General features: G+C 39.8%; 3 protein-coding genes and 2 long non-coding RNA genes across 33 annotated transcripts; 2 read left to right on the top strand and 3 right to left on the bottom strand.

Moving 5' to 3' along the window:
• Positions 1-863: 863 nt before the first annotated feature.
• On the bottom strand, positions 864-6,752 carry HINT1 (histidine triad nucleotide binding protein 1). Its single transcript, NM_001258104.1, is given in 3 exon segments — positions 864-1,138; positions 4,070-4,174; positions 6,585-6,752. Coding segments are annotated over 3 exon segments (381 nt in total). The 5' UTR covers positions 6,696-6,752; the 3' UTR covers positions 864-973.
• A 6,240-nt stretch (positions 6,753-12,992) lies between these two features.
• Positions 12,993-44,059, top strand: LYRM7 (LYR motif containing 7). 2 transcript variants are annotated; one of them, XM_078005140.1, is made up of 6 exons: positions 12,993-13,082; positions 22,098-22,170; positions 24,102-24,172; positions 27,700-27,781; positions 32,017-32,095; positions 38,213-44,059. In XM_078005140.1, exons 1-6 carry the CDS (start codon positions 13,065-13,067, stop codon positions 38,223-38,225), a joined length of 336 nt encoding a protein of 111 aa, XP_077861266.1. In that variant the 5' UTR covers positions 12,993-13,064; the 3' UTR covers positions 38,226-44,059. The 2 variants fall into 2 exon arrangements, with proteins under 2 accessions (XP_077861266.1, XP_014996178.2); XM_015140692.3 differs by lacking the exon at positions 32,017-32,095.
• On the bottom strand, positions 13,298-63,198 carry LOC114678900 (uncharacterized). Its single transcript, XR_013418507.1, has 4 exons — positions 62,936-63,198; positions 61,174-61,397; positions 13,640-13,767; positions 13,298-13,432 (listed from the first exon to the last, which is right to left on the bottom strand). It is a non-coding gene; the product is annotated as an uncharacterized LOC114678900 (long non-coding RNA).
• A 28,624-nt stretch (positions 63,199-91,822) lies between these two features.
• CDC42SE2 (CDC42 small effector 2) lies at positions 91,823-221,089 on the top strand. Of its 28 annotated transcripts, none has more exons than XM_078004142.1 (7): positions 91,856-91,933; positions 126,149-126,279; positions 150,119-150,289; positions 185,108-185,450; positions 211,789-211,890; positions 217,487-217,602; positions 218,303-221,087. In XM_078004142.1, exons 4-6 carry the CDS (start codon positions 185,397-185,399, stop codon positions 217,583-217,585), a joined length of 255 nt encoding a protein of 84 aa, XP_077860268.1. In that variant the 5' UTR covers positions 91,856-91,933; positions 126,149-126,279; positions 150,119-150,289; positions 185,108-185,396; the 3' UTR covers positions 217,586-217,602; positions 218,303-221,087.
• Positions 216,687-243,190, bottom strand: LOC106998938 (uncharacterized). The gene is made up of 6 exons (XR_003730545.2): positions 242,981-243,190; positions 234,429-234,528; positions 223,741-223,890; positions 222,494-222,742; positions 221,942-222,067; positions 216,687-217,008 (listed from the first exon to the last, which is right to left on the bottom strand). It is a non-coding gene; the product is annotated as an uncharacterized LOC106998938 (long non-coding RNA).
• Between the last annotated feature and the right edge of the window lie 603 nt (positions 243,191-243,793).

The following is a 243,793-nucleotide window of genomic DNA, read 5'->3' on the forward strand; positions in this document are numbered from 1 at the left end:
ACTTAAATATGTTTATTAATGTGTGCATACACATTTAGAACAATGAGGTTTCAATTGGAAAAGTGAATTCTAGGTAAAATATTTTCAAGTCTTTATAATAAATATTGAGATGGAGTTTAAATAGCAAGGAAATACCAATGTATGGCTTCACATGGTCATCAAAGATTGTGTGACAAACCTACTTTCATTCTTTCCAAATTATGCCCAGAGTCCAGGGCAAATGTGTGCTGAACATAAAGCATTGTTTCTTTTTCTCGCTCTGTCGCCCAGGCTGGAGTGCAGTGGCACAATCTCTGCTCACTGCAAGCTCTGCCTCCCAGGTTCACACCATTCTCCTGCCTCAGCCTCCCAAGTAGCTAGGACTACAGGCGCCTGCCACCATACCCGGCTAATTTTTTATATTTTTAGTAGAGATGGGGTTTCACCATGTTAGCCAGGATGGTCTCGATCTCCTGACCTCGTGATCCACCCGCCTCAGCCTCCCAAAGTGCTGGGATTTACAGGTGTGAAAATCATTGTTTCTAAACCCAAAATCATCAATTTGCTATGTTCTTAGAAAACGTGAGAATTAGCTTAAAAATCTAATTTGGACCTATTTTAACCTGGAAAGATATTTCAAAGTTAAAGCTAAATTTATAAACTCTCATTATTTGTCTTCAAAGACTAGTAACACCATTAAAACAATGCAATGTTCATATGTTGAGTCCTCCTTGGGAAGAAAAAGCAAGAAACCTCCAAAATTGTAAACCCACCTTCAAATATTCCAACAAATATATTTTTAAAATAACAAATCAAATGCAACATTCAGAGAGACTATAAGCCATGCAACAATGTCTTTTATTATGTATGTGGTTTTAAAATTATTTCTTGAATCTCTCCATACACAGGCAAAAATAAGTGTGTTACTTAACATACTGGAACTTGCCTAACTTAATCATTGCCTAGAGAAGAGAAAATTATCCCCAAAACGTGCTTAACCAGGAGGCCAATGCATCTGCCGACCTCCAAGAACATGGAGATGAACGTGATAGACAGACTGTCCACCATCTGAACCTTCATTCACCACCATTCGATAACCCTTATTCAGGCCCAGATCAGCAGCACATTTCTTGCCAACAATCATTAAGTGTCCAAGAAGCTGGAAAAGGAAAAAAAAAGTTTCTTAGGCACAGGCAATTTATTACTTCTTGACATTAAATAACAAACTGTCAAGCTGAAATATCAAATCTTAAAACTCTCACTGAAACACACCCCTTTGAGCAAATATTTGGAAACTCTTAATGCCAACAGAGCACAATCTACAACTGGAGACCCATTAAGATTAGGCATTTATCATTACTAATTTCAAGAAACAAATTATAAGTAAAATCTGCTGTTCAATTAAACTCTTTTTTTTAAGAGACGGGGTCTTGTTCTGTCACTCAGGCTGGAGTGCAGTGGCATGATCTCAGCTCACTGCAGCCTCGACCTCCCAGGTTGAAGTGATCCTCCTGCCTCATCCACCCAAGGGGCTGGGACTACAGGCACACGCCACCACACCTGGCTAATTTTTGTATTTTTTTGTTGAGACGGGGCTTCTCCATGTTGCCCAGGCTGGTCTTCAACTCCTGTGCTCGGGCAATCCGCCCACCTTAACCTCTGAAGTACTGGAATTACAGGCACAAGGCACTATGCCAAACCAAAAAAAAATTTTAATTATATTCCAAGTAGTGTTTATGTTTTCTTAATAAAGCAAGACATCTTGCTTTCTTTATGATTTCCTTATGACCATTATGGATTTTCCTGTGAACACTACCAGATCTTTTGCATTGCCTGCGGACTTGTAGGATCCTGTGGCAAATACCTAGTCTCACTGTGTCATCCTGTTTGTTTTTTGGTTCTATCTACAGTCAATTTGTCTCTATTTACACAAGGAGTCCACTTGTGTGTTGCCAGTTTTCTTCCCTATAAAAGTTAAAGGGGAGAAGGTTGGCGAGAGCAAAGAACTTTAACTCCCATTTCACTGCTTATGCTTTCCCATTGTGAGAGAAAAAAGTTGAGAAGGTTAACTTCAACATTCTAAAAAGCTCTCAGGAAAGGGAACTCCTTTAATTCCTATGGCAAGAAAAGAGCGAAGGGAGAGAATCTTACATTTCTAGTCTCATTACCTTAGTAAGCCCCAGGACAGTGGACTCCGCTTACCTTATTTATGCAGTGAGGTCCATTGTACAGGTGGACAATGGACAAAAATTGTAAGTTGGGGAAATTATGATTTTTCAACTTTACAATGGTGTGGAAGCGATATGCATTCAGGAGAACCCATACTTCAAATTTTGATCCTTTTCCAGACTAGTGATATGCAGTAAAATACTCTTACATGAGATATTCAACTTTGTTACAGAATAGGCTCTGTATTAGATGATTTTGCCCAACTGCAGGTTAATGTCAAATGTTCTGAGCAAGCTTAAGTTAGACTAGGCTAGGCTATAATGTTCAGTAAGTTAGGTGTATTACGTGCATTTTCGACAGACATACAGTATTTTTAACTTATGATGGGTTTATCAGCATGTAACCCTATCTTAAGTTGATGAGCATCTATATAAAATTTTGTACAGCAGGTACCTATACTGGTCACAAAATTTAATTATTAATGAGCAGTTTTAAAACTGGTTCGTAAATGTTTCCTGGCAAACAACTGTCTTCTAAGTAAAAGAGCTGACCTTAAAACACCAATTTAGAATGTTAACTGAGTAAAAATTCACATTTTATTATCCTTATAGAAAAGAGCTGCATTGGAGTAAGAAGCTCTGACCTTAAAATGCCATGACTGTCTAATTATACTAAATGGTAAAAATTTGTATTCTGGGGCCAGACGCGGTGGCTCACACCTGTAATCCCAGCACTTTGGGAGGCCGAGGTGGGCAGATCACCTGAGGCTGGGAGTTCGAGACTAGCCTGACCAACATGGAGAAACCTCGTCCCTACTAAAAATACAAAATTAGCCAGGCGTGATGGCACATGCCTGTAATCCCAGCTACTCAGGAGGCAGAGGTTGTGGTGAGCCGAGATTGTGCCATTGTACTCCAACCTGGGCAACAAGAGCAAAATTCCATCTCAAAAAAAAAAAAAAAGTGTATTCTGAGGTTTTAATGCTACTGCATATAAAATGGTATTTTACCATTAAGTACTCGCTCTAATCTTTGAACTCTGTGATTTGTACAAATATATTGAATTAAAAATTAATGTCCTGAAGTTTCTAAGTTTCAGAAATAACGTCTCACTTTAAAAAGTATCCCCAAGTAAATACAACTGACCCTTGCACAACATGGGTTTGACCTGTGCAGATCTACCCATAGGCAAATTTTCTTCTGCCTCTGCCACCCCTGAGACAGCTATAGCTAGACCAACCCCTCCTCTTCCTCAGCCTACTCAACATGAAGATGACAAGGATGAAGACCTTTATGGTTCACTCCACTTAATGAATAGTAAATATATTTTCTCTTCCTTACGATTTTCTTAATAACCTTTTCTCTAGCTTACTTTACGAATACAATAGGCCAGGTGCAGTGGCTCACGCTTGTAATCCCAGCACTTTGGGAGGCAGAGGAGGGCAAATCACAAGGTCAGGAGATCGAGAGCATCCTGACTAACACAGTGAAACTCCATCTCTACTAAAAATACAAAAAATCAGCCAGGTGTGGTGGCGGGCGCCTGTAGTCCCAGCTACTCGGGAGGCTGAGGCAGGAGAATGGTGTGAACCTGGGAGGCGGAGTTTGCAGTGAGCCAAGATCGGGGGCACCACTGCACTCCAGCCTGGGTGACAGAGCAAGACTCCATTTCAAAAAAAAAAAAAGATAATAGCAAGTGTTGATAAGGATATGGAGAAGATGGAATGCTCATTCATTGCTGGTGGGATACAAAATGATGCAGCAACTTTGGAAAACAGCTGGGCAATTGAAATCTTAATGGTTTTTCTAGTTTTTCCTTAATAATGACCTTAGGAAGATGAAAATGTGACAGCACTTTAAGGACAAAATTAATCTCCCAATTTAAAAAGCAAGAAAATAAATCATGTTAGAAATTTACTTACACTTTCATCATCATCTTCTGCTGCAGAAATCTGGGATATATGTTTCTTGGGTATCACCAGAAAATGTGTTGGTGCTTGAGGGGAAATGTCGTGGAAAGCAAGGCACTAGGGAAAAGGGAAAGAAATAAATAAATCAAACTTTTAGTATATTGGTAGGATAAAACTTATTTCAACAAATATTTACTGAACAGTAACTACATGGGGAGCACTAGATGCTAAGAAAACAGAAGTGTACACATTACGAATGGTGCCGTGATCCTTTCCATGGAAGTTTTTTTGTTTTTTTGTTTTTGAGATGTAGTCTCACTGTCACCCAGGCTGGAGTGCAATGGCAAGATCTCAGCTTACTGCAACCTCCGCCTCCTGGGTTCAGGCGATTCTCTTGCCTCAGCCTCCCAAGTAGCTGGGATTACAGGCATGTGCCATCATGCCCAGTTACTTTTTGTGGTTTTGTACAGACAGGGTTTCACCATGTTATCCAGGCTGGTCTCAAACTCCTGACCTCAGGTGATCCATCCGCCTTGGCCTCCCAAACTGCACCCAGACTCCATGGAAGTCTTATGGGAAGACCAACTTTAAATACAGGTATAATCACCAAAGGTCATACATGTTAAAAAGTAAAGGATAATATGAATGATTATTACAGGAAAAGCCTGATTTAGATTGTTTAGGGACAACAACTCTGCAGTGACATTTAAACTGGGAGCCAATGAATGCATAGAAATTGGCCATGCTAATCCTTGTCTGCCTCTCCAGATCTCCTGCAACTCTTCACGTGGAACTGTCCTTCTGAGCTGTCCGCCCTCAAAGCTTTTTCAGTGATCCTCTCCCCCTCCAAACCCCAACTTCTAACTTAAACTGCTAGTCATCCCGCCATTCCATTCCCAGCACATATATGATTTCTGGAAGAAAAAAGAAAAAAAACAGAAAAAAACCTCTGATTCCCCTCCCCGTCCCATTACTCCCAGGTCAGAGTCCTAGTTGTGCAATTTCCTGTGTGTGTGTGTGTGTGTGTTTTTTCTTTATGATAGCAATCAGTTTTTTAACTACGTATTTGTCTGCTATTTGATTAATATCTATTCTCACTCTACTCAACTATTTAAGAAATATACCTATCCTTTTGTGTAAAACTGAAGAGTACATATATGATACATACTCTTCGGCATTTAGACTATTTAACACAGTGTCTGTAAATAGACGCACGACATTAATATCTTTTTTTGTATCTCTTGCTCACTGCTGAAGTGAAAACTGTTTTAATAAAACCCATCCACACTTATTTGTCTCAGGAGTAATTCTACTGGGTACTCCCTACAAAATGCTGATTCATTTAGACTGCTTCCTGCTGTTATACAGTTGGACTTCGGTGGTTCAAATGTAAATTTTTCAACAACCATTTCTCAAAGGCAACTGCAAACTTTAAAAAGAAATATTTTTTCTAAAACCAAAGAATTACCCCTGAGTAGAGACAAAGTTTTTTTTAAAAATTCGCCTGGAAGAACCTAATTAAATCTTTGATAACGTTTTGAATCTAACTAAACGACACTAGTAGAATAAATGTTTTTCTTATATTTCATATTTCCTAAATTTAACAAAACTGTTTACAAAATTGTTCTATCTAAATCATCCAATCTGCCCAGCTTTATCTGAGATCCAATCCCAAAAATACAACTGTCCACTAAATAATTTACACAATATATCTCAAAGTCACATGGGATTTCACCTACAAGAAGTCAACAAAAACTACAGTCTCAGTCTCTTGGCTTAAAATTACTTCCTGTTGAATATAAAAGGAATCATTCAGCTGTTTGTAGGCCCGACACGTTCAGCGGGAGAGGTCAACCGAAAGCAAATCCCAGACGCGGGCCCACTTCTTCTCTCAGGAGATCGCCTCGCCAGCCCAGGGTACGGCTTGGGGTGGAGACAGGGATGGGGTAGCGGTGAGGTGGCAAACCGCACACCGCGGAGGAGGCCGGCAGGCCCAGCCGGTCCGCGCACCTCCCCGCGCCCCGAGGCCCTGGAGCACAATGCCATGCCGAGCAGCGCCCAGGAACGGCCGGCCCTGGCAGGCCGGCTGTGCGCGGGAGATCGCGGAGATTGGGCATGAGTCAGGGCGCGATCGGGTTTCTCTCTGTCAGGCAGAGCGCTGGCGAGATTTCGAGATTCCTGATACAGGCGAGGTCGGAGGCAGCCGGGGAGCCGGCGGGCTTCCACGCGGGGGCCTCAGTGCGCTCCGACACGCGCCCAGGCCCCGCGGTGCCGCACCCAGGACGCCCGGCGGCCTGGCCCGCGCCCGGGGCAGATAACGAGTAACCGGAGCGCCGGCACGCGCCGGCAGGCCGCCTCGGAGTGCCCGGGCCCTGTCCCCTGGCTGGGGGCCCACTGGGCCAGGGCGGCCAGGTCCCCTGCCATCGCCGCTGCACTCGCGACCCCTCCTGTCCCTCCGCGAGAAACCCGAGGATCCGGGGACGATACCCCACCTCAGCAGGCGAGCGAGGTGGTTCACGGTACCTACCTGGTCATCCTCAAAAATGATTTTGGCTGGTATTTCCTTGCGGATGATCTTCCCGAAGATCGTGTCGCCACCAGGCCGAGCGACCTGAGCCTTGGCAATCTCATCTGCCATCTCGGCCTCTCTCCCGCGCGGCGGCCAGGGTAGAGGCTCGAAAGGAGGGAGGAACCCGCGGAGCGTGCGGCGCGAGAGGGCGCAGCCAAGCCTGCGCCGGTGCCTGCGCCCCAGTGAATCCTGCGCGTGCGCACTGGCGACCGGGGCTGCGAGAGCGGCCAGCATGCCGGAGCTCCGCAGGAACTGCGGCAGGGACGGGCAGGGGGAAGTTCCTGGTCTTGAGCTCCAAGGAGATTGCTAAGTCGTTTTTCTAGCCTCCTTTCTTGTCTCCTGGGGAATGGAGTTACTGGTATAAACCCTTCGTCTGCCTATGGACGCTTGTAGGGAAAGTTGGATACTGTAACTGACAAGATTTGACAATTCAAGTGGTGCTGGCTGCAATTTAGCACTTAGATTATTTAAGGTCTTGCTGCTGCAGCAGATTTTAAGTCCTCTCTTCAGATTTTTTTCTCTCTCTACCAGTGGTTCTCAATCTTGACTACACATTAAGATCACTTGGGGAGCTTCTGAAAATCCCCGTGAACCTGGCTGCACCCCAGATCCATTAAATAAGAATCTTTGGAGATGAGCTCCAGGCATCAGTAGTTTGTAAACCTCCCTAGACTGCTCTTCAAGGAATTTTTCCCGGCAGCAATCAACATAATGTATTAATAAAATGACCCACCTTAAAAAAACAAAACCTTCCTTAATTACCACATCCCCCTCATATCTTTGCTCCTTTTAAAAAAGTTTTCTACATACCGTGTCTGCTTTCTTTCATTTTTGTGTCCATTTCCCTCTTGTCAAGGTCACTAAGGACATCCATTTATAAAATACTATAGACAACTCCAGTTATCATACTAGACCTCTAAGTGTACGTATTAAGAAAAAGTATACCTCCTCAGTACCTTTTTTTTTTTTTAAGATAGATTCTTGCTGTGTCGCCCAGGCTCGACTGCAGTGGCACAATCTCGTTTCATTGCAACTGCTGCCTCCCGGGTTCAAGTGATTCTCATGCCTCAGCCTCCCAAAGTCGCTGGGACTACAGGCACGCACCACCACACCCGGCTAATTTTTGTATTTTTAGTAGAGACAGGGTTTCCTCATGCTGGCCAGGCTGTTCTCAAACTTCTGACCTCAGGTGATCCACCCGCCTCAGCCTCCCAAAGTGCTGGGATTACAGGTGTGAGCACAACTGCCTTTTATGATTACACGACTACTCTGTCTTGGCAAAATTATTGAATGTGGTTCCCTTTAATCTCAAATGTGTTCATTTGGTACTTTTGCTATCAAAGACATTACTGGGACAATTGGTAAAATCTAAATAATGCCTATAAGTTAGATAATAGTTTTGAAGTGATGTTAATTTCCTTTCATAACCACAGAAAAATTGTCAAAATCAGTTGGTCTGGGGTGGGGCCCTACGAGTTAGGTTTCTAACTTTCCAGGTGATAACAGTTGCTGCTAGCCTGGGAACCATACTTTAAGAACTACTGATAGAAGGGAATGTCTTTGTAGGAAAACCCCACTGAAGTATGTAAGGCTATGGGTGTCATGTCTGCAACTTACTTTCAAATAGTTCAGAGAAAAAGTGTCTGTCTATAGGTAAGTAGAGAAATAGAAAAGGATAAAGCAGTTACAATAAAATGTTAACATTTGGAGAATCTGATTGAAAGGCATATGCAAATTCTGTGTATTATTCTTGCAACTTTTTTGTGTCTGAAATTGTCAAAATAAAAAGTTAAAATGTGTGCTGGTTTGGATAATAAAAATATGGTCAGCTTTCATTCCATCTGAAGGCCTTACCATCTGTAGAGTACTGACTCTGAAGTATTTGTCTCTTGACCTACCCCTTCCCTTAATTCCAGACTGGTCTGTGACATACATTACAGCTTATTGACCACCTCCACTTAGATGGCTACCAGGCACTGCGATTTTATTTTGACTGCCTCCACAACAAACAAACCAAAACCTCCTTTTGCAGGATTCTATATCTGCAGTTGGGTGAGCAATTCATCCAATTACTCCAGCCAAAAGCGTTGAAATCATCCTTAAATCTTCTCTCTGTACTTTCAACACACATCACTTAGAATCTAATCACTTACCTCCTCTGCTTCCACTACTCTAATCCAAGCTGCTAACATCTCTTTCCTGGAGTACTTTGAAAGGCTCCTGGTTGGATAACCTCTCTGCTTCCATCGTAGTTAATTTGCCACACAGCACCCAAAATGATCTTTATAAAATATAAATCATAGTAGCACTCTCCTGCTGGTAATATGCTAGTGTATACCATCACAGAATAAAATCCAACATCCTTACCTTGGCTTATAGGGTTCTGTGTGATCAGGCCCATTGCTGCTGCTTCTACCTCATTTCTTTCCATTTCAACCTTATTGACTGGCATCACACAAACTCAGTGTGCTAGGCAGAAGATGCCCATGTCCTAATCCCTGGAGCCTGTGAATGTTACTTTACATGGTAAGTGGGATTTTGTAGATGTGATTAAGTTAAGGATCTTGGAATAGGGAGGTTCCTGCATTATCTAGGTGAACCCAAAGTCATCACAACGGCCCTTGTAAGTGAGAGACACAGAAGAGTGAGAGTAAGAGAAGATGTGACCACAGAGGCACAGGTGAGAATCTGAGATTTGAAAATGCTCGGCCGGGTGTGGTGGCTTACGACTGTAATCCCGGCACTTGGGGAGGCTGAGGTGGGCGATCATGAGGTAAGGCGTTTGAGACCAGCCTGGCCAACATGGTGAAACCCTGTCTCTACTAAAAGTACCAAAAATGGCTGGGCGTGGTGGCAGCTGCCTGTAATCCCAGCTACTAGGGAGGCTGAGGCAGGAGAATCGTTTGAACCCGGGAGGCGGAGGTTGCAGTGACCCGAGATAGCGCCATTGCAGCCTGGTCAACAGGGCAAGACTCTGTTTCAAAAAAAAAAAAAAAAAAAAAAAAAAAAAAACAAGCTCCATTATTGGCTTTGAAAATGGAAAGAGTTGGGCCGGGCATGATGGCTCACGCCTGTAATCCCCGCACTTTGGGAGGCCAAGGCGGGCGGATCACGAGGTCAGGAGATTGAGACCATCCTGGCTAACACGGTGAAACCCCACCTTTACTAAAAATACAAAAAATTCGCCGGGCGTGGTGGCGTGCGCCTATGGTCCCAGGTACTCGGGGAAGCTGAGGCAGGAAAATGGCGTGAATCCGGGAGGCGGATCTTGCAGTGAGCCGAGATCGCGCCACTACACTCCAGCCTGGGCAACAGTAGGAGATGCCTTCTCAAAAAGAAAAAAAAAAAAACAAGAAAAAAGGAAAAAGAAAAGAAAAAGAAAATGGAAGGAGCCAAAAAACAGGTAGCATTTTGTAGGTCAGAAGTTCAAACTGAGTTTCACTGAGCTAAAATCAAGTGTTGGCAAGTGTGCATTCCTTCTGGATGCTCTAGGGAAGAAATCATTCCCTCACCTTTTCCAATTTCTAGAGGAGGCTTGCTTGGTTTGCGGCCCCTTCCTCCATCTTCCAAGCCAGCAGCAGAACATCTTCAAACTTCTCCCTAACTCTGCTTCCTTCTTTCACTTATAAGGATCCTTGTGATTACACTGAGTCCACCAGACAATCCAGGATAATCTTCCCATCTCAAAATAATTTAATGACATCTTCAACGCCTCTTGTTGGCCGGGCGCGGTGGCTCAAGCCTGCAATCCCAGCACTTTGGGAGGCGGAGACCATCCTGGTTAACATGGTGAAACCCCGTCTCTACTAAAAAAACACAAAAAACTAGCCAGGCGATGTGGCGGTAGCCTGTAGTCCCAGCTACTCGGGAGGCTGAGGCAGGAGAATGGCATAAACCCGGGAGGTGGAGCTTGCAGTGAGCTGAGTCCAGCCACTGCACTCCAGCCTGGGCGACAGAGCGAGACTCCGTCTCAAAAAAAAAAAAAAAAAAAAAACCAAAGCCTCTTGTCATATATAACATAGTCAGAGATTCCTGAAATCTGAACACAGACATCTTCTGGAGGCCATTATTCTGCCTACTACATAGCTCTGTGAACTTACATGATGAACATGCTGGAATTTCCTGTTCAGTTATGCAACTTATACTTTGAGATACAAACTTTAAAAAGAAAATGAAATTTCAGAACCAAATTTATTAAGCCAAGGGGGCAAAGTTAAGCCCTGAAAACTGAGTCATGTAATACAGCTGTTTTTCTTCTCTGGTGCATGACTATTGTTGCTTCCCGACCTTTGTGTTGAGATGTTATACATTAATCAGACTCCCTATTCTTCATTTCAAACCTAGACTACATAATATTGGAGCTGTAGACCCTTTTGTTACTTTTTTTTTTACCATAGAATATTAAACAACCACCTTAGAGTGTAATCAATAGTAGCCAATCAGATCGTAAATCTAGATGTTATCCATTGTTTGAAATGTTGTAATTCTGTTCGGTATCTCCATTTTGTCTTATATAAACGATCTTCACTTTTCTTTACACTGAAAGCACTCATCACCATTCTTTGGTGTCTACATATTCCCATATGACTGCCCTCAGACTTTACAGTTGAATAAACCCTTTTAACTGGATCCTTGATTATTTTAGGGTGACAAGACAAACCAGGCCAAGTTCCCAGAACAACTAGAATAGTGAAGAGCCCACCTCATATGTGGAACAGTTAAAGGAGTCATGCAGATTGATTTAAGAAAAGAGGAGCCACAGAACTGAACTGATTCTGTCATTATAGAACTGTTTTAAAATATCAGCAGATGAGGGACTTTGGTTAACTGAATGCAGGACACTAGCTAGCAAGAAATCACCACAATAAGTTATGAATTTTCAGGAAGCTGCACTATGAGTCTACACTGAAAATGGGGGAGAGGGGATGGGGCACCTTTTAAATCACTGTCAGCATTCAGAAAGCACAATGCAAGGTACAAGATCATCTAGTTTATTGTTTCCTAGATAAAAGACAATATCCAGTATACTTGGCTTAATCGCTTCATTATGTTAAATGTTCTGCAAATCGAATGCACCTTAATTTAAAAAAATCGATTATCTTGTTTTTCTCAGAATGGCTTGCAATAATTCCTTAAAATAACATAGATCACAGAGAAGGAAAAGGGCTTCGGAAATCCATTGGTCCAGATCTTTCATTTTTAATAAGAAGTCAATTTTACCTAAAAGTTAACCTGAAAGGCTATAGGGGTAGGGAAGAACAATTATGCAAGAGGAACAACAGGAAAAGGTTGTGGTGTGTTAGTAATGTGACTATATATAGAGTTTTTTCCTTATTTTATTTTTATTTTTATTTTTTTGAGACGGAGTCTCCCTCTGTCGCCCAGGCTGAAGTGCAGTGGCCGGATCTCAGCTCACTGCAAGCTCCGCCTCCTGGGTTCACGCCATTCTCCTGCCTCAGCCTCCCGAGTAGCTGCGACTACAGGCGCCTGCCACCTCGCCCGGCTAGTTTTTTGTATTTTTTAGTAGAGACGGGGTTTCACCGTGTTAGCCAAGATGGTCTCGATCTCCTGACCTCGTGATCCACCCGTCTCGGCCTCCCAAAGTGCTGGGATTACAGGCTTAAGCCACCACCCCGGCCGAGTTTTTTTCTTGATGCTTGCGAGGTCATAGGTTAAAACGCACTTAAATAAATACCTTATGATTGTTTCTGATTATGATGCTGCTGATTACCCATTTCTTACCTCTTTATCAGCAAAACCAAGGAATAAAGAGAGTTGAATAGGCAAAATATAAAGGGTAAGATTAGGCTTTACGGTCAGGCATAGCGGATTTGCATCCCAGATCTCCATTTACTAGCTGTGCGAACTTCAGCGAGTACTTTAACCTAAACTTCTGAGGAAATAAATGAGAGAATATACGCATAAAATTTTTAGGAGTCAGTTGTTAGGACTTGGCTTTTATTTCTGCACATTTCCAAAGAGATAGTCGCAACTGGGAAACGTTAAAATAAAGTTATTTTACAGACGATCCTATACCGTAAACAGGAGGTAACAAAACACGGGTGCCGATGCCATCCACTAAATACAAACCCAGTCAGCCTAGCAGAGGATCCCTGCGCCGGAAGTAACTGTGCCCCTAACCAAAATGGCGTCCAGGTGATTTCCGTTCTCTTCTGGCCAGTAATTGGGCTCTGGGACTCCTCGCGATTTTACCAGTGCCCATCCGTTTAGCAAATGGCTTTGGGAAACGCCCGTTTAGCAAACGCCTTCTCCGTCCTTTGTAGGAGGGCGGGGCTAAAAGGGAGATGCTGTCTGGTGATTGGTTGTGGCGCGTTAGTAACGGGGCTACAGGGAGTTGGACAGTTCAGTCTTTGATTGGTTGCTGAGAGGCGGGGCTAGTCTACTGCTCCGGAGGTAGCGGCCGCGGTGAGGAGAGCCATGGCACAGGCAGCCAAGGTGACAGGGCCCGGGAAGGGGTGGGTACGGTGCCGTCGGGGAGGGTGTGTTCGCGGCCTTGAGAAAACTCTCTGGAGTCTCTGGAGGCTGGGGCTCCGGACCCTTTTCGGAGGATGTGGCTGTTACCCCAGAGAAGCCAGATGACCAACTCCGAGGGTTTGTGCAGGTGCGGAGGAGAGCGGGAGGCACCAGTGTGGTTCCTACTTCTTGGTACTAACTTGGTACGCAGTGTTTATCCATGATACAAATCCGCGACTTGAGTTCCGCCCTCTTTTCATCTTCAGACCGAGTGTTTGTCTGAGGGACCCATTTCACATCCCTGGGAAGTATAGGAGACGCCAGAGGCTGACCTGAGCAACAGCAGTTCAATGAGGTGAAAAGTTTATTCGGATAAACAGAAGGTGCACAAAAGTCTAGCAGCCAAGGAAACCGAACCCCAACAAAATTACTTGTCAAAAGTAACATAGCAATACAGAGCAGGGCCTGGTGAGACCTGAGCTCACTGAATGAGCTTGGGATGTGGTGGCTGTGCTCCGATCATCTCTCTGAGTACCTACCTGGTCTCAGATTCATTTCTCACACCCAAGCATGATGCACGTTCCTGCCCAGCGCACAATTCTCATTGGCAGCCATCCTTTAACGTTTAACATCAGCATGGCCAATTGGGATCTATAGTTGTCACTGCCTGAAACATAAACATGGGGAAATGGCCTGTTATAATATGGTGAAGTTAAGCAGTTTAGGGAACCACCAAGCAGCCCTCGTGTACTTTTGTACATAATGTCACAGGACCAATAGAAACAGAATTGCTCAGGGTTATTCATTCAAAAATTTCTTTGAATATCCATAATAGCTATTATTATAGCCAACAACCAGCAGGCTATATTATCTAAGCATAGTGGATGCAGCAATAAGCTGAACATCCTTGCCTTCATAAAGAAATCTAGCAGGTGGGGAGACCTTAAACAGTTATTTAATTACAGTTGTAATATATGCTGTGATTTGAAACTACAGTGTTTTGTGAGCATATAACTAGGATTTCACATAAGATCTCTCAAGGGGCTGGGTGCAGTGGCTCACACCTGTAATCCCAGCACTTTGGAAGGCCGAGGCGGGAGGATTACATGAGGTCAAGAATTTGAGACCAGCCTCGGCAACATGGTGAAACCCCATCTCTACCAAAGATACAAAAATTAGCTGGGCATAGTGGCGGGTGCCTGTAATCCCGCTACTCGGGAGGCTGAGGCACAAGAATTTCTTGAACCTGGGAGGTGGAAGTTGCAGTGAGCCGAGACTGTGCCACTACACTCTAGCCTGGGTGACAGAGCAAGACTTCACCTCAAAAAATAAGTAAATAATCTCTCAAAGAAGTTCAGACCTGACGTTTGATTAGAAATTAGCTACAGTAGAGAAAAAAGCATTCCAGAAAGGGCAACTAGCACATGAAAAATCCTCGAAGTGGGGATTTGGTTGGAAAACTTGGATACAAATGAAATTAAGTAGGATTCATTCCCAAAACACTTTTGGTAGAGCCTACAATGTATAGAAGGCACTTATGCTACATGTGGGAAGATACAAAGGTGACCAATCCAACAAGGGTGACAACAAGACCCTATGTCCAAAAAAAAAAAAAGAGGAAAGTGAAACCTAGCACAGAAATTATAACCCTTAAAATTAATCCATTATTCAAGAAAACTGAGGCGAAAAGGCTGTTACTTGTCCAAGCTTACATTAAGTGACAATCTCAGATTCAAACTGATCTGACTATAAAGAATCCACTTTTCATCTACACTGCCTAAATCTGTCCAATCAGTATAGGTAAATAAGGAAGATAATACAGTCTGTGACCTGGCTTTCTGCATTTTAATAAAAGTTTATCTGCTGCAAGGTAATGTTAACTCCAATAGTGCTATGGCAATAATGATAACATTTTCTTACACTAGTCCTCTTAAATTAGGGATGCTAATTTGTTGTACTAATGGTGTACTTTAAATAGCATATAAAACCATTAGGTTTACTTACTTCTCATTTTTTAAATCCCATGCAACATATCTTCTCTGCTCTTGCAATATTACAGTCCCTGGGATTCTATGATGCTTGCAAAGTCCGTATTTTTACCAACAATCTCTTCAAGGCAATCCAGGCTTTTACTATCAAGCACTCAGAATTATTCCAGCCTCTACACATTACTCAATCCAAAGCCACTTCCATATTTTTAGATACAGGCATACCCAGGTGATGCTGCGGATTTGGTTCAAGGCCACAGCAACAAAGTGTATATTGAAGTAAAGCGAATAACCCATGTTTTTTGGTCCCAGTGCATATAAAAGTTATGTTTATACTATAATGTAGTCTATTAAGTGTGCAGTAGCATGTCTTTAGAAAGTACATACGTTGGCTGGGAAAGGTGGCTCATGCCTGTATCCCAGCCCTTTGGGAGGCCCAGGCGGGTGGATCACTAGGTTAGGTGTTTGAGACTAATCTGGCCAACACAGTGAAACCCTGTCTCTACTAAAAATACAAAAATTAGCTAGGCGAGGTGGCAGGCGCCTGTAGTCCCAGCTGCTCGAGAGACTGAGGCAGGAGAATGGCGTAAACCCAGGAGGCTGAGCTTTCAGTGAGCCAAGATCCGGCCACTGCACTCCAGCCTGGGCGACAGAGCGAGACTCCGTCTCAAAAAATAAAAAAATAAAAAAATAAGGAAGTACATACCTTAAATAAATAATACTTTTTTTGCTACAAAATGCTAACAATTATTTGAGCTTTCAGAAAGTAATCTTTTTGCTGATGAAAGATCTTGTGTCGATGTTGATGACTGCTAATTGATCAGATTGGTGGTTGCTGAAAGTTAAGATGACTGTGACAGTTTCTTAAAATAAGACTACAGTAAAACTGACCACATTGGTTGACTCTCTCACACACAAAAGATTTATCTGTAGCATGCAATGCTGTTTGATAGCATTTTACCCACAGTAGGGCGTCTTCCAAAATTGGATTCAGTCCTCTCAATCCCGGCCACTACTTTATCAACTGAGTTTATATAATATTCTAAATCCTTTGTTGGTATTTCAACAATGTTTACAGCATCTTCACCACGAGTGAAGTGATGTGAGTGATGATCTTCATAAACTCAAGAATCCACTTTCTTTGCTCATCCATAAGAAGCAGCTCCTCATGCATTTAAGTTTTATCGAGATTGCAGCAATTCAGTCACATCTTAAGGCTCCACTCCTTATCCTAGTTTCACTTGCACTTTCCACATATCTGCAGTTAATTCCTCCACTGAAGTCTTGAACCCCTCAAAGTCATCCATGAGTGTTCAGATAAGTTTCTTCCAAATGCCTGTTATTGTTGCTATTTTGACCTCCTCTCTTGAATTCTCTGAATGGCATCTGGAATGGTGAATCCTTCCCAGGAGGTTTTCAATTTACTTTGCCTAAATTCATCAGAGGAGTCACTATCTATGGCAGCTATAGCCTTATGAGTCTTTTAAATAAGACTTAGAAGTCTGGCTCACGCCTCTAATCCCAACACTATCGGAGGCTGAGGTGGGCAGATTGCTTGAGTTCAGGAGTTCAAGACAAGCCTGGGCAACATGGCAAACCCGTCTCTACAAAAAGTAAAAAAAATAGCTCAACATGGTGGCATGCGCCTGTGTGCCCAGCAACTTTGGAGGCTGAGGTGGGAGGATCGCTTGAGCCCAGGAGATAGAGGCTTCAGTAAGCCATGATCGTACCACTGCACTCCAGCCTGGGTGACAGAACAAGGCCCTGTCTCAAAAAAAAAGGACTTGAAAGCCAAAATTACTACTTGACCTTGACCTGTGGGGCTGCAAAATGGATGTTGTATTGGCAGTCATGAAAACAATATTAATTTCCTTTTACATCTCCATCAGAGCTCTTGGGTGATGACGTGTGTTGTCAGTGAGCAGTAATATTTTGAAAGGAATCTTTTTTTTTTTTCTGAGCAGATCTCAACAGTGGGCTTAAAATATCAGTGAACCATGCTTTAAACAGATGTGCTTTGTTGATTTGTAGAGCACAGGTAGAGTAGATTTAACATAATTCTTAAGGGTCCTAGGATTTTTGGAATGACAAATTATCATTGACTTCAACTCAAAGTCACCAGCTGCATTAACTCTTTTTTTTTTTTTTTGTGACGGAGTTTTGCTATTGTTGCCCAGGCTGGAGTGCAATAGCGCAATCTCGGCTCACCGCAACCTCCGCCTACCGGGTTCAAGCGATTCTCCTGCCTCAGCCTCCCGAGTAGCTGGAATTGCAGGCATACGCCACCATGCCCGGCTAATTTTGTATTTTTAGAAGAGATGGGGTTTCTCCATGTTGGTCAGGCTGGTCTCAAACTCCCGACCTCAGGTGATCTGCCTGCCTCGACCTCCCAAAGTGCTGGGATTATAGGCGTGAGCCACTGTGCCCGGCCTTTTTTGGGTGTTTCTTTGTTTGTTTGTTTGTTTTGTTTTGTTTTGTTTCAGACAGGGTCTCACTCTGTCACCCATCCTGGAGTGTAGTGGCGTCATCTTGGCTCGCCACAACCTCTGCCTCCCAAGCTCAAGAGATCCTCCCACCTCAGCCTCCTGAGTAGCTTGGACTACAAGCACCCTCCACAACACCTGGCTAATTTTTTTTATTTTTTGTAGAGACAGGGTTTGGCCATGTTGCCCAGGCTGTTTTTTTTTTTGTTTTTTTGTTTTTGAGACAATCTCGCTCTGTTACCTAGACTGGAGTGCAGTGGCATGATCTCGGCTCACTGCAACCTCCACCTCCCAGGTTCAAGCAAGTCTCCTGCCTCAACCTCCCGAATAACTGGGATTACAGGTACCCACCACCACGCCCAGCTAATTTTTTATAATTTTTAGTAGAGACAGGGTTTCACCATGTTGGCCAGACTGGTCTTGAACTCCTGAGCTCAAGCGATCCACCCCCATCAACTTCCCAAAGGGCTGAGATTACAGGGGTGAGCCACTGTATCCAGCCTGCATTAGCTTATTAAGAGCTAATTAAGCTCTTATTAATAAGGATATTTCACATTTTACTTCCCTGTTCATGAGTTAATAGACATTTAGGTTATTTCTGTTTTTTCACTATTATGAATAATACTACCATGAACATTAGCATACATGTTTTTATGTGAACATATGTTTTCATTTGTCTTGAGTATATACCTAGTAGTAGAATTTCTGAGTCATGACTGTAGGTTTAACTTTTTTTAGCATCTGCCAAGCTGTTTCCCAAAGCAGCTGTACCATTTTAAATGCCAAACAGCAAAGTATAAGAGTTCCTATTTTTCCATGTCCTTGTCAACTCTTTTTATTGACTGTCTTTTTTACGGTAGCCATTCTACTGGGATGAAACGGTATCTCATTAAGGTTTAGATTTTTATTTCCGGATGGCACATGACATTGAACATTTTTCCATGGCTTATTGGCCATTTATGGTTTTTTGGGGGGGGGAGGAAATATCTATTCAAATCCTCTGACTGTTTTTATTTTTCTTAATTTTATTTTAGATTCAGAGAGTACATATGCAGGTTTATTACGTGGGTAAATTACATAATGGTGAGGTTTGGGCTTCTAGTGAACCCATCACCCAAATAATGAGTATTGTACCCAGTAGGTAATTTTTCCACCCTCAACCCCTTCCTATCCTCCTCCCTTTTGGAGTCTCCACTGTCTATTATTTCCATGTTCTATCCATGTGTACCCATTGTTTAGCACCTACTTATAAGTGAGAATATGCAGTATTTGATTTTCTGTTTCTGAGTTATTTCATTTAGGATAATGGTCTCCAGCAGCTGCTGCAAAGAACATGATTTCATTCTTTTTTAGTATTCCATGGTGTATATATACCACATTTTCTCATTTGTGTCCTATAAAGCAAACAGCTGCCCTCAAAGTTCTATTAGCACCTAGTACTTTAACATCTTTGATGTTATTATTACTATAAAAATTACCCACAGCTGAGCCCTTTAAGTACCTTATATGATCACATTTTTTCCCAATTCTTCATCTTTAAATTAATAACTGCCTTTTTCAAATGATTACTTTTAAAAAATCCTTTAATAGATATCCTAGATATCTATTCCCAAATTCTAGGCAAAACCAGTCTACCAGTTTCATTTTTCCTAGCAATACCTTTTCTGGAGCAATTCAGTCTTTTGCTATAGTCCTGCCTAGTTGCTTTCTAGTCTGCCTGCACAAATGTTGACTAGCATTTGTCCTTCCCCATGGTCTTTTATTCTCCCATGTTAGACCACCTGTCTCCTGGGTTCCCATGTCTTTTCCTTTTGTGGTTAATTTCTTTATTTTGGTGGAGCATATTCTTCTGTAGCCTTCCAATAAAGTGTGTATGACAATAAGAGACTTTGCATTTCTGAAAATATGTATTTGCCCTTGTCTTTGAGTGATAGTGTATCTATGGTGTTCTAAAGCAGACATTTTTTCAAAACTTGAATATGTTATTCCATTGTCTTCTTACAGTAGTGCTATTTAGAAATCAGGTACCATTCTGATTTTTTCCATCCTTTACATGTGAACTGTTTTTTCTCTGAGATTTTTCTCATCAGCATCACACTGAACTTACATAATGCTGTGCTGTGTTATGAGTTTTATGTTGAGCATTTGATGGAACTCTTTCTATCTTGTAATTAATGTGCCTTACTTGGTGAAATTTTTTTTCTTCCCTTTTACCCAAATATTAAGTGAAAATTTTAAAATTTCTTCCCTTGCTTTTCTCTCTTCTCTCTTGTTGGCCCTTCTGCCAATCTAGCTGTTGGGCCTTCTCGCTTAATTTTCTTATCTTCCCTCTCCTCAATTTCTGTTTCTGAACTTTTATTCTACATCTGGGCAGTTTTTCACAACTTAACCCTTACTTTCACCTGTTTGATATCCAAGAGTTTTTGGGAGTTTTTGGAATGTTCCTTTTTAAATTTACTGTAGTTTTTCATTGATGTTATTCCATCTCTGCAATAACATGTTTCTGAGGAAGTCTTTTATGACTGCTTCGTTTTTGTTTTATTTTTAAGTTTTTTTGCTCTGTTTCTTATTTCTGTTTTCATGTCTGCCTTTGATGTAATAGGTTTTCTAATATATGTAAAACACTTAAAATAGTGTCTAGCACACAGTATGCTTAGTAAATGTCAGATGTTATTTGTAGAACAGACTGGAGGACAGGAGGGTGTGGTGGCAAAGTGACAAACTTTTATAAGTAGTCTAAGAGATGGGGAGTGCCTGAACGTAAGTGGTTTTGTTGATAGAGGATATAAGAAAGATTACAGAGACATTCCTAAAGTTTCCACAACAAGAGTAAGGTAGAATAAAAGGATGGCCTACAGATTTCTGGCTTCAGAAACTTGGTGGCCTCCAATAAGTAAAATAGAGAAGAGTAGAGGAAGAGAAATACTGAGAGAACAATATTGAGTACCTTTTTGGACTTGAGAGTGTGAAGTGACCTCAGCCTATCACTAAAGCCTCTTCACAATCTGTCTTTTACCAAAATGCCAGACTCTTTTCTTTTCTTTTTTTTTTTTCAATATAGACTCAGAATATTCGTAAGTCTCAACATTTCACTTGTCTTTTATGAAACAGCAATTAGAAGGGCCAGGCACAGTGGCTCACAGCTGTAATCCCAGCACTTTGGGAGGCCGAGGTGGGCAGACCACCAGGTCAGGAGTTCGAAACCAGCCCAGCCAACATGTGAAGCCCCATGTCTAATAAAGATACAAAAAATTAGCTGGGCATGGTGGCACGCGCCTGTAATCTCAGCTACTTGGGAGGCTGAGGCAGGAGAATCACTTGAACCTGGGAGGCGGAGGTTGCAGTGAGCCGAGATCGTGCCATTGCCCTCTAGCCTTGGTGACAAGGTGAGACTCCATCTCAAAAAAAAAAGATAAAGAAAGAATAGCAATTAAATTTGTCTAAATTATCTAAAACATCTTCCTTCTGTAGCCTCTTTTAAGATGCAATAAATTCTTTTGTATATGTGTGTGTATGATATTAAGAGCAGATTAAAACTTCAAGAGGTTAAGAAAAATGAGAACAGATACATACCAGACTGGTAAAGTAGCAGACTGGTTTTTAGCATGAGGATTACTAACTTTTTAACCGTCCTTATATTGTTTTATTTATTTCAAATAACTTTGTATTATTTTTGTAAATAAGGCTAAAAATGTTTTTAATGTAGAGATAAATAATCAAAGGAAAGTTATTTTGGCAAGTCCTGGTTTTCACCAACTATTTTTGAAAATAATCTTTGAAACAAACAGAAAAGGAATACTGTTTAATCCTTGTAATATAATTTGTGTAAAATGTGAAGTGTTTTCCTTTTGAGGTCTGAATTCTGATTTTCTTTTGCTTTTTCTTTTCTTTTTTTTTTTTTTTTTTTTTTGAGACAGGGTCTTGCTCTGTCACCCCGGCTGGAGTGTAGTAGTGCAGTCAGAGCTCATTGTAGCTTCAACTTCCTGCACTCAAGCAATCCTCCCACCTCAGGTGCCCAAGTAACTAGGACCACAGACCACCATGGCCTGATTAATTTTTAAAAAATATTTTGGCCGGATGTGGTGGCTCACGCCTATAATCTTAGCACTTTGGAGGCCGAGGCAGGTGGATCAATTGAGGTCAGGAGTTGGAGACCAGCCTGGACAACATGGTGAAACCTTGTGTCTACTAAAAATACAAAAATTAGCCGGGCTTGGTGGCAGGTGCCTGTAATCCCAGCTACTCAGGAGGCTGAGGCAGGAGAATTGCTTGAAACCAGGAGGCCGTGGTTGCGGTGAACCAAAATCATGCAAGATCATGCCACTGCACTCCAGCCTGGGCGACAGAGTGAGACTCCATGTCAAAAAAAAAATTTTTTTTTTTTTTGTAAGGATGGGGGTCTCACTATATCACCCAGGGTCTCGAACTTCTGGGCTCAAGCAGTCCTGCTACCTCAACTTCCCAAAGTACTGGGATTACAGGCGTGAGCCACTGTGCCAAGCCTTGAATTCTGATTTTCTTAACAGGTTTTACAGCTCTTTAAAACACTGCACAGAACCAGACAACAAGTTTTTAAGAATGATGTCAGAGCATTAGAAGGTAAGTATGTTCTTTACCCTTTTGGAGCCAGTCTACTTTTTAGATGACTACTAATCTACCTCAGAAACCCTGTGTGGTCAAGACCCATCTTAGGGAATGACCTTCACTGCCTCTCCCTAATGTCTTTTTAAAAGATTAGCTTATATTACACTTATTTGAGAAATATCTACTTAAAGAAAAATTTTTAAAGATCAAGTCTTCATAAAGAGTGGGTCAGAAAAAAAGGCGAGGGACCAGAATTTCAGTGTTTATCATTGCTTGCCTTATATTCACGCCATTGAACTTTCTGTTACGTAATCAAATTTTCACACTCTCTAGGGCCAGATATTACCACGTTGTTAATGTCTCATGTCAGTTTAAAAGAGCAGCTGTGAAAGAGAATCCATTCTAAATGATTCCAAATTCAGTATCTCCCTGTTTTAAGTAGTGTCTATCTTATCTGGAAGTCATAGGCTCTGAAATTTAGGTTCTGTGTTATTCATGTTCAGTTCCACTCCTCATATATTTCTAAACCTCCTTAAGAGTGCACCTAGGTAAAGTGTCCCCACTATTTCCAGGGATTTAAGTTTTTGTAACTCATCAAAAATAATTTCTGAATGAATAAGATATATGTATTGTATTATATGTAGTTTACATGAATTCCTGATTTAATTCTTGTAACATCTCTGTGAGATAATTGCTATTATAATTCCTATTTTTACAAATGAGAAAATTGACAAAATGTGAAAATATTTGTCCCACATCATACTTAGTAAGAGGTGACCTGGGATTTAGCCTAAGCAATCTGATTCAAAAGTCCAAACTCTAAACCACATTACGTATTGAAATATATGCAACATAGGCAGGCTCAGTGGCTCACACCTGTAATCCCAGCACTTTGGGAGGCCGAGGCAGGCGGATTACTTGAGGATTAATTGAGGTCAGGGGTTAGAGACCAGCATGGCCAACATGGTGAAACCCTGCCTCTACTAAAAATACAAAAATTAGCCAGGCATGGTGGCACACACTTGTAATCCCTTGAGGCAGGAGAATTGCTTGAACCCAGAGGCAGAGGTTGCAGTGAGCCGAGATCACGCCACTGCACTCCAGCCTGCGCAACAAAGCAAGACTCCATCTGGGAAAAAAAAAAAAAGAAAAAAAAAATATATATATATATATAAATAAAAAACATGTATATGTATATATATGTATGTATATATACACACACACAACATAGAAGGAAGTTTTTATAGTAATTATCAACATGGAATATTTTTGTTGCTTTAAATTTTTTAAGTGGAATAGTTATAAGAACAGCTAACAATTTGTTGCATATTTGCTAAGCACTTTGTATGGATTGTTCCATTAAATGCTCACAGCAGCACAATAAGGCCAGTGAGATTCTATCGAAGTATGCTGCTATAATGATATCAAACTCTCAGTGGTATATGTAAACAAAAGTTTTATTTGTCACTCACTTTATATGTCAGCCAAGACACTTAAAATTTTACATATATGTACACATATATCCTGTTTCCTGCCAATCTTTGTGTACCTGTGTTATGTAGTTTAACATACTTGTATATTGAATTTTACCATCTTAAAAAAGCATTTTAATAGAAATCCTTAGATTTATAAAAATAAAACATTGAAGTAGATTTATTATAATTCAGTAGGTGTAGGTATACAAATGAATTTGAGAGTAAAAATCAGTGAAAGAAAAAATATTAGAGTGCCAAAGGTTTATAGTAGATTTACCTACAAACTTGTCACCCTGTCAAAAGCTCTCCCAGAGACTTCATTAATAATTTCTTGTTCTTATGCTTTGTTGTTTAATGAGGGCAATTTCTATACTAGAGAAGTAGCTATTCATATTAAATAACGTGTAAATTATTGAGATAAGAATTATAGATTACAAAAGCAAGTAACTATATGTATTTTTCTCCTTGTAGCAGCCAGAATAAAGATAAATGAAGAATTCAAAAATAATAAAAGTGAAACTTCTCCTAAGAAAATAGAAGAGGTACAGTAATTTTTTCAATTACAGTAAAACTTATACAATTATCTTGTCAAAGAGGAAATGATGAAGATAGAGGGATTATGTAAAATAAAAACTATTACTTGATAGTTAAGGCCATCACAACTGTAGATAACCTTCACTTACTTGGTATGGCTCACCTCCTCAGGGTTGTCTGCCAACACCAAAATACAGCAAGGTACACCATGAACAGAACATGGAAATAGCCATGGTGAAAGCCAGAGCAGCTGAACAAACCCAGGAACCTACAGAAATTCTATCTTCACTTAAAGCAAGTGACTGAAACTAAAGAGAATCAGTGTTGTAGTAACTCAACTAGAGAAGTAAACTAATTTTTAAATATATATATTGATTAATTCATTTTAAAATAATTTCATTATATGTTAAAAAGTAACATGATATTTATGAAAAATAACTATTTAAAAAAATTTAGTGAGAAGAGTGGTACTGGTTTTTTTGTTTTTGTTTTTGTTTTTGTGTTTTTTTTTTGAGGTAGAGTTTCGCTCTTGTTGCCCAGTTTGGAGTGCAGTGGCATGATCCCAGCTCACTGCAACCTCCACCTCCGGGTTCAAGCAATTCTCCTGCCTCAGCCTCCCAAGTAGCTGGGATTACAGACCCATGCTACCACACCCAGCTAATTTTTGTAGTTTTAGTAGAGATGGGTTTCACCATGCTGGCCAGGCTGGTCTTGAACTCCGGACCACAGGTGATCCACCTGCCTCAGCCTCCCCACGTTCTGAGATTACAGGCATGAGCCACTGTGCCCAGCCCCCTGCAATATGTTTTTTAGGTTGAAGTATATGAAGAAAATTCAGCCTCACACAGATTTATAATTGGAAAAGAGTAGAACAGCCTTTTAGATCATTGTGATTTTTTCTTTTCTTTATTTTTTTTGGGTAGAGATGAGGTCTCGCTTTGTTGCGCAGGCTGGTTTCAAACTCCTGGCTTAAGCGATCCTCCTGTCGTGGCCTCCCAAAGTTCTGGGATTACAGGCATAAGCCACATAATTCTGAATATTTTTTAATACTACACCTTGACATGTGGTAATTTCTTTTTTTTTTTTTTTTTTTTTTTGAGACGGAGTCTCACTCTGTCACCCAGTTAAAGGTTAGTTTCAGTGTGCAACTCTGTTATCTGTCAGACCAATGGAATTTTTTGGAGAGGGGGGTTCCAAGATTCATGCAGACCACCTCCTCCTCATCTCCTCTGGCCCCCCCTAATCCCTTGTTCCTCAACTAGCCTTGTTTCCAGTCTTACATCTAGGACTTGGCTGAGGAGACCCATTATTTTCTCCTTCTCTGCCCTGTTAAGCCCCTTCCCAGGTGTCAGGAGGTGAGGCTTTGCTCTCCCACAGCCCTCTCCATGGCAGTTAATTACAGCTCCCTCCTTTTGATGCTCAGACCAAAAACCTTGGTGCTTTCTTGACTGCTTTTCTTCTCTCACACTTATATCCAATCTGACAGCAAATCCTGTTGGCTTAAATCTCAAAATATTATTATATACAGAACCCAGCTACTTCTCATCCTCCCTGTCATTATCCCTGAGTCCAAGCCACCATCATCTCTCTTGTTACAACAGCCTCCTAATGGGCCTCCTGCTTTCAGCCTCACTCCCTACAGCCTATTCTCAGTACTGTTAAAGACAGAATAAACCTTAAAAAAAGAAAAAAAAGGCATATCTCAGCACTCTGCTACTCACAACCCCATGACTCTTCATCTCATTCAAGAAAAATCTAAAGTGCCTAACATGACCTACAAGACTGTCTGTGATCTGACCTTTGTTACCTTGCCACCTCAGCTTGAATCACATCCCCCTCACTCCCGATCTCAGCCCCTTCTTTGAGGGTCCTTGAATTTACCAAAAAGTTTCCTCACTTAGGGTTTTTATGCTGTTGCCTCTTCTTGGGATTTTCTCTCACATGCCCTCAAAGCTTCATTTCGGTAGAACAATGAACTTTAATTGAATGTCCTGTGAATGGACTTTTTAGCCATGCATGATTTTGTAACATCATGCAGTGATGATTTAGAAAATACAGGTTCATTAAATACTACAGATCTTCCAGATGTTTTCATAGTTCATTATATATTTTTAAGTTACATCTATCAATACTAATATCCATCTCATCAGAAAAATCTTTAAGGCTGGGCACAGTGGCTCACACCTGTAATCCCAACACTTTTAGAGGCTGAAGTGGGAGGGTCCCTTGAGCCCAGGAGTTCAAGGCTGCAGTGAGTTATGATTACACCACTGCGCTCCAGCCTGGGTGACAAAGCAAGACCTTGTCTCAAAAACAAAGCAAGAAAAATATACTGAAGTATTGTGAAGCTGTCAAGCTTACCCTGGCAGATACGAGTTCTCCAGAATTCTGATATTTGCTTGAAAGCGTCAGTTTTGTCATTGTAGCAAATGCTGTCAGTTGTTTTCTTTGAAGTGACACACTCTCACACTCTTCTAAGAAAATGTCTGCCAAATAGCTAAGTCTGAATAATCTTAATTCGTCAGTGGTTCTGTCAAGTAAAAAATGGTATTTTGATGGAGAAAGCTCTACTGCTCACAACTCAAACCATGCAGAAGGCTGTAGTGTTTTGAAAGTAATTTTGACCTCATAGATCCCTGAAAGGGTCTCAGGGTCTCTCAAGTACATTATTATTTGATTAGGTCTGAAACTCAAAGAGGTGATTAACCCAAGGCCATATACTTAATTAATGATACAGCCAAAGTTGGAGTTCAAGTGTTCTGAACATCTAACTCTATAAAAGATTCAACTGCCCTCCCAAAAATGTGCATTTTAAATATACTTAAAAATACACATTGTAACAAAAAATACTCTAAATCTGTTTTGGAAGAAAATATAGAATTGATAGATAAAAGTTAAAAATATATGCATATCTGAGCTTTCTATACTTTACTAGGAAAGGTTATAAAAAGTTAAAAACAGTACAGTAGTCCCCCTTTATCCTTGGGGGATACATTTTAAGATCCTCAGGGGATGCCTCAAATCTCTGATAGTACCAAATCCTATATACTATGTTTTTATTATATATACTTTTCTATGATAAAGTTTAATTTATAAATTAGACACAGTACTCTTGTGCTTTGGAGCCATTATTAAGTAAAATAAGAGTTACTTGAATATAAGCACTGCAGTGTGGCAACAGTCAATCTTGATAACCAAGATGGCTACTAAGTGACCACAGGTGGACAGTGTATACAACATGGATATGCTGGACAAATAAATGATTCACATCCCAGACAGGCTGGAGCAGATGGCATGAGATTTCATCATGCTACTCAGAGTGGCATGTGATTATAAACTTATACATTATTTATTTTGGGAATTTTCTATTTAATATTTTCAGACTGCAGTTGACCATGGGTAACTGAAACTGCAGATAAGAAGAAACTACTGTATTACCTGAAAAGAAATTATAGTAAAACTATCATTTTCGAAAACATTACATTCATATGAAACACCTAAAGGACTTATTCTATTTGTTTGGTTTTCTTAACAGCTAATGAAAATAGGTTCTGATGTTGAATTATTACTCAGAACATCTGTTATACAAGGTATTCACACAGACCACAATACACTGAGTAAGTAGAATTAAAGAAAAATGGTTTAACCGTACTGTGTTTTAAAATATTGAATAATTATAGCACATGTAATGCTGAGTGGTAAAACAGCTTGATTTTGCCAGGCAATGTGGTATATAGCATATATATTTTACAAGGTTATAGTCTATCATATTGAATTATGAAACTTTGTTTTACCACATTTGTTTCCTTTTAATTAATTTTTATTTTTTGTTTTTATCTTGTTATATTTCAAAACTAATTACAAAGACAGTACAACTATATATTTTTATCATATTTATTTACAGTTCTTAATTTTTCTGGCATTTATCACTTACCTAGACTATTTCTTTACCTTTTACTCTATAATGACTTTTGCTTTTCATTTTTTGGTTTTTTTGAGATGGAGTCTCACTCTGTCGCCCAGGCTGGAGTGCAGTGGTGCGATCTTGTGTCACTGCAACCTCCACCTCCTGGATTAAAGCATTTCTCATGCCTCAGCCTCCCAACTAGCTAGCACTACACCACCATGCCCAGCTAATTTTTGTATTTTTAGTAGAAACAGGGTTTTACTATGTTGGCCAGGCTGGTCTCAAACTCCTAACCTTAGGTGATCCACCTGCCTCGGCCTCCCAAAGCACTGGGATTACATGCATGAGCCATCATGCACCTGGCCTATAATTAGTTATTTTAATTCAGAAGATTTAGGATTATAGGAAATGGAAATATAGTTGAGGATCCTCCATTGTACCTCAAGACTCCAGATGGTGCTTCAGCAAAATCTCATTTCACATAACATTTTGTTTTTGTTCTCTAAAGTATCTTTGGGGACAGTAACAACAAAAAGATGACATTCAAAATTGTTGGCCAGGTGCAGTGGCTCATTCCTGTAATCCCAGCACTTTGGGAGGCCAAGGCAGGAGTCTCAGTTGAGCCCAGGAGTTCAAGACCAGCCTGGGCAACATGACAAAACCTCGCCTCTACAAAAAATACAAAAGTTATCAGGATGCGGTGGTGCACACCTGTAGTTCCAGCTAGTAGGGAGGCTGTGGTGGGAGGGTCACTTGAGTCCAGGAGGTTGAGGCTTTAGTGAGCCGTGAGTATGCCACTGCAATCCAGCCTGGGTGACAGAGTAAGACCCTGCCTCAAAAAATATATATATTGAAAGGCTTTGTTTTTTAAGCAGGCTATGGAAGTATAACACACAAACAAAAAAGTACTCAATTTTTAATTGTATAGCTCAGTGAATTTTCATAAAATGAAATACCCGTGTAACTAACATGCACAACAAGCCACGTGTAAAAAAAAATTGGCCTTCCTGATGGATATGTGGTAGTAACACATTGTGATTTTAATTTATATTTCTCTGGTAACTAATGAACTACAAGGACCTCTTCAGTTGTTTAGTGGACATTTGGATATTCCTTTTTATGAAGTGCCTGTTTGAGTCTTTTGTCCATTTTTCTAAGGGGTTATCTGCCTTTTTATTGTTGATTTAAAGGATTTCTTTATATGTTCTGAATATAGAAATTTGGTGGGTATATGTATTACAAGAATCTTTGACTTTGTGGCTTTCCTTTTCACTTTGGTAGTGTTATCTTTCTATGAGAAGTTCTTAATGTAGTCATATTTTGAATTTTTTAATAATTAGTGCTTTTTAATTCTATTAAAGAAACCTTTGCCTAGCTCAAGCAAGATCGTGAGGAGATCCCCCTATGCTTTCTTCCAAAAGCTTTACTGTAGGCTGGGCACAGTGGCTCACACTTGTAATCCCTGCACATTGGGAGGCCGAGGCAGGTAGATCACTTGAGGTCAGAAGTTCAAGACGAGCCTGGGCAACATGGTGAAACCCCGTTTTACTAAAAATACAAAAATTAGCCAGGCATGGTGGCGCATGCCTGTAATTCCAGCTACTCGGGAAGCTGAGGAAGGAGAATCACTTGAATGTGGGAGGCAGAGGCTGCAGTGAGTCAAGATGATACACTGTACAGCCTGGGCAACAGAGTGAGACTCCATCTCAAAAAAAAAAAAGGTTGGGTGTGGTGGCTCACACCTGTAATCCCAGCACTTTGGGAGGCCAAGGCGGGCAGATCGCTAGGTCAGGTGATCGAGACCATCCTTGCTAACACGGTGAAACCCTGTCTCTGTTAAAAATACAAAAAATTAGCCAAGCGTGTTGGCGGGCGCCTGTAGTCCCAACTACTCAGGAGGCTGAGGCAGGAGAATGACATGAACCTGGGAGGCAGAGCTTGCAGTGAGCCAAGATGGCACCACTGCACTCCAGCCTGGGTGCATCTCAAAAAAAAAAAAAAAAAAAACCTGTATTGTTTGATCTTTTCCATTTGGTTGTTTATATCAACTAGAGTTGGTTTGTATATGGTATGAGATGTGGGGCGTCAAGATTTATTTTTTTACATGTGACTATCCAGTTGATCCAGCAACACTTATTGAAAAGACCACTCTTCCCCCTACTACTCTACAGGATCACCTTTGTCATAAAAATCAAAGAACTATATAGGTGTGCATCTGTTTCCGGACTTTATAATCTCTTCAATCTGTTTTTCTGCCCTGCATCATATACTATAATGTCTTGATTATTACAGCCTTATAATAGATGTTCCTACCTGGTAGTATAAGTCCAAAGGGCTTTTAAAGTTACTTTTATTTAATGGGGACTTATCAGAAATTATTAGATCTTGGGCTGAGCACTGTGGTTCACCCCTATAATCACAGCACTTTGGGAGGCTGAGGTGGGCAAATCCCTTGAACTCAGGAGTTTGAGACTAGCCAGGGCAACATAGTGAAACCCTGTCTCTACCAGAAATACAAAAAATTCACCAGGCATGGTGATGTGCGCCCATGGCCCCAGCTACTCAGGAGGCTGAGGGGGGAGGATCACTTGAGCCTGGGAGAGGATGTTGCAATAAGCCGAGATCACACCACTGCACTCCAGCCTGGGTGACAGAGCCAGACCGTCTCTCACAGAAAAAAAAAAAAAGAAAAGAAAAAGAAATTATTAGATCTGAGTTATTGTTTTTGTCTTTTGTCTTGTTTTCTTTAGATGGAGTCTTGCTCTGTCTCTTAGGCTGGAGTGCAGTGGTGTGATCCTGTCTCACTGCAACCTCTGCCTCCCAGGTTCAAGCAATTCTTCTGCCTCAGCCTCCCTAGTAGCTGGATTACAGGCGTGTACCACCACACCTGGCTAAGTTTTGTATTTTTAGTAGAGACGGGGTTTCACCATGTTGGTCAGTCTGTTTTCAAACTCCTGACCTCATGATCCACCTGCCTTGGCCTCCCAAAGAGCTGGGATTACAGGCATGAGCCACTGCACCCGGGCTTTTTTTTTTTTTTTTTGAAACGAAGTTTCGCTCTTATCACCCAGGCTGGAGTGCAGTGGCATGATTTCAGCTCGCTGCAACCTCCACCTCCCAGGTTCAAGTGATTCTCCTGCCTCAGCCCGCCAAGTAGCTGGGATTACAGGAGCTTGCCACCACGCCCAGCTAATTTTTGTATTTTCAGTAGAGACAAGGTTTCACCACGTTAGCCAGACTGGTCTGGAACTCCTGATCTCAAGTGATCCACCTGCCTCGGCCTCCCAAAGTGCTGGGTTTACAGGTGTGAGCCACTGCACCTGGCTGATCTGAGTTATGTTTGTAAGGGCAGAAAACACAGTTAATCCTAAATTTAAGACGTGTAGTCATCAGTTTTTATCTTAATAATGATCTTTAGAGTTTCTGTGTAGTATAGCCAACATTTTATACAGGTAATCACAGATATATATTATTTTTATCACATGAATAAAGTTTTAGGTTATTTTAAATAACTAAATTTAGTATCTATATTTCAAATGCCTTGTTTTAGATATAACAGTATTGAATATTATTTAGATTTCTTTTTATCCTTGGGTTTTTTTGTATATTTTAATTTTCCCACAGAATTAAATATTTTGACTCTTTTATGAGTATTAATACATAGTGCCTTAATAATAGCCTCATTCTTTCTGTGTGTGTTTGTATATTTATACATATATATACACACACACATATACACACATACATATATACACATATATACACACATATATACATATATGTAGACATATATACATATATATGTATAGCTCCAAAATATAAGAAATTTGATTCCTTAATCTCTCTTTCTAAAAGTTACTTTAAGCAAAATTCCTCCAAATATTTTAGCAGTGTCTACACTGTCACATAGAAATGACCAGAATTAAAATTCTGCTTCTTATTTAGAAAATGGAGAGTTGCCGGGCGCAGTGGCTCAAGCCTGTAATCCCAGCACTTTGGGAGGCCGAGACGGGCGGATCACGAGGTCAGGAGATCGAGACCATCCTGGCTAATATGGTGAAACCCCGTCTCTACTAAAAATACAAAAAACTAGCCGGGCGAGGTGGTGGGCGCCTGTAGTCCCAGCTACTCGGGAGGCTGAGGCAGGAGAATGGCGTAAACCCGGGAGGCGGAGCTTGCAGTGAGCTGAGATCCAGCCACTGCACTCCAGCCTGGGCGACAAAGCGAGACTCCGTCTCAAAAAAAAAAAAAAAAAAAAAAAGAAAATGGAGAGTTGTGATTATGTGTTTCTAAAAAATATCATATAATGTCTCAAAATGAAAAATAATAGAAATAAAAAGTAATAAAATGAAACTTCATTTGGAAGATTAATCACCCTGTAGCGTGAATTCTAAATCCATCTCTCTTTTTCTTCCATTCAAATAGTATCTACAGTGAAAGGTAAACATTGAATCCCAGCAGGAACTCCTTATCTTAAATAATTTCTCATTTTTTATTTTTTTAAAAAATCACTTCCAGACATCTCTCAAAAGGAGACATACAAATGACCAACAAGTATATGAAAAAATACTCAACATCAGTAATCACGGAAATGAAAATTAAAACCACAATTAAATATCATCTCACCCCAGATAGAATGACTGTTATCAAAAGGACAAAAAATAACTAATTCTGACAAGGATATGGAGAAAGGAGAACTCTTATACACTATTGGTGGGAATGTAAATTAGGATAGCCATTATAGAAAACAGTATAGAGGGTCCTCAAAAACTAAAAATAGAACTATTGCATGATCTAGTAATTCCTCTACTGGATATGTATCCAAAGGAAAGGAAATCACTGTATGCAGGAAATAGCTGCATTCTCATGTTTATCGTGGGCACTATTCACAATAGCCAAGATATGGAATCAACCTAAGAATCCATCGATAGATGGATAAAGAAAATGTATATATACATATGTATATACATATATACACACACGCACACACACATATACACACACAATGGAATATTATTCAGCCATAAAAAGAAGGAAATCTTGTCATTTGTGACAACAAACATGAACCTGGAAGACATTGTGTTAAGTGAAATAAGCCAGGCACAGAAAAACAAATATTGCATGTTCTCACTCATGTGGAACCTGAAAAAGTTCAACTTACAGCAACAGAGAGCAGATAGTGGTTACTAAAGGCCAGGAAGGGTCAGAGGGGGATAGCTAGAGGTTGGTTAATGGGTCCAAAATTACAATTAGCTAGGAGGAATAAGTTCTAGTGTTCTATAGCACTGTAGGGTAACTATAATTAACAATTTATTGTATATTTTCAAATAGCTAGAAGAGCAAATTTTGAATATTCCTAACAGAAATGATCAATAACATCATAAATATGCTAATTACCTTGATTTGATCATCACACATATACATGCATTGAGCTATCACTGTACCCCTTAAATATGCATATTTAGTATGTATCAATTAAAAATAATAAAAGGAAAACATTTACTTCCTTTATCCTTGCAGGTGAATTCAAGGTTCTTTATTACAAGCATAATTTCATCATTTGAAATAATTCCTTATTTTTAAAATCTTTAAAAAATATTTTGGAAACTGTTTTTCTTTCCAAATATTTTCTGCTCTTTCTTTTTTTTGTATTACCTTACGTGCATGAATTTGTATAAATCATAATATTTCATTCATATCATTCATCATTGGTCTAGCATAGCCTTTAACTATGACTTAGAAAAATACTCAGGTTATTCATTATTCTATACTTGCTTTCTGTTTGATTATTGACATTTGTCAAAACCCTCTTTCTAATGTGGATATTAGTCACCTGGTTACAATGTTGGCCTTTGACAAACGTATATCATTCATACAAATTTTAAAGATGGTCCCAAGGAAACCCAGTACTTCAGGTCATTATTTTTTATGGTACTTAGTTTTTTAATAGGATCCATATTTTTTAACTTCCTCTCTGGCATATGTGTAGAAAAAATAGGGATGTACTTCTAAACGAATGATACAGTTAAAAAAACAAAAAGCTCCAAGAAGCTGTTCTTCAGATGTATTTTAAACTTCTGCCTTTTGGTTTATTTAGATTTGTCATTGTCTAAAACTATCTTATGGTTTGTGTTCTAAGACATGTTAATGTGACTCAACAAACATTGAATCGCTGTTATGCTAGATGTCAGGGATAGAACAGTGGGCAAGACAGATATGGTTCCTATCCAGTGGAACTTAGAGTGCTGTGTAAAAGAGAGACAATTAAATATACAGCTACAGTTCGTGCAATGCCATGATAGGAGGCAGAGATTGTTGAGGCACATAAGCAGAGCTACAGATCCAAACTTGGTGAGCTAGGGACAGGTTCTTGGAAGAAAACGCTTTTGTGTTACAGTTTCCCTAATTTGAAGTTACCATTTATATAATATACATAATGTGCTTGAAATATTTAGAAGTGTTTCTAGAACTTCAGTGTGAAATATTTTAATGTCCTTTAAATTATTTGGATTCAAAATATCTCTATGATTATCACACTATTATAAACTATGCTATCCATAATAATTTCTTTTAAAATTTTTATCTAAATTTGTATTTTGGTCCAAAATTGAGATAAAGACTTTATTTCAAGGAATTGCTTTTTGGCCGGGTGCCAAATTTGAAGCTTATAAAGTTTTTGAGTGAATTTTATTACCAAGAAACCCCAGGCCTGGCTAACTCTTTTCACCTCTTAAGGCCACCCCTGGATCCCTAAACTCCTATTACCAGGAAGTAGACTATGAAAGCTTTTAAAGCCCCAAAGAAGGGCATCTTCCCCAATATCTCCACCTTAGAACAATGAGGCTCAGCAGAACCTAATGGAAAAACTAGCACTGTAACCAAACATCCTTGATTTCAGTCTGGATGAGACTTTAGGGGACAGGTAGTGAGTGGATGTATTCTACAGATGGAAAGAAGGATGTATATGCATTTTGCATAGCCAAAGGCGGGGAGGTGCTTGTTGTCTCTCCAGTATCTATCCTCCTGTTCTCTCTTTTTTTTTTTTTTTTTGAGATAGAGTGTCCTGTTGCTCAGGCTGGAGTGCAGTGGCACGATCTCGGCTCACTGCCACCTCTCCCTCCCGGGTTCATGCGATTCTCATGCTTCACACCTCCTGAATAGCTGGGACTACAGCTTGGGCAATCCAACCGTGTTGGCCTGCTAAAGTACTAGGAGTATAGGTGTGAGCCACCGCACTTGGCTTCTCCTGTTCTTTTCTACTAACTGAAAAATTGTGTTCAGGGTGCAATGTACCAAGCAAAAAAAAAAAAAAGTTATTTTCCAGACCATGTGACACCTGTCTATTGGGTGTTACTTCCAAGAAAGTCATTGTTTTCCTGTTTAAAAGGAATAGGCTGAGCTGGCACTCTCGTTTTGCTCTTTTCTCTTCTCTCTTCTTCACATCTGGAGTGTAGATGTGATATGACAGCACCAGTGAAGACAAAACCACTCATGGAAGGTAGCAGAACAGAAAGAGAGAAAGAGCCTGGGTCCTTAGTATCACTAAGGACAAGCACTAGCCCAGAACTGCCTTAATCTGTATTTCTTTTTTTTTTTTTTTCTGAGACGGAGTCTAGCTTTGTCACCCAGGCTGAAGTACAGTGGCGCGATCTCGGCTTACTGCAACCTCTGCCTTCCGGGTTCAAGCAGTTCTCCTGCCTCAACCTCCCTAGTAGCTGGTGCCCGCAACCATGCCCAGCTAATTTTTGTATTTTTAGTAGAGATGGGGTTTCACTGTGTTGGCCAGGCTGGTCTTGAACCTGTGACCTCGTGATCCACCCACCTCGGCCTCCCGAAGTGCTGGGATTACAAGCATGAGCCACCATGCCTGGCCTTTAATCTGTATTTCTTGATAATATGAGAAAAATTAAATCTCTTACTTATTTAAACCAGCTTGTTGGACTTTGGTTATTCAGAGCTGAACATACTCTAAAATGATATGGGTGTATTTAACCATTTATTTTTCCATTCTCCCATAAAAGTCTTGTTTCACTTTTGTAACACATGACGTTATACTATAATTTGTTGTTTTTCTAGCTGTCTTTTCCATTAGATTGTGAGCTCCTTGAATCTGAAGAGACTATTATATATTCACCTTCATATCTTAATTTCTTGATGTAATGTCTAGCATGAAATAGCCACATATAGGTTTGATAAGTGAAACAAATTATTGCCATTTTTAACAAGTTAAAACGTACACTACAATTTATTCTCTGATGAAATCTCCATGGGTTTGGTAAAAGCAAGCAAGATATAAACAATTATTAAATAATAATTATTTAACTGCTTTTCATTTTAGTAAGCCAAATTTATCATCTGGCTAATAAGTCGGCTATTTTTAGTCAGACCAGTTGTTTAATTAAGTGAAATATTCAGTTTGCCTTTTGGGTTGAATTTGTTTTAGTGTTGTCTTCTTTTTTTTTTTTAGAGAGAGTCTCTGTCTCCTAGGCTGGAGTGCAGTAGCATAATTATTGCTCACTGTAACCTCAAACTCCTGGGCTCAAGCAATCCTCCTGCTTCAGCCTCTTGAGCAGCTGGGAATACAGGTGTATACCACCATGCCCAATCTTCCCACCTCAGCTTCCCTCTTTTTTTTTTCCTGAACTTTCTGAGAGTAAGTTGCAGACATAATGCCTATTTACCCCAAAATGAACATTTTAAAAATTATGACAGCCCATTTGGGTCTAGATCTTCTGGAGAAATACTTTAGAGTATATTTCTTCAAGATCCTTCAATGTGTATTTCCTAAATATACAAGGACATTCTCTAACGTAACTGCAGTATAATGAGCAAAACCAGGGTATTAACATTGATGCAATGCTATCATTTAAATCTTTCCATTTGTCCTAATAATGTCTTTTATGGCAAAAGGAAAAAAAATTCCCTGTGGACCAGTATCCTATTGGGGATCACACATTGCATCTAGTCATCATGTCTCTTTAGTATCCTTATTCTAGAGCAGTCCTTCAGTCTTTCTTCGTCTTTCATGTCCATGATGTTTTGAAAAGTATAGGCAGGTTATTTTATAGAAGGTCGTGTGAGCATTTTTTGATTGATAGCTCATCTAGATTCAACTCTTCTAGAGAAAAGAAGAAGAAATCATGTATCTCCTCAAAAATTTGGAACTTTTTGTTTTTTTTTGGGGGGGGGGGGATGGACTCTCACTGTATCGCCCAGGCTGGAATGCAGTGGCACCATCTCAGCTCACTGCAACCTCTGCCTCCCATGTTCGAGCGATTCTTGTGCCTCAGCCTCCCAAGTAGCTGGAATACAGGCATGCACCACCACACCCAGCTGATTTTTTTTTTTTTTTGTATTTTTAGTAGAGATGAGGTTTCACCATGTTAGTCAGGCTAGTCTCCAACTCCAGACCTCAAATGATCATAGCGCCTTAGCCTCCCAAAGTTCTGGGATTACAGCCATGAGTCACCATGCCCAGCCAAAAATTTGTGTCTTAAGAGCTTTATCTTGACTCCAGCAAGATGTTTTACCTAGGACTCAACAGGTTTTTGTTGTTGTTTTAGGGTATTTGTCAATGTGGGCACTATTGGCATTTTTGACAGGACAGTTCTTCACTATGCCAGACTGTCCTACACATTACAGAAGGTTTAGCATCTCTGGCTCCTGCCCACTAACTTCCAGTAGCATTCTCCAGTTGATGTGAACACGCAAAACACCCTCTTTTAAGAACCATTGTTATATAAAATTTAGAATCTTTAAATTAGGAGACCAGTCTTGCTTTTCATATAGTAGATAGTATAAGCAAAATTTCCAATTGTTTTCATTATCAGTAATTGGTAATTAAATGGCAAATAATAGAAGTTTTAGGTGAATTCTCTTCAGTTATTTAATTTGCTATATTTAATAATAAAGGGTTAAGTGGATCATATATGTTTTTATATAATCTGAAATGAGAATGCTATTAATTCTAATTAGAGTCAAGGATGCCACCTTAGATATCAGCTGAAATAAAATATCCCTGTAAGATTTATCTTAAAATTAGATATTTTACTAGTACAAATTTTAGGGGGAAATGAGTGTCCTTGCATTTAATTCTAATTTTAGTGATGTTAATTATTCTCTTTTTTTTGTTTTCTTTCAGAACTGGTCCCTAGGAAAGACCTTCTTGTAGAAAATGTGCCATATTGTGATGCACCAACTCAGAAGCAATGAGTTTTCTAGAATACAACAAGTCTTTGCACTTTTTAACTTTAAAATCTACAACTCTGGCAAAAGTCCTGGAAATACAGACATTTTTCTCTGAACTGACATATTGAAAATGAATGAATTACGGAATAGCTTCATATTTAAATTTCATGTTAAAAGGTCATTACTGAGAACTAAAGAACATAATTAAGTATTTCTAAAGGAAATTAGATAAGAAAACATTTCATTTTCATTGAAAATCAAATTTCATAAAGCAAAATAAACGCTTAGGGAGATATATTCACTCTTTGACCTTGATGAGTATTTGGTCTTACCGTAGCTATTTGAGAATGTGGTGCTTTTACAAATTGGTGAGTTTTCCTGCCATGTGAAATGCAATTATTACATTTAAATTATTAGATTAAAATGATATTTAGTCCTAAAAAATTAGTCAAAAAAATCACAGTGTGTGGCAGCTCTCTACAGAAAGTGGCCTTTGTTTTCTAAAGCACTGGGATTATTTCTGTAGCTAATATATAATTGTACAGTTTCTTTTTAGAGATAGAGAGTATCTCTGTGTTCTTATAAAGACTTTTTTTTATCAGTCTTCTGAAAATAGATGAATTCACCTAGGGTCACTATGGAATAAAGAAATCCTAATTTAAAGAGGAAATAGTGGCCTTTGATCAAACTAAGTAATATGGCCTTAGTAAAATTAGCTGTATTTAGACCAAGTTAGACTTTACTGTGAAATGTAGTAGGTGTCTACATTCTCTTCGTTTTCATTAATGAAACTTAAATGGCTTCTCTTCTTCCACATGTCCTGTCCTTGAGAAGATGGGCAGTATCACAAAAGGGCCTGGCAGTCTACCATCTAACACTAGGAACTGTAAAATCCTGTTTAATATTCTTGTTGTTTCTCTTTTATCTGTGTATCTTTGCCATTCTATTTTCTCAGTGAATAGCATGTTTTCTCCTATTCACTGATAAATTCTCTCATTTGATGATGATACAGGGTTTTTAATTTTTGCAAGATTCTCAATGCAAGCATTGTTATGTATCTAGAAGTTATACCTAGAGAAAAATGAAAGTTGTTTCAAATTTGAAATTTGCCCTTGTAAGAGAATGTTGAATGTCATCACACTATATAATCACTATATAAATGTGCTGACTTACAGTTATTTTAGTGTCTATATGACATATTTTGAGGAAAGTTGGCTGATGTTATTTAAATTTAATATATATTCTATATTTTAGTGTTATTGAATATTTTATCTATGAGCTTTTTTTCTTTAACCTGACTTCCGTGGTTCCATTTTTCATTCACATTAATTTAAATAACTCCAGATTGCTTTCTTATAGTCATTATTAGTAGCAAATGAGATTAATAATTCACATGGTTATTAAAGATAGTGGCTTAGAGATTTTAAGACTTATTGATATAGGGCTGGGCACGGTGGCTCACACCTGTAATCCCAGCACTTTGGGAGGCCGAGGCAGGCGGATCACAAGGTCAGGAGTTTGAGACCAGCCTGGCCAATATGGTGAAACCTCGTCTCTAATAAAAATACAAAAATTAGCCAGGTGTGGTGGCAGGTGCCTGTAGTTCCAGGTACTCAGGAGGCTGAGGCAGAAAAATCACTTGAACCCGGGAGGCAGAGGTTGCAGTGAACCGAGATTGTGCCACTGCACTCCAGCCTGGGGGACAGAGTGAGACTCTGTCTCAAAAAAAAAAAAGGTATATTGATATAGGTAGGTAGATATGATATTGTACTTTCATGCCATAAGACTACACAATAAAGTTCCTGGCCGGGCACAGTGGCTCACGCCTGTAAATCCCAGCACTTTGGGAGGCTGAGGCAGGCGGATCACCTGAGGTCAGGAGTTCTAGACCAGCCTTACCAACATGGAGAAACCTGTCTCTACTAAAAAAAATACAAAATTAGCCAGGCGTGGTGGCACGTGCCTGTAATCCTAGCTACTTGGAAGACTGAGGCAAGAGAATCGCTTGACCCAGGAGACGGAGGTTGCGGTGAGCCGAGATCACGCCATTGCACTCCAGCCTGGGCAACAAGAGTGAAACTCCATCTCAAAAACAAATAAATAAAGTTCCTGTGAAGTATATAAACATGTCAACAACAGGCTTGACTGTCACAAAATTGTGAAAGATGTGGCACTCTATTCTTTATATAGCATATGCTAATTTATTTATTTTTTGAGATTGAGTTTTGCTGTGTCACCCAGGTTGGAGTTCAGTGGCGCGATCATGGCCCACTAAAGCCTTGACCCCCAGGGCTCAGCAGTTCTCCCTAAGCCTCCCAAATAGCTGAGGCTAGAGGTATGCACCACCATACCTATTTTTTTTTTTTATTTTTAGTAAGGACAAGGTCTCACTATGTTGGCCAGGCTGGTGTCAGATTCCTGAGCTCAGGTGATCCTCCCACCTTGGCCTCCCAAAGTGCTGGGATTACAGGTATAAGCCACCACACCTTGCCTATTCTTACATATTTATATTTCAAATGGATTTTAACTGGTTATTTAATAGTTTAATTAGATAAAGTAATTCATGGCAGGGTATGGTGGCTTATGCCTGTAAATCCCAGCACTTTGGCAGGCTGAGGCGGGTGGATCACCTAAAGTTGAGAGTTCGAGACCAGCTCGACCAACGTGGAGAAACCCCATCTCTACTAAAAATGCAAAATTAGCAGGATGTGGTGGTGCACACCTGTAATCCCAGCTAGTCAGGAGGCTGAGGCAGGAGAATTGCTTGAGCCAGGGAAGCGGAGGTTTCAGTGAGCCAAGATCGTGCCACTGCACTCCAGCCTGAGAGAACAAGACTCCGTTTCAAAAAAAGAAAAAAATAAAACTTTTTTACACATGGGTATCTCACCATGTTGCCCAGGCTGGAGTGCAGTATCTATTCATAGGCACAATCATAGCACACTGCAGCCTAGAATTTCTGACCTCAAGCGATCTGCCTCAGGCTCCCAAGTAGCTAGGACTACAGGTGCATGCCACCATAACCAGCATTAATTAAATGTTTTTTATTTGTTTTTTTTTTTTTTTTAAGTTTTCTGTATTCACACAAGGGGTTGCCCAAATATAATTTTGCTTTGACTGTTGAGATCTAGTGAAAGTGGGGTATATGAATTCTAATTGCAAATATCCAGGCTCAGAGGCCCAGCAGGACTTTCTAAAACAATCTTTTAGCGGAAGTTAGAAATGGTATATAGCAGGAGAGTCGGATTTGAGAAGCATATGTAGATTCAAAGCTGAGGGAATATGGCAGGTAGTTTGTACAACATCTAATTCAGAACATTAAAATTAAGATTTTAGTCAAACTGTGTTTAAGTTGGTTCTTATTTTCCTGTAGATGCATCTCATAGCATCAGTACAATACCAAAAAAGCACACGAGAATAAGAATATGTGGAATTTCCATACCTATTGACAAAGCACATAATTTAACTCTAAATACAAAGCCATAGGTCAATAAAGAAATGAAGATTCCAGTTCTGAAGGCGAGTTTTCTGAATCCAAAGTGGATACATGCAAAATTAATATAGTTTTACTGTATATCAGTTGTTACCAATCAGAAATGGAAACATCCTATTTATAATAGCAAACAAAACTGTAAAATAGACTTTTTAAAGTCTGGGAATAGACTTTTAAAATAAGCTGTAACACTTAAAAAGGAGAGATATACTATGTTCCCAGATAGGACAATTGAAAATTCTGGAGATGACAGTTTTTCAAAAATATATTGAGGCCAGCTGCGGTGGCTTACACCTGTAATCCTGGCACTTTGTGAGGCCAAAGCGGGCAGATCAGCTGAGGTTGGGAGTTCAAGACCAGACTGACCAACATGGAGAAACCCCGTCTCTACTAAAAATACAAAATTAGCCAGGTGTGGTGGTGCATGCCTGTAATCCCAGCTACTTGGGAGGCTGAGGCACGAGAATCGCTTGAACCTGGGAGGTGGAGGTTGCAGTGAGCTGAGATCGCACCATTGCACTCCAGCCTGGGCAACAAGAGCGAAACTCCGTCTCAAAAAAAGAAAAAAAAATTCTCAAAATCCCAACATATTGACAAACACATCCACATAAAAATATAAAACTTCTGTGTTCTGTGAAAGCTACTATAAATGAAGTTTAGAGAAAGTTATTTGCCACCTATGTCAGGATTAAAATAGTTAATTGATCCTATGAATCAATTAGCAAAACAACTCGATGGAAAGATGGGCAAATGATACAAATAAGAAATTCACAAAAGAAGAAATACTAAGTCTTTAGTGATGAGGGAAATGTAAATTAAAATAAAACATGTTTGTTCATCAAGTTGTCACAAGTTAAAGAAACATATCCAATATTTGTAAAGGTTGTAAGACTGTAAGAAAATAGGCACTGCCATATCATTTTTAAAGGAATATAAATTATATGGCCTTTTCTTTCTTTGGGTTTTTTTTTTGTTTTTTTGTTTTTTTGTTTTTTTTTTTAAGAGACAAGGTCTCTCCATGTTGTCTAGGCTGGACTCGAACTTCTGGACTCAAGCAATCTTCCCAACATCATTAATAGCTGAGAGTAGAGACTCGAGCCACCACACCTGACTATGGGGCCTTTTTGAAAGGAAAATTGACATCATCAAAATTTTAAATATATTCAGTCTATTTCTCAAAAACTCACAAGAATACTAATAAATGTGTATTCAGATATATGTACAGAAATTGCTGTAGCATTGTAATTTTAAACACTTTAAAACAGATAAGTTTCCAAAGTTAGGGTATGATGAAAGAAAAGATGGCTTATTTATACTCTGGAATATTTTCCAAGAGTTGAAAAGGATGAGGATACACACACACACACACACACACACACACACACTCACACACACACAGATTGGGTATCCCTAATCCAGAAATTCAAATGCTCCAAAGTCCAAAACTTTCTGACCTACCAACATGACTGATGCTCAAAGGAAATGGCCACTAGAAGATTTCAGATTTTTAGATTTGGAATGCTCAACCTGTAAATATATAATGCAAGTAAGCCAAAATACAAAAAAAAAAAAAAATGAAATCCGAAACACTTCTGATCCCAAGTATTTCAGAAAAGGGATATTCATCGTGTGTGTGTGTGTGTGTAAGCAGGTGTTGCTAGGAATTCACTTATATACAAGAAAACTATTTTTGTATACATACTTGCATATGTATGTACGTATGGGTAGAAATGATACATGATAAATGTTAGTAGTTAATCGAGGAGGAAAAGAGATTTAGGGAAGGAAGCAGTAAATGAGAACTTTTATTCTATTTACTCCTGCACGTTTAAATATTGTTTACAGTGAGTATATCAACATGTAAGTGTTAAAAGACAATAAGCTACTAGTGATTTTTAGTATAAAATTATTATAAAATATTTTAAATGTTAGCAAATAATATAGCACACTCATGAACCTAATTCCCACGTTTGACAGTTGTTACATTTTGCCATATTTGTTTAAAGGTCCAAGTCATAAAATCTTGTAAAGCTAAACCCCACCCTTCTTTTTCTCCTCTCTCTCCAGGGATAATTACTGTTTTATAGTTTGTGGATATCATTCCCATACTTGTGTTTATACTTTTACCAAGTGTGTATATATTCAAAAAACTGTTTTGTGATTTTAAAATGTAAATGAATGGTGTTATGCTCCATGTATTCTGCAGCTTTTCATCATACATTAGGTTTTGGCGATTTCGCCATAATTTGGCTTGAATTTAGGTATTTTATGTTTTATTCCATTGTAAGAGTAAACAAGTTTGTTTATTCATGTCTCTGTTGATGAGTGATAGTATTGTCTCCAGTTTTTTTATGTTGCAAACCAATTTTCAAGAAACTCCAGCACATAGATTTTTATGCCCATGAAAAAGTTTACCTGGTTACACACCAAGAAGCAGAACTGTTGAGTCCTAGGGTACGTGCATATTCAGCTTTTCCGGAAGTTTTTAAATTGCTCTTTAAAATAGTTGTACCAGTTTACATTCCAATGGACAGTGTGTGAAAGTTCCCATTTCCCCACATCCTCACTGTTACGTATGATTTTTCTCATTGTCAAACTAATGGATATAAAATGGTATATTGTTTTAATTTGCATTTCTTTATTGCTGGGGAGGCAGATCGTCTTGTCATATGTTTATTGGCCATTATGGTTTTCCATTATGAATGTAAGTCTATATCTTTTGTCCTCTTTTCTCTATTGGGTTGTCTGGCTTTTTCTGACCAATCCTTTATATATTCTGGATACTAATCCTTTGTTAATTCTCTTTTTCCAATATGTGGCTTGTCTTTTAGTTTATGATAAACTTGACTGGGCTAAGGGATGCCCATATAGGTGGTAAATATTAGTTCCGGGGTGTCTGTGAGGGTGTTTCTAGAAGAGGTTAGCATTTCACTTGGTAGTCTCAGTAAAGAATGTCACTCTCACCAATGTGGGTGGGCATCATCCAATTTTTTGAAGTCCAGACTACAATCAAACAGATGAGGAAGGGCAAATTTGCTCTCTCTGCTTGAACTAAGACATCTATCTAGTGATATCACTGCTCCTGGTTCTCAGGCTTTCAGGCTAAGACCAGGACTTCTACTGTCAGTTCCCAATTCTCAGGCCTTTGGACTCAAGCTAAATTACACCACCAGTTTTCCTGGTTCTTCAACTTGCACATGGAAGATTGTTAAACTTCTTAGCTTCTGTAACTGTGTGAGCCGGTAGCTGTAATGGATTTCCTCTATCAGTCAATACATAGGTATAAATACACATATATCCTATTGATTCTCTTTGTCTGGAGACATTGACTAATACTATGTTGAAAACAGAGTAGGTTTGTGAAGACAGAGGAGTTCTGGACATGTCTTGATTGAGATGCTTATTAGATATCGAAGTGGAGATGTTAAAAGGACATTGGATATAACATCTGGAGTTTAGTACGTGATCTGAGCTGGAGATATAAATTTGGGATTTATTAGTGTAGATAAAATACTTAAAATCATGACATTGGGTGATATCATCAACAAATCTATTATAGATAAGAAGAAAGGTCAAAAATTAGGTCCTGGTTGCTCTGATGTTGACAGGTTAAGGGAACAGGGAGCAACAAACACAAGAGACAGAAAAGGTAAGGTAAGGATGAATGAAAGATAGGATTAAAATGAGGAGAATGTTGAGCAAAAGTTGGCAAACTATAGCTCACAGAGGCCAAATCTGACTTGCTGCCCTTTATTTGTTTACGTATTGTCTATGGCTGTTTTCACACTGGAGTCAGTACAGGCAGAGTTGAGTAATTGCAAAAGAGATTATAAGGGCCTCAAAGTTTAGAGTTGCTGTCTGGTACTTTACAGAAAAAGTTTGCTAATCTCTGGTATAGAGTCCTGGAAACCAAGTTTCATTGAAGAGGAAATGGTACCCTTTGCCAAATGCTACTGAGAGGCCAAGTAAGATTTAGATTAAAACTTGCCTGTTGGATTTAGCAACATGGAGGTAACTGATGAATTTGGCAAGACAGTTTCAGTGAAACTGTCTGGGAGAAACACCGTAGGCTCATGTTGATTCTCCCCCAAATTGATCTCTACATTGACTGTAATTGCAATTAAAATTCCAGTAAGATTTAAGGAACTAGTAAAACTGAAAAATGTATGAGGACTAATAAAGGTCCATAAATAGCTAAATCAGTCATAACAAAGATTAAAATTAGGTCTCCATATCCAAAAAAACTTTGATCCATGCCTCATACCATATACAAAAATTAAAAATCAATATTTAGAACTAAATGTAGAACCTATGTGAACCGCCAAAATTTGAGACAGGTCTCAGTTAATTTGAAAAGTTTATTTTGCCAAGGTTGAGGATGCGTGCTCATGACAGCCTCAGGAAGTCCTGATGCTATGTGCCCAAGGTAGTCAGGACAAAACTTGGTTTTATACATTTTAGGGAGACATGAGATATCAATCCATGAGAGACAAAGGCAGCATTCTTTTGAGTTTCTGATTAGCCTTTCCAAAAGAGGCCATCAGATATGCATTTATCTCAGTGAGCAGAGGGATGGCTTTGAATAGGATGGGAGGCAGGTTTGCCCTAAGCAGTTCCCAGCTTGAATTTTCTTTCCGTTTAGCTTAGTGATTTTGGGGGCCCAAGATATTTTTCTTTCACACCTAAAACTACAAAACTACATGAAGCAAACAAGAGAAAAATCTTTGTGACCTTTTTTAGGAAAAGATTTTTTAGATACAACACTAAAAGCATAATATATTTTTAAGAAACGAACTGAACTTCATAAAAATGTTTTGCTCTGTAAAAGTAACTATTAAGAGAATGAAAACACAAGCCACAGACTTGGAGAAAATATTTATAAATTGTATATCTGATAACTTTTACCCACAATATATAAAGAACTTTCAATAATGAGAAAACAACCCAATTTTAAAAATAGATAAATATTTGAACAGACACTTCCTCCGAAAAGATACTCAAGTGGAAAATAAGCATATGAAAAGTTGTTCAACATCATTAGTCACTGGACATTAAAAATTACAATGAAATACTACTACATACCTATTAGAATGGCCAATATTAGAATGGTTGACCATACCAAATATTGGCAAGTCTTATGCCTCAGCCTCTTTAGTAGCTGGGATTACAGGCATGTGTCACCACACTTGGCTAATTTTTGTATTTTTGGTAGAGATGGGTTTCACCATATTGTCCAGACTCATCTTAAACTCCTGCCCTCAAGTGATCCGTCTGCCTCGGCCTCCCAGAGTGCTCAGATTATAGACATGAGCCACCACACCCGGCCTGGGATTTTCATAAGTTGATTATGGGAATGTAAAAGAGCAGAACAACTTTGGAAAACTGTTCACCTTCTTTCCTTTTTTTTTTTTTTTTCCTGAGACAGAGTCTTGCTTTGTCACCCAGGCTGGAGTGCAGTGGTACAATCTCAGCTCACTGCAAACTCCACTTCCCAGGTTTAAGCAATTCTCCTGTCTCAGCCTCCTGAGTAGCTGGGATTACAGGCGCGTGCCACCACGCCTGGCTAATTTTTATTTTTATTTTTTGTTTTTTTAGTAGAGACAGAGTTTCACTATGTTGGCCAGGCTGGTCTCGAACTCCTGACCTCGTGAACTGCCCACCTTGCCTCCTAAAGTGCTAGGATTACAGGCGTAAGTCACCGTGCCCGTCTGCTCAGTTTCTTAAAAAGTTAAACACATACCTCACATATAATCCAAATTTTCTACTGCTAGTATTTACCTAAGAAAAATGAAAGAATTTTCTATACAAAGATTTATTTATATTAGCTTTATTTGAAATGGCCAGAAACTGGAAATAACCCAAATATCATCAACAGATGAAGGGCTGAATTGCAGTATATCCATACAAATGCAAACAATGGAATACTTCTGAGGAATAAAAAGAAACAGCAATAGCTATATGTCACCTCATGGATGAATCTCAAGATATTTATCCTGAGTGAAAGAAACCAGACCAAAAAAAAAAAAAAAGGTGTATATTATATGACTCCCATGTATATGAAATTTTAGAAACTACAAACTAATTCATAGTGTTACTGGCAGGTGCCCCAGATTCTTGCAATCCCCCAGTATAGAAATCAAGAGAGATCACCAAACATAGCAGCAAAGGAAACTTTATTCAACTTGTGCACAAGGAGCCAGCACCATGAAAGCAAAAGGAATGGGCCGCTCCTTGAGGGTAGTGTGTGGATTAGTTTTAATGAGTCTCTCTATAGGGAAGGGTTGGGTCAGCGCATGTATGGGAGGGTTTTTTCTAGCACTTGCACAGTGGCTCCACATGCTTCTTCATACATCCGATGTAGCATTAGTATTTTAAATCTTCATGGTCTGGGTGTGATTGTTAGCATTAAAATGAGGAAGGGGTAACTGTAAGTTGGAGATGAAGTCTAGCTGCACATGCAGAGCCCTGGGGAGGTCCCTAGCTCCCTGAAGGACGAAGTTGTTTTTAATAGTTTCTTAGGCATTTTGTTACTAATTGGCTGAGAGGTAAGCTAGCACTTAAGCAAGGGGCTTTTGTTCTTTTCCTCCAGACCACATTAAAACGGAACCAACCAGTCTGCATGTCTCAATAGTGACAGAAAGCAGATCAGTGGTTTCCAAGAGATGAGGGCAGAGGGACAGGTGGGCGAGAGGGATTAAGAATGGGCATGAGGTAATTTGGGGAGGATGATATAGTTTGGATATTTGCTACCCTCAAATCTCATGTTGAAATGTAATCCCATTGTTGGAGGTGGGGACTGGTAGGAGGTATTTGGATCATAGGCATGGATCCCTCATGCATGGCTTAGCACCATCACCTTGGTGATGAGTGTGTTCTCTCTCGGGCAGCTCATGAGAGACCTGGTTGTTTAAAACAGCTTGGCACGTCTCCCTATCTCTGTTGCTCCTACTCTTGCCCTGTGATAAGCCGGCTCCCTCTTCATCTTCTTTCATGACGCCTCATCAGAAGTGGAGCAGATGCTGGTGTCATGCTTGTACAGCCTGCAGAATGGTGAGCCAATTAAACCTCTTGTCTTTAGGAATTGCCCAGCCCCTGGTATTCCTTTATAGCAACGCAAACAGACTGATACAGAGGTAATGGATGCAATTTATTTTAACATATTTGTGAATCTCCTTATATGTAGTTCCACCTTGCTTTTAACCACTTCCTTCATTAGTCATTAACTTTTCACTTTACACTAAATGCTTACTAAAATATAATTACATATTCAACATTTTCTTTGTTCACCACTGCTTCTTGAATCCTTCTTCCTTTTTGAATTCAATTTCCTCCTTCTTGAAGTACGTTCTTAATAGTTTTTTCAGTGAAACTGTCCCTAAAAATATTTATCTTCACCCTTAATCCTGAATAATAGTTTGGTATAGAATTCTAAATAGGCTTTATTTTCCTTTAACACTTCACAGATAATATTGCATTATCTTTTACCCTCTCATTTTACTGCTGAAAAGTCTATTATCTCTTTGCAAATCCTTTTGGCTAATCCACCCTTTCTTTATGATTGCTTGTAAGATTTTTGTCTTTTCTTTGGTATTCTAGGTAGAGGTTTTATTTTTATTTATCCCACTCAACACTTGGTCTATTTCCTCTTACTGAGGATTTATGTTGTGCATCAATTCTAGAAAATTTTCATCCATTTTCAAATACTACCTCACAAAAACTCTCTATTCTTTCTTTCTTTCTTTTTTCTTTTTTTTTTTTTTTTTTTTGAGATGGATTCTCACTCTGTTGCCCAGGCTGGAGTGCAGTGGCAGGATCTCAGCTCACTGCAACCTCTGCCTCCCAGTTCAAGTGGTTCTCCTGCCTCAGCCTCCCGAGTAGCTGGGACTACAGGTGTGCACCATCATGCCCAGCTAATTTGTGTATTTTTAGTAGAGATGAGGTTTTGCCATGTTGACCAGGCTGGTCTTGAATTCCTGATCTCAAGTGATCCGTCCTCCTCGGCCTCCCAAAGTGCTGGGATTACAGGTGTGAGCCACCACACCCCGCCATCTCTATTCTTTCCTACAAGAATTCTTGTCAGACATCTCTCATTGTGCTTCATTCTGGTTAATTTGCTTAATTTCACAAATTTGGTACCTGCTGTAATTCACTACTCTCCTTAGTTGTGTCTAATCAGCTGTTTATCCACACCATGTATTTCTTATTTAATTTTATTGAGTTTATTTTTTAATTGCTACATTATTAGAAATAAGTTGTTAGGAAAATTCATTGTTCCTTTTTCACAGTGATTTGTTTAATTTTGGTTCCTCATTTATTTCACCATTTAAATATTCTAATTTATACTTTCTTTCAGAATGTCCTAACCTATCGAGTACTGCATGGTCAATACTCCTCTTTGCTCACCACACATTCTTTCCTCATGTGTCTTGTCATTTTTTATTGTGGGTACATCTTGAATGGCAATTGTTAATTCTATGAAGATATGTTGAGTTGTGGATTGTGGAAACGTCCCTCCAAATAGATTTTGTGCATGCCTTTGCTAGGCACCCTGAGGGTATTTTGGAGACTTCCATACCATACAAATCATTTAAAATTAAATTGCCTGGTGCAGTGGTTCATGCCTGTAATCCCAGAAGGGGATTTTGGAGGGCGAGGCAGGAGGACTGCTTGAGCCCAGGATTTCAAGATCAGCCTGGGCAACATTGCAAAACCCCATATCTACAAAAAATTTTAAAAATGAGCCGGGCTCGGTGGCACATGCCTGTAATCTCAGCTACTGGGGGGCTGAGGTGGGAGGATCACTTGAGCCCAGGGAGGTAGAGGCTGCAGTGAGCCATGATGGCACCACTGGACTTCATCCTAGGTGACAGAGTGAGACCCTATCTCAAAAAAATAAAATAAAGTAAAATAAGTTTATTTAAATGCAATTAAATGTAATCTAAATCACCACATGTGTGGCAGTTTTTTTGTTTTGTTGTTTTGTTTTGTTTTTTGAGATGGAGTCTCACTCTGTCACCCAGGCTGGAGTGCAGTGGCGTGATCTTGGCTCACTACAACCTCTGCCTCCTGGGTTCAAGCGATTCTCCTGTCTCAGCCTCCCAAGTAGCTGGGACTACAGAAGCCTGCCACCACGCCCAGCTAATCTTTGCATTTTTAGCAGAGATGGGTTTTTACCATATTGGTCAGGCTGGTCTTGAACTCCCGACCTCAGGTGATCCACCCGCCTCGGCCTCCCAAAGTGCTGGGATTACAGGCGTGAGCCACTGTACCCGCCATGGTGTGGCAATTTTTCTCTCTCACCAGTGATTTTTTCCCCCTACCCAGAGTCCCTGGAACCTTGCTGTCCTTAGGCTTATGGGGAGAGTTTCTCATCCACCTTTCATGGCACTTACAATCTTTTGAAGGGTCCTAGCTTTATGCCAAGCCAAAAACGTAGTTCTGCTCTCTGCTGCACTCACCACTTATGGATATGTGTAGCTGTTAGGGTTTATTTCTAAGTTCCCTAATTACCTCCAGGACTACATCAGTGTCAGTGTACAGTTATGCACTACTTTGCTTTTAGATCTCTTTTCTTTCTGGCATATGGGAGTTCACAAGAACTCCCTTCTTGTGAGTTCAGCCATGTAGTACGTGCCAGAATGCAAAGAAATAACAAACAATTAGTGGGGTCATGTTAAAAGGACACAGAGGTCAGATTGAAGGAAGACTTGCTGATCAAACATGGGACAATTTATCATCAAAAATAATAATGACCATGATAGACTAGCACACTGTATAAATAATAATAATAATCCGACTGGGTGCGGTGGCTCACGCCTGTAATCCCAGCACTTTGGGAGGCCGAGGCGGGCGGATCTCCTGAGGTAGGGGGTTCGAGACCAGCCTGACCAACATGTAGAAACCCCGTCTCTACTAAAAATACAAAATTAGCCGGGCGTGGTGGTACATGCCTGTAATCCCAGCTACTACTCGGGAGACTGAGGCAGGAGAATCGCTTGAACCCAGGAGGCAGAGGTTGCGGTGAGCCAAGATCACGTCACTACACTCCAGCCTGGGCAACAGGAGCAAAACTCCATCTCAAATAATAATAATAATAATAATAATCTATTAGTTCATAAAGATACTCAAAGAAAGAGAGAAGGTAAAAGGGGGGGAAGCTCATTTTTGTTCTCCAACTTTTAACTTTACTCTAGCTTTGAAGTTTTTCAAAATAAAATGTTGGAGGAAATTAAAATTGAATCTCATACATAATTTTGTTGTGGGTAGGGTTCTATTAACTTAGTCTACATGTTGCCAAACTCAGAATTCAGATACCAATTCTTTTTTTCTTTTTCTTTTCTTTATTATTCTCATTATTATTATTATTATTATTTTGAGACAGGGCATTACCCTGTCACTCAGGGTGGAGTGCAGTGGCACAGTCATGGCTCACTGCAGCCTCAACCTCCTGAGCTCAAGTGATCCTCCTGCCTCAGCCTCCCAAGTAGCTGGGACTACAGGTACACACCACCACACCTGGCTAATTTTTTTTGTTTTAGTTTTATAGAGACAGGGTCTCACTATGTTGCCCAGTCTGGTCTTGAACTCCTGGCCTCAAGTGATTCTCCCACTTCAGCCTCCTAAAGTTCTGGGATTACAGGCGTGAACCACTGCACCCAGCCTGGATACTGATTCTTTTTGAAAAAAACAAGTTTCTAAAATGTCTTTCTGGCAATTCATTGTTAATAGCTCTGGTCTCCTGAGGATAAGAAATCTTATTCAATGAAACGTGATTCGGGCCTTTAGGATTTTTTTCTTCTGCTATAATCTTTTCCCCAATTTCAACTGAATGCAATCTCTTCATTTATTCAACCAAGATTAACTGAATACTTGCCCAGGGTCAGTCTCAAAGACAGGTGCTAGTGATTCAAAGACAAGACAGTCTAGTGTGGAAGACCAGCAAGGAAGTAGGCAATTCCCATGAAACTAGCGCTAATTAGCAATTAAATACAGTATTTTAAAAATATAAAAATAATGTATTAGAACGAGCTTTGTAAAATATAATAAAAACACAATGTGATGTATTTAAGAAATAACCTGGTATGAAATAATTCACACCTAACACCATTTTTAAAATGCAAATTGGAGGTGAGTGCGGTGACATGTGCCTGTAGTCCTAGCTACTCAGGAGGCCGATTACTTGAGCCCAGGGAGTTCAAGTCCACAGTGAGCTGTGATCACATCTGAGAATAGTCACTGCACTCCAGCCTGGGCAACACAGTGAGACCATGTCTCCAGAAGAAAAAAAAATTAAAAATATATAAATTCGAAAGAGAAACACAGGATTTTGTTTGTGAGGGAGGAGTACTTTGAGGGATCTTAAGCTTCCTGCCACAAACTGCTCTATGTAGCTTTTTTCCTCTTATCTTTTACTGTGGCAATGGAACAGTAAAAAGTCTACTGTGTTTTAGACAGGATTCCCAGAGAAACAGACTGATGTAGAGATTTATACACAGGAGCTTTAAATTAGGGAGTGCTCTCAGGAAGTGAGGGAAGCAAGATTGGAGGGAGTGGTTGAATTTCAATGCAGCTGCAGAGGGGGCCTGGAGCTGAAATAGCCTTCAGAATTGTTCTGAATTGAAGCAAAGGGACCAGGCTTTTGTTCCCTGGCATTGAGGACAGGCCTGCCCCAGGGAAGAGACATAACCTTGGTGAGACAATTCCCATCAGTGGGGCAACTCTTAGAAAGAGCCATAGCTGTCAGCTTCTGCAGCCAACACTCTCAGGAGCTAGGGAAATAAATGCCTGGTTCTGAAGGGGACATCTGGATGATGCACAGAATTCACTACACCAAATAAGGCTTTTCCATAATTAGCTCAAATTGCTGAAGCAAGAGAAGCAAAACTGTAAAGCTGAGTGTTTCTCTTCTGGTCAGTAAGGACCTCAGAGACAGTCTGTTGCCTACTCAAACCAAAAGAAAAATGACAAATCCATTCAAAAAGAACTAATTCCAAACTGAGATTCAAGGTGAGTTCATTAAATAAATATCAGTCTAGCACCACCCAGAGAAAAGCCCACCAAAGAGGAAGAAGGAGAGACTGAGTTCTAGTCACAGCTGTGTCGCTGAAAATAGGGTGTCTGAGCAAAGCACTGATCATTCCTGGGCTTCTGTTTCTTTTCCTGTACAATGAGAAGTCTGGACTAGATGATGCATTAGTTAGAATTATTTTAGTTGAAAGTAACAGATACTCATTTTAGCTAGCCTTAAAAAGAAAGGAGAGAGAGAAAAGAATGGAGGAATTGGTTTAAAGAATAAATTTGTGTCTTGTAGACCTATGTGTTGGAGCTGGGCTTACAGAACCATCTGGAATGCTATGGGCAGCCTAGGGATGCCCTGCACCCCCTAACTCTGCTCTTTTGTCATTCTTCACTATTGCTGCAGTCCACCTTACTCTGTTTTTTAGTTTACATGATGAAAACAGCTACTGACAGTCGGTCCTGAGTTTTCAACTCCTCTACTCAGTAGAGCACCCACACTCAAGCTAAAATCTCTTTATCTGAATTCTATGTTGTCTGAGAACAGAGTTCATTGGCCTTGAAAGAGAACAACCTCTCATTCAAAAACCTGTGTCTAGAAAAGGAACTCAGTGGAGAAGTTTCCAGAAAAGATTTAGAGGAATGTTTGGCAACGAAGATGTTCACTGTGTTATCTGTACAATCCTTTATTTTATGAAAGAATTAACTATTTAAGTAATAAGATTTAATTACTTTCTCACTGCTCCTAAAGTGATGCTTTAAACTGTCTTTTAAAAATTATGATGGTTATTTAAAATATATAAATTGCTATTGGAAATGTGGCAATAAATGAGGGAAGCTGAAGCAGAAAACTCTCAGCAAAATTCATTTATAAATTCACTTTTCTGTTCAGACCCGTAACAAAACCGATAGTGTTCAACTGGTAATAACACATCAAGCAGTACACAAAGAACATTTTCAGAGGAGGAAAATGCTCAGTGTTTACACAACTTTGTAGTTTTTCCTGACTCCTGATTGGTTTATGGCTTAGGCCAATTTCTGACATTCCCTTTAAATAAAAGTCATAGTCTAGGCCAAGCACAGTAGCTCACGCCTGTAATCCCAGCACTTTGGGAGGCCAAGGTGAGTGGATCACTTGAGCTCAGGAGTTTGAGACCAACCTGGGCAATATAGAGAGACCCCGTCTGTACAAAACAAAATACAAAATATATTAGCCAGGCATGGTGGTGTGTGCCTGTAGTACCAGCTACTTGGGAGGCTGAGATGGAAGGATTGTCTAAACCCAGGAGGTCAAGGCTGCCATGAGCTGTGGTCACACCACTGAACTCTAGCCTGGACAACAGAATGAGAACCTGTCTCAAAAAAACAAAAACAAAACAAAAAACATTATAGTCTATAACCAAAAGTGTAGCTGTCAAAAGGGTTTGTGAAAAAATTGACAGAAGCCATTGACACAGGGTGAGATTACAGGGACACAGTCTGCTTTAATTTAGCTAGAGGACACAGCTCATCTACACACAGAGCAATGGACTTTGCAGTGTTTCCAATCCTGGGTGCAAACATCCCTAACCTTTAGGTCCCCACAAAGATGTCAAGCTGCCAATAAAATGACCTGGGTGTGGGGGATTGTCCAGTCAACTCCTTGAAGAAGTCTATTCCCTTCCATCCATAAAGAGAAGTTTATACCACATTAATCCTTCCAGACCATCCTGAAGACTCTCACCACATGACTACCTGAGGAAGGGTTCACTGGAGAAGATGATACTGATTCACTCAGTCTTACCATAGATACTTAAAAAAGAGCTAAGGTAGTTTAGACTGGATGAATTAATATCAACTCTACTGAATAATCATCAGGCAGGATCAGGCCAGGGAGCTGCCTGAGATCTATTCTTGTACCAGATTTTCGCTGATGCAAGGAAATAGACAAATGCATAATTATTTGATAATTTTGGTGGCAGACTACAGCAGTCCTTTGACCAAATCTAGTCTTCCACGTGTTTTTGTAAATAAAGTTTGATTTGAATATAAGTATGCCCATTATTTTCATATTGTCTATGGCTACTTTCTTGCTACAGCAACACAGTTGAGTAGTTGTGACAGAGACTATATGGCCCACAAAGCCTAAATTATTTACTATCTAATTCTTTACATAAAAAGTCTGATGATTCCTGGTCTAGAAACAAAGAAATTAATTTTCCTATGCTATCTGTATTGGCAATTTAGAGCATTCCAAATTTGGCACATAATTATACATAATTCTGCTTTCAAAGGCTTATGTTTTCTGAAAGTGCCTCTCATATAGGCTTGTCTCAAAAGCATGATTTAGAAAAGATTTCTTTTCAACAAACAGTACTGAGTGAATAGGACATCAACATGGGAAAAAACTACTGGACAGTGTCTCACAAAAATCCATTTTGAATGGTATGTAGATCTAAACATGAAGGAGAAAACAATACAACTTTTAAAGGAAAATGTAGGAAAATATCTTCAGGACTTTGGGGTAGGCAAAGAGTTCCCATCTATGACTCAAAAAAGCATTAACTGTAAGGGAAAAAATTGATCAGTTGAGCTACATTAAACTTAATAACCTCTGTTTGCCAAAGACACCAATAAGAAAATGAATAGGCAAGCTCTAGAATGGAAAAAGATATTTGTGATACATATATCTGATTCATATCCAGAATATATAAATACTTACAAAAACATACACTAGAAAACGAGGCTGGGCACAGTGGCTCACGCCTGTAATCCCAGCACTTTGAGAGGCTGAGGTGGGTGGATTGCTTAAGCTAAGGAGTTGGAGACCAGCCTGGGCAACATGACGAAACCCTGTCCCTACAAAAATTTCAAAAATTAGCCAAGGCAGGGTGGTGCATGCCTGTAGTCCCAGCTACTTGGGAGGCTGAGGCAGGAGGATCACTTGAGTCTGGGAGGCTGCAATGAGACATGAATCACGCCACTGCACTCCAGGCTGGGCGAGAGAAAGACCCTGTCTCAAAAAAAAAAAAAAAGAAGAAGAAGAAAAGAAAAAGAAAAATGAGCATAAGACTTGAATAGACACCTCACAGAAGCAGATCTCTAATTGGCCAATAAACCCATGAGAAGGTGTTCAATGATATTAATCATCATGAGAATGGAAAATAAAACTACAGTGCAGTATCACTACATGCCCCCCAAAATGACTAAAATAACAAATAATACCAAGGGTTAGCAAGAATATGGAGCACTTGGAATTTTCACATGCTGCTGATAGGAATGCAAATTGGTACAACTTTGGAACTATGCTTGGTAGTATATACTATAGCTGGACATATACATATCCCATGACTCAGCACTTGCACTCTGAGGTATGGAACGATGTCCACTGAAAGATATGCACAAAAATGTTCACGACATTACTATTTGTATTAGCCCAAATGAAACAACTCACATGACTAATACAGTAGAAAGAGTAAATGGTATATTCATACCATGAGATACTATACAGCAATGAGAATGAAAGTTTGAAAACAGGTAAAATTGAATATAATGTCAAATCAAGATAATGGTTATCCTTGTTGTGGGGGAGGAAATCACCTGATGGGGACAGGAGGGGGATCCCCTTCTGGGATGCTGACAATGTTCTGGTTTTTCATCTGGGTGCTGGTTAGATATAGATGTTCAGTTATGAAAATTTGTTGGTTGTGTGCTTATGATTTGCGTGATTTTGTATATTTGTTATACTTTAATTAAAATGTTTATATTTGTAAAAGGCTAAAGCCAATCTATGTCTTAGAAGTCAAGATAGTGGATAACTTTTGAAAAAAGACAGATAATGATTAAGAAAAAGAACAAGGAACTACTAGGATGCTAGCAATATTCTATATTTTGATCTAAGTGGAGGTTATGCAATTGTGAGAATTCATTGAGCTCATACACTTGTGATTTGTCTGCTTTTAATTGTTATAAGAAAATGTTGTACTAAAAATGTTATGCTATGAGAAAAATTTTTATTTTAAAATAAAATGTAATTTATGTTAGGTTGTTATAGCTTGTGATCTTGACATAGTGACTTCAACATATTACATAGTTGGGGAAAAAGCATTTTTGTTATTGATAATGGTGTAGACTACACAAGTAAGTGATAAGCCTACAATCCTGTAATATTTCAAGATTTAAAAATCATCAGTAACCATTTAAGTCTGGCACTGGGAAGTCACCTCATGGCAGCTCATATATAAGCCCACATTTGTTGCTTATTCTCAATGTATCTCAATATCCTTTCAGAAGAATAAAATTCTGACCCTTTAAACTCAAAATAAAGTCTGGCCATTTTTTCTAGGTACTGTAAGGCTTTAATACTTCCCTCCATGACAGTGAACAAGTAAGATTAACACAATTCAATGAGATGAGTCATTAACTCTTGTACTCAGAACTTGGGCTGCTATAACATCACTTTAAAAACATCATGTTGTGGCTTTGATACACAATGCACAAAGAGGCAAGGCATGGTGGCTGACTCCTATAATCCTAACACTTTGGGAGGAAGAGGCAGCCAAATCGCTTGAGCTCAGGAGTTCAAGACCAGCCTGGGAAACATGACAAAACCCCATCTTTACTACAAATTTAACAATTAGCTGGGTGTGGTGGAACGTGCCTGTAGTCCTGGCTACTTAGGAGACTGAGGTGGGAGAATCACTTGAGCCTGGGGGGCAGAGGTTGCAGTGAGCCGTGATTGCACCACTGCACTCCAGCCTGGGCAACAGAGCAAGAAACTGTCTCAAACAAACAAAAAAAGTTGTGGGTTGCCACAGCAACTGTAATATGGAATAACATTTTGATTACTTCTGCTTGTAATCACTCTAATTCCTCTATATTTCATGCCAGTATGTTTGATCAGGGATTACTGAGAAATATTGAATTTTTATACATGTAAGTTGTCAGCGCATAATGTTGTGGTCATATGCTTACATTTAAGTATGCCATTGTTTTAAGAATAACCCTGTTTTAAAAATACTTTTGACCTTTATCTCAGAAATTTTTTTTTTTTTTTTGAGACAGAGGCTCTGTCACGCAGGCTAGAGTGCAGTGGTGCAATCTCCACTCACTGCAACCTCCTCCTCACGGTTCAAGCAATTCTCCTGCCTCAGCCTCCTGAGTAACTGGGACTACAGGCATCCACCACCATGCCTGGCTAATTTTTTGTATTTTTAGTAGAGACAGTGTTTCACCGTATTAGCCAGGATGGTCTGGATCTCCTGACCTCGTGATCCACCCACCTCAGCTTCCCAAAGTGCTAGGATTACAGGCGTGAGCCACTGGACCCGGCCAGAAAATATTTCTAAGCAAGCAGCAAATAACACTTATTTTCATCTGCAGCATCATAGTTAGCTAAGTGACTTTAGGGTACCTTGATACAATATTCCATTATAGATGTAGAAAACAAGCTAGAATGACAGAAGATAATACATTATTTGCGATCACAAAATAAATCAAGGCAGAACTGTTACTGGAATTGTACTCAGGATGAGCCATTCACCAGTTATTATTTTCCTGACACGTATGCAATGATGCTATGGCCTGATTACTAGAGCACAGTTCAGTAGAACGTGCATGTCTCTATGCACATTTGACCACATTTCCAAGTCCTACATACTCATCTGTGTGTCTGCCAAACCGAAATGTCTATAGGAGTACCTCCCAGAAACTTTTTTTTTTTTTGAGACGGAGTTTCACTCTGCCGCCTAGGCTGAAGTGTGGTGGCGCAATCTCGGCTTACTGCAGCCTCCACCTCCTGGGTTCAAGCGATTCTCCTGCCTCAGCATCTCGAGTAGCTGGGACTACAGGCGCCCGCCACCACACCCGGCTAATATTTTGTATTATTAATAGAGATGGGGTTTCACCATGTTGACCAGGCTGGTCTCAAACTCCTGACCTCAGGTGACCCACCTGTCTTGGCCTCCCAGAGTGCTGAGATTACAGACGCCTAGCCTCACCAGAGACTTTAAATCAAGCTTGAGCAACCCACAGCCCACAGCCACATGGAGCACAGGATGACTTTGAATACCACCCAACACAAATTCGTAAACTTTCATAAAACATTATGAGTTTTTTTATTTTTTTATTTTTATTTTATTTTATTTTTAGCTCATCATCTTTCATTAGTGTTAGTGTATTTTACATGTGGCCCAAGACAATTCTTATTCTTCCAATGTGGCCCAGGGAAGCCAAACGGTTGGACACCCCTGCTTTAAATGTTCTGCTCATCTATTCTGTCTTCCAGTCAAATCAATATTCATCAACACCTTCCTGTATGCAAAGCACAGCATTAGCTACTATACAAAATACCAAAAAAAGTGAGAAATGTGACCGCACTCTCAGAATTCACAATGTAATATTCTCTTGTGTGAGCACATTATTAGTGAAAAAAAACAAAAAACAAAATAAGTGGCTCTAGAATACCCATTTTTTTTTCCAAAAAGTTAAGCTTCTCACACTACTTCTATTTCAGGATGGAGAAACTTAATGCCTAACGGAGCATCTGACTTATTTGTTTCATTTTTTTCTCCTCAACAAACAGTTTCTAACGCTTACTTACAAAATTGAATTCTTCTTTCTCATTTTTTCACCTTCATTTACAGCAGTTTTTCCTCTCCCTTTTCCCACTTCCCATTAGCTCTTTTCCATAGGTGAATTCCATAAATTTAATATTTTATTAATTGTTAATTGTTGATAATGAGAAGAATATAGCAAGTTACCATTGATTCATATGTATACCTGAAGTCAGAAATCATTTCGATAATATATGAAGAATATTTAGTCAATATAATTTTAGCATGATTAAACAATTAGCAGTGTGAATAAGAAATCACTCCCAAACCTTTCAGACAGCTCTGACTCATCATTACATAATGCTCACATGGATGAGTGTTTGAGAAATTGTTTGAATTTATAAGAAAGAGTAGCTGAGTGTTTCTACTTTAATATGTCTGTGATGACAAGAAATTTTCACTCAATCAAATTTTACTAATTTGGGATGGAATCTCATAATACAAAGATGAAATGGATTTTTCGCAAGCACACAGGAAGTCAGTAAGGAGTTCTTGGCCATCCAAAAGTCTCTAAGTCCTGAGACAGATTTTTATATACTGGTTAAAAGCATAGGCTTTTGCTACAAGATGGCCTGGGCTGGTCCCCAGCTTCCTCTGTCCCTCAGTTTCCACATCTGTAAAGGCAGAATGAATAATAGTCCTACCTGAAATTAATTAATATATTTGAACTAGTTAGAACAGTACCTGGCACATTATAAGCACTGAACATGTTAGTTATTCTTTGCATTATTTGAGAATGACATTGAACCAAAGAAACTAAGACTTTGGTAAATGAAATTTTAAACAAACATAAAATGAATGGAGGTGGAGACTCACCCATGTTGCTGCACTTGCTTTTGTATTTCTACTGCATGTATGTTGTCAGCTGAGTACCCTGCAATCTTGTTTTGGCCTCATATGGCACACTAGCTGCTCCTTGTCCAGTTGTTTTATCTTGGCGTCTTCTTTAACAGTGAGATATGCATTGGTGTGGACACAGAAGAGGATGCGAGTGGGAGGCATGGCACCCTTCACTTCTCAATACCATTCCCAGTGATTCCCTCAGAAAGACAGAGACAATGACAATATCATTTTCTACCTTCATCCTGCCACTTACTCCAGCCTTTGCTTCTGACTCTGTCCCTGCTGCCAAGCTTTCAGCTTTGTCCTAGATTCAGGACTCCAGCCCTCTAACCCTGAAAAGTGTAATAAATGCTAACTGGCTTCTTAGCTAATGTAATTAAATCATTGGCACCCCATCCATTTTCTTAAAATAGTAGATTACTTTCTCTCCTACTTCCAAGCACTGTTTCTTAGCTAATTTGACTTGTCATCATCCTATCCATTTACTTAAAAATAGAAAATTGTTTTCTACCCTTTTTCACTTCCTTTCCAATCCTATATGAACTCAAGTGATTATAAAACATAATTGTTTCTTTCTTTCCTCTAGTCCCACCAGAGATTTTAATCTAATATGGAGCATCTTCAGACCATCAGGAATGCCCCTTCTCTGGCTTTCCCCTAAAAATACCTGAAGCATGTTTTCGGTCATCTGGTCCTTGACCTTTGCTTTTGGGATAAGGCATGTTTCTGCAGGATGAGTACTGGGAGGATGTCTTAGGTGGGGACAACTGCCAACTTTGAAGCTGTCTTTTCACTGATTCAACAAACACTGTTGCATTCTTGTGATCAATATCACAACTCAGATCAAAAAATACAATTTTCTCCATAAATAAAAACTCTCCCCAAATTGCTTGTTACCATATATGAACTATTTCTGTTCTGTTTTAAAGCCCATTTATGTTTTGTTTATGTACTAGATCCTAATTCCTCTCACCCAGTAAAGGACATTGCTCCAATAGTTCCTGCTTCCTAGCCCAATTTTTCACCCTTCACTAAATCATTTCCATCAGCCTACTACAATGCCATTATTTGTAGCATCTGTAATAAAATGAACAAAAAACTCTTTTTTTTACTACTTCCCCCTCTATCTACTGCCCAATTTTTGATAGCTGAACTTCTTAATAGCCATCTGTAAATTCTGTCCTCAACTTTTCCCTTACACTGTCTTGAACTGACACCAATAAGGCTTTTGCCCAGATGACTCCACCAAAACTATTATCAACGCCACACCAAGTGTCCTCCATGTTGATCATTCCAATGGTCAATCCTTAGTCCTCATCTTATCTGACCAGCAGCATTTTATGACACTGATCATTCCCTCCTCCTTGTTGCACCCTCTACACTTGGCTGCCAGGATAGCACACCCTCTTGGTTTTCTTCTGTTTCTTCTCAGTATCTGGCTGATTTGGCCTTTACTGTCTAACCTCTCAGTGTTGGAATGCCCAGGCTCTGTCTTGAGCCTTTTTTTCTTCTCTCTCCACACTCACTTTCTTAAAAATCTCATCTGTTTCCTGGGCTGTAAATGCCACCTCTAATCTGACAACTCATAAATGTGTTTCTCCAACTCAAGCCTCTCTCTTGAACTCCTGACTCACATATCTAACTATCTAGTCAACATCTCCACTTGAATATCTACTGGATATCTCAAACTGAATAGATCTCATACAGAATTCCAGATCTTACTTTTCTAACCTACCTCATCTGCAGCTTTCATGGCAACTGCATCCTTTCATCTGCTCAGGTCGAAAGTCTTAGAGTTAGCTATGAATCCTCTCTCTCTCACACACACACACACACACACATCTCACATCCAGTCTGCCAGGAGTTCCTATTGGGTTCTCCCTTCAAATATATGCAGTATCTGACCACCCACCACTTCCATGGTTACTGCTCTGTTTTGAACCACCATTCTCTCTCACCTGGCCTAACCCAATAACTTCCTCCCTATCTCTCTTCCTCTAACTTAAACTCCATAGTGCATTCTCAAAACAGCAGCCAGCAAGCTTTATAAATGTAAGACAGCTGCTATCATTCGTCTGTTCAAAGTCCTGCAATAACTTCCCATTTTACTCAGAACGAAAGCCAAAATTCTTACAAGAGGCTCAACATTGCCTCTTTTAAGACTGAAGTGTGCTGAATGACCCCAGAGAAAAGGGTGACCACAGCAGATGCAGGAGCCAAAGCGGAAGGTCAGGCAAGGGAGTAGGACATGGGAGCAGGACAAGCAGAACCAGATCTGGGTAGAGTGAAGGCATCGGGCCAGCAGCAGCCCATGTGGGGGTGCCTAGCAGGGGACCTAGAGGCAGAAGCAGCAGACTGGAGGACAGGGAATGGGGGACCACATGAAGCAGCTATGGCAGGCAGAGAGGGTAAGCAGTGGCCGCTGTGTGAACACTGGCTTAGGTGGAGCCCTGAGCCAAGCTCAGAGGAGAGCAGCAGCCTGGTTGAAATTGAAGTGGTGGCACAGAGCCAGGGGAAGCCCAGAGCAAAGCAAAGGAATATCACACACTGTGGCTTCTCTTGATTGATGACACTATGTAACAACCTCTAAAAACCCTGAAGAGGTGTGCATAGGAGAGAACCTTGAAAGAGGTCTAGAGTTTTACAGTTATTTGTGTGAGAGCTTTCAAACTAATAGAATTTCTGGCCTAAATATTAAGGTGACTTTATGTGTACCCACAAGCCAGCAAGTTATAGGGACATTCAGAACTACATATTTGTTTATGACTGTCCTAAAAGAAACTGTCTCATGCAGTAGCAAGGTCAAGGTTTCTGCAAAACAAACACAGAGGCTAATCTTGTGGGTGATTGAATTACAAGGCAATTTGAATTTACAACCCCACAGGATCACTTTTGTTCAAGTACAACATTGATTGGGAAGAAGTGGGACTTTGGAAAGTGGTATGAGGAGTCTATAGAAAGATTTGAATGAAGCTTGGTCATTGACCTCTATGTTCTGCCAAGGCTCCTTTGCTTGCCCTTCTTCCCTGCCTGAGAAAGTCAGTCTCCCCTTGGATGAAGAACCTGAGAGAGTGACTTTGTAAGAGACAAATCCTCCTCAGGACCTATCCCTGCCATCTCTCATTGTTTCTAGACCTACAACCAGATTTAAATCCCAGAGGGCCTCAGGAGGTCAGTTACCAAGTGTCACCTATGAGAAGGAGCTAAATACACCAAAAAAAAAAAAAAAAAAAGTAAGATCTTACCAACTGTGATAGATAAAAATGTGTGGAGCATGTTTGGTCTCCCAAGAGTGTTGGATCAGGGTGGAAGGAATTTAAAATAGGATCAGGTCAAATTTATTGATATGGGTACATGAAGCAGAGATTCTTGATTTGATGTGTTAGCTCAAGAAACTGAAAGTGGCTTTAACCATTTCCTTGACTGTTCACTGAAACCTGGAACCAAAGGATAATAGGTCCTGGGGTAGCAAGGATCAACTGGCCCTGTTTAATTGCCAAAGATAAGATGGGTATGGTTGACACAACTGGTGGCGAAGCGAAGTAGTAGCCAGAAAGGATTGACTTGCAGAAATTTTTGTTGTTAGCTAATTGCTCATGGTTGTCTCAAGTCTGAATTAGGTGGACAGTCTACTGAAATCTCACTTTAGTATAGCAATTTAGTATCATTTATATGTAGTATGATTTGAATAAGCAGGAAAGCTCTAGGTTTGATAAGCAGAAGTCTGACTTTAATTACACAACAGTCTTGGCCCTTTAACCAATTTCTACACTTGAACCAATTCACAAATTTGGAGACCCTTGAATAAAGAGGAGGCCAAGTTCCTGAAGGAACAATCCTGATACACAGCCAAAAGTTTATGTCATAAATCTCCCTCCTCACCTTCCCTAAAGGGGCCTGCAGTCATTCATTTACCAGGGTGATATGCACTGGGGAAGGTGGAATAGCCAAACTTTGTAGAGATTACAGAACACTGGCTTTAAACTGGCACTAATTCCTAGAGGGCCAAATCACTGCTATGGTCCACCAGCCAGAATAGGGGCATATGAATGAAGGTCAGGTGATTATTGAAGTTTTGGCTATGATCGGCTTCAAAGCAAGTAGAGTAGGTTGTTGAACTCACCCTGTGGTGATTTTTCCAATTCTGGCATGTGTAGTTGGAATATACTTACTCAGAAGCTAGCAGTACCCCTGCATTGGTTTCCTTACTCTTGGAGTGAAGGTTATTATAGTAGAAAGGCCAAATGAAAGCTACCACAACTGCCTCTACTTACCAAATAAATGCTCTTACTGGTTTGCTTCCCTGATCAAACCCTAACTCATGCAATTACTAAGTAAGACTATTTTAGAGCTTATCTGAGTTACTAACATGATTCTAGCTATATATAGTTAGGCATAAATATAAAATAAAGAAGACTGACGACTTGCTCAGTTTAGCAGCTGGCCAGTCCAGAGGGAACACCATCGCATTGTTAATATTCATGACATTTTAAAAGAAATTACAAGGCTGGGTGATGACTCACGCCTGTAATCTTAGCACTTTGGGAGGCCAAATTGGGAGGATCACTTGAACCCAGGAGTTCAAGTTTACAGTAAGCCATGATCATGCCCATGCACGCCAGCAGCCTAGGAGACAGAGTATAAAGCCCTGTCTCTAAAATAATAATAATAATTATTACAAGATGCAGTCTTATAAAGAAGAAAGACTTTACATCTCTTAAATCTCAATTATGTATATTGTTGGCCGTGTGCAGTGGCTCACGCCTGTAATCTCAGCACTTTGGGAGGCTGAGGCGGGTGGATCACTTGAGGTCAGGAGTTCTAGACCGCCCTGGCCAACATGGTGAAACCCCATCTCTACTAAAATACAAACTAATAAATAAATAAATTCTGTATTTGGTAGATCATGATTCAATGTCAGATTGAGTGGATTTGTTTTATAAAACTAAAATTGAACATTAATTTATAGAATTTTATTTTATTTTTGACTTATATTTAAGTATCCTTTGGCAACATTTCTTACCAAGTATAAAAGTGAAAAGTTCTGTTTATTTGCGTTACTGAAATCCAGTGGCTTTCAAATATGGGATAGTTAAATAATTTCCAGAATTCTAGAATTGGAGGTGATACAAAGAAGTTTGAAAAAGGAAATGTGGCTGGCTGCAGTGGCTCACGCCTGTAATCCGAGCACTGTGGGAGGCCAACGTGGGCAGAACACTTGAGTTCAGGAGTTTGAGACTTGCCTGGGCAACATGGCAAAATCCTATATCTACAAAAAAATACAAAAATCATCTGGGGACTGGGCGTAGTGGCTCATGCCTGTAATTCCAGCACTTTGGGAGGCCAAGGCAGGTGGATCACTTGAGGTCAGGAGTTAGAGACCAGTGTCCATGGTTAGTAGTGACCATGGTGAAACTCTGTCTCTACTAAAAATACAAAAAATTGCCAGGCGTGGTGGTGCGCACCTGTAATCCCAGCTACTTGGGAGGCTGAGACATGAGAATTGCTTGAACCTGGGAGGTGCAGGTTGCAGTAAGCTGAGATTGCACCATTGCACTCCAGCCTGAACAACAGAGCGAGACCTTGTCTCAAGAAAGAAAGAGAGACAGAGTGAGAGAGAGAATGAAGATTAAACACAGAGGAACTCTGGTCCTGATAGTTTTCCATTTCCTGTGAAGTCCATTGGAATACTGGCTTCAGTCTTTGACTTCTGTGAGATTTATATCCTTTATGTGAGTTACTCAAGGCTCTGTTCCCTGCAATATAAGACACATGACTCTAAAAGTAGTTAAGAATACATCAATTTTTCCTATAATGCAAATACCAGCAGCCTTAGCTCCTTACCCTCTTTTAGGGTGTATATCCTCATCATGGACAGAATGTTTGTGTCCCCCTCAAATTCACACATTGAGGCTCTAATTCCCAGTGTGGCTGTATTTGGTAAGGGGCTGCTGAGGAAGTGATTGAGGTTATGTGACCATAAGGATGACTTTATAAGAAGAGACAACAGAGAGTTTGCTAACTTGCTCGCTTGAGCACATGCACCAAGCAAGGCCATGTGAGGACACAGCAGGAAGGCAGCAGTCTGCAAGCCAGGAAGACAGCTCTCACCAGAAACTATATTGGCTAGAACCTTAATCTTGGACTTCTAGCTTCTAGAGCTCTGAGAAAATTAACTTCTGCTATTTAAGCCATCCAGTGTGTGGTATTTTGTTGTGGCAGCTGGAGCAGACTAATACAATCCTGAGGTTCTTTCAGAAGTATGTCCTGAAGTTTCTGAAGTCCCAGAATGCTACTGTCTATGTGGAGCAAAATCAACTCATTCTCATGGAGAGAACCAGGCTCTCATTCCTAGAAATGTAAAAAACTACATGGAATTATAATTACCTTTTGGGGTGTGTGTGCATGTGTGTGTGTGTGTGTGTGTGTGTGTGTGTGTTTGTAGAGACAGGGTTCTGTTGTCCAGAACTGGTCTCAAACTCATGGACTTGAGCGATCCTCCCACCCTGGCCTCCCAAAGTCCTAGGATTATAGGCTGCTGTACCCAGCCCATATAAACTGAACATTAATTAACCCTATACAATTTCTTCCTGTAGCCTGTAATTTAATTTACTATGTAATTTTATTTTTGTTGTTATTATTATTATTATTTTAATTGAGAGGGGAGTCTCACTGTGTTGCCTGAGATGGTCTTGAACTCCTGGGCTCAAGCAATTCTCCTGTCTCCTAAGTAGTTGAGACTATGGGCACGTGCCACTGCACCTGGCTAATTCACTCTGTAATTGTTTTTTTAGCAATTTAAGAAAACTTGGAGCTCTGACCTAAAGTTGTTTGTTTGTTTGTTTGTTTTTAAATAAAGAAGAGAGAAAGGCCGGGCATGGTGGTTCATGCCTATAATCCCAGCACTTTGGGAGGCCAAGGTGGGTGGATCTCTTGAGCCCCGGAGTTTGAGACCAGCCTAGGCAACATGGGGAAACCTCATCTCTATTAAGAATACAAAATTTAGCCAGGCATGGTGGCACAAGCCTGTAGCCCTAGCTACTCAAGTAGCTGAGGTAGGAAGATCACTTGAGCCTGGGAGATAGAGGTTGCAGTGAGTCAAGATCACGCCACTGCACTCCAGCCTGGGTGACAGAGCAAGATCTTGCCTCAAAAAAAGAAGAAAGAAAACTGTAACAGGTATCTATCTATGTACACAGAGCCAAGGTTTAACACTATCATTTTACCATGTTTTCTTTGAATATCCTTTCTTTTCATTTAAGAAATAAAATCTTTCCAATATCATTTATAAGCATGCTATTGATTTTATTTAATGATCTAGTACCCAGAAGCACTAGAAAGTTGCTGAACATCCTATTTTTTCTAATGACAATTCTGTCGCCTCCTTTTAACTTCGTGTAATTTCCTTTGGACTTATCCTATTGCCGAATCTAAGGCTTCCAGTACAATGTTCACTGGAAAGCATTAAGGGCAGGCATCTTTGTTCTGTACTTGTCTTCAAGGGAAATTTTTCTACTGTTTCACCACTCATGATGATGTTTGTTGCAGTTTACTGGATACCTATTTCAATTATTAACCAATTTTTGAAAATGGAAACCACTTAAGTATTTCAAACAGGAAAGTTAGCTCAGGGAACTAATTACAAAATTATTGAAATGGCAGAGGGGCAAAAAAGTGAAAAATGGTGGTACTCCAAACCCAGGAAGGCTGTGCTTCTGAGCCGCTGCAGTACAGCTATTTCTGCTGCTGGAGGCTGCTGCAGAAGAAAACAAATGGGTTCTCTCCCTTTGCCACCTTTTAAATCCCCACCATTGTCTCCTACTGGCAGAATTGAACCAAACCACAGCAAGAGAACATGGGAAATGTGGTTGTCAGCCCTCCAGCCCTCCAGTGATAGAGAAGAGAAAATGCAAATGCAGGAAGGAAACCGAAAGCTAAAAATCAAATAAATTTCACAATATTCTCCTTCACATTAGGGAGTTTCTGTCTATTTCTAGTCTTCCAAGGGGTTTATCGTCTGTTTACGTTTTCTGCACCTATTGAGACGTTAATATAGCTTTGGTTTTTAAATCTCTTAATGAGAATAATGAGTTATATTAAGGATTTTCTCATTGTTAAACCTGTTTTGCATTTCTACTATAAAGCCTACTTGATCATGATACATCTATAAACATATATATACACACACATGTATGTATGTTTTCTATAGATGTATTTACCTGCTTAATTTTATTTCCTAACATTTTGTTTAGAGATTTTACATAAATGTTTATTAGCAGTATTGACCTTTAGTTTTTCTTTCTCCATGCTGTCTTTGTGTAATTTTGTATCGAAGTTATACCAGTTATACCAATTTGTGTCTTCTCCCTCCTTTTTAATTCTCTGGAAGATTAATTGTTATTTGAAGTTTGGCTTTTTAAAAATCTCCTATAAAACACTAAACCTAGTACTTTAAATGAGGATTTTAGATTAATGATTGTATTTTCATTCATATTTTTCTTTTTGAGTCTGTTTCTGGAATTAATATTTTTCTAGAACATTATCTTTTTTTTAAAGATTTTCAAATTTAGTGGCATAAAACTATTAAAAGTATTTTTAAATAATTTTTTTTTTTTTTTTTTTTTTTGAGACGGAGTCTGGCTCTGTTGCCTGGGCTGGAGTGCAGTGGCCGGATCTTAGCTCACTGCAAGCTCCGCCTCCCGGGTTTACGCCATTCTCCTGTCTCAGCCTCCCGAGTACCTGGGACTACAGGCGCTGCCACCTCGCCCGGCTAGTTTTTTGTATTTTTAGTAGAGACAGGGTTTCACCGTGTTAGCCAGGATGGTCTCGATCTCCTGACCTCGTGATCCGCCCGTCTCGGCCTCCCAAAGTGCTGGGATTACAGGCTTGAGCCACCGCGCCCGGCCTTAAAATAATTTTTAATTTCCCAACTCTATCAGTTCATTTTTGTTGCATAACAAACCATGCAAAAACAACAAAAAAAACCATGTATTGTTTGTTATGATTCTGTGAGTTGGCTGAATGGTTTCTTCTGGGCCAGTTTGGTTGCGACCGAATGGTCTAATCCAACATGACCTTTCTCATATCTTTGGTGGTTGGCTGGTTGGTTAATCTAAAGAGGCCTATCTGAAATTATCCTGTCTTTTACTTGTGAGTTTAATAAGTTCACATTCATTGTGATTTCTGATGTATTTGAATTTATTACTACCAGTCTTACCTTTGCTTTTTGTTTCTTCCTTTTTGCCTTCTGTTGAAATCATTAACTTTTCTTTACCCTTCCTCTATTTTAGAATTTTTATACTTTTTTTTTTTTGGATATGGGGTCTCGCTCTGTCACCCAGGCTGGAGTGCAGTGGCATAATCTCCACTCACTGCAACCTCTGCCTCCCAGGTTCAAGTGCTTCTCCAGCCTCAGCCTCCCAAGCAGCTGGGATTACAGGTGCGCACCATGACTCCTGGCTAACTTTTGTATTTTTAGTAGAGACGGAGTTTCACCATGTTGGCCAGGCTGGTCTCAAACTCCTGACCTCAAGTGATCTGCCCGCCTTGGCCTCCCAAAGTGCTGGGATTGCAGGTGTGAGCCACCGCACCCACCCTAAAATTACTATACATTTGTTACCTATTTTTTTTTTCTTCTGAGACAGGGTCTCACTCCAGTAGCCCAGGCTGGAGTGCAGTGGCTTGATCTCGGCTTACTGCAGCCTTGACTTCCCGAGCTCAGGTGATCCTCCCACCTCAACCTCCCTAGTAGCTGGGACTACAGGGATTCACCACCGTGTCCTGCTAATTTTTGTATTTTTTGTGGAGACGAGGTTTTGCCATGTTGCCCAGGTTGGTCTTGAACTCCTGAGCTCAAGTGATCTGCCCGTGTCGCCACCCCAAAGTGCTAGGATTACAGGCTTGAACCACCACACCCTGTCTATACCTATTCTTTTAGTGATTACCTTAAAATGTTGTCCTGGGAGCAGTGACTCATGCCTGTAATCCCAGCACTTGTGGGAGGCCGAGGCGGGTGGATCACCTAAGGTCAGGGATTTGAGACCAGCCTGACCAACATGAAGAAACTCTGTCTCTACTAAAAATACCAAACATTAGCCGGGTGTGGTGGCGGGCACCTGTAATCCCAGATACTTGGGAGGCTGAGGCAGGAGAATTGCTTGAACACAGGAGGCAGAGGTTGCAGTGAGCTGAGATCATGCCACTGCACTCCAGGCTGGGAAACAAAAGCAAAACTCGGTCTCAAAATAAAATAAAATAAAATAAAATAAAAACGTAAAATGTTATCCTGTCTTTAAAATAGCTCGTTTAAAATGTGTTTACCCTCTTTTTGACTAATTCTCATCATGCTTTTTCTGCCTAATTCCCATCATCTTCCATATTATTGTTCTCTGATATTTTAATTTATTTTAAAATATTTTATGTTTTGACTAGGCTGCACACAGTAAAAAAAAAGAAAAAAATTTTTGAAAGCTACAAAAAGGTATACAATGGAAAGGCTTCTTCCCATCTCTGTCCCTTGTTTCCAAGATCACCTTCTCAGAGGCAACCATTAGTACCAGCTTCTTGAATATCCCACCAAAGGCAATATATGCATATACAAACACATACAGGTGTCTGTATGTATTTTTTCCTTTCTCATATAAGGTATAGCAGCATAAGACCCACACTGTTCTACATGCTTTTTCATCTAAAAATATTTCTTGGAGATTATTTCCTATCAGTACATATATAGCTATAATTCTTTATAATTTATATAAACATTTACCGTAATACGATGGTTTTAAAATTCTTAAAATGGCCATTGTATGCATGTAGCATAATATATTTAATCAATCACCTACTACAGATAGTTATGTTGTTTAATGTCTTTGCTATTAAAAACAATTTTTTTTTTTGGGGACAGAGTCTCACTCTGTCACCCAAGCTGGAGGGCAGTGACCTGATCTCGGCTCACCGCAACCTCCACCTCCCGGGTTCAAGCGATTCTCCCACCTCAGCCTCCCAAGTAACTGGGATTATAGGCATGTGCCACCACATCCAGCTAATTTTTGTATTTTTAGTAGAGACAGGGTTTCACCATGTTGGCCAGGCTGGCCTCGAACTCCTGACCTCAGGGGATCCCCCCTGCCCCTGGCTTCCCAAAGCGCTGGGATTACAAGTGTGAGCCACAGTATTCAGCCTAAAACCAATATTTTAGTGAATACATTTGTATACACCTCATTCTGCACATTATATGTATATTTGTAGCATAAATTCCTTAAAGGGCCTGCATCAAAGGGCATGTATGTTTCAATTTCAACCAATTCTCCAAATTTATTTCATTATCTTCTTATAGTCTGCCTCATTAAAACTTCCCATGTACCCCTCTCCATACTTTTTCTGCTTTTATTGGTGGATGTTGATACTCAGGGCAACCTTGAAAGCCACATGTTGAAGAGGACAGAGTCACCATCAACCTATAGGTCCCTAAATGACTTCCTGGATCAGACCTCCATCCCTACCTTTTCCTCTTTCCTTATCTGCTCTCACCACTAGGAAATCCTGCATGGATTATTGTATGTGCAAGAAAAAAAAATTCTGTTGTATTAAGTAAATGAAATGATGAAATTTATTTGACGCAACAACTAGCATTTCCCTATCTAGTCACTCTACAAACTCACTGAATACATTTTTGCAAGAAATTGCTTTAAAAAAGATTTCTCTATATCCTTGCCAATGATTAGAAACATTTGTTGTTTGCAAATCAGATAGGTAAAGAATTCATCTTATTGAAGTTTTAAGTTGCATTTCTCTTATCGTATTAGGGTTTTCTGGATAAACAGAATCAATAGGAGATAGATAGATAGATAGATAGATAGATAGATAGATAGATAGATAGATAGATAGGCCAGGCACCGTGGCTCATGCCTGTAATCCCAGCACTTTGGGAGGCTGAGGCAGGGGGATCACGAGGTCAGGAGTTCAAGATCAGCCTGGCCAAGATGGTGAAACCCTGTCTCTACTAAAAATACAAAAATTAGCCAGGTGCAGTGGCAGGCGTCTGTAATCCCAGCTCCTCGGGAGGCTGAGGCAGGAGAATCACTTGAACCCAGGCAGCAGAGGTTGCAGTGAGCCAAGATCATGCCACTGCACTCCAGCCTGGGTGACAGAAACCAAAAAAAAAAAGATAGCTAGATAGATGAAGAGAAGATTTGTTATGGGAATTGGCTCATGCAATAATTATGGAGGCCAAGAAGTTCTTGCCATCTAGAAGCTAAAGAACCAGAAAAGTTGGTGGTCCAATGTCCAAGGGCAACAGAAGATGGATATTCTAGTTCAGAAGAAATAATTTGTCTTTCCTCTACCTTTTCATTCCAATAGGGTCCTCAGCAGACTGCATACTTGGTGAGGGCAAATTATTATTATTATTATTATTGAGACAGAGCCTCACTCTGTCACCCAGGCTGTAGTGCAGTGGCGCGATCTCAGTTCACTGCAACTTCTGCTGCCTGGATTCAAGTGATTCTCCTGCCTCAGCCTCCCTAGTAGCTGGGATTACAGACACCCCCCACCGCATCCGGCTAAATTTTTTGTCGTTTTAGTAGAGGCACGGTTTCACCTTGTTGGCCATGCTGCTCTCAAACTCCTGACCTCGTGATCCGCCCGCCTCAGCGTCCCAAAGTGCTGGGATTACAGGCGTGAGCCACCGCGCCCGGCCGATGGGGGCATTTATTCTTTACTCAGTTTACTGATTCAAATGTTAATCTCTTCCAGAAATACTCTCACAGACACTTCTGGGATATTCCTTTTTTTTTTTTTTTTTTTTTTTTTTTGAGATAGAGTCTTGCTCTGTCACCGGGGCTGGAGTGCAGTGGCATGATCTTGGCTCACTGCAACCTCTGCCTTCTGGGTTCAAGTGATTCTCCTGCCTCAGCCTCCCAAGTAGCTGGAACTATAGATGTGCACCACCACGCCCAGCTAATTTTTGTATTTTTAGTAGAGACGAGGTTTCACCATGTTGGCCAGGATGGTCTCGATCTCTTGACCTCGTGATCTGCCTGCCTCAGCCTCCCAAAGTACTGGGATTACAGGCGTGAGTCACTAAGCCTGGCCTATTTTTGTTTGTTTGTTTGTTTTTGGTTTTTGTTTTTTTCAGACAGAGTCTCACTCTGTCACCCAGGCTGGAGTGCCATGGCGTGGTCTCGGCTCACTGCAACCTCCCCCTCCCGAGTTCCAGCGATTCTCCCGCCTCAACTTCCCGAGTAGCTGGGACTACAAGCACACACCACCACATCTGGCTAATTTTTGTATGTTTAATAGAGATGGGGTTTCACTATGTTGGCCAGGCTGCTCTTGAACTCCTGACCTGGTGGATCCGCCAGCCTCAGCCTCCCAAACTGCTGGGATTACAGGTGTGAGCCACCGCACTCGGCCCCATCCAGAAATAATTTTACCAGCTATCTGGCATCCCTTAGGTCAGTCATGTTAACACATATAACTAACCCTCACACTTATTATGACTTAAGTTAAAAACCTTTTTTTATGTGTTCATATATTAAGAACCATTGGTATTTCCTTCTTTGTGAACTGTCACTTCACATCTTATGTCCTTTCCTTTATAGAATTGTTAGCTTTTTTCTTAGGTTTATCATATGAATTGCAAGTATTTTTTTCTCAGATTGTCATTTGTCTTTTAACTTTGTGTATGGTTCTGTTTGGCTTTTTTCCCTGCAGAAATTTTTGCGTAATTTTATGTGTAATAAGTTTAGCAACAGCTTCTTTTATAGTTTCCGCATTTTTTTTTGGTCAGATTTAGAAAGGCCTTCATCACTTCTTGATTTTTAATAAATATTCTTCCGTATTTTCTTGAAGTATTTTCATAGTTTAATTTTTTACATTTAAATCTTTGATCTGCTTAGGTTTTATTTTAGTGTGGGGTTTGAGGTAGATAGAGATTAAGTTTACTTCATTTTTTTTTTTTTCTGTAACAGAGTCTCGCTGTGTCGCCCAGGCTGGAGTGCAGTGGCATGATCTTGGCTCACTGCAGTCTCCGCCTCCTGGGTTCAAGCGATTCTCATGCCTCAGCCTCCCGAGTAGCTGGAACTACAGGCATGTACCACCATGGCCAGCTAAGTTTGTATTTTTAGTAGAGATGGGGTTTCACAATGTTGCCCAGGCTGGTCTTGAACTCCTGACCTCAAGTGATCTACCTACTTCGGCCTCTCAAAGTGCTGCTATTACAGGCGTGAGCCACCACACCCAGCTGATTACATTTGCTTCTTTCCCTAATAGCTACCAGTTGTTCTAATGTACTAATTGCTTAATCTGTCTTTTTCAAGACTTAAGTCTGACCTTTATTATATACTAAATTTCAATATATGTTACAACAATTTCTGTACTTTCTATTATTTCACGTGTCTGTTTTTCTACCTGCCCATACCACATTACCCTAATTATCTTTATAAAATGATTTAATAGCTTATAGACAGAGTTGCCATTCATTACTCTATTTCATATTTTTTCCCAACTATTCTGGTTTATTTTTCCACATAAACTTTAAAATAAGCTCATCTAATTCTCAAAAAATAAAATTGTTTGTGGGAGACAGCAGGGATCACCTCATTTTAAACCAAATTTAGTCATTTTATTGTTGTTTTATTAGGTCAATATTTAAAAATCCTTTGATCATCATTGTTTTTTGCATCCCACTCTTCCCTAATTCATTTATCTTTCTATTAAGAAAGTTCTTTCTGAAAAAGTCTAAGATGCAGACTGCCTCAGTCAGCTTGTCTGAAACGTTTTTACTTCTCTTTCATTCTTGAACGATAGATTCACCTGATGTAGAATTCTATGCTGATGTTTTTTTTTTTTTTTCCTCTTTGGCACCTTGAAATAATTATTCTTTGTTTTCTGATTTCTATAGTTGCTACTGATGTATCTGTTATCAATGAAATTGTTCTTCTGGGTTGCCTTTCTGATTTTTCTTTATATCTGAGGTATTTTGCAATGTCCACATTTTCTCAGGGTTTCCTTAAGAGTTCCTTTCTTTTTTAGGAATTATTATTATTATTTTTTTTTTTTTGAGACGAGTCTCACTCAGTAGCCCAGGCTGGAGGGCAGTGGCTTTGTAGGAATTTTGTAGTATCACTGTAATGTGTTTGGACATACAGACATCACATTTACTTTGCTTTCATTTTATTTTTATTTATTTATTTATTTTTTGAGACAGGGTCTCACTCTGTCACCAGGTTGGAGTGCAGTGGCATGAGCATAGCTTACTGCAGCCTCAAATTCCTGGGCTCAGGCAATCCTCCTGCTCAGCCTGCTGAATAGCTAGGACTATATAGGTCTATAGGTGCACACCACCATGGCCCAGCTAATATTTTTCTTTTTTGTAGACACAGAGTCTTGCTATATTGCCCAGGCTTTGTCCAAACTCCTGGTCTCAAGCAATGATCCTTCTGTCTTGGCATCCCAAAGCACTGGAATTATAGGTGTGAGCCATTGCACATAGCCTTATTTTATTTGTATTTATTCTTTTCCATTCTCAATGTGCTCCTCTATTTGGGAATTTACCTCTTTCATAATCTTTGGAAAATTATCAGCCATTATGTTTTATATATAGGCTCTCTTGCATTCTTACTATTCTTTTTGAACCCACTATCAGACATATATTAGGCCTATCAGTTTATTCTTCATGTCTCAGAACCTCTCAATCGTATTTTTCATCCTTTTATCACTGCATGATGCATTCTAAATAATTTTCTCGGGGGTGGGGGGCAAGGGGAGGGAGAATATTAGGACAAATACCTAATCCATGTGGGGCTTAAAACCTAGATGACGGGGGCAGAGCGTGGCGGCTCACACCTGTAATCCCAGAACTTTGGGACACCGAGGCGGGCGGATCGCGAGGTCAGGAATCGAGACCATCATGGCCAACACGGTGAAACCCCGTCTCTACTAAAAATACGAAAACAAAAAATTAGCCGGGCGTGGTGGCGGACGCCTATAGTCCCAGCTACTCAGGAGAATGGCCTGAACCCAGGAGGCGGAGCTTGCAGTGAGCCAAGATCGCGCCACTGCACTCCAGCCTGGCTGACAAAGCCAGACTCCGTCTCAAAATAACAAACAAACAAACAAAACACCTAGATGACGGGTTGTTAGGTGCAGCAAACCACCATGGCACATATATACATATGTAACAAACTTGCACATTCTGCACGTGTGTCCCGGAACTTAAAGTTAAAAAAAAGAAAAAATAAATAAATAAACCTTAAAAAAATTTTTTTTCTTCTCTATCTTCCATTTTATTATTATTTTTCTTCAGGTGTGTATAATTTGTACTCTAATAACTAGTTCATTGAATTTTTCAATTCGAATAACTTTTTAATTTCTAGAATTTTATGTTTTTCAAAATCAAAATTGCCTGTTTTCTTTCCTATGCATTATCCTGTAATTTTGATTCTTGTCTTTTCTTTAATCTTTTTATCTTTAAAAATTACTATTACACCGGGCGCGGTGGCTCACCCCTGTAATCCCAGCACTTTGGGAGGCCGAGGTGGGCGGATCATGAGGTCAGGAGTTTGAGACCAGCCTGACCAATATGGTGAAACCCCGTCTCTACTAAAAATGCAAAAATTAGCTGGGCATGGTGGCACTCGCCTGTAATCCCAGCTACTCAGGAGGCTGAGGCAGGAGAACTGCTTCCACCCGGGAGGTTGAAGTGAGCCGAGAACGCGCCACTGCACTAGCCTGGGTGACAGAGTAAAAGTCCGTCTCAAAAAAATTAGTTTTTTAAATCTTTTTAATAACTTGAAAGATAATTATTTTTCAGAAACATTTTCTGACTGGGCATGGTGGCTTATGCATGTAATCCCAACTACTCAGGAGGCTAAGATGGGATAATCACTTGAGCCCAGGAGTGATCACACCACTGTACTCCAGCCTGGGCAACAGAACGAGATCCTGTCTCAAAAAAGAAAAAAAAAAGACGGAGACGGAGTCTCGATCTGTCGCCTAGGCTGGAGTGCAGTGGCCAGATCTCAGCTCACTGCAAGCTCCGCCTCCCGGGTTTACGCCATTCTCCTGCCTCAGCCTCCGGAGTAGCTGGGACTACAGGCGCCCGCCACCTCGCCCAGCTAGTTTTTTGTATTTTTTAGTAGAGACGGGGTTTCACCGTGTTAGTCAGAATGGTCTCGATCTCCTAACCTCGTGATGCGCCCGTCTTGCCCTCCCAAAGTGCTGGGACTACAGGCTTGAGCCACCGCGCCCGGCCGAAATGTTTTTCTATAACTCAAGGCCTTGAGGTTGCTTATTCTCCTGTTTATTGTGTTGGGAGGGACTGTAATCTAATTTTATATGTTTTGTTGGGTTTTTATTGTGTATTTTGAGTGACTTTGCCATTTTTTATTGTGAACCTAGCTAGAGTGTAAAATTCATGGACCATTGATAAAAGAACAACCTTACGCGGTGGCTCAAGCCTGTAATCCCAGCACTTTGGGAGGCCGAGACGGGCGGATCACAAGGTCAGGAGATCGAGACCATCCTGGCTAACACGGTGAAACCCCGTCTCTACTAAAAAATACAAAAACTAGCCGGGCGAGGTGGCGGACGCCTGTAGTCCCAGCTACTCGGGAGGCTGAGGCAGGAGAATGGCGTGAACCCGGGAGGCGGAGCTTGCAGTGAGCTGAGATCCGGCCACTGCACTCCAGTCTGGGCAACAAAGCGAGACTCTGTCTCAACAAAAAAAAAAAAAAAAAAAAAAAAAAAAAGAACAACCTTATAGAGCAGTTTTGTATTTGCTTCTGCCAGGCACCCTAGGTATTTTTCACTGGGGTCCTGCATCAGTTTTAATATTAATGTCTCAGCTTGGACTTCCCTCACCATAGGGGTAGAATAAATTCAGATTCCTCATCTGGAAGAAGCTTAACTTTAAGTTTTGGTTTCTCATTTGGGGAAGGGGATCTCTATCCCAAACAGAGTCCAGCGCAGAGCAAACTTCCTTGACTCTGATTTGACAGTTTTTCTATTCGTCTTACCCACAGGGGAACTCCTTCATTAGATCATTGCTTTCTTAAGGAAATATCAGTTTTATATCCCTGCTTTAGAAGGGTCCAGACCATATTTTATGTTCTCCTTGATTGTTAAAACCCACCCCCTGGTTACTGGGGTCAACATTTGTATCCAGTAATCTATCTTAGTATCAGTTAATACACTTTCCACTCTAGAAATGAGTTATCTGCAATTTCTGGCACCAGGGAATTTTCTCTTTTTCTTGTAGGCTCAGTTACAGACTTTAAATATTTCTCCATGTTTTATGCAGCAGTGTTCTAAATTTAAAAATTCATGAATTTTTGTTATGCTTTGTCTTCGCTCAGAGTTTAAACTACTTTTCCATTCTAGAGTCATTCATTCACAAATATAACAGTAATGGGTTTCTTTCCTAACATTTCTTTGTATGTTTATTTTTGTTTGGTTACCTGTCAAACTACATCAAATATCTACTGTCCATTTATTTTAGAACCTTATAAAAGATATCAGAAAAGTGCACTTATAATATTGAAATGCAACCAAACATAACTCTTAGCCTTGTGCTATGAACTTCAGGCAGATTTTATTCAGAACTTAAGCAAGTTTCTTTGTTAAAAAACAAACAAACAAACAAAACACTAAGGCGTCGGTTAAGCAAGTTTCTGAAAGAGTAAACATCCTTGTACTGCGAGATCATCACAGAATAAGTGACCTACACCTTTGTTCACCATAATTGGATGGTGCAGCCTCTGTTTTATAAAATTTTGAGTAGCAATTCCCCAGTTTTAGTAAAATCATGATAAAATATCTGTGATATTTCCAATTCCTTTTAAACATAAAAGGGCTTATGGTGAATTTGTCCTAAAACTTAGTTCTGGAAAAAAATGTGGTTATATCAGTGATTTTGGAAACACTCTTTTGTCAGAAAATGAAAAATATATGCCAGAGTTGAATTGATTTTTACTTTCTTTGCTGGGGACCATGGAATCCAAACCAGTGTTTATCGATGATACATTTCTGGTGTATGCTGGATAACTTTAGTTTCCTGAATTTCCTTCAGATGGTTTTATTTACATATTTTTTATTTTTTGTTGTTTTTTTTTTTGAGATAGAGTCTTGCTCTGTCACCCAGGCTGGAGTGCAGTGACGCGATCTACTCACTGCAAGCTCCGCCTCCCAGGTTCACCATTCTCCTGCCTCAGCCTCCCGAGTAGCTAGGACTACAGGCGCCCGCCACCACGCCCGGCTAATTTTTTGTTTTCATATTTTTAGTAGAGATGGGGTTTCACTGTGTTGGCCAGGACGATCTCGATCTCCTGACCTTGGCCTCCCAAAGTGCTGGGATTACAGGCATAAGCCACTGCGCCCGGCAGTTTTATGTTTTTTTCATGGTTATAAAGTCATGGCCTTATTTTGCTTGGTGCTTTCTTTATAAGCTGTCCTAATAATTTATTAAACACTGAACCTATCCATGCATTATTCTAAGATAAGCTTGTTTTTCCTTATGCTATAACTCAGGCCTCAAAGTTATATATTTTTACCTTTCTTTTTTCTACTAATGATTATCACTATTTCTTTAGATGTCATCACATCCCACAGGATTTAAGATTGCTAATATGACCTTAACTTTGTATAAAAGTCAACAAGTTACAATTGCCCTTTTACTCTTAACTCATATTTAGGTCATTTTCTCTGATCTCTGAAAATGAATTGTCTTTCCCCTTTACTGAGCCCACCCTCTTTGCCTACACCCCTTGATTCACCCCCTTCTCACCTCCCAGACTTTCTTCCATTATTGATTTCTTCTCTTTTATCTTCAATCTCTTCATATCCACAAACACTCAAACTCTCATAATTCCTGCATCTTCTTCAAGTGTTTCTTCATATGTTATCTTCTCAGTGAAGTCTACCTTGACCACCACTTTATGTAAAATTTTAACTCCTCTCCACTTCCTAGTCCTTTTGCCTGCCTTTTTCCTCTTTATATTAATCTCTGGTACTATATATATTATATAATCTTATATATAATTGATTACATATATGCAAGATTATATATATATAAATCTTTTATTTTTCACTATCTTACCACTTGACATATGGTAAACATTCAATAAGCATTTGTTGAATGAATGAATAATAGTATTGTTTTTCATTTGCCCCACCTAATGAAAGCCTGGTATCTTATCAGATATCTGAATTTTAATTTGGCCTGATACTCTTCCAGGCACACATCACACACAACTATTATTTACTTGCTGGTATGCATTTGTTTCATCTAAGTTATTATTTCCACAGTGAAGTCTAAAGGACGGGTGGTAGTTGTCCTTTATAAAACCAAAACATGGGAAAATGTTCAGAAAGCAGAACTGAACTCTGAATTCTTTTTTCCTTCTGCTTCAGTACTACCTTCTTATAAGTGGTGATGTTTGTAGTAAATTGAACGAAAGCGAGTCCTTTCACCTCTTTGACATTCCGCTTGCTTATTATAATCCGAATAAGTGGCCTTCTGAAGTCAATAGCTGAGAATTATAAAAAGTAATTTGTTTATTTTCTCTAGAAAAAGTTTTTGTGTTCGCAAGAAGGTTATCCAATTCTTTCTAAAATTTTATGACTCCTTTTATTCATGCAATCTTTTTATTCATCAAATGGGTCTGGTGTCATTTTAGCTGAATTAAATAGTTCAAAATTATATAATTAACAGAATTCATTTCTATCACATCTGTCCACAAGTTCTAGCAGGCACCGCGTACACAACAGGAGCTAGTTTATATGTATGCTCTTGTTTGACCATTTTTAAATGTAACCAAAAATTTCAGGCAGCCAGGATTCAAAGGTTAGGTGGTTATGTTGGTCTAAGAACCTCTTACTGGATGGTGGCCAACATACCAAGATTCTTTCTAGTTGTAGTAGTCTTCATTTTTCTAGGGTAAATGGTGCCTGAACTATTCACCGAGAAAAGCCTCCCAGTAGGTTCGAGGGAGGTGGTGTATCAGTCATACTGGTCATGTCAACATTGTGAACAAAGGGCACAGGGCACTGATTTTTGGTTAGAAAGTTATCTAAGCCTAGTTCTTACAATCATGCAAATTACTAGTAAAGGATCCCAGAACTGTTGAGAACTTCCTGGAGCAATAAGCACTTATTGCGCCTTAGTCCTTTTAGAGACTGTGCACTTCTAAAATGAAATCTTTGAATGATCTTATGACTCATTTTTTTGTGAGCATCTTTCTTGCCCTTTGAATTTCACTGCAGTCCTAATGGAATAAATAAGTCCATTTGTGCAGATGAGTTCTGCAAGCATAGCCCCCTCACACAGGCAGCCTCATGGGTGTGCAATATGTGCAATTCCACAGGGCTCCATGATCAGAAGGACCTGCACTAGGCTTCATGTTTTGTTATTGCCAAGTTAATGTTCTTAATAATTTTTAAACATCAGCCCTGCATCTTTCGTTTTGCACAGGGTCCTACAAATTATGCAGCCAATCCTGGTCTCAGAATTTGGTCATTCCTAAAACAATGATTCTTGGTGAAAATAGAGAAGTTCTGATATCAATACAAATTTAAAGTTGCTTGTAAATTTAGCTTCTAATTTAGGCCAGCAGGCTCATAATCTCAGTCCATGAGAAAGAGGATGAATTGTCTGAGTTTAAGTTCCTGCTGCCCAGGCTCATATCTGCAGTTTATACCTTTAAGGGAGCCATAGTTAGATCCCAACAACAGCAATGGAATGCAGAAGACAATAGAATGGTAAGGGGAACATCACACACCGGGGCCTATCATGGGGAGGGGGGAGGGGGGAGGGATTGCATTGGGAGTTATACCTGATGTAAATGACAAGTTGATGGGTGCAGCACAGCAACATGGCACAAGTATACATATGTAACAAACCTGCACGTTATGCACATGTACCCTAGAACTTAAAGTATAAAAAAAAAAAAAAAAAAAAAGAATGGTAGCTTCAATGTGCTGAAAGAAAGTAGCTGTCAAACTAGAATTCAATAAACTCTCACTTTTTTCGGTACAGATCCTGAAGTTGAAAGCCAAAGAATGGAAAAATTTTGACCATGCAAATACTAACCATAAGAAAACTGATGTAGCTTTAATAATATCAGACTTTAAAACAAAAAGTAGAGATAGAAAACCATTCCACAATGATAAAATATCCAGGTCCAATTCACCAGGAAGACAGAATAATTCTAAATTTGTATGAACTTCATAAAGTGGCCCCAACATCTAAAAAGCAAAAATTAATGTGACTACAAATACGATTAGACAAAATTATAATCATAGTGGGTAATATGAATCTACCTTTTTCAATACTGATAGAATAAGAAGACCCAAAATATCAGAAAAGATACAGAAGATTTGAACAATATGGTTAGCAAACTTGACTTAATGGACATATGGAGAACACTGTAACCTCAACTGCAGAAAACACGTTCAATTTTAAGCACACAAAAAACATCTTCGGGCCGGGCTCAGTGGCTCACACCTGTAATCCCAGTGCTTTGGGAAGCCAAGGCAGGTGGATCACTTGAGTCCAGGAGTTCGAGATCAGCCTAGCCAACAGGGTGAAACCCTGTGTGTACGATACACAGAAAAATTAGCTGGGCGTGGTGGCACACGCCGGTACTCCCAGCAACTCAGGAGGTTGAGGCGAGAGAATCGCTTCAACCGGGAGGCAGAGGTTGCAGTGAGCTGAGATCGTGCCACAGTACTGCAGCCTGGGCAACAGAGTGAGACCCTATCTCAAAATTAAAAAAGAGGGGCTGCTGAGTAATATGCTCCAAGCCCTGTTGGGTTATGTCACAGCAACAAGGCCTACCAGCCCTCAAAAATTAAAAATATGCAGATCACTCTGAAGGGAGGTGGATTCACCGCAAAAGCAAACAAACATGAAAATGTGTAATTTTATGGCTAAAGTTGGGGGACTCAGAATTACTGGGGGGAACCGTGATAAGGGACAGCAGGAGCTGTTCGTAAAGTATTCAAAGAAAATGTAATGACAAAGCTAAGATAGTGGTTACCAGTGGCTGCTCAGAATTGCAGCTAGCCTTACGGGAGCAAATCCAAACCAACAAATAGACTGGTGGGAAAACCCAGAATGGAATCAGAAAATAATTATGAAAACAGGAAAAAAGAAAAGACAAAGATAATGTCTGGGAGCTGGTCCCCAACCTCTCCCAAGGAGGAGGCAGCAAACATTATTGAATTTTCTCGATACCAGATCTTTTAAGTGGTTATTTTTGGGTTTTGGTGTGTTTGCTTTCTAATTTATTTATTTTTGGTCTGTACTGTGCCTACTGTTCTTTCGTCAATCACCATAATTGATACTGTTCTGGGTATTGACATACTGATTGGATTTATTCAATGTAACCCTTATTGATGATTTCTATAACAATTGACCAGATTCATAGTCAAGAACAACCTGTTCTTACCAAGATTGTACATTGAAACAATGTGTCATACCAAGAAGAAAAAAAAACGTACTTAGTCTTCTCACATAATGTTTAACATACCAGTTGTTACACACTGCTGTTCCCTGGTCTAGTTAAAGGGTTCTGAAGGCTGATAGAAGTTAACAGTGTTTGGTGGCTTACCATGGTCCATTGGGACTTAAACAGGTGAGTAATTAATGTTATTTAACTTTTTAAAAAATCCCAATGTCAGATGGATTTTCTTAATCATATTACTTGAGGTTACTTGAGCCTTTACCTTCTTTTTTCTTCCTGTTTCTACTTTATTAAAAGTAACTTTATTAAAAGTAACTTCATTAATAACAAAGTAACTTTATTAAAAGTAACATTCCTTGAACATCAGAATTTATGACATTTATGTTTTATCTTTAACCATAAACTTGACTTTTATTTTAGTCTATTGTTTTAGTCTATATAGTCTATTTTACAGTCTATGTCAGCTAAATGAATTCAGTACTTCACATTTTGTCCTTTTGCTGCAGTTTCTCCATCTCTTACCTGGCTGAAAGTAAATCCTCAAGCAGTTTGTTCAAGAAGAACTCACAGGGGTTATATTGCCTGAATTCTTTCATATTCAGAATTGTACTTCTATTACTTTTATAACTGAAAGACAATTTAACTGGACATAAAATTGTTGAGTCATGCTTCCCTTCCCTGAGGACTTTGGGTTCCTTGAGGACATTATTCTACTGAGTTCGAGTCAGGGCTATGAAAAAATCAGGCTGGGCGTGGTGGTTCATGCCTGCAATCCCAGCACTTTGGGAGGCTGTGGCAGGCAGATTACCTGAGGTCAGGAGTTCAAGACCAGCTTGGCCAACATTGTGAAACCCCGTCTCTACTAAAAATATAAAAATTAGCTGGGAGTGGTGGTGGGCGTCTGTAATCCCAGCTACTCGGGAGGCTGAGGCAAGAGAATTGCTTGAACCCAGAAGGCAGGGGTTGCAGTGAGCCGAGATCACCATTGCACTCTGGCTTGGGTGACAAGAGTGAAATGTTTTGCTGCGTTTTTTTGGTCTTTGACATTCAGTAACTTTTTTGCTAGGATATATTTCATGTAGGTTGGTCCATAATAGAGTTAAGTTACGTTTTATCTGTAGAAATAATTTTTCTTGATTTATGTCTTTAAATACACATGATGGTTCTTTTTCAGGGTGGGTGAGGGTCCATGTTTGTGAGGACACCAATTATGCATATGTTGGATTCTTTTCTTATCTTCCTTACCTATATTTTTCACTCAAATCCTTCTTTTTTTTTTTTTTTTTTTTTTTGAGACGGAGTTTGGAGTGCAATGACGCAACCTCAGCTCACTGCAACCTCCGCCTCCCGGGTTCAAGAGATTCTCCTATCTCAGCCTCCTGAGTAGCTGGGACTACAGGCATATGCCACCATGCCCTGCTAATTTTTGTATTTTTAGTACAAATAGGGTTTCTCCATGTTGGTCAGGCTGTTCTCAAACTCCCAACCTCAGGTGATCTGCCCGCCTCAGTCTACCAAAATGCTGGGATTACAGGCATGCGCCCCTGCGCCCAGCACTCCGATCCTTTTAAATGCTTGCTTTAATTCCATTTTATTTTGTAGATTTTCCTCAATATTTTGCTCTATGTCTCTTGCTAGGTTTTTAGTAATACCTTTTATTGAGACAAATAGTATTTAGTATTTTTGCAAAAATACTGAACAAAATATTAGCAAATCAAATCCAGCAATGTATTTAAAAAGGTAATATCCTACAACCAATGGTTTAATATTAGAAAATCTATGTATATAATTTGTCACATCAACAGATTAAAATAGAAATGCTGTATGATCATATTAAAAATGTAAAACAGCCAGGTGAGGTGACTCATGCCTGTAATCCTAGCACTTTGGAAGGCCAAGGCGAGTGGATCACGAGGTTAGAAGTTCAAGACTGGTCTGGCCTACATGGGGAAACCCTGTCTCTGCTAAAAATACAAAAAACTTAGCCGGGCATGGTGGCAGATGCCTGTGGTCCCAGCTACTCAGGAGGCTGAGGCAGGAGAATCACTTGAACCTGGGAGGTGGAAGTTGCAGTGAGCTGAGAATGTGCCACTGCACTCCACCCTGGGAGGCACAGTGAGTCTCTGTCTGGGAAAAAAAAAAAGTAAAACAATTATCTATTTATTTATTTATTTATTTATTTATTTTTATAGATAGAGTTTCACTCTTACTCAGGCTGGAGTGCAGTGGTGGGATCATAACTCATTGTAACCTGGAACTCCTGGGCTCAAGCAATACTCTCACCTCAGCCTCATAAGTAGCTGGGATTATAAGCACACCAAGCCCAGCTAATTTTTAATTTTCTTTTTATAGAGACAGGTCCTTACTTTGTTTCCCAGCCTGGTCATGAAATCTAGGCTCCAAGTGATCCTCCTGCCTTGGCCTCCCAAAGTCTGGGGATTACAGCCATAAGCCACCATGCCCAGCCATAAAACAAGTATTTTACAAAATTTGACAGCTATTCATAATTTTAAAAATTACTTACAATTTTTTAAAATAATTAAAAAATTTTAGTACATTAGTAGTAGATGGAAACTTCCTTAACTTGATTAGAGTATCTATACTAGAAAATCTAAAGAAACATCATTCTAAATGGGAAAATATTAAAAGCATTCGTTTTTTTTTTTTTTTTTTTGACACGGAGTCTCACTCTGTTGCCCAGGCTGGAATACAGTGGTGCGATCCTGGTTCACTACAACCTCTGCCTCCCAGGTTCAAGCGATTCTCCTGCCTCAGCCTCCTGAGGAGCTAGGACTACAGGCGCATGCCACCACGCTTGGCTAATTTTTGTATTTTTAATAGAGACAGGGTTTCACCGTGTTGGTCAGGCTGATCTCAAACTCCTGACCTTGTGATCTGCCCATCTGGCCTCCCAAAGTGCTGGGATTACAGGCATGAGCCTCCATGCCTGGCAGAAGCATTCCCCTTTAAAACAGGAATGAGATGAAGATTCCCCTATCATTTTTTCTATTTAATCTTCATTGGTGGTCCTAACCAGTGCAGAGGCATAAGGATTGTCAAGGAGGAAATAAAACTGTATTTGTGGTTGATATGATTGTTTACATAGAAAATCCCAAATAATTTTCAAATTAACAAGATGTCTGATGTAAAACAAAAGTCAATTGCATTACTACATACTAGCAGCAAACAACTAGAAAACATAAAGAGAATAAACTGTTTACAGTAATATCACAGAATATCAACTATCTAGGAATAAAGCTAACGGAAGTTAGCCAAGACCTCTTTAGGGGAAATTATTATAAAACATTGTTAAGAAATATGAAAAAGTTCTGAATAAATGGAGAGCTATACCTGTGTTAATGTGTGGGAAGACGTATTATTATGAATGTGTCAATTGTTCCCAAATTTATCAAAATATCCAATGTAATTCCAATTAAAATTCCTACAAGAGCTTTAATGGAACTTGATAAGATTACTCTAAAATATATATTGAATAATAATAAGTGTCCATGAATAGCCAGGTTACTTTTTTTTTGATACAGAGTCTTGCTGTGTCGCCCAGGCTGGAGTGCAGTGGTGCAATCTCGGCTCACTGCAACCTTCACCTCTTGGGTTCAAGTGATTCTCCTGCCTCAGCCTCCTGAGTAGCTGGGACTACAGGCATACACCACCACGCCTGGCTATTTTTTGTATTTTTAGTAGAGATGGGGTTTCACCATGTTAGCCAGGCTGGTCACGAACTCCTGACCTCAGGCAATCCGCCCACCTTGGCCTTCCCAAGTGTTGGGATTACAGTGATGAGCCACCACGACCGGCCAGGTTATTTCTAAAGAAGTATCAGAGAGAGAGGATTTGTCCTAGTAACTATCAATATTTATTATGAAACTAAAATTAATAAGATGGTGTGTGATTGGTGCAGCATTAAAATTAACCAATGAAATAGAATGGATATCTTAGAAACAGACCCACACATAAATGTTTGATATATGACAAAGATGCCATGTCAGAAAAGTGAGGAAAGGAGAATCTGTTTAATAAATATAGCATGAAGAAACTGGATTCCTACCTGGCACTATATAAAAAAATCTCCTCCATTTGATTTGATGACTTTACTGTCAAAAACAAAAGTTAAAAACTCTTTGTAATTAACATCTACTAAGCAATATTAAAATTGAGAACTTTTGTCCAACAGCTTTATTGATCAGAAAAATGCAAATAAGGACTGCAGAGATTAGCTGGGTATGGTGGTGCATGCCTGTATCCCTAGGTACTCAGGAGGCTGAGGTGGGAGGATCACTTGAGCCCAGGAGTTCAAGGTTGCAGTGAGCTATGATTGCACCACTGCACTCCAGTCTGGGCAACAGAGTGAGATGCTGTCTCTAAAAAAAGAGCATAGGGAGACATCATTTTACATTTATTCAAAAGGCAACAACTTAAGGAGTCTGTGCTAAGTGTTGGGAAGGCTGTGGATCCAATGAAAGTTGGTTCTGGGGCATAATGGGTACTAAACAACAACAAAAAAAGAAAATGCAAATTGGCAAATTGTGTCATTATCACTCCAAATTGAATATTCCTATACCCTATGAGCCAACAATTCTACTGTTAGGTATACATCAAGAGAAACTCTTGCACATATACAGCAGGCACCAGGTACAAGAACAATCAAAACTCCACTTTTTACAAAAGCAAAAACTTGGAAACAACTCATACACATGCCCATCTACAGGAGGGTGGATAAATAATCTGTGGTATATTTCAACAGAAAGTGTTACACAACAATCAAAATAAGTAATTTACAATGACAGCAACAATATGAACTTATATTGACACGATTATATTGATCTGTAATCCCAGCACTTTGGGAGGTTGAGGTAGGAGGATTGCTTGAGCTCAGGAGTTAGAAACCAGCCTGGTAAGCATAGCAAGACCCCAGGGTCTCTTAAGAAATCCTATGGTAATATTGGCTCAGCAGTTACAATAAAGATACCACATGAATCCAGCATGTCAACAAAAGGGGGAACTGGAGGGAGGGACAGAGAGAGAAGTAGGGTTATATGAGAACCCTCTGTACTTTCTACTCTGTCAACCTAAAACTGCTTTTAAAAATTTCATTAATTTTAAAATTTTTAAATGCATTTTTAAAGAATATATAGATACAATAAAACTATATAAAAACAAAGCTAAGAAATGATGAGCAATAACATAGCTACTTATCAGAATTCTTAACAAATAAATGACTTATTTTAACATTTTGTGCATCGGTTTTATTCAATTACAATATATCTGTTAACAGAATGTGAAACTCGAACTGAAATTCTTTTGTACTGTGCAAAAGAATATGTTGGGCAGGTCTTGACTGGAGTAGAAGGCCATAATAATCCTCTTGGAGTTCCTTCTTTTCTACACCAAGAAATCACTGTGGAGATCATTCTTCTTACTAAAGGTAATCATTTTCAAGAAAACTTTCATCTTTTCCCCATTTAGAAAATTTCCATCAGCTTGTCAAACAGCCAAAATGTTAACATCAAGGAAGTTAATTTCCTTTCTCTTTTAAGCCATCAGCCTCTTCTAACAGGTTCTTATATTTTTATCTTTGCATTTAACATGCTCTTTAGTAGGATAGAATATGCAATTTTATATTGTGAGAGAAAGGAAAACTAAAAAAAGAAAAAAAAATTGTCTGGGAGACAGTACATGAATAGCAGACTACCACATGGAAATAACATTGCCCAGGTTGAATCCCATATGTGTGCAATTACTCTTCTAAGGAGATCACTCCAGGTAATATAAAACTGTTCCAATTAATAAAAAATAAACCAGGGGCTGGGTGTGGTGGCTCGTGCCTGTAATTCCAGCATTTTGGAATTCTGAGGAGGGTGGATCACTTGAGCCCAGGAATTCAAGAGCAGCCTAGACGCATAGTGAGACCTTGTCTCTACAAAAAAATAAAAATTAACTGGGAATGGTGGCACACGCCTCTGGTCCTAGCTACTTGGGAGGCTGAGTTGGAAGGAGGATCACTTGAGCCTAGGAGGTCAAGGCTGAAGTGAGCCATGATTGTGCCACTACACTACAGCCTGGGCAACAGAAGGGGTCTCAAAAAAGAAAGAAGTAAAAAACAAAGAGAGAGAGAATGAGAGGAAGGAAGGAAGGAAAGAAGGAAGGAAGAAAGGAAGGAAGGAAGGAAGGAAGGGAGGGAGGGAGGGAGGGAGGGAAGGAGGGGGAGGGAGGAAGGGAGGAAGGAAGGAAAGAATCACGGAAGTACTATAATTTCATTTCAAGTTCTCACATACTATCTTTTATGAATGAAGTTTACAAGCAGCTTATCGAGGATAATTAATTAAAGTAATTAAAGCAAGACTATTTTAAAGTTCAAAGGTTTTGTATGATATATTAAGCATATGTTCATATATTTGAACTTTACTCTTAAAGCAACATCATTAGTACATTTTGTCCTCCTGCCTGACTCATTATCACATTCTAAATAAGGTCAAACTTCTTATCAGCCAGTTGCCGTGGCTCATGTCTCTAATCCCAGCACTTTGGGAGACCGAGGCGAGTGGATTGCCTGAGGTCAGGAGTTCGAGACCAGGCTGGCCAACATGGTGAAACCCCCGTCTCTACTAAAAATACAAAAAAAATTAGCCAGGCATAGTGGCGTGCGCCTATAATCCCAGCTACTCAGGAGGCTGAGGCAGGGGAATTGCTTGAATCAGGGAGGTAGAGGTTGCAGTGAGCTGAGATGGCGCCACTGCACTCCAGCCTGGGTGACAGAGTGAGACTTCGTCTCAAAAACAACAACAACAACAACAACAAAACTCCTTATCATGATCTAGTGCCTCTTTCTGCAGGTCCAGCATCATCTGGGCCCACATGCACCCTTCCTCTAGCCTTGAACTCATTCTCTAGTTCCCTAAAGGCATCAAACTCTCGTATCTTTCTGATTTTATACATGTTGTTCTTCTACACACAGAGAATTTCACCTTTCCCTTCATTCTTGGGTAATTCCTCTCAAGCATCTGCTCTTTTAGGAATCCTTTCTGGACCCCCACAGGTTAAGTCAAATGTCCTCCACTAGATCTATCTCTATGATAATACTTCTCAACTGCCCAACTTCCTCTTCGCACAGGGGTAATGCTGGAGCCGGAAGCTGTGGTGACAGTTTCTTGATTCAGCAGCTTCCTGCCTAGAGATAGAGCCAGAGCAGGGGATGGGCAGAGTCTGCATGTGGCTGTAGGACCTCTGTCAGAGAATGAAGCACTCATCTCATGGTAAGGCTGGTATGAAAGCAAGGTCAAGACTGAAAGCCATATCCTAAATAGAGGGTTAAAAAAAGAGAAGCAGCATAAAGCTGTTTGGGTGTATGGGAGATGAGCTTGGGAATACCTCAGCGGCTAAGGGATGTCAGAGGTAGTATGAGGTAAAAAGAGCTGTTGGAATACGTAACAGTGCTGAGTTGCTGGATTGTCTTCCACCATTCTTCATCACCATCCCAACAGCTTAAGGATACAGATTTCCAACACGAACTCCCTACTACCATAGCCACACAATAGGTAGACAGCAAAAATCTGTTGCATTGAATTGATCTATTAACTCTCCCTTAAAGACCATTCTTTAGACAGGCTTGGCACAGTGGCTGATGCCTGTAATCCCGGCCCTTTGGGAGGCCGAGGTGGGTTGATCACCTGAGGTCAGGAGTTTGAGACCAGCCTAACCAACTTGGTGAAACCCCATTTCTATTAAAAATACAAAAATTAGCTGGGTGTGGTTGCACATGCCTGTAATCCCAACTACTCAGGAGGCTGAGGCAGGAGAATCGCTTGAACCCAGGAGGTGGAGGTTGTAGTGAGCTGAGATTGCACCATTTCACTCCAACAAGAGCGAAACTCTGTCTAAAAATAAAAAAAAAAAAAGAACTTCTTACAAAGGATACTTTTCTAGGAAACCTCTCATCCTCACTATGAAGGATTGTCTTTTGACAAATACTTGCATTATGTTTTTTTGGAAATCTCTCATAGTCACTTTCAGTGTTCTATCTTGCATTATACATGTTTGGATGTGTTCTATATTTTCCGAGTCCACTTTAGGAGAAAGACCACTGTCTGAATCATCTCTGAAGATTCCACAAGGCTTTCTATCCGGTGGACACACCACAGATTTTGTTTTTTCTTTTTTAAAAAGTTTTATTATACTTTAAGTTCTAGGGTACATGTGTACAACGTGCAGGTTTGTTACATAGGTATACATGTGCCAGGTTGGTTTGCTGCATCCAACCACTCGTCATTTACATTAGGTATTTCTCCTAATGCTATCCTTTCCCCAGCCCCACACCACCTCGACAGGCCCCGGGACACACCACAGATTTTACAGATTTTTTTTCACATGTGTATAGAAATAATAAGTCTTGGCTGGGCACAGTGGCTCACTCCTGTAACCCAGCACTTTGGGAGCCCGAGGCGGGTGGATCACTTGAGGTCAGGAGTTTGAGACCAGCCTGGCCAACATGGCGAAACTCTGTCTCTACTAAAAATAAAAAAAATAGCTGGCCCTGGTGACCGGTGCCTGTAATCCCAGCCACTCGGGAGGCTGAGGCAGGAGAATTGCATGATCCCAGGAGGCAGAGGTTGCAGTGAGCTGAGATGGTGCCACTGCACTCCAGCCTAGGCAACAGAGTGAGACTCCATCTCAAAAAAAAAAAAAAAAAAAAAAAAAAAAAGAGAGAAAAAGAAAGAAAGAAAAGAAAAGAAATAATAAGTCTTTAGGTGGCTGTTGTGCGTTGCTCCTATTACCCACCATTTCTGATTTGCTTTAGTCTTCATTCTTGCATAATGGGTAGGTTAACTTAGAAAGAAAAAACAAGCTTATGTAGAACCAAAAGTCTAGTCCAATGTTTTTAAAGGAAAAGCAAATGACATGAATATATAATCATCTACTGAAGTTACTTTAAAAAGCAATGAAGTCAACATGCTTTCTACAGTGCAAGATAGATTTTTGTTTTAACCTAGTTATCATGATTGCCAAGTATTACTTTAACTATGTAGCTTCGATTTGTGGTATGTTTTGGAAATGAAATTAGAAATCTGTGTACCACTTATACCCTGATCCTCTGATTGAAGTGTGACTCATTATAACTAAGAACTGATGGTTGAAAAAAAAAATCCTGTAAGTTTGCTATGTGCCAGAGTGGGAAATACGTGTATGTGTGTGCTCATATATCTATAATTATCACTTATCAATTATTTATGTTTATTTTAGAATTAACAAAGAGTAAAGGAGAATTTGGTGAAATATTTATTTAAAGTCTAGTGCTAAGCTGTCGGGTACCATAGTCACTAGCTACACATTCCTTCTGAGCACCTGAAACGTGGCTATTCTGAATTGAGATGTGCTATAAGTATAAAAAATTCTGAATTTGAAGTCTTACTTTTAAAAATGTAAAATATATCATTAATACATTTTAGATTAATTGCGTGTTGAAATGACAATATTTTAAATAAATTATATTATTAAAATTACCTTTACATTTTTTTCATGCAGCTACTTGAAAATTTAAAATTACATATGTGCCTTGAGTTATATTTCTGTAGGATAGCATTGGTCTATTGTATGCCATAATTTAGTTACTTTTACTATTAAAAGATTGCAAGAGAGCCGGGCGCAGTGGCTCATGCCTGTAATCCCAGTACTTTGGGAGGCCAAGGCTGGTTCACAAGGTTAAGAATTCAAGAGCAGCCTAGCCAACATGGTAAGACCCTGTCTCTACTAAGAATACAAAAATTAGCAGGGCATGGTGGCGTGTGCCTGTAATCCCAGCTACTCAGGAGGCTGAGGCAGGAGAATTGCTTGAACCCAGGAGGCGGAGGCTGCAGTGAGCTGAGATCATGCCACTGCACTCCAGCCTGGGTGACAGCACAAGACTCCGTCTCAGAAAAAAATAAAAGATTGCAAGGAAGTTGTGAAAAAAATTCCACTGTAATAATAGAGGCAATTTATTGATAGTCTACTGTGCTGCAGGCATTGAGATTTTATATGAATTATTAAATTTAATTATTGCCACATCTTATTAGGTAATTATGTAGGCATTATTATATTTTATGATGAGTAGACTGGGACTCAAAGATGTTAAGAAAATTGCCCATAAGCCCAAGATCAGATAATCTGCAAAACAAACCCATATCCGCCTGACACTAGAGACCATTCCCTTTTTATTAAGGGACTTTGTCTTTCCTCTGTCTTTCGTCTTCAGCGACTGGCACCATATGCTACCAGAAATTCTATTACCACCCACAAATGAGAGGACTACCAGCTTGTTACTCCAAAATAATGTCACATTTGCTTTTTTGCCCAAGTGAAAATAACACAATAAGTCCCCATTTGCCAAATTATCAGGAATTCCATTCTTTTCCCATGGTTTCCCCTCTCCTGTATAATCATAAACAAAAACCCCAGGCTTGTTTACTAGTGCCTGAGAATTGATGCCTTTGTCTTTATGGCTTGACAATGGAGTGGAAACTCAGATACACTCTTGAGGCTGGAGGGTCACCTCAAAGCTAGTCTACAGAAGAGTTGGGTCTGTGACAGTGGCTGTGTTTTCTATTGCTGTGTGACAAATTAATACAAACTTAGTGGGCTGAAACAACATCTGTTTATTAGTTCATACTCTCTGTAGGTCAGAAGTTCAGCACGGCATGGCCAGGTTCTGTGCTCAAGGTATCAGGCTGAAATCAAGGTGTTTGCAAGTCTGAGTTCTCATCTGGAGGCCTGGGGGGAAATCTGCTCCCAAGCTCTTTCTGTTGTTGGTAGAATTCAGTTCCTTGAGGGTATAGGACTAAGGTCCTGTTTCCTTACTAGCAGTCAGCCAAGGGCCACTTTCTGCTCCTAGAGGCTACTTGCATTCTTTGCCATATGGCCCCACCCCATCTTCAAGTCAGCAACAAAGCATCACGTTCTTTTCATGCTTTGAATCTTTCTGACTTCTCTGCCACCAGCCAGAGAAAACTCTTCACTTTCAAAGGCTCATGTAATTAGACCAGGCCCACTCAGATAATCTCCTTCCATTAAGGTCAACTATGACACACAGCCTAATATAATCATAGGAATACTATCTTATCCTATTCATAGGTTCTGGAGATTAGGACCCAGACTACTGGGGGAAAGGGGTGGTGCATTTTTACAATCTGCCCATCACAGTCCTGGGGATTAGGTAGGGCATGTACACCACCACAGTGACAGTGGCAGGGAACAAAGCCATCAGAACACTCCCAACTACCCAGACCAGCTAGTGGTGGGGTCAAAAGCAAGAGCTGAATCACTATGAGGGAGTAACACCTTCTGGGAGAGGCGTGTAGATGGGTGTGAAGAATCCTGGTTTGCCATCTTCGAACTTTACTTCCAATTTTTACTCACCATGAACTTTCTTTTTTTTAAAAAAATTATTATTATTTTAGTAGAGATGGGTTTTCACCATGTTGGCCATGTTGGTCTCAAACTCCTGACCTCAAGTGATCTGCCTGCCTCGGCCTCCCAAAGTGCTAGGATTAGAGGTATGAGCCACTGTGCCTGGACTCATCATGAACTTTCTTTATGCAAGCAATGTGTATCTTTGCGCTAGGAGGAAGTGGCAAGATTTCTGTTCCACTTGGTAATTTTTTTTTTTGAGACAGAGTCTCGCTCTGTCACGCAGGCTGGAGTGCAGTGGCACGATCTCGACTCACTGCAACCTTTGTCTCCCAGGTTCAAGCGATTCTCCTGCCTCAGCTTCCCAAGTAGCCAGGACTACAGGTATGCGCCACCATGCCTGTCTAATTTTTTGTATTTTAGTAGAGATGAGGTTTCACCATGTTGCCCAGGCTGGTCTCAAACTCCTGAGCTCAGGCAATCCACCTGCCTTGGTCTCCCAGTGTTCTAGGATTACAGGGGTGAGCCACTGCGCCCGGCCCCACCTGTTAAATTTAAGGGCACCAAATCTCCAGGTGCTTTGAGAGTATCTAACAAGATACTCCATTTCTCCTCTTCCTGGATTCCTGGTGAACCACAGAGGTGGGAGACCCCTTGGTGCTTGCTGAGTGGCTTCCTAACACACACTGGTGCTAGTTCTGCTGGTTCTTCTGGGCTAAGGGGCTTCCTCAAGGTACAGGGAGAAGCATCCTCTCCTCTGCAGTCCTGTTGCTGAGTCTTAATCGCCAGCAGACTCCACTCCCTCTTGTTACCTGCCTTTTGCACTTCATCTTTCTGCACTCTTGTATGCCAGCCTGCCAATACTCAACTCAAGATCCACTGTGGTTCTTGCTCTCCCTGGGAAGAAGAACACACCTTTAAGATGCCAATTTCTGAACTTTTGCTCACTAAACTTTGTGCTTCCTAAATTAGTGCCACATCCCCTTTCTCTTTATTGTTTTTTTTTTTTTCTGTGTGAAATCTACCACAAGCTTTATCGCCATTATTGTTTACTTGTTAAGTCTCTTTTAGCTGACTCATATTTTTAACTTTAACAAACATGTAAAGGAAACTTGTATTGCTACCATATATGTAAAATTGGTATTACTTGCCATATATAGATGTTAGCTGTTTAAAAAAAAGACAAAGTAGTTCTTAGTTACTTAGTCTGTAACTTGACTTAGCAGAGTGACCTCAAAAGGCTCCCTTCCTCTTCTCTGGTTGTCCCCAGAGACATTTTGTTACAATTCCTAACTTTTTTTTTTTGAGCTGAGGGGCTGCAATGCAACTGGATCACAGGCTATGTGTTGAAGCTAGACAAGCTGCACGTACCCTAATCTACCTCTCTCCATCCTTCCACTCCCGAACCCAGTGAAGTGTATCACCTAAAATCATCTCCCACACCACCAGAGGTGTGCAATACATAGTTTGGGAAACACTGATCTGACTACCTTCTTCACAGAGACCCACTTCGAATTCCTTTCCCTTTGAAAAATCTTTTCTAACTAATTCAGACCCTCAGTGATCCCCTCAACCACATTCATAAAGCTACTGTGTCTATTTATTCAAATGTTGATGTGTGATATTTCATTAAAGACAAAGACTATGCTTTATACTGAACTTTTCCACAGCACTCGGTATGCTACCTGGCAAACAGCAGGCATTCAATGAATATTTGTGGTTTGATGAGCAGCAAGGGTCAGCCACAGGTAAGAGTGTAAAGCAAAATTTGACTTAGCTTTCCTTCCTATCTTTGGCTGCTTCAGTCACAGAAAGGACCACTGTCTATGGTTCTTCTGACAGTTGGTTATTTTCTCCTTTCTCAACACATTGCACGATTCCTGATTTTTCTCGATCTTCCCAAATCACAATTCATGTGCCGTATGCCTCATTACCTTATTGACTAATTAGCTAAGATATCTGAGGTTTGCCATTAGATTTTATGATGCTTGCCTGTGCCTTATATTCTTTTTTGGTATCTTCTATCACACTAAAAACAGACTATGTATATCTTACATACACTCAATAGATATACTGTATGTTGTATACATAAACAAATACATGTTGAATAATTTGTTTCTTGGAGTATGCCTGTTATATCTTTAGGAAAAAAATACTAAATTCCAAAACTAATTTATATAACAATGGTCAAGTGGATTTACTAAGTTTGCTACTAGTTAATGTTCACAGCACAAGTATAGAAAGCTTTGTAGTTCTGACTGAGAATAATAACAATTAAATCTTCCCTCTGCCTTTCCTCTTTCTTTTGATTCACTTGACCCATTCAGATGTTCCTATAAAGGAGCAATTTCAGTCTCTATAGCTTTACACAGACCTGGTGGTTTCTTCTCTTGTATCCCAAGCAATTGGTACATATGTCTAGTTAGGAATGATCATCTAATTTATCAGCAGACCTAGACACAACTGAGAATGAAAGAAGACACAAATAACTATTAAGCCAGGACAAGAGATTCCTGATAAATCAGGAAACATGGTCATACTACTTTGAATGTAGTTATGTATTAAATGTATGTCTCTTGTCATTCAACTGTAAAGCTGTGTTAAGTTTGGGCCTTATTTCTCTTAGCTTCTTTTGTTGCCTGGAATTGTGTCTGGCATGTTGTGGTGGTAGAAGAAAAGTTAGTGCTCCTTTAAAAACATTCATTTACTTAAACATTATACTATATTGATGTAGAACTCATACCATCCCATTTGGGGCCTTTTATGAGCCATTTTCTCAATATTACAAATGTAGAACAATGAGCTTAATTATATGCTTGTGTAATGATAATAGCTAGCTTTTACCAGCACAGCCTGTGCCAGGCCTTGGGCTAACAATTTTACTTGAGTTCTCTTATACATTTCTCAAAACAGACCTCACAGGTAGGTAATACTATTGGTCTCATTAAACTAGAAGACAAGATAGGTTTAGAAAGAACTTTGTTCAGAGTCACCTAACTAATTACGCAGCAGAATTTGTATTTGAACTCCGGACTCTGACTCCATACACCATGTCTCCTAAATGTTAGAAAGAACTGCTATCAAATTTTGGAAAGCAGATTTAAAAAACATTAATAGTGGCTGGACACCGTGGCTCATGCCTGTAATCCCAGCACTTTGGGAGGCTGGGGCGGGCGGATCACCTGAGGTCGGGAGTTCAAGACTAGCCTAGAGGATATGGTGAAACCCTGTCTCCACTAAAAACACAAAAATTAGCCAGGCGTGATGGTGGGTGCCTGTAATTCCAGCTACTCAGGAGGCTGAGGCAGGAGAATCCCTTGAACCCAGGACAGGGAAGTTGCAGTGAGCCAAGATTGCAACACTGCAATCCAGCCTGTGCGACAGAGTGAGACTCCATCTCAAAAAAAAAAAAAAAAAAAAAAAGAAGAAGAAGAAAAAATTAACAGGCCAGGTGCAGTGGCTCATGCCTGTAACCCCAGTACTTTGGGAGGCCGAGGCAGGCGGATCACCTGAGGTCAGGAGTTCGAGACCAGCCTGGCCAACATGGCAAAACCCTGTGTCAACTAAAAATACAAATATTAGCCAAGCGTGGTGGCGGGCGCCTGTAATCCCAGCTACTCGGGAAGCTGAGGCAGGAGAATCATTTGAACCTGGGAGGCGAAGGTTACAGTGAGCCAAGATTGTGCTATTGTACTCTAGCCTGGAAAACAAGAGCAAGACTCCATCTCAAAAACAAAACAAAACAAAACAAAAAAAACAAAAATTAATAGTATACTTTTAGGGAAAATCTATTTGCTTTAAAAATTTTAAGGAAAATTTATTTAAGTAAAAGATTGCAGAATCAGGCCAATGTGGCTGTTATATGAGCTCAAGGCTATTTAGCAGTTGGTTAGAACAATGTGTTCCTTCCTGTTGTCTTTGGTGTAATGTTTCCACTTGTTATGGACTAATAGGAATGCAAAACAGTTTCTTCTGGACTATAATAGTTGCATTTATTTTTATCAGTATTTTCACTGTATATTATGTGAGTAAATTATGAACAGTGTCTATTTTTTACCCTTGTCTTTCTTTTGGAATAAGATTTTACTCAGTAACAATTTTAAGGACAGTGTGCAGATACATCATAATGACTCTAGAAAAATTTTATGGCCTGCGCGGTGGCTCACGCCTGTAATCCCAGCACTTTGGGAGGCTGAGGTGGGCGGAACACGAGGTCAGGAGATCGAGACCATCCTGGCCAACACGGTGAAACCCCGTCTCTATTAAAAATACAAAAAATTAGCCGGGCATGGTTTCGGGCGCCTGTAGTCCCAGCTACTCGGGAGGCTGAGGCAGGAGACTGGCGTGAACCCGGGAGGCGGAGCTTAGTGAGCCCAGATCGCGCCACTGCACTCCAGCCTGTGCGACAGAGCAAGACTCTGTCTCAAAAGAAAAAAGAAAAAAAAGAAAAATTTTATTTAGTATTACTGTAATTACAAACTACAGATTAACATTGATGAAATACATTGTCAATGTTTTTATAAACAAAAGTCTTTACTTTTATTAAAAAAATCAAATTGTTATGTAATCTGTAGCTTTAAATTGTTTTAAATCATAAAGGATAAATTAAATGTATAAAGAGACTTCTATGAATATAACATTGAGCAAATAATTATGCACACATACTCTACAAAAAGTATCATCCAGGCCAGACGCTGTGGCTCACGCCTGTGAGCACTTTGTGAGGCGAGGAGGGCGGATTGTGTGAGCCTGGGAGTTTCAGACCAGCCTGGGCAACATAGTGAGACCCTGTCTACCAAAAATACAAAAATTAGCCGGGTGTGGTAGTGTGCATTTGTAGTCCTAGCTCCTTGGGAGGCTGAGGTGGGAGGATCACTTGAGCCCAGAAGACAGAGATCGCAGAGAGCTGAAATTGCACAGATTAGGCCACTGCACTCCAGCCTGGGTGACAGAGTGAGACCCTGTCCCAAAAAAAAAAAAAAAGTGTCAATTCAACTGAATGGCATTGTGTACTTGACTTTTTTTTTTTTTTAACTGATGAGAAGGGTGTATGAATAGCTATAGCAACTGAAATTATATTGTGCTATTCAATCACGTAATGTTCTGTTACAAAATATGAAAAATCTGAAAATAAATGTTTACATAATGAATACTACCCTTTATAGGTAAATGATAGAAAATTTACTATTTTTCATGGCTGAGGAAGGCATTCACACAAGGTTACTACATTTGTAATTCAAAGGGAGGCTTATAAGCACATATATCAAGTTCAGGAATTTTGTTTTTTTTTTGTTCTAGGAACTTTTTAGAATTAATAGTCTTTATGTAACCTTCCTATACTCTATCATGTTATTCTCATTCAAGAAAATAGGATTGTAGTGTATCATTGGTCAAAAAACTGCATTAAATGTCAAGTAAATGGTTATCACTGTACTCAGAGAAACTGGAAAATCAAAATGCTTATGGTATGATGTAGATAAAGATCTTATGGTTAATTGAAACAGAAACCAAGAGAAAATTTAAAATTAAAAAAATTGGTCATTTTTTGTTGCTTTAGTTTTTTTAATCTCAGGGAATTTTAAAATTTTTCATTTATTCTAGGCACTTGGGATACATCAGTTGAACAAAACAGACAAAAATCCCAGCTTCTACTAGAGAAGGCAGACACTAAAAGCTAAACATATCAAATAAATACAGTCATACCTCAGTATCCGAGGGGGACTGGTTCTAGGACCCCAACCAATATCAAAATCCTCTCAGGTCTATGATATAAAATGATATGGTATTTGCACATAACCCACATATATCCTCCTGTATACTTTATCTCCAGATTACTTATAATACAATGTAAGTACTATGTAAATAGCTGTTATATTGTATTGGGTTTTTTTTTTGTATTTTTAAATTGTTGTATTTTTTTCCCCAAATATTTTCCATCTGTGGTTGGTTGAATCCAGGAACGCAGAACCCATGGATACGGAGGGCTGACTGTGAATTACAAAGATTGTTACAAGGTGGGAAGTGTCATGGGAAGAAAGGAAAAATAGCAAGGTAGGAAAGATTGAGAATTTTTTTTTTTGGAAACAGGTGTCACTCCGTCCAGCCCAAGCTGGAGTGCAGTGACCTGATGATGGCTCACTGTAACCTAACTCCTGGCCTCAGCCTCCAGAGTACTTGGGACTATAGGCATACGCCACTACACCAGGCTATTTTTTGTGTGTGTGTAGAGACAGGGTGTCGCTATGTTGCCCAGTCTGTTCTATTTTGAAGGTACAACCAACAAGCTTTCTTCACAGATTGAAAGTGAAAATGAGAGTATGAGAGCAGTTATGGATGATATAAAGTTTTTGGCCTGAGCAACTAGAAATCCTCGCCATCAACCTAGAATGGGGAAGACCATACACTACTTATTATATTCAAAGTAGTACAGGTTTGAGAGCTTACTTCAGTGGCATTACGCTCTTTCTCTATCCTTTTGACCTCACGATAAAGTTTTGTAGGTATTTTGGTGGACTGCTGGCTGCTAGATAGGAAACTCATGTTTCTGATTTCTGAGATATGTAAAATACACACCCAAAGGAATCACAGAAGTCCAGTACATGTGTAATTTTCACGCATTTCAAATGCCAGGTAGATGATCTCGGCCTTAACCCAGTTAATGACGGATTGAACAATTCTGACTTTTACATGAAAAAGCAGTGGTCAGAGGATGGGCTCTCAACTGCCACTGAGAGACCCCTCGTCCCAAACCGCTCAGCACCCACCCACCCTCGCATGGGCGCGTCCACCGCCCCACAACGTGAGCAGACGTCGCTCCTCCGTAAGGCTGTCCGCTGCCCGGGCTGGGGTGGGAAAGGGCTCCCGCAAGCTCCCGCCCAGGTTTGGTCGCCATCTTTCGGAGCGTCCTTTCCCGCGAGTGCTGCAGCCCCGGATCTCAGGCGTCCGTTAGTTACAGAGGCCAATTCCTAACCCCCGCGGCTCGAATCCCGGGGGTCCCGCCGCCCGACTGCCGACCCTCCCATCCCGGAGGTACGGCGGGGGCGGGGCCCGGCCGGGGGCGGGGCCAACATTGCGGCCGCCGCAGCTGCGCAACGGCGCCCGCCCCTCCAGCCCCTCTAGGGGCGCGCGCCGCCTCTCGCTCCGCCCAACCGGCGCGCGAGCCTGGGCGGGGAGGGGGAGCAAGGAAGCTGCGAGCGCGCCGGGGAGCGCAGCTGCAGGCGTGGGGGCGGCAGGAGCCGCGGAGCCGGCGCTGAGAGGGGCTGCGGCCGGAGCGGGCGGCAGAGACAAAGGCGACGGTGAGTGCAGTGCCAGCGCCAGTCGCGCGTCGGCCCCTACGCCTCGCCCTCTCGGCCCCTTGGGCGGGGTCCCGAAGCCCCGAACCCTCGTCCCTGAGGGCTCTGGGGTGAGCTCGGCCCGGCCCTGCCAGCAGCGCGCTGCGGGCTGTGGGCTGAGCTTGCGTCTCCATTTCAGGTTTGGGCGAGGTCCTTATACCCTAGGACCCTGCCTTAGGTTTTTTTTCTGTTCCCTCTGAGGAATGGTTACACGCTCAGTTCATAATTCACGGCAGGCGGACGGCTGAGGCAGCCAACTGACCGCCTGATGTAAAATGGAAAGGCAGACCCCCTCCCCCCAACTTTTCAGGTCTGGAAGTCGGGAGGGTGGTGCGAGGGGCGGGCGGGGAGGGCCCGGGGTCTCTAGGTGAGGGTCTCGGGGAGCAAAGACACCTGGCTGCGGAGCCCCGACTCTTCGCCGGAGGCGCCGGATGCGTTCCGTCCGCGGGTCCTGCCGCGGTTCTCCCCGGGCCCCGGGCGTGAAAACCCCTGGCCACCTCGTCGCGGGAGCTCAGCTACTCTTACAGGTTGTTTTACCCAGTGCTTGCTGCTTTAAGTTGTGATTTTAGGCAACGGGTGTGGTAGGTAGCGGCTCCTTGATGCCGCATTCACAGCTGAAAAAAACCCCGATCCGCTGACTTCACTGTGTAAGAAACAACACTGGGGATTTCTCTTTAGCTTGCAATTACTTTAAATTATAAGCTTTTTTAGGGGAATTTTGAGGGGTGATGTGCAGTTTACAAAATTTAAATGTTTCGTTGAAGGACCTGGCTTATAGTATGTGCTCAGTAAAGTATTTGTTGAATGAATGAATCTTGAAATATCAGACAAAGCTTATCTCACATCTAGTAAAATTGAGGCACATATCCTCTTGATTATGATTAAGGAAATAATGTCGGCAAACAACATGTATTTTTGATATACGTTTGTTTTTAGTTTTTATCCCACATAACATACTGTTGTGAGTCGGTTCTTACTCTCAATACTATGAACACAGAAAATATATATCAAGTGTGGATTTTCTCTTTTGGTTTGAGAGAGGTTGGTATACGTTTTCTGTTTCTTAAAAACAGGCCTTATTTCTAACCTTTAAAAATAATGGAGAAAAAGCGGGAGTGGGACTGTATTTTGACAACCACCTTTCTATTTAATTATGAATAAAGAAGTTTATGTGTTTTTGAGAAGGGACTGTGGTATGGTCTTGCTGCATTTTGAGCAAAGGAGAACTCTAAATTTGGGGGGGAACTAATGTTGCAGTAATATAATAAAATGTCACCATTTACTCAACAGATATTCATGAAGCACCTGTTTATGGGCTGAGACCTGTGTTGCACACTGTTTCTGGGCACAAGCAAAATCCACAATTATCCTTTTCTTAAACTTGAATGTAAAGTTCTTTCCTTATTATTTATGTCACAAGTGGTGACTGTCTTAAACCCCTAGTGGCTACTTAAGTTGGGAAAGATGGCAGGTGAACTGCAGGAAGTGTAAATTCATAACAACCTTTAAAGGTTAATAAGTAACTTTGTACAGCTAAAATTATTGGATTGAGCTTTTATATTGTCACTTTAATAGAATCTATCTACATTTTAAAACGAAGAGGAAGACATTTAATAAACTAGTGTTTTAATTCTCTCCCTTGTCCCTATTAGGAGACTTTGGTACAGTGTATTTATTGAAGGGTAATGTACTTCTGGTCCTATTTTCTGTAAATAATCTTTGTAATAACATTTTCTATTTTAAAAAACCCCCAAAGATAAACAGTGGATTCCTTTTCTATAAGAAATGTTTTAAAATAAAGCTTCATTTCAGGAATTTTATTTTGTCTTTGTGTTCACCATTTACAAATAAGTGCAATTTATAAACTTGATAGTGCTGAAAAGGGAAGATTATTAGTAATAATTTGTGGTTCCATATGTGGACTTATTTTTTAGTATTTCAACTGTGATAAAACTACTAATTAAAAAGGATGAGATTTGTAGTTTTGCATTTATTCTGAACATAAGGTTGCATTGCCTATTTTAATCTATATATGTGTAAAAAACAGTAATATTGTATTTATTTCAGGAATCCAGACTAATGTGATCCAAAGTCAGTCTTGATCATTATGAAATAATGTAGATATTAATTTTTTTATAGTTAGCTTTTGTATTTAAGTGGGCTCTTTTGACTGTTAATGCTTATAATACTTATTATTGTTAAAGATAATGTTTACATTCAAATAGAACTTTCAGATTTTGGACTTACGGGCTACTAGCTGTTTTTTTTTTTTTTTTTTTGAGATGAAGTCTGGCTCCTCACCCAGGCTAGGGTGCAGTGGTGCGATCTTGGCTTACTGCAACCTCCGCCTTTGGGGCTTGAGCTGTTTTCCTGCCTCAGCCTCCCATGTAGCTAGGATTACAGACATGTGTCACCACGCCCTATTTTTTGTATTTTCAGTAGAGACAGGGTTTCTCTCTGTTGGCCAGGCTGGTCTCGAACTCCTGGTCTCAAGTGATCTGCCCGCCTCAGCCTCCCAAAATGTGCTGTGTTAGCTCTTTATTGTTGTTTCTAGAAATAATAAGGAAAGTAATGCTTAAAATTTAATGATAGAGAATTGTAATACTTTTTCTTTAAATGTATATTTCTCGGAGGAAGAGTTACCTGACAATATACCACTGATAGTCTGGTGTTGATGACATACCTAATTGTAAATGGTAATAGTGATGATAAAGAACAAGTAAGTAAGGTATGATGTGTTAAGTGAAAAGTGTTTGGCTTTTTTTTTTTTTTTTTCCTGGATAAGCACATTATCAGAATTCTTGACAATCAGCAGCTGCGTTAAAATATATTTTTCCAAGAAATCAGCACTCATAATTTATTTATTTATTTATTTATTTGAGGCAGAGTCTCACCCTGTTGCCAGGCTGGAGTGCAGTGGTGCGATCTCGGTTCACTGCAACCTCCGCCTCCGTGGTTCAAGCAATTCTCCTGCCTCAGCCTCCCAAGTAGCTGGGACTACAGGTGTGCGCCACTATGCCTGGCTAATTTTTGTAGTTTTAGTAGAGATGGGGTTTCACCATGTTGGCCATGATGGTCTTGATCGATTGACCTCATGATCTGTCTGCCTCGGCCTCCCAAAGTGCTGGGATTACAGGAGTGAGCCACCGCCCCGGCCATAATTTTTTTTTGTACCTTAAAAATACTAGTGTTTTCAAAGTATTGTTTCTTCCTTGGAGTAGTTCGTAATGTTTTGAGGCTAAATAAATTTCAGGATTATCTTGTGTTATAATTGCTGGAATATTTGAAATGTTGGTGTTTTCTTCATCAGGGTGTATGTGTCTGTTGGGGAGAGGGTAGTTCATTTTTTTGTAAGACCTTTTAGAATGATTTAGAAAGCATTTCTTTTTTTTTTTTTTTTGAGACGGAGTCTCGCTTTGTCGCCCAGGCTGGAGTGCAGTGGCCGGATCTCAGCTCACTGCAAGCTCCGCCTCGCGGGTTTACGCCATTCTCCTGCCTCAGCCTCCCGAGTAGCTGGGACTACAGGCGCCCACCACCTCGCCCGGCTAGTTTTTTGTATTTTTAGTAGAGACGGGGTTTCACCATATTAGCCAGGATGGTCTCGATCTCCTGACCTCGTGATCCGCCCGTCTCGGCCTCCCAAAGTGCTGGGATTACAGGCTTGAGCCACTGCGCCCGGCCTAGAAAGCATTTCTTTTTCCTCAGATGTAATTAATGAAGTGATTAATAATGATACTAACATGGCATATTGCAGCTGTGCTCATATTTGCCTGTGTAGATAGTGAGAGTTTTAATTTAAAAAAGTTTATTTAAATACTTCATAACTAATTTCTCACATTATTTTCTGAGATGGGTTACTGTTATGTTTTCAAGTTCCAGTTGTTTTTTTTAAAATTACGAAAGCGTTTATTTAGATTCCTCATCTGCTTGAAGATGAATCTGGGATATTTTGTTAAGGTTTTATAAGATTTTTTTCAAAATTAAAAATGCAAATTGGTTTTGATCTGCATTGTTCTTATTCTTAATTTTCATGAAAGAAATATTTTAACATTTTATTGAACATTGAATGTTAGTAATATTTTAGTCAGTCTCAGAGGGGGACATAGTTTTCCTGTGCCTTCTTGAGAGGAACTTGAGAGAAGCACATGCATGTGCTTACTTTTTTTTTTTCTTTTTTTTTTTTTTTTGAGACAGTCTGTCTCTCAGACTGGAGTGCAGTGGTGCAATCTCGGCTTACCACAACCTCTGTCTCCTGGGTTCAAGTGATTCTCCTGCCTCAGCCTCCTGAGTAGCTGGGATTACAGGCGTCTGCCACCATGCCTGACTAATTTTTGTATTTTTAGTAAAGACGGGGTTTCTCCATGTTCGTCAGGCTGATCTCGAGCTCTTGACCTCAGGTGATCCACCCACCTCAGCTTCCCAAAGTGCTAGGATTACAGGCGTGAGCCACCGCGCCCGGTCAAGCTTATTCTTAATACTAGCTAGTTAGGTAAGGGCATTTTATTTCTGTTATTTTTCATACTACCTGGAAAAACGTGGAATTTAACTTTTTATTTTTATTTTTCGAGACGGAGTTTCACTCTTGTTGCCCAGGGTAGAGTACAAAGGCACGATCTTGGCTCACTGCAACCTCTGCCTCCCTGGTTCAAACGATTCTCCTACCTCAGCCTCCTGAGTAGCTGGGATTACAGGCATACACACATCATGCCCGGCTAATTTTGTATTTTTGGTAGAGATGGAGTTTCTCCATGTTGGTGAGGCTGGTCTCAAACTCCCGACTTCAGGTGATCTACCTGCCTCAGCCTCCCAAAGTGCTGGGATTTGAGGCGTGAGCCACCACGCCCAGGTTGCTTTTTTTAAAAAAAAAAAAAAACAAAACAGAGTCTGTTGCCAGGCTGGAGTGCAGTGGTGTGATCTCGGCTTACTGCAACCTCCGCCTCCTGGGTTCAAGCAACTATCCTCCCTCAGCCTCTCGAGTAGCCAGGACCACAGGTGTGTGCCAACATGCCTGGCTAATTTTTGTATTTTTAGTAGAGATAGGGTTTCACCATTTGGCCAGGATGGTCTCGATCTCTTGACCTCGTGATCCGCCCACCTTGGCCTTCCAGAGTGCTGGGATTACAGGTGTAAGCCACAGTGCCAGGCCAGGAATTTAGCTTTTAAATTATTAATTTTATGCATCTTGCCACCTTAGTTCAAAGCTTAAGTATACTTGAATCTTTCTATAATACTAACAAATAATGAGTAGTGCAGGATTTAGCTGAGACTGCTTTGGGCCCCCATCCAAAGGGAGTTCCTGAATAGAAATGCCAAAAAGACTTGGTAATAAGTTATCTTAATCCTGACGCTGTGAAATACCTTTTAATGTATTTTAGTCAAATAGATTATGGTAAAACATACTCTTTTTCCTAGAAAGTATTAGGTTAAGCTCATATTAAATCTAGGTACCTTTGAAAGTAACTAAATGATGAGCCCTGATGTATCTGTTTTCTTGCTTTGCCCACTTAGAAACTCATGCTGTGATTTCATATGAAATCTGTATGATCGAATTTTTGTATCTTGTACTAAAACATAAAATTATTGACCGGGCATGGTGGCTCATGCCTGTAATCCCAGCACTTTGGGAGGCTGAGGTGGGCAGATCACCTAAGGTCAGGAGTTTGAGACCAGCCTGGCCTCTGAAACCTTGTCTCTACTAAAAATACAAAAATTAGCCGAGCATGGTGGAGCACGCCTGTAATCTCAGCTACTTGGGAGACTGAGGCAGGAGAATCATGGGAACCCGGGAGGCAGAGGCTGCAGTGAGCCAAGATTGCGCCACTGCACTCCTGCCTGGGCAACAGAGCGAGAGTCCATCTCAAAAAAACAAAACAAGCTGGGCGCGGTGGCTCACACCTGTAATCCTAGCACTTTGGGAGGCTGAGGTGGGCGGATCATCTGAGTTCGGGAATTTGAGACCCACCTGGCCAATATGGTGAAACCCCATCTCTACTAAAAATACAAAAGTTAGCCGGGCGCAGTGACTCACACCTGTAATCCCAGGCACTCGGGAGGCTGAGGCAGGAGAATTGCTTGAACCCAGGAGGTAGAGGTTGCAGTGAGCTGAGATGGCACTACTGCACTCCAGCCTGGGCGACGGAGCGAGACTATCTCAAAAAAAAAAAAAAAAAAACAAAAAACAAACCAAAAACAACTGGCCGGGCTTGGTGGCTCATGCCTGTAATCCCAGCACTTTGGGAGGCCTAGGCGGGTGGATCATGAGGTCAGGAGATTGAGACCATCCTGACTAACACGGTGAAACCCCGTCTCTACTAAAAAATACAAAAAATTGGCCAGGTGTGGTGGCGGGCGCCTGTATTCCCAGCTATTAGGGAGGCTGAGGCAGGAGAATGGCATGAACCCGGGAGGCGGAGCTTGCAGTGAGCCGAGATCGTGCCATTGCACTCCAGTCTGGGCAAAAGAGCGAGACTCCATCTCAAAGAAAAATAAAAATAAAAAAATAGAAACAACAGTATAAAATTAATTTTGTTTCATTTGACTTAATAAAACATTCACTTTTTGTTTAGTAAAGCAAAAATGAATTTTGAGTACATTCAACATTGTGTATGTTTTACACCGTATATATAGTGGGAATTTATGGGTATCTGTAGAACTGAAAGGTTTAATGGGTGGACCTTGGTAACGTTTAAGCAAAAAACAACTTTCAGTGTGCCTTCAAAACCCTCCCTGTAGACTAAGTCTTTCTCTGCTTCTAGATGAACTTTTAGTGTGATCAGATAGCCTTTTAAGTCACTTTTAGGTAACAAAAAGTCCTCTGGCCACTTGTCAGTCTTATTTTAGTCATTAGAAGGTACAGTATAGTAGTGTTCAAACCCTTGTACATTTCAGAACTTCTCTTTGGCTCAAAACTGCTGTGAACCTAGAAGCTTGTTTTGGAAAGGAAGAGTTCTAGTTAGTTGGCTTCTCTTTTTACTTTGCCAGGTCTTCTCCAGTATGGTATTCCTACCACTTCAGGATGCAGCTCAGTGGAGAAAAGATAAAGGGGGGAAGTTGGGAAGGTATAGTTTTATTGTGGCTCATCTGATTGTGATCTGGCATTTTTGCCTTCTGAGTTGGCCAAGTTGTGCAAAGCTGACTCTTTCTTCAGGAGTGCTGGAAATGGTTGAGGAGTCTATGTCTAGGAAGCTCCAGCTGTAATTCCTGAGATACAGTTCTCCAGCTTCCTTTATCTTGCAGGTCCATTTTGCCCAGGGTGAGATTTTTCTTTAGTCTTGAAGGTAATTCTGTAACATTTTAACCAGAACTGCCTCTGATTTATTGAGGATATTTCATAGACACAATTTCAGTAATTCCACTGGGGTCTCAGCATCCTGTCTTTCCAGCTCCTTCCATAATATACAGTAGACCCTCTGAATCATCAGATTTCACATCTGAGGATTTAGCCAGCCAAGGATAAAAAGTATTTAAAAAGAAAAAACAGTAAGAACAACAAGGTAAAAAGCTACAGTATAACAATTATACGTGGCATTTATATTTGATTAAGTATACATAGTCTAGAGATGATTCAAAGTATACGGGTGGATGTGCCTAGGTTATATGCAAATAGCGTGCCATTTTATGTATGTAAGGGACTTCAGCATCCGGGGATTTGGGCCAGGGTGGGGCGGGGTTCCTGGAACCAGTCACCCATGGATACCGAGGGATGGCTGTAAACGTTTCTTCAATAGTACTTCTGTATGTCTGCTATCTGTAATCCATCGCTGCTACCGCCTCTATGCTGTCCCAAGACCACCTCCTTCCACATCCTCGCTTGAGTATTTACCATGCCTTAAATTCGTGGTCCACTATTATAATTTTTCCTTTTCATACACATTCAGCTCCCTTGCAGCATTCTTCCGTTGTAATTCACCTGGCCAAACCCCCACCCCCACACCTTTCGCATCCAGTTCTCCATCTGTTCTAGCCTATACGTGGGAAGTTGAGCATGCTTTGAGGAAAACACACCCAAGCTGACCCAGCTCTCCCTTTAAATTCATGACCACTGACCTAAGGAGGGCCCTTTGTGCTGCTGGTTGTTTTTGTTTCTGTTTTGTTTTGTTTTGTTTTTTGAGATGGAGTCTTACTGTGTCACTCAGGCTGGAGTGCAGTGGCACGATTTTGGCTCACTGCAACTTCTGCCTCCCAGGTTCAAGCGATTCTCCTGCCTCAGCCTCCCGAGTAGCTGGGATTACAGGCGCCCATCACCATGCCCAGCTGATTTTTGTATTTTTTTTTTTTAGTGGAGACAGGGTTTCACCACGTTGGATAGGCTGGTCTCGAACTCTTTAACTCCTGACCTCAAGTGATCCGCTTGCCTCAGCCTCCCAAAATGCTGAGATTACAGCCGTGAGCCACTGCACCTGGCCTAATCCTTCTGTAATCCTAGTACGTTTCCTGACTGAATCACCACAGATGACTTTTAATGCCTCTCGTCAAACCTCTAGCATCCCTTTTTTCTCTTCATTTTCAGCTCATGACCTTGTTTCCTGTATATCAAAAATGAAAGCAATCAGAAGAAAACTTTTACATGTCTCCTTGTATCTTTACCCATACTTTGCCTTTCCTACTATTCTGTCATCATGGTCTCCACTCGTGCCCCTTTCTCCTCTTAAGGACATTGCACTGCTTCAGTATTCATCTCATTCTCCTGCATGCTAATGAGCTGCGTCATATCCCCATTTCTACTGGATTATCCCTATCAGCATATAGATATACTGAAGTATCTCCCAGATGCCACATCTTCCTTTAGTTACTCCTCTCCAAAAAGGTAAGTATTTATTGTCATCAGTGCTCCCTGTCTTGTTTGGATCCACTACAATCAGCTGTTTTTCTCATTCGTTCTACCATAGCAGCTCTTTTTGAGATTATTAAGTGACTTTGTTGGTGGTAAATTCCCTAGTTCTCAAGCCTAATCTCAGTGGATGTAGAAGCAATAGAGCATTTGATGTGGTTGATAACATTGTGTTTGAAATCTTTCTTCCCTTTGTTTCTGGCATATTACTGCCTATTTTCAGTTTCTTTTGTTGGTTCCTTTTCATTGCCCCAGCTTCTGAAAAATGAGACAGTGTTTCAGGGACATATGTTTAGACCTCTTCTATATATTTAGTTTTAGTCTCCTGTGATCTCATTCTGTCTAGCTAGAATTATATACGTGTATATATATATATATATTTTAATTTTTTATCTTTTTTTTTTTTTTGAGACAGAGTCTTGCTCTGTTGCCCAGGCTGGAGTGCAATGGCGTGATCTTGGCCCACTGCAACCTCCGCCTCCTGGGTTCAAGTGATTCTCCTGCCTCAGCCTCCCGAGTAGCTGGGAGTACAGGTGCGGGCCATCACGCCCAGCTTATTTTTGTATTTTTAGTAGAGACCATGTTGGCCAGGCTGGTCTCAACTCCTGACCTCAAGTGATCTGCCCAACTTGGCCTCCCAAAGTGCTGGGATTATAGACGTGAGCCACTGTGCCAGCCTTTTTTTTTTTTTTTTTTTTTTTAATTAAAAAAGCTTTTCTTGGCCCAGTACGGTGGCTCATGCCTGTAATCCCAGCACCTTGGGAGGCTCAGGTGGGCGGATCATGAGGTCAGGAGATCGAGACTATCCTGGCTAACATGGTGAAACCGTGTCTCTACTAAAAATACAAAAAAAAATTAGCGGGCATGGCGGCAGGCGCTTCTAGTCCCAGCTACTAGGGAAGCTGAGGCAGGAGAATGGCTTGAACCCAGGAGGAGGAGCTTGCAGTGAGCCGAGATCGCACCACTGCACTCCAGCCTGGGCGACAGAGACTCTGTCTCAAAAAAAAAAAAAAAAAAAAAAAAAAAAAAATTTTTTTTCTGAGGGCCTTCCTCGTCCTCCAGGCTGGAGTGCAGTGACGTGCTCTTAGCTCACTGCAGCCTTGACCTCCCAGGCACAGATGATCCTCCTAGCTTAGCCTTCCAAGTAGCTGGGACCACAGGTCTGCGCCACCACATCCGGCCAATTTTTGTATTTTTTGTACAGATGGGTTTTCATCATGTTGCCCAGGCTGGTCTTAGGCTCAAGTGATCCACCTGCCTGGCCCCCGGCTAAGTGCTGAGACTACAGTGTGAGCTACTGCATCCAGCCTAGAGTTATATATTTCAAACTACAAATGTTATCTTTAGTCTAGATCTATTTCCTAACCTCCAGACTTCTATATATATTTGCCTACTCAGCATTTTTAAGTAGATTTCTAATAGGCATCCCAAATTTAACATCACAACTGAACTCCCTGTCCTCCCTGTTCTCCATCACCCTCCCTCCCCAATAATTGTCCCCATTCCAGTCTTCCTCATCCTATTAAATGCCAACTCCATCTTGTAGTTTCTCTGGCCAAAAACCTAGTAGACATTCTTGACTCTTCTTTCTCATACTCCCACATCTGATTCAAATAATTAGCATGAAAACATGTCCCTTATTAATTAGCATGAAAACATGTCCCTTATCTATCTTAAAAAGTGCCATAAGAATAAATGTAACCACAATTTCCTCTCTTCATCTGCTGCCACCTCTGTAAGCAACCATAATCTCTTTCCTGTAATATTTTAGTAGTCTCTATCTGCTGCTTCTGCTGTTTTCTGTTCACAAACCAGCTACAAGGGTGATCCTTTGACTTAATGCCTAAGTATTCAAGAAGTCTTGACCCTTCATTGTCTGTACGTCCTGCCTGTCTGATTTGATGTCTTACCAGTTTCTCCGTGGCTTCTTCCACCCTGGCCACATATAGACCTCCCTGAGGTTTCTTGAACTTGCCAAGCATACTGTTGCTTTAGTGACTGTAGGAATAGAGCTTTGTTTTATTCACTGCAGAATCCCCAATATTCAGAACAGTGGATGGCACATAATGGTGACTCACATTTCCTGAATGAATGGCTGCTAATCTTGTCACTTATGTCTTTGGTAACAGCTTATGTGAATGTTTCTATAACTAAAAGTATTTGAACTTCACCTAAAACCATGTAGTCCTGTAAGAATTAAGTAGAAACAAATTTAGATACGAGAGGATGAAGCAAGTTTCAAATCATTTTTTGTGTATGTAAAGTGAAAATACACAGTAAAATGGTAAGGGACAGAGGAGGTAGGAAAGGAAGGAAGAGAGATAAACCAATGGAATAAAGAAAAGGAAAACCTGATTTGATAGTAGGGTGAAAACACCTTAAAAAAACCTATTTTGGGCTTGCCCTATATTTTTTTAAAGTGGTATTTCTTCAATTCTGAGTGTTGGTGAGTTACATGGACTTAGACTCTTCAATTTGGACTATATTATTACCTTTTTTTTTTGAGACTGAGTCTTGCTCTGTCACCCAGGCTAGAGTGCGGTGGTGTGATCTTGGCTCACTGCAAACTCCGTCTCCCGGGTTCAAGCAATTCTTGTGCCTCAGCTTCCCAAGTAGCTGGGATTTCAGGAGTCCACCACCAGGCCTGGCTAATTTTGTATTTTTAGTAGGGACGAGGTTTCGCCACGTTGGCCAGGCTGGTCTCAAACTCCTGACCTCAAGTGATCCGCCCACCTGGGCCTCCCAAAGTGCTGGGATTATAGGTGTGAGCCACTGCGCCTGGCCTTATAACTTTCTTTTTATCAGGGATACAGGCTCAAATGAGATTGGGTGCCAAAACTTCATTGTTTTTCTTTTCTTTTCTTTCTTTTTCTTTTCTTTTTCTTTTTTTTGCACTAGTTTTTGCTAAACTTCTTTTGTTAAAGAAAAGCAGTTACTTTTACTGAGCTAGCTCGATGGTATCCTGTGCATTTTTTTTTTGAAAGCTCAAATAGAAGTCTCACAGTTTTAGGGAGGGATTATTTTTTAGTGTGCAAAAATTTATTAGTATGCCTGTCCTCTTAGCACTGTACTGCCTAGTTACTCTCCTTTAAAAAAAAAAAGAACATATATTTATTATATTTCCATGGTAAACTAGCAGCTACAATAACGTATACAACTTTATTGAGTAGTATTTATTAAATGCATATACATATTTGTGCTCCTAAAAATGCTTATACATACTAAAACTGCAGTTTTACTGATAGTTGGGAAATGAAAGTGCAAAAGAAATTAATGATTTGTGAAGTTTTGGTATTTCATTGTATCAAGACAAGGTTTTTTTTTTTTTTTTTCCTGAGCTGTAGATCTCGTTTCCTGTTGGTTGATTAAAAAAAAAATATTGGCCAGGTGCGATAGCCCAAGTCTATAGTCCCAGCACTTTGGGAGGCTGAGGTGAGTGGATTGCTCAAACTCAGGAGTTTGAGACCAGTCTGGGCAACGAGGTGAAACCCCGTCTACCAAAAAAAAAAAAAAAAAAAAAAAAGAAAAATTAGCCAGGCCTGTATACCCATAGTCCCAGCTACTCAGGAGACTGAGGTGGGCAGATTGCTTGAGCCTGGAAGGTCAAGGCTGCAGTGAGCCGAGATCTCACCACTGCAGTCTACTCTGGGTGACAGAGTGAGACCCTGTTTAAAAAAAAAAAAAATCTTTTAGATAAATTGTTAAAATAGGTGGCTTAGAAGTTGGTGAATTAAGAGATAGTTTGTGTGCAAGTATAAATTATTCTTTATAAACCAATGTAAACATTTTCCCATTTTTGTATAATATGCAATACTTTATGTCTTTATTGACTTGTGGGACTTTTATGTAGCCACAATGTGTGTGGGTGTGTATATATATCTTTACAGTTTTTGTAATATGCAGATACAATTTAGACTGTCATATAAACATGACCATTATAGTTTTTTTTTTTTTTTTTTTTTTTTGAGATGGAGTCTTACTCTGTCACCCAGGTTGGAATGTAGTGGCGCAATCTTGGTTCACTTCGACCTCTGCCTCCTGGCTTCAAGCAATTCTCCTGCTTCAGCCTCCCTAGTAGCTGGGATTACAGGCGTGCACCATCATGCCCAACTAAGATTTTTTTTTTTTTTTTTTTTTGTATTTTAAAAGAGGTGGGGTTTCACCATGTTGGCCAGGCTGGTCTTGAACTCCTGACCTCAGATGATCCGTCCACCTCAGCCTCCCAAAATGCTGGGATTACAGGCGTGAGCCACAACACCTGGCGACCATTATAATTTTTTAAAAGTCTGTTTACATACCAAATAAAATCATCATGTTGGATGACATACTAGAAATGTTTCTTTACAATTATGAAATAATCTATTTTGTAGACTAGGTCATTTTCATTAGAATTTGACCTTGACCTAGTTGAATTCATGTGTTAGCATTTCACACATAACCATCTTGGATTAAGAAGATCCTTATTTCTGAGCTGGTGTGCAGTCCTACCACTCAGTTTATTTCAGCTGTATTCGTAGTTTGATGCCTGCCATCCTACTTTAACTTCATAATGTTCTGTATAGATTATTAAGTAATCAAAATGGTCATATTGAGAAAACTGAATACAGTTCATCGGTGTGACCCCAGTCTTATAAGGGGTCATTAAAATAATACATGACATTATGCCTTCATTTATTCTATTCAGTACATTTATCAAACTACTATGTAAAGTTGTTTCCCATCCATTCAGAATAAGATATAAACTGTACTCACCCAGAAAATACAAACTCAACAGTCTGTACCTAATTTGGCCCTGACAGCCTCTTATCTCACCTTTGCTCACTATACTCTAGCTAAGTTAGTCTGTTCAGTTTCTCAAATGCCATTCTTGGCCTTGGCTTAGAGCTTTTACACTGGTTGTTTCCTTTGTTTGAAGTGGTGTTTTCCCAGATGTTTTTTAGCCTGGCCCTTTACCTTTCCAATTTCAGCTTAAATATCACCTCCTGCTTCCTCACCACTCAGTTAAAAATAGCTTCTCCCATCACTGTTTTAATTTCTTCATGTCATTTGTCAGTCCTTGAAATTAATGTGTTTTTTAAAATTTATTTTTATGACAGTAGAGACTTCCTTTGTCTTATTTCTTGCTGTCTACAATGCCTGAAACAATACTGGCACCAAAAGGTGTTCAGTAAAAAAAAGTGTTGATAGGATAAAGCCAGGTACCAATCTCATCTATTCCCCCCACTTTTTTTTGAAATGGAGTCTTGCTCTGTCGCCCAGGCTGGAGTTCAGTGGCATGATCCAGGCTCACTGCAGCCTCTGCTTCCCGGGTCCTATCAGTTCTTGTGCCTCAGCCACCCATGTAGCTGGGATTCCAGGCGTGTGCCACCACGCTAGCCAATTTTTTATTTTTAGTGGAGATGGGGTTTCTCCTTGTTGGCTAGGCTGGTTGAGAATGTGATCCACCTGCCTGGGCCTCCCAAAGTGCTGGGATTACAGGTGTGTGCCACTGCACCCTGCCTGTTCTTTCTTGTGAGTGATTTTAGTGTATTAATAATTTAAAATGTTGAAAGCGTATTTCTCCTAACCTAGAAAAGAAACTGGATTATTCAGATAAAAGCCTGTTTTAGAAAAGGATGAGAAAATTTAGGAACCGTTGTGATGATCTTTAGATCAGAGTGGTAAATGGAGCCAGTGTTGTGCTGGAGCTGGTTAGCTGATTGTGCCTCTCTCCCCAGCTCCATGTTCAGTGACATCATGTTAGTAGCTTGAAACTGGCCATGGTGGGACATTTACAGAATGGTAGACTGCAGAAGCTACAAATCAGGGGCCCTTTTCTCAAAGAGGTGGTTAAATATTTTATCAACAGACCACTGGGAGGGGGATCATATGAAATTGTTGTTTTTATAGAAAGAAAAATGCTTGAATATTGGCAGTTCCTTTCCTTTCCTTTCCTTTCCCTTCCCTTCCCTTCCCTTCCCTTCCCTTCCCTTCCCTCCTCTTCCTCTTCCTCTTCCTCTTCCTCTTCCTCTTTCTCCTTCCTTCCTTCCTATCTTCCTTCCTTCCCTCCCTCCCTTCCTTCCACTCCCTTTCTTTCCTTTCTTTCTTTCAACAGAGTCTCACTCTGTCGCCCAGCCTGGAGTGCAGTGGCTCAGTTTTGGCTCACTGCAACCTCTGCCTCCTAGGTTCAAGTGATTCTCCTGCTCAGCCTCCTGAGTAGTTGGGACTACAGGTGTGCACCACCATGCCCAACTAATTTTTGTATTTTTTGTAGAAACATGGTTTCATCATGTTGGCCAGGCTGGTCTTGAACTCCCGACCTCAAATGATCCACATGCCTCGATCTCTCAAAGTGAGATTACAGGCGTAAGCCACCACACCTGTTGAATATTGGCAATTTCTTATGGTTTACTCTAGTAGAATTGCTTGTTTTGGTTTAAAGAAATTTCTTCATGGCGGTCAGTGGAGTTATATCAGTGCTTTCACCTTCTTTTTCAAAGTTATGTTCTCTTTACATCTGATAATTACTTCTAGATTCATTTAATGCATAAAATGTGCTATTTATATGTTTGTATATTGTTTAAGTGTATATCTAATAGTTAGTTCATTCCAAAGCAGGCACAAAAGATCTTCAGATTCCTCTGAGAGTGTTCTTGGTTTTGCTGCTGATGCTAAATAAGCCTATTGAAAGGTGTTCCTTTTCTGGTCAAGAAAGCAGAACTGATTCAGTTTGTTATATAGCATTTTCTCAGCCTTCCTCCCCAACTTTTCAGAATGATTTACATAAATACTCTTGAGTTCAATTTTTTTAAAAGTTTTTTTTCTGCTTTTACTTACTACGCTTTAAGTGCTTACTTACTTTCTCTGATGATTTACTTTCTGCTACTCTGTGATTTCTTTTACGAATCAATGAAATGGTTTTGTCTTGTTTTCTCAGGTTTTTTCCTGTTACCTTTCTTATGGTCACCTGGACATTCCAACCCATTTTCCACACTCTCCCTCCACCTTCTCCCCCAGTTCTTTAAAGAGACACAAAGTTACAGACACTATTTTCTGATTGGAGAAAATTTATTGTTTAAAAATTGAACTCTGAGACTGGGCACAGTAGTTGGCTCACGCTTGTAATCCCAGCACTTTAGGAGGCTGAGGTGGGCTGATTGCTTGAGTACAGGAGTTCGAGATTAGCCTGGGCAACATGGTGAAACCCTATCTCTATAAAAAATACAAAAATTAGCTGGGCATGAGTGTGCTTATGACCCCAGCTACTTGGGAGCTGAGGTGGGAGGTCGCCTGAGCCCAGGATGTTAAGGCTGCAGTGAGCTGAGCTCGCACCACTGCACTCCATCCTGGGTGACAGAGCAAGACCCTGTCTCAAAAAAAAAGAAAAAAAAAAAAAACTGAACTTGGTTTGGGGGAGTTTATTGGCACTTTTTGAGCAACAGTTGCTTTATTAATTCTGAATAACTGGATTTGAACTGGTGCTATTGAATTAAAATATGGTGCCTACATTTCTTATGCTTTAACTGAAATTGTTCTCTTTTATGCACACACACAAACTGTATTTAATGTAGAATATCAGAAAGTATATACAAGCTAAGGAAAAAGTTTTAATCCTACCACCCTAAGATTTAATAACTAGTCGGTGATCATGTTTTGATGAATATCCTTCCAGATGCCTCAGTATGGATATATGTTGTTTCACAAAATCTTACCTAGACTATTCTATAACATTTCACTTTAGTGAGTATTATCATAAAAGTATTACTTTTTATAACTTCAGTTTGAAAGGGTCATATTGGAAAGTGAAAATTTTGTTTGACAAGGATAAAGCTGTAAGTAAAGTTGTGATTAAAAACAATGGTGTTTATAGAGAGTAGAATGTGGTAAGTCAACTGGAGAAAAGAATTACTTCAGCAGTAATTTTTGTCTTAAGAGCCCTCTTACCATTGCACAATAGCCTGATTGTTTTATACTAGCTGATGAAAACCGTACAGGATTCTATGTACAGCAGAATTATTTTAATAATAGCCCTAGGGTAAAATGTGAGCCCATAGATAAGTTTATATTTTTTCGTCTGTCCAAGTCCTACTGATCCTTTAATAATAAAATAATTTTGGAAGAAAACTGTGTTTTGTTGAAGGCCTTCATCTATCTGTCATATGACAATTTTATTAGATATTGCTACCCTTTTTATGTGTCAGAATGAGGAGTGAAATAGTTTTTGGAAAAATTTTAGCATGTAAGAATTCTTATGTTAATGTTTCCTTTGATTTTTGTTTTAGGAATGTGAAAAATCCTGTGGAAGAATTGCTCTTATATATTGGTATATTGTATTCTTTGGAAATCACCAATTCCAAACTTGTCAAGTGGTTGTTTGGGTCGTTAAATAGCAATTTTAAAAGTGAATCAAAGATCCTTTAAGGATTTTTCCTTTATCACAGTGATATCCATTACCTGGGGTAGGGTAGACGGTTGATGTCTTGCCTTCATTTTTATTGTTCTTAACTTTGTCCTTTCTGTGTTGTATCACTGCTTGCTCACAAGCTCCTCCAGTCTTTTATTCCTCTTACCCCCTTGTGCTACTTCCTGAATGGTGCATATGTTGCTGAAAACATTTCTCATGTGGTAAAGAAGAGTAAAGAGCAATGTAGTTGATGTGGCCTTTTCTACTGAGAAATGATGCATTTGTGGTCTACAGAAGAGACTGACAGCCCCTAAAGAAGTGTTTTTTATCTACATTACATGTTTGTGAGTGGATATGCAAGTGCCTCTGTTGGAAGGTAAAGTGAATCTTGAGACAAATTCAAGAAAAGTGTTTATAATTATTTCATACATTTTGCTGTTGAAAAAATAGTATTTAAAAAAAGTTTCATCCTACAGTGAATTTTTAGCCTCCGCTTTTAATATTTATTTTGTGAACAGTGACCTTGTTTTTGTAAACTCTGCTCTGAAGAAGTTTAGAAATTAGTCACACAGTAAGTGGCAGAACAAGTATTCAAAGTCTTGCCTGATTTTCCATAGTCATTTAGCTTGGAAAGCACTGTAAAGTGGCAGAAAGAATATGGACTTTGAAATTTAGACACACCTCAATTTGATCTCTAACTTTGCTACATATTTGCTGCGTGGCAAGTTCTTACCATTGGTGATTTTCATTTTCCTTTTCAGTTAAGTGAGAGCAATACATTTGTTAGGATTAAATGAAGTAATGCACATAAAGCATTTGGCTTGTAGAATAAGATGTTGATAAATGTTTATTTTTCTTTCAACAATACCATATCGTTTTAAAATGTCTTGGGAGCCACTTGGACATTTCACTTGAAAGTTAAGTGCAATCAGGAAACTAGAAACGTGTAACCCAGGTAGTGATCTTGTAGGGAAATTTTAATTTCCCTGTCTAAGGAGGAAAGTAGTTCTTTGGACTGTTTTAAAAATATTTGACTTCAAGGAAAGTTTTCATGTTAAAAGCTGAAATAGAACTGAGTTGGGATGAGTTAATTATTGCTAACCAAAATTGTAAGAAAGTACATTTCTACATTTCCTGAGAAATTGAAACATTTGTGTTATATACATAGAGAAGTCAGTTTTAAAGGCTAAGAACTGACCATTTGACAAGTTTATGATTAAGATATGGGGAGAAAGTGTTCATTTTTAAAGTAATAAACAATAACAAGTTTCTCTTATCAGAGTTAAGATTTAAGGAATGGTGCTGGTTCAGACCTGAGTACAGTGATGACACAGGTACTAAATATGCTGTTGGAGGTAGTATAAATCTGGAACCTGTCTCAAAAGTGCTTTGTCATATGTCAAAGAGTAAAACCTAGTATTTCCACTTCTGAGAGGTTATTCTAAGGAAGTAACCTTTTTTTTTGTTTCTTTTTTGGGGGAAGAGGAGGTTATTTTCTTTCATTAATGACACCCTAATTGAGATAATTCACATTAAAAATCATCTTTTATTATTACTATTATTATTATTGAGATATGGAATCTTGCTCTGTCGTTTAGGCTGGAGTGCAGTGGCGCCATCTCTGCTCACTGCAAGCTCTTTGTCTTTCGGGTTCACGCCGTTCTCCTGCCTTAGCCTCCCTAGTAGCTGGGACTACAGGCACTCGTCACCACGCCTGGCTAATTTTTTTGTATTTTTAGTAGAGACGGGGTTTCACCATGTTAGCCAGGATGATCTCGATCTCCTGACCTTGTGATCTGCCCGCCTTGGCCTCCCAAAGTGCTGGGATTACAGGTGTGAGCCACCGCGTCCAGCCGTCTTTTTTTTTTTTTTTAAGACGGAATTTCCCTCTTGTTGCCCAGGCTGGAGTGCAATGGTACAATCTTGGCTCACCACAACCTCCGCCTCCCGGGTTCAAGTGATTCTCCTGCCTCAGCCTCCCGAGTACATGGGATTACGGGTATGCGCCACCACACCCGGGCTAATTTTATATGTTTAGTAGAACCAGAGTTTTTCCATGTTGGTCAGGCTGGTCTTGAACCCCTAACCTCAGGTGATCCGCCCGCCTTGGCCTCCCAGAGTGGTGGGATTACAGGCGTGAGCCACCGTGCCTGGCCAAAATCACCTTTGTTACATAAGTCAGTGTTGTACAACCATTGCTACTAATTTTATATTTTCATCGCCCCAAAACAAAATGAGTAATCATTGCTATTCTTCCCTCTCCACATCCTCTGATAGCCACTTACATATTTTCTCTTTCTAGATTTGCCTCTTTGAACATTTAATATAAGTGGAATCATGCAATATGTGACCTTTTGTGTCTGGCTTTTTTCATTTAGCATAATGTTTCAAGATTTATTCATATAGCATGTATCAGTACATCATTTTTTTTTTTTTATTTTTATTTTTTGAGATGGAGTTTTGCTCTTGTTGCCCAGGCTGGAGTGCAGTGGTGTGATCTCGGCTCACTGCAACCTCTGCCTCCCGGGTTCAAATGATTCTCCTGCCTCAGCCTCCTGAGTAGCTGGGATTACAGGCATGTGCCACCATGCCTGGCTAATTTTGTATTTTTAGTAGAGACGGGGTTTCTCTGTGTTGGTCAGGCTGGTCTTGAACTCCCGATGTCAGATGATCTGCCCGTCTCGGCCTCCCAAAGTGCTGGGATTACAGGCATGAGCCACTGCGCCGGGCCCTTCATTCTCTTTTATGGCTGAATATTATTCCATTGAATGCTTATATAGTGTTTTATTTGTCCATTTATCAGTGAATGGACTTTGGGTTGTTTCCACATTTCAGTTATGAATAATGCTGCTATAAATATGAACATTCATGTTCAAGTTTTTGCATGGGTTTGTCTTAATTTATCTTGGGTATATATACCTAGGAGTAGAATTGCTGGGTTGTATGGTAACTCCATGTTTAATATTTTTCAGAACTGCTAGTCTGTTTTCTAAAGTGGCTGCACAATTTTACATTTCTATCAGCAGTGTAGGAAATATGTGGCCTTTTGTAATTGGCTTCTTTCCCTTAGCATAATAATGTTCAAGGTTTATCCATGTTGTAGTATGTATCAGTACTTCATTCCTTTTAATGGCTGAATAATATCCCATTGCATGGATAAAACACATTTATCCTTCAAAAAGCTTTTTATCCAGAAGTATTTAGTGAAGCATTATTTATAATTTTAAAAAATTGAAAATTACCTTAATTTTTAACAAAGAAGGATGGTTAAATTAGGTACATCTGCATGTACCTTTTGTTAGTAATTCATTATGAAGGATTTCAAGGGGAAACAATTGTCAGAGTGCTAAAGTAGGATACAGAATTGTACATGTACAACTGTTAAATATACCTGACTTTGGGGAATGGTGGTTATTGATTTCTTTATTTTTGATTTTCTTGGAGACAGTCTCATCTGTTGCCCAGGGTGGAGTGCAGTGGTGTGATCATACTTGGTGTAACCTCGAATTCCAGGCCTCAAGTGAACCTTGCACCTCAGCCTCCTGAGTAGCTAGGACTACAGGCACATGTCATCACGCCCAGCTAATTTTTAAACTTTTTTTTTGGTAGAGATAGGGTCTTGCTCTGTTGCCCAGGTTGGTTGTGAACTCCTGAGCTCAAGCAATCCTGTGCCTTAGCCTCCTAAAGCACTGTGATTACAGATGTGAGCTACTGGGCCCAGCCCCCAATTTAAAAATGTTTCTGTATTTTCCACACTTCTTACAATGATCATATACTTCTTTTATAATCAAAGTAAAATAATAGTTTTTTAAAATGACAATAGAGGTTGCCTATGGTGGTGTGCGCTTTAGTCCCAGCTACATGGGAGGCTGAGGTGAGAGGATTGCTTGAGCCCAAGGACTTGAGTCTAGCCTGGACAACATAATGAGACCCTATCTCTAAAAAAACCCAGGTCAGGCACAGTGGCTCATGCCTGTAATACCTGCACTTTGGGAGGACAAGGTGGGAGGATCGCTTGAGCCCTGGAGTTTGAGACCAGCTTGGGCAACATAAAAAAAACCCTGTCTCTGAAAAAACAAAAACAAAAACAAAAAAACATTGCCTGGCGAGGTGGTACTACACACCTTTGTCCCAGCAACTCAGGAAGCTGAGACAGGAAGATCTGTTGAGCCTGGAAGGTTGAGGCTGTAGTGAGCTGGGGTTGTGCTCCAGCCTGGGTGACAGAGTGAGACCCTGTTGGGCCCCCCCCAAAAAATAAAACCCCAAACCGAAAAAACAACAGTAGCTGTGTCTTTGTATGTTACTGATACAAATTTATTCAGCCAAGAAAAGCAGGATCATTCAGTGTAAGGAGTGTTAATATTCTATGTTGATTCATGATTAGCATATATTATAAATAAAATAATTTCTGACTATGGCTAAGAGAACTTTTAATTCTTCACATTGACCTAAACATTTCAATTTATAATAGCAGTATAGAATAAATCTCGTGTATTTGACCTCTGAAATGAGGGAGAGGAAAAATATAGGCAATGCATATTTTAAACATAATGAACAGTATTGTATCTTTCAGAGTTCCTTGCAAGAAACAAACTCTATTCTAGGATTTTTAGGCAGAAAGATATTTTATGGTAGGCAGTTTGGTACTTATAAAATCATTGCATGGTCTGGAAGAGCTGGAATCAGAGGGTTATCACTAGATTAATACATTCAAGAACATAAGGCCATAGTTGTGATTGAGAGGTCAGGAAACAAACTGAGGAGTAGTCATAGGAACACTGAATCTGGTACTATAACTGCTTCTAGCTGCGTTTATATCTAGTGAGTAGAGTTTGGCTATCACAGTTGTTTCTAAACCTTTGTGTCGTTGCTCACCACTGAAATCAGCAGCAGAAAGATAGCTTCCATATCACTTCTGCTTTACAAATCTCGTAAGAAGCTTTCTAACTAGCAGGACCTTGTTTGCATTTCTAATACTAATTGTAAAGGAAAGTCTGGGAAATGTAGCTTTTTTTTTTTTTTTTTGGTTGGGGGGACAGGGTCTCACTGCGTCACCTATGCTGAAGTGCAGTGACATGATCTTGGCTCACTGCAGCCTCAGCCTCCTGGGCTCAAGCAGTCCTCCTGGGCCCAAGCAGTCCTCCCCAGCTCAAGCGGTCCTCCTGAGTAGCTGGGATTATAGGTGCTCATCACCACACCCAGCTAATTAAAAAAAATATTTTTTGTGGAGATGGAATCTCACTGTGTTGCCCAGTCTGGTCTTGAACTCCTGGGCTTAAGTGATCCTCCTGCGTTGGCCTCTCAAAATGCTGAGATTATAGGCATGAGCAAATGCACCTGGTCAGTTTTTTTTTTTTAATAAAGCATTCCTGCCCCTGAGGTACAGGAAGGCTTCTATAGGGAGTGGTGAGAGGGAATGAATGCCAAGTATTTCATGACTAGCCTTCAGAAGCTTCTGTTTACTAGGTAATAAGGCTTTATACTCAGCGTACAGTTGACCCTTGAACAACATGGGTTTGAACCGCACAATTCCATTTACATGTAGGCTTTCTTTATCCTCTGCCACCCTTGAGACAGCGAGACCAACCCCTCCTTTTCTTCCTCCTCTTCAGTCTACTCAACTTGAAGATGGTGAGGATGAAGACATTTATGATAATCTACTCCACTTAATGAATGGTAAATATATTGTCTCTTCCTTAAGATTTTCTTTTCTCTAGCTTACTTTGTTGTAATAATACAGTATATAATACATATACAAGATATATGTTAATGGACTGTTTCTGTTAAGGTAAGACTCCTGGTCAACAGTAGGCTATTAACTTTTAGGAGTCAAAAGTTATGTGCAGATTTTTGATGAAGTGAGGGGCTGACAGGTTGCCAGGAATCCCTGTGTACTTCATGGGTCAACTGTATTTATTTGTAATCACCGTAATCCCTGTGTACTTCATGGGTCAACTGTATTTACTATTTTATTCTATTTTATTTTTTTAGATGGAGTTTTGCTCTGTCACCCAGGCCAGAGTGCAGTGGTGCAATCTTGGCTCACTGCAACCTCCCCCTCCTGGGTTCAAGCGATTCTTGTGCCGCAGCCTCCCAAGTAGCTGGGATTACAGGCGCCCACCACCACACCCAGCTAATTTTTGTATTTTTAGTAGAGAAGGGGTTTCACCATGTTGGCCAGGCTGGTCTGAAACTCCTGACCTCAGGTGATCCACCTGCCTTGGCCTCCCAAAGTGCTGGGATTACAGGCATGAGTCACCTTGCCTGCCCTTGGGTCAGCTGTATTTTAAAGGTGGTGAGATTAACAGTATTCAGCTTAGATTTGATTTGTTCAGAAATTGTTCTTTTCTTTTAGTCTGAACCATTGATGTTCTATTTTCATAATGTGTCAGTTGTAGTGTTTCGTTAGAAATAAATGAATGTTTATAGACTTTTTTTTTCTTTTTCTTTTTTTTTTGAGACAGGGTCTCACTCTGATGCCCAGGCGAGTACAGTGGTGCAATCATGTCTCAGTGCAGCCTCAGCTTCCTGCGGTCAGGTGATTTTCCCACCTCAGCCTCTCAAGTAGCTGGGACTATAGGTGTGCTCCACCATGCCCAGCTTTTTTTCTTTTTTTTCTTTTCTTGACATTTTGTGTAGAGACGGCGTTCTGCCATGTTGCCCAGGCTGGTCTCGAACTACTGGGTTCAAGTGATCCGCCCTCTTTGGCCTCCCAAAGTGTTGGAATTACAGGTGTGAAGCACCATATCCTGCTGAAATTTTCTTTGTAGTGTGTTTCTCTTTGGATTGAAGAGGTAAAATGTTGCCAATAGATTTAAAAGTCTCCATACTTTTTTCCCTAATAGTTGGGCTTTTATAGAATTGAATTAATACGTACTTTTTTTTCTTTAGTTATTTGATTATTTTGCCTCCATTTATTATTTTGTCAAAATGGGAGAAGTGGCCTGGCATGTTGGCTCACACCTGTAATCCCAGCACTTTGAGAGACAGAGGCAGGTGGATCGCATGAGCCCAGGAGTTTGAGACCAGCCTGGGCAAAATAGTGAGACTCTGTCTCTATCAAAAAAGTAAATAAATAAATTAGCTTGGCATGGTGGTCCCAGCTACTTAGGAGGATTGCTTGAGCCCAGGAGGTTGAGGCTACAGTGAGTCATGATCATCCCACTGCACTCCAGCCTGGGTGACAGAGGGAGATCCTGCCTCAAAAAAAAAAAAAAAAAAAAAAAGGAAGAAGTTGTGGTAATGTTTAAAAAGAATATGTGAACTAGTAAATGCAACTTTTCCTCTTAAAATGTGGAATCAAGATGTTATGCTTTTTAGTTCCTCATAAAGTTTTGAGAATGCTAAAAGATACTTTAGTGTGCTTTTTCTTTCTTTCTTTTTTTTTTTTTTTTGAGACGCAGTCTCGCTCTGTTGCCCAGGCTGGAGTGCATTGGCCGGATCTCAGCTCACTGCAAACTCCGCCTCCCGGGTTTACACCATTCTCCTGCCTCAGCCTCTTGAGTAGCTGGGACTATAGGTGCCCGCCACCACGCCTGGCTAGTTTTTTTTTTTGTATTTTTTTTAGTAGAGATGGGGTTTCACCGTGTTAGCCAGGATGGTCTCGATCTCCTGACCTCGTGATCCACCCATCTCGGCCTCCCAAAGTGCTGGGATTACAGGCTTGAGCCACCGCACCCGGCCTTAGTGTGCTTTTTCATCAGAAGATATTTCTACCTTCCAAGTTTCATGAAATATCAGCTTATTGAGTAGTTTCAGTATGGAGAGTGTCTAATTAAAAAGCCATATGCTATATAACTTCCAAATACTGTAATTTCAATTCCCTTTTTTTTTTTTTTAGAGAGAGCCTCACTCTATGGTCCAGGCTGAAGTGCAGTGGTGCAGTCATACCTCACTACAGCCCCAAACCCCTGGCTTCAGATGATCCTTCTGCCTCAGTATTTCAGATAGCTGGGATTATAGGTGTGAGCCACTGGGCCTGGTAGATTCTTCACTAAGTATTTGAGAGCAAATTAGGAATTTTAGCTTCTGGTACCATTTGTTGCTTGCAACAGAAAGTTAGGTTGACCTGGAAACTTAACTGCTTTAGAGATGCCTGTTTCCTACTTTGGAGGAGCAAGGAATGAAGCTTTGGTATAGACATTTTTAAGCACTGAAATTGAAGGGTTATTCTTGTTCCTCCTACCCCCATCACTTTTCAAGTTGATTTCTTTGATCAGTATTATTTATTAATAGTATTCTGTGTTAGCAAGTTAGGGTAATTGTTAAACGTTTTGGCTCATGTATTCTATACATGTTTTTTGGAAAAACTACTTAATACATTTTAGAACTGACATTAAGATTTTTCATCATAAGTTTGAAAAGTTGCAAAAGATGTAGTTTCTGGTGTATTGTATGTTGTATATGTTTTTACATAATGTATTGACCAAGATCTTGACCTGGTGGATTTTGGTTATTCACTTTAATGGGAAATATTGCTGTAAAATCTAATTGCTAGTCCTCATAATCAAATCAGCCAAATGGGGTATGTTTTCTCGTCAGAAATGGTTTTATTTTTAATTCTAATAAACACCTCGGTACCTGCACTCAGTGACTTTCACTTTCTACTTCTAAGACAGATTGATAAAGCAAGGAGTCATGTCAAGAGTTTGTAGCATAAGGCATCGTTTCTTTCAATATTTCTTGTTTTGCTCACATGAGACTTTTCCCAAGTCACTCCCGATTGTCCTTTTGGTACGCTGGAGATTTCTTGAGGTGAGGAGCATGTTTAAGCTTGAGATGAATAAGAGAAACGACTTCTTTTTTTTCTTCATAGAAACAGGGACTTGCTCACCTAAGCTGTAGTAGAGTGGCACAGTCATAGCTCACTCACTGCTGCAGCCTCAAACTCCTGGGCTCAAGTAGTCCTTTTGCCTCAGCCTTTTGAGTAGCTAGGATCACAGGTGCATGCCACCATTCTTGGCTAATTATTTTATTTTATTTTTGTAGAGACGGGTTCTCTCTATGTTGCCCAGGCTGGTCTTCACCTCCTGGCCTAAAGCGATCCTCCTGCCTCCGCCTCCCAAAGTGCTAGGATTACAGGTGTGAGCCACTGTGCCTGGCCTTGACTTCCTTTTTGTAAAAGAGCTATTGTGAAAGGAAAGATGGAAGAGACAAGGAATTGTGCTTGGATACGTCAATTTTAGAAGAGCACAAAAGGCAGTTGGTGATCTGAAAATTGATCTCCTTAAAATTGTCTAGACCTGTGTACCCCCGAAAAATACCAAATCTTATACTGGGTTGGCGACTCGAGTTAAGGGAACAGCTTATCTTCTGCCTTAATTGGTATCCTGTATTTATCTTTTGAAGTAAATTATTTCACTTTTTAATTTTACCTTGAAAGTATTGTTTTGAGAAAGTGTATAACTGGCTTCTTCTTTTTTTTTTTTTTTCCCTCTTTTTTTGAGACAGGGTGTGACTCTGTTGCCCAGGCTGGAGTGCAGTGGTGTGACCTTGGGTCATTGCAGCCTCCACCTCCCAGGCTCAAATGATCCTCCCATCTCAGACTCCTGAGTTGGAGAGACTACAGGCTGGCACCACGTTGGCTGGTTATTTTTTGTATTTTCGGTGGAGACGGGGTTTGGCCATGTTGCCCAGGCTGATCTCAAACTCCTGGGCTCAAGTGATCCGCCCACCTCGTCCTCCCAGAGTGCTGGGATTATAGGCATGAGCCACCGTGCCTAGCCATAACTGACTTTTATGATGAAACCAGCGTAGTTTTTACAGTACTTTACAGGCCAGCAAACATAGTAATTAGAACCTCATGGAAGTGATTGCCAAAATGTAAAAATTAGAAAAAAAAGAAAACTAGATCTTTTGTCTTTTGCTCCATACCAAGGTAAATTCTTGATTTTTCCCAGAATTCAGTATAAAAAAGGGAAACCTTAAAAATACTAGGAGAAAACATAGGTCAATATAAAAACTCTTGGGTACGGGAAAGATTTTCACAAGAAGTCTTACAGAGAAATACTTATAAGTGTGCCTGATTTATAGGTAAGATTGTTCTATGGACTGTAGTTGTTTTTTAATTATTATTATTTCTTAATGCTGTTTGGTTAGCCATGTCAAATTGTCATATCTTAATCGCTCATAAAATGTTTATATAATGAAGGTAAATATTATGGTCCATGAATTTATGTACATGATTTTGTTTTTTAAAGACTTATTTAGAATGGTGGTTCCCTACCCTGGCAGTATGTTAAAATAGTCTGGAGGTACCCTTAACAAAACACAGGTTCCTGGGAACCACTCCTGGGAATTGATTAATTTGTCTGATGTGGGGCTTTGGCATTAATATTGCTTTAAAAGCTCACCAGTTTATTTTACTATCCACCCGGAATCGAAAACTTACGTTTTTGAAGGATTTGTTTTCACTTTGATCCTTGTTTTGTTTTGTTTGTTACTCTTTTCTTTCTCCTTCCTTGAACTCAGTTTGGTACATTAAAAGACTAAATATAACATTATAGAGTCCAACATGCTCCTTTTTCTCATTAAAGAAGTAAATCTTCAAATTATTGTTTTATAGCCATAACTTTTTAAAAAATATGAATTCTTCTTTAGAAATAGTTTTTAGAATACATGTAAGATCAAGACTGCCATTTACCTCTAAGTAATCTTGCAAGTTTTATATTACCTTTTCCCTCTGCTCTTTAAATACAAATAACCCTTCAAAAATACTGATATAACAAACACCACCCAGGACTCATCAGCCTTTCTGATGATTTCTTTGGTAAGTTAAGGGGTTATTTGGCTCTTGGTAATAGACAAGGTTGTACATATGTAGAAGTGGGGAGAAATTAGGAAACCAGTCTGTTATGTTCTCTTGGAATTAACTCTTGATTATTAAGCATCTTAAAAATGAATATCTTCGGCCGGGTGTGGTGGCTCACGCCTGTAATCCCAGCACATTGAGAGGCCGAGGCAGGCGGATCACGAGGTCAAGAGGTTGAAACCATCCTGGCTAACATGGTGAAACCCCGTCTCTACTAAAAACAAAAAAATTAGCTGGGCATGGTGGCATATGTCTGTTGTCCCAGCTACTCGGGAGACTGAGGCAGGAGAATCGCTTGAACCTGGGAGGCGGAGGTTGCAGTGAGCCGAGATTGCACCACTGCACTCCAGCCTGATGACAGAGTGAGACTCCGTCTCAAAAAAAAAAAAAAAAAAAAAGAAAAAAAAAGTAATAATAATATCTTCCCAGCTGGACACAGTGGCTCACACCTGTAATCCCAGCCCCTTGGGAGGCCGAGGCGGGTGGATCACCTGAGGTCAGGAGTTCGAGACTAGCCTGGCCAACATGGTGGAAACCCGCCTCTACTAAAAATACAAAAATTAGCCTGGTATGGTGGTGCATGCCTGTAATCCCAGCCACCTGGGAGGCTGAGGCAGGAGAATCGCTTGAACCCAGGAAGCAGAGGTTGCAGTGTGCCAAGACTGCACTCCAGCCTGGGTGACAGAGTGAGACTCCATCTCAAAAAAAAAAAAAAAACCTTCGTAATTTAAAAGGTACACAGTTATACAGCTGGGAGTGGTGGCTTGTGCCTGTAATCCCAGCACTTTGGGAGGCTGAGGTTGGCAGATCACTTGAGCCCAGGAGTTCAAGACCAGTCTGAGAAATATGGCAAATCCCCATCTCTACCAAAAAAAAATTATTATAATAATAAAAAAATAAAAATCATAAGCCTGGCATGGTAGCATACACCTGTAGTCCCAGCTCCTTGGGAACCTGAGGTGGGGAGATTGCTTGAGCCTGGGAGGTTGAGGCTGCAGTGAGCTGAGATTGCACCCACTCAGCCTGGATGGCAGTGCGAGATGCTGTCTCAAAAAAAAAAAAAAAAAAACCTGTAATACAGCAAAAGAACATAGTTGTTCATTTGAATGTTGAATGATTGAGCATATAGAGATATTTTGATAATACTACTTGCACATTTGTCAGATTTTTAATAATCTAAAAATGAATAATGCTCTGATCTGAATATTTGTGTCTCTTTTCCCCACCCCCAAATTCATATGTTGAAATTCTAACTGCCAATGTGATGGTAATAGGAGGTGAGGCCTTTGAGAGATGATTCGGCCCTCATGAATGGGATTAGTGCCCTTGTAAAAGAGACCCCAGAGAGTTAGCTCTACCCTTCTACCATGTGAAGATACAGTGAGAAGGTACCATCTAAGAGAAAGTGGGTCCTCAGCCGGGCGTGGTGGCTCACACGTGTAATCCCAGCACTTTGTGAGGCCAAGGTGGGCTGATCGTCTGAGGTCAGGAGTTAAGGACTAGCTTGGTCAACATGGTAAAACCCTGTTTCTACTAAAAATACAAAAATTAGCCAGACGTGGTGGCGGGTGCCTGTAATCCCAGCTACTGGGAAGGCTGAGGCAGGAGAATTGCTTGAACCCAGGAGGAGGAGGTTGCAGTGAGCGGAGATCATGCCATTGCACTCCAGCCTGGGTGACAAGAGCAAAACTCCGTCTCAAAAAAAAAAAAAAAAAAAGTGGGCCCTCAACAGACTGTGAATCCGCCAGTGCCTTGATCTTGGACTTCCCACTTCCACAACTCTGAGAAACAAATTTTCGTTGTGTATAGGCTACCTAGTTTGTGGTATTTTGTTACAGCAGCCTGAACGGGCTAAGACAAGTAAGAACTTACTTTCCTTACGTTCTTTATTTTTCTGTAAAGTATTACCTTCTCCCCTTCCCAATGAACAGTTTGTCAGCAATCATTTTACTTGTAGGCCCTGGTGTGCCAGGTACTGACTGAAATGCAGACTGATCACTCTGCCGTAGAGTGATGCAACTTACTGATGCAACTTACTGCGTGTCTTAACTCCTTACGAAGGCAACTGGGGCAGATTCGATAGTATATTATTGGCTACCTTAAGATAAGCTAGTTGGCATTTTGGCACCCCCTGTGTTTACTAGAAGTAATGTCACACTGAGCCACTCTTCTGGTGAAAATGTACAGCTGGTAGAATAAATTGTATGTTAATGATACTGTTAATGCAGGAGGGCCACTAGATACAAGGATGCAGAGAGTCAAGTATACACTGTTTGAAAAGTACACACAATATTGAGAAAGACTAGAAAGCGTTATCTTTAAGCAGTTAGGCTGAATTAAATTGGGAATTCCTGGCTTCACAGAGTATATCCAATCTGATATACTCTGGGTGTTCCAAATCTGGATCACACAAAAATGTGATAATGTTATTTGACATAATGTAAAATTAATACAAGACAAAGAGGACAAATTACTCATCAGTTTGGGAACTGTGACTTACTTTGCCTTGAAGGAAATGTATGATGTCCCTTTTCTGGGATTAAATAAAAACGTTCAGTTATTGAATAAATACTTGCTGAGCACTAGCTATTTGCCAGACACTCAGGTACTAGGGATTTAGCTTCAAATGAAAGAGACAAAAGTCCTTTCATTTATGGAGCCCTACATTCTAGTTGATGTAGACAAGCAACAAATGAGTAAAATATATAGAATGCCAGATAAATAAGTGCTGTGAGGAAAAATAAAGCATGGGAGGGAGATGGTGACTTCTAGGGTAGGGAACAGGAGATTGCAGTTATAAAGAGGATGGCAAAGAAAGCGTTCAGGGAAAAGGATAGTAAAAAGCCAGTACATGGCTGGGCGTGGTGGCTCACGCCTGTAATTCCAGCAGTTTGGGAGGCCGTAATTCCAGCAGTTTGGGAGGCCGAGGTGGGCAGGTCACGAGGTCAAGAGATCAAGACCATCCTGGCTAACATGGTGAAACCTTGTCTGTACTAGAAATACAAGAAGTTAGCCAGGCGTGGTGGCATGCACCTTTATCCTAGCTACTTGGGAGGCTGAAGCAGGAGAATCGCTTGAACCCAGGAGGCTGAGGTTGCAGTGAGCCGAGATCACGCCACTGCACTCCATTCTGGGTGACAGAGTGAGACTCCGTCTCAAAAAAAAAAAAAAAAAAAAAATTAGCCAGGCATGGGGGAGGGCACCTGTAATCCTAGCTACTTGGGAGACTGAGGCATGAGAATCACTTGAACCCAGGAAGTGGAGGTTGTGGTAAGCTGAGTTCACGCCATTGCACTCCAGCCTGGGTGACAGATTGAGACTCTGAAAACAAAACAAAAAACAAAAAGAAAACCCCCCAAGGTAGCTATTACAGCATCATTGTGATAAAGATAAGTGTTGGCAGTAACCTGAATGTCTGTCTGTGGAGGAATGGTTAAATATATTATAGTGCATCCATATAATGGAATATTGTACTGCAAATGAAAAATAAGTTCTGCATGCACAGAGTGGTCTCCAAGACACGTGTGAAGTGGTTAACAAAAGGTTCAGAGTATGTAGAGTATGCTACCATTTAAATGCGTCACATACGTAATATAGTATTTTTATAAATAATGGAATCTTACTGGAAAGACATAGAAGAAACTAGTAATAATGTTTGTCTCTGGAGCAGGGAACAGGGTGATTTGCGCACAGGAGAGTGAGGGTGAAACACATTTCTTTTTTTTTTTTTTTTTTTTTTTTTTGAGATGGAGTCTTTCTCTATTGCCCAGAATGGAGTGTACTGGTGCGATCTCGGCTCACTGCAAGCTCCACCTCCCAGGTTCACGCCATTCTCCTGCCTCAGCCTCCCAAGTAGCTGGGACTACAGGCGCACCCCACCGTGCCTGGCTAATTTTTTGTATTTTGTTTAGTAGAGATGGAGTTTCACCGTGTTAGCCAGGATGATCTCGATCTCCTGACCTCGTGATCCGCTCGCCTCGGCCTCCCAAAGTGCTGGGATTACAGGGGTGAGCCACCGCGCCTGGTCAGCACATTTCTTTTTATCCAGTTTTACTATGGGTATGTACTATCTGGTCAAAATACGTACAATACAAACTATGAACATGACTGTCCTGTAACATATGGGAAAACAGACACACTTTTATTAAACTTGGTGGCCTAGATAACTGTCTAGCCTACATACTGAATAAATGGGATATTTAATAGAGACATGGATTCCGTTTTGATGAGCTGGAGACCATGTTGACAGTGACCATGCTGAAGCAAGGCCAAAATCCTGTTTTGATTGGGTAATGAATTATAGTGAACATGATTATAACACTTAGATTTGTGTGACTTTTTTTACTCTCCTCATCAAATGGAGGCTGTATTCGTTTCCTGGGTTTGCCTCAACAAGGTACCACAAACTAGGTGACTTAAGACAACAGAAATGTGTTGTCTCACAGTTCTGAAGGTTTGAAGTCCAAAATCAGGGTGTCAACAGGACTATGTTACCCATGAAACCTGGAGGGGAAACCTTTCTTGCTTTACCTTAGCTTCAGATGATTTGCTGGCAGTCTTTGGCTTGCAGCTGCTTAACTCCGATCTCTTGCCTTTGTCATCACATGGCCTTCTCCCTGTGTGTCTCTGTTTTCATACAGTTGGCTTCTTAAAAGGACAACAGTCATACTGGATTAGGGGCCCACTCTACTCCAGTATGACATCTCATCTTAACTAGTAACATCTGCAACATAAGATCACATTCAGAGGTACAGAGGGGTTAGGATTTCAACATATCTTTTTGGGAGAGGAGCGGGCAAATTCAACCCATAACAGAGGCTTTCCAGTTTGATTATGTTGCTTCTCTATAGTAGTCTTTCATATATGAAAATGTGTTTTGGAAAGTTGTATGGAAAGATAATGTTTTACAAGTTCTTTTTCTTTCTTTCTTTCTTTTTTTTTAAGATTATAAAAGATTTCCTTATGGGAAGAAAAGACCACCCCACCTCTCTTAATAAATCCAACCTAAGATTGCAGCATATTTATTAAAACTAAAAGTTTGATGAAAGTAGCATGTTTTGGGGCCGGGCGCGGTGGCTCAAGCCTGTAATCCCAGCACTTTGGGAGGCCGAGACGGGCGGATCACGAGGTCAGGAGATCGAGACCATCCTGGCTAACACGGTGAAACCCCGTCTCTACTAAAAAATACAAAAAAAAAACTAGCCGGGCGAAGTGGCGGGCGCCTGTGGTCCCAGCTACTCGGGAGGCTGAGGCAGGAGAATGGCGTAAACCCGGGAGGTGGAGCTTGCAGTGAGCTGAGATCCGGCCACTGCACTCCAGCCTGGGCGACAGAGCCAGACTCAGTCTCAAAAAAAAAAAAAAAAAAAAAAAAAAAAAAGTAGCATGTTTTTTCTAAGTTGTAAAGTAAAAGTATGGAGATACAAATAGTGAGTTAAAGATGACAGTAACTAATTTAGACATTTTTTGTGTTTTTCATAAAAGTCATAGGAAAAGGATGATTAAATACCTTATATTCTTTTTTTGCATTTTTGTTCTTTCTCATGCAAAAGTGGCTTCTTTCCAGATCACTTCGACCTGAAGATACAATAAAATATGATAGCAGAGAGAATGAGGCCGTTATTTAGTTCCATTCTTCTCCATGGTTTTTCTTGTACCCATAGTCATTATAATTACATAAAGCATTAAGAAACCTTTAACTCTTTCTCTTCTTTCCCTCTTTCTCATGTATACATGAGAAAACAAATATTTGTAGTGTACAAAGTGTTTTTGAAAGTTACCTCATCCTGGCCGGGCGCCGTGACCCTGTAATTGCAGCACTTTGGGAGGCCGAGGTGGGTGGATCACGAGGTCAGAGATCGAGACCATCCTGGCTAACATGGTGAAACCCCATCTCTACTAAAAATACAAAAAAACTAGCTGGGCATGGTGGCAGGTGCCTCTAGTCCCAGCTTCTTGGGAGGCTGAGGCAGGAGAATGGTGTGAACCCGGGAGGCAGAGCTTGCAGTGAGTGGAGATTGCACCACTGCACTCCAGCCTGGGCGACAGAGTGAGACTCCATCTAAATAAATAAATAAATAAATAAATAAATAAAAATAAAAAAATTATAAAGATTATAAGTTACTGCATCCTATAAAAGCCTTTTTGATGTCATTTTACCCTTTGAGAAGTAATAGATCGACAAACTGGCATCTTGGTTTCTTTTGGTTTTTCACACGGGGTCAAATAAAAACTAGGAGACTCTCCCTATTTCCAGTCTTAATGACAGTTTTTCATTTTTTTCTTTAAAAAGTTTATTAATACACAAAAACGTATTTAGCTATTTTTATGAGTAATTTCACTGAGTTATTTGTAAAAGGCAGTTAAATCTAATTTCTTAGGAAGTTATGCTTCCTGTTAGGGTGGGTTAGACTAATGTGCTTTCATTCAGCTGCTGTCTAGTCATCTTTAAATTTTTTTTTTTTTTTTTTTGAGATAGAGTTTCACTCTTGTTGCCCAGGCTGGAGTGCAATGGCACAATCTTGGCTCGGTGCAACCTCGGCTCGGTGCAATAAAATATCTCCTGGGTTCAAGTGATTCTCCAGCCTCAGCCTTCTGAGTAGTTGGGATTACAGGCATGCATCACAAAAGTAGAGATGGGGTTTCTCCATGTTGGTGAGGCTGGTCTTGAACTCCCGAACTCAGGTGATCTACCCGCCTTGGCCTCCCAAAGTGCTGGGATTGCAGGCGTGAACCACCACGCCCGGCATCTTTAAAATATTTTATGAATTCAGGTGTCATAGAATCTTAGAATTGATTTAAACTGTGGATATGATTTAGTATGACGTCGCAAATATAGTAATTCTTTTAGTGTCCCTGGTACTTAAAAACCTCTAGTGACCATGAATTCACCACTTTCTAGGCATCCCAGTATCTTTTTGGGGGCAGTTAGACTTGTAGATAGTTCCTTTTTTTTTTAAAACCAAAAATTGCCTTCCTGAAACTTGTGCATAGTAGCTTTGGTACCACTGTCTTTGGTACCCCATAACAAGTTGCCTTCCTCTTTCCCATGCTGTGCTAAGACCTACAAACCTTTGAGGGCTGTCATATCTTCCCCTTGTACTTTTTGCTAAGCTAAATCTGACACCCAGAATTGAATGCTGTTTTCCCACATTTCTGAATCTGAAATTCTGGGACTAAGTTTTTCCCATTACTTGGAGGTGCAGCCAGGGTTAATAACCTCTGTAATATAAATGCCCTGAAAGGAAGGTACAAGGTACATTGGAATAGGGCCTGAATAGACTTGGGGATTGGGGAATGATTCCTGAAGGAAATGATAGCCATATCAAGTTCTGAAGAGTATGCCAGACAGAAAGAAGTGAACAGTAAGTGTGTGTGTCCTGTAGGCAACAGAAAGAAACTGAGAATGGTTGGATGGCACAGTCATCAGGCATCAAATGGAAGAGGTAGTAAATGAGGTTGAAGAGAAATGTGGGAACCAAATTGTAAAGGCCCTGAGAAGTCATATGAGGAAACTTTCCTGAGGATAATAGCCATTAAAGGGGGTTTTATATCAGGAGTAACATGATCAGACATTCATTTTAGAAGTATCATTCTTGGCCGGGCGCGGTGGCTCAAGCCTGTAATCCCAGCACTTTGGGAGGCCGAGACGGGCGGATCACGAGGTCAGGAGATCGAGACCATCCTGGCTAACACGGTGAAACCCCGTCTCTACTAAAAAATACAAAAAACTAGCCGGGCGAGGTGGCAGGCGCCTGTAGTCCCAGCTACTCGGGAGGCTGAGGCAGGAGAATGGTCTAAACCCGGGAGGCGGAGCTTGCAGTGAGCTGAGATCCGGCCACTGCACCCCAGCCTGGGCGACAGAGCAAGACTCTGTCTCAAAAAAAAAAAAAAAAAAAAAAAAAAAAAAAAGAAGTATCATTCTAGCCAAAATGGGAACAAATTGGCGGGACTAAGAGTGGTTACCAGGGGTCAGTTAGCAGCTATTATGGCATTTGTTTAAAGATAATGGTGGTGCCTAGAACTCTACTGGTGACTTAGCGTTGGGGAGAAACAGATTGGACAAATGGAACATGGTTGTTTGGCTATGGGGGATGAGATGGAAAGGCAAGAGTTAAGGATAACACGCTTGTTTCTGGCATTGTAAACTGGGTAGATGAGAGGGAATTTAATGAAAATAAATTGAGTAGGATTGGGGTGGGGTAGTGGTAAGGAAGAAGCAGAGTTCAGTTAAGGAGCAGAGTTCAGTAAAGTTTGAAGCAGAGGTAGCACATCCTGTGGAGCTGTACTGCATGCAGCTGGGTGTGAGGCTAAACTTAAAGACACCTAGGCTGGAGAGCTTTGGGCTGGAGACAGCTGTGGGCTGGAAATGTAGATTTGGCCATCAGCGTTGATGGTAATTGAACTCAGGGGAGTGATTGAAATAACCTAGGGGAGCAGTTGTAGAGTGAAAGATGAGGGCATAGGACAAAACCCTTAAGAACTGTTAATGTAATGTTAGTTTTTGAGCTAAGAGCCTTTGGTGTTTTGACTGGATTATCTGAGAACCAGCAAAAAAGAGGGAATCAGGGCTGTTGTGATATAGATATGTAGTAGAAACCCACCTAAATTATTTGATTCAAAGAGTAAAGATGTTCTCAAGTGGTCTATCCTACCCAGCCTGTCACAGTATCTGACATTTATGTTGTTAGTTTCTCTACTTTGGCTTAAGGTGTTGTCTCTCTAGGAGTTCCCTGTTAAAATGTTATCCTTAGAGAACTAAAATATTAATCCCATTGTTGGTGATGGTGGTAGTGTTTTTAGGGTCACTAGCTTTTATTCTGGAATTCAGTGAAAGGATGGATGGGAATTTGAGAAACATAAGATTTGAAAAACATGACGTTACTGAGGAGTTTAGGACCACAGAAGAACCTGGACTTGCAGCATTGAGGTTGCCAAGCACCTGGATAAGGGGAGTGAGAACAAGTGAGAGCAAGAGAGAAGTTGGAAAAGGGGGATAGTGAGTTGGATAGCATAAAGTGTCACTAAAAAGGGAATAAGAACAAAGAACTAAATAAGGGAAAAATCTGGACAGTATTTTAATTATAAATTAGGGTGACTATATAATAATTATGTTGTAGGTGAGGCGTGGTGGTTCATGCCTGTAATCCCAGCACTTCGGGAAGCCGAGGCACGTGGATCACGAGGTCAGGAGATTGAGACCATCCTGGCTAACACAGTGGAACCCATCTCTACTAAAAATACAAAAAATGAGCCAGGCGTGGTGGTGGGCGCCTATGATCCCAGCTACTTGAGAGGCTGAAGCAGGAGAATGGCGTGAATCTGGGAGGTGGAGCTTGCAGTGAGCTGAGACCGCGCCACTGTACTCCAGCCTGGGCGACAGAGCGAGACTCCGTCTCAAAAAAAAAAAAAAATTATGTTTAAAAATTGGCATAAATTGTGACTATCACAAGCAAAGAAGGATGAATGGTCACTCTAGTTATAATGTGCTTATTAATTGCATAATAAAATAGTTTCCATTTTTAGCTACCGTATGTCAAGCATTGTAATAAGTAAACACTTTATACATCTTATTACATTCTTAAAATAATTCTCTGAGGTGGCATTGTCTTCGTTTTATAGTTAGTGAAACAAATCTCAGGGAGGTAACTTCCCAGTGATTCTCTGTGGCAGTCGGAATTGGAAACTGTATTTATTTGACCGTACACAAAATACACATAAACTCTCAAATACTGTATTGTACACCACAGTTGCTGTGGGTGTGTATATGTATTTTAAAATGTCCTCTGAGACTGGCAAGGGTAGGGAGAAGAGGGAGAGAGGAGAGATGGGGTTAAAGGATACAAAATTACAACTAGATAGGAGGAATATGTTCTAGTGTTCTGTGGCCCTGGAGGATGACTATAGTTAATAACGTATAGCCTCAAATAGCTAAAAGGAGGATATTGAATGTTCCCAACCCAAAGAAACGATAAATGTTTGAAATGGTGAATATGCTAATTACCCTGACCACTATATAGTTTATTGAAACATCACTGTGTACCCCATAAATACGTACAATTATATTTCAATTAAAAATTTTTAAAAGGGCTGGATGCGGTGGCTCATGCCTGTAATCCCAGCACTTTGGGAGGCTGAGGAGGGCAGATCATGAGGTCAGGAGTTCAAGACCAGCCTGACCAACATGATGAAACCCCGTCTCTACTAAAAATGCAAAAATTAGCCAGTTGTGTTGGTGTGCGCCTATAATTCCAGCTACTCAGGAGGCTGAGGCAGGAGAAGAATCACTTGAACCTGGGAGGCGGATGTTACAGTGAGCCAAGATCACGCCACTGCACTCCATTTTGGGTGACAGAGCAAGACTCCATCTCAAAAAAAAAAGTTAAAAAAGTTAAAAGTCCTCTGACTTAAAAACAACTCTGACTTGCTAATTATCAGCATAACGTATCATCATAATAATTAAGCTCCCTTCCCGTTCTGATACCCCTATTTTTTGAGGCATGGAGAGGGGGGAATAACCTGTCTGAAATCAGTACACTTAGTAAGTGGCAGAGCCAGATTTCAAACCCTGAAGACAGTTTGACAGCAGCACCTCGTTTTTCTTTATCTTATTTATTTATTTTTTTTGGGATAGGGTCTCACTCTCTTGCCCAGACTGCAGTGCAGTGGCGAGATCTTGGCTCACTGCAACCTCTGCCTCCCCGGCTCAAGTGATTCTCCTGCCTTAGCCTCCCAAGTAGCTGGGATTACAGGCATGCGCCACTGCTGCCTGGCTAATTTTTGTTTTTTGGGTTTTTTTTTTTTTTAGACGGAGTTTTGCTCTTGTTGCCCAGGCTGGAGTGCAATGGCACGATCTCAGCTCACTGCAACCTCCGCCTCCCAGGTTCGAGAGATTCTCCTGCCTCAGCCTCCCGAGTAGCTGGGATTACAGGCATGCACCACCACGCCTGGCTAATTTTGTGTTTTTAATAGAAATGGGGTTTCTCCATGTTGGTGAGGCTGGTCTTGAACTCCTGACCTCAGGTGATCCGCCCACCTCAGCCTCCCAAAGTGCTGGGATTATAGGCGTGAGCCATAGCGCCCAGCCTAAATTTTGTGTTTTTAGTAGAGACGGGGGTTTCACCATGTTGGCCAGGCTGGTCTCGAACTCTTGACCTCAAGTGATCCACCCACCTCAGCCTCCCAAAGTTCTGGGATTACAGGCCTGAGCCACTGTGCCTGACCATCACCTGTTTTCTTAACTGCTATCCTGTACTGCCTCCTTTAGCCATATTCTTTGTCTGGACATGTTCTCATTTCTCTTAGGAGTGGGTTTGTTAGGGAGCATGGTAAATGTATATATACCTTTATAAGAAAGTTGCGAAATTGTTTACAAAGTGGTTGTATCATTATGACTTACCATGAGTAGTCCATTTTTATTGCCTCATGACCTTTTCTTCTTTTTTTAATTAAGACAAGCAGATTCTGAAACTCCAGCAATTAGAAATAGCTTATTTCCCCTTTAACATTTTTGCCTCATTCACAGCTAACCTCACCTGTACCCACTTCTGTAACTCAACACATCTTACACTTTTAAGGTCTTGGAATGTTAACAGCACCAGCAAATAACAGCAAGAATCAAACAAAAAGGTCTTGAGTCTTAGTGTTGCCACTGGCTACATTATTGCCCAGATGACTTCACTTAAACTGTTTAAGTCAGTGATTACACGCATTTCTTTACAGTGTATTTACAGAGGAAATAAATGACAGTGATTTATTGCAGTGCTAATAGACATTGTACTAATTATGTGATTTTAAGTCAAGTTTCTTTACCTTTCTGGGCCTGTAAAGTGAGGAAATTGAACTAGATTTCTTACAGGTCTATATTTGTCCCTGACAGATCTGTATTTCTTTGAGAAGAAAAAAGGAATTGGTATTTGACATTAAAGAATCATGCATAGAAATGTGTCATGTATTTAAGTACTTATTTTTCATTCAACATCAGAGTGATTTAATAGGGTCAAGGCCTGATAATTTAAGCCACTGTTTCTTGAGGAAAAGTGGAAAGTACTCAAAATGTTACTGGAAGACTTATGACTTTGGCTTCTTGTAGTTTATCAGCTGAAATTTAAGACTTTTGAATTGTAGTGGATTGGGCACTTAAAAATCGATTTTATTTTTAATTTATAAGAAGATCTGAGGATTGGAAGGAATCTTAAATAAAGTTTGTCTAAATCATCTGTCAGTAGGACTTTTGAATCATCATCCTAACATCCTGACCTCTGATAAAAGATACCCTAAGGCAGGACATTCCACTTTTAGGTAGCAGTGACAACAGAAAGATGTACTAATAGGTAGAACGTACAGCCTGTACTCATTCATTGGAGTTGTGCCATTTGGGATGATGCAAAACAAGCATAATTTTTCTTTGTGACTGCCCTACAAGTATTTAGATGTAGCATGGATAACTTAATTTCTTTAAAAATGCAGTCTTGTCTTCATAATAATATGATGGAACTGAGAATGATTAACTTGGGAGACTAGAAATCTCTGCATAGAGATGGAGTGTACACTTTGGCTTTTGTCTAAAATAATTTTCTTTTTTTTGGGGACAGTCTTGCTCTGTTGCCCATGCTGGAGTGCAGTGGCATGATCACAGCTCACTGCAACCTTGACCTTCCCAGCCCAAGCAATCCTTGCACCTCAGCCTCTCAAGTAGCTGGGACCACAGGCATTCACCACCATGCCAGGATAATTTATTATTTTTTTTAATTTTTAAATTTTGTATTTTTTGTAGAGATGGGGTCTCTCTACGTTGCCCAGGCTTGTCTTGAACTCCCGGGCCCAAATAATCCTCCCGCCTTGGCCTCCCAAAGTGCTGGCATTACAGGCATGAGACACTGCACCTGGCCTAAAATAAAACTTAATGGTTAAATTCAGCTAAGGAAATAATTCATTTTTTCTCTGTCTCTTCAGTATAAATGACAGGCAGATGGGGATAGAGGTGGCATTTAATATGATACAAAAAGCACCAAGGCATACCAGCACTTAGCAGTTAAACTGGATCTGTTCTCATGACTTTTTCACGAATTCTAAGCAGAATATGAAGTCCATTTTAGTAGTGGTATCCAGATGACACTCATTGAATGATTATATTAAAATATGTTTTTGGTCAACAATGAAATGACAGTATTTTAAATCTAATTTCTACCAAATGTAATGGAGGACTGAGGTACTCTGGACTATAATTGAATTAACAATGTTGAAATCCACCAAATTTCCTTTTTTCCATGCCAAATTGTATTATGCTAGGTTAGTTAGAGTACTGTTTTTGGCATATGCTTTCTTTGTGATTAGTAACTGTTTCTGATCCTTAGCATTGAGATATTATACTTTTGGAAGAGCTATTTTCTGAAGAGAAAGATTGTGGCCATAATTTTCAAATTTAATGCATTAAAAGGATCTTGCTTTTCATTTTAACCCGGCTTGCTACCGGTTATTAATATGTAATCACATTGTTTTAAACATAAAATTGAATGCATATATTTAAAGTGTTCAGCGTGATAAATTTTGGCATATGTATATTCCTGTGAAATCATAACCACACTGAAGATACTGAAAGTACCTGATACCCCAAAAGTTTCTTCTCAGCTGTTTGTAGGCCCTCCTTTTGCGCACCTACCCCCATTCCTAGGAAATTAGCTGATCTGCTTTTCGATCACTAGAGATTAGTTTCTTTTTTCTAGAATTTTGTATAAATGTATTATATAGTATATACTCTTTGTGGCTTCTTTGACTCAGCATAATTATTTTGAGATTTATCCATGTTGATGGGTGTATACAATCATTCTTTTTTTTTTGAGAATATTGTATACTACAAGTTTATCCATTCACCAGTTGATGAATTCTTTCAGTTTTTGTCTCTGTGTTAAAAGAAAAACTTTACACAATGTAAATGTAGCAGAATTTATTTGAGCGAAGAATGGTACATGAATTGGGCAGCACTCAACCAGAAAAGGTTCAGAGAGCTGTGCTGTGCAACCTGGGCAGTAAGTGTAGACAGAAAAGAGAAGCAAGTACGTATATAGATTGGTCAGTTAACAGCTCCTCTTTTGCCTTATTTGAACATGGTCTGATCAGTTGGCAGCCTGTGATTGACGGAAGCTTGGCTGCTTGTGATTTGCTGAGATTCAGCTGTTTACTGTCTTCTTTTGAGAAGTGTCTGTTGGGTCCTTTGCCCATTTTTTGATTAAGTTGTTTTCTTGCTATTCAGTTTGAGTTCCTTGTATATTTTGGATTTGGATATTAGCCCTTTATCATATATATGATTTTTAAACATTTTCTTTCAATCTGTGGATTGTCTCTTCAATCTATTAATTGTTTCCTTTGCTGTGCAGAAGCTTTTTAGTTGATGCAGTCCTGTTTATTTTTGCCTTTGTTGCCTGTCATATTTGGGGTTATATCTAAAAATCTAAAAATTGCTCAGACCAATGTCTTGTAACTATTTTCCTATGTTTTCTTCTAGTAGTTCGACAGTTTCAGGTCTTACATTTAAGTTTTTAATCCATTTTGAGTTGATTTTTGTATATGTTGTGATTTAATGGTCCAATTTTATTATTTTGCTTGTGGGTATCCAGTTTTCCCAGCATGATTTACAGTAGTCTCACCTTATCTGTGGTTTTGCATTCTGCAGTTTGAGTTAAACTTGATCAACCATGATCTGAAAATAGTGTATGGAAAATTCCAGAAAACAAACAATTCTTAAGTTTTAAGTTATGTGCCATCCTGAGTAGTGTGATGAAATCTTGTGCCATCCTGCCTTGTTCTGCCTGGGAAGTGAATCATCACTTGTCCAGCATATCCATGCTGTATATGCTACCTGCTTATTAGTCACTTAGTAGCTGTCTAGTTTATCAGATTGAATAAACACAGTATATCCTAGGGTTCCTGTCCGCAGGGGGTCTTGGAACGTATCCCTCACAGATAAGGGGAGACTGCTGTATTGAAGAGACTGTCCTTTCTCTGTTGTGTGTATTTGGTAATTTTGTTGAAAGCCAGTTGACCATAATTTGTAGGTTTATTTCTGGGCTTTCTATCCTGTTCTATTGGTCAGTGTTTCTGTTTTTATGCCAGTACATTCTGTATTGATTACTATAGCTTTGTAGTAGATTTTGAAGCTAGGTAGTGTGATGCCTCCAGCTTTGTTTTGCTCAAGATTGCTTTGTCTGTTTGACGTCTTTTGTGGTTTTATATGAAGTTTAGGATTCTTTTTTCTATTTATGTGAAAAACAACATTGGAATTTTGATAGAGATTGCATTGAATCTGTAAATTGCTTTGGGTACTGTAGACATTTTAACAATATTAATGATTCCAATCCCTGAACATGGGATACCATTACATTTATTTGTATTGTCTACAGTTTCTTTCATCAATATTTTACAGTTTTCAGCATACAGATCTTTCACCTCCTTGGTTAACTTTACTCCTAAATATATATACTCTTTGGAGGCTATTGTGAATAGAATTGATTTCTTAATTTTTTTTTCAAGATTATTAGTTGTTAGTGTAAAGAAATGCTACTGATTTTTGTCTGTTGATTTTGTACCCTGCAACTTTACTTCGTTTATCAGTTCTAACAGTTTTTTGGTGGAATCTTTAGGGTTTTCTACATATAAGATAATGTCGTCAGCAAACATACAATTTCTCTTCTTCCTTTTCTTTCTTTTTTTTTTTTTTTTTAAGTCGGAGCCTTGTTCTGTCACCCAGGCTGAGTGCAGTGGTGCGGATCTCGGCTCACTGCAAGCTCCGCCTCCCAGGTTCACACCATTCTCCTGCCTCAGCCTCCCGAGTAGCTGGGACTACAGGTGCCTGCCACCACGCCTGGCTGATTTTTTGTATTTTTAGTGGAGAGAGGGTTTCACCATGTTAGCCAGGATGGTCTCGATCTCCTGACATCGTGATCTGCCCACTTCGGCCCCCCAAAGTGCCGGGATTACAGGCGTGAGCCACCACACCTGGCCCCTCTCTTCTTCCTTTTCTATTTGGATGCCTTTTATTTCTGAGGCTTATCTTTCATTCTGTTAATAGTGTCTTACAGATAGCAGAAATTAGTATTTGAATGAAATTATTACTTTGTCTTTTTTAAGTGGATTATGCTTTTGTGTTTTAGTTTACTAATCTTTGCCTAAGATAAGGCCACAAAGATTTTATGGAAGTTTTATGGTTTTACCTTTAGGTCTGTGATTGATTTTGAGTTAATTTTGGCGTGCAGTATGAATATTCAGTTGTTCCAGCTTCATTTGCTGAGAAAACTGTCCTTTCTCTACTGGATTGCCTTTGTACCCTTATGGAAAATAAGTTGACCACATGTGTGTAGTTGTATTTCTGGACTCTCACTCTTGTTGTATTAACCTGTTAAGTCTCTCCACATGATAGTACAATGTTTTTGTAGCTTTATAATAAACCTTATATTCTGGTTGTATAAGGCTTCCAAAATTTTTGCCCTTTTTAAAAGCCATTTTGATTGATCTAGCTCTTTGACATTTCCATATGATTTTATTTAATTAATTTATTTTATTTATTTTGAGGCAGAGTCTCACTCTGTTACCCTGGCTGTAGTGCAGTGACATGATCTTGGCTCACTGCAACCTCTGTCTCCTGGGTTTAAGTGATCCTCCTGCCTCAGCCTTTCAAGTAGCTGGGATTACAGGTGTGCACCACCACGCCTGACTAAACTGTAGGATTTTGGAATAAACATGCCAGTTTCTTCTACAAAAAGGTCAGCTGGGATTTTTGTTAGAATTGTGTTGACTGTATTGATCAAATTGGGGAGAATTGACATATTAACATTGACTTCACTGATCTGGGAACATAATATTACTCTCTGTTTTTGCACATAATTTGATAATTTCTTCATAATTCATATTTTTATACTACAAATGAAATTATTTTTTAAATGATTGTCCTTTTTTTTTTTTTCTTTCTTTCTTTTTTTTTGGAGACAGGATCTGGCTGTGTTCTCGATGTTGGAGCTCAGTGGCACAATCATAACTCACTGTAACCTCGAACTCCTGGGCTCAAGTAATCCTCCCACCGCAGCCTCCTGAGTAGCTATGACTACAGGCATGCTGCACCATGCCTGGTTAACTTAAAATATTTTTGTTGTTGTTGTTGAGACAGGGTCTCCCTAGGTATTTCAGGCTGGTCTTAAAATCCTGGCCACAAGCAGTCCTCCATTCTGGCCTCCCAAAGTGCTGGGATTGTAGATACGAGCCACCGTGCCTGGCTTCTGATTATTCTTTGTACAGTTGTTCTATAGAAATAGAATTGATTTTTGAGTATTAATCTTGATTTTTGAGTATGATCCTGCAACCTTCCTAAACTTATTTATTCTGTTGATAGTAGTCTTTTGGTTTTCCTAATTTCATTATCAGAGTTAGCGTAGCCTGTTGGTTCACTGTCAGTTTAGAGTTGAAGAAATGTGTAAGTTTATAAAATGTAGTATCAATGTCTTGCAAGGAGTGAGATGCAGCATCCCCAATGTTTTTCATTTTTCCTTTAATGAAATTCATTTTTCCTTTAATGAAGTACTAGTATTCCTCATAATATGAAACCTTGACACTTCAAGCTACCATTATTTAAGGTGTTAAATTTATAGGCAATTTCAGCAAAGTAATTGATTCTGAAGGATGAATTGCTCTTTGTTTTTATGGCTGGAATTCTAAGAATCTGTTCAAATTATGTATTTTGGAGGGAGAACCAATTGCCTTGGTGATGGCTCTGGGAGACAAGGGAGAGTATGTGGTAAGGACTTTATGTTTGTGGCTTGAGCGGAAGTTATGTGGATTATGGTGTGATTTATTGAGATGACGAAGACTGAGGAAGCAATGGATTTAGTATTGTCAGTTCAGGTTGGACATGTTAGATTTTCGGCATGTTTTGTCTACTGTGATAAGGCTTATAGGTTTATTTGGATGCTTTTAAATGAACTATATCTTAGGTTAAAAACAGACCTGAGGTCACACAACTAGTCATTTGCAGAATTTGAACTCCAGCTTCTGACTCTTAGTCCATGTTTGTTATCGCCTTATGGTATATTATATCCTCCAGGCAGAAAAATATGCTTGGCTATGACAATAATAAAATGTTCTCTGGGAGCTGGTAGAAATACATAGCAGAGTTTGCAAGCTCAGATGCCTGCAGGGTACAGACAAGTAACTGTGAGCCAGGCTGTATTGTAAAGGAGAGTGGCGACTTCTGTGGAGAACAGCAAAGCCCCATCCACAGGGTTAGTTAGCTGCTAATCAGCTCCAGAAGATTGTTTCCATATGGGAATGTGGGGCCAGTATTGCTAGATATTCTGATTTTTCAAGAGAGGTCTGAAATCTGGATTTTCATGTAAAGTCCTGATTTATAAATGTAGGCAGTTATCCTTTAACCATGCAGACCAACCTAGTGTGGGTCTACCAAAGGTATCTGTCTGCTGGATTCTGCCCGGTGGGTAGATATACTGTGGAAGCAACAATAAATGTATATGGTGGGAAAAGTGTGGTAACTGTGTATAATAAGCACATTATGGTGTTGAAATGCAGGTTGCTTAGGTTAAACATGGTGCTTAGTGAGTCTAGTGTTTGAGTTCAGTCTTTATATGGATCAGTTAATTATAGATGGGGGAGGGGGAATTGCTTTCTGTAGCTTTTTGCCTCCTAATTGCATACTTTCATTTGCAGATAGGGCCAGTTTTGAGTGTGTGAATTTTTGAGTGAAACCTGGAACCCAAATGAGAAGAAATCTGCAAGGAATAACTACTGACAGTGAATCTACAGAGTCATCTGTATGCATAATATGGAATGTTCTTAACCCAGAAGTAGCTGAATGTGTTATTCCATTGATGAGGAGTGGTAAGTCTGATTATCTCCACTGATAATTAAATAACCTAAACCCTTCCATAAAAAGAGGATGATTTCTTCTACATTCTTAGCATTTGCTGACGTTAATTTTTATATCACAGGGGAGGACAGCAGTGCAGTTTAAGGGAATTCTTTATCCCTAACACCATGTTTAATGTCTGATTTCAGAGTTTGGCTTTCTTCTTCCAGTTAGGCACATCCTTACCTTTGCCTAGGCATTTTTCTCTATTATGTTCTTCTTCAGTCCAAGGCCTGAAATATTGTATTTGAAATACTCAGCCAGCGCTGAAATGATGGTCATGATAGTTACCAGCATCCATTCTAATCTTAGTTGTGGTAGGTCTCATTCTCTTTCGGAGTGATTGTTTTAGGAATGGACATGAGAAACAGTTTTGTCTGATGAGAGACAAAAGGGACATCTGCAAGAGGCTTTTGGGGAAATCTTTCTTGCTTTTGAGAAAAGGAAGAAAACAGATGGTCCCTCTTCTCCGCAGAGCTGATATTATCTGGATGTGATGTGTGTGGAAGTGCTGGAGCCATCTTTTTAGTAGCCTGAAGGTGATGCCTTATGTGAAGGAGGGAGAACCAAGGGAACTGGAGAAAAGTAGAACTAGAGTTCCATTTACCATGCCTATAGCCACTTTACCTGAATTGTCTTATTGTTTAAGCAGTTTTGCCTTGAGATTTCCTGTTATTTGCTATAGAAATTATTTAGATTTGATTTCTTCCTTTTTTGATTACCCAAAGCCATGTTTTTTAGTGTCACACACATTTCTACTTGATCATGTTCTTTGTAATCCCTTACAAGCTTTATGAAGTCAAGGGGTATGTTTATATTCCTATTGTATCTGACTCTAATACTTCTTATTGATGTCATCAATACATGTTTGCTTAACTGAATTACTTGATAAGTGTTTGAAAAACCAATCCATAGAATCTAATAATTACAGAGAATTTTTTTTTAAAATTCACATTCTTTTCTTTAACCACACTGCTTCCCTCTAGGATTATGAGTGAAATTTGTTTTTTCTTTAAGACTTCCAGTATGTAACACATGTTTAAGTGGTTAGTTCTACTCCAGACAATATTGCCTTTTGTTTTTGTCCAACTTTACCATCCAAACCAGGTTCTCTCCTTCATGTTTGAGTATTGGCTTTCAATCTAATAAATGGAATTTCACTTTCTTCTTTATTGTAAAAACAGAATAGTTTGCCTTCTATTTTCTGTGATAACTATAGGAATGGGGGACATCAATAGTAAGAAGCATAATTCAGGAATAATTTGTATTTGGCTTTGGAATGCATATTCACAGAAAGATTCCTTAAAGTGTGCATCCCCACTCTGTTCTTAGGACTCAGTGTTTGGGGGAGGTGGGGGGAGGTTTGGCAGTGATGTAGTAAGAGGGATCTTGGGCCATAGGATAGATGATCTAGTTGCTTATGTTTTAAAGCTCTGTGAAACAAATCACTTTTTTTTTTTTGGCTTGGCTCTAGATATAAATGTTTTCTTCTATCTTTTCTTTTAAATCTTGTTATTATAACCTTGAAAAAGTATGGAATAAGAACCTCTTTTTCTTCTTGAAAATCTATGGTGTTACTTTCAGTTGTGGTAAAAGGAAAAAGATAAAAAACCTGTGTTATGATTTTACCAGGTAATCTGGTAGTATATTTTGAATCCTTCAAAAAGAAATTTACATTCAGGGAAGAATTCACTTTTTTTTTTTCTCTTGATGAATTCTGATGAAAATCTGGGAGAATACCTTTTTTTTCTTCTTCTTTTTTTGAGACAGGGTCTCACTCTGTTGCCCAGGCTGGAGTGTGATCTTGGCTCTTTGCCTGTGTATTTGAGCCCAAGGTGCTAGGAACCTCTGCCTCCTGGGCTCAAGTGATCCTCCTGTCTCAGCCTCCCCAGTAGCTGGGACTACAGTTGTGCACCACCATGCCCAGCCAATTTATATTTTTTGTAGAGACAGGGTTTTACCATGTTGTCCAGGCTGGTCTTGAACTCCTGGGTTCAGGAGATCTACCTGCCTTGACCTCCCGAAGTGTGGGAATTGAAGGTGTGAGCCACCATGCCCAGCCAGGAGAATAACTTTTTAAGAAGATAGAGAAAGTTGTATGATGTGCTTTACCCATCAGTTTAAATGCAGTAGTACCATTATTTAGTAATACAGGAAATTTAAATCATTAAGGTCAGCTTTAATGTGCTGTATTTCATATATATTTTGTTGGAATGGGACATATTTCCTGTCTAAGGCAGTCATGGCAGGCATGCACCCTAAGCTAGATCAAGCAGAGTGAATCTTAGGATATTTGCTAGGAATGCTGAGGATATTTGCTAGGAATGCTGAGATGAAGTCACTTATGTTTTTGTGAATTTCAACCTGAAAACATAGTTATTGAATTCCTGGCAGCTATCTTTTGACCATGAAAGGAAAGCTAGTTGATTAAGAAGCCAACACAGAATGAGTAGAGCAAAGAAAAGCCATGCCCTAGTTACTCCATTTGAGCTGCCAGATCAACCCTTCCCTGAAGCTGCTGTACCTGTAAACTTACAGTTGCATGAGCCAGTAAATTTCATGTTTAATTCAACTGGCTTTGGATTTTCTCTTATATTTTTGTGAAAACATCCTAGCTGATACATCCTTCTCAACCCTCAATTATGCACCTGTATAATAAGAACTCAAGGGACTTATTAAAACTTGAATTGTGAGTTAGGCAAGGAGACCTCTGACACAGATGTGCAGGTTGGCAGATAATGCATTCTTTTTCTTTCTTTCTTTCTTTTTTTTTTTTTTTTTTTTTTGAGACAGTTTTGCTCTGTTGCCCAGGCTGGAGTGCAGTGGCGCAATCTCAGCTCATTGCAACCTCTGCCTGCTGGGTTCAAGCGATTCTCCTGCCTCAGCCTCCTGAGTAGCTGAGATTACAGGTGCCCACCACCGTGCCTGGCCAAGTTTTTTTTTGTGTTTTTAGTAGGGATGGCGTTTCACCATGTTGACCAGGCTGGTTTTGAACTCCTAACCTCAAGTGATCCACCTGCCTCAGCCTCCCAAAGTGCTGGAATGAGTTGGGAGTGGAAGGTAGGAGAAAGGTCAATGTGACTTTTACCCCCACCCTCAGCGCCTCACTTCCTTCTGGTTTTCCAAGCCTATAGTACACCACTAATTTTGAGTTCTTGTATGGAATGGAATTCTAAACCACTTACTTCAGCTGCAGTTGTTTTCTTACCCTAGGGCCATAGAAAGTGGTTTGGAGTATAGTTTCTGCCTCTGTGAAGAGATTTTCTTGGTCTTCTCAACAAGGATAAATTTGTATTGATACCTAATATAGTTAGGCTGTTGTCCCCCTGTAGACACAGCTCGCACTCTGTATAATGGCTTCCTTTGCCCCTTACCAAGCACCACTACAGTTTACTTTGACATGCAGTATTGCTCAAAAAATGGATCTCTTATAGCAGAATCACCCAAGACCCAAAAGAATACTTAGAAACTCACCATCATAATTCAGTATCTGAAAAATACTGTTCTCTTCCAGTCTATAGCATTCCAATAACATTTTTAAAAGAATTTTTAAAGATTAGTTGAATCTAAAATTTATAAGGACAAAAATAAGGAAGATTATCCAGAAAAATTATTTAAAAGAATGAACATTTAAAAAAGGAACTAGACTGGGCGTGGTGGCTAACACCTGTAACCCCAACACTTTGGGAGGCCAAGGTGGGCGGATCACTTGAGGTCAGGGGTTTGAGACCATCCTGGCCAACATAATGAAACCCTATCTCTACTAAAAATAGAAAAAAAAATTAAGCCAGGAGTGGTGGCACATGCCTGTAATCCCAGCTACTCAGGAGGTGGAGGCGGAAGAATAGCTTGAATCTGGAAGGTGGAGGTTGCATAGAGCTGAGATTGTGCCACTGCACTCCAGCCTGGGCGACAGAGCGAGACTATGTCTCAAAAAATAAGTGAATAAATAAGATAAAAAACAAAAGAACTAGTTCTTCCAGATATTAAAAATGTATTCTGGCTGGGCAGCAGTGGCTTATGCCTGTAATCCCAGCACTTTGGGAGGCCGAGGCGGGTGGATCATTTGAGGTCAGGAGTTAGAGACCAGCCTGGCCAACATGGTGAAAACCCCATCTCTACTAAAAATACAAAAATGAGCCAGGCATGGTGGTGCATGCCTGTAATCCCAGCTACTTGGGAGGCTGAGGCAGGAGAATCACTTGAACCTGGGAGGTGGAGGTTGCAGTGAGCTGAGATCACGGCACTGCACTCCAGCCTGGGCGACAGAGCAAGACTCTGTCTCAAATAAAAGAAAAAATGTATTCTAAAATTATAGTAATTAAGACATTATGATTCTGGTAGATAGATCAGTGGTACAGAATTTAAAAAGTCCCAAATTCATATGGAAATTTAGAATATAATGAAAGCACATATCAGATCAGTGGAGAAAATTATTTTTTTTCTTTCTGGCAATATGATAGCTGGGTAGCCATGAGAAAAAATCAGATCCTTATCTTCAGAGGAAGAAAATAGATTTTTTCTTCTTTATATTCTTGGAGTTAGGGAAGCCTTCTTAGAAAATGTTTTTTTAAAGAAATGTATATATTCTAATGCCTTATTAGAGGGAGTATAAGTTGGCACATTCCTTTAGGAGATTGGAAAATATCCGCCAAAATTTAAAATGCCTACTGAACGTTTAAATGTACATGCTCTTTACTACATCAATTTCACTTCTTGGAATTTATCTTATGGTTAAATTCTGTAGCTTTTGGGTTTAGTTCATCATATTCTCACTTGTGTGAATATAAAGGGTTAGTCTTTGCAGTAAAATATTAGAAACAACTCAACTTGTGTCTGTGAAAGACGACCTATATCAGTAAGATAAAAATGCAGCCCTTAAAACTTAAAAGAGGCAGTTTTTTAAAAGTTACTGATATTAGCTGAGTGTAGTGGCACATGCTAATAGTCCTAGTTATTTGGGAGGCTGATAGGGAAGGATTGTTTGAACTCAGGAGTTCAAATCCAGCGTGGGTAACATAGATCTCATCTCTTTAAAATGTTACTGATCTTGCCTGATTTCTAAGATAAAGTGTTAAGTGAAAAAGGTGCCAGTGATGTATGATGCTACATAAAAATATTTTAAAAAAAGAATATACATATATGCTGGTATATTCATAAAGTATCTGTGAAAGGCTGTGCAAGAAGCTAACATTAGGGGCTGTATTGAGGGAAGACAACTGGGTGGGTAGGATAATGGTGGGAAACTTAATTCTATCAATCCCTCCCCACCAAATCATCAAGTGTCATACTGGGTAAAAGGAAAAAAAGGATTCACCTAATTTTCATCTTTTTCAATTCGTTAGAATCTCCAAGGGTGAGGTCACCCCCAGTCCACATTAGAAATTTTTTTTTTTTTTTGGATACAGAGTCTCGCTGTGTCGCCCAGGCTGGAGTGCAGTGGTGCGATCTTGGCTCACTGCAAGCTCCGCCTCCCAGGTTCCTGCCATTCTCCTGCCTTAGCCTCCCGACTAGCTGGGACTACAGGTGCCTACCACCGTGCCCGGCAAATTTTTTGTGTTTTTAGTAGAGACAGAGTTTCACCATGTTAACCAGGATGGTCTCGATCTCCTGACCTCGTGATCCACCCTCCTCGGTCTCCCAAAGTGCTGGGATTACAGGCGTGAGCCACCATGCTGGAAGAAGAAAAAGTGTTTTATGGTAGTGGTAAAAGACACATAAAATTGATCATCTTATCCATTTCTGAGTGTACAGTTTAGTAGTGTTAAGTATGTTCACATTGTTGTGCAACCAGCCTCTAGAACTTTTTCACTTTGCAAAACTGAAACTCTGTGCTCATTAGACAACAAATTTTCATTTCTCCCTATTGCCATTCCCCTAGTACCCACCTACTTTATGTTTCTGTGAATTTGACTACTTTAGATTCCTCATATAAGTGGAATCATACAGTATTTATGTTTTTGTAACTGGCTTATTTCACTTAGTATAGTGTTCATAAGGCTCATCCATTTTATAGCATGACAGGATTTCCTTCCTTTTTATTTTTATTTTTTATTTTTAAAAGAGATGAGATCTTGCTTTATTGCCCAGGCTGGCCTTGAAGTCATGGGCTCAAGCAGTACTCTGGCATCAGTCTTCTAAGTAGCTGGAAGTACAGGCATGTGCCACTGCCCTTCCTTTTTAAGGCCCAATAATATTCCATTGTATGTTTGTTTATCTGTTCTTCTGTTGGTGGACATTTGGGTTGCTTCTACCTCTTGGCTATTGTGAATAGTGCTAGTATGAATGTGGGTGGGCAAATATGTCTTCAGGGCTCTGCCTTCAGTTTTTCCAAATATATCCCAGAAGTAGATAGGATTTCTATTTTTAATTTTTTGAGGACCTGTCATAATGTTTTCTATAGCAGTTGTACCATTTTATGGTCTCACCAACAGTGCACAAAGATTCCAATTTCTTCACATCTTTGCCAGCATTTATTTTCTGTGTGTGGTTTTTTTGTTTTGTTCTGTTTTGTTTTCTTTCATAGTAGCCATCCTAAGGGGCGTAAGGTGATCCCCAATTTTTTTTTCTTTGTTCTTTTTGAGACAGGCTTTCACTCTGTTGCTCAGGCTGGAGTATAGTGGACAGTCATGACTCACTGCACCCTCAACCTCCTGGGCCGAAGCAATCCTCCCATATTAGCCCTCCAGGTAGCTGGGACCACAGGCATGTGCCACCACACCTGGCCTTTTTTTTTTTTTTTTTTTTTATAGAGACAGGGTCTCCCTATGTTGCCCAATCTCATCTCTAACTCCTGGGCTCAAGCAATCCTTCCACCTTGGCATTCAGGTGTTGGGATTACAGGCATGAGCCACTGTGCCCGGCCCGCAATCTATATTTTTAATGTTAAAGTATTATTAATCATGTATTTCTTCTATATTTAAAAAGCTTATGAAGTTATGAAGTACATTTAAGTTAATGATTTCAGTTTTATTACTAAAAAATACAACTAGTAGCCACTTTTTAGAATTGTATCTCAATGTGCTTTGTTTCTGTAACTTGAAGTGCATGTTTTATAATAAGATCCTCAAGGGATTGTACCTCTTATCTCTTTCTTTTTTTTTCTTTTTTTTTTTTTGGTATTTAACTACGAGTCACCTAGGGAGCAGACTAGGATATGTATACTTAACCCCAGGTAACTTTGCTAACCTTAATTCTTTTCCCTAACAGAGTTAAAATTCTAAGGTTCTGCATGTTAGGATTCCAGTGGCGTACGAACATTCAAAATAATGTGTTTTAATAAAAAACTCTGTGTCATTTTACTTTACATGAGAGGGTTTGATCTGTTTGTTTACTTTTAATTGAAAATAGTTTTATCTGTATGGTTTTGACAGTTGTGTGTTAACTTTTCTCACAAGATGAATTTAATCATAAATTGTTCAAGAGCAAGATCAGTTGTTAAGAATTTTATCCAGAGACAAAAGTACATGAGATTCTAGTAAAAAATGGAAAGGAATGTAAATTGTCCTTAAATTATTTCCTGCTTTTTCAAGAAAATTTTAGGGATGTGAGTGTTCCACAACAAAATTAATAGCTTATAAAGTATTTTACATTTTGAGTAAATTACTTACAGCTCTTGTTTTTCTGACTTGAAGTTGCTGACATTATTCTGAAATTGTTATTGCGGAGTATCTGTTTTTTCTTGCAAATATTCTTTAGAAGTATTATTTCTAAAATCACATCACTGTATGAATATCCAGCTGTAGCCTATGACTACATCGTGAGTATTAGAAGTCATTTTTAAATAACTTTTGCCAGACCTTAAGGTTCATTACTGTGCAGCTCTCTCCTTCATGGCTGTTTTTATTTGGATATTTAAGGCTGAGCTGCTGTCTTCTTTATATTTGGTGTGTGACTTGGTAGAGAAGGGCACAAGTAGTGGTATGGCTTGGGAAGGGTGGGAGTTTAATCCTCATTGTGAGTTTTGAGAAAAGATAATGAAATCCTTTATATCCCTTTCCATAGACCTGCATTTCAAAGACTTACATTTTAATAAGAATTGGTTGTGCAGCTGCAACCCTGGCAACAAGGCCTAGGAGAAAAGAATTGGGGCAGCATTCCAGAAATCGGGGCAGGCACTGGTCTCATGTGGAGCTGAGCTAATGAAACAGATAAAAATATAAACCATGTAGTAAAAATAAGACCAATACTTTCTTTGGCATAGTAGATACTGAAATTTTTCCACACATATTTTTTAAAAAGCCTGAAAGCTCATAAGCTGCATGCTCAATAAGAGTAGCTATATTATCTTCTTTAGGATAAAAAACCCCAGATACTCTTGGAAGTTAATATTTCTGTGAATTATACCCAAAATGTAATTGTTCTTGGCCCATTCTTGGTGAAGTCCAGATGTTTTCAAAACATGGGGTACAAAATTTGTCAGATAAAGTTTAGAAACAAGGTTTTAGGTTTTAAACTTTAAAAATCAAATGCTTATATCAGTTTTAAAGTAAATTTCTCATAGTTACTGGACTCTTTAGATGCCCTTAAATAATAAGATTTGTTAAATATATTCTCTGAATACTGTGACAATACCTACATAATCTGTTATTTAACCATAATTTAATTATTACCTCATTGTTACGTGTTTAGGTTGTGTTGGAGTTTTACCTCTTATAGTAAGAAATATTGCAAGAAAACATTTTTGTGTGTATAGGTATTTTGCTTTCTTTTGGACTAGTCAGGTTTCTTTTGGACTAGTCAGGATTACTTCTGGATTTCCAGAAGTGATACTGATGCATTAAATTTGAAAATTTTGAATACTTTCTAAGAGCACTACCAATCTACACAGCTATTATAGTGTGTATGCAGTTGCCAGTTCTCTGCTTCTTTATCAACATTGAATATTTGAATAGATAAGAAATGGTAGTTGAATTTTTTGTTTTAATTTTCACTTTTTAAATTAGAAACTTGGAATATTTTAAAAGCAGCTTACCAGCTTCCCCTTTGTGGATTTTAAAATTTGTGTCCTTTTCCCATTTATCTATTGGACATCCATTAGGCTTTTTTTTTTTTTTTTTTTTTTTTTTTTTTAAAGTGGTAGTCCTAGGAATCTCTCAAAATTGAGTGTGGTAAACTTCCTATTCATTCTTTACATTCATACCAAATGGCATAATATGTGCCAGGCTCTATTTTAGCCTGAATGAAACAACTGATAGAACTAAAGGGACTCTTAAATATCGTGTTCATTTTTTACCCAAGGAAACTGAGATCCCATCTCATTTTATATGATCAGTAATTAACCTTTGAGAATGGTGGCTGAACTGGAGTTAAAGTTCTGTCAGCATTGTTGTCTCCCTGCTGTTGCATATATCTCTTCTTTCCTCTTCCTAATACGATAATCAGATTTCCCTCTCACTACCCCCTGCTTCTTCCATTGTATTTGTAGATTCCCGTTGGCCTAAGCAAATCAGCCTAATCCTAGTTTTGGTTCTGGGGACCTGTTGGCTCATACCATTACTTTGGCCGCAGCAATTGGTTCAGGAGTGACCAAGTCAGCAAAATTGATCCAGTTAGAGGGTAGTTTTGAATTTTCATTACCGTTGACGTTTGAGTATTTTAAAGTTTTCTTAATGTTTTTACTTTTTACTCTGAGTTAGTAATATATTTAGTTTCCAAATGAGATTTTTAAAACCATCTTTTTGTCATTAATTTCTAGTTTTATCCCATTGTTGTAAGATAATGCAGTGTGTATGGTATTGATCTTGTGTTTTGGGCCATGCTTTTTGGGCTGTTATATGACCTATCTGTGTATATGCTGTGTGCTTATGCAAATAATATGTATTCTCTGATTTTATTGCTTGAATCTTCAACATATCTGCTTATACTGTTTTTGATCAGTTGAGTGTTAATATTCCCAACTGCAGTTGATTTTAGCTTTTTCTCCCTGCATTTTGTACAGTTGTTTCTGACCTATATTGAGACTTTGTTTGATGTGGATGTGTTCATGATGATTATGTGGTTTTGTTCTACTGTTTTTATAAATATGTAATATCTCACTTTGTCCTTCTTGATTTTTTTTTTACCTTAAATTTTGTTATATTTATTTTTTATTTATTATGTTTATTTTTTTAGGGAGACAGAGTCTGCCTATGTTGGCTAGGCTGGTCTTGGACTCCTGAACTCAATCATTCTGCATTGGCCTCCCAAAGTGCTTTACAGGCATAAGACACCATGGTTGGCCTGCCTTAAATTTTGTTAAGATTGCTGTGTTAGCTTTATTGTGGCTCATATTTGTTTGGTTTATCCTTTCTTAAATATTTCTCATATTGCTGTGTCATTTTTTTAACCTAGCATAAATTTTTTTTTATACCAATTTGTCTTTAAATTGGCAAGTTCAACTCATTTACATTATTGTAATTACTGTTCTAATTGGGTTTAATTTTCATCCCTTTCCCTTTTGCCTAACTCCATTCCTGCTTTTCATTGGGTAAGTTGAAATTTTTTCTGTTTTTGTTTTTATGATGATTACCTTTTAGACCCATTCCTCAGTTTACTTCTGTATATTTCTTACTTTTAAAATGACTTTTTCTTCCCCTAAATATGACAGATACTCCAGCATTCTCATACCTTCTTTTAAGGTATCTCCTAACTCCCCATCCCCAGTGAGTATAGTGCTGGTGTTTTAGATCACTTTTTATGGCTACTAAGACATTTGACTACTTTTACTTTGTCTCTTTTTTTTTAGAGATGGAGTCTCGTTCTGTCGCCCAGGCTGGAGTGCAGTGGCGCAATCTTGGCTCGCTGCAAGCTCTGCCTCCCGGGTTCATGCCATTCTCCTGCCTCAGCCTCCCAAGTAGCTGGGACTGCAGGTGCCTGCCACCACGCCTGGCTAATTTTTTGTATTTTTAGTGGACATAGGGTTTCACCGTGTTAGCCAGGATGGTCTTGATCTCCTGACCTTGTGATCTGCCTGCCTAAGCCTCCCAAAGTGCTGGGAGTACAGGTGTGAGCCACCGCGCCCGGCCTTTCTTTGTCTCTTGGAGTACTTTCTTTATCTCTTGGAGTACCTCCTATATTTCTTTTTCTTTTGAGTATTCTTCCAAATGTGTAGTTACTGGGCTTTATGTGACCGTCTGAGTCTTCATATGTTGAAAATATTTTTGTCTTCACATCATATTGGAAGGATGTTTTGGATGTAAAATTCTAAGATTAAAGTTATTTTAGTTGAAGACTTTTAAAATACAGGTCAAGAGTCCCTTTCCTGGTATTTTAAAATCAAAGAACCAAATGGTTTTTCATAATTTATTTGACTACAACACCCAAACCAAACTGGTATGAGGCTACTTACGGATTTTATTCATCTCATTTAGTGTTAATGTTTATAGATTTTGCTTCAAGATATTAATGAGTTAAATTACGGGTTAGTTCCTTAGATGCTGTTGTGGATGTTACATAATATGTGATATACATACACACACCATATTATCTTTATATAATCTGAAAAATCATTGTTTTAGTCTATTTTGTGCTGCTATAACAAGATACCACGGACTGGGTAATTTATAATGAACCAGAAATGTATTGGCTCATGGTTTGGCGGGCTGGAAAGTCCAAGATCAAGGGGACAACGTGTTGCTGCGGCAGAAGGCGGAAGGGAGAGAGAGAGCATGAGTGAGGAGATAGAACTCGCCCTTTTATAATGAACCCATCAAAATGGGGCACATAGTCTTAAATATGATGACAGCATTAATCTTTTGGAGGTTTTCGTTTCCAATGCATGTTTTTTGGGGGGATACATTCAAACCATAGCATTTCTGAATTCTGAAAAAACCCCTGCTGCAAGGATTATGGATAAAGGATTGTGGATTTACACTACCTCATCCTGTGTCCAGTGTCACTTTTGGTGATATCTAATATTAATCTTATTCTTTTGCTTTTGACATTACTCTGTTCTTTTTTTCCAGCCTTTCAGATTTTTTTCTTTGATAATCTTAAATTTTCTAGGAATAGGCTTTTCTGTTATTTGGCTGTTTGAGGCTTTACACTCTTGAGTTCTTTTATCTTTAATTCTGGGGAGTTATTATTTCTTGAAATGTTTATTCTTCCCTAGAAATGTTTCATTTCCTTCCCTCTTTCTGGAACTCTGTTGTCTGGATATTGTCTGTTTTTCATATTTAGTATTTCTACTTGATTCTTTTTCATGGTTTCTTGTTTTGGCTTCATATACTTACATCTTCCATTGACTTCTTAGGGACACATTCCTGGATCATTCATTCCAGTAATGCTGCTTCAGATGGCATAAGTTGTTTAGTGAGTCATCTTTCTTTCATAATAGTTTTATGTTCTAGATGTGTCTATTTGTCTGTGTCCCTTGGGGTGTATTAGTCACTTAATCTAATGATATCTGTTAGGGAATTTATGTCCAGGTGAGTTTAAGGAGAGGAAGGACTTGGGACCCAGGTCAGTTAGCCACTTGGCACCACTGAAGTGCTGTCAAGTTCTTCTGTTGACTGCTACTGCATCAGGCAAATTCTGATTGGGATTTGTTTTTAAACTCTTAAAAATAAATAATATTGGATACTGGAAAGAGGTTATCTCCTTAGATTATAACTCACTACCAGCCCTGTAGCTCCCCTGCCCCTTGTGGTGGGGGCACAGAGGGGCAGGAAGAGTGAATGCCAAGAGGATGGCTTATTAGTCTGTATCTGTTTTCCTGAGCTTCCCTCCCTAAGGCTTTTGTGCCACCCTGATTTTATCCTGCTGACAAAGACATCTAGGCTGTTGCTGCCAATTTCTGTGGCTAAGGGGCAATCAAGGGGAAGGGAAAGGGAGAATCTTAAAGGGCTTTTAGCATATCTCTCTGCTGATCCTACCTCTGCTTCCCTTTGCTTCTGGCTCCAGGTTACCAGTTTCCTTTCAGAAAAGTTAAGTACAGCTTTTGGTATTACCAGCAGTTTTTATTCTTTTTTGTTGTTGCTGCCATTATTGTTCTTGGAATCCAGATTTACTTCTGTTTTTTTCTTCCTTATGGTTGATGTTGTTGGAAGGCACCAGAAGCCCATGACAGTCGTTCATCTTGATAAGTATTAGATGACTTCATTTGATCCAAGAAAGATTAGTTATACAAGATTTCCTCGAAGCACATAAAAATCTTTAATTGAAGAGTAGAGGCATACAAAATATACACAAACTATATAAAAATAATCATAAAAATTAAGAGTTCCAGACTGGGCACGGTGGCTCACACCTGTAATCCCAGCATTGTGGGAGGCCTAGGTGGGGGGATCTCCTGAGGTCAGGAGTTCAAGACCAACCTGGCCAACATGGCAAAACCCCGTCTCTACTAAAAATATAAAAATCAGCTGGGCATGGTATCGGGCACCTGTAATCCCAGCTACTTGGGAGGCTGAGGCAGGAGAATCGCTTGAACTTGGGAGCGGAGGTTGTAGTGAGCCGAGATTGTGCCTTTGCTCTCCAGCCTGGGCAATAAGAGCGAAACTCCATCTCAAAGAAAAAAAAAAAAAAGAGCTCCAGTTATCTATCACTGTATAACAAACTACCTTAAAATTCCGTGGCTTAACCAGCAATTACTCTATTATATCTCTCAATCTTGAAGGTCAGGAATTTGGGCAAGTCTTGGCAATTCTTCTGTTAAATGTAGCATTATCAACTAATGGTATTCAACTAATAGGTGGGCAGGACTGGAGGATTCTAAGCAGCTTTATTTACACGTCTGGTGCTTTGACTAGGAAGGCTGGAAGGCTGAGCTCAATTGGGCCTATGTGTACGCATGGTCTTTCCAGCATGATGGTTTTAGGGTAGCTGGAATCTGAGCAGAAGCTATAAGGCTTTTTATGATGTTCTAAGATCCAAGCCTTGTTCTGTAGTCGAACAAGTCTTACTAAGGTCACCTGAATTTAATGTAGAGGAATTTGGAGGAGTAACCAAGAATAACTTAATACCACACAAGGTTATTAGAGTTTTTTTTGTTCATGATTGTTGCTTTTAGGAGAATGTCATTAGTTCTTGGCTTAGGGAATCTTTTCCTTATCCCTCCCATCTGAAGGGGCTTCTCTGTGGTAGAGGGATATCATGTACTTCTTTTTCAGTTCATTTTTATAATAATATTTTTGCCCATAACAGTGGTTCCCAACTGGGGGAATCACTCCCCAGGGACATTTGGCAGTGTCTAGAGACGTTTTTGGTTGTCACAACTGGTGGAAAAAGGGGTACTGTTCGTGTCTAATGGATAGAGGCCAAGGATGCTGCTAAATATCCCACAGTGCGCAGGACAATGCCTGCAAGAAAGTACTATCTGGGCTGGGCGCTGTGGCTCATTCCTGTAATTCCAGTAATCCCAGCACTTTGGGAAGCCAAAGCAAGAGGATCAGTTGAGTCCAGGAGTTCGAGACTAGCCTGGGCAACATATAGACCCTGCCTCTACAAATTAAAAAAAAAAATTAAGTAGCTGGGTGTGGTGGTGCATGCCTGTAGTCCTAGCTACTCTATGAACTAAGTATTTTGTTTAATTTTCACAATAGCCCCATGGTATAGGTACTATTATTTTCCTGGACAACATTTTCCAGTTTGAAAGAGCTCATTCAGACCCAGTACAATGATGAAAAAGGACCAAACCAAGTCACATCTCTGTGGCATTTGAGAATTCCAAGAGTTAAGGAAAAAAATGTTTAATTCTTCTAGAAGGGAAATACATCACACACAAAGGAAGGAAAATTGGAATGTCATCAGACTTCTCACAACTCTGTAAGTTACCAGATACTGAAATAGTGCCTTTAAAATCCTGAGGGAAAGATTTTTATCTTGGTATTCTATATTCAACTAAATGATCAAGTATCAAATGTAAGGAATTAAAATATTTTCATTCTGTGTACCACTTCTTAGGAAGCCAGGGGAGTATGTATGTGATTTTACAACGTAAGTGAGAAGAATGAGAAGAGGAAGACGTGATTCACAGAAACAGAACATACCAACTTAGAGCAGTTAGGATTGAAGCAAGAGGCTAGGAAGAAACCAAAAGAATATTTGAATCAGTACATCTATTAATATGTTCAGGTATTTGGAAATTACAGGTGTTTTACAGATCTGATATAGGTACATAAAAAAACTAAGCAATTTAAAAGGCTTAGCAGTTATTCAGAGAAAACAAAAGATTATTTAAGAAAAGATAGGGGCTGGGCGCGGTGGCTCAAGCCTGTAATCCCAGCACTTTGGGAGGCCGAGACAGGCGGATCACGAGGTCAGGAGATCGAGACCATCCTGGCTAACACGGTGAAACCCCGTCTCTACTAAAAAATACAAAAAAACTAGCCGGGCGAGGTGGCGGGCGCCTGTAGTCCCAGCTACTCGGGAGGCTGAGGCAGGAGAATGGCGTAAACCTGGGAGGCGGCGCTTACAGTGAGCTGAGATCCGGCCACTGCACTCCAGCCTAGGCGACAGAGCCAGACTCCGTCTCAAAAAAAAAAAAAAAAAAAAAGAAAAGATAGGGAGGCTGAGGTAGGAGAATCACTTGAACCCAGAAGGTGGAGGTTGCAGTGAGCCGAGATTGTTCCATTGCACTCCAGCATGGGTAACAGAGCAAAACTCTTGTCTCAAAAAAAAAAAAAAAAAAAAAAAAAATTAGCTAATTATACCAAATAGTCTAAAAATTGATAATTTGAGAAGTAGAAGTGGGCATCTTACTTACAATTATAAAAGTTAATACTTTACTCTGGGCACGGTGGCTCATGCCTGTAATCCCAGCCCTTTGGGAGGCTGAGGTGGGCGGATCACAAGGTCAGGAGATCGAGACCATCCTGGCCAACATGGTGATACCCCATCTCTACTAAAAATACAAAAATTAGCTGGGTGTGGTGGTGCAGGTGTGTAATTCCAGCTACTCTGGAGGCTGAGGCTGGAGAAACACTTGAACTGGGAGGCGGAGGTTGCAGTGAGTCGAGATTGTGCCGCTGCAGTCCAGCCTGGTGACATAATGGTAAATACCAGAAGAAACAGCTTGGTAAGTTAAAAATAGTTCTCACTAAGAGATGGAGAGGCACAGGGCAGAGATTTGCCATTTTTAATAGTCTTTTTTTTTTTTTTAAGGCAAAGTCTCACTCTGTCACCAGGCTGGAGTGCAGTGGTGCTGATTTCAGCTCACTGCAACCTCTGCCTCCCAGGTTCCAGTGATTCCCCTGCCTCTGCCTCCCGAGTAGCGGGGATTACAGGCGCCCGCCACTACGCCCAGCCAATTTTTGTTTTTTTAGTAGAGATGAGAGTTCACCATATTGGCTAGGCTGGTCTTGAACTCCTGACCTCGTGATTTGTCCGTCTCAGCCTCCCAAAGTGCTGGGATTGCAGGTGTGAGCCACTGCACCAAGCTAATAGTCTTTTATTTTTCATTGATTCTTTTTTTTTCTTCTTTGAGACAGATTCTCGCTCTATTACTCAGGCTATAGTGCAGTGGCACGATCTTGGCTCACTGCAGCCTCCGCCTTCTGGGTTCAAGTGATTCTTGTGCCTCAGCTTCCCAAGTAGCTGGGACTACAGGCATGCGCCGCCACACCCAGCTAAATTTTTGTATTTTTAGTAAGCATGGGGTTTCATTGTGTTGACCAGGCTGGTCTTCAACTCTTGACCTCAGGTGATCCACCCACTTCAGCCTTCTAACGTGTAGTATTCATTGATTTTTTTTTTTTTTTTTTTTTGAGACGGAGTCTCGCTCTGTTGCCCAGGCTGGAGTGCAGTGGCGCGATCTCGGCTCACTGCAAGCTCCGCCTCCCAGGTTCACGCCATTCTCCTGCCTCAGCCTCCCAAGTAGCTGGGACTACAGGTGCCCACCACCACACCTGGCTAACTTTTTTGTATTTTTACTAGAGACGGGATTTCACCTTGTTAGCCAGGATGGTCTCGATCTCCTGACCTTGTGATGCGCCTGTCTCGGCCTCCCAAAGTGCTGGGATTACAGGCTTGAGCCACCGCGCCCGGCCCATTGATTTTTTAAAAGTCTATGTGCTCATATTATTTTGAATAACAGTAAAGATTTGTTTAAATGTAAGAAGGCATTTAAAGGATGGTTTTATTCAGAAAACTGTAGGTAGGAGGACAGAATTTTAGTATGCATTGCTTGATAAACAGTGTATAATGGTCCCACCAACCAAGAAGAGTAACAGAAGTAGATGGGAGGGAAAAGACAGTATATACAATTTTGCATATATTGGTTTGAGGTGCCAGGAGACTGCAAGAGATGCTTATTAGCAGGTGGATATAAATGTCTAGTAGACTCAAGAGAGAAGTCAGAATGAAACTACACATTTTAGTCCATCATCTGTAATACACTGAAAACCTGCTGTGTTTGTGTCACAGCATCATTATTTCTAACTCTAGGGAGCGAAGGAAGACTTTAGGGAATATGGATAAAGAGATGGAAAAGGGCCGGGCATGGTGGCTCATGCCTGTAATTCCAGCACTGTGGGAGGCAGGCGGATCACCTGAGGTCAGGAGTTCGAGACCAGCATGACCAACACGGAGAAACCCCATCTCTACTAAAAATACAAAATTAGCCAGGTGTGGTGGCACATGCCTGTAATCCCAGCTACTCAGGAAGGCTAAGGCAGGAGAGTTGCTGGAACCCTGGAGGCAGAGGTTGCACTGAGCCAAGATCACGCCATTGCATTCCAGCCTGGGCAACGAGAGTGAAACTCCATCTCAAAAAAAAAAAAAAGGTGGAAAAGGGAGAGAGAGAAGTAAAGAAGAGTGGTAGAAAGGAAAAAGAGGAAGATTATTAAAGAGAGGGAAAGGTGAACATGGCAGCTACTCTCACACAAGTGGGAGAAGAAATATGGGTATTAAAGAATGGAAGAGGCTGGGCGCGGTGGCTCACGCCTGTAATCCCAGCACTTTGGGAGGCCGAGATGGGCGGATCACGAGGTCAGGAGATTGAGACCCTCCTGACTAACATGGTGAAACCCTGTCTCTACTAAAAATACAAAGTCAGCTGGGCGTGGTGACGGGCACCTGTAGTCCCAGCTACTCGGGAGGCTGAGGCAGGAGAATGGCATGAACCCAGGAGGCGGAGCTTGCAGTGAGCCGAGATCACACCACTGCACTCCAGCCTGGGCGACAGAGCGAGACTCCATCTCAAAAAAAAAAAAATAAATAAAAGAATGGAAGAGTAGTTTTCAACGTATTTTACTTATATTGCAAACTTTTTCACGTTTGAGCCAATATAATATTCTCTCTTATGTCCCCTGCCTTAATAATGGATACATTTTTGATGTTAAATACTTCAGATTTAAGTGGGAAAAGGAAGATTTTAGAAAAAGCCTGAGTAGGTTGATGTCAAGATGGCCGAATAGGAACAGTTCCAGTCTGCAGCTCCCAGCGTGAGCGATGCAGAAGATGGGTGATTTCTGCATTTCCAACTGAGGTACCAGGTTCATCTCACTGGGCCTTGTCAGACAGTGGGTGCAACCCACGGAGTGGGGCGGGACATCGCCTCACCTGGGAAGTGTGAGAGATCGGGGAATTCCCTGTCCTAGCAAAGGGAAGCCATGACAGAGGGGACTTGGAAAGTCGGGACACTCCCACCTTAATATTACGCTTTTCCAATGGCCTCAGCAAACAGCACACCAGGAGATTATATCCCGCACCTGGCTCGGAGGGTCTCATGTCCTCGGAGCCTTGCTCACTGCTCTTACAGCAGTCTGAGATCGAACTGCAAGGAGGCAGCGAGGCTGGGGGAGGGGCGTCCACCATTGCTGAGGCTTGAGTAGGTAAACAAAGGGGCCAGGAAACTTAAACTGGGTGGAGCCCACCACAGCTCAAGGAGGCCTGCCTGCCTCTGTAGACTCCACCTCTGGGGGCAGGGCATAGCTGAACAAAAGGCAGCAGAAACTTCTGCAGACTTAAACGTCCCTGTCTGACAGCTTTAGAAGAGAGTAGTGGTTCTCCCAGCACAGAGTTTGATATCTGAGAATGGATAGACTGCCTCCTCAAGTGGGTCCCTGACCCCCGAGTAGCCTAATTGGGAGACACCTCCCAGTAGGGGCTGACTGACACCACATACAACCTGGTGCCCCTCTAGACGAAGCTTCAAGAAGAAGGATCAGACAGCAACATTTGCCGTTCTGCAGTATTTGCTGTTCTGCAGCCTCTGCTGGTGATACCCAGGCAAACAGGGTCTGGAGTGGACCTCCAGAAAACTCCAACAGACCTGCAGCTGAGGGTCCTGACTGTTAGAAGGAAAACTAACAAACAGAAAGGACATCCACACCAAAACCCCATCTGTACATCACCATATCAAAGACCAGAGGAGGATAAAACCACAAAGATGGGGAGAAACCAGAGCAGAAAAGCTGAAAATTCTAAAAATCAGAGCACCTCTTCTCCTTCAAAGGAACACAGCTCCTTGCCAGCAGTAGAGCAAAGCTGGATGGAGAATGACTTTGATGAGTTGAGAGAAGAAGGCTTCGGACGATTGGTAATAAACTTCTCTGAGCTAAAGGAGGATGTTCGAACCCATTGCAAAGAAGCTAAAAACCTTGAAAAAAGATTAGACTAATGGCTAACTAGAATAAAGAGTACAGAGAAGTCCTTAAATGACCTGATGGAGCTGAAAACCATGGCACAAGAACTACAGCACACATGCACAAACTTCGGTAGCCGATTTGATCAAGTGGAAGAAAGGGTATCAGTGATTGAAGATCAAATGAATGAAATGAAATGAGAAGAGATGTTTAGAGAAAAAAGAGTAAAAAGAAATGAACAAAGCCTCCAAGTCATATGGGACTATGTGAAAAGACCAAATCTACGTCTGATTGGTGTACCTGAAAGTGACGAGGAGAATGGAACTAAGTTGGGAAACACTCTACAGGAGAACTTTCCCAACCTGTTGAGGCAGGCCACCATTCAAATTCAGGAAATACAGAGAACGCCGTGAAGATACTCCTTGAGAAGAGCAACTTCAAGACACATAATTATCAGATTCACCAAGGTTGAAATGAAGGAAAAACTGTTAAGGGCAGCCAGAGAGAAAGGTCAGGTTATCCATAAAGGGAGGCCCATCAGACTAACAGCAGATCTCTCGGCAGAAACTCTACAAGCCAGAAGAGAGTGGGGGCCAATATTCAACATTCTTAAGTAAAAGAATTTTCATCCCAGAATTTCATATCCTGCCAAAAGTAAGCTTCATAAGTGAAGGAGAAATAAAATCCTTTACAGACAAACAAATGCTGAGAGATTTTGTCACCAACAGGCCTGCCTTACAAGAGCTCCTGAAGGAGGCATGAAACACGTAAAGGAACTGCTGGTACCGGTCACTGCAAAAACATGCCAAATTATAAAGACCATCAATGCTAGGAAGAAAATGCATCAACTAACGAGCAAAATAACCAGCTAACAGCATAATGACAGGATCAGGTTCACACATAACAATATTAACCTTAAATGTAAATGGGCCAAGTGCTCCAATTAAAAGACACAGACTGGCAAATTGGATAAAGAGTCAAGACCCGTTAGTGTGCAGTATTCAGGAGACCCATCTCACATGCAGAGACACACATAGGCTCAAAATTAAGGGATGGAGGAAGATCTACCAGGCAAATGGAAAGCAAAAAAAAAGCAGAGGTTGCAATCCTAGTCTCTGATAAAACAGACTTTAAACCAACAAAGATCAAAAGAGACAAAGAAGGCCATTACATAATGGTAAAGTGATCAATTCAACAGGAAGAGCTAACTATCCTAAATATACATGCACCCAATACAGGAGCACCTAGATTCATAAAGCAAGGCCTTAGAGACTTACAAAGAGACTTAGACTCCCACACAATAATAGTGGGAGACTTTAACACCCAACTGTCAACTTTAGACAGATCAATGAGACAGAAAGTTAAAAAGGATATCCAGGAATTGAACTCAGCTCTGCACCAAGCAGACCTAATAGACATCTACAGAACTCTGTACCCCAAATCAACAGAATATACATTCTTCTCAGTACCACATCGCACTTATTCCAAAATTGACCATGTAGTTGGAAGTAAAGCACTACTCAGCAAATACAAAAAAAAAAAAGAAATTATAACAAACTGTCTCTGAGACCACAGTGCAATCAAACTAGAAGTCAGGATTAAGAAACTCACTCAAAACCACTCAACTACATGGAAACTGAACAACCTGTTCCTGAATGACTATTGGGTACATAACGAAATGAAGGCAGAAATAAAGATGTTCTTTGAAAGCAATGAGAACAAAGACGTAACATACCAGAATCTCTGGGACACATTTAAAGCAATGTGTAGAGGGAAATTTATAGCACTAAATGCCCACAAGAGAAAGCAGGGAAGATCTAAAATTGACACCCTAACATCACAATTAAAAGAAGTAGAGAAGCAATAGCAAACACATTCAAAAGCTAGCAGAAGGCAAGAAATAACTAAGATCAGAGCAGAACTGAAGGAGACAAAGACACAAAAAACCCTTCAAAAAAATCAGTGAATCCAGGAGCTGGTTTTTGAAAAGATCAACAAAATTGATAGACTGTTAGCAAGACTAATAAGAAAAGAGAGAAGAATCAAATAGATTCTATAAAAAATGTTAAAGGGGATATCACCACCAATCCCACAGAAATACAAACTACCATCAGAGAATACTATAAACACCTCTACACAAATAAACTAGAAAATCTAGAAGAAATGGATAAATTCCTGGACACATACACCCTCCCAAGACTAAACCAGGAAGATGTTGACTCTCTGAATAGACCAATAACAGGTTCTGAAATTGAGGCAATAATTAATAGCCTACCAAGCAAAAGAAGTCCAGGACCGGACGGATTCACAGCCTAATTCTACCAGAGATACAAGGAGGAGCTGGTGCCATTCCTTCTGAAACTCTTCCAATTATAGAAAAAGAGGGAGTCCTCCCCAGTTCATTTTATGAGGCCAGCATCATCCTGATACCAAAACCTGGCAGAGACACAATAAAAAAAGAGAATTTTAGATCAATATCCCTGATGAACATTAATGCAAAAATTCTCAGTAAAATACTGGCAAACCAAATCCAGCAGCACATCAAAAAGGTTATGCACCATGATCAAGTTGGCGTCATCCCTGGGATGCAAGGCTGGTTCAACATACGCAAATCAATAAACATAATCCATCATATAGACAGAACCAAAGACAAAAACCACACGATTGTCTCAGTAGATGCAGAAAAGTCCTTTGATAAAATTCAACATTTTATCGAAGCCCTTCATGCCCTTCATGCTAAAAACTCTCAATAAACTAGGTATTGATGGGATGTATCTCAAGATAATAAGAGCTGTTTATGACAAACCCACAGCCAATATCATACTGAATGGGCAAAACCTGGAAGCATTTGCTATGAAAACTGACACAAGATAGGATGCCTTCTCTCACCACTCCTATTCAAAATAGTGTTGGAAGTTCTGGCCAGGGCAATCAGGCAAGAGAAGGAAATAAAGGGTATTCAAATAGGAAAAGAGGAAGTCAGACTGTCCCTGTTTGCAGATTGCATGATTGTATATTTAGAAAACCCCATCGTCTCAGCCCAAAATCTCCTTAAGCTGATAAGCAACTTCAGCAAAGTCTTAGGAGACAAAATCAATGTGCAAAAATCACAAGCATTCCTATGCACCAAGAACAGACAGAGAGCCAAATCATGAGTGAAATCCTATTCACAATTGCTTCAAAGAGAATAAAATACCTAGGAATCCAACTTACAAGGGATGTGAAGGACCTCTTCAAGGAGAACTACAAACCACTGCTCAATGAAATAAAAGAGGACAGAAACAAATGGAAGAACATTCCATGCTCATGGATAGGAAGAATCAATATTGTGAAAATGGCCATACTGCCCAAGGTAGTTTATAGATTCAATGCCATCCCCATCAAGCTACCAATGACTCTCTTCACAGAATTGGAAAAAACTACTTTAAAGTTCATATGGAACTAAAAAAGAACCCGCATAGCCAAGACAATCCTAAGCCAAAAGAACAAAGCTGGAGGCATCATGCTACCTGACTTCAAACTATACTACAAGACTACAGTAACCAAAACAGCATGGTACTGGTACCAAAACAGAGATAGACCAATGGAACAGAATAGAACCCCCAGAAATAATACAGCACATCTACACCTGTATGATCTTTGACAAACCTGACAAAAACAAGAAATGGGGAAAGGATTCCCTATTTAATAAATGATGCTGGGAAAACTGGCTGGCCATATGTAGAAAGCTGAAACTGGATTCCTTCCTTACATCTTATACAAAAATTAATTCAAGATGGATTAAAGACTTAAATGTTAGATCTAAAACCATAAAATCCCTAGAAGAGGTCGGGCCCCATGGCTCATGCCTGTAATCCCAGCACTTTGGGAGGCCGAGATGGGCGGATCATGAAGTCAGGAGATCGAGACCGTTCTGGCTAACCGAGGTCAGGAGATCGAGACCATTCTGGCTAACACAGCGAAACCCCGTCTCCACTAAAAAACACAAAAAAATTAGCCAGGCGTGGTCGAGGGTGCCTGTAGTCCTAGCTACTCAGGAGGCTGAGGCAGGCGAATGGCGTGAACCTGGGAGGCGGAGCTTGCAGTGAGCCAAGATCACGCCACTGCACTCCAGCCTGGGTGACAGAGCGAGACACCGTCTCAAAACAAACCCTAGAAGAAAACCTAGGCAATACCATTCAGGCCATAGGCATGGACAAGGACTTCATGACTAAAACACCAAAAGCAATGGCAACAAAAGCCAAAATTAACAAATGGGATCTAATTAAACAAAAGACCTTCTGCATAGCAAAATAAACTACCATCAGAGTGAACAGGCAGCCTACAGAATGGGAGAAAATTTTTGCAATCTACCCATCTGACAAAGGGCTAATATCCAGAATCTACAAGTAACTTAAACAAATTTACAAGAAAAAAATCAAACAACCCCATCAAAAAATGGGCAAAGGATATGAACAGACAGTTCTCAAAAGAAGACATTCATGCAGTCAACAGCCACATGAAAAAATGTTCATCATCACTGGCCATCAGAGAAATGCGAGAACCACAATGAGATACCATCTCATACCAGTTAGAATGGCGATCATTAAAACGTCAGGAAACAGCAGGTGCTGGAGAGGATGTGGAGAAATAGGAGCACTTTTACACTGTTGATGGGACTGTAAACTAATTCAACCATTGTGGAAGACAGTGTGGCGATTCCTCAAGGATGTAGAACTAGAAATATCATTTGACCCAGCCATCCCATTACTGAGTATATACCCAAAGGATTATAAATCATGCTGCTATAATAATACATGCACACGTATGTTTGTTGTGGCACTATTCACAATAGCAAAGATTTGGAACCAACCCAAAATTCCATCAATGATAGACTGGATTAAGAACATGTGGCACATATACACCATGGAATACTATGCAGCCATGAAAAAGGGTGAGTTCATGTCCTTTGTAGGGACATGGATGAAACTGGAAACCATCATTCTGAGCAAACTATCACAAGGACAGAAAACCAAACACTGCATGTTCTCACTCATAGGTGGGAACTGAACAATGAGAACACTTGGACCCAGGGGAACATCACACACCAGGGCCTGTTGTGGGGTCGGGGGAGGAAGAAGGGATAGCATTAGGAGACATACCTAATGTAAATGACGAGTTAACGGGTGCAACACACCAACATGGCACATGTATACATATGTAACAAACCTGCACGTTGTGCACATGTACCCTAGAACTTAAAGTATAATTAAAAAAAAAATTTCAGTCAACAGCATGCTGTTCAGTACTTAAAATTTTTGAGAATCAACAATTATGTATTGTTTTTCGACTATGCAGGGAATTGGTGCTCCTAACCGCCATGTTGTTCAAGGGTCAGCTGTATATGAATATGTGTTTTGAGCATGATCCAAATTAGGCAAAATCCATTGGAAACAACCCATTGTAATGAAGTCACATGATGGAAATTTTTGCAGACATTAAAATAATGACTATGAAGACTAAAGGAAAATATACATGGTGTTAATTAGAAAGAGCAGGAGATAAAATTGGGGATAATTCAAATGTATATACAATTATTTTTAAGGTATGTACACAAAAGGACAAATAAAAAATATACTGTTATTAATTCTAGGAAGGTAGGGTTAATGGGTGATTTTCTTAATCCATTTGCTTTTTTCTGAATATTTAATGAAACTTGTATAATAGAATTTGTGAGAACAAAAAAACTTTGATTTAGAAGTAATCAAGAATAAGGAGAACATAAATTATTTGTAGAATATCCTGATTAATGTCAACATCATAGATTACAGAGTAATTAAGTTTAAAGTAGATATATTTTTAAAAATCAAATATATTTGTTTAATGTGTAGAAGAGCCTTGTGGTAAATCACCCTGACCTAACATATATTTCATTCTATGTAGCAGATGAGCAGTAATTTGGTAATTTTAAACATTTTAACAAGAAACATATAATTTAGACATTTTTTTAAAAAAGCGATTAAATTAGCCTTCCTACTGTCTCATGTATACAGTTAAATGACTTTGCAGTTTCTGTGGCATAATTCATAATGATTTTCATATATTATTAAATTTATAAAAAGACAAAAAAAAGAAAAAGCGTGAGTAAACTGTGAAATATTACCTGACCACAACCTACAAAATATTAATGTTCAAATTGAATTATAGAAGTAAAACTTAACAGAACTATAATGGGATGATAGGTTCATAATCCTGAGATAAAGCTTTCTTAAGTAAGATAAAACCACTAATCTATTATGAAAATTGACATTTGACTACATAAGGCTTTAACGCCCTGATATGAAAGGTATAAACAAAGTTAAAAGTGATACAACAAAATTTATTGTGTGTGTATATATATTTATTTATAAATATATGTATATTTCTCCTTCAAATGATTGCTAGAATAAATGCAGTCTCAGAATCACAGGAGGCTTTTTTTTTTGGGTAGAAATTAACAAGCTGATTGTAAAATGTGTATGAAAATGCAAAGGACCTAGAAAATTAAAAGCAGTTTTGAAAAAGAGTATCATTGGAAGACAAATGACTGCCTTACTTCTAAGTCTTATTATAATTGTACTGGCATTGGATTGACAAACAGACCAGTGCAATACAATAATCAGCCTAGAAGTAGATTGAATGTTACACAGTGATTTTATTTTATTTCATTTCATTGTATTTTATTTATTTTATTTTATTTTTTTAGAGAGGGTCTCTCTGTTGGTCAGGCTGGAGTGCAGTGGTGCAATCATGGCTCACTGCAGCCTCAACCTCCCAAGCTCAAGTGATCCTCCAGCCTTAGCCTCTCCAAGTAACTGGGACTACAGGTGTGTGCAACCATGCCCAACTAATTGTAGTTTTTGTAGAGGCGGCAGTTTACCGCCCTGTTGCCCAGGCTGGTCTTGAACTCCTGAGCTCCAACAATCCACCCACCTACCGTGGCCTCCCAAAGTCCTGGGATTATAGGCATGAACCACCAAGCTCAGCCTTGATTTTCTTTTCTTTTTCTTTTTCTTTTTTTTTTTTCGCCCAGCCTGGAGTGCAGTGGTAATCTACACTCACTGCAAACTCTACCCCGGGTTCACGCCATTCTCCTGCCTCAGCCTCCCAAGTAGCTGGGACTACAGACGCCCACTATCACGCCCGGCTAATTTTTTGTATTTTTAGTAGAGAGGGGGTTTCACCATGTTAGCCAGGATGGTCTCAATCTCCTGACCTCATAATCTGCCCGCCTCGGCCTCCCAAAGTGCTGGGAGTACAGGCATGAGCCTCCGTGTCCGACCTCAGCCCTGATTTTCAGTAAAGGTGCTAAATTAATCTGATAAGCAAAGGATATCTTCAGCAAATGAACTAGAACAACTAGATATCCATAGTTTTTAAAAAATTGGCCTTTATACTGTCAGAAAATAAAATTTAAGTACAAACAGGTTATAGATATAAAAATAAAAGCTGAAAGGTCTAGAAAAAGAACCAGATTATCTTTGCAACTTTGGGATATGTGAAAAAATTTTTAGAACCCAAAAAGCACAAATCATAAGAGATAAAACGTATGCATAAGACATTATCAAAGTTAAAAACTTAAACTCTTTGAAAGATGTTGTTAGGAAGACAAAGACCAGGACAAAATATTCACTCTGCATATATTGGAGAAAGGATTGACCTAGAATATATGAACATAGCTCAGTGAGATGACGGAATTTTAAAATGGGCAAAAGATTGGAACATATTTACCCAAAGAAAATACATGATTGGCCAAGAAGCACATGAAAAGACTTAATGTCACCAGTTAGCAGAAGAGTGCAAATTTAAACCACAGCAGGATACTACTGTATACCCGCTAGGATGACTAGAATTAAAAAGATTGATAGTACAAAGAGTTGGTAGGATAAGGAATAACTGGAACTCTTATACATTGCTGGCAGGAATGCAAAATGGTAAAACTGATTTAGAAAACTGGTGGGTAGTTTCTTAATAAAGTTAAAATCATACTTACTGTATTAACCAGTATTTCCACTCCTAGGTATTTACCCAGGAGAGAGAAAAACTTTTCACAGAAACACCTCTTTTTTTGTTGTTTATTTATTTATTTTTTAATTTACCACCTTCACCCCTTCTCACAAAAACCATTGTGTATACAGATGTTCATAATCATAACAACTTTATTTTTAATAGCCAAAAACATTAATGTCCATCAACAGATGGGTGGATAAACAAATTGTATAATATCCATATAATGGAAATCTGCTTAGCAATAAAAAATGATTTACTAATAGAGGCAACATAGATAAATCTTAAAAACATGCTGAATGAAAGAAGCCAGATGTGAAAAAGAGTGCATGCTGTATAATTATACTTACATGAAACTATAAGAAAGTCTAATCCATAATCAGTCATTTTAAATATAAGGAAAAAATTCACCCTCCTATTTTGATAATTACACATGCATCCCTACCTCAGCCTTTTATAACTGAGTTCAGGGAACAATGGTTTGGACTTTGATTAACCACAGAGAAGTAGCTGTGTGATAAATACATAGTTTGAAAGATCATCTTAAAATAAGTTAATTTTTTCCAAAAGGGCCTTGTACCACATATGAGTATCAGCTGTTTCAGCTAGTTTGAGACAGATTTAGTGCTGCTACAGCTATGAATAAGCTTTATTGATAATTTATATTTGGTCATTGATTAATTTTTGCATTTCTGGCAGAAACCTCTTTGGCATCTGATGGAATTTCAGACCCCCTTCCCCAATAATTTTACCAGTTCTTCAAAAGTCTCTAGCAAGGGTGTTCACTCGTACTTGATTCTGTGTTTTGCATTTCCACCTCTGATCTTCCTCAATTCATTATTATCAACTGCTCATTGTTAGTTTTTATTTTATTTATTTATGTTTTTGAGACAGGGTCTCACTCTGTTGCCCAGACTTTAGTGCAATGGCACATCTTGGTGTACTGCAGCCTCGACTTCCTGGGCTCAAGTGATCCTCCAAACTGAGCCTTCCAAGTAGCTGACAACAGAAGTACTTGCCACCACACCCGGGTAATTTTTTAAATTCTTGTAGTTACGGAATTTTGCCATGTTGCCTGGGTTAGTCTCGAACTCCTGGTCTCAAGCAGTCCTTCTGCCTCAGCATCCCAGAATGCTGGGATTACAGGCGTGAATCACCAAGCCTGGTCCAGTACTGATTAATACTTTTTTTTTTCTTTTTTGAGACAGGGTCTTGTTCTGTTGCCCAGGCTGGAGTGCAGTGGCACGATCTCGGCTCACTGCAACCTCCGCCTCCTAAGTTCAAGCAAGTCTTGTGCTTCAGCCACCTGAGTAGCTGGGATTACAGGTGCATGTGCCACCACACCCAGCTCATTTTTGTGTTTTTAGTAGAGACAGGGTTTCGCTGCATTGGCCATGCTGGTCTTGAACTCCTGGCCTCATGTAATCCTCCCACTTTAGCTTCCCAAAGTGCTAGGATTACAGGTCTGAGCCATCGTGCCTGGCCTACTTTTTAAATTCACATTTCATTTAAGTTTTTATCATTTAAGACTGGGCGTGGTGGCTCATGCCTGTAATCCCAGCATTTAGGGAGGCCGAGGCCAGCGGATCACTTGAGGTCAGGCGTTTGAGACCAGCCTAGCCAACATGGTGAAACCCCATCTCTACTAAAAAAAATACAAAAATTAGCTGGGCGTGGTGGTGGGCATCTATAGTCACAGCTACTCAGGAGGCTGAGGCATGAGAATTGTTTGAACCAGGGAGGCTGAAATTTCAGTGAGCTGAGATCATGCCACTGCACTCCAGCCTCGATGACAGAGCAAAACTCTGTCTTTAAAAAAAAAAAAAAAATTGTCATTTAAAAATACATGTAAATTGCATAGTGGCCAGGCACGGTGGCTCATGCCTATAATCCCAGCATTTTGGGAGGAGGAGGCAGGCAGATTGTTTGAGCCCAGGAGTTTGAGACCAGCCCGGGCAACATAGTGAGACCTTGTCTCTACAAAAAATTTAAAAATTAGCTGGGCATGGTGGCGCATACCCGTAGTGCTAGCTACTTGGAAGGTTAAGGTGGGAGGATGGTTTGAGTGGAGGCAGAGGTTGCGGTGAGCTGAGATTGTGACACTGCACTCCAGCCTGGGTAGCCAAAAAAAAAAAAAAAAAAAAAAAAAAAAATTGCATAGTGCATACATGTATTATTTAACAAATAATTATAAAGCAAATACCTGTGTGGCTACCACCCAGGTCAAGAAGTGGAACACTGTCAGCATTCCAGGAGCCCATAAGCACCTCTTCCTATTTGTAATCCCTGCCCTCAGTCCTAGAGGTAACCATTCTTCTGACTTTAATTATAACTTTCCTTGCTTTACTTTTATACCTATGTATACATCTCTAAACAAAATAGTTTAAATTGTTTTTGAAATTCACAGAAATGATATCATTCCATGTGTATTGTGTCATGCTTCTTCTTTCGCCATGTGAGAATCATCTGTGTTGCCTGAAGCTGTCATTCATTTTTGTTTTGTATAAAACCATAATTCACCTTTTTTCATTCTCTTTTTTTTCTAGATAGATTTTTAGGCTGTTTCTTCAAAGTTTGCAGCAAATTACCTGTTTTTGCTATAGCAGAATAGTGCAATTTTGCCATTTTAATTCTGGTAACAAAAAAGCATCTTATATCAATACAGGTTGGGCATCCAAATCTAGAAATCTGAAATGCTCCAAAGTCCACAACTTAAAAAAAGTTTGAAAAATTAAATTAAATTAAATTAAATTGTTTTGTAGAGATGAGGTCTTGCTATGTTGCCTAGGCCAGTCTCGAACTCTTGGCTTCACACGATCCTCGTGCTTCAGTTGCACCAAATGTTGGGACTACAGGTGTGAGCCACGTGCCCAGCCAGAATTTTTTGAGTGCTGACATGGACTAAGGAAATGTTCACTGGAGCATTTTGGATTTCAAATTTTCAGATTTAGAGTGTTCAGTAGGATAAGTGTAATGCAAATATTTCAAACTACAAGAAAATCTGAAATCTATATTACTTCTCGTCCCAAGCATTTAGGAAAAGGGATATTCAACCTGTATGCTCTTTATAATATATACAGTATGTTCATGTATATTAGCGAATTTAATCCTCATTTCAGACCTGTGAAATGGCAATGCAGTATTTCATTTTATTACTAAGAAAACTGAGGGTAAGCCTGGGCAACATAGTGAGACCCTGTTTCTACAAAAAATTAAAAAGTTAGCCAAATGTGGTGGCATGTACCTGTAGTCCCAGCTACGTGGGAGGCTGAGGTGGGAGGATCATATGAACCTGAGAGGTTAGGCTGCAGTGAGCCAGGATTGCTCCACTGCACTGCAGCCTGCACAACAGAGCTGAAACTCTGTCTCAAAAAAAGAAAGAAAGAGAGAAAGAGAAGAGAGGGAGAGAGGGAAAGAAGGAGGGAGGGAACAGAGTGATACAGTTTGTCATTTGCCTGAAATAACAATTCTAAAAACTTAATGAAGTGCTATAATTGTCACAGATCTTTTATTTCAAAGTCCAAATTCTGAATTTTTGATTCAGTTTCACACAACTGAGCATTCTTAATTCCTGAACTCAGTTAGAATATTTTAGATTAAAAAAAAAAAAAAACCCAAACCAAAACAAAAACAACAACTTAGTTATCTGACATGCCCCACTGCCAGGTTTTTCACATCAAAATATTATTATTTTTCTTTGTAAGTTGATCTAGAAAGCATTTTTATTAAATTGCGGGTAGGTTGTTGGAATATAACTTCATTAAGTTGTCAGCAGCAAAACTTCATGCAGGTAGGAAGCTGGTATCTGCAGCGTTTGATTTAGGTGGTAAAAAGGAGGAGGAGGGGAACTGATAGTGGATAATATTTTGAGTACAGAATACTATTGCACTTTTCTCTTCATGTCAGTCTCATTTGTAAGCAAATTCAAGGAAGCTCACTAGCTAAGTGGCCTTGGATAAGCTGTTTAATGACCAAGTTCCATGATGTTCTCTTTAAAAGTCCCTTCCCTTTCTAAAATCGTGTATCTTATGAATATATGAGGTGATTAAAATACTCTCTTGTGCTGTAGACCAGTCTGACCCCTTAGTTACGTGTGGAATGTGCTGAGCTGTATTTAAAGCCAAGTTTATATGTTGATGTTATTGTAAAGTGACTCTCCTTTTGTTATCTAAAGATTGCAAAAAGTATAGGTTTTTAAAATGGTCATGTTTTAAGCAGCTTTCAGCTCAAGAAGTGAAAGTAACTATTAGTATAGTTATTATTAGTGGCAGTGTGTTGAAGTTTTTTGTGAAGAATTCAATACTTCCTTGAAGGTGTTTATATGTAAATATGTTTTAAGTATATATACTTTAGAAAACCATTCTAGGCCTAGGCGCGGTGGCTCACGCCTGTAATCCCAGCACTTTGGGAGGCCGAGGTGGGTGGATCACGAGGTCAGGACATCGAGACCATCCTGGCTAACACGGTGAAACCCTGTCTCTACTAAAAATACAAAAAAATTAGCCGGGCATGGTGGTGGGCGCCTGTATACCCAGCTACTCGGGAGGTTGAGGCAGGAGAATGGCGTGAACCCAGGAGGCAGAGCTTGCAGTGAGCTGAGATCGCGCCACTGCACTCCAGCATGGGCGACACAGAGACTCTTGTCTCAAAAAAAAAAAAAAAAGTTCTAAAAAGGAAATTTATTTAGAAAACAAGAAGATGTATTGATATCACATTCCAAAGCATGTCTGAAACATTTTAAGATCCATATATTTACTTAAATAAAAATCCATGGAATTGCAAATATCTTCTTGGTTTGAAAATATATTTTAGCAGATCTGTCAGCTAAGTGGAAATACGTAGCAGCAGAAGTTATTGTACTTTAGGCCAGGTGAGGTGGCTCACGTCTATAATCCCAGCACTTTGGGAGGCTGAGGTGTGAGCTCAGCAGTTTGAGCTCAGCCTGGGCAACACAGTGAGACCCTATCTCAAAAAATATTTTTTTAAAAAACTTCACAAAGGCTTCTTAATGGGCAAGATTTTTGATCCAGGGTGAAATTAAACTTGTTAAATAGCAGCACTGAAATAATGTTCATGAGACTGTGTATTTAAGCCTTTTCTCTTATATTCCTGCTAAGAAGATTGGCTGGAGGAAATAAGTGATACTATTCTTTGAGCTTATAAAACTTCACAGTATTTACCCGATTCATTGGCCAAAGACTGCCACTTCCTTGGTTTAGAGTTTGGGTGAGATAAGGAATGTTCATCTCTGCTTAAATAAGCATTCCAGGTTCTGGATTTTAATTAATGGCAAAAATGTAAACTTTTCTTTCTTTTGATATTCGTTGGACACATGCTTAAATCTTATCGTGTCATTTTCCTGAATGTTAGAGGACTTGTCCTCTGGACTGTAGAATCAGGGTCCTGAATTCATGCCTTGTTATACTACCCAGATTTGTGACACTGAGGATGTGTGCATTAACTTCACATTACATCTTCATCTCTACAGCTACAAAAATTACTGTCACTTCTGTCTTTCCAGGTTTAGAGTCATGGCTTTGGAAAAAGCAAAAGGGAGAATTTAATTTCACTTAATGTTCAGGACTCTGTGATCCTATAATGTGGTTGTTACTGATCTGTAGTTGGCAAAGCTTGTAACATGTATGAGGTCTCTTTCCAGAATTTACAAATAAGTGATTTATATTTCGCCATTTGGGACAAAAATGTTAACACCTCTTTGAACACAGTCAAATTGATACATCTTTAGTCTTTGATCTTTTCATTTCAAGGAAGGCTCTTTTTCTTCATTCTATACTCTACTTTTTAAACTTTATATCCATTTTTCTTGCAAACATTATCTACACTTGTTGACTCTGCTGCTTTCGTTTCACTCATTTAACCTCCTGTAATCTGATTTCTACCCACACCACTTTACTGAAACTGCTGTTGCCACGGCCACACTGTGTTTGCTGCACAGTCTAAGGAATAGTCCTCAGTCTTTACTATCTCAGTGGCAGTGAATACTGCCACCCACTTTTTCCTTGAAACAGGCTCCAGTGACACCACATTTAACGGATTTTCCTCTTCTAATTCTGATAACACCCAAACCTCCTTTGTAGACCTCTCTTTTTTTACCTATGATTTAAATGCTGTTCTTACTCAGAGGACTCTGTTGAGCACACTTTGTTTGTCATGACACTGTTTTCCCTAGAGATCATTCATTGCTTTAGTCATAATCTGATGATTGCAGAACTTCTCCTTGGCTTCAGATCTGTGTATCAGACTGTCTGTTGGACATCTTCACTTGACTATTGTAGTAGTCTGCAAGTGATACAAATCCACTTCATCATAACTTCAGGCTAACGAGGGAGATATGTTGGCTTACAAAACCAAACGTCTGGTGCACAGGTGAAACTGATCTTAGGAGGGATGCCTAGAATCAGAGATTCATGTCATCTTGACTTCCCACTTCTCTTTTGCCTCTGCCTGTCAGCATTATTATCTCAAAACCGTCTTCCACATGAGGTATAGGATATTATTGACTAAGGACATCCTTAAAGTCAACAGCTTGGCAGTCAGAAGGAAACAATAGGTTTAACTCTTTGTTCAACTGCAGATAGAAAATTGCCTGACAAGGATTCTAATAGACTCAGCTTGCCCTGGTGGGATATAAAGTATTTTGACTAACTTGTGTTCTAGTAATGATGGTGGGAGTGGTAGGGATCTAATAGCTTGATTCACAGAAGAAAGCCTAACTTAACCTCTACCCATTTTTCATGTACAACTCTAATTCCAGTGGATAAGGTGATAATTTTGTTTATGGTTTTTGATGAACTGCACCTGCTTGATTATCTCCTTAGAATTCATTGCTATGTCAATTACTGTCTGAGTTGTCTGTGAGAATAAAGGACTCAACTGAAGAAACCTATATGAAAATGGTGATCATTATTTATTCTTGGAATTAGAAACTTGTATGTGGCAGTCATAATGTTCTAATTAGTGATTTTAAAAAATTAACTCATTAAAATAATCCATACTTTTATAATCATAAAATAGGATGCCCCACGAAGGCAAAGATTTCTGTCTACTTTCACTACTACACCTAGAACTTGACACTAAAAAAGTTGCTCAAAAAATAATTTGGTGAATGAATATCAGTTTATTAAAATCTTGATTTTTTTTTCAGTGTTTACTTTTTTGGGTAATACTTATTTTAACAATAAAAGCTTTCAAAGATAAATAAAGTTTAACTTTTTTTTACTTTTTCTTTTTTTCCCCTAGACTCTCTGTTATAGTCCCTGGGTCAAGACAACAATTTTTATACCTTCGTCGCGGTTCAGAAAGGAGTCTCTGTAGAACCAGAAGCAAAGAAAGGAAACAATCCGAGTTTTTCTTTATTAAATTGACTGTGTAAGATACTTGACTTCCAGGAACAAAAACACAGTGAAATAATAAAATTTCATCTTGGCATCACTGGACATTGATCGTATTGAGGAGTGTATTTTGTGGAACTTCCTGAGTTGAGATTTGGAACCTTCATTGGTGCTCATTTATACTGTGGACTGTAAGCATGAGTGAATTCTGGTTGTGTTTCAACTGCTGTATTGCAGAACAGCCTCAGCCTGTAAGTATGAAGTATGTGGACACATCAGGTGGGGTGCTTATTAAACGTACCACTCGTTCTCAAACTGAGGATTGGGATCCTAGCAGTAATTGCAAAGCAGTTCTAGAGAATACCATAGAGAAATAATTCAGTGGAACTCTGAACATATGTTTAAAAAGAAATAATGTTTTTAAAGTAAATGCTATATGTCAAGAGCTCTGCTAGACCATTCATCGTACATGACTGAAAGGATGTGTTCTTCTGTCAGATAGCTCCTGGAGGAATAGTGAGAGAGAAAGGAGACAATAACCTGAGGTAAAACAGGCAAATCAGCCTTGGAAGTCAGTGGGTGGAAGATGTGGCAGCCATAATGCCATCATATTCTTCTCAGCTTACCATCTCATTTTCCTCAGGGCAACCCTCTGAGGAAGATATCATTGTCCTTATTTTTCAATTGAAACAGGTTCAGTTTATTGCCCAAAGTCATATCGCTTGTAAGTGGTCTTGACTGACTTCTTGGTATATGCCTTGTTTTTGTCCTCTAATATATGCACATATCGTTACCTCTACCAAAATCCTGCCCTTCAGCCTCCAAATTCTTTTTGTTTTATTAAGATAGAGTTTCACTCTTGTTGCCCAGGCTGGAGTGCAATGGCGTGATCTTGGCTCACTGCAACTTCCGCCTCCCGGGTTCAAGTGATTCTTCTGCCTCAGCCTCTTGAGTAGCTGGGATTACAGGCATGTGCCACCACGCCTGGCTAATTTTGTACTTTTAATAGAGACGGGGTTTCACCATGTTGGTCAGGCTGGTCTCGAACTCCTGACCTCAGGTGATCCACCCGCCTCTGCCTCCCAAAGTGCTGGGATTACAGGCGTGAGCCACTGTGCCTGGCCTCCTTTTCATTTTTTAAGGTACCTAAATCAAATGTTACCTATATAAAAAATTCCCCAGCTTTCCCCTGAATGAGATAATACTCATCTGTATTCCCACAGCTCTTTAATTCATTGTTCTTTTATAGCATGGAACCTTTTGCATAGTAAATAACTGTTCTATGGTCTCTCCCACCACATTTTGAATTATTTATGGGTCTTCACCATGTAAACTTCGTATCTTCAGGATCAAATATAATGTTTTGGAGAGTGTAGGTATACATGATTGATGGTTGGCTGGCTGAACGAGTGAATTGATATTTTGTTTTATTTATGTATGTAACAACGTAAGAGGAAAAATAAGGGTTAAATTTTAAAACTATAATTGTACACATAACTCCCAATCTCAGGTGATTCACCTGCCTCAGCCTCCCAAAGTGCTGAGATTACAGGCATGAACCACTGTGCCCTACCATATTGTTTTAATTGCTCTACTTACTTAGTATGTTTTGCTGTGTCGTAGGGGAAATTTTTTCTTAGCTCTTCTTTTCTAACTCTATTGGTGATGTCTTTTTTTAAAGCTGGATTGTGGTTCCATGTTTTCTTACTATAGTTTTCTTTATTTTTTTTCTTGTTTGAGATATTTCATAATGCATATTTAAATCTTAGAGGTTTTTTTTTTAGGATTGCATTGAATTTATTTTATTTATTTTTTTGAGGTGGAGTCTCACTCTGTTGCCCAGGCTGGAGTGCAGTGACGTGATCTCGGCTCACTGTAACCTCTGCCTTCTGGGTTCAAGTGATTCTCCTGCCTCAGCCTCCCAAGTAGCTGGGATTACAGGCACCTGTCACCACACCCAACTGATTTTTGTATTTTTCATAGAGACAGGGTTTTACCACATTGGCCAGGCTAGTTTTGAACTCCTGACTTTCAGGTTATCTGCCCACCTCAACCTCCCAAAGTGTTGGGGATTACAGGCATGAGCCACCACACCTGGCTAGGATTGCATTGAATTTAGAGGCGAATTGGGTGAGAATTGACATCTTTAGAATTTTGAGTGATCCAGGCTGGGTGCAGTGGTTTACTCTTGTAATCCCAGCACTCTGGGAGGCCGAGACTGGCGGATCACCTGAGGTCAGGAGTTCAAGACCAGCCTGGTCAACATGTTGAAACCCTGTCTCTACTAAAAATACAAAAAATTAGCTGGGCATGGTGGCAGGCACCTGTAATCCCAGCTACTCAGGAGGCTGAGGCAGGAGAATCACTTGAACCCAGGAGGTGGAGGTTGCAGTGAGCCGAGATTGTGTCATTGCACTCCAGCCTGGGCAACAAGAGCGAAACTCCATCTCAAAAAAAAAAATGAATTTTGAGTAATCCAGTTAGAAGCATGGCATATGTCTTCATTTATGTAGATCTTTTAATATTCTTTTTGTAAAGCTCTAAAACTTCATTACATAAGCTTGCACATTTCATATTAGACTTGTTCTAGATATGGCTTTTACTGTGTTTCCTAGCTAGTTATTACTAGTGTATAGGAACCTAATAATTCTTATATGCTACTTTTTTATCCAGATATCTCACTGAACACTTATGAACACTTGGATTTATTTATTTACTCATTTATTTATTTTTTGTTTTTGTTTTTTTGAGACAGAGTCCCACTCTGTCGCCCAGGCTAGAGGCACGATCTCAGCTCGCTGCAACCTCTGCCTCCCAGGTTCAAGAGATTCTCTTTCTTAACTCAGCCTCCTCAGTAGCTGGGATTACAGGTGCGTGCCACCATGCCTGGCTGATTTTTTTGTGTTTTTATTACAGACAGGGTTTCGCCATGTTGGCCAGGCTGGTCTCAAACTCCTGGCCTCAGGTGATCGGCCTCGGCCTCCCAAAGTGCTGGGATTACAGGTGTGAGCCACTACACCAGGCCGAATTAGTTTAATAGTTAGCTGAAATGCTTATCTCTTATAGATGTCTCCAAATAGTGACTTTTTAAATCATTTTCTGATATTTAAATCATTTATCCTTTTGGGATTTTAGCTGAATTGACTAAGACCTCTAGTATAATGGTCAGTATTGCCAGTGATGGCTGAACATCCTTCTTATCCTGAGTTTTTATAATCTGTGATATTATTAGAGATGACATTTTCATTAGTCAAGGATTCTCAGTAGGAACACTTGAGTCCTATTGCCATATTGTTTTAAGGATGCCCTGTAATTTTTTGTTGAACGTGGTATAGTGGGTAAAAGGAACCAAGGTAAATAGGCCCGTAGTGTGATGTTTTATGTTTATCTGGTTAGGGCCTAGGCCATTTTACTATTTGCTGTAGCTGTAGGTGTTGGAGGATAAAATTTCATCTGGTGTCCTTGTTTTTGTCCCCTTGTTGTCTTTGGGTTTCTCTAGAAACTTCTTAAATAAGAGCTGAGACATACTGTTGCTTTATTTGTAATCCCCTGTTGTACAGGAGCCCTGTAGATGTGTTGGTAAGGTGTAGGGAAGGGAGACATTATGTATTGCTATGATTATGTCTCAGTCTTTCAGTGAGCCCATGCACCTGGTCTGTGACCTACACAAAGTGCTTCTCAGTTTTGTTTTTTTACCCCTTAGGTGAGGCAAAGAGGGGTAGAGGAGACTGGAGTTGGATATTTCCCTTCTCCCCAAGTTGGTTAGTTTTTGGAAAAACCTAGTTGATTAGGCTCTGGTAAAATAGTTTCTCTTGAGAGCAAACCTTGTTAATAACAGAATAGTCTGGTGCATTTCAGTGTGGCTGCCCTTCCCTTCTTTTTGCAGAAACACAGATTTTTCTCTGATCTTCACTTGAGAACCTGGTAAGGTTCCCTGAGGTAAAAACCCACAAAAGTGTAGGGGATCCCTAAGACTAGGCCCCCCTGGAGTCTTAAAGTTGTTCACACTGAGCATCCAGCTATTCATAGGTTTTCCTGCACTGGTACTAGATCCTGTGAAAGTTTCTGCTTGTTGATTTCTGTGTCCACCTGTCTGTCTCTCTAGTTTTAGGGGAAACAGTTTTCTTTGTGACCTCACTTCTCTGATGGATCTAAGAAGAGATACTGTTTAAGTTTGATCGGCTTTTTTCTTGTTACGTGGATGGGAGTGATGACTTCTCAGCTCCTTATGTGCCAGATCAGAAACCAGAAGTCAAGTTGCCATATTTTAAAAGATTTACTTACTGCCAGTATTCACAGGGTATATAATAAAGTGAATTCTCTTCAATATATGATAAATGTGTAGTCACCAATAGCTAAAATAGGAAGACACAGATTAGGTATTTAAATGGCAGGAGCATAAGGCTCTGGAGTTATGAGACATCAGAAATACATTTTCTGCTACACAGAGGATTTGCAACTTGAGTTTCTCTCATACTGAAACAGGAAAAGTTCCCTTGTGCCCCTAGAAGGCATGTGACGGCGGTGTGGCTCACTTCTTCAGTGCCCTGCTGCTCAAACCTCTAGGGGAGCATACAGACAGGGAGCTGTGGGGCTCTGACCTCACGGCAATGTCTAGGGATGAATCTTTATAGCTGAAGCGCCAGAGGGCATGTGTTACAGGGTGCTTTTTTAGTTTGCCTTGTGTTAACCAACTCAGTTAGACCCTCTATGTTGTCATAAGGACAGAAGGCTTTCTGTATCCTGGGTTCTTGCTTTGGTGTACTGGAAGAATCGGATCACACGTGGGCTCGGAGAATGAGTGCAAAGTTTTATTGAGTGGAAGTGGCTCTCTGTCGATGAGGGATCCAGAAAGGAGATGGTTTTCCCCTGGAGTTGGGCTGCTCAGTGGCCCCAGCTCTCTTCTAACTGCCCCGGCCAAACTCCGCCTCGTCCAGCCAGTTGATGGCCTGCTGGCATGCTGGCATGCTGGCGTCTGTTGGTGTGCTCTTCTGCAGGTGTGCTCCCTCGACGTCTTTTCACCTTCTAGCCGCTTGTGTCTTCTTCCGCTGATGTGCTCCTCTCGACCTTTGGCTGCTGTGTGTCTGCCTGCTAGGGTCTTGGGTCTTTATAGGCCCAGGATGGGGGCATGGCGGGCCAGGGTGGTCTTGGAAAATGCAGCATTTGGGCCTGAAAACAGGAGTGCCTGTCCTCACCTCTGTCTGTCCGTGGGGGTGGAGCCCTAGCCAGGGACCTGCCTTTCTCTACCCAGCACTTCCTGTCCCCACTCCTATATCATTTAAAGGAACCACACTCTTCCCTTCCCAGCACTCCTGTATCAGTACATTTAATATGTTAGTTGTTTGTTATTGTTTAATGAATACATACTTAATATGAAATATTCCACAAAAATTCCACGAACACCTGATTTCTTACCTTTTTGATTCCTGAGAAAAATTACATAAAACTTAATGGGGCTTTGTGGTTACCATAATGGAGGAATAGCTTGCTTGTTGGCATCAGGAAACAGATGTAAAGAATCACTAATAATTTTTGTTTCTTTACATTATACAAAGACATATCTTTGGCATTCTAAACAGTATCAAGACTGCTTTATCTTAAAGCTGCTTGGTCATCTGCTAAAGTTTTCTAAAATATTTACTGAAATAAAGTGCTGCATGCCAACTCTCCCACTTGTTCCCTATCACCCCCTGCTCTTGCACATTCCATGTGTGAAAAGGAACAACCCAATATTGGGAAGAAAATAGAATGCATTTTTCTGAGTATAGTAGAATAGTCATTTTTCTCTTCCTACTCCTTCATTTTAATATAGTACAATGCAGAGTATAATAGAGCCCCAATGTTTTGAGCTGTGATAATCCAAAACTTATTAACTAACTGTAAATGCTGTAGTTGCTGTTGCTAGATATAGCTAAGGTTGTAGATTTTTAATTGGATGGTTGCTGCCCTGCAATTTAATTTTTTAAAAAGCTTTGTTAGGACCGGGCACAGTGGCTCACACCTGTAATCCTAGCACTTTGGGAGGCCGAGGCGGGTGGATTGCCTGAACTCAGGAGTTTGAGACCAGCCTGGGCAACATGGTGAAACCCCATCTGTACTTTAAAAAAAAAAAAAAATTAGCCAGCGTGGCGTTGTGTGCCTAAAGTCCTAGCTACTTAGGAGGCTGAGGCAGGAGAATTGCTTGAACCTGCAAGGTGGAGATTGCAGTGAGCTGAGATCGCGCCGCTGTATTCCAGCCTGGCAACAGGACAAGACTCCATCTCAAAAAAAAAAAAAAAAGATTGTCAGCTGTTGACAGAACTATAGTGAATTCTTCACCAACTTATTGAGCATCAGAATACTGATCAACTTCTAAGGTAGCTTTAAAAAAACAAGGAACCCTGATTTACAGAAAAAAAAAAAAAGCCACTTTTCATATTATTTGCCTTCCCGTCTAATGGTTTCCCACATAGCACTGATTTTTTTGTAATACTGTTTGTCTCTAGAATGTCATTTTGTTTTTGTTTGTTGTTTGTTTTGTTTTGTTTTGAGACGGAGTTTTGCTCTTGTTGCCTAGGCTGGAGTGCACTGGTGCGATCTCGGCTCACTGCAAGCTCTCCTCCCGGGTATAAGCAATTCTGCTGCCTCAGCATCCTGAGTAGCTGGTATTACAGGCACCCTCCACCATGCCCAGCTAATTTTTGTAGTTTTAGTAGAGACAGGGTTTCGCCATGTTAACCAGGCTGGTCTCGAACTCCTGACCTCAGGTGATCCACCCACCTCGACCTCCCAGAGTGCTGGGATTACAGGCATGAGCCACCGCTCCCGGCCTTTTTCTCTCTCTTTTTTTTTTTTTTTTTTTTTTTTTTTGAGGTGTCCTGCCCTGTCTCCCAAGCTGGAATGCAGTGGTGCGATCTCGGCTCACTGCAACCTCTGCCTCCTAGGTTCAGACAATTCTCCTCCCTCAGCCTCCCGAGTAGCTGGGACTACAGGCATGCACCACCACACCCGGTTAATTTTTATATTTTGGTAGAGATGGAGTTTCACCGTGTTGGCCAGGCAGATCTCGAACTCCTGACCTCAAGTGATCCTCCTGCCTTAGCCTTCCAAAGTGCTGGGAATTGCAGGCATGAGCCAACACACCTGGCCTTGGAATGTGTTATTATGGACATGTACACAGTTACAGTACATTTGTAACAATAACACTCTGGTATTTCTACAGTGAGCCAGGTAGTTGTGAGATAACAGTGAGTACAACAGATGTCATCTCTATCATCATCTCTCTCACTTTAGTGGAGGACATATTTACTGTACAAATAAGTATGTATGATATCAGGTGGTGATAAGTGCACTGTGGAAAAAGAAAGCAAGAAAAAAGAGAATGACGTGGGAGAAATGGGGATATTAATTTAAATAGTGTGTTCAGGGAAGGCCTCTCAGATTAAGTGCTATATAGGCACGAGTTTAAGGGAGTAAAGTACACAGATACCTAGGGCAAAGCACTTCGAGTGAGTAGTAAGTGCAAGGTTGGGTGTGTGAGTGGAACATCAGAGAAGGCAGAGTGACTGTGAGGCATGGGGCCAGTGGTGGGAATGAGGTCTAAGAGTTAACCAAGGGCCTGTTCATCTTTGGCCTTCCAGGTCATGAAAAGACTGGTTTTTATTCTTTGTGAAATAGGAAATCATTGAATGGTTTAGAGCAAAGAGCCAAAGTATGCGGAAGAACATACCTATTTTTTCTAGTGGTTTGACTTACTGTATGCTCAGACAGAGAGCACTGACAAACCATACTGCACACTGTAGCCCAGTGAGACACCTCACTCCTTCATGCACACTTAGCCTCCTCAGCTGTCTGGAGTTGAGTATGGAATATGCTCTGCAATAAGGTTGCAATTATTCCCTTTGTGGCTTTTCTTTCTGCTGTTTGTTGTTCTGATGTATAGTTTTAACCTATAATAGAGTGGGGGCATGAGGATATGCGCAAGTGATGGTGCTGGACTTGCCTACAGTGAAACAAAGGAAGTGCAGTGTGCTCAGTGTTTAGATGGTTTAGGTTACTTCAAGGGAAGTGGTTGAGGAAACAGAGTGGGGATAGATCAGTTAGACAGCTAAGGATTGCTTAAGACCTTAGACATTTTAGAAAACATCAAAGTTAGGCCAGGTGCAGTGGCTCATGCCTGTAATCCCAGCACTTTGGAAGGCCGAAGTGGACTGATTACCTGAAGTCAGGAGTTCGAGACCAGCCTGGCCAACATGGTGAAACCCTGTCTCTACTAAAAATACAAAAAATAGCCGGGCATGGTGTCTCATGCCTGTAATCCCAGCTACTCGGGAGGCTGAGGCAGGAGAATTGTTTGAGACCGGGAGGCGGAGAGTTGCAGTGAGCTGACATTGTGCCACTGCACTCCAGCCTGGCTTGGCCCACAGATTGAGACTGTCTCAAAAAAAAAAAAAAAAAAAAAAAAAGAGAAAAAAGAAAACATCAAAGTTAACTACTGCAGCCTCAGAGGACGAACCAACAATTCCATGAAAGGTGGCTGGAGGAAACTAGCTGAGGGCACTCCATGAGGGGATTTATGTAAAACAGAAAAGTGATTGCTCAAATATGATGGCTCTCCATAGCTTCTATGCTATAATAACCTCATATGGCACAGATTTGTACAGAACTTCTATTTTCAGGAACCACGTTTTACACCCTAAATTAGGTATGAGTGTAGTAAAAGTGTCTTTTTTCCTTTTTCTGAAAACACAAATGTGCATGTTCCTGATTTAGTTTCACACAATCACACTATAAAACCATAGTCATTTCAAAATGCTTAAACTAACTGAATTTACTTAATAAAAGAAGAAAATTAGCCTTATCAGGGCTGGGCGTGGTGGCTTATGCCTGTAATCCGAGCATTTTGGGAGGCCAAGGTGGGTGGATCACGAGGTCAGGAGATGGAGACCATCCTGGCTAACATGGTGAAACCCCGTCTCTACTAAAAATACAGAAAATTAGCCGGGAGTGGTGGCGGGCGCCTGTAGTCCCAGCTACTCGGGAGGCTGAGGCAGGAGAATGACATGAACCTGGGAGGTGGAGCTTTCAGTGAGCGGAGATCGCGCTACTGCATTCCAGCCTGGAGACAGAGCGAGACTCTGTCTAAAAAATAAACAGAAGAAAATTAGCCTTATCAGTTGAGAAATGAAAAATAACCCTACTTTTTAGAAAAACATAGAAGACTCATTCAAATGTTTTAACTGTATTACCAAACCTAGAAATTCTAAAGACTAGTATACTGGAACTACCTCCCCTGCCTTAGGGCTGACTATTCTATTTTCTTGTAGATAGTCACTTTGGAATGTAGTGGATGGTATTCACTGTATATTGTACGTCTTCAGCTCCTTTAATATAAGTGTGGAGAAAGTTCAAATTTGTCTGTATGTACTTGAAAACAAACTAGAAAGGCTGTTTTCAAAAGTGGAATAGACAGTTTCTGGTGTTCCAGTACCGTAGTCTGTGCCCTTAAGCAATTAGGAACTATTGGTAAGCTAGTGTCCGTAGCATTCAGTGTGAGTTCAAGATGGGGAAAAGGGTAAGAAGGCAGTAGAAAGCTATTTATGTTTTGAAAGTATAATGCTTTTATAAGTTTGTAAATGTCAGAGAAGAAATTTTGCTTTGATGTTTTTCGGTTCAGAATGTAGTTGATCTTTATTCAGTTCAGATTGGAGGTTTTTTTTTTTTTTTTTTTTTTTAAACTACATACCTCAAGTTGAAGCAAGCAATTTCTTTGTAAACCATGTGGTTGTTGCAATTTTTAGTTACTTAAAATGTGACGTCAGCAAAAGTAACAAATAATAATCAGTCTTTAAAAGAAAAATTAAATCTTCCTTCAAACTGTAATATATTTGGTACAAAAAATGTGAAACAGGCCAGGTGCAGTGACTTGCACCTGTAATCCCAACACTTTGGGAGGCTGAGGTGGGAGCATTGCTTGAACCTAGGAGTTCGAGACCAGCCTGGGCAACATAGTAAGACCTTGTCTCTACAAAAAATTTTAAAAATTAGCCATGTGTGGTAGTGTGTGCCTGTAGTCCCAGCTACTCGGGAGGCTGAGTTAGGAGGATTGCTTGAGCTGGGAGGTTGAAGCTGTAGTGAGCCAGGATTGCACCACTGCACTCTAGCCTGGGCAACAGAGTGAAACCCTGTCTCAAAAAACAAATTATAGATCTATATAATTTTATGTTATATGTATATATATTACAGGTTAAAATATATCAAATATATATATGTATATGTGTGTATGGTGTATGTGTGTATGTATATATATGTGTGTGTATATATATGTGTGTATATATATTAAAAAATGTAATGATGCACGACAACAAACAGATATAAGCTCCTGCCTAATACAAATGGTCTGTTGGTGGACATTTGAGTAGTTTCTAGTATTAAGTTTTTTTCTGTTACAAACTATGCTATAAATTCTTGTACATGTCTCAGTATATACATGACTTTGAGTATACTTGTTTCTGTAGCATATATATCTAAAAGTGGAAATACTGAATTGTGGGGTGTGGGCATGATCAGTTTCACAGGATAGTGCCAAATTATTTTGCAAAGGGATAACTGCTCCCACATTAATGTGTTACAGTTCCACTTTCACAATGTCTTCATTAATGCTTGTTTTTTCACATTTTGATTTTTGTCAGTCTGATGGGTAAGGTGGGATTTCATGGTATTGTTCTTTTCTTGCTAGCGAGGTTAAGTGAAGCACTTCTTCATGTGCTTGTTGCTCAGTACGGTTTCCTCTTGTGTGAAAGATATGCCTGCTCATGTCTTTTGTACATTTTTTAAATTTCTTATTTATTCATATACTTCCCTCTTACTTTCTGAATACAAATTCTTTGTTGGTTATGTGTAATTTAACAAAGTACCTTTTTTGGCTTATATTTTTGTGCTTAAGAATTTTTTCTTACTTCTCATTCATAAGGATAATTCACCCAAATTTCCCTTTAAAAGTGGAATAATTTTGCCTTTTACATAGAAGCCTGGAGTTGATTTTTGAAGAAGGGATTTAATTATATTTATTTTCCATATGGGGAACCCTCTGTCCCACAACGACTTCAAGTCTTTCCCGGACAGACACGGTGGCTCACGCCTGTAATCTCAGCACTCTGGGAGACCGAGGCGGGCAGATCACAAGGTCAGGAGATCGAGACTGTCTTGGCTAACACGGTGAAACCCTGTGTCTACTAAAAATACAAAAAAATAGCCGGGCATGGTGGCGGGCGCCTCAAAAAAAAAAAAAAAAAAGAAGTCTTTCCCTTCCCCACTGGTATGCAGTGTACACGATCCGGCTTCCGTACATGCATGAGTCAGACTCTAGATTCTGTTTCACCATTTGTTCACCCTGGTGCCAATAGATGATGATACACAGTGTCTTCTAGAGTTTGCATTAATATTGTTTTGATATCTGGGAGGGCAGATCCCTTTGTCTTCACCTTTTGTTGTGTTTTGGCCAGTCTTAGTTCTTGACTATTACGTATCAGTTTTAAAATTAGTTTGTCAGGTTTTCCATAAGGCCTGTTGGGATTTGGATTAGACCTGTATTGAATCTCTATATAATTCCCATTTGTGAAACTGGTGTGTCTTCATTTTTAAGCTATTTCCATAAAGGCCTTTTAAAAACTTATATATTTAAACATATTCAGAAGTAGACAATAGTATAATGAACCCCATGTACCCATCTCTCAGCTTCAACAACTTTAATTCTTGTCTAATCTTCACCTCATTCCATCTACTTTATCCTTTCCTCTATTATTTTGAAGCCAAATCTGAGACATTATATCGTTTTGTCCATAAATATTTCAGTATCCCTAAAAGATAAGAACTCTTACTTAATGTAACCACAATACCATTATAATACCAAAAATAATTTGAAAGGATTTTACATATAAATGTACAGTATAAAAGTTATGAAACAAATATATTATGAAGCATATATTACTCGTTAAGAAATAGGACATTGCCAGCACCTCAGAAGCCTCCTTGTGTCCTTTCCAATTACATCCCTTTTCCAACACCTGGAGGAACTGCTGTCCTGATTTTTACGGTAATCACTTCCTTGTGTTTTATGATTTTACTCTCTGTATATGTATCCCTAAACAATATAATTTAGTTTGCTTGTTTTAACTTTAAATGGAGTCATTACTGGTTGTAATCTTTTGTGTTTTCTTCTTTAATCCAATGGTATATTATAAGATTGATTCATATTGATGCAGACAGCTAAATTTTATGTTCATCTTTCTTTAACATTTTCTTGTTTGGCTGTACCATAATAGATTTTTCCATTCCAGTTCTTTTGATAAACCTAGTACGGGACTGTTATGCACAATGCTCTTTTGTGCATTTGTATATGGGTAGCCTGGTAACATGTGCACAAGTTTTTCTAGGGTATATACCTAGGAGTGACATTACTGGGTCTAACAGCTAAGGAAGTTACCTTTACCAAGCAAAAGGAAATTCTTTTAGACTTGATGTTACCATCTTACATTCCCACCAGCTGTTTTGAGTGTCCCATTGTGCCATATCCTCATCAACACATGTTATTTTCAGACTTTAAAATTTTTATCAGTGGGGGAAGAATGTAGTAACAGTTCTTTGAAGGTTAGCCTTGTATTGTTTTGCATTTTAATATGAGAATGAACAGTAACTCTGACTTATTAATAGGTTGTGAGCTTCAGGATTATGCACAAATAAGAGATTTGTTGAAGTAACCCCAGTTCCACACTTCCACACCCTTTGTCATCAGCATATCCCATTTCTGTTACAGTGTAAGACTAGTTATTTCAGAGTACAGAAAAAGACACATTTAGATGAACTGAAGCAGATTAAAGTGACTTTATAAGACAACATCTTTGTTTTTATGTTTAATTTCAAGTATGGTTAAGCACTAATTTAATTCAGTGCTTTCTACTTATTCTGCTTCTAGTAACTCTTACAGAAACAAGTGTAGTCAGTAGCCAACAGACATCCATGTCAGCCTATATATGACTTATTAGTAGAGCTTAATTTTTTAAAAGAGATGAAAAATAAAGAGAAGGTCTAGTATTTTCCTCCCACATTCCAACAGTTCATTTTATGTGCCCCCTTTGGGTGAGCACATTCCATGTTGTAGACCATTGATTATGGTAGTCAGAGCATGGAGCTCTGGAGTTCAGAAAAAGTATTTTATTATCATTGTTATGACAAAAATAATTACCATATAAAGGAAAAGAAACGAAACTCAGGGAAAAAATTTATGAACAAAAGAGAAAATAAACTTATGGTTAAATCATTTTTAAAATACATATGGCAAATAAGCATCAATTTTTTTTTCTGTATGCCCATTGGAAAATACCGTCTTGCTTCATCTAACAGGCAATGTTAAGTGGAGTCACTATGTGTTTCTCTTAACTGGAAGCTTTCTTTCTTTTGGTATGAATACTGAAGCATTTATTTTACCTTTTTTTTTTTTTTTTCTCCCCAGCAGAGACAGGGTATTGCTTTGTTGCCCAGGCTGGTATCAGGCTCCTGGCCTCAAGTGATCCTCCTGCCCCAGCCTCCCAAAGTGCTGGGATTACAGGCATGAGTGACCTAGCCTGGTCAAACATTTCTTTAGTTGTTTGAAAGTCATCTGACTGTATCTGGGAAATTATGTTTATTTAGAAAACATAGCCTTTAATTGCAAATTCTGTTACTGTGTAAATGATGTGCAAATCTCCATGTTTTCATGAGGTGGCTAATTATTAAAATGGCTAAAGAGTTGCTTCTAGACCAGGCATGGTGGCTCATGCCTATAATCCTCCCAGCACTTTGGGAGGCCGAAGTGGGTGGATCACGAGGTCAGGATATCGAGACCATCCTGGCTAACACGGTGAAACCCCGTCTCTATTAAAAATACAAAAAACTAGCCGGGCGTGCTGGCAGGCGCCTGTAGTCCCAGCTACTCGGGAGGCTGAGGCTGGAGAATGGCGTGAACCCGGGTGGTGGAGCTTGCCGTGAGCTGAGATTGGGCCACTGCACTCCAGCCTGGGAGACGGCGAGACTCTGTCTCAAAAAAAGAGTTGCTTCTAAAACAACAATAGCATGAAATTTTAAAACTGACTCTTGGGGTTTTATAAGCCTAGACACAACAAGAATGAAGAGGATTAAGCCTTTGTCTTTCTAGAGTTGGTGAGGATTGGGTTATGATTCTCACATGGCCTTGATGTATACAAATAGGAAAAAAAGGAATACTGGTGAGGAACTCAAAATTGCATTATTTTTCAAATCAGTAGTGAGTTAAGACTAGGTAGTGCATTGTTCTAGAAAAATAAAATGTTTTTGCTGATATATAATCTGTGACTAAAAGGAAGTTAGAACTTAAGTAATTATCTGGGATTTAATAATGGTATTTTAATAACTATCTGGGGCTGGTATTTATGATGTTTATAATATATTGAACATTTTTAGAAGCACTTTTTAAGAATCTGTTCATCTGTGATGTAAACAGATGGTATAAATCATTCAGTTTTTCATCCTTCTATCAAACTTGTTCATACTGAGTAGGAAATATTACAGATACATTTTATTAGCAGCTCTCATATAAGACGAATTCTAGGTCAGATCTCAGTTCTCTTTTTAAAGTACTCAGTACCCTAAAGTTTGGTCAGATCGCTTATCACCCTTGCACATAGTAAAAATTCTTCTGGTTCTTAGATATTTCTGGTATTTATGTTCCATCTACTTTTGTCGATTGAGCTTTCTTACAGTTTCTTGAAAAGGTGTTATGCTTACATTCTTGTTTTAGCAGATGGTATATTGTTTGTTTTATATGTGATTTTGTTTTGTGAAATGAAAATAATTTTCATGCAGTCTTAAAATTTTAGATCTTAGAGACATCATAGGCAAATGTAGTCAAATACATGTGGGCATGCATGCATGCAGATTTCGAAACTATACTAAGAAGTTAATTAGTAAACTAAGATCAGCGAATTAGTGGCAGAGCCTTTTGCATTTTAAGACCAGTTTTCTTTCTAGTATATATCAGTAAATTTTACCCAAATAGAAATGAACATCCATGTTGGATATAAAGTTGAGTTATGAGACTATGTGGATACACAGCACTAGGTGATAAGTTACAGTGAAACAAGCAGTGTTTCAGTATTTCAGAAAGCATTTTTTTGCTACCAAGTGTTAATTATTATCTGCCGTTTTTGCAGACTGTCTTAGTTCAAATGCTTTCATATATATTAACTTCATGAGAAACATGTCTGTCATTTTAATTTCTTCATTTCCCCCCCTTATCCCCTATCACTGTTTGTTTTGGTTTGGTTTTGGTTTTATTTGTTCTTGCAGCATCTTATCAGTTTTACCACGAGATACTTATGGAGGGTATTAGAACAATTGATAGTTTCATTAAAAGTTAAGCAAACAACTTTGGGAGGCCGAGGCAGGTGGATCACGAGGTGAGTTCAAGACCAGCCTGGCCAAGATGGTGAAACCCCATCTCTACTAAAATCTACAAAAATTAGCTGGGTGTGGTCGCAGGTGCCTGTAATCCCAGCTACTTGGGAAGCTGAGGCAGGAGAATCACCTGAACCCGGGCAGCAGAGGTTGCAGTGAACCAAGATTGTGCCACTGCACTCCAGCCTGGGCAACAGAGTGAGACTCCATCTCAAAAAAAAAAAAAAAAAAAAAAAAAGTTAAGCAGACATTGTGTGTGAATTTTGTGACAGAATTTTTTTTTTAAGCTAAGCAAGCCAGAAGCAATTCCAGTGCAAAGTGTGGTATAAGAAAAATTAATTATAGTACAGTACCTGACTCAGTTATAAATACTTTTCACATAGAGTTAATATAAACACGATATCTGTATCTCAATTTTATATAGTAAATGTTTGGAGGGAATTATATATGACTTGCTTTGAAACACAGTTGTTCGCACAGTGATGTGAAGGAAAGAACAGTGGACAAGGAAGACTCCCAGATCTGATTTTAGTTAGCTGTGGGACTTTGGCAAGTAATACCTTCCTAGGTACATTGTACACTGTATATATAGAGTGGATAGGAACAATCCCAGATGGACCCATAATGGCAGAAATTTCTAGTGAAAGGTTTTTAACACCATTGACAAATATATCATTAATACTTGAAAGCTAGTTCAAATTAGTTTCTCCCTTCCTTTTTTTTTTTTTTTTTTTTGACCTATTTTGTGCTTCAGTTTTCATCCTTGGAATATGTGACTTAAACCAGATACTAATTTTAAATAGAAGGAGAAAAAAACTGTTTTCACTTCAGGTTTCTCATGAGAGATGAGAACAACTAGTTCCTTCAATTTTGCTTTTAGCAATTTGGCCCTTGAAAAGGTCACTATAGATTTGCTTTAGAGATTCCTTTTAAAAACAAATTTTGGGGTCTCTTGCAAACTTCTCCTCATCACAAGCTGCAAAATACATACTGAGTAAGAAAAGGTTAGTTGTCGGACAGATACCAACAGCACCACACTTAAGATTAGATTGTAAATGCATTACCAGCAGCTCACCTATTTATTTATGAATATTTCCAGCACAAAATATCTTTCCTTTCTGTACTTTGACTTAGATAATTCTCTGCTTATAATACTAGCTGGTTTTGGTTTCTCTGTGGTGATCTATGGTGTGACTCTCATCTCCTGTAGAGATAGCTCCTTATATACACTCTGTCACTTGAGGGCCACTGCTGGCATTCCAGTGAGTGAGCTAAGCTCTAGAAGCCAGACAAGTAGAATTTTATATTTTTCTCACCGTAGAAGATACAGTACAAGTTTGTATATAGAAGAAGTTTATTATTTTCTCAAGTTTTGACCTAAGTATGAGAATTTGGAATCCAAAGTAGGCTACTCAGTTATTGAAGAGCGGATTTTTTTTCCAGTCTCTGCAGTATCTAAAACCTTGTTTCTCTTTCATTTTTCCCTTAACATATTAGAAATGTTTTGTTATATTCTTAGAAACCAGACTTCCACAGGCAGTTTTATCAACTCAGATTACCACCCATGGGAAGGGTGGATTCAGCTTCTTGAACATGAGTATTCAGGACCTGGACACTGTTAAGACTCCCATCTTGACCAGGCATGGTGGCTCATACCTGTAATCTCAGCACTTTAGGAGGCCAAGGTGGGTGGATTAGTTGAGGTCAAGAGTTCAAGACCAGCCTGACCAACATGGTGAAACCCCATCTCTACTAAAAATACAAAAAATTAGCTGGGCATGGTGGTGCGCACTTGTAATTCCAGCTGCTTGGGAGGCTGAGGCATGAGAATCGCTTGAACCCAGGCGGCGGAGGTTGCATTGAACTGAGATTGCGCCATCGCACTCCAGCCTGGGTGACGAGTGAGACTCTTGTCTCAAAAAAAAAAAAAAGAAACTTTATTCAGTAGAGAGTACAAAGGTGAAAAAATGAGGACTTCTGAGCAATGGCTGAGACAAGAAGTGAGAGTTTGCCAGAGGATCCCAGATTTGAAGGGAAGGTAAAATGTCATATACTGCTATAGAAGGTGCTAGCAAATGAGTTCATGGCTTTAAAGTTCTTAGAACTGTGCCCGGTATCTTATAAGTACTCTTTATTACCCATTTTTACTTCTTAAATATTCAGCTGTTAACCTTTATTTTTTAATTTACCTTTGCGGTTCAGGGGGTACATGTGTAGGTTTATTATATAGGTAAACTGAGTCACAGATTACCTGGTGTACAGATAATTTCATCACCCAGGTAATAGGCATAGTAACCATTAGGTAGTTTTTTGATCCTCTCCTTCCTCCCACCCTGTACTCTCAGATAGGTCCTGATATCCGTTGTTGCCTTCTTTGTGTCTGTGTGTACTCAATGTTTAGCTCCCACTTATAAGTGAGAACATGTGGTATTATGTTATGGCCTCCAGCTCCATCTGTGTTGCTCCAAAGGACATAGTCTGGTTCTTTTTTATGGCTGTGAGGTATTCCATGGCATACATGTACCACGTTTTCTTTATCCAGTCTACCAGTGATGGGCATTTAGGCTGATGCCATGACTTTGCGATTGTGAATAGTGCTGCGATGAACATACGTGTACATGTGTCTTTATGGTAGAATGATTTATATTCCTTTGGGTATATACTCAGTAAGGGGGTCCTGGGTCAAGTGATACTTCTGTTTTCACTTCTTTGAGAAATTGCCATACTGCTTTCCACAATGACTAAACTAATTTACATTCCCACCAGCAGCATATAAGTGTTCCCTTTTCTCTGCAGCCTCACCAGCATCTATTGTTATTTGACTATATGTAATTTTTTTTTTTTTTTTTGGAGACGGAGTCTCGCTCTGTTGCCCAGACTGGAGTGGTGTGATCTTGACTCACTGCAACCTCTGCCTCCCGGGTTCCAAAGATTCTTGTGTCTCAGCCTCTCTAGTAGTTGGGACTACAGGGGTGTGCCACCACACCTGGCTAATTTTCTGTATTTTTGTAGAGATGATGTGTTACCATGTTGCCCAGGCTGGTCTTGAACTCCTGAGCTCAGGCAATCCACCCTCAGCCTCCCAAAGTGCTAGGCTTACAGGCGTGAGCCACCATGCTTGGCCTGACTTTTTAATAATAGTCATTCAGCTGTTAATCTTTAGAGCCAGTGTTTCTAAACCGTTAAGCCATCAGTATCACTTGGAATCTTGTTAGATAACGCAAATTAAAGCCCCACTCCAAACTTGCTCAATCTGAAATTCTTGTGTGACTAGAACTCAGAAACCTGTGTTTTAACAAACCTTCCAGGGATTCTGATGTATACTGTATCTTGAGAACCACTGCTTTAGAGGTTCTACCCAATATAAAAACTAAAACAGTGTTACCAGTTAAAACCTCCCTAGAGCACACAGCATTTCTATGAAACAGAGAAAATTAAATCAGCAGATAAGTATTTTTTGTGCAGAAATGTAAACTCCATTAGAATTGGCATTACATTGTTTACATCTTCCAAATATAATAGGTTCTTGAGAAATATTTGGCGATAATATTAGATAAGACAAACAATTTTTAGAGAACTGAGCTGACATTGTTTCTTTAAAAAAGCCTTTTATTCATTCAACAGTCATTTATTGTCTACTGTGTGTCAGGCACAGCTACTGTTACAGAACTTGTAGTAGTGTAGGAAAATCAAACTGTAAGCAAGTAAGTTACAATACAATGTTTTAAGTACTATAATTGAAATATGAGCCATGTGCTCTGAATGTTCAGGACAGGAAATATCTAACAGCCTCAAGTCAGAATGTTATGTTTGAGTTGGGTCTCAAAGAATGAGTAGGGAGAGACTTGGGGCAAGGGCGTTTCATATAGTTTGTTGACATTGCTACCATAAAAGGTACTTTCAATTTTTGTGTCAATGAATATCCACTAGGAAGATCATTTTCATCAAAAAATGTCAAGTCCATTTTTTATATTATTACAACTTTTGTTAGTCTTTTTTTCTGTACTGTGAACTAGATTGATTAACTGGAAAGCAGCTCACACACCCAGGGAATCAGTCACTTGCATCACAGAAAAAAATATCCACTTGTTTTATAAATGCCTGGTTCCTAATTACACTGTCAATATTTCAAAAAATGAATGTATTTCAGAGGTTCCCAAACTTCCCTTAACAGTTCTGTAATTTTTTTCATGGTGCCTCTAGGCCAAGAGAAATACCATACAGACTTGTTTATTAACTAATTTGGTACAAACAACTTAGTAAAGATTTATGTCCCAACAACTTATTTGCCTTTAAAAAATAAGATATAAATTGAAAGGAAAAATATTTTTATTTAATTCTTAAATAACCATTTACATACTTACGGTGTGTTTGTGCCGGTTAGGATTATACAACTTCTCAAACTGTGGAATCAGACTGAACACCACCACCTTCTTTTCTAGTTCCATACTGACTTTTGCATAGTGCTTGGGTTTTTTCACAGTAACCACTGAAAACTCAGCTTCACAAGGATATGCTGTTAAAAAGAATGTATGTTCTAATGTTGAAGTTACAAATTATCTGAAGTTGGTAGCTCACTCAGTGTCAAACACACATTGAGTCTCACTGTGTTTCCCTCAAATAGAAAACCCTGGCACCCCTGGATTTTGCTGGGATGCCCCAAGACAAAATTTGGAAATAGTGGGCTTGTTAGATTTAATTCATAGATTTAGGGATTCAGTTATACAACTCAACTGACTTTCTCCAGGTCATAAAGTTGAGTCAGTAGCATAGCTTTCAGCCTTTCATTTACTTTGGCCACATTTGCATAAATGATTGCTGTTTTATACCCTGAAAGTTCCAGCTTTTTTCACTGTCCCAGATGGCAGGTATTTTCATTTTCTTTATTCACTCTGTATCTGCTTCTAGAACTACCTCAGGCTGTACCATCTTTTACTCTTACTGTAGGCCTTCTGCTAACCTGATGGGACCTGGCCTTCATTTGCTTCTCAGTGACCTGTGTTTGTACACTAAGCTGCCCAGAGAATAGTCTTTGGGGAAGTTTTAACTTTTAAGTGATTATGTAATTACTGTTTTCTAGAAGCTACAGTTTGATCCATATGCCAGAAATGTGACGGAGGTAGATAAAGTATGGTTATATACATACTTGTTTAGATAAGGATGCAAATACGGTTCACACAGTAGCACATACTTTGAAATTAACCTGCTTCTCGCCTCTTTGCATATACTCCAAATTAATTCATTATCTTTAATAATTATGATGTAATAATGTAAAAAGTCATGGGAAGAGAGATTTTGCCTAATGTCCCCTCCACACTAACATAGTGATTCATTTGGGTCTCTAGTCCTTTACCTTATGCACAATAAAAGTTAGTATTTTCAGGATGCAAGGATTATTCAGATGGTTGACGTTCTTAACAAAGTTCCCTATAAAGAATTTGTTTCCAGGAAACACAGTGACTCTGCTAACAACAACTGTTAATACGTATCAGAGCAGAGTGCACCATTTCCTGTTTTTCTTTGTGGAGGTCCGACTCCGGAATTCCCCTTGTTTGCCCATGACTATTCTTTTTTTTTCTTTTGAAATGGAGTCTCACTCTGTCACCCAGGCTGGAGTGCAGTGGTGTGATCTCGGCTCACTGCAACCTCCCCCTCCCACCCCCCAGCCCCGGGTTCAAGCAATTCTCCTCCCTCAGCCTCTCGAGTAGCTGGGATAACAGGTGCCTGCCACCATGCCCAGCTAATTTTTTTTCTTAAAATATTTATTTAATTTTCCATAGTTATTGGGGTACAGGTGGTATTTGGTTACATGAGTAAGTTCTTTAGTGGTGATTTGTGGATTTTGGGGTACTCATCACCCGAGCAATGTACACTGCACTGTATTTGTAGTCTTTTATCCCTTGACCCCCTCCCACTCTTCCAGAGCCCCAAGTCCCCAAAGTTCATTTTATCATTCTTATAGCCTGGCTAATTTTTGTATTTTTAGCAGAGACAGGGTTTCACCATGTTGGCCAGGCTGGTCTTGAACTCCTGACCTCAAGTGATCCACCAGCCTCGGCCTCCCAAAGTGCTGGGATTGTAGGCATGAGTCACCATGCCTGGCCACCCGTGACTATTAATACAGTAGTCCAAATAAGTGTGCCATTCCTTAAATGTCCACATTGTGCCTGAAAATACTGCATTTTTATATTTTAGAATATTTAATTATATTTAAATCCAGGTTTTTGATAGAGTGTTGTAGGAAAGAGTGTCAAGATCACCTCCACCTGTGTCTGGATCCACCTTTACTGCCTTCTCAGGAACCTTGTAATGTTGACAATCCATTTTCTTTTTCCTTCTTTTTGTTTACCTCTTTTACTGGATCTTTCCCATTAGAAATTGAGCATAATGCAATTATCTGCCATCTTACAGGGGAAAAATTCAATCTGTCCTCATCTCCTTTTCTCCTTGCAGCCACTGACCTATCTTCTTCCTGTCCAGAAGGCCGGACTTTTCTCCAGCGTTGTCTCTGTTCTCTTTCGCCATTTTCCACTTCTTAGACCCACCTCAGTCCCCTCCAGTGTGTCTTCTCCTCCTTTTACTCCACTGACATAGCACTCACTAAGGTGCCCATCGACGTGATACTGCTGAATCCAGTGCATGTATTTCTGTCTTTAATTGACCTCTCATCACCTTTCAGCTCTGTTGCCTGCTCCCTCTTGACACTTGTACACACTGCTGATTTTCCTACTGACTTTCAGCCTGTTTCTTTTTGGCCTTCTTTGATGGCTTCTTCTTTACCCAACCACAGAAATTTAGTTTGTCTAGGAAATCTCATTAACACGGCTTTGTTAATGCTGGTGAGTCTCAGTCTTTTATCTCCAGTTTGGATTCTTTCCGAACCCAGTGAATTGCATACTCTGCGGAAGTATGAAGTCTGTGCATATTTCTTAACTCCTCCCTTGCTCAGTTACCAAATCCAGCCTGCAACCAAATGCCTTTTTTGTTTTTTTTGAGAGAAATCTCGCTCTCGTCCCCCAGGCTTGAGTGCAATGGCTCGATCTCAGCCCACTGCAACCTCCGCCTCCCTGGTTCAAACGATTCTCCGGCCTCTGCCTCCCAAGTAGCTGGGATTAAGGCGCCTGCCACCACGCCTGACTAATTTTTGTATTTTTTAGTAGAGACAGGGTTTCACTGTGTTGGCCAGGCTGTTCTCGAGCTTTTGACCTCAGGTGATCAGCCCACCTCAGCCTCCCAAAGTGCTGGGATTACAGGTGTGAGCCACCACGCCTGGCCCAAATGCTGTTGATTTTATCCACTGACCACTTTCTTCAATCTATCCGCTTCTTTCCATCTGTGTTATTAGTTGAATCCACATAATCCCTTTTCACCAGCATTAATAACTTATTTTGACCTCTTCTAACGTGTTTTCCACCTATAGCTATTGTGGAATAGTCTTCTAAAACTATTTGATCATGTTGTTCCTCTGCTTTAAAAGACTTTCAATTATTTCCCATTGTTCTTGGGAGGATCACACACTTCAGTCCTTTACAAACCCTATGTGATCTGGTTCTTCCTTATCTTACTATTTTCATCTTAGGTCTTTATCTTTACTGTGCTCGCACAACACAGTTCTCCTTTCAGTTTCTGGACAGCTGAGTTCCCTCAGCCTTGGGGAGCAAAGGACTGAAAGCTTCTTTCATATCTCACAAACAGTGTTATATTAGATGCCATGAAGAATCCTTCCAGTACTAAGGTTTGACTCCCAGCTCGGTATAGTTCAAGTTGAAAAATACTCACTATTTTCACATTCATATATATTATCTAATAACACAGTATGACAGAAGTAAGCTGAAGTCTTCTCATCCTTTGCTTTTCAGCGTGAGAGTAGCTTCTTGGGAACTAGTTTTGTTACCAGCTTTTGAATATTGTCAGTAATCATGTTTGCCGAATTATTGTTTGTGAGTATGTTAATACCCTTCTTTCACAAGCATATCTGTTCATTCTTTTTGGGTGAGATGGGTGGTGGCCTGAGCACACTGTGGTTTCTGTTCTCCCCCAACACAATCCTGTGATAATAAATCATTTAATATGGAGGTATAGACCAAGTGGAGCCTTTTGGCAAGTTCTAAACACACCCTTCTGGAGGAAATGATGCAGAATAAGAACTGTTAGTTGTTGTTTCTGCATGTTCACAGGACAAGGGATGATCAAGACTCCTCCTAGTGGTCTGGAAGTAGGTCTGATTCTCTGGTACCACCTCCTCCTTTGCTTGAGAGAGCCAAGTGGCTCTCTCTGTATATCAGAAGCAGTTATCTTGACATGTTGACTGCGTAACGCCTTGGGAAGAGTCTGGTGTCCTGCAGAGGCTACTGTCCTGACAAGAACCTAGAAGCTTCCCTCTCTACCTGTCAGTTAGGGGGCTCACTGGGGAAGAAATCACAATAATTTGTCCTGCCCACGTGCTGAGAAAATTCGTATCCTGTGATGGTAAAGATTACATTTCTGGACCTGCCCAAACAGCTTCCTAATAAGGAAAATTTAGTGGAAATGTAATAATATATTATTAAGAAGAGAAAGGCACAAAACTGTTAGCATTTTTTCCTTACTTTATTCCTAAAAAAGATAAGCTAGCATTGTTTAAGGGTAATTTATAGAATTATGCTTTATCAATCATTCCAAACAAAAATAGTATGAAGAGAAGTACATTGAGTGGGGTGGTTGGAAGTAGACAAACTGAGTCTGTGGGGAACAGAGGAAAAGACGAGTGCACTGCTGGCATGCAGCACTCCAGATCAAAGGATGGTTGTGGGTGGCAAGTCTGCCATTAGGGGCAGGGAGTCTTTGTATGAGACACCTCTAAGATCATCGGAGGGAGCAATATGCGAGAAAAGGATAACAGGAAACCAGTGTGTTGTGCTAAGAAATAGAAAAATTAAAACACATAGACAAAAGCCTCTTTTGACTTTATGATACCATTTTAACCTGAAAGTTTCATATGATTCTATGGAACAAGGCCCCAATAGACAGTTTCTTACCAACTTCCAAAAAAGGGCTCGAAGTAAAACTAAACTTGTTCAAATAAAGCAATGAGAGTACTTTGTTCCCTAGTGTTATAGACTTATAATTTGTATAATTGTTTTTAGGGAAAAGAGTGAAAAACTATAATACAGCTTTTTCAGAGATTAAAAAATATTGCAATGACATGTCATAATGAAGAGCTTCTGAAAAATAACCATAATGGAAAAAAATTATGTGGCTACTACTGAAAAAATCTAGAGCTGGGGTCAGCAGACTACTACTTTTACAGGCCAAATCTAGCCTGTCACCTGTTTTTGTAAATAAATTTTTACCAAAACACAGCTACACTCATTTAATTTCATGTGCTCTGCAGCTGTTTTCATACTACAATAGCAGAGTTGAGTCAGAGCTACAGTGGAGACTGTGTGTTGGCCTGCAAAGTTATAATATTTACTGTCTAGCGTGGACCTCTGAAGAGGATAAAGTGGAGTTATTTTCCAATGCAGTGAAATTATAAAGATAAATAAATGATGGAAATCTAAGAAACTTGGAAGATTATCGACACACACATGTTCAAATGTCCACGTAGCGGGAACTCCAAAAATAGCAAAATGAACCCATGGAGCAATTACCAAGGAACTAATAGAATAAAACTTTTCTAAGATACAGAAAACCTGTGTTTATATAACCATGTGCCATGCAAAATTACTGGAAGGAAAATCCAACAAACTTGGAGATGGTCTAATGTCATTGCTGAATTCTAAGGATGAAGAACATAAATATTTCAAAGGAAAAGCGTCAGGGTTTGTTTTTTGTTTGTTTCTATCTATGACAATATAAATGAGAGGACAGTAAAACAATGTATATTGACTTCTAAAATATATGCATGGGCTCGCCACTTCTGTGGTTTTATAGAAAGTCATGTTCTCATCCTGAGGAGCTGTCATATGGGACTGTCTTGATAACATTTTAAGGTTTATCAGGATCATGCCAGCATTTCAATAGATAAGGACATAAAAGTGTTATGTTCAAAGGCAGCGAATCCAACAAGTTTATAACTCAGCTTGGTTTTGAGGGAAGCTGCAATTTCAGAAGTTTACTATTGACAGTAAACTGGGATAAGCAGAGCCCCATAGTAGGACACTAACCCAACGTGGCCAGTGATCTCTCCCAATAAGATGATCATATCTAAGGGGTCATGGAAAACAGGACAGATCTAAGATAATCTTCAAAGCTGGAAAACTCTTAATCAGTGAAACACAGCAGTATGGTAAGGAAATAATCTCTAAGGGGTAGATGAGCATATTGGTCAGAACAGGAATACCAGCTGGTGGCTAAAGTTACTGGAAAATGGGGCTTAGCACCCCATGAGAAGTGGTTGTCAAAAACTAGGAAGAGTCAGCCAGGCGTAGTGGTGCATGCCTGTAATCCTGGCTACTTGGAAGCTGAGGTGTGAGGATTGCTTGAGCCCAGTTAAAGACCAGCCTGGGTAACATAGCAAGACTCCATCTCAAAAAAAAAAAAAAAATGTAGGAAGAGTCAGTAAGACCCAGCCTAGTTAGTCAACAGGTTTAGTTCCCAGCTAGAACAGACCAGAGAAGAGTGAATGGACTAGGACCAAATCTGTCACCCTCTTACCCTCCAACCCCCACCCCCACCAGCTAAAATGACAGATTCATTTTAGCATAGAAAGGTAATTGGGTATAATCTGAATAATAACCATCAAAATATAATACATCTGTTAATGGTGAAAGCCAGAAAGTAATGTTTAAAATCAGACATTGTATTCAAACCGCACTGTGTTCTTTGCCAACAATAATAGTGACTGAGGGTAATTTTACATTTGTCTCATTATTTAAAAAGAATAAAACTTAAGCGGTTATTATACAAATATGTGGATGTCCAAAGCTAGACCAAATAATCTATTAAGTTCTAAATAATAACCTGTTATTTTGCTTTACTAATCATTTTTGTGCATATATTTCTCTTGGGGATTTCATCATAAGAAGTAATTGTGGCAGTCTAAGAGCTAGGCATTTTTGTGTTCTTGGCAAATTTATTAAACAGTCATAGTGTAAAAATCCATCAGGATAAGTTGTTCATAAGATCACTTTCTCAACACATTGTTCCCCCATATTTTAGAAAAGGCGACGACGGATTGACAGAAGTATGATTGGAGAGCCCACAAACTTTGTGCACACGGCTCATGTTGGATCAGGAGACCTGTTCAGTGGAATGAATTCAGTAAGTATGTTGGTGGGACATGCAGGTAGGGCATTGGGGCATAGTCGTGTGAAACCTGTGTGATAGGCACAAATATTTTTAATAGCATTATGCTAAATGAATTTGTATACAGTGAATGTAAATACATAATATGAGCATAGAAGAGAGAGAAGCAAACTAATGATGAAAAATTAATCTCTTCGAATTTGCTGGGTTATGTATTTGTTTCTGTTTCTTGTACGCAATTCTTCATAGCTGCCTTTGTCCCGAATAAATACTTTGAAACTTGAAAGGATTTGGTTCAGAGTAGAGGTTAATATCCTATTGATTCTCTTGCTCCCACCAAAGAGACTTGGATATCAGCCTTTTAAATAATAATCTTTTTTCGTTCTTTTAAGTTCAGTTAGTTGCCTTTTGCACACATTTTTATTGCTTTACTTTATAAACCAGTGGTCTCCAACATTTTTTGCACCAGGGACCGGTTTCATGGAAGACAGTTTTTCCATGGGGGAAATGGTTTTGGGGTGAAACTATTCCACTTCAGTTCATCAGGCATTAGATTCTCATAAGGAGTCCGCAACCTAGATCCTCACATGTGCAGTTCACGACAGGGTTCGTGCTCCTATGAGAATCTCGTGCCATCACGGATGTGACAGGAGGCGGAGCTCAGGCAGTGATGCGCACTTGCAGCTGCTCACCTCCTGTTGTGCAGCCCGGTTCCTAACAGGCCACTTCCGGTTTTGGGCCCCCTGTTACAAACTATTCATCTTTACCTGATAATATTAGAATGTTGGTGATTTATTTACTCTTAAGTTCTCATGCAGTAAGCATAGGATTAGAATTTTCACATATCCCTTTAGGTCAAGGCAGTAAAAATTTGTCACATTTGCCAGCAGGATGTGAAGAATCAGAAATAAGATTTATTCGCTGTCTTTTAATAGATGTTTCAGTGAGTTTCAGAATAGGCTTTAGATCTACTCAGCTGATCTTTTAGTCTTTAATTTTTGTTGAAGAGAAAACCAGAATGCATTATAATAGAAGCAGCACCAAATGCAGGTTCTTGTCAGAGTTGTTCCTCACATTTGCCTTAAAGCAAGCCACTAAGGATCAACAGACTGACTCTTTTCTCCATTCCTAAACAAGTATCTAAATGATCCCTAAAGTGTTCAGAACCAGAAAGTCAATAAGGGTTTTATAAACAAAATTATGATCCACTGTATACCAACTTACTAGACAGCACTAACAAAAGACTTAACGGGGACTTTAAAAATAGGTAGATGGGTATCCTGGATACAGCAACGACGTTTGTCATTGCAGTTACTAGGTAAGCAAAGGAGTGACATTTGAACCTTCCTGGAAAGGAAACAGCTTGTTTGTTTTAAATCTGTAGGAAAAGTACTTTGTTTCACTTGACTGCTTTGTGGAAATGCAAGAGATATCATGTTGCTGTCAAAATAGTCAGTAGCTTTGTTTCCTGCATCGACATAGTGTAGAAAGACTAACTGGGGCCCTATTACTTTTATTAATATGGTTACTATAATAAAGAGAATGGGTAGTTTCAAATTTATTATATATAATGAATTTTAATTTCTCTCTCATCAACAGATGTTGTCTCTGCCACCTCAGATTTTTTAAAAATCCAACTATAAGGCCAGACATGGTGGCTCCCTCCTATAATCCCAGTACTTTGGGAGGCTGAGGCAGGTGGATCACCTGAGCTCAGGAGTTCAAGACCAGCCTGAGCAACGTAGTGAAACCCTGTCTCTACCAAAAATACACACAAAAAAATAGCTGAGTGAAGTAATATGCACCTGTGATTCCAGCTGTTTGGGAGGCTGAGGGGGGAGGATTGCTTGAACCTGGGAGCGGGAGGTTGCAGTGAGCTGAAATCATGCCTCTGAACTCCAGCCTGGGTGACTGAGACCCCATCTCAAAGAAATAAATCCAACTGTATAGGAGGAATTAAATTTTAGTTTGTAGCATTTAAAATCTTATGTACATTTCCGAATTTCCTTTAAGATTCCTCCCTGAATGAAAAACCTATCATTGGCATATTATCTTTTTTGCTTCTCATAGTTTAGGTAGAACTTTAGGACTGTACTTTGCAGGGCTTGCACACCGGCCTCTTAATCTTAGATGCAGGATCGAGATGGGACTTTAGCTGTGGTGGAGTTTCTACCTTGTTGTCTCCAGGCAGCCTTCTCTGCTACTGAAGTGGACTTTTTATGAAGTATTTCAGCTCTTTAGAGCTAAATGTGTTTCCCAAATGTGTTCTGTAGTTAATTCATATTTGAGTTTGCTATCTCTAAAGCAATATTCAGCATCCATCCCACCGTCACAGAGCACTGTGTTCTTGCTGCTCGGAACAGTGTTGTTCAGTTAGTAACTTTTTTTTGAGATGTAGTCTTGCTGTGTCACCCAGGCTGGAGTGCAGTGGCACAAACTCAGCTCACTGCAACCTCTGCCTCCTAGGTTCAAGCAATTCTCCTGTCTTAGCCTCCCGAGTAGCTGGCATTACAGGCATGCACCACCATGCCTGGCTAATTTTTTGTATTTTGAGTAGAGTGGGGTTTCACCATGTTGGCCAGGCTGGTCTCAAACTCCTGACCTCCAGTGATCCACCCACCTCGGCCTCCCAAAGTGTTGGGATTATAGGTGTGAGCCACCGCGCCTGGCCAAGTAACTTTTCTTGAAAGTATCATGGATAGTTCTGATTTGATGAGCCTGACTCTGTTAGAAAAATTATGTTATCCTATGCAGTGCAATAATAAATAAGAAAAAACCATAAATAGACATGCTGCTTATTCAAAGAAAAGAACTGAGCAGCTAGTATTAGGAACGTGGCTTGACGCATATGCAACAGACTTGCCTGAACTATATTATTGAATGGTTAGATGACTTGTAATTTCTTTTTTCCTCTAAATATATTCTTATTCTACCTTTACTTAGTGTCAAAGACTTTCTTTTCTACTACCTTTTTTCCAGAAAAGATTTCTGTTACCTGTTTATTAATATCCTCTGTTAAAATATTGTATATTCACAGTCACAATAATACATTCAATCTCAGCACTGAAAGATTACTTATTAAAGTTACTTAATAAAGGTTACTTAAGATAAACCTAACCTTTTAAATTGAAGAATTGACTTTTGGAGAAAAAATTGCTTTTTTTCTTTCTTAGAATCTGCATGGCATTATTGAATGCATAGTGTAAAAACAGATTTTTTGTTTGGTTGGTTTGGGTTTTTTTTTTTTTTTTTTAAATGCAAAGGCTCTTTCTGTTGCCCAGGCTGGAGTGCTCACTGCAGCTTTGACCTCCTAGGCTCAATCGATCCTCCTGCCTCAGCCTCCCCCAGTAGCTGGGACTACAGGCCTGCACCACCATGCCCAGCTAGTTTTTGTATTTTTTTTTGTTTGTTTTTTTCCTTTTTTCTTTTTTTTTGAGACGGAGTCTTGCTCTGTCACCCAGGCTGGAGTGCAGTGGCCAGATCTCAGCTCACTGCAAGCTCCGCCTCCCAGGTTCACGCCATTCTCCTGCCTCAGCCTCCCGAGTAGCTGGGACTACAGGTGCCCGCCACCACGCCCGGCTAAATTTTTGTATTTTTTTTAGTAGAGATGGGGTTTCACCATGTTGGCCAGGATGGTTTTGTATTTTTTTTGTAGAGACGGGGTTTCACTATGTTGTCCAGGCTGGCCTCAAACTTGTGGGCTCAAGTTATCTGCCTACTTCAAACTCCCAAAGTGTTGGGATTACAGCTGTGGGCCACTGCACCTGGTCATAAAGATGTTTTTTAAGACAGACCTAAAATATCTATAAAAGCTAACATGCCATGTTAGGTGGAAAATTATTTGGTATCAGGTTTGTGCCACATAACTTAATGTTAGTTACCATAAAGGGGCAGATGATGAATTTGAACTAGTGTCATATGACAGGCCCTAGCCTCTTCACACTGCATTAACTGAGAAAGTTTATGTTTAAAAAACAAACAAAAATAAATACAGATTTCTTCTTACACTCTTACCTGAAGTAGTCATTTTATTAATGTGACTATTACAGCAATACCTTATAATGTGATGTCATACAAATAAGATGTTCCATGTAAGTAAATTTCCAGGTCAGTAAAAATGTCCCCATTTAAGAGCCAAACACATATTCTCATTTAGACTCTTTTGATCTAAATAAGCTATGCATTTTCTGTTTTGCCATTATCTTCTATTATAGTATATATTGAAACCTGACTGACTCCAAAAATGAGTTAGACAAGTCTTTCTTTAAATATTGACTCAGAATCACCAGTGGAAAGCACCTCACCCTTCATGCCTTATATTACAGTAGGTGCTCAGTAAGTATTTGATAAGCAGATGACTGATAAATGAATGATGTCCCGGTTCCCTCCAAATCATGGAATTGTGCAGGGCCCTTTGAGCTGATTCCATGAAATGCTCAACCACATTGCCAGTGCTCCCTCTCCACTGTTAGGCCATCATCTCCAAAATCGTATTGCTTGTGTTCCTTCTTCTAGCAGTCTAGCCTGACTCTCCAGTTCTCTGCTTCCAGACTGCTAATTTATATGAACTAAGATTAGAATAATAATGATATACTAAAAGTACTTCACAGTTTGCAAATGACTTTATGTGCCTTTGTTTCAGCAAAAAGAAAATATCCCGGCTTTCGTACATCTTGCAGTCTATCAGGAAACAGCCCTGTAATGTGGTCGGGAGAGACTACCATCTTAACCCTTTTACAAATAATAAGTCTGATACTCAGAGAGGATAGTTTACCCAGTTACAATATTAATAAATACACTGGGACTATCTGTCTTTGGGTTCTTTGATTCTTTTTTACTTTATCAGGCTATGTTAACATGGTACATTTTATGACACAGACTTTTAAGATTTATCTTTGGTTGGTCCAGTTTTATTCACGCTTATTTTCTTGGTTTTGATTCTTTACTAGGTAATTGAGGTGATTATATATGTGAGATATCTGTAAATTAAGATACTTGAGGTTGAGAAACAAAGTGGAGTTGATCGGCCGGGCGCGGTGGCTCATGCCTATAATCCCAGCACTTTGAGAGGCCGAGGCAGTCGGATCACTTGAGGTCAGGAGTTCAAGACCAGCCTGGCCAACATGGTGAAACCTAAAAATAGAAAAATTAGTTGAGCATGGTGATGTGTGCGTGTAATCTCAGCTACTAGAGAGGCTGAGGCAGGAGAATCACTTGAACTGGGGAGGTGGAGGTTGCAGTGAGCTGAGATGACGCCACTGCACTCCAGCCTGGGCAACAGAGCAAGACTGTCTTAAAAAAAAAAAAAAAAAGTGGAGTTGATCTATATATTTTTGACTATTTTTCAGATGTTACCAAGTGCCTTGTGAATTACAAACTGACTCGTAATTTGGAAATAGAGAAAATAGGGGTTTTTGCAAAAAATGTTTCAATTGCTAGCCTGTTTGTCCTTATAACCAGAAAACGTTTGTCTATAAAAAGTTTTTTTTTCTATAAAAGTAGCCTTCTGAAAAAAGCAGCTCAGATAAAAATCTGGGAAAAGAATTAATTACTTAGTTGCACCGGACCTAGTTCCTGACTTCCATTTTGTTTTATTTTTGTCTTGTTTTAGGTTAGCTCCATTCAGAACCAAATGCAGTCCAAGGGAGGCTACGGAGGTGGAATGCCTGCCAATGTGCAGATGCAGCTCGTGGATACGAAGGCGGGATAGCCCTGGTCCTTTCTCCAGTGAGTACTCAGGGGTCTGGACCTGAAGGCCAGACATGGCCAGGCCAATAATAGTAAATATATATATATATATATATATAATGTTTTAATTGTGAACTTACTGGGAAAGGCAAAATTACTCAGCTAAGTGTCGTTTCTGCACTTTGAATCTAAGTTGTAGGTTCTTTTCCTTACTTTAAAACATCTGGTTGGGGAGGATTCTGATGACAAGATGCTTCTTATGTGTCCTTTAAACAAGAGTGAAATTATTATTTTGAGTATTGAGGCTGAGCCTGGTGGCTCACTCCTGTAATCCCAGCACTTTGGGAGGCCTAAGTGGGGATCACCTGAGGCCAGGAATTGGAGACTAGCCTGGCCAACATGGTGAAACCCCATCTCTACTAAAAATACAAAAATTAGCTCGGGGTGGTGGCGCATGCCTGTAATCCCAGCTACTCGGGAGGCTGAGGCACGAGAATTGCTTGAACCTGGGAGGCAGGGGTTGCAGTCAGCTGAGAATGCGCCACTGCACTCCAGCCTGGGTGACAGAGCAAGACCCTGTCTCAAAAAAGTATTGATACTAAAGATAATCTCATGGGTAATAATTTTATAGTTAACACTTCATTGTTTATAAACTTTTCAGATTAATTAAAAAGACTACTTTGAAAAAGGATAAACCCTGAAAATATAGAAATAATTTGAAGTTTTTTTTGTTTTATAGGGTTATTGTGAATTTCTGTATTTTCTCTGTCCACTATTCTGTAATTTTTTTTTGTCCTGTGATTGCGTTTCTTTTATTTTGAATTACAAAAAAGAAGTGTGATGGCACCTTGTCTACCCTGTCGTGATTATTCCAGTGAGATGTTACTGTTCTGCTCTGAAGAAGATACTGTCAGACGAATCCTGCATTTCCTTCAGCTGGCCTGCATGCCTTTGGACTCATGGACAGAGTTCTTTGGATTGTCACTGAATTTTCAATGTTTAATCAGTATGGATCTGATCTTCGCATGATCTTTTTTGTGAATGCTAACACCATTTTGCAGTTTTTTTTTTTCTATTTTAAACATTTTTCTTTTCACTGCCGACCCCCTGCCTTACGATTTTATTGGAAAGCAAGGACCTGCTATTATTTGTTTTTGCCATCATTTATGTATATTTTGGAAGGTATGAGACCCACAAGCACAATGATCATTTTTGTTTGAAACTTCAGCAGAATAGGTATCTGCATGCTTTATGAAGTTGCTTCGGTGAGAGCTCATGGGATGCCAGAAATGAACATTTCTTTGCTGCCATGGGCTGATGATGCTGCTATTAGATAAAGTTTAGCTGTGGCACCAAGTCACATCATTTTCATTGAAAAAGATTACTTGTAGCTTTAGAAGTATGACCTTTTGGTCTGTTTGATTAGAATTGCAATAAAAGAAAAGCTTGCATTCATAAGGCATTCATTCTGTTGTAAATGTTCAATATATATTTATTTTGAGAGCAAGGACCTGTGGTTGTAAACAGGTGTGGTTACGTATCTGAGTGTTGTGGTCATACTCTCATCCAGTCCGATCCTGAGCATCTTCATCTTATTAGCTGTTCGTTTCTTTCTGCACTCATTCTTTTATTTTTACTTCTTTTTAATGTTATGGTATCCAGTTGTTTCCAGTAGCAGTTTCTTGAACTTCTGGCCTGTACTACTAACTGCAGACCTCCAGAGTCACTGGCCTTTCTGTGCTCTACATATTTTAGGGGCCACGTCAGTTGGTAAGAGCAACATACATACTGACCTGGCTGAATTATTGCCAGTGAAAACAACCTGTACGAAGCCTTTGCTCAGGTTCTAAAATATGTTTGTCCTTGCACAAATTTTGTATGTTTCAGATATTTCTGTAAAGCTTTCTTCTTTTCTGTTAGAGTGTGGTGTTAAGCCAGAGTCAGTGGTCTTGTTCTCATTAAACTGTTTTAATCCTATGTCCAATTCAAGCCTACCTAACTACATTTGGTAGGATTAACATTTCATGTAACAAACGGGGCTCAATTAAAAACTTTAGATAACTTTGAATAAAGGAACAGGGATCACTTTATCTTCTGCCTTCATTTACCTTAGTCCCAGATTCTTGCAAAACAGGCAACTGAACAAACATTAGGTTAATGTAGGTAAAACGTGAAAGCATTTCTCCTCCACTTTCTAAAATTTTATTTACCCAGTACAGTGGGGCACCAGACTACTTGATCTTTGTATTTTGCAGTTTTGAGCCTTTGTGTCAATCCCAGGCACAGAGAGGATCTGCCAAGGAAAAACATTTGCATCTTCAGAGTAGACATTTTGCAGTTTAGTAACTTCTAAAGTTGAATTTATCCATTGTCACTGATTCACCAAGTGGATGTCGCATTGTGGAATTTTCCTGAGTACCGTTGTCATTCTGCTCAGCCAGGCACGATCAGTTTCTTGACCAGGGACATTGCTGTGTGCAAGCTCTTTAGAAGGGAGATTGGGTTTTCTTGGCATTATCAGCACTCATGCTATTTAGTCTACTTCTATTTTGACTCTTTAAATTAGTACAGTTTTTCTACTTGTCATATAACTCCTGGAACAACAATACGGGAAGCCGTGATCCTTTTCCCCAACTCATAATTTTATTCTTTTTCCAAATCGCTGTTTTGTTTTGTTTGTTTGCTGCTCCAACGACCAGCGTGTGTTGGATCGGATCACCATGGTAAACCAAAAGTGGACTTGTCAGCCTATAACTACTCTGCAGCTGCCACTAACTCTACAGGCACAGTAACTACACTTTATACAGGAGCACATGCCAAAGTGCCTGGGAGGTGCCAATAACATCAAGAAAATTACAAAAAAAGATACGGTATTAACCTTGGACATAATTTTTTTTTTTTTTTTTTTTTTTTTAAGGGAGGCAGCTTTCCCACATTTATAAATGGGGTTGTCAAGCTCAACAGGTCATTTGTTCCCCATAGCAGCATATATCTCATTTTTAAATTGAAGCTAATTAAATAGGATTTTACTACTCAACATTCATTATACTGTTAATCTTTGCTGAAATACATGCTAACAAATGTTAAGCAAGGGAAACTGAAGATTGAATCACATGGATTCTGTTAGCAGTGTTCTGCTTTCTGTAAAAAGAGGTACTTTCCCATGATGGAGGCATGAAGTGGTGCCAATAAGCATAGAGCGGAAATGTTGACTTTAGTTCACATTGGGTTTAGCATTTCCAGTGCAGCATTATCAGTGGGCCTTTACAAATACTTTGGAGTACATTAGCTTTCACTTTGTTGTTAAGTTATAGCAGACTCATTATAGAGAACAAGTATGCCTTGATTTTGTTTAAAATGACTTCTGCTAAGCACCCAGAAGATAAAATTGACATATTTTTATAATATAAGCATACTTTTTTTGTACATTGTGTTCATTCTTGAATAAAATGAGTTCTGTGTTGGCTTGTAGATATTAAAAAGAAAGTATTGATTTTGATTCAATAAATGTTTTCTTTCAATCCTGGTTGGCCTTTCCTTTAAATTTGTTTCATTTTTGTTTTCTTTCAAGGAGGAAATTATTTACCAGAATGCAATATTTTCAGTCATGACTCCTATCATGCAAAAAACAACTTAAAACTTTGATTTAAAAGAGAATTTAAATTTCTATCATTGTAGTCTTTAACTTCACAGTTCACTTTTTAATTTAACAAATACTTAGAATGAAAATTAAATGGATAGAAATAGGACTAATAAAACTTTTATGCCTGGTGCAGTGACTCACACCTGTAATCCCAGCTCTTCTGGAGGTGGAGGTGGGCGGATAGTTTGAGAGCAGTCAGGACAACATGGTGAAACCCTTTCTGTACGTTTTTATTGCCTATCAACCACATGATTTTTAACAAAGGTATCAAGATATCTACACAGTTTTCCATGAAGTATCTTGTCCTTATAGTACATGTAGGACTTAATTAAAATGAAATGGAATTAAGAATTCTCCTCATACTTAGCCACATTTGAAGTGCTTAGTAGCATCATGTAGTGATCAGCTACTATATTAGGAAGTTATAGACTATGTCCCCCATCACAGTTTGGGGAGTTAGTTTATGGTTTGCCTCTAAAATGGTTTACAACACTGGTTCCCACAGGGAGTGATTTTGCTCCCCATGGAGACATTAGAGCAATGTCAGGAGGCAGTTTTGGTTATCACAGCTTGAGGAAGGGGTGGCACAGGATCCTGGGGAGTGGAAAGTAGGGAGGCTGCTAAATATCCTGTGATGGACAGGACAGCCCCCACAAAAAAGATTTGATCCAAAATGTCCTGGTGCCACAGCTAAAACCTGTTTTAAGACGAAGATCTGTATGTCTGCATACTCACCAGATAGAACCTGTTAGGGACGCTTTGTTGCATCAGATCACGTGCACAGGTAAGTGAGGTGTTTTGCTGGTTGAATACTGAGAATAGGTGTTAGGTTTCGTTTTATGAGAATTGCCACAAAACATTCTAAAAACAGAAAAGTCAAGACAAATATCAGAAAAGAGTATTTCAAAACTTAGGGTAACTTTTGTCCCCATCCCATATCCAAAGATCCTAAAAAGAAATTGGCTTAAAATGAAGTGCTTTGCAAAATAAAATTCTGACAATCCAGTGATATCCCAACTATGAAAAAGTATCTGAAGAAACTGATGTTGGTAGACCAAGAGCAATTACATTGTGAGCTTATGTTTTCAAAGGATATGCATAAAACATTAAAGGAGGGGCACATAACCACAAAAAGACAAATCTATAAAATACAGCGCCAGAGTCTGGAAATTGCTAATATTTATGAAGATGCAAAAATCTACAAAATTGATAAAGACGAAGGAAATTCTGTGACCTCTGCTTAAAGTACACTATTCGCAAACGTAAAAGAAGTCATAGAAATTTTACCTTCTATTTATTGTCTCCATCCAGAATGGTCCAGTAAGAATGAAACCATTAAATGACTCATCTTCATCTGACTTTTTATGTTTTGGCACCTTTAACTTTTGGTTTTTATGATGTTTCTCAGCCTATGAGGGTTTGCCTTTGATACTTTGTCCCAGGATCCCTTGAGCCGAGGAGTTCAAGGTTACAGAGAGCTTGAGCTATGATGGTGCCTCTGCACTTCAGCCTGGGTGACAGAGCAAGACCCTGAATCTTTGAAAAAATAAAAGTGTTTTTCAATGAGCTGCTCCATCTATGCAGGAAGGAAAAAAAAAAAAAAACTTTCTTGTAGATATATGCAACCTCTAGGCTCATTTTGACCCCTACCTCATCTTTTTAATGCCCATCATCTTAATAATGTTCTATCTGGTTTGCCTTTGATGCCTAGAAGAAAAAAAAAACTTCGTCTTTACTAAAGATAAGTTACTCCCTGAATAAGATCAAGTGTTTGATCTGGGACCTTACAAGGATATGCTCAAAGAATGGTGATCTTGGTTTTGAAGAAAACTGATTTTCATCACATTAGAAGGTAATATTATTAGTAGAAAAGTGAAGACGGTGCTTCATTCTAACCTCCACATTTTATATTTTGTAAATCCAAGCTATGGAGTGCATTAGAGCTTTTACTGCTCACTAGAACTCATGGGTTCAGTAGCTTTGGACAGTTAAACGCAGCTGAGAACCTGCCTTGGGGGCCCCGAAAGAATTCTTAGGCTTAGGGGTATGTTTTTTTTGTTTTGTTTTTCTCCCTTAAAGGAGCAGCAAGCAAGTAACACACTTCTTCCAAAATCTTCACGAGCCTCACCTAGTTACCTATTTCTTACCATTGCTTTAAGTTACATAAACATATTAATCATTTTTATGTCTGTGTCTTTCAAATAAATGTGTAAGCTGGCAGAAGTCCTTTGCCTTAGACAACACGCTTTCCCCCCAGACCCTCCGCTGCTGGTGTGCTCTCCCGCAGGCCTTCATCTGCTGGGCGCTGCCGCCTCAGGGAGTGTAGAAAACATTTCAGCTGCTGTTTCCGGGTTTCTACAAAAAAGTGTTTTACTTTTCAGAAATACTGCAAAGGAGGTAAAAACTACTCTGCTTCTGTCTTTTGGCAAAACCACCCAGATTCCAAATGGTTTAAGTTCAATCTCTTTCCAATGTCCATAATGTCCATTGTGTCCTATTATAATTTTTCACAAGTGTATGTAAGTTTTGCTCACCTGATTTTCGTTGCTTGGATAGGTACAGCGTAAGTGTACCTAATAAGTGACTGGACTGTCCCTCTGTAAACACAGCCACATCCAATCGGTGCACAATGGAATTAAGTCCACAGACCATCTAGGCCAATAGCATAAAAAGATCTGCTACTCCTAAAACCAGAAACAGAAACAAGCAGTCCTTTCTCCCTTTTTCCCTCTTTTCAATCTGATATTCCTATAGGAAACTAGTATGATCAAATAGACATTTTAGAAAAATACCAGCTGGGCATGGTGATGCATGTCTGTAGCCTCAGCTACTTTGGAGGGTGAGGCAGAGGGATCACTTGAGCCCAGGAGTTGGGTTCATCCTGGGCCACATAGCAAGACCCTGTCCCTTTTACAAAAAGAGTCTAAGGGCCAGACACAGTGGCTCAAGCCTGTCATCCCAGCACTTTGGGAGGCCATGGTGGGCGGATCACAAGGTCAGGAGTTCGAGACCAGCCTGGCCAACATGGTGAAACCCCATCTCTACTAAAAACACAAAGATTAGCCAGGCATAGTGGCACACATCCGTAATTCCAGGTACTCAGGAGGCTGAGGCAGGAGAATCGATTGAACCCAGGAGGCGGAGGTTGCAGTGAGCCGAGATCGCGCTACTGCACTCCAGTCTGAGCGACAGAGTGACACTCCGTCTCAACAACAACAACAACAACAACAAAAGAATCTAGGAAATACTCGTTCTACTGTGAAGGACACAGTAGAGGGTCAGGCAGTCCAATCTGTGATTAATGGGAGTTTTACAAAAAGCAAGGAAAACGCTCTTCAGAGGAAAAAGATTAAAAAAAAGTCTCTTCAAATTAAAAAAAAATTTGTTTTTACAATTACACTTTCTCACTTCACAGCCCTCAAGGACCTTTTGTTCTGAAGACTCATATATTCAGCTATGGGAAATATTATTTCTCTGATTATTCCTTCAACTTTTGAAGATTACCCGATTTCTCAACAGCAATACTGTGGTCTGGAATATAATGGGGCACTCCCCTCCGACTTTGGAGAAGACATTATTTTGAACTAGAATTCTGTCTACAGCCATACTCTCAATGAACTCTGTCTACAACCATACTCTCAATGAAGTAAGATGGCAGAATAAAGATGATTACACTAGCAATGAACGGCTTTACTTTTCACACACCCATCGTGAAAACACTGCAAGATAGAGAACAAATCTAGTAATAAAATAAATCTCAGGATTTCTAGGTCTGAAGCCAACCTAGAAGGCATTCTATCCAAATTAGAACAAACAATGAGAGATTTTAGAACAACTGTTTACAAGAAGCATATTAAACGGATACCATTCAATAGCAGGAAGATAACATGCAATCAAAACATTTTTATTGAGCATTATGTGCCAAGGTACTGTTTAGACACTGAGGATACAGCAGTGAACAAATTTCTTAAGCCTCCAAGAGTTTTAGTTCTACTTGGGGGTATGCAGAAAGATATTAAGCCAAATAAATAAGTGAATTATGTAACAGATTAGAAAATGGTAAGTGCTCTGGATAAACAACTCGGGGCATAGGAGAGGAACTGTAGTTTAAGATATCACCATGCTGAGACAGCGACATTAAAGCTGAGATGTTAGTAATACAGTTAACACACTGTATTAGGCCTTCTTGCATTGCTATAAAGAAATACCCAAGGCTGGGTAATTTATAAAGAAAAGAGGTTTAATTGCCTCATGATTCTGCAGGCTTTATAGGAAGCATGGTGCTAGCACCTGCTCAGCTTCTGGGGCATCACATGGCCAGAGCATGAGCAAGAGAGAGAGTAGTGGGGGAGGGGGCACACACTTTTTTTTTTTTGAGATGATGTCTTGCTCTGTTGCCCAGGCTGGAGTGCAGTGGTGTGATATCAGCCCACTGCAACCTCCGCTTCCCGAGTTCAAATGATTCTCCTGCCTCAGCACCTGAGTAGCTGGGACTACAGGCACATGCCACCACAACTGGCTAACTTTTGTATTTTTAGTAGAGACGGGGTTCCCCATGTTGGCCAGGCTGGTCTCCAACTCCTGACCTCAGGTGATCTACCCGCCTCGGCCTCCCAAAGTGCTGGGATTACAGGCAAGAGCCACGGCGCCTGGTTGGACACACACTTTTAAATGACCAGATTTCACAAGAACTCACTATTGCAAAGACAGCACTAAGCCATGAGGGATCTGCCCCTATGTCCCAAACACCTCCCACCAAGCCCCACCTCATCACTGGGGATTACAATTCAAGAGATTTGGGTAGGGACAAATATCCAAACTGTGTCACACATTTTACCATCAACAAACAAAAAGGAAAGGCAATTGTAGATATGTTTGTTTAAACCAAAAACAGGTCCAAAGATACAATATGATTTTGAGCAACTAATGAGCGTACTCTAAGTGCCCAGAACAGATGGGCCATGCAGGAGGCACTCAGTAAATATGTTCTGTAAAATTTAAGAAAGGAAATGTCATCTGACAGGGATGACTTTAGAGACAAATATTGCATTTCATTTAGTGCTCATCACATATCTTGTTTGTACAGTGAATTATAAATATATTTAAATACCTTTTTAAGTGAAAGCATAAAATACTATAGTCACAGAACAAAACGTAAGTTTTAGAAAACAAAATTCAGAAGATGGTGTGGGGTTAAAGAAATGGAGGGGAATAAGTGTCAATCTCCTTTACATATTCAGAACTCATGAACTCTATACATGTATGTTTAAAATTACCATTTGAAGTTCTAACAGATGAGATATTTAGATATAAAAATATAACAAAAACTGGAAGAAGGAGGACAAGGATTCTGTTACAAGCCTCATCTTTTGGTGCATAAAATCATTTGCACAATTCAAAGTTGATGAATCAAGAAATGAAGGTATGCTTACGTTATTTAAAATAGAGGAAGTAACCCTCAGAAGACTTCAAAAGACAAATGGCTACAAGTGGTTATCCTTAGGAAGTGGGAATGGGGTTTGGGAACTGGATAAGGAGACTTATTTTTAATTTCATGCCATACTATACTATTTGGATTTCATTCTGTTTATCCTACTAATTTTATTCAGTAATATAAGACAAAATAACATGATGTTTTAAACTAGAGAGATGAGAGGGATGACATTCAGCAAGATGGCAGATTAGGAAGCTCCAGGCTCATTTCCCCAGGGAAACACCATATAGACAATATTCAGACCAAAATATCTTATAAAAACTCTAGAAATCAGCTAAGAAGCTACGGCAACCTAGTGAATGTTTAAACAAGAACAAGTCACAGTCAAAGTTATAGGAAATTTCATGAAATTTTGGTCACCTTTGTTCCACCTCTTCCCTGGTGCAGCATGGCATTATCAAAGGAAACTGCCTCAATCCCAGTTTATCCCTTGGGACTAAAGGAAAAAGGCGGAACTTGCCTTGTAACTTACTAGTTAGATGTCTGAGGGCTGCTTAAGGGACTAGTTTCTGTTGTTCCTGACTCAGAGCACTGAGGAACAGTGACACACTTTGGACACATGGTTAGAGGCTGTAAAGCAGAGGGGGAGTGCTCTGGTGCACTAGAATAGCAGGCAGCTCTCAGATCCACGGTGCTTTGGGGCAATAGATAACAGGAAGAGGAATGCACATGACACCTAAGTACAATACAAGTAAACATAAGTAATACAAAAATAACACACACAAGGTCCCAGGGAAGACACAGCCCCAGAAACGGTTTGAGAAGACGCTGAGCCTTTAAGCTAGACTGATTAGTGAAGGTATTCTCCTGCACAAAGCCAGCTGGTAAAGACTGGGAGAGCTGGATGTTTCTTCAAATAACCACACCTCAAAAAGAGATCACAAAGTGTACACAGAAACAATGAAACATAGTCTATTCAAACGTATAAAATAAATCTCCAGAAATCAATCCTAATTAGAATACAGACCTCTGACTTACTTGACAAAGTATGTAAACAACTGTCAGGCTGGGTGTGGCGGTTCATGCCTGTGAACCCAGCACTTTGGGAGGCCGAGGCTGGTGTATCACTTGAGGCCAGGAGTTCAAGGCCAGCCTGGCCAACGTGGTGAAACCCTGTCTCTGCTAAAAACACAAAAATTAATTGGACATGGTGGCACGTGCCTGTAGTCCCAGCTACTCAGGAGACTGAGAACCTGGGAGGCAGTGGTTGCAGTAAGCCAAGATTGCACCACTGCACTCTGGCCTGGGTGACAGAATGAGACTCTGTCCCAAAACAAAACAAAAACACCACAAGTATCTTAAATATGCCAAACAACTAAATAAAATTAGGAAAACAATGTATGAACAAAATGAAACTATCAACAGATACTTTTTTTTTTTTCCGAGATGGAGTCTCACTCTGTTGCCCAGGCTAGAGTGCAGTGGTGTGATCTGTTTACTACGGCCTCCGCCTCCCAGGTTCAAGCACTTCTTCTGCCTCAGCCTCCCGAGTAGCTGGGACTACAGGTACGTGCCACCATGCCCAGCTAATTTTTTGTTTTGTATTTTTAGTAAAGATGGGGTTTCACCATGTTGCCTAATATGGTCTCGATCTCTTGACCTCGTGATCCCTACCTTGGCCTCCCAAAGTGCTGGGATTATTGGCATAAGCCACCATGCCCGGCTGAGAAATTTTTTTAAAAGCCAGATTCTGGAGCTGAAAAATGTAATTGTTGAATTGAAAAATTCTCTAGAAGGATGAAACAACAGACTTGATGAAGCAGAAGGAATCAGCAAACTTGAAGACATGACATTTGAAGGTACTGAGTCAGGAACAAAAAGAATGAAGAAAAGTGAAGTTCCTAAGGGACTTAATGGACACTATCAAGCCAACCAATATATACATTATGAGGTTCTCAAACAAAAGACAGAAAGTGGCAAAGAGCTTATGTGAAAAATATAATGTCTGCAAATTTCCCAGCTTTGAGGAATGAAATTGAAATATAAATATGAGAGGCTCAATTAACAAGTAGGAGACCTACACTGAGAAACATTATAATCAAAAAGCAAAGACAAAGAAGAAATCTTGAAAGCAGCAAGTGAAAAGCAATGTAAAATCCTCAACAAAATGCTAGCAAATCGATTTCAACAGCACATTAGAAGAATTATACAGCATGACCAAGTGGGATTTATTCCTGGAATACAAGAATGGTTCAATATAGGAAAATCACTCAACATTTGCAGAATGACAGAAAAACCCACATAATCATTTCAAGTGATGCAAAAAAAAAAAAAAAAAAAAAAAATCTGATAAAGTTCAACACCCTTTCACAATAAAAACACTCAACGAACTAGGAGAAGAAAATTACCTCAATGTAATAAATGCCATATATGAAAAACCCACAGCAGATATCACACTCAACGGTGAAAGACTGTGAGCTTTTCCTCTACGATCAGGAACAAGACATGATTGTCTACTTCCACGATTTCTACTGAACAAAATACTGCAAGTCTTAGCCAGAGCAATTAAGCAAAAAAAAAAAAAAAAGGGCACCCAGACTAGAAAAGAAGTTGTAAAATGATCTCTCTTCACAGGTAACATAATGTTATATGTAGAAAAATCCTAATTATTCCATTAGTTCTGACAACACCAAAAGCCTGTTAGAACTAATAAACAAATTCAGCAAGGTTGTAAGGTATAAAAATCAACAGGCAAAAAATCAGTTGTGTTACAACAATAAAAAAAACCTGAAAAGGAAATTAAGAAAACAGTTGTTTGCATTAGCATCAGGCATTAAAACAAAATACCTAGGAGTACATTTAACCAAGGAGGCAAAAGACATGTATACTGAAAACTATAGAATGTTACTGAAAGAAACTAAAGATGACATCAGTACATGAAAGGACATACTGTGTTATTGGATTGGAAGACTTATGTTGTTAAACTGTTCATACTACACGAAGCAATCTACAGACTTAATGCAATTGCTATCAAAATCCTAATGGTGGCTGGGTGTAGCAGCTCATGCCTGTAATCTCAGAATTTTGGGAGGCCAAGGTGGGAGGATCGCATGAGATCAGCAGTTTGAGACCAGCCTCAGCAATAAATCGAGATCTCATCTCTACAAATAAAAATAAAAAATATTTTAAAAATCTTAATGGCATTTTTTGCAGGAAAAAACCAACCCATCCTAAAATTCATATGAAATCTCAAGGGACCCTGAAGAGTGAAAATAATCTTGCTAAAGAAGAATGTTGGAAGAAGAAAGGTTGTAAGTTTCATCCTTTCTAATTTTAAAACTTATTACAAATCTATAGTAATCAAAACAATGTGGTACTGGCATAAAGACAAACATATAAACTAATACACAAAATAGAGAGTTCAGATATAAATCCTCCCATGTGTGGTCAAATGATGTTTGTCAAGGGTGCAAGGACCACTCCATGGAGAAAGGACAGTTTTGTTTCTTTACCCCAGCAAATGGTGCTGGAATTAGATATCCACATGCAAAAGAATGAAGTCTAATCTTTACTTTATACCGTATGTAAAAATCAAATGGATTAAAGACCATGGATTAGACTGAAAACTATAGAACTCCTAGAAGAAAACATAGAGGGAACAATTTCTTGACATTGGATGTAGCAATGATTTCTTGGATATGATACCAAAAACACTGGAAACTAAAGTAAAAATACACAAGTCGGACTACCTCAAAAGTTAAAACTTATGTGCATCAGAGAACACAATTAATAGAGTGAAAAGGCAACCTATGGAATGTGAAAATATATTTGCAAATCATATGTCTGATGAGGAGTTAATATCCTGAATACATAAGGAATTCCTACAAGTCAACAACAAAACACAATCTGATTTAAAAATGGGCAAAGGACTTGAATAGACATTTCTTCGAAGATATATATTTGACAAATAAGCACATGAAAAGAGGCTCAACATCATTAATCTTAGGAAAATGCAAATCAAAATCATGAGATACCACCTTACACCCATGAGGATGGTTACTATGCAAACAAAATAAAATTATAAGTGGTGTTGAGGTGTGGAGAAATTGGGACCCTTTTGCACTATTGGTGGGAATGCAAAATAATGCAACTGCTATGGAAAACAATAAGGAGTTTCCTCAAAGAATGAAAACTAGTACTACTATATGATTTAGCAATCACACTTCTGGGTATATAACCAAAAGAATTGAGCACAGGGTCTCAGAGAGATATCAGTACACCCATGTTCACAGCAGCGTTATTCTCAATAACTAAGAAGTGGAAGCAACCCGGTGTCCTTGAATGAACAAACAAAATGTGGTTCATACATTCAATGAAATATTCAGCCTTAAAAAGAAAGGAAATTTTGACACATGCTACAACATGGATAAACCCTGAGGACAGTATTTCAAGTGAAATAAGCCACAAAGAGACAAATATGATTCCCTTTTTTTGAGGTATTTAGAGTAGTCATATTCATAGACACAGAAAGTAGAATGATGGTTGCCAAGGGAGAGGGGCAGTGGGGTTGTGGAGTTGTTTAATGTGTATAGAGTTTCAGTTTTGCAAGGTAAAAATGTTTTGGAGATTGGTTGCAAAACGTGAATTTCCTTAATGCTACTGAACTGTATACTTAAAAATGGTTAAGACAAGTACATTTTGTTACATGCATTTTACCGCAATTTATTTTAATGCCAAAAAAACCCCTCAAGCTCAAAAAACAAACCAAGAAAGACTAACACATGTACTGTTTGTGGTGGATTGCAGCCAGAGAGGGAGGTGAAAACCAGTGGGCAGTGATGGAGGGTTGCAACTCCCATGAGAGAAGCATGTTTGAGGCATTTATACACATCGAATAAACCCAAATGCCAAATGATCTCTCACGTGTAATCCATAAAATCTCCTAGGACACTAGAGATCAAGTTGCTAGTCAGCACTGAGATTGTACAAGTGCAAAACGTAAGGAGAAACTTGGCTTTGCCCTTGAACTCCTGCTTGTCAAGTTCATTTCTCTGAAACCCTAGAGCTATAACATGCTGAAGAGCTAACAAGCTTTAAAAGTAGTTATTTTTCTATCATTACCAAAAATAGACAATTTGCCTTTAAATTCTATTTGAGTTCACGGCTTCCCCAAGGATCAAATAGACAAGATGAGGCCAAAGAGCTCTTTCTGTTCCAGGAAGCACAGGACGGGGAAGGCAGGGTTGTGGTCTTGCCTGGGCCTGAGTGGACTCACTCACTACTTGCAGCAGACACTGAACGTGCTTTCTGGCCTTGACCTCCCCAAAGCCCACAAGGTGTTTGCTGTGGCCTGGACCTTGGGGTAGGTACTGCTAATAGATTGTTACTGGCATTTGGTAACTGCCTATTTTTAGTACTTATTTTCAAATTAAAAAATATTTGAAGCCTTTCATTCTGAATCCTGTCCAGCCTACACTAGTTGGTTTAAATAATACAACATCCTCCTAAGTTTCCAGGGCACAGAATCAGGGGTCTGGGCTTCTGATGAGCAAAAGATTTGAGGCTGCAGGCATTTCCCCCTCCAGCCAGGCCTCTTTTCTGCGTCTGCCTCTCTGAGACCTATGTAAATGACTGTCCCCTTTGAGACAACAGAGATAAGCACTGGCAGCAGGTGACCTACCAGACTTAACCCCAGTTCACCATTTTGTCCTACAAGAGTTCCCATGTTTCCCTGTCTTATAACAACTCCCAAATCCATTTCTTTGGGCAACTATTGCTTCCCCAATGTGTGGGGTTTTGGTGGGCCTGCAAGTCACAGTAAGCATTTCTCTCCTCCCCACAGGTGTGTACATGAGAGCGGGCCAGGGTGGGGTCTTCCCTGGAATTTCCAGGGCGGGGTCAGTTCCTGTATAACCCCAGACATTCCACATAACTATAGCCCAGCACGTGAAGAAAATCTGTTGGCAGTGGGGAAGGATGAGGCCGACAGACGGCTGAAATGACAAGTGGAGAGCAGGAAGGAGAGCTCAAGTGCCCTGGAGGTGTTGCATCCTGACCCTTGGGTGTTCCAGGGAATACCCAGTTATTAGCTCTTTGGCTTTGAGCAAGATATTTATCCTCTCCAACCATCTGTTCCATAATCTATGAAACTGTGAGACTAAAAGCTCTTTTTAGGATGGTTGTGAGAATGAGGTCACATAAGCAAAGCCCATGCCCATCACAGGACTTGCATTTACTCAGCTCCTCCTGTGCCGGAACTTGCTGAGCTCCCTTCCCTCCTCCCCTGTTAGGTTGGGGCTATAAAGTAGAAATCTGGAACTAATAAAAGTCTAATGGTCAGGTGTGGGGGCTCACACCTGTAATCCCAGCACTTTGGGAGGCTGAGGCGAGTGGATCACGAGGTCAGGAGATCAAGACCATCCCGGCCAACATGGTGAAACCTCATCTCTACTAAAAATACAAAAATTAGCCAGGTGTGGTGGCAGGCGCCTGTAGTCCCAGCTGGTCAGGAGGCTGAGGCGGGAGAATCGCTTGAACCTGGGAGGCAGAGTTTGCAGTGAGCCAAGATTGCCCCACTGCACTCCAGCCTGGGTGACAGTGAGAGACTCCTTCTCAAAAAAATAAAAATAAAAATAAAAAAAGTCTACTGAATAAACCAATAATTGAACCTATTCTGGAAGTTTTACTTTGTGGGTTTTTTGTTTTTTTTTTTAAAGGAAAATAGAGATTGTAATTATGTGAGCATTTTTAGCACCTGTTTCATCAGAAGCCTATGCTGCTGATTTTGTCTTTCACTAGTCCTTGCAAATCTCCCATTTTTATGAAAACCAAGGGCCTGAGTAACTTTCGCAAGAACAGCCTTGAGCTAGACTGAAGTGCTGCCTGCCCTCAGGTTATTCATTATGTCTGAGAGCTGCCAGAGGTGACTGGGAGACAAGAGAGAAAACTCTCTACTGAGTTCACAAACTGCCAAGCAGAAAGACGAGGGTGCCAACGTAAGGCAGGACAAAGAATTGCCCTGCGTTCCAGATTCTGAGCCAAGGAGATCACTAAGAGGTTTGTTTAATCCTAGGCTGTGTTTGCCTCTCACTGACTTCTCGGCTTGGCTGCACTGGGCTGCCCCCTTCCTCAGCGCCTGGAAGGCTAGGAAAGTCCCATGCCCGTGTCACAGGGTTTGGCACATGGTGCTTTCCACATGCGATGCTACATCAAGATTTGTGTCTGAGGTTTCAACTGAAAACATCAAATTGCTTTTCTGGAGCCATTCATGGTCTGCTCATCCACTATTAAGTCCCTGCCATATGCGCTGCACAGCACGTATGCTCTCTATAAAACACCAGGTATCATCTTAGTGCCCTCAAGCAAACAAAGACCCCGTGTGTTATGGTTTATAGAGCCGTGCAGAATTCCTGCTGCCTAAGGAACAAACACGGCCCAGTCTTGAGGTCTTGAGTAGTTGCTGAAAAACCTGAGCTTTTAACATGGTCTCCTTTAGCATCTCCAATTCTTATTATGGTCAGGTTCTCACATACCTGCTTTTTTAACAAGACCTCACTGAAGGCAACAATTTCTGCTGGCATAGCATGTTGGGCACAGGTGGTCTCAATTATTGTTTATCCCAAGTATGCATGCAAATGTGAAAAGAGAAAAGTACATCGGGCAATTGAGTCTGATTTTCATTTTTCAGCTGTCTGTCCAAGTCTATATAAGGTAATTCTTAATGTACACTTGATTTCCATAATGTTTCCTTCGATTTTCCCACCTGCTGTTGGCTTTGAACAACCTTACCTGAGCTGAGAATGGCTGCTTCCCTGGCAAGAAGTTTCTAGAACGTGTTTGCTGGGCCAAAGCTTGGACACCTGATCTCTTCAGAGATCTTGTGGATAGACTGATAGAGAAGAAAGAAAATAACTCATGCAGCAATGTATATGGATAAAACAGACGAAGAGGTGCTACAATAATCAAAAGGGATAAAGTAAAAAATACAGAAGAGTCGAATCGATTCTGCATCATTGTAAATCAAGTCACATACTTGATTTTAACATGAATTTTACAGAGATCGAAAACCTTTTTGATCCAAAGCCAAAGCGTCAGGAGATCTTTATTTTTTTAACTGAAGTAAAATATACACAACATAAAATTTACCATGTTAACCTTTTTTTTTTTTTTCCTTTTTGAGACTCTGTTGCCCTGGTTGGCATGCAGTGATGGGATCATAGCTCACTGCAGCCTCTAACTCCAGGGCTCAAGTGATTCTCTCACTTCAGCCACCCAAGTAGCTGGGACTACAGGTGCTCGTCACCATGCTCAGTTAAATTAAAACAGTTTTTATTTGTAGAGACAGGAGTCTTGCTCTGTTGCCAGGCAGGTCTTCAACTCCTGGGCTCAAGCAATTCTCTTGCCTCAGCCTCCCAAAGTGCTGGGATTATAGGCATAAGCCATCATGCCTGGTCTGTCTTAACATTTTTTTTTTTTTGGAGACAGATTCTCCCTCTGTCACCCAGGCTAGAGCACAGTAGCATGATCTCGGCTCACTGTAACCTCCGCCTCCCATGTTCAAGTAATTCTCGTATCTCAGCCTCCTGAGTAGCTGGGACTATAGGCGCACGCCACCATACCCAGCCAAGTTTTGTATTTTCAGTAGGGACAGGATTTCACCATGTTGCACAGGCTGGTCTTGGCCTCAAGTGATTCACCCCCATGGCCTTCCAAAGTACTAGGATTACAGGTATGAGCCACCATGCCCAGAAGTCTTAACCATTTTTAAGAGTACATATCAGTAAAGTACTTTCACATTGTTGTACAACCACATTCACATTGTTGAACATTTTCATCTTGCAAAACTATACCTAATTAAATAACTCCCCATTTCCCCCTACCCCTGGCAACCACCATTCTACTTTATCTATGAATTTGACTACTCTAAGTACCTCATAAATTCATATATATGCTCTCATGTATCCACATATATGTGGAATCATACAATAGTTGTCTTTCAGTGACTGGCTTATTTTCCTTGGCATGTTTGTTCTCAAGGTTCATCTATTTTGTCTTTATTAAAATACCAATGACATTCTTCACAGAAATAGAAAAAAAAAATCCTAAAATTTATATGGAACCACAAAAGACCCAGCATAGCCAAAGCTATCCTAAGCAAAAAGAACAAAACTGGAGGAATCACATTACCTGACTTCAAATTATACTATGGAGGTATAGTAACCAAAAGAACATGGTACTGGCATAAAAACAGACAAAGACCAATGGAACAGAATAGAGAACACAGAAAGAAGTCCATGTACCTACAGTGAACTCATTTTCAACAAAGGTGCCAAGAACATACACTGAAGACAGTCTCTTCAATAAATGGTGCTGGGAAAACTGGATTTCCATATTTGGAAGAATGAAATTAGACACCTATCTCTCACCATATAAAAAAATCAAATCAAAATGGATTAAGGATTTAAAACTAAGACTTCAAACTATGAAAACGACTATAAGAAAACATTTAGGAAAATCTCCAGGACATTGGTCTAGACAAAAATTTCACAAGCAACACCCTACAAGCACAGGCAACCAAAGCAAAAATGGACAAATGGGGCCGGGCACAGTGGCTCACGCCTGTAATCCCAACACTTTGGGAGGCCGAGACGGGTGGATCACGAGGTGAAGAGATTGAAACCATCCTGGCCAACGTGGTGAAACCCTGTCTCTACTAAAAACACAAAAACTAGCTGGGCATGGTGGCAGGCGCCTGTAGTCCCAGCTACTCTGGAGGCTGAGGCAGGAGGATCACTTGAACCAAGGAGGTGGAGCTTGCAGTGAGCCGAGATCACGCCACTGCACTCCAGTCTGGCAACTGAAAGAGACTCTGTCTCAATAAACAAACAAACAAACAAACAAATAAATAAATAAATAAAATGGACAAATGAAATCACATCAAGTTAAAAATCTTCTGCACTGCAAAAGAAACAATCAATAAAGTGAAGAGGCAACCCACAAAATGGGAGAAAATATTTGTAAACTACCCATCTGACAAGGGATTAATAACCAGAACATATAAGAAGCTCAAATGACTGCATTGGAAAAAATCTAATAATACAATCAAAAAATGGGCAAAAGATTTGAATAGAAATTTCTCAAAAGAAGACACACAAATAGCAACAAATCAAAACTACAATGAGAAATCATCTCACCCTCAGTTAGGTTTATATCCAAAAGACAGTCTATAACAAATGCCAAGAATGTGGAAGAAAGGGAAACCTTGTACACTGTTGGTGAGAATATAAATCAGTGCAACCACTAGGGAGAACTATTGGAGGTTCCTCAAAAAACTAAAAATAGAGCTACCATATGATCCAACAATCCCACTGCTGGATATATATACCCAAAAGAAAGGAAAGATATCTGCACTCTCATGTTTGTTGCAGCACTGCTCATAAAAGCTAAGATTTGAAAGCAACCTAAGTGTCCATCAACAGATGAATGGATAAAGAAAACGTAGTACAGGCCAGGCACGTTGGCTCACGCCTGTAATCCCAGCACTTCGGGAGGCTGAGGCAGGCAGATTGCTTGAGCTCAGGAGTTTGAGACTATCCTGGGCAACATGACAAAAACCCCGTCTCTCCTAAAAACACAAAAATTAGCTGGGCATGGTGGCGCTCACCTGTGGTCCCAGCTACTTGGGGGACTGAAGTGGGAGGATCACTTGAGCCCAGGAGGTGGAAGTTGCAGTGAGCCGAGACTGTGCCACTGCACTCCAGCCTGGGTGACAGAGACTCTGCCTCAAACAAACAAACAAACAAAGTGGTACATATACACAATGGAATACGATTCGGCTATAAAAAAGAATGGGATCCTGCGTGTCATTTGCAAAAACATGGATGGAACTGGAGATCATTAAGTTAAGTGAAATAAGCCAGGCACAGAAAGACAAACATCGCATGTTCTCACTTATTTATGTGATCTAAAAATAAAAACAATTGAATTCATGGATATAGAGAGTAGAAGCATGGTTACCAGAGGCTGGGAAGGGTAGTGGGGGGTTAGGGGGAGGTGGGGATGATTAATGGTACAAAAACATAGTTAGAATGAGTAAGACTTACTATTTGACAGCACAATAGGGTAACTACAGTCAATGGTATACATTTTTAAATAAAAGAGTGTAATTGGATTGTTTGTAATACAAAAGATAAACAAATGTTTGAGGGGATGGATGCTCCATTCTCCCTCTGATTATTTCATGTTGCATGCCTGTATCAAAACATCTCATGTACCCCATAAATATATATACCCTATGTACCCACAAAAGTTAAAAGTTAAAAAAATCAGCCGGGTGCAGTGGCTCACACCTGTAATCCCAGCACTTTGGGAGGCCGAGGTGAGCAGATCACCTGAGGTCAGGAGTTTGAGACCAGTCTGGCCAACATGGCAAAACCCCTTCTCTACTAAAAATATAAAAATTAGCTGGGCCTGGTGGCACGTGCCTGTAATTACAGCTACTCAGGGAGACTGAGGCAGAAGAATCAGTTGAACCCAGGAGGTGGAGGTTGCAGTGAGCTGAGATCGTGCCACCGCACTCCAGCCTGGGCGACAGAACGAGATTACATCTCAAAAAAAAAATTAAAAATTAAAACGATTGGCTGGGCATGGTGGCTCACACCTGTAATCCCAGCACTTTGGGAGGCCAAGGTGGGTGGATCACCTGAGGTCAGGAGTTCAAGACCAGCCTGGCCAACATGGAGAAACCCCGTCTCTACTAAAAATAAAAAAATTAGCCAGTCATGGTGGCGCATGCCTGTAATCCCAGCTACTTGGGAGGCTCAGGAGAATCACTTGAACCCAAGAGGCGGAGGTTGTAGTGAGCCAAGATCATGCCACTGCACTCCAGCCTGGGCAACAAGAGCGAAACTCCGTCTCAAAAAAAAAAAAAAAAAAAAAATTAAAACAATTGTAAAATGATTCATCCATTTTATAGTACGTCAGAATTTCTTTCCAAGGTTAATAATGTTTCATTGTGTGCATCCCACATTTTATCCATTCATCCACTGACGGCCACTTGGGTTGCTTCTGCCTTGGCTATTGCTGATAACACTGCTATGAGCAAGGGTGTACAAACACCTCTTTGAGACCCTACTCTCAATTCTTTTGCATATCTATCTATATATATGTACATATATATACACACACACACACACATATATATGTACCCAGAAGTGGAAATGCTGGATCATATGGTAATACCATGTTTAATATTTTGAGGAACTTAACATATTATTTTCCACAGCAGTTACATTACTTACATTCCCACCAACAGTGTACATGACCTCTAATATCTCCACATGCTCGCCAACAATGGTTATTTTCAATCTTTTTGACAGTAACCATCCTCATGGGTTTGAGGTGGTATTTTGTTGTGATTTTGACTTGTATTTCCCTAATGATGAGTGACACTGAACTGCTTTTCATGTGCTTACTGGCCAACTATATCTTCTTTGGAGAAATATCTATTCAAATCTCTCCCTCTTTTTTTTTCAAAGACAGGGTATCATTCTGTCACCCAGGCTGGAGTGCAGTGGCACAATCTGGGCTCACTGCAGTCTCATCCCCTTGGGCTGAAGCGATCCTCCTACCTCAGCCTCCTGAGTAGCTGGGATTACAGGTATCCGCCACCACGCCTGGCTAATTTTTAATTTTTTGTAGAGATGGGGTCTGACCACATTGCCCAGGCTGGTCATGAACTCCTGGGCTCAAGTAATCCTCCTGCCTCAGCTTACCAAAGTGCTGGGATTATAGTGTGAGCCACAGTGCTTGGCCATTTTTGCTGCTGCCAACCCCTTTTTGGCAGAGTATCCCTCTGTCACCCAGGCTGAAGTGCAGTAGCATGATTATGGCTCACTGCAGCCTCAACCTCCCAGGATCAAGTGACGCTCCCGAATAGCCTCCAAAGTAGCTGAGACTGCAGGCATGTGCCTCCATGCCCGGCTAATTTTTAAAATGTTTTGTAGAGGTGGGGTCTCTCTACGTTGCCCAGGCTAGTCTCAAACTCCTGAACTCAAGATATCCTCCTGCCTGGGTCTCCCAAAGTGTTGGGATTACAGGTATTGCCTAACCTTCTGCCCATTTTAAATTGGGTTTTCTGTTGTTGACAGGGAGATCTTATTTGATAATAATTTAAATAATATTACTTTTAATATTAATAATTTTAAAGAAATATTTTTGAAATATGTATTTTAAATGTTATATAAAATGCATTTCAAGTATAAAATATACACTGTGCTCTCCCAATCAGAATGGAGTGGACTTTATTTGAACACCTACAGATAACAATATTGTCATTATAAATTAGGAAACTGAAATTTAGAAAAGATGAGCACCTTATCCAATAGGACACTGAATTTTTCAATACTACCCTCAGAGATCACTGAACTGTAGCCTGTTTTTGTCTAGGCTTAACCAGGGAAGAAGTCACTTTCGATCTTACCCAAATGGTTAACACAATCTATTTCCTGTGGCTGGGGAGCTGAGGGCTCCAGCTTCTTGCTGACTATTGGCTGCAGTCCTCCCTTAGCTCCTAGAGGCCTCCTGCAGTTCCTGTCCCCATGTTTCTCCTCAACATGTGCACTTCATTAAACCAAGGAGAGCCTAGAGCTAGTCTGCTAGGAAGATGGAGTCTTATATAGTGTAACATAATCATGCAGCTACATTTCATCACCTTTGCCATTTTCTATTGCTGTGAAGCAACTCACAGGTCCCAGTCATAATCAAGGGGATGATACAGTAGAAAATGACAAAGGGCATGACTACTAGGTCACCAGGGTGGCAGATTGTATTTTTCAAAAACAGCCACATCAATATTCTCTGACATGCTCTTCTAGAACCTTGTTACTTTTTATCAACAATTTCCTCTGCTTCCCTGTCACTGAACTTGGGTCACACACTGTGATACAGCTTGCCTGGCTCTCTCTTTGGGGATACTTGCCCTTAAAACTCAACCTCCATGATCTGAGACAGGCCAAAACCGCCCTTATGGAGAGATCACATGGAGAGGTTCACGTGATCAGGAATAGAGCCTCAAACAACAGCCAGCATTAACTTTCAGCCGTGAGCTTTCAAATAATTCCTGTCCTGAGCCTGAATCTTTCAGCTAAGGCCTTAATCATTGTGGAGCACAGAAAAGCCAGCTTTTCTAAGCCCTGTGCAAATTCCTGACCAATAAACAAGCATAATAAATGGTTGTTTCATGCCACTAAATTTTGGGTTGATTTGTTACACAGCCATGGTAATTGGGACAACATGTTAATAGAATAAAGGAGAAAGAACCCACAATTATCTCAATAGATGCAGAAAAAGCACTTGACAGAGTCCGACATTTATTAATGATTAAAAATTCCAGCAAATTAAAAATCGAAGGGAACTTTCTTAATCTGACAAAGAGTTAATACATAAAACTTACTGCACACAGTGTATTAATTGGTGAAGTGTTGACAGTTTTTCTCTATCATCACTTCTATTCATTACATTGAAAGTTTCTGGCTAACTGAAAAAATAAAAGGAATAAGAATTAGAAAGAAGAAATAGAACTGCCTTTAGTGGCAGATTACATGCCTATAAAGAAAACCTGAGATTATTATCATTAGGATTCAGTGAGTTTGGTAAGGCTGTTGGACACTGGAGCAACATTAAAAAAATCAATTTTATTTCTATTTGACAAAAGATAATCAAAGTCTGGGCACAGTGGCTCATGAGTGTAATCCCAACACTTTGGAATGCCAAGGCAGGAGAATCACTTGAGCCTAGGAGTTCAAGACCAGCCTGGGCAAAATAGTAGACTCCGTCTTCTACAAAAACATTAAAAAATTAGCTGGGTCCATGTGGTGTGCACTTGTAGTCCCAGCTACCTTGAAGGAGGTCGAGGCTATAGTCAGCTGTGATTGCACCACTGCACTCCAGCCTGGGCAACAGAGCAAGACACCATCTCTTAAAAGAGAGAATAATTAACAACTGAAAATTTAGAAGCTACTATTTGTAATAGCATCAAACATACTGCTTAAAAATAAATATTACATAAAAAGTATGAAACTCTTAAACCAAAACAACAGAATAGAGCAATAGAAAATCTAAATGGAGAAATATACTACATTCATAGATCAGAAGACTAAATTTCAAGATGTTACTCTCCTTCAAAATGATATATAAATTCAAGAAAATCACAATCGAAATTGTAATTGTGTGCATATGTGTAAGTGTACTTGTGTGTAAGTTGGTAAGCTGGTTCTAAAATTTTTTGGAAATGCAATGATACAAGAATATCAAAAAAGGAGAACAGGGTTAGAGAACTTTCTCATTAAGATACTGATATGTATGATAATACTAGAGTAATTAAGAGTGTGGTATTGGAAAATGGAGAAACAAACAGGCTGATAAAACAGAATACAGACCCCAGAAATAAACTCAGTTATATACACGGACACTTGATTTACAGCAAAGATGGCAGTGAAGTGCGCTAGACAAAATAAAATGTCTTTTCAACAAATGGTGCAGGAACAATCTGTAGGTAGAGGAATGAAACCTGACTCCTACCTCACACTACACATAAATATCTATTCCAGATCTCTTTTAGATCTAAATTTAAAAGGCAAAGCATTTAAAATGTAACACAGAATATATTCATGAACTTGGAGTACGGACTTCTTAAACAGAACACAAAGGCTGGGTGCAGTGGCTCACACCTATAATCCCAGTACTCTGGGAGGCTGAGGTGGGTAGATTACTTGAGGTCAGGAGTTTGAGACTAGACTGGCCAACATGGTGAAACCCTGTCTCTATTAAAAATACAAAAATGGGAATGGTGGTGGACATCTATAAATCCAGCTACTCGGGAAGCTGAGGCAGAAGAATCACTTGAACCCAGGAGGCAGAAGCTGCAGTGAGCTGAGATTGTGCCACTGCACTCTAGCCTAGGCTACAGTGCAAGGCTCCGTTAAAAAAAAAAAAAAAGTCAGTAGAAAATGATTTAAAAAAACCCTACAACACAAAAAGCACTAACTATAAAGGAAAAGAATAATATATTTCTCTAGTTTAAAATTAAGAACTTCTCAAGAGACACCACTAAGTGTATGACAAAGCAAGTCAGAGTGGGACAAGCTGTTTGCCACAGGTATAACTGACAAAGGAGTCAGATCCAGAATATATGAAGAACACCTAGGAATCGATTAGAAAAGAATACTTGCAAAGGCATTTCATAAAAGAGGAAATGGCCTATAGTAATATGAAAAGGTGCTCAACCCCACTAATAACTAGGGAAATGCAAAATGAAACCACAATACTATTTACATACTCACCAAAATGGCCAAACTGAATGAAGAACGCTGAAAATACCAACTGCTCAGAACAGATGAGAACTTGCCAGGGAGTCTTTGGAATATACAGTTGTTCAATATATATTGTTAGACTTTTGCTTTTCTTTTAGTGCATATTTTATGCAGGTATGTTTTTCATTCCCATTCAGAGTCAGACCATTTGTATCTTCTGGTAGGTTTCTCTTGTGATCCCTGAAAAAAAACCAATGCTTACTGAGTATTGCAAATCCTATGCCCACATTTACAAACACTATACGTATTAGAGTATTGCTAATACCATACTATTCATTCACTATTGTCCAAAGATTATCCAACTAGAATCTAAAATTCTATGACATTTCCTGGTTTGGAAATGCTTCAATTTTGTTACTTCTATGAAGGAAGGTTCTCCCCAAATATTTCACTATTGGCTGCAGAAACATCTGGAATGACGACTAAGAAATTACCTTGCTCTCTCTTTAAAAGGAGACTTCCAAGAGTCATATTGTAGCATGGTGCCACCTGGTGGTTCCACTGTATCCACTATATTTTTTTTCTTCTACCATCTCTCCCCCTTTAAGCCCTTTTCTTGTTTCTCCTCTTCCCAGGTTCATCTGCCACTACATTCCACATTAGACAGCAGCACAGTTAACACTTCCCCATGGCCAATTCCGAACCTATGTCGAGTTTTACAAAATGAGATAAAGCACCTCTCCATATGTTTATTAGATCATTTTCTCTTTTATGAAGTGCTTCTTTAAGGTTTTTGCCCATTTTTCTATTGGGTGTTCCTTTTCTTTGGTATATATACCTGGA

Source organism: Macaca mulatta, chromosome 6 (assembly GCF_049350105.2).
Source record: "Macaca mulatta isolate MMU2019108-1 chromosome 6, T2T-MMU8v2.0, whole genome shotgun sequence".
Classification (NCBI taxonomy): Eukaryota; Metazoa; Chordata; class Mammalia; order Primates; family Cercopithecidae; genus Macaca; species Macaca mulatta.

Excerpts from the sequence above, each read along its gene's own strand:
- LYRM7 (XM_078005140.1), top strand. Across the intron at positions 22,171-24,101 it reads TGATGTCAGAGCATTAGAAG|CAGCCAGAATAAAGATAAAT; the intron begins GTAAGTATGTTC and ends TTCTCCTTGTAG. Across the intron at positions 27,782-32,016 it reads CACAGACCACAATACACTGA|AAAATGGAGAGTTGCCGGGC; the intron begins GTAAGTAGAATT and ends CTTCTTATTTAG.
- CDC42SE2 (XM_078004136.1), top strand. The coding sequence starts at position 185,397 with ATGAGTGAATTCTGGTTGTGTTTCAACTGCTGTATTGCAGAACAGCCT. Across the intron at positions 185,451-211,788 it reads TTGCAGAACAGCCTCAGCCT|AAAAGGCGACGACGGATTGA; the intron begins GTAAGTATGAAG and ends CCCATATTTTAG. Across the intron at positions 211,891-217,486 it reads TGTTCAGTGGAATGAATTCA|GTTAGCTCCATTCAGAACCA; the intron begins GTAAGTATGTTG and ends GTCTTGTTTTAG.